This window comes from Cololabis saira, chromosome 6, assembly GCF_033807715.1.
Source record: "Cololabis saira isolate AMF1-May2022 chromosome 6, fColSai1.1, whole genome shotgun sequence".
Lineage (NCBI taxonomy): Eukaryota > Metazoa > Chordata > Actinopteri > Beloniformes > Belonidae > Cololabis > Cololabis saira.
This window is the reverse complement of record NC_084592.1, coordinates 18,186,174-18,474,531: the sequence shown is the minus strand read 5'-3', so window position 1 is coordinate 18,474,531 and position 288,358 is coordinate 18,186,174. Positions and strand designations below refer to the sequence as shown.

Sequence of the window (288,358 nt, the reverse complement as noted above, 5' to 3'; positions counted from 1 at the left end):
AGTCCGGGAAGGATTTGGAGCAGCTTCTTAACTTGGAGAGGAAGAAATAATCTGACCTTCACTCTACAGGGCTCCAGCGTTTGTGTTGAATTGGAAAAGAAACAGGGAATTAAATTAAGCGAGTCTGCAGGATACTCATACTTGGATATGGTCATAAATCACGGACAATATTTCTTCAGACGAACAAATCCAATGCGAGATGTCGAAATCCATTTTAAGTAAAACTAGTAAACTGTAAAATCACAATAACTTTACCTTTCCGGTACCTAGGCGGCAAGTTTGGTGTTCTTTTCTTGCAGTGCATAAAGCGTGAAAAAGCAAACAGTGAAATCAGTTCAAGTATAGCTCTGTGTTTTTAATTGGAGAAATACAGTAATTTGCCGGAATGGATTTGCGGATGGATTAGTCAACTGTGGGATCCCTTACAGTGCAAAGATTGTTGTTTTCTTTTAATCTGTTGAAGCTGCAACTCCTCTTAGACACCTCCTTGCCTGTATGAGCCATCATCTTAAAGTAGTTACAGTATAAACAGACAGAACTGCTTTTGAAAGAACAAAACAGCCTCATCGTTCGGGGCTCATCCATATATTAAGTTATTGTAGACCATTTTTATCATTCAACATCAGATTGCCTGCAGCACAGAGTGATGACAGTTCATCTCACTATAGTGCCACATTGCCAACTCTGTAGTCTGGGGATGTTATTACTGTATAAATACAGTGATTTCTGCGAGAGAAACACGCCAAGTGCCAAATTAATAACTAAACACAGCTGGAATAAGCTCAGGTCTGCGCTTTTGTATCAGATGTGCTCATCAGAAAAATATTAAAACAAATGAAAATATGTCTTATCAGATGTTTGAAGTCTTTAAAGAACCATTCAATATCCTCCTTGAATGATTTTAATAGAGTGAGTCATATTTCAGGTGGCCTGCTTTTCAGATTGTATCACCGCTCAACATTTGTCACCTGTCAAATTATTTTCCCCCTGCATGTCATGTTCATTTGTCAAAACAGCATTGTTCAAAGTTGTCTGCCGCTTTACGTCCAACCAAATCAGATTTGGGGGGATTTTTATTTGGATGTCATATTTATGGTAATCCTACAGTAATAAAATTGTGTTCAAATTCTTAAACGTAATTCTTAACGTGTTTAAGCAACTATCAGGACTAATGATGGATCCGTGGAGTGAGAGTGAGCTGATGAATTTTTCAGGAGGAACATATTTAATCAGTCAGCATATAATGATTCTCCAGAAACAGCTGCTGCAGACAATCACCTTGAAGGATGTGGGTTGCTTGCCACCAAGAAAAAATTTAACCATTTTCAATGTGAAGGAAAGAAAAAGGAAATGGATGAAAACAATTAATTATGTTAGGTGAATTTTGAGGAGATTATTCAACCATTTGATTACTGAAAGCCTGACTTAGTCAGAGTCGGGACTACCAGAGGCCAAGACTGTTCTGATAGCAGCGTTTCAACACTTTAATCATACTGTAGTGTCTGATCAATGCCAGAAAATAACCCTTTTTTTTTCAAACCATTCTTCCAGCTACTGCGAGCAACATCTGAATTACGATTGGTGTATCCGATGCACATTTAGTCTTCCTTCCTGACAGTTTTATGGAACTCATTATCTGCTTTGTGACCATGGTTGTGAATGGGGAACCTGTGGGGGGTTTTATGTGTAGCCAGTAGCTCCTCCGCTGACCACATTTAAAGTCCTCTCAGAAACAATAAAAGCAAGCCGGGGTCCAGGGAGGGCGACGGGGCTGTCCTGACCACAGCAACAAGCTCTGCTCACGCGCCCAACAGCAGAGCAAGCAGAGCAAGCAGATCTGCAGATGTGAGTGTGAGGGAGCAGACCGAGATCCAGACCAGAGGTTTATTTACCTCAGGTGCAATGGCTCATTATAACGGTGTTAATGAGGAGCAGATGTAGCTTAGCGAAGACAGAAGAGGGGTGGGGGGTTGCAGGGGGGTGAGGTGTGGCCCGTCCAGGGGTAAGCCTACATGGAGGTCTGTCCGGGTATTCCCCAGTCCCCCGTCAGTGCAGCCAAAACACCCTTTGTTCGTGTACTCAGCAACTGCTATTAGCGACGCGGAGAACTGCCTACCACAGTGAATCATTAAGCCCGTCTAAGCCTGGCTAAGCTGAAATGCTGCGTGAATGTCAGGCTACTGTTATCAGGAATATTCTGGTCCTTTCAAGAACTTCCTCATTTTCACTTTGAGTTTAAAACTGAGTTTTTTACATATTTTTTTACTTACTCATTATACATTTTTTCCTATTTTTATTTATAATTAATTATTTAATTGCTCAGTGGTGGTGTTTTTACCAGGTCAAATTACTGTGTACATTGTACATTTGTCAAATAAAGCGATTTCTGATTCTGATTCTGGTATTAAATTTGACTCAGATTGAATTTTACTATCAGTGCTTCAGTCTGTTACAGCTCGTCCTATACATTTACACTGTTATTTAGGCTTTTTGTATGAATCTTCTTTATATTTTACCACATACCAGACTTCAGCTTGCAAATTTAATGTAATGCCAATATCCTGACACATGGCGCCTAAAAGGTTCAAAGTTCAAAATAAAACCTCTAACACGACAAAACAATCCACTGTGATTCACAAAGAAACCAACATAAATAATAACATACCTACATTCGGTTGGCATTTTTTTATTTCCTAAATGTATTAACAAGTTTACATTAAAGGTCAAACTTATGTTGGATCACGGGGAAAATGAATTTAAGGTTTAGTTCTACACATTTTTGGAAGATGATGTAGAACCCGTCCATCCTGATACCTGATACCTTACGCCTTAAATCATTTGACAATAAAAATGACTTTTTTATGTTGTGTGTAAATGTTTTATTATAGTATTTACCTATTTATTTTTTAGCACTTACTGATGGCACTTTTAATTTCGTTGTATAACAATGACAATAAAGATCTAATCTAATCTAAAATCTAATCAAATTATTATAAAACTCTCATAATGAAATAAAAACTCAATATCAGTTGTAAAGGAGTTTGAATTGTCTCGGCCAATGAGCACAACCCCCTATCCCCCTCCCACCCCTCAAAAAGACATTTAAGAATGATATCCATTCGTGTATGCTGTTACTAAATGCTAATTTAATGTACAGATATTACCTCAAAACGGTTCCAGCCTTGACTTTACTTTTGTGACATGTGAATGATCTCTGATAGTAAATGTTCTCTCTGCGTGCATGTGCATGCCAGTGGTGGGTCATAACTGTCTTTATTCACAGCGAAACTCCTCCAATGGGAGCATCTCAGGGTCCCGAGGATAACAATGCTGGCCAAGCTCGCAGTTGGCAGGCACGTCTTTTATATTTTTATGGGCTTGGCCTTCCTCCCGCCATTGAAGCTAAGGTAGGCTATCAAACAAAACAATTTATGGCCGGGACCGGATTTGACCTTGGGCCCCCCTTTAATGCTATCACTCACAAAACGCAGGAGCATCATGAATGAAAGTATGGCAACATATAAAGACATAATATGGCTTCTTTCTGCATCCTGTTTGGCATCGTCATATCTAATGTGGCTTTATTTTGGCATTATTATGTCAATCTTATAAAATAGCGTTGCCATTAAGTCATAAACTAGAGAAGCGGTATCTTTTTACAGCTGGTCTACAGCCCAAAACATCACAACATTCAGCTCAAATGTTTTAAAATCACTAAATCTTCCTGACTCATTTCCGTTTATAAATTCAAATTCACGGCCAAAGTGTCACTATGAGACACATATATGCCGTCAACGTCTGAAAATGTTCTTGTTACATGACCGTTTTCGTGTGCGACATGTCAGTATGCCAGTCACTCGGAGAGAGAAAGAGAGAGACATGTTTAACATTGTTGAGTTGGATGCTTGCAGGAAAGAGGAGGGGCGTGTGCTGGCGTTACTCCCCTGACGTTAACGGGACCTCTGCCCTCCTTACAAAACATTTTCCACAATCCTTCCCCTTTCCTTGTTCATGCATGGTTAAAAACACGCGATTGTGTTCGGAATCAATACACAAAGTTACATTTACATGTCTCTGCACGACTGCCGACCGGTCAGTGGATGGATGGGGTTGGATGTTAAACACAGCCTACAACTATATTGTCATCTTACATGAGACGGCGAGTGCCCTACACACATGTGGTCCAAAGGGCTTATTACATTTTTTGTTTGTTTTTGCTGCTCATGTGAAGCCGGTCGTTTTTCTTTCTGTTTTTATTTGCTCGCATTGTTGTTTTCACTGAAACGACACGTCTACTCGGCCGCTTTTGCCTTCCAGATTGCGAGCACGCCTGCAGGGAAGCTCTTATTTACTGCATGGGTGTGTCTTGCCTCGTCTTAATTTACCAACACGTGTTTGATTTTTGACAGGTCTCTGCTGCAAAAGCTCAGTTGTTTATAGCTTTGTTGTTGTTTTTTTTATCGCTCTTTCTTCCTAGAAAGTGGAGAGAAAAAAAAGTCCATCCTGCTTATTTGGTCATGCCCTCTTCTCAGCGGTTTCGTTTCATCATAAAACATCCTAGTTTTCCGTAGTACGCGAGTAAAATTTTACAAAAAAAAGACACAAATTCAATCCAATATACATACTGGATAGCAAAAAACGCACAATAAAAATGGACCAAAAGACTAACTCTAATATAATTCTACTATTTAGGACGACCAGATCTATTTCCACAACCGTCCTCAACATTTCTCCCATTTAATAACTGACTTTTGAGAGAGTAGCAGCATGATGATTTGATAAAGACTCTTTCCCCTGAATATTTGCACACGTGTTACCAGGATTCTTGTATTTGATGTAGAGAGTGACCAGGAAGCATGAATGATACAAGATGAAAGAAAGGCTTTTCATCTCCGCATGTTATATGGATTCCTCTCACGCATTTCCCTCTGAGACGAGGGGTTCAGTAATCTGTATCCTTTAGTGAGAGAACCCCATGGAGATGCATTAAAGAGATAAATTGGTATCATCCTCAGTGTGACACACTCCTCATCTGTCTCTGCTTGCCTCCATTGATCACAATTTATTTTATTTGTGTTGTTACAATATTAAGCGGAAGAAAAGCATTGCATTAATAAAGCCCTAATTATGAAGTTAAACAGAAATGCTATACTTCCACACAGGAAGCTGGGGTCAAAGCAAGAGGCTTCAGCGACGCTGCTCTTGTATCTTCTTACACTGTAATCCAAGATCACTGATCATTCACTGTGCATCTAATTACTTTCTTAACGATTATCCAGCTTTGGAGTGGAAACGCTTTTCTAAACGGTCTCTGAAAATTATACATGTCCTCGAGGTCACGTCTGTAACGAAGCACTGATTGAATTGTTTTTTATTTATTTTCATCTTTATGGAAAGAAACACTTGATCAGGCGTATCGCTTTAATATGCAGGATTATAGATAGATAGATAGATAGATAGATAGATAGATAGATAGATAGATAGATAGATAGATAGATAGATAGATAGATAGATAGATAGATAGATAGATAGATAGATAGATAGATAGATAGATAGATAGATAGATAGATAGATAGATAGAGCAGCCATCATACTTTCTAGTTGGAAAAGAAAAAAGAAACTTTCTCACTGTTGGGACAGTTAATCTAAAACTCATCACTTTTTAAAATGTTGCGGGACTAAAACAGTTCTTCCACACGAGTCGTGTCAGTTAAAGAATCAAACAAAATGGTTTAATATCTGCGCTATTAAAGTTAGCGAAGGCTATCCGAGAATCATTGCTTTTCCCGAGGGAGCGTAGGCGGCGGATGCGAGCAAGCTCGAGTCGTGCCCGGAGAAACCTACGAGTCTCTGAAGATGACTAAGCTGTTGGCTGTATCCTTGTTTTGATAACTACGCGGAAGAACAAAATACCAGTGGAAAGTATTTATCAACAATCCTATAAAATTGCTACTAATTAAAACTAGCTAAAGTGATTGCAATTATGGTTGGACACTTTTTGGGAATCCTGGTCCAGGAGCAACAGAGTCCTGACTCATGAGGTGACGTGGTAAAGTCCTGACAGCTGGACATTACAAAACATTCTCAGATTGATCTGACCAAATGTTTCCTTCTGAGCTAATGTAGTTCAGCATAACTACATGCAAACACTCAGCAGCCTGGATCTGCTCTCACTTCAGCTCGGTTTTAGCAGTGATGTGGGATCAAAACGGTTTTAGCCGTTGTAGCAAGCTCGTTGCCACTGGGGCCGACCGACAGGACAGAGGACACAGGGATTTGTGCAGAAAACGTTTTTATTCTCGTTCAGCAGAGACACACGTGCACCAGCACCTTCAGCAGAGCTGCAGTCGAGCTCCGCTCTGCTTCCTTCCTCTCCTGTCGGGCCCCACGTTGGGCGCCAGTGTAGCAAGCTCGTTGCCACTGGGGCCGACCGACAGGGCAGAGGACACAGGGTTTAGTGCAGGAAACATTTTTATTCTCGTTCACTGCAGACACACGTGCACCAGCACCTTCAGCCGAGACCTCTTACTGCTGTGCAGCCACTTCTTATGTAGCCAGGCAGGGTGGAGAGGTTGATTGGGCACACCTGTGCCCAATCAACTGAGTGGCTGCTCCTCCACCCTGCCACAGCCGTGATCTGGGATCAGAACAGTTTTAGAAGTGATCTGGGATCAGAACAGTTTTAGAAGTGATCTGGGATCATAACAGTTTTAGAAGTGATCGATCAGCACAGTTTTAACGGTGATCTGGGATCAGAGCTCAAATTTTACTGAAATGTATATGGAAGTTAAAAAACACATACACAATAAGGCATACTTGGAAATGCAAGTATTTGTTTTGATTATTCAAAAACAATTTGGAGGCCGAAGGCATTAAAATGCAACCATGAAACAGGCGAATCTTAAAGAGATAAGATCAGACAGGCAGCGCAGGCGAGTGAATAAATCCCCAAACAGGGATGGGCAGGTTTAGTCTCTGTGGTGACAAATAACTGATCAGAAGATATGAGGTGTCAAGACAAAATATGCACATAGATACAGAGATCCGATACAAAGCTGCTGGCCTTCAAGAACAAGTAAAGCAGTCGGTTTTATTTTTGTGATTGGATGACACGAGCCACTACTTGTGTGTTTGTGTCCATTGAACATGAACCAGGCTCCGACTGGAGGATGTGAGAGAGCTTTTCCTGAAGCCCGTGTGAACCAGGGTATGGATATTTATCAATAAGCACTGTCATGATGCTGAGTGGGATAGATATCTATTCACTTCCATATAACACCTCCCAGAAAGCTCTTATCAGAAACAGATTTGCTCAACAAACAGAGTGAGCACCGAGAGTGTAGCATGAGAAACTTGAAAACACAATTCAAGAGAAGTCCGTTAAAAAAAATGATTGAAAGGTGCGACCTCAAGTTGTCTTGAGTTTATTTCACGTGTTCTCTAAAGGCTCAAGGTTTGGACTCTGACTGAGCCACTCCAATGGGCAGAATTTATTGTTCTGAAGCCTGTGATGGATTTACTTTGGCGCTCAGGGTCATTGTCCTCCTGCATCACCCCAACTTCTACAAACTAAAGTTCCAGCTGGCGACATTCACCTGCAGGATGTGAAAACTCCTGCAATTTGCTTTGCCATTGATGATCCCAAATGGTCCAGGCCCAGAGGCAGCAAAGCAAGCCCACATAATGGTTGTCCCTCCACCATGCTTCACTGTGGGGATGATGTTTTGACGTTAGGATTAGCAGTTTTGCTTAAAGGAACTTGAGGCAAGAATAAGAAATGAGACTCATTAGCGCCACGACGGCCGTCGGGGTTACTGCAGCCAACAGCGAAGTCGGCACGGGAGCGCGCACAGACTCCTTACTACTTTGCGGCTAACGCTACTTAGCACGTTAGGCCACTCCGACTCCTTGGTAATCTCATGTGATTTTCAAATCAAGCTCTAAATATGACTTACAATGTTATCTTACCTGGTCAGTAGGAAATGAGCCATGTCAGCATCTGTTTTCAGTCCCAATTCAAGTTGAAGCTGCCTCCATGACTCAAACGCGTATCCAATGTTTACTTGTGTCGTGTGCCTGCCCGTTTTTGCTCGTAATTTCTTTTCGACTCACGACTTGTCTCTGATAAAGGCTTTGTTTTCTTCTTGGTAGCACTTTTTAGTGGGCTTTGAGTGGCGCTGGGTCGTTTGCCGGCTGTGGAAGAATCCATGTCTAACAGAAGTTTGGGTAGACATGGATTCGTCTTCTTCTTGTATCCAAGCCGAGCGCCGTCGAGAACGCGCATGCAGTGTCATTTGACGTCACATCCGCAGGACAGCGCGGGAAATTCAGGCCCAGAATTGCAGCGCATTTTGCAGCTCACAGCCTCTTCAAGGCAACGGAGAGATACGCTAAAGGGCTCATTCTTTTTGGTTTGGAACGCTTCATCTGAAAACTTAAAACGTATACGCATTTTTTTAATAAATCCTGCCTCATGCTCCTTTAATCAGCCCAAAAAACATTTCCCCCGGCAGTGTTGTGGGTTATCGAGGTGCTCTTTGGCAAACTTTGACGCAGACCAGGAACTTCCTTTGTGATGTTCTGTCATGGACAGCCCGCCGGTTCAATTACTTACGTGGAGAGCTCCTTATTGTTCTTTACCTCGTGGAGGATTTTGTTCCTTAGGAGTTTCTTTCAGACACAAACAGAAGATGCAGTCATGATAATGGAGGTAGATCGTTTAATCACTTTGGCAGGATATGTTTAAACCCTTTAAAGCTTGACATATGATATAATACACAGAAAAATCTTTTTCTTTATTTTAAGTGTTTTCTACGGAAGAGGATTAGGGCCACTGAAGACAAAAAAGGATATTAAAGTCAGAATTCTGACTTTTTTTTTTTGAAATAAAAACAAATCCTCCCTAAACATGTTTTTTGTTTTAGGTTTCTGAAAAAAGTCAGAATTCTGAGATTAAAGTCAGAATTCTGACTTTTTTCTACCAACTCTATTTTTATTTTCTTCAGTGGCCCTAATCTTCTTCCATAGTTTTCAATATACTGACATGCTAACATAAAAAGTATGTATTTTATTCCCTTTGCAGTCGACGCAGTGCACGGTTCTACTGACAAGCAATAATTGCTTACTACAGTATATTTTAATTAATAGTACAGAGGGAAATGCTGGTTATGACATGTTTGATAGGTATGACGTCACATGTCATAAATTTCTCAAGCTGAAATAAACCCAGCAACATTAATATTAATGCTGTGCACGCGTCAGCCATTAGGTTACAAAGGTACCCATTTAGTAAGATTTGGACAATTAAAATGCTTAATACTTAAAAATCTAGTTTTCCGAAGTCATAATCCTGCCAAGTGTATAGATAATAACCAATATAGCCATTTAAATATCATTACACAGAGTTGAATTCACTGGGCTCTTCCTGCTGCAGCAACACTAAAGCTACAAGTGATTGATGGTGTTTGATGTTTCACTCGGTGATTACAACAGAAACTTTCACACAGAACACTGAAAACACACTCATTCAGCTGCGTTTTATGAGTCTGACCAAAACACCACGGTAAATCCCAGCAGCACGCTGAGAAAACCATCTCGTGGTGCTTTCAAGAAAATAATCCTTATTTATGTTACTGTTCACAGCGCATCACGAGGGTCACTAAAAGCCTGGCTTCACGTTCTCAGAGCCCAAGAAATGGGCCGACAGGAGTCATTACAGCCAGAATAAAATGTGTGAAATAATGGTAACATGCCCCAGGGGACTCCACTGGGTATGTGTGGCAGCCACGGTGCGACAGAACTAGACTGGGGCGCTCCGGATGCCCACGTGTCATGTGCTACACACCTAAATACAGCAGGAGCTCCTGTTAGGGTTATTTTTACTCCGGCACCTGGAAGTGCTACAGACTTGCTCCGGCCTGCACATTCTTTTCCCTCAGCACAATCAGGTGTGAGAGCAAGTGATCTTCGTTCACTGCAATTAAGATTCTGCCTCCGTCTTCTCCTGGTACACAATTACTGCTCTGCTGCTGTTTGCTCTAATTGCTCTTTCTGCAGGGATTGGTGGGAAGCCAGTGATTGTGATGGGTAGGGGATTATCTCCTTTCCTCTTCTCTAGCTCCTTAAAAAAATCATGTGTAAACTCCCCGGTGTAATTACAGGGCCTCATGATTAATTGTCTATTGAAATTACCGCTGGTCTAGCTTTCATTTTTATGGCAACGAATATTAATTAATGTTAACTCTTTCCTTTTTTCCTTTTTTTTTTCTCCACCCTTTGAATATTCATTGAGGTCTTGAAAATGAGGCAGGAGCTGGTACTTTGAACCAGAGAAGTGACACTTGGCTATCACAAAATAAATAACTGGAAACACGTCTTGAAATTGAAACACGTATTTTGGGCCATTAATAATATTTACAGGAGGTCGACAGGTAAAGAAAGCAAGCTCTTATTTAAATCACGTCTCATCTGTTAGTCCAGAGGCATCAAAGAATATGCAAATCAGCGTCTCAGCTTTTGTTTTTCTTTTGGAGAGGAAAGAATGGTAGCGTTTAATTCAGTTTTTGTTTATTTAACCCTTGAGAGAAATGACAAGTTGAATAAGTGCCATATAATCACAGTCAGCATATTGTCATACAATAATGTATAGAGCACAATATGACCTTGAATAAAACATGCACCAGAGGAATACATTTGTGTAATATGGAAATTTACAGAAGGGTCTGAATCAGATTAACATTAGGAAGTATCCATATTCTATCAAGAGCAGAGCTCTCATCGTTTTAGGATAAAAGTACTCTTCGTATCGGTAGAAGTCAAAATAAATTAAAGACACCAGTATGCAGGTTCAGGTTTATCTTTATTGGTTTTAATCACGTGACTTGCTCTGCTTGAGGTTGATGAGCCTTTGGATTGTTTCACTGTGTGCTCTTTATGTTGTTAATACATGTGTAAAGCTTCCTGGCTATTGTCATGGTTGACCAAAGACATTATAATATAACACCTTGTTGGAATAATGTACTTTTTTTTTAAATCACGGGTAGAAAAAAAATAATTAATAAAAATAAAATCATATTCACACCATCCCATTCAAGTTATTTACAGCAAAACTACTTCTTTCTTTTTTATATTTTTTATTTTGTTTAGGGGTGAAAATTGATTACTCCACCCTCTTTTTGAGTAGCTGTTAACAGGTAAAACCCCAAAACAGAAGTGTTTTACACAACCACATTTCAAGAAAACTAAAGTATCCAAAAGTAGACTAATATTCATAAGCTGACACTGATGGGAGTTAAGTTTTCTGACATTAACAACCTGTACTTACTTTAATACATACTTGCATGTGCTCTCACACTCCTATAGTGACAAATTAGTGTAAGAAATATAAATATTTGCATTCTCTATTGCTGTTGAATAGAAAAGCAGCAAAGTGCTAAATTAGGCAAAGTGACAGGTTTGGTTGTGTTTGACTGACGTGAAAATAATGCCAATCATAAATTTTATTTGCTACATACATTTTTCAGGTTAGAAAGCTTATTTGTGATTACATGAAGTTTGTTTTGACATAATCAGAGGCAGAGCCCTAGTTAACACTCACACTGGCTATCATTGTACATCGTTCTGAGCTGCAGGGGAAAGATAGCGAGGTGTAAAAACATATATTTTCCCAGAAATTTCACCCAGAATAATTTTTTTATATCCGTCCTTAAGTCTCTACCATTAAAATACTTTCTTTTTTTTAAGCATGTTGCAATGTATTCTTACCTCGTAAAGCAATTAATATATGTATATCGCTTTGCATTATCATGTACAATGAGATGTATATGTGTCTGGCTTTCTTTTCAAGATCTGTGAGAGACAGAGAGACATGCATAAATCACTTTTGAGAGAGTTTGCTGACTGAAAAAATAAATAATAGAATAAAAGCAAACCCTCGCTTGAATTTGGCTGAATAAATAGTGATTAACAACTGTTTCGTCTTTGTCTCGAGTCACTCTCTCACCTGCCCTCATTGTTTCTGTGCACTAAGAAATCCAGTCGACCTTCATCTTGCCTTCTTCAATCCATATTCAGATAAAGGGATCACAGCCGGCACTTCAAACTTTTGTCTCCAACCCTCAGCATCTCTGAAAGCCCTCCGAGAAAAACTGCAGCTCCCGAGAAATAGCTGTGACATAACTTGATCCACGCAGCGATCACATACACCGCCACTTGCTCCCACAATACATCAGTGCCAGGAAAGAGTGGACATGGAGCCACTCTGATTGAATCAAGGGCCACGAGGGCCCTGGGGAGGGTTCATCTATACCAAACCAGCAGCAAATACACAATAATACCTCTAACTGTATCAGCAGTAACAATGTTTAAGGACTTCGAGGTCATTTATTCAACTTCCTCCAGACTAAGAACACAAAAGAGAAAACCTTTTTTTTTGTTGTAGTGTATATTTACCAAACGATAGCAACTGAAAAACTGCGGGGAAGCTAGGAAATGCTTAAATGTTGTTTGGTTTTTCACTCGGATCCTGACTTTGTGCTCATAATTTTAAAGAGCATGCATAAGCTTAAATGAAGCATATACAAAGTGTTTTGATAAAGATAAACTTTTGTCTTGAAGGGAACATTACTCCTTCACCTTGGTGGTTTAAAAGACATTTGATTTACTAAAAACTGAGTCAACAATTTATTTCCCGTGATGATAAACAATTCACTATTTATGGCCATTACCCGATGCTTCCAGTCTTTATGTCTTATGACTCACAGACTGTTACACATTTCGCGGTACTGAGGCGTATTATCATCCTCCAGGGATAAATGACCAATAACTTTGACAAATGACAGTAAAATTGCTTTTAAGAGAGTGATAATAGAAATCAGATTTAACTGGTTATGTTATGGAGTTCAGCAATAGTAATATGAAGATTACATTAATTTCCAATAAAAGAGTATGATTGTGGGGTTGACAAGGATTTAGCTGTTTTGGGACTAATAAAACTGTTTAAGACTTTACTCATGTCATTTAAAGAAAGAAAAATACAATAAAAGCAAATCCTATCACATAGCCGTGAATACAAATACACTCAGATATGGTGGAAGTATGGGGAGGATGCTTGATCACCTTCTGTCTTTTTTTCTGAGAAGATGCAATGAATACTAGCGACTGAATGATGAATGTTATAGATTTTACTTGGTATGAGCTAATTTGATCTTTTGCAGCGATCTCTTGCTTAGGTGGTCGATGTCATTTTGTCTAAAGTTGCAAAACATTTTCTTTTTTCTTTTCTCTTTTTGGTTAATGAATGTTTCTACTCAATTAGGACCACTGAGCTTGAATGTTTGAGATGACCTCGGGAATTATGCGAGGCTTTCACTGAGCCGATCGCAGAACTTTGACAAGTAACTGATGATCAGCGTGGATTAATTATTTCATGATTTTTATGGAGGATAATCCTGGCAGCTGCTTTAGAAATGAAAGATGTCACTGAATGGTGCATAGCTCTTTTAATTTGATTAACAGCCTTTCAAACACATGCAGGAATTACAGCTGTCCGCAGTCTAATATGCTGTAAAAAAAAGCAACTTAACGGGAAAAAGGATGTGTGCGATTGTTGAGGGAGAAATATGCGCTGACTAAATCTTGATGACATTATTTTGGCTTCTGACAAGAAACCATAACTATTAGCTTTGCCAGTGGAGCATTTGATTTGTGGAACAGATCTATGAGAAATAGTATGTTGCTGTGTGAAACATATCACTTGCTTAAGTTTGAGTGATGCTGTTTTGGTAAATCAGTTTCCTTTGTTTTATTGGCCAGCAGGATGTTACAGGTCACGTCTAATTCTTTGCATATGTGATGGTCATTGAACCGTTCCCTAATATTCTACTTTATTAGCTGTTTTTGTCTCGGAAGAAATAATAATACAGCAACCCGATTTTTCCTTTGCGATATTAGAAGTGTTAATGGCTGTAGAATCTATAACATCAGTCGTGTTTCTGCACCTGTGTCTTCTGGCTTGAAATAAGGGCGGGTTTTCTTCACCACTACTCGCGTTCACCCCTCCCAAAATGAAAGCGGGGCCCATCCCATCTCCTGCACCTCTGTGACCCCGATTCTCTCTGGAGTTGCACCACTCCATAGTACTCCGTGTTGCCATAGTTACCTCCTCCTGGCTACTTTGTAAGGTCACCAGCTCCGGTGAACACTTCCCCTCAGAGAATGGGCATAACTAATGTCCTGCAGGTTCAGGTTTGATGTAAATAGTCTCAGTTGACAGCCCACTGTACAAATGCTCAATTACATCTGCTTAAACGAAATGATTTGTTGTAACAGCGGCTACTCGCCTTGTGTAACATCAGCGTTACTAGGGCAACGGCGGCTGATTGCGCAGGCTGGAATTAGGTATTGATCAGAGGTGGGGGGGGGGGGGGGGGGGGTGTTGGCGCCAGTGAGGGAATGGAATGGGTCGCTGCCACGATTTACAGGGGATGGGGGTTGGGGTGAACCTGCACACTTTGCCCCTGCTCAAGGAGCTGAAAACCCCTCAGGAACCAATTTACACACAGCTACACTGCAATATCTGCAGCAGTCAATAATGGAAATCTGATGCCCCCTTGCCATCAATGTGACCGCTCCTCTCTTTCTCGTTAGAGCACCTTGAAAGTTCTAGGCCAATCCATGGATGCAATAGATTTCCACTGGTGTGAGGATATTTTGACTTTGGTACTCTCTGTAATTACTCTTTCGGAGCCTTGAAAAACATTTCTCTTTTGTCATCCTTTTAAAATGGATGATGATGAGCATTATTATCATTATAATAGTTTACTTCTTTTTTAACATCTCATAAAATCCCCCCTCCCCTCACTATATCCCTGTTCACCTTCTTTATTAAGCAGCAGCTCCTGCTGACACCCGCCGTCATGTGGTCAAAAACGCCTCACAAACAACTTATTTGCATCATAAAGTTTTTATTGCCTGTGTACGAGTCTCACATTGCTGCATACTTATGTTTTGTGTTTTCTTTTTTTTTCCCCTGCCAACCCTGGCTGTGCAGGGACGACTTTTGGAAAAGAGTTAGAATTTTACTGATGTAATAAATCTCAAATTGAATTTCTATCTCAAAACATACTTTTGAGCATTCATTTAACTATTCATCCAATAATATATCCATCACAGATGTGCATTACTGACTTAATCACATGCTTACATGTGATAGCCCTGTTAAATCTGATGCATTTGAACTTAGATAGAAGTATAATCAACATGATGAATTAATTTGCCATGATAAAAACGTGTGTTGTTTTGTTTTTTTTTCACTATTATCTTCATATTTTTAAATTTAAGATGGGCTAAATTCACTTTAGTTGGGGTCACACATTGATTTTGTTTTTTATTTCTTATTGTCAACAGGCAAAAGTGAGTATATATCTAATGACTTACCACTCCTTTACTCCTTTACTGAATCGCTTTCCTTTGGGTTGAAATCAAGCTGGGCAGTTGTTAAAGCCTGAATGTTGCAAGCATGTGAATCTTTTTTATATCCTTCCTGACAGACATGAAGTGATCACGTGACAGTGCAGCTCAGCCTGAACGGAGCTCATCATGATACTGTTGGCAGGAAAGCCTCCCTCTCCTGGCAGCGCTGTGCAGCGCAGCCTGAAATGCGAGCTAACACCCTTTGACATCTGAGGATGCTTAACCCTGCGGAGCACACATTGTAGCCAAATTTCAACAGGAGACTTCTGTGCAACAAAAGATAGAGCTGTCTCCTGTACAATACCCAGGCCTGGGAAATGTCATCCACTTGTCTCATCACAGGAATCGATTATAGAATACATTTGCTATAATTTGATGGATGCACAAAGTAAAGCCTCAAAGGCAACCGAGAGCGAACGCTTTAATAGATTCCAGCTATCGGTGAGGGTGAATTCCAGGATCGCGATGTAATGGAAAAACTGCCTGCCTGGTCTTCCTAAAGCTGGCATGTGGAACCTGAAAGGCTGCTTGCTGCTGTTGTTGGACCGTTAACTGCGTCTGCGGTCACAGGGGTGCTGTGGGTACTCAACCACAACATCCATGGGAAGGAGGCACGCTCTCCGATGTCACCAAACACATGTACTGCAGCATAGTTGTGGCACTGCCATGACAAAAAAGGACTGACAGCATTACACACTTTAACGAATCCAACAGAGACTTGATTTCACCCGACAGAGAAACCGAACCATTAAATGGCATAATCTACCAGTCTGTGGTGATATATCTCAGTTGTGATGCAGGATGGCACTGATTAGAATTCATACTTTTGCACGCAATCTTTGAGAATCTAATCTATCCAGCAGATTGAAACAAAACATCTTTTGTGTGTGTTTTTGTGTGCATCTTCACCTAAATGCCAAGACATCGATTAATTGTCTTCTGTTTCTATTGTAATATTACACATTTGCTGGCTCCTCCAGTTTAATATGTTGTACATCTTTTTCTTTTTTTCTTTTTTGTCTTATCCCTTAGAGTGGATTCAATGTCATCTCTTTGTTGTGTCAAAATGCAATCAATGAAGGTCTTCCTTCCCCATCCACTGAAAGTCAAACCTAACCTATCTAGGGCCACTCTGAGCTCTTCTGTCAAATCTACGAATCAAGCCCATATTTCTTGGAGTCATGTTGTGCAAGTCCTCACTCCAGTTTGTGTGTGCTCCTGCACCTAATATACAAAGCATCTATTGAAATATGCATGAGACCCATGATGCCTGCACTAAAAATACACTCAAATAGGGAATACATTGACAGCTCTGTTATTGAGCTCTCCTTGAGCTTCCTCTGTCATGGCAGCCACGGATCGTTCTTAAGGCTCGCGTATCATCCAAACCACACAACACCTCTGTCTCTGCTCCTCTCCAACACGCAAGCCATCCATCTCGTCCCCTGACACTCACAGCCACTCTTCACCTGGTGGTGAGATGCAAATGTACATTCATTCAAAATCTTTTTGTTTATTTGTTTCAATTATTGTTATTATTTGATATGTAAAAAATAGGACTACTTTTTAGTAGAAATTAAAATCCTGTTCTTGATCAAATTCAGCAAATCAAAGGTTTAGTATTTAGCTGTTGCCATCCGTTTGTATTATTATTTTATATGCTTCATTTTGAACAAATAGGAATAATGGTAATTCTAAAGATAATAACAATAATAACAAGCTGTTCGCAAAGAAGTAGGGAGAAACTAAGCTTATTTACTCCACCTCTTCTCCACTAATTAATAATCATCTTTCATTTCCTGCTGGAGTTTTACCATGATACATAGTTCCTGTAACAACAGTGTTGGAGGTAGTCATCTACTGTGTTCACAGGGATGAATTATACACATTCTAGTCAATTAAACATCTGTATGATAGGTAGTTAAATTGCAAACCATTCTTTTAAGAAAAATAAATAAAAGAGTTGAGCTCTCAACACTTGCGCGATTCTTCAAACAAGGCTATGGTCCTGGTATAATATAAATTTCAACATCCATTTCTATTCATCAATTTCACCATTCATTTCAGACTCTCCACTTTGCCTCACCTAAAAAGAAAAAAGAAACAGAATACAATCAAGTAAGTTTAAGAAAATTAGATAGTATCATTGTTTGTTTGTTTGCATGTTTATTTTTGATATTTTTATTGTGACAGTTATGAAATATTTTGTTGACAATAATCATTTCAGTTTATCATACAGTCAGCCGTCTTTTAGTGTTGACATTGTGAAAGATAATAATTATATAGATATTATATAGATTATTATAGTGTTAATAGCTGAATGAGTCAAACAGTGTCAGTGCGTTTGCGGTCTAGTTTTTCCAACCATCGCTGTTCCAGTTCAATGCCACCAGCATTGTGAAAGAGAAAGGTGTATTTTCAACCGAAACCTAACCAGGACATGTTGGTGCCTAAACTTAACCAAACAAAGAAAAAAAAGCAAAACAGAACACAAAAAAAAGATGATTTTCAACTATATTGTGAGTGTTGTTATCCAGAGTTTTTGTACAGTATGTCTTCTTTTCTTTTTAACTTCTGCTTTCTGTTTCGTTATTTTTCTGGATTTTTCTAGGTTCAGTCTTGCTTTTTTTTTTAAGCTTCTGTTCTTTTAGCTTTATCTATAGTTACATCCTGTTTACTTTGAAGGTGTTTTCCCTCGAGTGTGATTTAGTGTTGACTTCCTGTGCTTCCTTTGTTCTGGTCTGCCTTGATCATTTCCACCTGTTACATATGTGCACAATGACTGCATGCCTCATGAACCTATATTTTCCTCTCTTTTTTTCCTACCTTTCATTTTCTTAACTTTTGGGACACATGCACATTCATCTTTCGGTTCATGTGGAAATTTAAACTTTATTAACCAACGACAATCTGTGTTCAACTACACGAGTTCTGAGTTGACAGAACTGTTCAACTCCAGCAGGAAACTGACACTTCAACGTCAAAGTCATTTTAACTTGTTGTAAGTGCTGCTCCTGCCATTTACCCTCATTCTGATAGATGTCTCTGGTTTCACATCAATAACAAAGTACCTTGTAAAAAATATAAAATATCTGGCTAAAGCTGGCGATTGAAAACATACCAAAGGTTATAAAAAAATACATGACTTGTTTTTAAGTACCGTCTATAAGGATTAAAGAAAAAAGATATGAGCCAAAAAACAAAAAATGATGCAGACACTGTGTAGATGAGTTTAAACAAGATGAAAAAAATGTTTCATGAAGACAGGGTAAACATACAAATGACATAAAACTATTATTTTCCAAATTAACACACAATCCACGGGAAGAATTTGAGAAATAACATAATGGTTTGTGAAAAGATGTATCACTTGAATTAAGTTCTGTTTTGGACAGAGTACTTTTTTTGTAGAGAGCATTAAAACTAACCTCGAACGTTTGCATTATCTTTTTGAAAATTTGACAGCTACATCTATTTTTTATACATTGTGCATCACTTGTTTGAACAAAAAGATGAGTCATTGTGGTGAAGGAGTCTGAGGGTCCCAGTGATCCCAGAAACTATGTTGTCAGGAATAGCAATGAACTGAGAACCAGAAACAGAGGAGGGGGGCCAGGGACTAGGCACACCTGGTTGTTGGGGCTTTGCCCTTGGGGGTCCAACTGGACACACCCTGAATGATCTGCAGACTTCTAATGGGATTGGTTGGTGGTCTGAGCCCCTGATTCTAATTACAGGAACATGGACTATCAGTCCACTGAAGCCGTTTGAGGTGGTTTAGGAATCTGCTCTGGATGCCTCCCAGGGGAGGCGTTTCAAACATGCCCCGACAGGAGGAGGACTTGGGACAGACACATGACTAGCTAACGGGATTACACCTCCTGGCAGGCTGGGAAACACTTCAGTGTCCCTCCAGATGAGCTGGTCCTGCATGAGCTGCAGAAAAGGAAGCGTTGAAATGGTGGATATTTTCACATACTTAAGCGCCACATTTGTGGCACTGACTAGCTGGATGAGGAAATTATTAATCTGATATATATATATATATATATATATATATATATATATATATATATATATATATATATATATATATATATATATATATATATATATATATATATATATATATATATATATATTATCAATAATCACTTATTGCACTTTTCATAAAACGTGTGCAACAAAAGCCACGTTAACTAATTAAATCAAAAACATAAACAGTTAAATAAAAGGGGGAAACAAAGCTACCCAACTTCGACCAATGCAACACATTAACACGACATAAAACACACACATAAAAACAACACAGGTAGACACAAACCAATAATATTAATAATACAGACGGAATAGAGGAAGAACTATCTTTAGTCTTTGAGAAAACACTGAAAAAAGAACCAAAATACAAAAAACCTGTTAGTCAATTAGCAAATAAATAAGGTACTAAAACTAAAATTAACTAAGATAAGATTAACTAGGATATTAGTAATTAAATAGGGTCAATGAATCATTTATATTTATGTCTATTTAAATACATATCTAAATGCATTTAATATAAATATATAAATAAAAGTGGAAAATGTGGGCGGAGTTAAACAGATATGTCTAAATATACAGTATATATATATATATATATATATATATATATATATATATATATATATATATATATATATATATATATATATATATATATATATATGTATGATATATGTATGAGTGTGTGTATATATATATACAGTATATATATACACACACTCATACATATATATAAATCTTACAACCGGCTCTGGGAAAAGGGAAGTAACATAAATATAAATATAACTTTTTATGTGTAATTGAACTTTATTTCAACTTAATTTATTAACAAAAGGTCAATCAAATAATAAAACTCTACAATATTGTTAAATCTTAAATTAAAAATAGTCAAGCTGAATTTAAAGCTTAAAAAATGGGTCTTGATTTGTCTTTTAAAATCAGTTATGTTGCTTAAACATATACATATGTATAAGCAACATACTTGATACTTATGTATCAATTATGTTTCTTATACAGTAGATACCGGAAGACCATTAACTGCAGCTTAAGTGACAAAATAATGTTAGTGACATTTACGTAATCAGAAAGCTCCAACTCATTTAAGCAGCAGGGGTACATAAAATGCTCACATTTGTTAAACTGTAATTTTATTCTATTGTCTTACAGAAGTTTTATCGTGTACAACGTCAGACATGCTTGGTCTTGAGTTTTTATGATGCAACAAATTTCAATCGTCACAAAAATGGAATGATGTTGCATCTTAATCCCATAGTAGGTGCAGGACTTGCTGGTGTAACCCAAGACCCAAAAGCGGATCAACCGCGTGACAACATGTGTGTAAAAGTAAAGAGCAGTTTAACCAGCCACCTTCAAAGTACTCCCAACGATTATTACTGTTATATAGTCAAGGCCTCTTTTTTTACGGCTGTAAATGATCTGGAGGGCAGAGTTTTATGCTACATTAGCTGCTGTTCTACCATAAAGAACATCGAGGGGACAGACATTAGCCACCAACATGCATGAGCAGACACTTTTTATTTCTCATAATATCACATAAAACCAAAACTTATATTCCATATAGTGTAAGGTCTTTTAAAGCGCTTTTCCCCCCCCAACATCTTCACAGAAATATAAACTGCATGGCACTGGAGTTTACAATTTGATAAAAGTTGCAACGCTTTATAGTTTGGACTAAGGGGGCCCAATTGGTAGGCATCAGTACCAGCTACACCTCCGTAATTGGGAAGAATTTAGAAAAGGTGCTATGAAATACATTGCTGTAACTTTAATAAGATCCAGAGTCCAAAGCTCCAGGTTTCTGCTCCCAAGGTGCTGGTCTGAGTTAGCAAACATTTATCACATAAGCATCTAACACCACTCCTGCTAAAGTAGACAAATGCCTTCCTGCTCCGCAATCCCTTCCGCAGCCATCAGAATCAGGGCAACAAATCCAGCTTTAATAGTTATCTATGGACTCCCTCGCATGCAATGAACACCCACATTTATTTCTCTGCTTTCTTCCGATGAGGGTAAGTGGATCAATTAGTGAAGACTACAAGTTCAGCATCTTTACACATAGTATCAATTGTTAAGTTGAGCAACTGCAGGTCCCAGGATTATCTTAGATCTGTACCTCCCTTTACTCCCATCCTTTGCACTCTCTCTCCCTCTCTCGCTCTCTCGCTCTTCCTCTACTCCAAATTCAAAGCTTGGCTCATTACAAATGATCCTCTGATACACACAACCTTGGCACACACCTTTGCGTAAATGGCCCACAGATTGATTTTTAATTAGCAACACTTTTGGATAGAGGCCAACTCGGATAGACTTTTATGAAAAACTAATCACCTTTTTTGCTTTAAGTGCTGAAAGGTGGAAGTGGGTGGTTCGGAGCTTTAGCAGAGTTCAGATAGGCACCATAAAGGAAAACTACCAAAGTTGTATGTATTTTGTAGTGGAAACATTCTTCAAATAAAAGCTGCTTTTATCTGAGAAAGAATGACCTGAGAGTTTTTTAAGTTGTGCGCTGAGAGGACAGCTGTGAAGTTAATGGAAAGTGGGTCAGGTCAGATTTCTTCTCGAACATTTTCAGCCAACGAAACGTCAGTTCCCATCAAACATGCCGGTCGAATGAGCCCAAAAATGTGCACCTTGTGAATTCAGCTGGTTTGAGTTCATTATTAAAGTGCACCCAGGTCTTATAAACTGGGGCAGTATTTATGACGGCATGAAGCGATACAAACAGCGCCTGCAACATTTCAGAGTCAGATGTGAACACTGAGAATGCAAGTTTAAATACATTCTGCAACAGAAGAATACACATCCTTCGACACTTTGACAGACATAATATTTTATTAAATGTCTCAAATTGCTTTTATAATTCTATAATTATTACTATTGGCTCATTATTTATAAAAATTGATTATGAAAATGCTCCTTCGGTGTCTTTTTTATGTGCTTTTGTGCACAGAAGAGGTTTTTTTCTGTTGTTCTGTTTGAGGTTTCTTTGTATTATTTTCTGTTAAAACTTCTTTAAGGGAACGTTCTATTCTCCCAGTTGAAGTTTTAAGACTTGCTTCAGGTATATTTGATTTGGGACCGGAGAAATAAACCAGATGCTATGTAAAGCAACTCACACAACTGATCACGATGCTTCCCATTTGAAGAAAATCTCCAGTCTCAAGTCTCAAATAGCCTCAAGATCCGATGTGAACCTGCCGTGAAGGATTGAAGCACAACAGAAAACAAATTAATCTTTGTAAAAGAAATGTAGAAAGAAATGAGTGTTAAGAGTTATAGAACATAGAAGGAAATATAATTTCAAACATCAGCATGCAAGGACCACTCTTAAGCAGATGTGTATATCGGTTGTGGGAGTAAAACTGTGGAACTCTCTACAGAATGATTTAAAGGAATGCACAAATGTACTTAGGTTAAAAAAATGTATAAAGATAAAATATTTAAGTTATATGATCATGAATAGGCTGGGACTTAAACAGTACTATTGATATATGTGGTTGGTTCTATTTAAGTGTATATTTTTGTAAATATTGGTTACATTGACTGTTCTTTTTGTTTTGGTATTGAATAAGGGGCAGGTAAAATAAGACTTGTCTTCATCCTGCTCCTCTTCGGTCATGGGTGCGTAGATTGACCACCATGCACGAAATAAATCAATAAAAAAAAAAAAATTAAAAAAATGTAAAAGAAGCTTTGGAAAAGTGGTGATGGAGTTATTAAAATCTCAGAGGCTTTGCATATTCTTTGAAGACTAATGAGACAGTTGATGCACCCCCTCTCCTACAGTCATATGTTGACTAAAGTGTCAAAAGTTTGGTACAATTATTGGACCTGTTAAGATGTGCTTCACACATGATGTTTTTAAATGATGTTATATTAGATGTCAGGTCTGGTGGTTAGAAGTCATGCTTTGTTTTTGATGGATTCAGTCAATTCAGAACCAGCGACAGATCTAACCTGTTGTTGGACTGTGAGAGAAAGCTGGGGAGGATGGAGGAAACCCAGACGAGCACATATAAACTCCATCTCTGCTGAGAGGCCTCTCACGCAGAGATGGGAGTAATCACAATAAAACCATGCTTCCTAAAAGCAAAGAAGACCCAAAGCTGAAAGCTTACTTGGATCCATTTAGCGTCTCGTCATCCTTGGAAAAGAGTGAAGTGGCATTGTTCTGACTCCCAGGCGGAGACCACAAGAAGTAGGGACAATTGCCGCTCCACCACTTAGAGCTGGCAGCACTCGTTTCTGATGTTGTTTTGGTAGCGACACTTACGAAATGAAGATGTCTAGACAGCTTTGATAAAGATGAATGTAAAGTGATATTATTAGCATCATGGATTGGCATAAGCTAAGTCAGCTGAGCCAAAATATCTCAGCGATTCGCATAAGGCTTTGGTTTATATAAAGCTATAAACTAATTTCTTATATGATTGATTGACAAACAGCTCAGCCAGTGGCTAGCTGTTATCGTTTCCTCGTATTAATCCAGCCTTGGCTAAATTTCATTTTTATAGATGTTGGTGGGGTTTAGCCAAAGGAGCTGTTAGCTAAGGCTAACTTGACATAGAGTGTGCATGTTCCCATCAGCAAAGATGGGCTTCAAATCTGGTCTCCAGAAACCAGTGGGTCACGTGACTTAATCCCTCTTGCTTTGATTTACACAGTCTGCGTCTGCGAACACCACTTAGCATGGCTCATTAGAAATCTCCCATGATCGACCGTGCATGGCAGCAGCAGGTAAACCGCTAACCACTCACTTCATATTACTGGGTATTTGTGCTGCGTGCTTGAATGTTCTGTACTTTATTTATCTCTGTTAGGGCGTTCAAAGTTTCCTGGGTGTTCAGTGCTATCACACATTTGCTGCGGCTCACACATGCACACAAACATTTCTGACCTAACAATCCACTCAACAGTAATTTATTGGTGTGATCCATCATTATCATGTTTTATTATGGCGCCGTTGGAGATATAATTCACAAACAGGCACACACTGTAGAGATGACAGCGAGGGAGAGGGATGTCCTTTACTTTCGTCCTCTGCCAGGAGCCTTCAGGAGTCTCTGAGGCCCTGTATGCAAGAGACCCTACCCTGGAATAAAAAGGGAAGCAGGGGATCCAGGGAGCAGGAGAACTGCCCTGTTCGTCCACTGCATTGTGGACCGACGGGACTCCCGTTAAGTGCCAAAGAGAGAGAACGACGGAGCAAGAACGCCACAGCAGCAGCAGCAGCAGCAGCATAGCTCTGTCGGTGCCATGTCACATGACCACCTTTGTATTCGGTAGCCATAAGTCACTGCTGGTACACAGGAATTGATCCCAGGCCGGACACTCCCAGGAGGAGCCCTGGCACTCAACGGACTCTGATCCCTCAGATTAATGCAATCGGGATTCCAGGCCTTTGTCTCCAGCCAAACATTTAACATCCCTCGAATTTGTATCCAGCAAAGGTTGAGTCCCATGTTTATTTGGGTAATGAATTGCTGTAATTAATGCACCTATTGATTCCTCCTCAATGTCTCCTACAAAGGCCAGTCCAATTTCTAATTTAAAGGGAGTAAGAGTGTTAGCGAGGGGATGAGAAAAGGGGAGGAGAGCCTAGTATAGACAAAACAATTGCACTATGCACTTGCAGAATGAGACTGTAATTGTTCAATGAATCACATTTGAATACATTTAATTAAATGCTTTAAGGTGAGGATTTGGTACATTCATGTGCTACTGTATCATTTTGCCCACCCCGCACTCATGTCGTAATAAAGATATAAATCCTTGGAGGGCACCTGAGAGTCGATGAGGACTTTTTCCAAATAGCATCTCAGAGCTCTGGTGTCCCACTAATAACCACAATGCAATTTTCTCACACAAACAGGCAACAGCGCATTAGCATATAATCCATAGAATTATGACTATACTAATCTCCATCATTGTGCCCTCTCTGAGGACGTTGGAGGATGCTCACGCCGTGTTCCCTTCGCGGCGTGGAAACACATTTTGATCACTCTTCAAGGACAGAAAGTTTTCCTGTTTTGCAAATAGCAATCACGATGTAATATATTCTCTGAGTCCGGAGCCGCACGTGTGGCTGTACATGTCTCTTCTGTTGATCCGAAACCACGGCTCCTTTAAATGCTGCTCTTCAGCCGTGTCTCTCCAGCCCCGCCGTGAGGGTGTGTGGCTGTGCCCTGTGTTTACACCTGGTCACCGCTGCTGTGAGGTGTTTGACCACAGAACAATGAACAGCCAGCTGCTCCATCTATTACTGTTGGTGGAGGTTCACCTCAAGACTTGCACCACCCCCCCCCACCCCGTGAGTAATTACACAAAAATGAGCCTTTGACCTTTGATATACATCGGGAAAAAAACAAAAACCGTCAAGGGTAATATTGTCGTTGTGTGCGTATTGACTGCAACTGTAATTACAACTAAATACCTTCACGGGTGTGAGGTGGGTGTTCTTAACTGGTTGAAAGATGTTGACTGCAAACTAATAAATTACAACACTGTAAATCTGATTGCTTTAAATAGTTCATTACATATATTGTGGCTTGATATTTAAACTGGTTTGATACTTATGGGAACCGTTGCTGATGTGGGGACCAACAACATAACAGACCCTGCTCATTCAATTCATTAATAATGAACTTTAACTAAATCATAGCCAACAGTTCAGTCTATTGCTCGGTTTTCACCATTTTAACAACAATGATGATGAATAATGATTTGTCCTAGCATCCTAGATTTTCTAGGAGCCTATGGCATGCCTTATTAAAGACAAAATAGGTGGAAGACTAATTAAGCTGACCAAACAGGAATGACGGCATGCCCAACTGCCAGAGCCAAGTAAGGACTTGAAAAATGGCTCCTCTGCAATTTCAATTAATCAGTTGTATTTTGCTTAATTTTGTTTGACGTTGGCAGAGGAAACGTCCTCTGGGAGTATCTGTCCTTTGACCACTAATGCTTTAGTAATTCTTCCATCAGTAGAATCCATGATTGAAACAATCCAAGTGTGTGTGTGTGTGTGTGTGTGTGTGTTGGGGAGAGTGTGTGCCCGTTCATTTTGGGGAGGATTTGCGAGTCCCTACGTATTTTACCCAGCATACACAGTGATGAATATGGAGGTTGACTGCAAAGCCCACACAACTGAGAGTGGAACCTGATTAACCTCGCGGTGACTCCAGAAGCCTGCGACCACCGCGGCTTCCTCTGCTCTCCAACCCGCAGCTCAGGAAAGAGACGTTGAGCCTAACCTCTGCAGCAGTGATGAATTAACGATAGAACAATTCAATGCCCCTGTAATTACAAAACACTTTGGACAAGGCAACATTTTTCAGCTCTGCCGCACAGGTTTTTGTCGGTATTGGTGGCTTTCACCTGGAATGGGCTCTTTGCTCTCCCCTAACTTTGTTTTCTCTGACGCAGATTAGATCTGCCACCCCATTACAGATTCATTTTCCTAATTTTTCATGTCTGCGCCGCGCCCCATCTGCACAGGGCTGATAATTGTGGGGACCAGCCCTGGTGATTAACATCAGCAGAATTAATTACGCCCGCCATTAAGGCTCCAGGTTGCACACAATGATCAAGAGAAATTAACTTTCTCCCAGGCCCCTAAATCATCTCACCTTCAAGTGGAGTGATGGCAAAGAGACAGGCCCGGAGTCCTGGACCCCGCTCAGCACCTTCTTAACCAAACATGAGGTGTGCATCCTGCCTCCCACCAAGGAGATTATTGCTGTGGCTGATGGGTATCAATTACGCCACCTTATGTGGTGGGATGAGAGAGAGGTGTCCAGGGTCTGGTGACTAATGGACCTGGGTTGTAGCCACCCTGCAGCTGCAGATCAGGGAGCTGAATGTTTTTTCTGGCCCGGGATGCCAGGGCCAGATGCTGGGAGCTTCAGTTCACTGGCCCTCCACAGACAGACGTTTATATCTGCTTTTAACTTTGCATATACTATACATATATATTTATATATATATAGAAAGAGAGCGAGAGAAAGAGAGAGAGAATTAAAGTATGGTAATGCCGCTGACCCCTGCCCTCATTGCAGGCAGAACAGTGCTCATATCAAGAAAAGATAAGCAAATTGCATGTGTATCATACTGACTTGTCAAGGTTAAGCAGTGTGAGCAGGGGGGAGGAGTTAGACGAAAGTCTTTTCTCACCCAGGCTTTTTTTTTTTTTTCGACTGCTGATAGAAGTTTCATGAGCGCTCGGGAGAAGAGGACGGATGAGAAGTGGACAGAGCAAGAACGGGACGGTTTCTGCTCTGACTGAGCCCTGCGCTGCTCTCCAAGCAGAATCCTGTTGAGATAGCAATCACACCGAGCAGACAACAGACACTCATTTGGCTCTCTGCTCTCATTTAGACTGATTTGATTTAGCTCCACGGGATCTAATTAAGCTCAGACTCAAAGCTCTTTGGAGTTTCAGCGGTGATATTGCGAATGTCAGGTTGTGAAAAATGGCCACGAGCAATCAAACCGGTAAATGTGTGTTTTTATGAACGTGCATATCCATGATAGAATGTTAGCTATCAGCTGATACCTTGCAATAAAAAACGACAATTGTCATGCATGAATTTCAGATACATTTTATTAATGGTAAGCTCAATGCGAGGTAGTAAAAACAGTTGCAATATTACAGCGTAAACTCTTCCAAGTTAACTGAAAAGTGCTCAAAAGATGTTTTTTATCAAAAGTTTATTAAAAAAAAAGGAAAGAAAACCACTGAATGCACAGCTTGAGGTTCATCCCATGGTGATTGTCACAGGGCTTCTTTTCCCCTCTAATTAGCTGTGGCAGCTTTGCTTGAATTCGGTGTATAATCCCCTGGATGAAGTGCAGTCAGCATCTTTCCTTTTCCTAAAAGCACAAGAGGTGCAGTATCATCAACTCCATCTTCTCCCCAACACCGCCTCTGGATGATTTAATAAGGTTAAAAGACTAGTCAGCAATTACCCCCTGCTCAGTGGAGGAAAACTCCGAGACACAATTGCATTACAAGCCGTAGATAAATGCCAGACACCACATCCACAAAGAAAGTGGCTATCTCCTCTTTTTACAGTCCCGGCATAAAAGAGCTGTTTAGTTAAGAATGCCTCGTTGAGTTAAGACTAACCAGCTATCTCACTCTTAATTCCCTGGGTGTGTTTGTATCCGTCTCGTGATCTTGTAATGGTCAGAGTGAGACAAGCCAGAGAGTGTCATAGAGTGACATTTATTGACTTTGCTGTGGGGAAACAGGTAAGCAGGGCACACCATCTACAAAGTAGTCCCCTTTGACACCGGCACTCTACAAATCAGAGCTGAAGGGCAGGCCAGAGTGGGGCCACTGACACAGAGGTCCTTTAGAGTTCTAACATGGCCCAGGAATGTAGCAGAGCGAAGGCAGCTGGGTCCAGGCAACCAGACATCTGGGATTTGTCTGGCACCATGTTTGATTTTAATAACCTCAATATAAGACAACACAAAGGGAGAGACATGTCCGGTCACTGCCTGTCCCACTAAACTCACACCACACTCACTTCCAAGTAATACAATTTCCCCAACCAGGTTACCCTTCTCCGCCACAAGACGCTTAGAGCTCTGCACGTGGGGGGTATCAGAAATTAGTCCTCCTTGTTGCTCTTATTAGATAATACTTCCTGTATTAGTGGAGCGGCAGTGATAGGAGGCAGATTTACAGCTCTCCGCGGCAGGCAGCTCACTTTGACATGGGTTGGGCTCATTAAACAGAGGATGTCATCACTCCACGCCACCGCTGCATGTTACATGTCACACACATCCTCCACAGGACAGCCTTTGTCCACCTCCGTCCACAACATCCTCTAAATCTGTCACTGCAAGCCCGACCAAGTGACATTTCACCACAGCACCCAGCTGCAAGTTTTTTTTGCGCATGCATGCGTTTATGTAAAAAACAACCACCCACCGTTTGTGTTTATGGATGTATCACATGGGCTGAAGCGCAGGCGTGATACTCCCTACACATCCAACCCTGTCCAGAGGCCTGATATGCAGAACAGGACGAGGTGAGGAAGTGTGGCGGGACACAACAAATATTCTGATGCCACCACCCGAGGAAATAGCCAGCACTCTCTTTTTTATAAAACATTTACTCTCTTTTTCACCCATTAAACCTCTTGTGTGTTTCTGTATCTGCATACCGTGCTCCAGATATTCTTATTTTAATAAAACCATCCAACTAAGATAAGATAATCCTCTCTTGAGGCTGAGAGGGAAAAACGAAGATTTTTTCACTTAAGATGCTTTTGAGAGGCCATTTACACTGTATTGTTATTATCAAGATTTTATCAAATATACTTTTCTGTACATCACAGTCACACTAAAAAGGAAAATTCTTCCTTCTTTTTCTTTTTTTTTTACCTCTTTGCCCTGATACTATTTATTGCAAGACAAGCGTATGCCACTAGTAGCAGTGGGGTTTTAGATTTGCTTCAACCAAATGCTTAAGGCTCCCTCCAAAGTTGTGTTGAAGCATTGCATGTGATTTATATTCCAGAAAACCCACATAAATTAACAAGAACCACAAGAATATTCAAACATAAAAGTAATCACCTAGTTAAAGTTGAATTTTATCCACCAAAACCTTACACTCATTTACTAAAATACATGTAATCATTACTATATTAATTGTATAAAATGAGTACAAATGATTCCCACTTCACCAAGTGTGTGTTTAAAAGCTTCTTAATTAAACGTGTTTAAGTTGTTCCTGAATGTGGACACGGATTTTATGATTCAAACTGATTAAAGTCTAAAAATGTGTTAAAACGCGGCGATAGTAACCGTGTTATTACAGGATAAAAGACCGGAGAGGATTTGCCTGCAGGTCGACTTGCGAAATGAACCGTGCCAGCACTGGCTATTATACTACATTAGTCATCTACTCCTGGGACCACGTTTATGATTGTTCGCCTTTAAATGGAGTAAATCGTCTCATTCAAAACACTGCAGAGTCGTGTGCCTCTGCTTCTTTTAGTGAGTCCAGACACAGGTTTTGAATGAGAATCGACATGTTTATGAATCCCGGTGTACTTTTATGTGTTCCTGTGCATGCCTGTGTGTGTTCAGGTGTGCACGCCTCGCATCACCAGGCGCATACGTCCTAATTCAGTAGCCTCAGTGTGATGAAGGTAGTCTTAACAGAATCCATAAGGTGCCATTAGGCATCATGTCTGCTGAAATGTAGCAGCTCTCTCTCTCATTCAATCGTCCGTGCCTCTAATCATCAACTGTACAATCTTTCTCTGTGATAGTAAAAGCGCAGGGGAGAGAGGAGATGCCGGCCTTCCAAGATGGATGTGTGTTATTGTTTGTGGGATGACAGTGTGTTTCAATCAGGTCCTCTGTGCCCTAATCCCAGGTAGAGCTCTTAAAGTGCTGAGTCAGTTACTGCCTCATCGATCCATCACAGTGGGTTAGTAGTGGGCAGGTGTACTCCGCAGCTCCCGGGAGACACAGGAAACACCTGCCCTGCAATGCTCGGGACTTCATCATCCCGCCGTTCCTTTGTCTCCTTCTGCTGGGAGCTCAACGTCGGGGCGACGGAAAAAACTGTGAAAGCAGCACTTTTGTGGTCGTTTGTTCCCCTTGCACAAGAATTAAGGGAAAGGAAAGATGTTTTTTCCCTTGTCTCCCCCACCTGACCCCCTCCTTTATTTCTCACCCAGGAAGAAGAGGACATGCACTGAATGGACCGCACACAACTCCCTTGGAGCAGCACAGTACGGATCACCCTTAGTTTACACAATTGAAGCAGGGGAGTCACGCAGGTTAACACACTATCCCGGCCCTTACTTCATGACACGGGCCCAGAGTTATCAAAATGAATACTTGTTTCTCGTAGTTGGGCAGACCAATGAATTTACAAGTGCATTAAGAGAAAGCCCAGTGCTTATTATTACATCTGAGAGAAGTGTGCTGGAGAGGAGTGAGAGTCCATGTTTCTCCTGCTGCAGGCAGTCAATTAGTGCCAGAGGGAAACACAGCACTCCCTTGTTGCTCTCTGCTGAGGAGCTGTAAATAAAGGCTTTTATTAAACCACACTATCTGTGTCTCTTCTCTGGATATCAATAGGCCACTGTACTGGACTGCCTCCTATTATAATAACCTCTGACTCCCTTTTTTTTAAAATCTAAAAGCAGGATGGAAAAAAAAAATCAAAAACTGAGGGTACATTTTTGGATCAGTCTGTGTTTTGTGCATGATCCAACTTTCATAGGTTCTAGGAAGTACTTTACGATGTGTTTCCTATTCACACACGCACAGAGTTCTTCTTCTACATTGTTGTATATACCAGAGTGTGCAGGACGTGTGTCTGTTCAACCATTCACTGGTGAGCACGTTGGGGCAGTGCAGGGTTCGGTGTTATGCCCAAGGACACTGACACGCTCCGGATCTCGAGATTGAGCCTCCGATCTCTCAGTTGCAAGATGAAGATTCTTCCGCTGAGCAACAAACTCAGATGTAACGCCATTAACTACTTAAGATATGACTATAACAGAAAAGAAAATGACTGAATGAGCAATTGATAGTGTTTTTCCTCACTGAGCGTTTGTAGAACACATGCATGCTACAGAACCTGTAATTGTGATGTGTTTTGGTTGTCATGTATCCAACTAGAGGAATCTGTCATTGTTTAATAGTAACTGTAAAGTACTTGTGGTCATCAGTACATGAATATCTCTCTGAATTCTTTGAAGGGTTCAAAAAAGCAAGATATTGGGGCAGCATAACAATTTCTGTAATATTTATGTATCTGGTTACACTATTACTATACTTTAAAAAGATACTCTGTTTCAGTTGAAAACAAAAACCATCATCCTGCAGAAACTGCATACAAAGGTCATTGAAAACAACAATTTCACTGAAGAATCTATTGAATTCAACATATAAGCCCATAGCTTTGATATCAAGGATGCGCCGACATTCCAAAGTCTCAACTTTTGACAAGTTAGTCACACTTTTCTGCAAAATATATTCATGATTGTTCTTTTAAATTTCTGAGCCACAAAAGGATGTTCCCTCAATCTTAAATCCCCTCCGTTAATGATCATTTTAATATTCTTTGAGGCATACTCTGAAGTATATTCATCTTCTAAGAGAGTACAGTTGAGAGTAAGAGTTTAAGTCTAGGTTTCAGGGGGAAAGAATATATCGATCACTTGATTTACTTTTTTTAAGGCAAATCCCGTGATGTATTTAAGTCAGGTACATTTTTAATTTGAGCTCCATAGCTAATAAGCTAAAATTTCAGTGACAGAAAGAACTAAAATGCAAGGGCGCAGTAACCAACTTTAGCTTTAGTAGCTTGAATGCTGATTCTATTTATATTTGGTGTGATTTACACTCAGTTTCCTCCATGTAAGTGAGCAGGAAACAGATGTTGGGAATTGTTCTGTCCCTAAATTCCTCAGAGAGAGATTTTAGTCAACGCCAACATGAGAGACTAGCTTTGTACTTGCATGCAAAAAGGTAGTAGACAGTGACTAAATTGACTCCCTGGTTTCCCTGCTCTGAATCTCCATTTCCTCAGAGTTTCCACTTGCGTACGTCCGTCTGCCCAAACCCAGGTTGTGGCCAGCAGGCTTCCCCAGAGGAGTCATGGAGCCAGGTCTACTTTTTCTCAGGACAAGGTCAACCTTAATAGTCCACGCACAATAGGCAGTGGGAGGTAGCATTTGTGAACAACATTTCAGAGGTGAGACAAGATAAACATGACACGTGCAGCCGAAAATAAAACAGTGGCAGCTGCCAAATTCTACTACTACCCCAGGATGCAAATATTATAAAAGCTAGTCATTAAGGTTTTGATATATTGTAATTTCAAAACTGTCTCCTTTAAAGGTGATTTTCAATGCAATAACCAACAGGCCAATGACAAGTGCATTAATTATAGAAACGAATTAATTGGATACAGAAGTCAATGCAGATATTGAAAACCCCAGATATGTAACAAAAGGAGAAAACAGTCATTGAATACGCAAGAATTTTCTTTGACACCTAAGAGATGGAAATAAAAGGCCGAGCTTTTTCATGGACCATGGCGCCATCTAGAGGACATCAACGGTAAAAGGCAGATCAGAGACCAAATTGCCCTCAAATTAGAGATCATATTCTCCATGTAGCTTTTTGCTTTGAGCATATTCTTAAGCTTGTGTAAGAAATAAATGTGCCTCTGTTTTCAGATAAATGCCATTTTGTCTGTTTTTATTCCCCATTTTTCCCTCATTTTGTCTTTTATTTGTTCTCTTCCTACTGACACATTACACATGCATCTTGATATAGTGCCCCCTGCTGTTGGGTCACTTTCTGTGTATACCTGAAAGTAAATAAATGAATAAATTAGAATAGTTTCAATAATATTCGACTTCTGTTGGTACAAAGATCAACTATATCATGCAATGACACATCAAATGAGGATTTGTGCATGTATGCGTCCATAGCATGTGTTTTCTCCCTTGCCCATGAGAACAAAGGGGAAAGGTTATATTCAAGGTTTGCAGCAATTGGCCCCTTTCTCACAAGATTTACTAGAAAAGAAATTTCTGCTGACATGGTTCTCCTCAGCCGATGATTAAATATATGACAAACCATAATGTGAAATTGTAAAATGGATCTAAAACCGGTGTTAATTATTTAATTGTGGACCGAGAGTGTATGCTGCTTTTTATCCCGCACAAGGATGTCATCCTCCTCGATTTTAACCGGTCATTACATCACTCATTTGTCCCAGAAAGAAATTACAATCGAGGCCAAGATTGTACAGTTTTATGGAAACGCAAGACAAATCAAGACTTTTATGAGACTCGTTAAGTGATAATTTTTTTTCCCCCTTCATTTGATGTAAATGAAATGCTAATTGGACTTAAATCTCACCTCTGCAGAGCTGAAGTGAAGTGAAGGCCTGTCGTGTAGTTCTGATGAATGTCCTAAAGTCCCATCATAAAAAGAGGAAGCTTAATACCTTTGAAATCCAACCCATTTTCTCTAGTTTCTTAAAATGCTCTCTGAAAGTGAGAAAGAAAAAAAAAAGCAGCCTCCACAAGCACAAAGAATCAATACGTCTATGGTAGGCAGCAGTGTGTGGGACCAGTGATATATCTTTGTGTCAGGGGGCAGTTAGGTACAAAGACTGAGGGGTGTGATCAACAACCAAACAAACATGTTGTCCTGAGGTGAGGGCGAGGAGGTGTACACAGAGCATCCATCAAACTACATCTGTGAACGGCTGATACTGCTCTGTTTCCTCTCCCTGCACTTGCCTCACTCAGCTCATCTCCTCTTTGCAAATCTCAGGAGTAAGACCTTTATGCAACAATGATTGCTGAGCATTTGCTTACTGTGCTGTGGTCACAAGTGTCTGTGGGCTAAAATAACACCACAATAATGCAAGACAGCAGGCATTGCTTTTGAATTGTGGCTCAACCCAATCATAAAAAAATTAATGGGGATTGGCCTCAACAAATTTGTCGGTAGAAAAGATTGGCAATAATTTGACCATAGTAACATCTAAAACAAAAGTGTGTTCATTATCATGGTGTCCGACCACACTGAGGAAAGCAAAGGAGAGAGTTGTTTAAGGAGCTAAGGAAGAAAATGATAGATAGTCTTGTGAAAGGTAAACACTGTAAGATCATCTCCAGGCTGCTCGATGCTCCTGTCACTACAGCCAGTCCACAGGACTGTAGACAACCTCCCTGGGTGTGGAAAGAGGAAATGTGATGACAAATTGGAGAAATAAATATTATGAATAGTATCCAAAGAGCCAAAAATAACTTTAGAGGAGATTCAAAAGTGAAATCCAAGGTACATCAGTGTCAGAACACATCATCCATCACTGTTTGAGGTACAGTAGTAGGATGAGGAGGACTCCACACTGTGGAAATCATTAAAAATGGAGACCGGAAGTGATCAAAATACATGTATGACAAGGCCCAAATATTGTGGGAGAATTTCCTTTGAACAGATGAGACAAAACTGAATGTTTTTGGCAAGTCACATCAGCTCTTCCTTGCAGAGGTGTCAAAAGTATTCACATTCATTACTCAGGTAGAAGTATAGATACTAGAGTTTAAAAATACTCCTGTAGAAGTTGAAGTATCAACTCAAGTTTTTTACTCAAGTAAAAGTATAAAAGTACTGGTTTCAAAACTACTTAAAGTATAAAAGTAAAAGTAATGTAAGGGGGAAAAAAAGCCATTAAGGACAAAAGCCATTGAAAATTAATGCATCTTAGTATAATGCAAATATATTAAAGAACCATATATGTGTAGTATTGAGCATTAACATGTGTTTCAGAGAGCAGGAGATATGATGACTAGTTGCCTATAAGTATTGTAATGGTGCAAAAAGTCAAACTTCAGAGGCATGTTATCATTTATCCTAACCTTTATTGGAATGTACATCCAAGTTTAGTTGCAGGAATCTGAGGGAACGCATGTAAGAACAAAACTGGACAAGAACATCTGAAACAACCACAACCAAATTCACTCTATCTGGATGGAGCAATTTAACTGGATAGTTTTTTTTTAAAGGCCGAAATGAAATAGAGTAACAAGGCTGTTTTTAAAATGTAAGGAGTAAAAAGAACAGATAATTGCGTGAAAATGTAAGGAGTAAAAGTAAAAAGTCGTCTGAAAAATAATTACTTCAGTGAAGTATAGATAACCAAAAATTCTACTTAAGTAAGGTAACAAAGTATTTGTACTTAGTTACTTGACACCTCTGCTACCTTGACAAATGCAAAAGACTAAGCATTCAAAGGAAATAGCATTATAGTGAAAGGTGGAGGAGGCCCAGTTATGATCCGGGGCTGCTTTGCTGTGATTAGTAGAGGGTGTTGTCAGTCTGTACAGAGGACAAGGATCCAGACTGTCAACGTATTCTGGAGCAAAATGTGCTCAGTGTCAGAAGGCGTGGTCTCAGTTGCAGTTCGTAGGTCCTCCGCCGGGATAAAGACCTAAAACACCCAAGAATAAGAAGAATGAATGGCTAAGAACAAAACATCCGACTATTTTGAAGTGGCCGTCCGAGTCCTGACCTAAACCTTACTGAACGTCTTGGGAATGGGCTAAAACATGCGGTCTAGAAAAGAAACCCTTCAAACCTGTGACGGCTGGAGCAGTTTGTTAGTGAGGAGCAGAGCTCAACACCTGTCTGCAGGTGAAGAAGTCTCATTGAGAGTGATAAAAAATCGTTTGATTGCCACTAAAGGTTGGGTCCTCTACCAGAGGCCTGGGAGCTTAGGGGGTTCATGCACTGAAAAAAAATACATCTAAGCGCATGTAAATATAACATATTTAAACCTGTGATATTAACAATTAAACATGAAGTTTGTTGCTTTACATGAATACATCTAGTTTTGAACTTAATCTGCATTTGTTAAAAAAAAACAAAAAATTGTGCATTTTTTCCTTAACAAGCAGTATTTATGTAATCCCAGGCAATCTTTTCATTTACACACAAACAACAAGCAATGATCTTGTTGTATTTACAATTTTAATCTATTGGGCAGATTGACCAACGTTTAGATGAAACATGCTTTCATCTAATGCTTTTGTAAAAAATATCTTGCTTGATCTACTTTTTTCGCATGAGATTTTTATGTAGATCAAGAAAGACTAGTCTTTGTATAAACTACTTAATTTTTAGTATGTACAAAATTAATTTGCAAGTAAAGTCAACTTAATTTTGATAAATAAAGTGAATTTAACACAATTAAGTTGACTGTACTTGCAAAATGTATTATTTACATACAAAAAATTAAGTAGTTTATACAAAGACCAGTCTTCCTTGATCTACATAATAATCTCATGCAAAAAGTTGCCTTAATTTTTTTAAGTAGATCAAGCACAATATTTGTAACAGTGTGCAGTATTTATTTATTATTAATATTTCCCAGGATTTGGTGGAGCCACTCCCACAGCTTCCAGTGCTCCAATAGCCACAGGCACCTGTGTCTCATTTGTTCATTTCTACTTCTTTGTATTTTTTTCCATTTTATACCTAACTTATTTTAGAATACCAGTGATGGAGGCTTCATGTTGACCCTGTTGAAAGCCAAAACCTTGCTGATGTCTTGACCTTATGATTTATTTATGTTTTCCTCTCTATTCACCTTGGAAGATGGTGAAGACAATACTCTTATTTTTATATAACCTCAATTAAAGCTGGGCTAAATGCATCAAATTTAACGTCAGCGTTGTTCTAAATTGTACAAACAACACAGACGTCTCTGTTAGCCTTCAAACAAGCAATCATTTAACTTTCAGTCAATCTTAAGCAGTAATCAACCTGCTATCATTTCTGTCTTACGAGCATCTAATAATGTACTTGGTAACTCCCTTCAAATGTAGTTGACAGTGATTAAACACATTTAAAAAGCATTATTCAGTGTTTTGCTTTGACAAAACTACGACAAGTGAAAGTACCTTAGTACAGGCAGAGCAATAATATGAATTATATAATTAAACTTTTATTAGTAAGACATTCATTTATTTGCCACATTTTAGCATTGAATCTGAGCAAGTTTGTTTTGACTCATTTAACTGTCAAGGCAGTTTTATTGTCGTTACGGTTTCATGTTTAACAAGCTCATGTTGCATATTTAACATACTGTAACACTAATAACCAAGGCTGTTTATGTTCTCAGGTCAAACTCGTGAAATAAAAGATTTATCGTCTTCTTGGGCGCTTAAAACATGTCTCCACAGTTGCCACTTGTACAGTAACGCGTAACATAAACAAAAAAATGATTCACCTGAAAAAGTAAATTGCATAACTTGCACGAGCATGTCAATTTTATTTTTAAGATATTCCGGATTTATTATTTTTTTTCCCACTATTTCAGCTTTCATTCTATTAAACTGTGTGACGGGGTTTTTGGTGCCAGCAACAAAGCTCCAGTTTCACTGTCATCTGAGACCTATCGGTTGTTAAAACAAACCAACAAAGAGGTAAGCCAGACTCTAGTATGCAAACATGTTATTGCATGACTGTATAATGTATTTTAATGTTTGCTGGATTGTAACTATTGCCAGTTCCAACACTGAAAAAGGAAAAAAACAAACTACATAAAGCAAGCGAGACCTTTGGTCAGCATTCCAGGCCATCTGCTTTATTTCAGCAAACAATGGCTGGCATTGGCTTTGGATAAACGTGACATTGGTCTTGCTAAACAGGAATTTCTTCCAAACGCGAAGACAAAAATACTCCTCTTTAACATCAGAAAAGATTTTCATATGTTTGCATGTTAACCTATTACATCATACAAACAGAAACAGTGTTTCAGATATGTTAAAGATGAGAGGATTTAGAAAAAAAAAATCTATATTGTATTATAAAAACATTTCACTATAGCTTAGCAAATACATTAATTGCAGTACTGTAAAAGGAGCTATTGACTACTTGCTCCTGAATTTGAACTATGGACTAATCATACATTTTCAACATTAACAGTGTCACGAAAACATTACCCCTTTTATTGGGGCTGTATTTTCCTCACATACTACAATAAAATTAATGACAGACATTGTCTAAACCATAAAACCGTCATATATTTGGAGATGTTAGTCAGCTTCAACAAGGCTAAGTAGCATCTGGCTCATAGATCAGCCGTCCCCAGTCAGGTATCATCATTCAGCTTCAACCGAAAAATGCAGATGGAAAAATAAAAATACAAAATTGCACCAGAATATAATTTGTTTTCTGTCACAGTCTGAGAATGTGGGGGCTGATGAATTCCTTCTGATTCTCAGCACAACAGCATGTAATAAAAGAGAGTACACAACACGTAGTAAACAACATAAATGCTACTTGAATTGCAAAATAACACTTATTGTATTGTCTGAAAGCAGTTAAATGTATTTCTTAAAAAAAAAACAAAACAAGAACAAATGTGTTAAATAATGGGACTACAGTTCAGTGAGCCTATACTGAAATAGAAGCTATATCTTACACATGTCTAACTTATTACGGTAAATGCAGTTAAAGTGTATCGTGTTTACTTACAACAAATAATATTTTTTCCCACACATTTTTCTGCATCAGCTCATTTTGTCTTGGGTGAAGGTGTTGACTTAAACTCAGCCACATTCTCCAAAGTTGACCCAAATCTGTACTGATATACAGGACTGTCTCAGAAAATTAGAATATTGTGATGAAGTTCTTTATTTTCTGTAATGCAATTACTGTAAAAAAACAAAAATGTCATACATTCTGGATTCATTACAAATCAACTGAAATATTGCAAGCCTTTTATTATTTTAATATTGCTGATTATGGCTTATAGTTTAAGATTAAGATTCACAGAATATTCAAATTTTTTGAGATAGGATATTTGAGTTTTCTTAAGCTGTAAGCCATGATCAGCAATATTAAAATAATAAAAGGCTTGCAATATTTCAGTTGATTTGTAATGAATCCAGAATGTATGACATTTTTGCATTACATAAAATAAAGGACTTTATCACAATATTCTAATTTTCTGAGACAGTCCTGTAGATAGATAGATAGATAGATAGATAGATAGATAGATAGATAGATAGATAGATAGATAGATAGATAGATAGATAGATAGATAGATAGATAGATAGATAGATAGATAGATAGATAGATAGATAGATAGATAGATAGATAGATAGATAGATAGATAGATAGATAGATAGATAGATAGATAGATAGATAGATAGATAGATAGATAGATAGATAGATAGATAGATAAAAAGAGAATGCTTTGATTTTTTCATTTATTGTGTCCAGTTTAATACTCCTTTAAAACCAGTGGATGGCGTAAGTTTTCGTTTTTCATTCAACGTCGCAAGGTAAAAAAGAGAGAAAGAAAGATTTTTTTTTAAAATCTTATCAGCCAACGGAATAACCCACGTGACTTTTAAGCTTCTGCCACAGCAATCAATCAATCGATCGGTAACCCTAATCAATCAGTCCGTAACGCTTCTACATCTACAGCTGCGGGGTTGTGATGACGCAACATGACCGAGTTAATCACGTGACTTGCCCGGCCACGTGACCGCCTCCGCCCATGGACGACGTCAAAATGGAGGTGAGACGGTGGCAGAAATCGCCACTTACTAACGTTAAAAGTGCACAATTAGTGAAACCTACGCCGCATATCAGTGCAGATATGGCGTTGATGCACGCGTGCGGTGTGTGTTACTGTGATTTCAGGCTTTAGCAGCTCCAGACCCAGCGGTGTTATTCTCGCTCAGCGCAGCAGCTAAGCTAATGGCTGTCAATGGCCAGAAAATACCCTTTTATTTTTCAGTATTTCTGTCCTTTTTTAAATGAATAGTATTTTAATCATTTTAGTCTATTTCAAATAACTGATTATAACCCATGCATTAGTAGACATATTTTAGTTTTGGCTCTCCTGAAGAGAACCACCGTTAGCTCTCAGTGCTAGCCCAGCTAGCAGCTAACCACATGTCATTAAATATTCTCTAAATGTTACTAATCACATTTATTAAGAGTGTAAACGATGCGCTATAGCCTTTACATATGTCAATGTCATAAATGCTTACCAACTATTCCACTTCCAAATATCTATTTTACATTACAGGAGAGAAAATTAGAATATTGTGATTTTCTGTAATGCAATTACAAAAATGTCATACATTCTGGATTCATTACAAATCAACTGAAATATTGCAAGCATTTTATTATTTTAATATTGCTGATCATGGCTTACAGTTTAAGTAAGTTTAACTCAAATATCCTATCTCAAAAAATTAGAATATTCTGGGAATCTTAATCTTAAACTGTAAGCCATAATCAGCAATATTAAAATAATAAAAGGCTTGCAATATTTCAGTTGATTTGTAATGAATCCAGAATGTATGACATTTTTGTTTTTGTAATTGCATTACAGAAAATAAAGAACTTTATCACAATATTCTAATTTTCTGAGACAGTCCTGTATGTAGGTTTATTAGACGTTCATTTGAAGAGATTAGGATTATTCAAAATTATTAAGATTATTTGTGTTATTTAGACGTTAATATTGCATGGTGGTATTAATTTGTCAGGGCGTAAAAAAAAAATCATGAAACCTTTCTTTTTTTAATCCTAAACTAATTGCATTCATGACTGATCTTTTTCTGATGTTTATGTTTTTATACAGTATTTCATGATGAATCTAATCACATTTATCTCTGGTTTTTTTTTGTTGTGAAACGTTATGAGATTACCTTTACGATTTGATTTCTATTAAAGATAAATTGAATTGAATTGACTGCTACATTACATTACATCCCAAGAAACAAACTGATAAAATTGATGGCAAATGTTTGAGTCTATAAGGTTTTCAATATATATATATAGATATATATATATATATATTGTGAGGAATTGACTGTTAAAACGATTGAAATACGAAGGCAATACCCATAAATTAATGCTCATACTGTATTTATTTTATACACACACACACACACACACACACACACAGATTGATATATATGTGTGTGTGTGTGTGTGTGTGTGTGTGTGTGTGTGTGTGTGTGTGTATATATATATATATATATATATATATATATATATATATATTAGGGCTGTTCGATTAATCGATTTTAAATCGTAATCGCGATTATGTAATTAGAACGATGTTAAAACGTGAAAATCGTAAAATCGATTTGTCACCTTTTTTTTTTTTTTTTTTTTTTTTTTTTAAACCTTGTCCGCACACATATTAATGATTGATGGAAATACCTCTCAATACCTGCGACAAGTGCCCCATGGGAGAGGCTCTTTAGTGTAGGAGGGGGCGTTGTAACATGCCACCGGGCATCCCTCAAGCCAGGTGCGGTAGACCGGCTCGTGTTCCTTGCAAAAAACTTGCAAATGTGAATAGCAAATGTAATGACTGACATTACACACCTCTACCTCCTTCATGGGTTGCATTATTATTTAGCATGCAAAGACCCAGTTTAGTTTAATTAGAAAATGTCTTGTTTTATTTAATTGGAAATATAACTTACTGTATGTTTGCAAATGCTTATTTGCTGATTTTTTTTTTCAGAGATAAAACTTATATTTTATTATATTTTTTAAAACTTTTTTTCAACTTATTTTACAGAGTTTTGCACTTTTTTCATTCATTTTTGGTTAAATAAGAGCAAAGTTTGCACTTACAGCCCAATGGGGCAAATGTTCAATAAAAAAACAGCATATTTGAAATCATTTCTTTGCCTTTTGTCAATTCACAAAATAATCGTAATCGAAAATCGGATTTTGAGAGAAAAAAATCGAAATTTTATTTTTGGGCAAAATCGAACAGCCCTAATATATATATATATATATATATATATATATATATATATATATATATATATATATATATATATATATATATATATACCGTATTTTCTGGACTATAAGCCGCACCTGCATATAAGCCGCATCCGCTCTATTTAAAAAAAAATAATAAAAAAAAGATATACAAGCCGCACCTGCATACAAGCCGCATCCAAGATATGCAAGCCGCAGATATTTATGTTGTTAGATTAGATATTTACTACATGTACAGAAGGATTTTGAACTGTAAATGATATACATGTTTGTACCAAAATAGATCCTTTCCTAACAGTGTTTTTAACACGACAGCAAACTTTGCTGATTAAAACGGGACAGAACCAAGAGAAAATAACCGCTATTTATTTATCTATTTATCTGTTTGAAATCTGCTTCTACCTACTTCTATCTGCTAAAGAAGAAGTAGCGTGTTCTTCTTTGCATTTATTTTGTCTTAGTTTTGATTCTAATTCCGGTTAGAGCGCCCCGAAAAATCCACAGAATAGCCGCACCTTTGTATAAGCCGCATGGTTGAAAACCTATGAAAAAAGTAGCGGCTTATAGTCCAGAAAATACGGTATATATATATATATATACATATACACACACACACACACACACACACTCTATTCCTCCATCAGTGGGGAAATTTTCTTTGTGCAGCAGCATTACACACAACACACACATGCAGCGAAAAGAGGATGAAAAAAAGTAAAAAATATATAATTACAAAATATAAACAGTATATACATTGGAATGAAAATAAAAGTATTGCAGTACAAGAAATTATATCTCAGTTTCAACAAAAAACGCTCTACAAACTTGCGTCTTTGTGTGATTCTGTAAATGTATTTGAAGCATTATTTGTATAATTATATTTTTGTTTCGCTTCTGCAGAACCGTGACTCTAAAGAACCTGAGCAGCTGAGAAAGCTCTTTATTGGAGGTTTGAGCTTTGAAACCACAGAGGAGAGTTTACGGGCACATTTTGAGCAATGGGGATCTCTCACAGATTGTGTGGTTGGTATTTATTTCATTAACTGAAAAGATGGTCATCAGAAATTAAAAAAATAATAATAAAAAATTGCCGCACATAAGTTAAATTGACCTTGCAATACTGTTTTTTTTCTAGGTAATGAGGGATCCCAACAGCAAGCGATCAAGAGGGTTTGGCTTCGTAACATACACTAATGTAAATGAAGTCGATGATGCCATGAAAGCCAGGCCTCATAAAGTAGATGGCCGGGTAGTTGAACCCAAACGGGCTGTGTCCAGAGAGGTAAAAATGTAAATCTGATCAAAGGGCAGATGCTACAGCAATGGTGGGGCCTGTGTTCACAGATGCACTCTTGTTTTAGGACTCCAACAAACCAGGAGCACATTTGACAGTGAAGAAGATTTTTGTAGGTGGTATCAAGGAGGACACGGAGGAGGATCACATTCGGGACTATTTTGAGAAATATGGAAAGATTGAATGCATTGACATCATGGAAGAGCGGTCCACCGGGAAGAAGAGAGGTTTCTGCTTCGTGTCGTTTGATGACCATGACACTGTGGACAAAATTGTCGGTATGGACTTGTTCACAATTCATGGCTGGCTGTTAGTTAACATAAAGCAATGTGTGACTTTAATTTCTACTTCCCCCTTCCTTCCAACTGTATTACAGCACAGAAATACCACATAATCAACTTCCACAACTGTGAAGTCAGGAAAGCTCTGTCAAAACAGGAAATGAATGCTATATCCAGTAATCGAGGTACGTGTACCATCACATAAGAAGTCAGGCTGTACTTGTTGTGGGTAGTGTGTGCATTTGGTAGTCCAGTGATGTAATATTGTTTTACATCTTTCTTCATATTAGGCAGGAGTGGAGGATCAGGAAATTTCATGGGCAGAGGTGGTAATTTCGGAGGTGGTGGTGGCGGCAGCGGTGGCGGCAACTTTGGCCGAGGTAGGTTACTTTGGCACGTGAAATGAAAGTGTCTCTGGCCTTTACTATACAAATACATATACATACAAAAATGTGTATATATATATATATATATATATATATATATATATATATATATATATTAGTAGTAACATTTCATATTATAATTGATTCAGAGCCCCCTGAGAGTGTTTTGCAGTTAATTGATCTTTGCACATCATTTGAGTGAACAAGCTAAAGCCTGAGTCTCAACGTTTTGAATTCCAATGCCAGTGTAGCAAAAATCTATTTGGTCATAACGGCGCTCTTACCGAGGCCAACGTTTCAAATCTGGAAAGAATGTTGCAACACAATTTCATAGTACATGGCCAAAAGCAACAAAAAACAAGAGCAGACTGGACTAATTAAAGCCTCACTCACTGTACAATACAGCTCGTGTATCCACCTGCATCACTCGCCCCATGCACTGAAGGATTATTGGTAGTCAAGCTCAGCTGGCAGGATCTAAAAAGCTAACTGCATGTATCAAACTCACTTTATTATGACACTATGTGGTGTTTGCATGCAGATTGCTTTTACGGTAACCTGATCTAGGACAGGGTTGGTCACGACAGATTTTAACAGAGAAGAAGAAGCGGGACAAAAATACAGAACAATGAAGCACAAGGGAAATGCACAGACAGTCGCTGTACTGGACAAAGTTATTATCTTTTAACACTTACTAATACGTACTCCACCAGAAAGCAAATCTCCGTCCCTTATGAGTTATGTCTTTTTCCTGCAGCTGAGCAATGTTTCTTGAACCTGCCAGAGCCTGGAGTTGGCCTGTGATAACTGAGATTGTTTGTAGAGGTTCTTCATTAATGACATATGCATAGGAATCAGCCAAAATGATTGCAAAGAGATTTCAAAGAGACATGGCTGTGTCCAAACAAAAAAGAAAGTCCAGAGTGCTCAGAAGGTTCATCTAAGTCGTGTGACGAAGGTGCTCTTTGGTGGGAAAAAGGATATAAAAAAAGAAGAAAAATCCAAGGCACTCTTCTGCAAATATAAAAAGCCTTTATTTAAATTGGCTATTTCATGTAGAAAAGATTTTAAAAAATGGGTTACAGCTAGGGCTGGGCGATTTTGGACAAAAATAAAATCCAGATTTTTTTTTTTTCTCTGAAAACCCGATTTTCGATTTCGATATTTTTTGGTAAAACTATAAAAGACAATGGAATAAATTGTTTCAAATATTTTATCTTCATTTTTAAAGAAAAATAGCAAACAAATGTCCCTATTGGGAATGAAGTGCAATTGAAAGATACTGTAAATCCTCCTTGAGTTTAGTAAAGTGACAACATTTACAATTTTCTTGACCAAACAAAGATGACTAGACGAGCTCTGTCTGTAAAAAGCTGCAAAAAAGGAAAATCGATTTTCCGATTTTCCTTTTTTTAACATCGATTGTTTATTAATAAATCCGATTTAGATTTAAAATCGATTAATCGCACAGCCCTAGTTACAGCCCACGCGTTTTGGCCACAGCCTTCCTCAGGGTGTAACACTCAATGCATTGATTCTCTTTAAATGGGATGATTGAAAACACCTGGGCATGGCTGCGTATTTGTAATGTGGTAAATATGCAGAAATGCATTTGTCATCACTGTGAAATACTGACTGGCATAAGTCAGCGTTTATTAAAAAAAAAAAAAATAACCTCCATTGTCAAATGTTTATTCTGAAAGGGTATTTTTAAGAGAGTGACTTTTTAAAAAGGCTTTAAACTAATTACGTGTTTTGAAGTGCAACCTGTGACTAATTCCTGTTTAAATTCATTATATTTTACTTTTAGGTGGCTATAGCGGAGGACGTGGCGGTTATGGTGATGATTATGACAATGGTGAGCAGCATGAAATGCATTTCTTCATTATAAAGTGTGTCGGCCAGAACTGTCACCAGTGTAACACACATTCACTGTGGCGTGTCTCTAAAGGATGCTTTATAACTATTTATTATTAATAAATGAATACTGGATTTATTTATTTTATTTTTATGCTCCAAGGTCCAGGAGGAAATTACGGAGGTGGTGGCGGCAGCGGCCAAGGCTACGGAGGCGGCCGTGGGGGTTATGGAGGCGGTGGTGGTCCAGGATACGGCAACCAGGGCGGAGGATTTGGTGGCAACTGTGATGGAGGTTATGGAGGCAATAGTGGAGGTGAACAATTTATCCGTTGGAAGGAAGAAAAAAAATTTAATAGAGTTTTACTTGTTTTGGAAATGGAAATGAAACACTGCCTTGTTATATTTTCAGGATATGGAGGTGGTGGAAATTACAATGACTTTGGAAATTATAGTGGGCAGCAGTCAAACTACGGACCCATGAAAGGAAATAACTTTGGTGGGAGAAACTCTGGTGGACCCTATGGTGGTACGTTTTACCCTTCCTCATCAAAGCTAGTCACAACAACATCATTTCTATTATGAAGTCCAAAAAAAATGATTTTGTGGTGGTGTTTCCTCAACTGCAGGGGGCTACAGCTCTGGCAGTGGCAGTGGAGGCTATGGCTCCCGGCGGTATTGATTATGATCACGTTTTGGTAAGTATCATCCAGCCTCACACCTCCCTTGTAGTACAGTACAGCGTGAGCTCATCAAAGTGCAGATTAACTATGTGTTTTATCCTGTATCCATTCAACAGGCTTCAGTTCTTAGCAGGAGAGGCCAGGAGGTGAGCAAAGGAAATGTCAGGAAAGCTGCAGGTTACTTTGAGGCAGTCATCTGAAAGCATTAGAGGAACACAGAAGTCAGACATTACTGCAGCTAAATCGGAGAATTTTATGGAAGAAGGACTGTGTGAACAAGACATGAGTGCAGTTGATGCCCTTTCTTAATTGTGATAGATGTTACCCTATTGAGGAAGCTTTCCTTTTTTTTCTGAAGTGTGTGTATTGTGCCTATGGTATCAGGGTAAAGATTAATTTGATTTTATTTTCATTTTTCTTTTTACTCAAGTTAGTCCTAAATTTTTGGGTCTTTACTTTTTTTTTAATATATATATACATATATGAGTTAGCTTTGTGCTGCCCCATCAGTCTTTAACTTGGTTGTTGTCAAATAGCATCGTTGTATCACGCCCTTAGGTAATCTAGAAATACCTTGCTAGTTTCTTCTTTTTGAAGTTATTATGATTTCGTGACTGCAAGTGTAAAGTGTATGTTGATTTTGTATGTAAAGAACAGTCTGTAAGTGTCATATATAAACAGCTTGGATTAGAAATAAGGGAATCCCTCACTTCTTCCTGTTCCCGCCAAACCAAATTCTAGATTGTTCAAATATTTTGATTAGAAGGAAAAGATGGAATAAAATTGTTTAGTAAAGTAACATGAAGTTCAGTGCATCATTGGTTCAGAAAAGGATGAAATGAGTGACCAGTTAATCATTGTGACACCTGGGTAGCACATCAGCCTGTTCTGCGCTTCCCCAACTGTGCCAGTGTTATAAATACATTATAGTGTGTATTTGTATGTACATGTTTTCTTGTATGTAACTACTTATACCATGGTCAATCCAAAGGGAGTTCTGGGTAGTCCTAGAGAATGGCTCGGGTGCAACATAAGCCAGTGTTGAACCTGTAGGATTACGAAAGCCGCGAACCCCTGCAGCGTCGCTAGTGTGGAAGATGGCTGTCAGACAGGACGCCTTCAGCCCCAGGACAGTGGACCAGTCAGCATTGTGAGAGAGAAGGGACAAGGCAGAAGGCAGCGTGGAGCGCATCGCCCTGGGAGGAAGCTTGCAGTGTCGTGCCTGATAGTGAGCATCTATCTCTTTTCCCAAGGCTAGCTAAACTCTCCAGCAGCTGGTCCTAGCGAAGAGAAGGGACTAGGTCCTGGACACACTGGGGATCCTGTTGAGTGAGATACAGCAGGTTTACCGGCAAACGCTAGATGTCAGACATTAACGAGAAAAGGGAGCAAATGTTTCACAAAAGCTGACTTGGGAAGATGGAGCAGGTAAGAGTAACCACTTTGCTTGATTTACAGATGTGGAAGTGGGCTTTCTGCATCTTTGCTGAAAATCTGTAAAGACCTGATAACATGGAGGGTTCTGGATGGGTAAGACTTCTTTGAAATATTATCCAAAGGCTGCATTTTGTGATTTAATGATGCACTTTGTGACCATACAAGGTGCAAGACCAAAAAAAAAAAACAAAACAAAGTGTGCTCCGAGGTGCGGATGATGACAGGATGATGCCCAGTACTTGTTCTCTTTCACCAGAAGAAGTCTTCATTCAACTTTTGAACCCTGTTTACGAGGTTTTCGCTTTTTATTATCCTGGTTGACAGCAAATACATTCAGGTACAGTTCTTAGTGATGAAATACAGAACGGAAAAGAAGATTTGTATATTAAAATCAACAAAACGTCAATTTCTTCATTACTTTCTTCCTGCTGTTTGTCAATTCTTTTACGAATAGTGAGTAAGTCCCACTATTCCCTAAACCTTAAAAAATAAATACACAATTCCTGGTAAAACTAATCAAAGCAACCTAATGTATGGTGGTTGTTTTTTTTTTTAAATATAGTCATTTCATTATATTAAGTCATGTGAAAAAGACATGATCATCTCTAAATTATGACCTTGTCCTTACCAGGTTTTAAATTAGTATCTACAACCTCAGATGAACACTGATGCCAAGTCATTGCTTTTATAATAAAAGAACAACCAAAATGCATTTTAAACCTGCAACACGCTGTGAGTGTTGTAACTTAGGGCTTACAAAGAAGTTATAAATGTCAGCAAGGGATTTGCAAATACGTCCCTCTGTACATTTTTATTCTATTTAAGGAATCTGCAGGAATAAAACTAAGCTGCACACTGGTGGTCTCTGATTGAAAACAGTGGAGGATTATAGTGGGAAACGTTTAAGAACTTAATTATAGAGACTGACACTGAAAACTTGACTGTTCATAAAAGAATATGTTAACTTTATCCAGAAGTGTTGTCAGCATCTCTGGGCTCAGAGGCATCAGGGATGTATGTGACACAGTGGAAATGTATTTTTTGTACCCATCTTTTTCTCACTTGTGGTTGTAAGTAGGATTTGAGTCAAGTAGTATCCTAATATGTAGAAACACATTAATCCTCATCATTCCATCGCATCACTTGACAGGAATCAGGAGAATAATGAAAACACACTCATCTCCGGGAATCCTCCACAGGCTGCTCAGTGAATTGGTTCAGACTGTATTTCTTATAAAAGTGCTGATATTTGTTGCTTTTTACACTAAACTAACAGTGTTTTAAGCTTTTGTACACAAATCCAAGGTGCTTAGACTGTGAAACAGAGCAAGGGAAGTAAAACTTGGAAAAAGAGAAGTGATGTACTTTTTTTTCTTAGTTTTTTTTCATGCTGTTCAAGAGTGATACATAAGTATGTTAAATGTCCCTCCTGCTACAGAAACTGGAACTTGCAGCATTAGTGGATTCACATCAATGAACGTCACTCAGATTGTGTAACTTTGACATTTATGACTTTTTCATTAAATATTTTTCACTAACAGGGACGATTAGAGTATTTTATCAAAAGGTTGACAAAAGACAGCCAATGTCTTACAAGTGTGTCAAATGTAAGTCTGGAAATATGCATTAAATATCATAGGTTGAGAGGTTTAATGAACATTTTTCATTAAATGTTTTTTTTTTTAAATGTAGGTCAGTATTTCTTTGATTGGGCACCGATACGCTTCATGAGAGTTCACTGGTATCATTCAACTGTTTGGGTCAAATGCATGATGTGCCAAGTGTGTTGTGTTTTTTTAAAATAAATTGTTTTTTTTCTTTAAATCTATACCTGGGGTGTTCTGTTTTTTTCCTGTTCCTCAGACGTTGGGGTTATTTATCATGCTGCACAACCGTTATCAGACAAGGTTTTATTGTTTTATCTATTAGACTCTCAGATCCCCTGGAGGTTGTTGCCCTTTTCCTCCCTTTAGAGTGCTCTCTGCAGAGGAAGGGCTCGGTGATCAAAGGTCGAATCTGTGTGTGAAAGTGCATGTGCAGTTGATTGCGTCAGACTTTACCTTTTGATTATCCCAGCCTGGCGGGGCATTGTAAAGCCGTCATGCACGGTTGCCACTGAGAATACTCCACCGTCGCTAAACAATTATCCTCTTTGTTGCGCAACAATGCAGGTAGTGGGTGTGATTTCTATCGCAAAAATGAAAAGATTTAGGTAACTATGCAAACAAGCTTACTCAAACAGAAGGCAATAAGATTATAAAAGTGGTTTAACTAGTGACCCGGTTGTTTAGGCTCAGGATTTCAGTTATTTGCCATTTTCTAAGCCCTATTGTAAAGCCTTGCTTGTACATGTGGCGAGTTATGTAATCCTTCCTTAGACTATAGCTCCATCTGGTATCAATCTGGTGTGGGCCGTGGCCACAGTTCACCACACAATGAAAGTTGTGTTGAGAATAATGGAGGCTGCATAGTTATATGAATAGTTTATTTCAAAGCATATAGGACAGATTAAAAAATAACTGGGCAGCAAATCAGGGGAAAGTTATAAAAGAAGTAACAATGATTGAAACGATCACTAGCATAAAGAAGTATGATATATACAACAGTCATATTTTTTTTAATATATATATATATATATGTACATACACACAAAAAAACATTGTTACTAATCTCAAAAGCAGGTGAGGTTTATATTTACAAACTATTCTTTAGTGAATTTGTGAGGATAGAGTACAAAAGTAAAATATCAAAAATATTACAACATTGAAGAAAAGTGAGCAAAAACTATTCAATAGTTCTGCTGGACTGCTGAAGCTTAAAGCTGAGTGACTACAAAGTTATTGCATAGTATCCTATGATGATGCGGTACCATATTACAAAGGAGATTAGTGGCCGTCTTCGCTCTTGAATGTCTTTTTGATGCGAGGAACGAGGAAGACGCTGCCTTCGGTCGACTGCTGGAGGGAGTATTCCGACGGGGAGTACGAGTTCCCCTTCTCATCCCTCAGTTTGCCGAAGACCTCCAGGTACAAGCTGTGGAGCTGCCGCTTCATTTCCTTCAGGTCAGTCATGTTTTTGCTCTTCTCGCTCAGCAGACGGTCCTTTTCGTCCTTCAGCGAGTCCAGGTCAGTCTCCAGACCCACGATGTTGTCCATCTTGCGCTTGCGGCAGTTCTGCGCGGCCACCTTGTTCTTCCCGCGGCGCCGTATGTCACGGACCAGGGCCAGCTGGGGCTCGTTCAGTTGGTGCTTGGACATCAGCTCGTTGAAGTCGTCCACGGGCAGATTGATGATCATGTCCACGGTGAAGGGGATTTTGAGGGACCTGGCTCTCAGCTCGTCTCTCGAGAGACGTAAATCGGAGCGTTTTTTCGATTTGTCTTTGGTGAAGGGCGCGCCGCTGTGACCACCATCTTCTGCTGGATCCACCTTGTGTTGGTTGGGTTCCTCCTCCAGCTGCTGTGGCTCTCCAGCCGGCGATGACCCCGGTAGCGCCGGGTCCAGATCATCGGGTTGGAAATTTAATGAAAACATCTCCGAATAGAAGGATCCTCCACTTCCGGAGTTGTACTCCATCTCTTCCATGTCTGAATCGCTGAAACCGTAGGAACCGCTTCCGTTCACCGACTTGCTGGGCGAACTGGAATTGGGACTCGAGTATGTGGAGATTCCCGAATCCGAGTCGGGAATATCTGGTGCCACATTGTTTTTGCCTGTTTCGAATTCATCTTCAGGTGAGATGCTGTAAAGGTCCATGGGTGTGAAGGTGGCCTTGTTGGGAGCGTCTGGTATGCTTTCACCTCCATCCAGGCTGTGGTGCCCGCTGCTCTCTTCCAGGACGGCGTTGGGATAAAATATATCACAGAAACCTTCTGCGCCGAAGTTTCCATTTAACTGAGTGGCGTCCACCTTCATCTGGCTGAGGTGATCAGATGGAGCCACACTGGGAACGGAGCCATCGCAAGCATTCATGAACTCTGCAGGGCTAACATTCAAAATGTTTGTTTTCACCTCCGGGAGGCTGGTCAAGGGGTAAAAAGAAGCAGTTTGGAGGAGTTGGTGATCGGGATAGTTTGGATTCTGCACTTCAGGACTGTTTGAAAGTGGATATGTTGTAGTCTCCAGTGTGTCCTCCATTTGCATGTTCAGACATTGCTACAAGAAAAAGAACATAAAAAAAATCATCAGGAAATAATACAATTAAGCCAAAAACAACAATAAAAGGTTGCCAACTTGACACATTTTAAAACTAAGATAATCATTTTCCTTTGAAAATACTTCAATCTGGAATAAATCTGTTGAAATGAGCTTACTGTATTTAGTATTTGAACACTAAAATCTAAATAAGCTTTCAGTTTATCAGACCCAGCCAACTGAAGCAGTCAGCCGTTCCTGTTGATAGGCCTGTTGACAGACACTGGGGCAACTGGTTTACGTATTATCTCACTGAGATTTCCGCGATTATCTTTTTTTTTTCTCCCATAATATCCCAACTTTCATGTTTTTTTTGGGGGGGGTTATTTTTTTTTTCACGTCGAGTCTTATCAGCAGCTTGCCAGATCAATATTATTTTGTTGTCGGCGACTGTAGTCCGGTCTACTCGGCGACAGGTCAAGGCAACGACGGTTGCTTTGCTCCACCCATCAGCCAATGCAAATATTAGGTGCAGCTATTGAAATGGCACTCCATCAAAAATCTTCACCTTTCTACCAGTAGGCAAAGGTTTTAATACCGCCACACCCTGTCCTGGCGAGATATGCACTAGTTCCACTAGATCAAAGTATTACCTATTAATCATATCAAGCACAAACGCTCCTTGAGCAATCGCCTTTTCTAATGCTTCAGGCGGTGGCGGACATGTTTCATACCTGCAGCTCTGGGAGGGACAGAATCTCCATCCAGGCCTGTTCCACTTCCGAGGACATCTGCTGTGGCGATGAGAGAGAGGCCGGAGACAGGGCCGGCGGCTCGGGGGACATCATGATGTTCCCGCTGACGTGCATAGAAACGGGAGCCGTGACCGCGCTAACCGAAGTATTCTGAGAGAGAAAAACACATTTATGACGAACAAGTTTGTATTATGACCTGTTTATTTGTGGTAACATCTAAGCTGATATTCTTACCTCAGCGTCCTCTACAGGAAACGTCTCTGCAAGCAGCTGCAAACATTCATCTAAGGACATGCCATCACCAGTCTCCTCTGTGAAGCTGACATTCTGCAACACAAGTTGAAGTCTTTATATATTTCAGGAAAAGCATCCTTTGTGGAATGGCATGAAAGGGCTTACGTCTCTGTAGACGAGCGATTGGACACACAACAATAATGGAAAAACTACAGACCCACACAGGTGGGTCGACTGTGTGTTACCTAGCTACAAAGCAGCCGGAGCCTATCAAACGAGGTGGGAGTGTTTCAACCTCTGACATGAGTAATGATGGCATGTGTTTGTACGTGAGTTACCTCCAGGGGTGTGACGGCCGACGGCAGCGGGATGCTGGGTTGCGTGCGAGGTATATACTCTCCCGTCTCCTCGTCCAGCTGAAGCTGCGACAGCAGGGCCTTCTCCTGCTCCCGCAGCAAATGCAGCCTCTTCTCCTCCTCCAGCTTCTGCTGTCTCTGTAACTCATGCTCTTTCTGGCGGTGGTTGTAGTCGAACACTTCGCGCCTGGCACCCAGATCAATGTCTTGATTCCACAGGATATCTATCAGGTCCATGTCCTGGGAAAAAAAAACAACCACAGATCGCCTTATTTGGGAGCTGCCGCGCGGTCCCGCAGTGAGGATACGATCAGGACTGGAGCGAGAATGAGCGTCCCTGCTGTTAAACGTGGCTGTTGTACCTGCCACACCCTGTCCCTTTGTATCTGCTCACTAACAACACTGGCACCAATGTCAAGGGGGAGAAGCAGTATGAATAATAAATGGACTTCTCTGTTTCCCCTGTTGCCTTCCCACAAAAGGAGAATCTTAATTTGATACTCCCACCCAACTAATTACATGGAGGTGTGAATTTGTCTCGCTTTAAAATGTTCAATCTGTCAGGAGTATGTTTGGTTTGAAATGACCATTCAGCTGATTAAGAAATGCCAAATACTCTTTCCTTTATTATCTATGAGATCTGAATATTGAAATGATGTACACAGGGGATTTTAGAGGAGAATACAGAGGTGCCTTGTCTGGAAGACGTGATATTACATTATTCAGCTTATAAATAAAATATTACAAAGAGTGGAAACAAAACAAATTAGGAGGCTGTATATGTTGTTGAATAGAGTTATAAACCCTGATCAATGTCTTGCCATGTCCTTAAGGAAACAACCAGGTGTCTAACATAACTATCCATGATAGTTTGGTCCTAGATTTATGTACATAACATGGGGAGGTTGTACAACTCAGAACTTTAGGTTTAGCAACAGCTATGAGAATATTTTCATTCAGTTTCCTGTCGAGTTCCCCTCGCAGCCTGAATGTTACTGGCCTTTTCAAACAACACTCTGAAAGACAAATTATCCTGCACTCGTCTTGGTTTATTCAGCATAATTTATTTACAGAAGGAAACGGTTTCACAGGGCCGGAGGATGTTGCATAATCCCAAGATGCTGCTTTGCAAGAAACCAGCCGAGCATGTGACTTATTTGCGTGTAAACATAGTTTATGAGCTAAGCTTCATAATATTTCAGTTATATTTCAGTTATATGGCCAGACCAGACTGGAGGAAGCTGAAATTGGACCACGGGAGGAAGAAAAAAGAAGACAGAGCACATTTGAAAACAATGTACCACAAAGAAGAGGAAAACGGCTTTGAATATACAATCAGATAATAATTTCTCTTTAAAAAAAAAAAAAAAGTGATGTAACATAAGCCGCCAGCTAATACTGAAAACAAGCCTTGGTACACATGTATTTTTGGACATTGATAGCACAGCCTTTCTGACTGTGGCACGTCAAAATAAAAACCCACTAACCTTGCTTGGGTGTTGCATCAGATGCCTGACCACTAAAGGATTACACATTACTGAGGCTGTCTAGTATAAATCATGCCGTCTGCCTGGAAGGTGAGCACACAACCAGAAATTATAGTATCTAGTGGAATGAGGAAGTACCTGAAAATGTCTGTGTGGGGTGTATGAACACACTTGTGGTTATCGATGTTTTCCAAACTTAAAAAAAAGGCACTATCTTTGTCTGTTGGTCACACCTTTTAAGCTCATCAGACAAGTCACACAACTCCCTAGAAAAACAATCATATGTGGAATAAAGGTCCTCTGTAATGGAAACACTACTACTGCCACTGAAAGTATGCAGTTATCAGAATCAGAAAGGGGTTTATTGCCAAGTTTGTTAACACGCACAAGGAATTTGTTGTGGTGATTGGTGCAATACAATAAAAGTAAAAATATAAAAACAAACAAATATATAGAGGTAAAATAAGAGATAGAATAAAATAAAATAAAATAAAATGTATAAACAGAAATAAACAGAAATGTACAATATGAGGTTTTAAAGTGCCGGATAAGAGTCTTTAAAAAAAGTGACGTAGGATTATTATTAATATTATTAAAAGCCCCCAATAACAAGACATCTTAAAATATGTTAAAGACAAATAACAATACTCTTTTTTTTCCTTTCCTTTTTTTTTTTTTTTAAATTATGTAAAAGGCAATAATGGTGACCCAAATATCACAAGACCCATTTGGCAGCGGAACAAGGAAACTAATTCAGGAAATGTAGATTTGTGAGATATCTCTCCCAAACATGTAGCTCTACTAGTCAAACAACCATGCTTTTACTTTGAGAAAAAAGACTAAATGTACAGATTGATCACCAGTTAACAAAAATAGGGGATGAAAGGCATTTCCACAACAGTAATTAATGGATCACCTGTTTGTTTTAAAAAAAAAAAAAAGCTTATTTGCTTTTAGTTTAGGTTCTCCTTTGACCTTTTGGCAGCCAAATCCGATGGCTTCAAAGGGTTTGTAACCCTGAGATTGTATCTGCACCTTCTTTCATAACAATCCAACAGAGGCCAGTCCTTGACCAAGGATGGTGAAGACAGAGCATCAACTCTCCACTTCCAATTAACCTTTCTATTGACAGGTATGGAGCAATTTATACACGACTATATCTGGGAAAAGGCAGACAAATCCGAGTTTCACGTGACATTTCACGTGACATGATCAGGGGCGTCAATTCAGTATGGCAAGGTATGGCAGCCGCCACACCTTGGCTTCAAGGGAAAATGTAAATGTTTGTTTTATTAATACATTTATGGAATTATTCTGTGTCTATTTGTATTGATTATTCTATTACTTAATACATATAGAATAACTACAAATGCAAATCAGAACAACATGATCGATTTCACTAGTTATTATACACTGCAAAAACTGAAAATCTTAACAAGAATATTTATCTTATTTCTAGTTAAAATGTCTAATTTTTAGTAAAAAAAAAATCTCATTACAAGACTGAAAAACAACCATTTTCACCTGTTTCAAGTAGATTTTCACTTAAAATAAGTGGAAAAATCTGCCAGTGGAACAATATTTTTTGCTTGTAATGAGAAGATAAATCTTGTCCCACTGGCAGATTTTTCTTCTTATTTCAAGTGAAAATTACTTGAAACAGGTGAACATGGTAAAATAACAAATCATTTTTCTGGTGATGACTCTTGTTTTAAGTGTAATGAGATTTTTTGACTAAAAATGAGACATTTTAACTAGAAATAAGACAAATATTCCTTTTTTTTTTAGTTTTTGCAGTGAGCGAGGCTGCATTTGAAAAAGTTCCAATTTTCTTGACCACACAGATCAGCTACATAGACTTCTGTGATGAGTGTTTGCTGGACGTGTTGATTGATACTCTAGTTAAGTTCTGTGACTCGTAACCTTGCCATACCTTAGCTTCCACTGAATTGACGCCACGTGACATGATACAGTGAAGAGACAAGAGAAAAGAGAGCATAGAAAGTGTTCAGGGTGGTTTGGAGGAAGCTGGGCTGCATCAGATATGGATCACATGCTTGCGAGGAAGAGGGAGGAGGAGGAGGAGGAGGGTCAAGAAAAACCCCCTGCTGGAGTCCAGGGTTTCTATCTATGAAACTTTACCTCCCTCAGAATGAAATAAAACCCCCTCATTTCACTAAGAACACCCCCTACCAAAGCAAATAGGATTGTTTTTTTACTCAAATCGAGGAAAAACGTCACAAGTGCATGACTTTACACTATAAACCTTAATGTTTTTAACTAAACTAGCCCTGACAACGCTGAACATGACATGTTTAGATTATAACACCTTAACTGCGCCACAGCCAGACTGTCATAACAGTGAAATGAGAGTTATTTCAGCCTGACACGAGGAGTACACTTGACTGTCCACCACCCATTGATTGTGTAAGAAAATGAGTTGGCGGACAATGTTTGTCTTATTTACCTGTTGACTGGACTGTATCGCCTCCATTTCCATCATCACGGAGCGCTGTCCTGCCGTGAATAAAAAAGCTCCGTGCGATCAATAAATCGGTATGTTTTAGCCCCTCGGACGGCAGATGTAAAAATGGCGAGCGGCTCCGACGCCAAAACAGTCGCAGCAGCAGCTGAGTTACGGGAAAGTGTGACTTCCACCAGCGCCCGTGACGTCACGGAGGTGCTGGCCCCGCCCACTCACCGCCGGCCCAACGGCGCCGGACGCGAGGACCAACTGCGCATGCGCACCATAGACGCCTCATCCACCGCTGCTGCCTATTGGCGCTGACGAGCCGTGTGGCCGCCATCTTGGTGCGGGCACCCGCTCCACTCAGTGTCATCTGTCTGGCTGGCGCAATTTAGTCCGTCAGTTTAGTCAGCGCATTTAACAGTCATAACTCGCAGAATACAAAACTGATTTTCACGGGGGGGAGGTTCTGCAAGTAGTACATACATGTAAAAACACGACTATATGATAGAGAAGCAGAAGCAGATTGTGCAAAACTCAGCTATTTTAATAATATGAAGAAACAATAATAAACATAGGCCTACATCCATATACATCTATGTATATCCATAAACATCTCAATATATATAAATCTTTTACATACATAAATCCCATATCCAGCAAATAAAGTAATAATTAATGTTTTGATTAAAGGTATAGTTGGTCACATACTCCTCAGCAGAAATTTTTCTACAAAACGGCAAGATATAAATCTACACTTTTTACACAGAATGGAGAAAACACAACTGGTTTCGAAATATCTAGCTCTCATTGGTCGTTTATATCGTTGAAAGAAAATAGAGGTTATAGTAGGCTATGTGAAAAGGAGTTCTTTGTATCTGCACTCAATTGCTCTTCCTCTGGAAGACCCGGATGTCTGGCACAGTAAAATTGAAATTGAATTGCAAGAACTGAATTTGAATTGTGAAAACTGAATGTAAATTTAGTTTTTCAATGCAATGATTCAAATTAAACAAATCAAATTCAAATTATGTGATTCAGATTCAGTTTTTTAATGCAATTATTCAAGTTGAGCAATTCAAATTCAGATATAAATGATTCAAATTCAGTTTCTAGTAGCACATATTTCTGCCCATAGAATGCTATTCAAAATCGGGCTATTCAATGTTTTTTAGGCGTGCACAAATTTACTCCTGTGCTGGCTTTCCAGGGTGATATGGGTTGGGAGCCGTGTTTAATCAAGCAGAAGGGGGAAATGCTTGGACTCTGGAATTGTCTGTCTTCTATGCCAGAGGCTAAAATAGCCAAAAAAAGTTATAAAACACATAACTATCCTTGAATGCTATTTTTAATTAAATTGATCTACAACATATTTTTATAAATGGTCAGCGGTGTAATATTCAGTACGTGAAGCATATGTTATTCTTTGAGTATAAAGAAAAATGGGCCAATGACATCTGGCATAAACCGAAACTTAGAACTTACCGGTTGATGAAGAATATTTATTGTCCTGAACCTTATGCGACTTTACCCCTGGATAGATCAAAAAGATCATTATGTGCTCAATTGCGAACTGGGATTCTCCCTCTGGCCATAGAAACAGGTAGGTAACTCTGTTCCTGAAGAGGAAAGATTATGTAGTGTTTGTGATTTAAATGTTGTTGAGGATGAACTTCATTTTTGTTCTATTGTCCATTATATGATGAAGCCAGGCATCTTTTATTTCAGAAAATGCAAGATTTGAAACCTGAGTTGTTTTGGACTGAGGATGATGCTAAGTTGGAATGGTTTTTCAGAGAGAAGGTTTTCTCTATAGCTACCTTTATAAAGAGAGCCTGGAAACAGAGAAAAGACAAATTATATGGAAACTGAGAAAGGATCTGTAATTTGATCTGTAATGTATAAGTGGAATTTATAATTGTGTGTTTTTGTTTGTACACAGCTGATGTTTGTTTGCTGGAGAAGTGTATTTGTGTGTCTTTTAAGCCCATGATATATATGTCACAAACCACATTTACACATATGCTAAAAGCCCTGAAAGAGGACTGCTTTGCAGAGCTTCTTTCTCATGCTCCCTTTCTGCAGGTCAAGAGAGGTGAGTTTGGCAATGTGGTGTAGCCTTATTTTTAGATTTTTTATTTTTTATTTTTTTTCTATTATTATTTTTATCCCTGGTTCGACGATTTGTACAGGGATACGCGGCACAGTGCTCTGGCATCTTGTTCTGTCTTATGCTGTTGTATGGGTAGGATGACCGGTCCAAGATGGCGGCCGTATTTCTCGCGCCCCAGCGGTGGATGAAGCGTCTATGTATATATGTCTAGGACTGTTACACAATATTTTTATTCACAATAATAATAATAATAATAAATTAAGTGAGGTTTAAATCAGCATCCCATCCGATAGCCACTCATTTCTCTTTGTCTCATAAAAAAAAACAAAAAAAAAACGAGAGGTCCTCGCATTGCTTGCACAACTTCGTCATCTCTTTTTCCAACTTTTGTTTAGTTCCTAGCGCCCCCTGCTGGTGGCAATGGTCGGTGTGGCGTTGGACGTACTGGGGTGCTAATGTCACTTTTTAGAAGTCACTTTTTAGCGTTTGTAAAACCTTTGAAAGTTGTCCAAAGGGCTACAAGGTGAACTTTAAGAAACTGAAAGTTAAAGTAGTCATCAACCAATCGATATTTTCAACATGTGTTCAGTTTAATTACATTAAATAAATAAATCCATCAATCAATCACTGTGCAATAATAATAATAATGATAATAATAATAATAATAACCACAATCATATGCTGTAACAATGCACCTTTCAATAACCATGTCTACCTCATACTGCTGCACCTTTCACTTAAAAAAACGAAAAAGGCAATATATCATTTGTCCATTTACTGTACAGTGAGCAAAAATAACCGAGTCAAATTCCCTGTTTTGTTTGACCTGATTTGGCCAAATAAACCTGATTCTGATTACAAAAACAACCTATTCATGTGTTGTAGAATAACTCAAATGTACTTCAGCTGGTGAAATTGAGTTTAGATAATAGCTAATTAAAGCTAGTTTAAAAAAAAAATGTAGGTCTCAGAATCATAAAGAAAAACATCCATTATCTTAGTCCATTTATTCGCACATCAATCTATGCAATAACCTGCTACTACTTAATGTGAAATTGATTTCTTTATTATTAGTAGTAAATCACTAGAACTAAGTGCAATTACTACCGTGTGCAATATTTTACAGTAAATTGCCTTCCAATATTCTATGTACAGTATTTATAGCCTGTCATTACATGCAGTATTGTGTATGCATATACACTTTTATATTCGTTTTCTCTTGTGTAACATGCAGTTTTAACATGAGCAGTTTCCTTTGGGATCAGTAAAGTTTTTCTGATTATTCCTTTTCACATTGGTCTGCTGGAGCCTATCCAGACCCCCTCGCAGGGGTACACCCTGGACAGGTCACCAGTCACACAGACAAAAACCCTCAAACACACTAATTCTTATCAGAATTAACCTGCATTTGGAATGTGGTGGGGATCCAGAGTACCTACATAAAACCCATGCAAGCCCAAGGAGAAAATGCAAACTCCACAAGGAAAGACCTTCTGGGATTTGAACCAAGAGCCTATGAGGTCACATAGCCAACCACCAAGCCACCATGCTGCCCACGAATGATAAATTATGTAATTTTCCAAAAATTGTAACCTTAACAGAAATAAATTCTTGCGGATAATTTATAGGAATCCTCTACAGATTATGGAAGAAAGGTCAGTTTATATTACCCCACTGACAGTTAATTTCATCTTTAATTATTTTCAACATTACCTGTGTTTTCTCTTTTTTTGCAAATCAATTGGTAATACATCAAATATTTTCACATAAAATGGCTCAAAAGTACAATACTTTTAGCTGATTTCCACTTGTGGGCATAACTAATCTTAAATCTAATTTGATTTTAAGGCATTTTCTATTGAATCAGGCTGCTATCTTTTGTTGTTTTCATTTTCATAGGGGATTAGGTCATGGATTGTGAAGCACCATCCTAACACTTTTTATAGTGTTTGGTTGAATGAGAGAACAGTATAGCCCGGTACACCTAGGAATTCATCTTGCTACTTCTGTCAGCAGTCACGTCATCAATAAACACAAGTGAATAATAATAATAATAATAATAATAATAATGATAATAATAATAATAATAATAATAATAATAATAATAATAATAATAATAATAATAACAATAATAACAATAATAATAATAATAATAATAATAATAATAATAATAATAATAATAACTTGTACTTATATATCGCCTTTCATGATACCCAAGGTCGCTTTACAAAGGGGGACAAACAAACAAAAACTATCTGTTCCGGTGGACCTGCCCCTGCTATAATACTCCCTCCACCATGTTTGACTAATGATGTGGCATGCTTTGCCCTGATCCTCCCCTTCTCCATTCATCCTTCTTCACATTATTATGATGCAAGTTTATTATCTGTCCAAACAACCCTCAGAACACAGGGGGCTGGCAAACACTAATCTGTCCATCTTTGGTTTGTACTTTTGCAACTCTCTCAATTCATACATTCATAAATATTATCTGTTTATTTTATTCTATTATTCTAGTTGTCTTGCAATTGCCCATCAGGGATAAATAAAGTTTTTCTGAATCTGAAATCTGAATCTGAATCTGAATCTGAATAAAGGTATGTTGCGATTGTGGTGTTGGATAATGATGCACCTAGCCTCCACAGTTTTTTCTTGAGTCTTATTTATGTTCTGAAGGAGTCTCACTCCTTTTGATAATGTTGAGCTCATTGGTTCTTTCTATTTAAATGAGAATTAACCAAACTGTTGATTTGGCCACAGCTTTGGGTTTGTTTTTCTTTCTGTCCAGCTGAATGATGTTCCCCTTCACTCTTATTTAGGTTTCCTTGGACTTTTATATTTCTCCAGTCAAACAACTGCCTCATTCCAACTCGATATCTCACATCAGCTCAAAATTTTTTATATGCCACTGGCCATTTCATTTCTTTTCAGTCAAATGTTTTATAGTTTTGAGTCCTTGAAAAGGAAGTAAGCTACTTTATTCAAAATGCCTGTCATTCCTAAATGCCATATTGTCGTAACACCCCTGAAATGCTCAAAGTTGCCTCTATGATCACATCTGGATTGTTTGTTTTGCCTTGTTAAAGTATTTGAATGGTTTTGTAGACTAATATGTCACAGATGCTGCAGACAACTGTTAAAAGTGAACACCTACTGTGAATGGAGGTCTGTTAAAATGACTTTTCCCACAACATAGTTATGTTTTTGTTTGTTTTCTTTTAATCTAATTTTGTTAAGGATACATGTTTCTTTTTCGTCTGCAAATCTTCTGCTGGTAAATCCTTTCCCACCCCTAAATACTGTTTCCCCCTCCCCTCCTGCGTAAAAATACTTCTTGCTTTCAATGAACACGTGGACAGGTTAGGCGGCCCAGCATGCTTTGCCTTTATAGTAAACTTCTTTAAAAGACTTGGAAATTGGAAACCCAAAACTAAAAAAGAATGCTGTTGACTCTGACATAAAATGAAGATCCTGTCTTTAATCGATGACTGTAATCACTATGATCGATATATATATAGGTTATAGGCGTGTGTTGAAAAAAAAGTGGTTAAAAAGATACATTTAGTCTGGCACAAGTGGCAATGTATGAAATCTTCCCAGTGAAGTGGGGGCTTGCTGTGTCACTGCGTGAAATCACGCTGATTATGGTTCCGCGTTACACCGACGCAGAGCCTACGGCGTAGGGTAACGCGGCGACGCACACCGTACCTACGGCGTAGGCTCTGCGTCGATTCACGCGGAACCATAAACCAGGCTTTAAAAAGCCCTTTTTTTCCCTCCTGTGTCGTGCGCGCTCCTGAGCACGCGTTCACGTTTGGCAGCTCCACGTCGACATTCTTCCAGCTGCATATAGTGAACTGCAGCTCTGGGGGAAGAAAAAGGTAAAAGCGGCGGCAGTCACCTTCCGATCAGAGCGCAGATGGACATCAGCAATCACAATGAAAACAGCCATTTGCACTTTGAATTCATAGTCATGGCCTGCAACGTCCGCAACTCGCTTTCTGTTTTTTGCTTCTTCTTTTTTTTTTCCTCTTTTTTTTTTTTTTTCCAATGATCTAGACTATTTGCCCCTCGTGTTGGTTTTGCAGCTGGTCCCTTTTGCGTCTGCCTATATCAGGTACAGTATGACTTGCAGAACTTACCTTGTCTTTTACTTTATTGCCTTTCAATTAAACTCTTTTTGAAGAGTTTTGGATGATCGTGTCACTATTTGTTTTGCATTGTTGAAGTTGCTTGTCAGGTTCATTGCTGATAAACTGCTAAGTATCCAAACTGTCCTCAAATTCTTATAACGTAACCCTCCTGGAAATCAGCTGACCTTCTTTACTTTTCTTTTATCTCATATTTCCATGCTGTTTAGCAAATTGCTCAATCTCAAGGGGCCTGCTCAGTTCAGAAAGTTGTTAAAGCTCAACAGGTTGAATTGATATAAAGCATGCAGGGAAGTTTGGTCAATGCCAATAAAGATATCACCAAAACTATAAACTTAAAAAATGTCAGCTGATGGAGAGACTGATTAATCTGTTAACATATGCAACCAACCAGATGATCAAACTTGAGGAGGTAAGAACCTTTTGTGATTATATAGATGTTAGTTTTCCTTTACAATTAAGCATGGCACATACCAAAAACGATATTTAGTTAACAAATCCCCTTTTTTTTTTCTTTTTCTTTTTCTTTTTTGCAGGATGATAGAAAGCCTCTACCTGGCCTGTGTAACTTGAGAGAGGACTCACCACTCACCGTGCAGCTCTGTAGGCCCCGAAAGCACTCGGCTACATCTGGTTCTACAGTCTGGCTAGGCTTAGTTTTTCTTTCACGTTAGGTATTTAATTTAATACAGTTAACATGGCTGTCCTGTCCCCCCCCCCCTTCCCTTCCCTTCCCTTCCCTTCCCTGCTTTTTCTACCTGGCTGCAGGTTGACGGTGCACCTTGTCATAAGGAGGATAAGGTTCCACACAAGGACAAACCTGTGAGGTGGCACTGTGGCTCTCCAAATAAAGTTCTGTGATACACTTAGACTCTGATTGCCTGCAGTCAGTGCATTACAGAACTTTGTTTTGGGGGTTAATACTTTAACCTGTGGAAAATAAATCCTCAAACTTCGGGAGAGTTCAGTTCCTGGCATGATGTTTACAAATTGTTGAATCTGTAGTTTAATTTAATAAAGTTTCACTATGTTTAAGTGTGTGTCAGAGGCTCAGTCTTCTTTTTTTTTTTTTTCTTTCTTTCACCACTGTTAATTTGTGTTCAACCGTTGCCGATGTTGCTCACCAGTTACACATTGTCACCTTGTTAAACATAACTCAAGAGCAGCGCTGTGTGCCAGATGGAAGCTCTGCTGGTCAGGTGATTGCATGGAGGTAAGGTAAAAAGGTTAACAGTGTAGTCATATGGTTTCAAGTTACTTTGTTTAAGTGCCAAACCACAACTCTCACATTGTGCTACACTATAAAAACTCAGCTATATCATCATACTATTTATAATCATGAGGTGTAATGTCCTATTTCTATCATTTTACATTACCAAGAGTAAAAATGGTTCTGGCTTCCATTAGCAAATTTTGCAAATGCTTAAAATCTATGTATAACTTATATTGAATGATTCAACACACATCAAACAAGTGAGTGGTACCGTCTTTAAGTGCCTCTTGACAACTAAAACGTGAGTACATATAATAATATAACCTAAACACACAATGGAAGCGCTCGTGTGTTGCGAGGCATGCTGGGAAATACTGTAAATGGTGCCTTCAAAGACGTGTCGCCAGCTCAGTTTTATTGTTACGAAAACTAACCAGTTGTGTAATTATGCAAATTCTTTTTAAGTTTAGAAAGAAAAAAAAAACTTCAATCATGACACTTTAATTATGAACCCTCCCATAATTACAGACAAGAGTGCATTTCTCTCTTTGCCCTAACCTAAAAGTATGTAGACGACCATAATTTGAACCCATTATAAAAAGCATAAACAGATTATGAACCACATAACTCTTGTCTTTTTTTTCATTTCTTTTCTTATCTCTTTTTTTTTTTTTTGCTTTGCTCGGATGCAGGAACCACAGATCCCTTGGGGCCACTGGACCTGTGGTCTGTGGGGCTATACAGTTATCCTAATGTCAATGGAAATCAGAAACTCTTGCTTTAACTCAACATTGATACATTTTTGATCTTTTTCGTTTAAACTAAAGCTCAAATTAAAACATGCTCAACAATGCTCACATTTCTGACGGCTGTACCATTTTGACATTTGGGTAATACTGTTGATGCCATAACACTTCCCATTCCCCCACTCATCTTGCCGATGTGTAATAACGATAAGATACCACTTGTGAACTGGTTGTATTGTGACATTATTTTTTCATCTCTTTCCAAAGAAAACAAAACAAAAAAAAAAAGGTTGCTGTTTAATTGAAAGATCCTCCTGTTCGTTTGTCTGGTGCACCATAAGAAAACCAGTGAACAGAATCAAATGTTAATACAAGCTTTTATTATATCATGCACAATATTTTCCAGCCGGAGGTACACTTTTCTCAAACTACAGGGGTAGGAGAGAAAATGCAGACTCTGGTCATTGATCCAGTCATATTTATACTGAAAAAGGGAGGTGTTTTGTACGTTATAGGTGCGGATGTTGAACCTTATCTGTGGAGACATCTGTGGGGAAAGAAACCTAAACATGTCACACTTTCAGCCATATATATCCTGCTGATTGTTTCTTACTTGAGATACCTAAGATCACTAAAACTTTGAGAAAAACAGTATGGAACCTATCAGTTTTAAAACATCTGTTTCTCTTCTTTGTCTTCAACTAAAGAAGAACTCAGCTAAACAATCTAGTCATACAAACTGCGTTGAGAGTAACCATCATTGTAGAATCTTATAGAAAAACCCTTCAACCTGTTACTGTTTACTGAAGCGTACTCTTAAATTAAATACTTACCTGCTGTACTCTACTGTCCTTACTTTTAACAACTTGTGCTTTTTATTATTTTACCTCTTTTCTTATCATTTTATTTCATTTATTTGGTATTTAAGCATACTCTTAAATTAAATTCTCTCTGAAAACCGCAAATGAGATGTGTACCTGCGGTACTCTACTGCCCTTAATTTTCAGCAACTTGTGCTTTTTTATTATTTTACCTTCTTTTCTCATAATTTTATCTCATTATATTTGTTATTTACTGTTTAATTGTGTCTTGCCGCTTTCTTTTAATGTCAATGTAAAGCACTTTGAATCACCTTGTGTTGAATTGTGCTATATAAATAAACTTGTCTTGCCTTGAAAAAAAGATATAAAGAAACTTTTTCTCAAAATACAGTGGCGAATAAAAATGTAGATATATATAGATTTATTTAATATGTGTAGATATATAGATTAATATTATGGAAATAAACATTTAATATATATGTATGTATGTATAGGGATATATAGAGATATATTATACATACAGTATTTATGTATGGGTATATCTCTGTTAATATATATGGATATATAGTTATATGTTGATATGTTGATAAATGGATGTATATTCATGTTGATATATAGACTTATATTATGCTTTTTGTGTTCTATAAGTAAGATTCTCTTGCTATTTGGAAAAATGTATATAAGATTTAGGGTATAAGATATATATATGCAAATGCCTGTTTATATATATATATATATATATATATATATATATATATATATATATATATATATATATATATATATATATATTTGTACTTTATTTTCTTTTACTTTTTTGTATTGTTCTTTTTTAATATGCATATTCGAAATAAAGCTCAATAATAATAAAGATAATAAAAAACCTTTAAACAATTTCCTAAAAATCCTAACAACAAAGTGTCCATTTGTGCGGGCGTGAGCAGCCACATTTCCCGCGGCCGTGAACGCACCGCGCTGACCTCTGACAGCGTCTCGCTGCCTTGCCTTCACAAACACGGAAGCAGCATGGCGTCCGGCGGCTCTGGCGGCCAGATGACAGCCAAGCACAGGCTGAGCGTGATCGCCGGCCACCTCCAGAGACCGGGGACCGGGGACGGGGACGCGGCCGTCCGAGCCGCGGAGTGCAGAGCCCCGGAGGGCCCGGCAGATGTGTCGGAGGAGAGGACGGCGGTGCCCCGGAGGAGGTACAAGGCTGGGATGGAGCGCTGTTAAACATCACCAGAGAAATAATCAGAGCCCGGAGACTCAAAACGCACTTGCGAATCTCCCCATCTTTGTCAAAAAACGTGAATTAAACTGGTGAAACGTAGAGAAAAGCCGGTGTTTTTTCCAAGGCGACAGAGCAGCCATTCATTTGCTCCATAGTGGGTGCGGCTAAGAGGCGGATGTGGCCAACTTTGTCAAAGTTATCTTTTTAGATACCGTGTAATTGAGCTCAAAAGACATTTTTCTTTTGCCATTGAGGTTGTAAAAGCCTACCACGTTAAAAAACAACCATCCGTTTTACTAGTTGGTCGTGTTGTCCCTAATTAAAATCGTGACTCTCATTTAGCATTTTAATTTCCCATATCTTTAATCTCTTCTACACGATTTTGAAGTTGTTTTGTTTTTATTTTCTGGTGAGTGGACTGTATTTATTAAACCCGGTGTGAATTTTAGGGGGAGCTCTGTATCATTATCATTTAGCAGCCGTGCCATGTAGAGGAATAAGGCATTTTAATTAAATTCCGTCTACTGTTATTGCAGCTTAACAGTGAAACTTCTGTCTCCCCTGCTGATCTGATTGGCCAGAACAAGTGGTGGCCTGACTTTCGACCTATCACCAGCTCCTCCTTCTGAAGAAATGTCACCACAATGTGCTGACATCTAGTGTCGGCCTGATAAAACAGCAGCAACTCCCACAATGAGCACCCAAAACTGTGCATTTAGTCCTGGTGGATTCATTCTTGTCATGACAAGTATGAGGCTGTTAAGGTTGTTAAATAATGTGCCTTGTAGTCTAATGCAGTGTTTCCCAACCCTGGTCCTCGAGGCACCCCTATCCTGCATGTTTTAGATGTTTCCCTGCTTCAGCACACCGTGATACAAGTGGCTGTGTCATCAACAGAAGTGTCAAGACCTTGATGACAAGCTAATTAGGACCATTAATTGGAATCAGGTGTGATGATGAAGGGAAACATCTAAAACAGGGTTCGGCAACCCAAAATGTTGAAAGAGCCATATTGGACCAAAAACACAAAAAACAAATACGTCTGGAGCCGCAAAAAATGAAAAGTCTTGTATAAGCCTTAGAATGAAGGCAACACATGCTGCATTTTTCTATATTAGTTATAACTGGGGGAAGATTTTTTTTTCATTATGCACTTCGAGAAAAAGTCGAAATTTCGAGAAAAAAAAGTTGAAATGTCGAGATTAATGTTGAAGTACAATTTCGAGAAAAAAGTCAAAATGTCGAGGAAATAGTCAAAATTTCATGAAAAAAGTCAAAATGTCGAGAAAAAAGTCGAAGTGTCGAGATTAAAAAGGAAAGGAAAAGGGAAGAAAAAAAGAAGAAAAAAGGAAAAAAGGAAAAAAAGAAGAAAAAAAGAAAAGAAAAAGAGAAAAAAAAAATAAAAAAAGAGAAAAAAGTAAAAAAAAAGAGAAAAAAATAAGAAAAAAAGGAAAAAAAAAGGTCAAACATTTTTGAAAAAGCTCCAGGGAGCCACTAGGGCGGCGCTAAAGAGCCGCATGCGGCTCTGGAGCCACGGGTTGCCGACCCCTGATCTAAAACATGCAGGATAGGGGTGCCTCGAGGACTAGGGTTGGGAAACACTGGTCTAATGATAACTTCAAGATCCACCAAATGTACTTTCTCAGTTGAGCTTCTTTGCATTTTTATCGACACTCTCAGTGTCACAATCCTTAGGTATGCACACCTTTATGTTGTGGGTTGCTTCTTGCTTCAAGCAAGAATCTTGATTTGCAGGTTGTGTGGAGAATTTAATGGTCAACATTTTTGCTTTTGTCTTGCATACTTCCTGCACCTCAACCGTTGTTGATTCAGTGGTAATGTATGTTATCAACATACATTTCACTAATTTTATTAAAAAGATGGACCATGGGAAATAGGGTTCTGGAATTAGCAGAGGATGCATTTTACAAGTAACCTTTATCACTTAGATTTTTAGTAGAATATAATTCACCCTGTAACATACAGGACTGTCTCATAAAATTAGAATATTGTGATTTTCTGTAATGCAATTACAAAAACAAAAATGTCATACATTCAGGATTCATTACAAATCAACTGAAATATTGCAAGCCTTTTATTATTTTAATATTGCTGATCATGGTTTACAGCTTAAGAAAACTCAAATATCCTATCTCAAAAAATTAGAATATTCTGGGAATCTTAATCTTAAACTGTAAACCATAATCAGCAATATTACAATAATAAAAGGCTTGCAATATTTCAGTGATTTGTAATGAATCTAGAATGTATGACATTTTTGTTTTTTTAATTGCCTCACCTCACCTCATCTTCTCCCGCTTTATCCGTTCCCGGGTCGCGGGGGCAGCAGCCTCAGCAGAGATGCCCAGACTTCCTTCACCCCAGACATTTCCTCCAGCTCTTCCTCCAGCTCTTCCGGGGGGAGTCCGAGGCGTTCCCAGGCCAGCCAAGAGACATAGTCTCTCCAGCGTGTCCTGGGTCTTCCCCGGGGTCTCCTCCCGGTGGGACATGCCTGGAACACCTCCCTAGGGAGGCGTCCAGGAGGCATCCGGTACAGATGCCCAAGCCACCTCAGCTGACTCCTCTCAATGTGGAGGAGTAGCAGCTTGACTCCGAGCTCCTCCCGGGTGACCGAACTTCTCACCCTATCTCTAAGGGAGCGTCCAGCCACCCTGTGGAGGAAACTCATCTCGGCCACTTGTATCCGCGATCTTGTCCTTTCGGTCACTACCCAAAGTTCATGACCATAGGTGAGGGTAGGAGTGTAGATTGACCGGTAAATCGAGAGCTTCGCCTTTCGACTCAGCTCTTTCTTCACCACGACGGTCCAGTACATCGACCGCATAACTGCGGACGCTGCACCGATCCGTCTGTCAATCTCACGCTCCATTGTTCCCTCACTCGTGAACAAGATCCCGAGATACTTGAACTCCTCCACCTGAGGCAGGACTTCTCCACCCACCCGGAGAAGGCATGCCACCCTTTTCCGATGGAGAACCATGGCCTCGGTCTTGGAGGTGCTGATTCTCATCCCTGCCGCGTCGCACTCGGCCGCAAACCGCCCCAGCACATGCTGGAGGTCCCGGTCTGATGAAGCCAACAACATCATCTGCAAAAAGCAGAGATGAAATCCTGAGGTCCCCAGACCGGATCCCCTCCGGCCCCTGGCTGCGCCTAGAAATCCTGTCCATAAAAATTATGAACAGGACCGGTGACAAAGGGCAGCCCTGCCGGAGTCCAACATGCACCGGGAACAAGTCTGACTTACTGCCGGCAATGCGAACCAGACTCCTGCTCCGATCATACAGAGACCGGACAGCCCTTAGTAGAGGGCCCCGGACTCCATACTCACTGAGCCCCCCCCACAGAATGGCACGAGGGACACGGTCAAATGCCTTCTCCAGATCCACAAAACACATGTAGACTGGTTGGGCAAATTCCCATGAACCCTCGAGCACCCTGCGGAGGGTATAGAGCTGGTCCAGTGTTCCACGACCGGGACGAAAACCGCATTGTTCCTCCTGAATCCGAGGTTTAACTATCGGCCGTATTCTCCTCTCCAGTACCCTGGCGTAGACTTTCCCCGGGAGGCTGAGAAGTGTGATCCCCCTGTAGTTTGAACACACTCTCCGGTCCCCCTTTTTAAAAAGAGGGACCACCACCCCGGTTTGCCACCCCAGCGGTACTGTCCCCTTCCTCCATGCAATGTCGCAGAGGCGTGTCAACCAAGACAGCCCTACGACATCCAGAGACTTGAGGTACTCAGGGCGGATCTCATCCACCGCCAGTGCCCTGCCACCGAGGAGCTTACGAACCACCTCAGTGACCTCGGCTTGGGTGATGGATGAGCACATCCCTGAGTCTACACTCTCTGCTTCCTCAGTGGAAGGCATGTCAGTCGGGTTGAGGAGATCCTCGAAGTATTCCTTCCACCGTCCGACAAAGTCCCCAGTCGAGGTCAACAGCTCCCCACCAGCACCATAAATGGTGCCGGCAGAGTACTGCTTCACCCTTCTGAGGCGGCGAACGGTCCGCCAGAATTTCCTCGAGGCCGACCGAAAGTCTTCCTCCATGGCCTCCCCGAACTCCTCCCAGACCCGAGTTTTTGCCTCCAAGACTGCCCGAGCCGCGGCTCGCTTGGCCTGCCGGTACCCCTCTACTGCGTTGAGTCCCACCGGCCAACATAGCCCGGTAGGACTCCTTCTTCAGTCTGACGGCATCCTGTACTTCCGGTAATGCAATTTTTTAATTGCATTACAGAAAATAAAGAACTTTATCACAATATTCAAATTTTCTGAGGCAGTCCTGTATGCTTTCCAGCCAGTTTGTTAAGCACACCTGGCTAAAACTGTATAAAACTACTATACCAAGTATACTAAGAGATGATATTTTTGCAACACTACGGATCACATGTCTTCATTGTGGGTCACAGTTGGAAGTTGAATGACATCATCATCAAATTCTGCAGATGTATTTTAAACTTTAAAAATATCCATCTATGGTTTCAGCTACCCCTAATAGGTTGTAGTTTTTGCATATGGCATAAAGATATGTTTATTAGATTTTTATGGCAGTTAAGCATTTAAAGCTGCCCTAGCAATATTTTGAGTTTCTTTTTTTAAAGTCATTATTTATTTGTACCTCACAAAAAAACAAAACATACATATTTTATGACTTTAAAATAGGAAAGCTCCATTTGTTCACATTCATTTATGTTGTATCCAGTCAAGTCATGCCAACTTGATTTATACGCCCTAAAATGATTAATCACTCATTTTCCTCACTCTCCATTCAACACCTGGCATCCTCCCTGCTTGGACCAGATATTGCTTAATAAGAAACTTGGGAGGTTAAAAGTTTTGGAAATTAATTTCAGGAAGAACATCAGTGGATGGATCTCAATTTCAGGACGGACAGAAATGCGTGTGTGTGTAGTTTGAACTGAAGGCAAGGGGGAAACAAATCATCGAGGGTTAATGTTATGCCTTTTAAACAGAACTTTGTTAATGGTCTGAACATATTTGTTGGTATTGCGATGTCTTGCTTGTGTTGTTCTTTCGGATGCAAGTCGCTTTGGATAAAAGCGGTAAATGGCAGTAATAGTAGTGATAGTAGTATTAGTAGTAGTAGTAACTCTAGTGGGACGCTTGAGCTGTTCCCATTGACCAAACCCAATGACAGCTTCAATGCAATGCTCATGCTTAATTAACACATTTTAAGCATGATTCAATATGTTCACTTTCATTTATAATATTTTTTTAAAGTTTCAATTTAGCTGTATAAATCTTTATTCCACTAGTATTCCATCCCCACTGACTGATGAGTTTGAGCCGTCTTTGTTCAGCACATCTAAAGACAATGAAGCATTATCTTTGGTGGTGAATATATTGAAATTCCAGATCTTCTTTGCATTGCAAGCACAGATATGTTGGGAACACCTTATGGTACAAAGATTAATCTTGTTCCTCTCTGCAGAGAAGAATAGAATTAGTATTTTGCTGCATTTTTAAGTGAATGTCAAAGTTATTATCTAAAGATTGTAGTTTAGCACACCAATTTGGGCCTATTCATCAAAGGCCAAGGGCTATTTAGACTGAATAAAAAGACCTGAAATTTGCAATAATTGTGAAATAGTTTAGGTATTAGATGCAAAAAGCTCGGGCTGTCCCCTTTACGCACGTGTTGTTTGACTGCATCGCTTCTGCATTGCTGTATGAGCAGTTCGCTTGCAGTTCTGTGTGCAAAGCATTTTGATTTGACAGGCACCTTGGGAGTAATGTAGGTGTGCCTGGCTGCAGCCTACTTTACTGTCAATTTGCCAGCTGAGAGCCAGTCCCTCCTTATACAAACGGAAGCGAAAGAACTTGAATGCTTCAATAAAATCTGGACCATTTTGCTTTTTCTCTCACTCACATTCCAGAACTTTGTCCAGATTTTTAAATGATCGAAATAAAGATTCCGACAATCAGAAATTATTTCACTTTTCCGCGCCAGAAAGTGCGTGATAGAAAGGCCAGCACACCCTCAGAGGGACAGTGGTTGCAAAATAAGAATATACCATGTCGTGAAACACAGAAACAACCTTCACCTGCAGTTTTGTAAGTTCTGCCGATATTTTGTGTGTACATTTATGATTGCGAGTTGTTTTCCTAACCTGTGCCAATATTTATTTTTCCTCAGGCAAGAGATTATGAAGTGGAATGGCTGGGGATACAGTGATTCAAGATTTCTCTTTAATAAGAAAGGCCAAGCAGAATTTACTGGCAAAAGGTAACACGGACAATCACACACACTGCTCTTCAACATTTCTCACTTATGAGCAAAAAAAGATATTTACTGCCTACAGTCTACTTGTGTGAGCCTGTAATGAAGTTGTGCATTGATCTCCGTCACATTCCCTACCTTGAATCCAGCCTTTGAGATGAAGCTCGGGCTCCTTCCTACACTCACAACAATGTGGTGCTTCTGCCACCTAGTGTTTGGCATTTAAACTGCTCATTGTCATTTGAGAAGGTCACCCGTTGTGATTTCCAGCCTTCCCCCAAACTCTGTTCCTCATTAACAGGAACTGTTTTGCATTCTGTTCAGAAATGGATCATTTTCCGGTGGGTGAAAAGATTAATTCACAGAATATTGGAGACATAGTTTTCCTGGCTGCAGTAAAAACAAAGCAATGGCCCTCAATTTTATTTCAGTTTAAAACAGAAACAGTGTTTACACCTTCCCTTTTGTCTGACACAGACCCAGAAGAGGTGGAAACGGTTTTTGCTTCTTTCTTTTTCTTGTTGTAACACTTTTGCTTTTGAAAATGAAATAGCCAACCCTGGATATTGGGTAATGAGCTAAACCGGAGGTTGCATATCAATCTGTTTCCTCCTGCTAAAGCACTTGCCACAAACTCCTCTGTACCTTCCAAACTAATAACCAACGTGAGTTTTACATAACCAGCAATGTTCTGGTTACTAGCTGATTTTCTGCTCCACTGTGAAATAGTGTGTTGTTTTTTTTCCTTCCTACTTTCATTAATATAAAGTGTATGTTTAAACAAAGACAGCAGTTCCTCTTTGGCTGCCAGCAACATCACTGCTGCTCTTCCTGTCTGATAATCTCTCTGTTCTTATTAGATACAGATCTGGTTTTCAAAATAAAACTGCCCAGTCAATTATTTTGATATTTTCAATTTCTAAATATTTCCCTTTTCCAAATGCTGGATCTGACTTTGGTAAATGCATTTATGTTTACATTACTAAATGTCCTCCTGTCCCGAATCCAGGTATAGATTAAGTGGTATGATCATCCCAGGACTCAAAGATTGGTTTGAGAGCACATTTGGTGCCAGTCTGCAGCATAAAACTCCACCTACTGTGAGTGCAGTTTTCTTTTTTCTTTTTCATCATGTCTTGAATGAGAGCAGACAGTATTGATTATATATGTTTCTAATAGTTGTATTTATTTCTTTGTATATTTTATCTTTTTTTCAGTCCAACCTGAATAGCAGTAATGTGCAGCCTGCCACTGTAAACGAGGCCTTCGTGGAGGAAATGAAATCAACCGGTATTCCCTTCTCTCAGGACACAGAAGACCGCGTGTTTCGTGGCCATGGTAAGTGAAAATAAATGAATACCTTATAATTGAACAATAGTTTTAAACACAGGCATGATCCTGCTGTGTTTAGCATTTATTTGTGGAGTGATTGTTTGTGATGAACGCATTGATTTTCTTTCAGGCCACTGCTTACATGAGATCTTTGCTCTGAGAGAGGGGAAAATTGGCCGCGTTCCAGATATGGTGGTATGGCCAAGTGAGTACAGACGATGTGCTGTCGGTTTGATCCATTTAATTCCCAACACACACGCATACGCTCCACCCCTCCACTCCGGAAACCAGTCTGTTTTCCTCCTCCCACGTACCATCACTTATCTTCCAACTGGCTCAGGTGATTTAAAGGGTTAATCTCTGCAGAGGAAGGGATATTAATATGTATGAGTGGAAGCTTAATAAGAAGCGTCAGGGGGAGGATGGTTGACACCCAATCCTCCACAGTCTGGCCTCGCGCTGTACACCTATGAGTTATGGTTCCGAGATTGGTTTTCTCTTGTTATGGCTGGCACTATTTTATCATGCAAATGAGTGCAGACTGATGGTTGAAACTTGATTAGCAACCTCCCAAATGAGCCGCAAATCACAGAGAAACTGTAAGCATATTCTCATCCATGCTGGCACCAAATTTTTACTTTTACAACCCTGCAAATACACTTATTTACCATGTGTCTAATAAACATTTCACATCTGTAATTTGCATTCCTCAGTTGCTTTTTTTCTCAGCAAGCCGCGTATTTAAGTGGATATTTCGGTGGTTTGTGTTGTAATCCACGGCCCAAAGCTGTATATTTAATTGGATATATAAAAAAAATCACAAGATACAAGTATCACTCTCACTGCCTGTTAAAGCACTCGAGGCAAGTGGAGCACATCCATATGGGTGGGTAATGCGGCTCTTCCCACTGGTTCACCTTTCCTGTCTTAATGGGCACAGGCTTAGTGATTGGTTAAAATACAGATGTATTGATCCATCACATCCCACCCAGGAGAGTGGAGCTTCATGCAGTCTGACTCCGCCTGAGAAAGGCCCCGGGCAAAATCAGAAGATCCCCGTCCACTCGGCTGCTCCCCCTGCTTTAAGGACGCTGGCTGGATACAATAAACTAGTCTTTGGCTTTATTATACACACACATTCTGTCATTTACTTCTACTTTACTACGTCTGCTGTTTAAAAATGTGCAGATGCTCATACTTGATGATAAAACAAACCATTTAATTTTTGATGGCCAATATTAAAAATTGTAATTTTCTTTTTTTGTTCCAGACTGTCACAATGACGTAGTAAAAATTGTGGAGCTGGCGAGTAAACACAATGTTTGTTTGATACCATACGGAGGTAAGTGATGGAGTCAAAGGCTTTGATCAAACCATTTTACTTCAACGTTCAATATACATAAAAAAAACAGCATTTTACCATTTAATAAACCCGATTTAAAGGTTTATTATTATTTATCTTTTTATTTTTTTTTACATTAAAAAAATGTATATATATGTATGTATCTAACAATATCGTGGTCTTGGTTTTTTTTTTCTTTTTTTTTGTAATTTTTATATATTTTTTCCCCTCCTACATTACCCATCAATATAATTTCAGGGAACCAACTGGACTGCCGCTCTAAGAACTAATAATCCTATTTTTTGAATGTCATCAATAATGTTATTTATACTGTAAATCCTGCAGCCTTCTTCACTTCAAACCTTTTTCCCCCTTCCAAATTGATATTTTTATGTTAAACTATATATATTTTTTTGTTATAAATAGGTTTATTTTAGCGGATAAAACCAAATGTAAAAAGTCCAGTGGAGTCACTTGGTGTAATCATAAACTCCTTTGTAACTCCCACATTTATGACTTGTTGACCTGTCGGAGAGCAGAAGTGGACGTTCCAATTAAACTTTGCTTTTGTGGATCAGCGGCCTGAACTGAGCCGTGATTAGCTCCTTCTGTGCTTCTATTTCTGTGACATGTCAACATTTCTAAGAAAAGGGTTCTGTGGTAGCAGTTGTGTTGCTCTTACAGGTGGGACGAGTGTCTCCAGTGCTTTAGAGTGTCCTCAAGAGGAAACTCGCTCCATCGTCTCCTTGGATACCTCACAGATGGTATGTTAACATGTTCGGAATAATTACAGGTGTCGGTGGGTGTGAAACTAAACCACATTGCAGTCAGATATGTTTTATTAATTACTGTTGATGTGTGATGTAAAAAGTCTTTTTTAATGACTCCATACTGTCTGAGAAAGTGTTTTACTGGTTTTCATTTGGTGTGAGTATTGAGGTGAAGTGAGATTGATAAATCATGAAATCAGGGAATAACGCAACACTACGGTGAAAGAGATAAGACCAGCTCCAGCTTCAAGCAGCAGATGTAATCCTCTTTACTTCGTCATTTTGGTTTGAATGATGGTTTCATATTTGGTGCATCTGTTCAGAAATATCATCCCTGACATGAGATAAGTATTTTCATCAAATCGGATTAGGAGATTATTCAATGCTAAACTTAATATTAGATATCAATGCTAAACTTAAAACTGCAAATAATTTCTTTTTAACATTTTGTGTTGGTTCAAGTGGGTTTATTAAATAATTTAAAGGGGCTCAGTTGGTAACTTTCTCCACATAAACGGAGAATATGTAACAGGTTTTAACAGCGATGGCCTTTACACATAAAATGTTCTTTTTTTGTACATTCTTTGCCACTCTTTCCCCCCAAATATGGTTAATTTAGAGTAATTTTATGGTTGATTTAGAGTACTTTTATTGCAAAATTGTCATCTGTTTTATCAAACAGTGATTGCACCACATTTGGCTGTTTCACCCGGAAATAAAAGATATTTCAGGACATTTATTTTAGCTCTGAATAACTTTTAATTCTTTGCCTTTCTCCTTTAAGAAATCGTCACAGCAGAGCATCGTTTAGTGAGGATTAGTCCCCGTTTATCCGGGATTGAGTCTGGCGCTATGAGAATACTAACTGACCCTTTAGTGGATGGGTTAGCGCTTAGCAACAGCAGCTGCTATAATTTTATGTTGCTTGACTTCCATAATGCACAGAGGCTTTAATTTCTGCCGGTTAGAATGACCGTATTAACTAAACTCAAAGTCCCGTTACGTTTCCCTGGTTGGAATATAAAGTAGTAACCGCGTTACTGGAACCCTTTGATCCAGGCTCAAATGGAGGCGATACACCCACCGGTCATTGAGTTTGGTGCCATGGACATCAGTGACCAGTTTTCTGTGTCAGGGGTCAGAGGTGAGGTGGTTCCACTGGAAACACATGAAAGTTGCAATGTGATAGGAGCATAAAGTTTATTACCTCTGTGGGATAATTGATGGTGGGTGTGACAGGACCTCTTGCAGGTACGAGCAGGCCATGTGCCCGATAAACTAAACAAGATTCATATATTTGGAGTTGGATCTTAACCTCTAGGAAGTTATCTCTGTCCCGTAAGCACCACTGGATGCAACCAATGTTTATGTGAGGAAACAAAAAAGAAACATTACTGCTGCTGTAAGAATACTGCTCAGGGACTATCTCTGTTTCAGCTGTCAAGTGGAGCGTCTGAGATATTTGAAGTCTACGTAACAGATAACAGTGATGCTGCACAGATGAATCGGGCAGCTTCAGATAAAATCTTTCTCTCCCTTTTAAAAAGCTAAAGCTTTTAATTTACCGTGATGCTGACGTACTCAATGATGTCTGTTACAGAACCGCATCCTGTGGATTGATGAGAAAAATTTAACTGCGCGTGTGGAGGCTGGCATCATTGGTCAGGATCTGGAGAGGCTGGTGAGCACGGACCATACATTTAGCATTCATTTACAAAAATGAGCTGATGTTAGTGCAAACTGCCAGCGATCAAGCTGTGCAAAAAAAAATCCTGCGCCGGTAGTTAACGCTCAGTCACCTTGGTACTCTTTGCTCAGTCGATGTAACAGGGTTTGGAAAGGAGTTTGAGACATGGGTAGAGTGCTGAAGGGGGGAGATTAGAGAGTGAGACGGCGGTCATGAGCAGATGGCACCATCAAGCTAATTCAGAAAAATGGAGAGGGAGCGGACGTTTGATGTAGAGGAATGTGTGAGCTGCATCTTAAGCAGACTCCACCTCTGCATTTAGACTGGGCAGAGTTGATGGAGCAGATGGGGCTGCATTATAAACTGCCTTCCAGAGGAGTGTGTGATAAACCGAGACCTGACATACCCTTGCACTTCTGGGAGGGGGGAGGTATTGTTCTTGTGCTTTAAGGTCTTTATTATTATTACTGTAAAATTTTCTGCCAAAAGCTACAGTCTTTCAGAAATTAGACTGCGTTGGGAAGAATTTATGGTCTCCTGTGCTTCTGTCTCGGGGCGTAAGAGAGGATGCATCTGATGACAAAGACATCAAAGTATTTCTTGCAAAACAGATATCCATTAATATGAAAAAATAGAAATAATTCTCTTATTTCTTTCATTGCTTTTTGCTCATATTCTGACATAAAAGGTTTAAGCAAGTCAGCTGGAAGTTGTAACGCGAGCCCATAAAAAGTTGAAGTCATTATTTTGCATATATGGGTGCTACAGTCGGGCTTATATTTGACGCTAACAACTACTGGACTGGTCCCCACTCAAGGCCATTTTGTTCTCAGTTTATTTTAGGCCGTTGTAAAAGCTGGAGAGCCATAAAACCTCCAGTTTCTACGTCGCAGTATAACCAGAGCAGTGAAACTCAGCAGCAGCAGAGCTGCAATTATTTCTTTTTTTCGCCCCTTTTGCTTTCTCTTTCTTTTTTTACTTGTTATTAAAACATTCTTGTGGGTTTACAACATCAAGGGTTTTCAAACGTTTTTGGTTCTTTCTCTTTTTTTTTTCTTTTTTAAACCACCACAACAAACTCATGCTGTCTTTCCTTTTATCCCAGCTTAATGAGAGCGGTTACTGTACAGGCCATGAGCCCGACTCCATGGAGTTCAGCTCCCTGGGGGGCTGGGTAGCAACCAGAGCATCAGGGATGAAGAAGAACATCTATGGCAACATTGAAGACCTGGTGAGGCCCCACACACCCCCCCACCTCGTCCTTTTTACCTTCCTGCTTGTTTGATCCACACAAGTTACTCTGCAATAATTAGAGAGAAAATTATTAAAAGTTTTGTGGACTTTGTTCTTAGTTTTAACAGGAGCAGAGTTATAAAATGCACAAATGAGGCATGTTATTTCTCAAATAACACAACCTTTTTGAGTGTCTAAGAAGAAGGAATGTGACTGTTTATTGTGTTGATGTGTTCCCGCTGAATAGGTCGTCCACATAAAGATGATTACCCCACAAGGTGTGATTGAAAAGAGTTGTCAGGGGCCACGCATGTCCACGGGGCCAGACATTCACCACTTCATCCTGGGCTCAGAAGGTTTGCTCATTCTCCCATCTCAGTCCACCACAGCAGTGTCTCCCAACCTGGGGTCCGGGCCCCCCTGGGGGGGCACCAGAGATCTCTGGGGGGTGCGCGAAACTTTGTCTGCTTTGAATTTATGCAGTTGTAAAAATTATATTTGCGAATGAGTCATTCATAAGACATTGTTAGGAATAATTTATGAATGTCTTGAATATTTTTTGTGTTTTTTATACACTGGTGACAAACACAGGAAATGATTTCATTCCTTATTATTATATCATTACACAACATTTAATCTACTCCGACAGGTTGTTAAAGGAAAAATGTTAAAAAATGTTGGTCTCATATTAAAAGAGACATCTTTCAGAAATATTTTTATGTCCTTTTATGTCCTTTTGTGCGTATTTTATACATTGGTGACATTGGAGAAAAACGAAGTCATATGTATACAGAGTAAACCAAGGAGAAATGTATCAAAAAAACATAATTAATGTTCATTTTTTCAATTAAAGACTATTTTGGTGCTAGTACGTATGGGTCGGGGGGCCTGGCTGGTCTTAGAGTAGGAGGGGGCTGCAAGGAAAAAAGGTTGGGAACCACTGCGCCACAGCATGCATGCACGTTTGCATGTAAACTCAAGGGTTGCTTTTTTTTTTTTTTACGGGTATCTGCGAGGTTGTTGCGATTAAAAACGCCAACACCAGGGCAGTTCTCAGGCCTCGCACTTATTACACATTAACTAGCTTTGGTTGAAAAGCGATCTGGAGGGTTGTTGGTGGGGAACCGGCACGCGTTCGCTGCACACCATCTGCAGTGGCCTGTCCTTGTGAATGCCCAGCGAGATGCCGCCATATGCCAGCTTTCCCTTACGTAACGGGGGAGTTGAACGAGTCCTGGCATCGCTGTTAAACAGCTGTGTATACAAACTTTGTCCTGGCCCTACAAAGACCAGCAATCTGCTGCCTGGCTGGACCCGGGATTGTAGCAGAAGTTTCAGTTTGTGCCCACCGGATGTAATTTTACTGTCGTGTGCAAAATCAAACTTATTTTAAGAAATCGGGTGTTTCTTGTTTCATTTCTTGTTAGGTTAGTTAAGCTTTATGAGGGGTGGCGTCTTGGCTGTGCAGGTCAACTGTGAGCTGTACTACTTCAGGTTCTTTATTGTAGTCAGTTCGCCCCAACTGAGATGTAATCTGAGCCTCATAGTTTGTGCTGCACATGCAATTAGCAATATTTTTTTATCATGCTGTAAAGATTCTCCCCAAATTTGTAACTTTTATAGTTCACATGGCTTCACTTACAGCAGTTCAGCTATGTGTTTGTCTTGTAGGCCGAACAACGGGGCCAGTTCATAGCCAACCCTTTTGATGAATTAGCATCCAGTTTAGGTTCATAATTTGGTAAAACTGCAATTTCAGCATTATGGCTCCATTATGGTTTAAAACCTAACAAGAACCATTGTTAACCTGAAAGGGGTTTTTACAGTTTATATTCCGAGCCCTTTCATTACTACTGAAACAACAACAACAATAGATACATTTTCATATTTTACAACAAGGTGGATTAATTAATCCTCTTCTACTGAACGGTATAGAGAGGGAACCGCCAACGTAATTACTCTATTTAATGTCAAGAGAAGCATTTCACAGATTCACAGATGCAACGATGTTAAGTTTGTAAAAACAAGAACATTTGCCGTCTCAGATTCTTCAAAACACAGAGTTACTGAAATAAATAATCTGTCGTTTGTGTCTCACAAGACTATGAAATTGATTTGAAACTTATTTTAAATATTAACAGATTTTATAGCAACATATGATGAATTAGTCCAGCATGAGAATATCCACACTTCTATATATTTTAAAGCAGTTTCTGCCAAGTGTTCTGGATTTCCAAAATCAGAGCAGTGACAAAGAATAAGTTTAAAAATCCAGGTTATTTAAATAAAGATGGGCTTGCTGCTGGGGTTGTTGCACAAAGAGGGGACAGAGCCACATACTCTTCTGGGAGGGCTAACATTGGAACGAGGAGGTCGCCCCACCACATGTTCTCATTAACATTATCTCCCTCGTCAGTCTGAGCATCCCACCACACCGAAAAACGGCACTTCAAAACCCCAAACTACGCCCTGCATGTTAAAGAAAGTGCATCCATTTAATCAGAAATGACTGTGAAACCTCAGGCTTCTCCGTCTCTGCACAGCGACGGGGGTCCACCTATCTATCTCTTTGACCTTGTAGTCGCCTGAATGCAAAGTAGGTGTTCCCTCTAGTCTCAACTGGTAAAGAGAGACTGGGGTTCCTGTTTTTAAACTCTTTTCTGCTGCAGATAATGCCACCGACTATTGCTTTTCAGACAAGGATCCTGTAGTGGCTTCCCAGCGGTCCGTTTTTCTGTACAGAGCTTATTTTTGGACAGAAAATTCTAGTTGGGAAATTTGGAAACAGTGATTTTTTTTTTTTTTTAAATCTTCACTCTGTTACCCTACAACTTCTCTCCACCTCTCTTAATGTGATTGATTGATTAATTCAGTCATTTTCCGAGCACATTTATCCTGGTCAGGATCACAGGGGGGGCTGGGGACGGTCCCAGCTGCCGTAGGGCGAGCAGTGGGACACGCTTTGGACAGGAGTCTAATAAAGAGCCGCTTTCCATCAACCTTTCCTTAAATCCCAATCATCTGCTCGTTCAGGGTATCCAGGGAGGAGGAGCTTTTTCAGGGCGACGCCCCCCGTTTTCCACTGGTCAGTGTAGAGCAACACGTCACACGGAGAGCTCATTAAAAGCCGAACGGGCCGGTGAAGCCTTCCACTGGACAACTGCATTGTTCATGTGGGATGAATCTATAAATCAGCGTGATCTGTAACGGGAAATGCCTCCGGAGGAAAGAGAAATGTTTGATTCAGCTGGACATTTCAGCTGAATATTTTGGTTTCTTAAATGTTATAAGAGCTCATCAGTTTTTGTCACAACAATTTCAGTTTTAAGTTATTTTTTATTTTTATTTTTTTTTAAAAAAGGAACAGATTCTCATATTTAAGAACGCTAGAATCAGTCAGTGGTAACATGACCAACGAGGATTATTTTCAGTTCATTAATCCATCATCTACATCTGATTTAAGTTGCAGAGGGTCATGATGGGGCCACAGGCTGTCCCATATTTGCTGTCCATCACAGGGTGAATGCTCACACTCACAAGTAGGGCCAGTTCAACTGACATAAATGCCCTTTATAGGCCTACTGCTTTTCTATCTTTCACACGTGTATTAGACAGGAAGATTTTTTTCTCAGATGCTTTTGATTACTGGAAATAAACCAAATTACCATGAAATTACTGCTTTCTCTGCTGCATATTGAGGATGGTGCCCCAGACTCTCTGTAAAATTGGTTATTTTGCATATGTATCAAGACTAAATGTATCTTAAAATACCAACAATATTGAAAATGGTGCAAATCAATACAAGGTCTTGCAGAGAAAAAATGTGAGGCAGCAAATGTTCCCTGCACCCCAACGCTCTCATTATGAATCAACATGACAATTAGCTGCAATATTCGCACGTGGGCGGCTCATTTGGACATTAATCAGACTATTTATTTGGATAATAATAAAGAAAGCTTCGCATAAAAGCTGGTCTGTCTGATCTGGGCATTTATGTTCTCACAAGCAGCTGCTCCAGAGCTGCAGTTCATATGTGTATAAACGGCTTCGCTGGTACACGAGTCACATGGAGGTGTGTGATGGGAGCTGAAAGACACTAAATATTTGCCTATACCAAGTACATAAACATCAGTAATTCATCCAGTATTAGTGTACAAATAAACACCACCAGGCTGCACCAGATAGTTCCTGGATGAAGGTGAAATGAAGAATAAAAGGTTCTAATCGCACAAAAAAAAAAACACACATGGTGTCTTAGCTGATGCCAAAACTGCTCTCTTCACAGTTTTAGAGGACATTTGCGGTAGAAGGACGAGTTCAAACTTTGATTTCAGACAAGCGGTGCAACTCCTTCAGCAGCAGCCACTCAAGGTTTCCAGTATTCAGGGTCATAAAGTCAGCCAGAGGTTTCCTTGTACCTCCGCCGGTTGCTGCCGTTGGCCTCGCTGCCTTTGAAAGGGCCTCGCTGCCTTTGAAAGTGCCCTGCTTTATTTTCTCCTGCTTTTTACACTAATAAATCTTGATTGTCCCCCAGTGCGTGCTGGGAAAACCAGATCTACTGTGAAATATGAGACAAAGGTCACCCACTTAACCCCCAGGACATGTACCAGAGCCCTGTAAAATGCTCTGGGAACTTGCATACTTATTTATGTTCCACTCAAAAAAAAATCTTTTTGTGGTTTTCCACAGGAACGCTGGGTGTGATTACAGAGGTAACAATGAAGATTCGTCCCATGCCAGAATATCAGAAATACGGCTCTGTGGTGTTCCCCAGTTTCGAGCAGGGAGTTGCCTGTCTTCGAGAGGTTGCCAAGCAGGTACGATGTTCGTCGTTCCTTTAACACACTGAGTTTTTTTGTTTTGTTTTGGTATCGTTTTATTTCCACCTCACAGCCTTTAAACCTCGTGGTAGATCGCCAGCTTTTCCAGCATGCGATTTCACGTTTAAATGTGTAATTTGTATAGAACTAAAACCTAAAGCTGTCCAGTTAAACCAATAACCACCACTCTTGCAGCAGTCAGGAGAGCTGTGCTCAGACTCCAATCCTCAGGGATACTGCAGTATTAATATATTACAGAAAGTTTTGTTTTTTTTATTTATAAAACTGCAGTCATCCGATCGTTTCATATTCAATGTAAGCCGTGAATTAGCAGATTTTCTCTCGGTTTATCACTTAAAAGCTCGGATAAACAAATCACTTTTATTTTTTAGAGGCTTTTGAACACCCCTTGTTTGCATGTCAAAAGGATGTTTCCATATTTTTTTTTATGCATTACAAAGAAAACATACTTATGAAAAATTAAGTTAATGCAAGTGACTTTGGCTCGATACCGTCATCGTTATAATTCTGCTGTTGCATAGAAATGTGGATTTTTCACTAACACGAACCTTTTTTCCCCCCCAGAGGTGCGCTCCAGCATCTATACGGCTCATGGATAATGAACAGTTCAAATTTGGTAAGTCCTGTTAGATCATTCAGAACATATCCCAGCTCGTCAACGCTGACGTCACCTCTTTGGCTGAAAATAACTCTGTCTCTAGTGAAAAAATACTTTATCATGACTAATCATTTTAGAAACTGGACTTTATTTATTGAGTTGTTCTCCTTAGTAGTGAGGACTGATTGTAACCTTAGTCCTTAATTAGGGAGCAACATAAAAGCACATGGCAGCCTTTACTCAACAGTAAAATTATCCTTTTTTTTTTTTATTTTAGAAATGTGATCAGTCTTTCACTCGTCAGCTTCTTGGTGCGTTTCATTTAAAGAGTTCCAACGGTGCTGCTGCAGTTATGCCATTTTCTGCAGCAGCAAGGGTTAGATTTGACTATTATTACTGCAATGGAGCAGCTACACACACGCACACACACACACACACACACATGCATACACAAAGACTACAGGCACAATGAGAAATAACCCTGGCTAAAATGAAGTAGTTGTTACCTTGAACTTTTGTGATGATGTTTTTTTCTTTTTTGAGGTCTAGTGGCATGCATCTGGCATTGCTGGAGATCTCTGTAAAGTTCCCCTGTCTCCGGGGATCTCATTATCTCTCCCGCATTTCCACTTTTCACAGAGTAGGCACTTCGTAGCATTAAGTAGGAAAGATGTGCTATTTTTTTTTTCTTTAAAAAAAAATAAATAAAATTCTACCTAAAACTCATGTCTCTCTGTTACCTCCTTTGTTTTATCAGTAGTTTGTTTTTATTTTTTGAGCATGCCTGCGATTGATTATGTTTGTCTTCATAGATGAAATGTTGTTCTAAGAAACAGCGTATGTTAAAAATGCAGGGAAACAAAAGTGACTAACAAATCTCTGAAAGGAGATTTGTGAAGAAAGATTAAGGCAGGTGTAGGCGTCATTTTGTCTCTGTGGATTTTGAGTGTTTAATTAACAACTTTGATGGCGGTGAAAAACCTTTAAGACCTGCAATCAAATTTTTGGAAAAGAAACAAATAGGACACTAAGTGATGAAGGGACTCCGGTAGGAGGGGGAGGGGATAAATGAACTGTTAAGTCTCGACGACATCACCCATGACTTCCACACTGTGATTGATAACCATCCCACTGGCCCCAGCCCCTCATTTTCGCTTGTCCACAGGCGATTTTTGTGAGCCCAATCAGGAATAAATCAAAAAAGTAAGGGTGAGGAAGACGGATATCACCGCGTCAACCCCACTTCCCTTTGGAAACACTCTGATTTATAGTCGCTGTCAGTGGCAGTCACTGGCCACTTGAAAAGTTATTCAAATGTTACCATTTATATTTCCTTCTTTTGTTTGAAACCCCCAAATCAATTCGACTCTGCTGGCCTCTCGGATGCTAGAGGATGCAGGCAGAAGTACGTGTGGAAAAAACAACACCGATTCCTGAGCTCCACTTCTCTTTGAACAAATAAAGATAACTTGTTTATGTGCTATTTTCTCAGGTCACGCCCTGAAGCCTCAAGTATCGTCATTATTCACGTCATTTCTGGAGGGGCTGAAGAAGTTGTATATCACTAAGGTAAAAAAGAAACAGTCCAAATATTGTTTCACCGTAATTAGAAGTGAAGAGCGCCACTTTCTTGCCATAGGTGTTTTTTTTTCCTCTGAAAACTGTAGTTGATTTTCAGTTCAAAGGGTTTGACCCGAACCGCTTGTGCGTGGCCACCCTGCTGTTCGAGGGAGACCGTGAGAAGGTCCTGCAGCACGAGAAGCAAGTCTATGACATCGCCGCTAAATTTGGGTGAGAGCAATTCATCTTTTTCCCCCGTTCTTACAACCAACACACACACCTAAGGTTTGATCGGCCACTGAGTAGTAGTCTCAGTGTGGATTGATGGATTGCCGGTGCGAGCCCAGTTGTCACACCACCTGTCAAGTGTGTTTTGGGGCGTTGATAGGAGGGCGCGGTCCTTTTTCTGGACGGCACGGGGCAAGAGGACACATCTGGGTGCTGCTCGGTTGACGTGACTAATCATAAAACTGATCGCTGAGGACGTCCAGGTTGAGGGAAAACCGCTTTAACAAATTATTATTTTAAACTTTTCCTAATCTAAGGTCATGAACGAAGACGCATCAACGTAGAGATGGAAACATTTGGCTTCGCCTTTCCCTAAAGAAAAAAAAAACAAATCTATCATATGTCTTGAAAATGGTGGCATCATATGAAATATGTTAAAGCTGCATTTGGTCGTAAGTGGGCAGAAATTCAGGAGCTGAGAGGAGGATGCAAATCTGATTCAGTTCAGAAGTCTGTGAGATTTATATTATGCCTCATTCAAATATAAATGTTTGCGTTATAAAGAATTACTTCCTTTATTATTTGTTGCATTTCATTCGGAATGGGAGAAAGCAGCTGCTCGTTCTAATCAGTTTATATATCCATAAGTGGGCTCAAGCTGGTGTTCCTCACAGTGATGCAACTGATTTCTTACTGGAACGCGTTTATTCATGATCTATCGCTGTTTGCATTGCTGTGTGGCCCGTTGCCCAGACGGGCAGCTCGCCGGACCGCCTCACCGCTTGATGGAAAGCCGTAAAAAGCCGAGGAAGCTCGTCACTTCCATGCGGCGTCCTTTCCATAATAACGTCGTTGCAGAGTAATCGCCGTCACCCAACAGATCAGGTGTCGGTGACGGATTAGTTCGGTTAGTTTTGGTGAGGAATCTTTTCCTCTGGTGTTGGGAAACAGGAAGAAGGGGTTAAAAATCGATGTAGTGATTTTCTAATGAGCTTGGGCTGATTGGTTTGGATGGTAGATGAAAATGCGATTACTCGCTGCAGGTGATGGATGTGTGGTTGACCCGTGGTGATGCACAGAGCGCCGCAGCATTGATCTGTACATTGTTGGATTGACAGGGTCTGTGACAGCTGTTTTGAAGGGGAGCAGTCCGAGCAACAAAGCTGAAGGGAAGGAACTGTTAAATATTAACCCCGTTGTGTCTTTTCCAGGGGCCTGGCAGCTGGAGAGGACAATGGGCAGAGGGGCTACATGTTGACCTTCGTCATTGCTTACCTCCGGGTGGGTCACTCCTTTGGCTTTTTCTCCAGCCGAGCTGACGGGCAGGTGGGGCGGGCACGGGACGTCGCAGTTTGACAGCAGATAGGAAAGTGAGCAATGGTAAAAGGCTGAGGAATATGACCTCGGGAGGTCTTTGATTCAATCTGGTCACAGTTGTTGTCAGAGCGTCTCACGCCGAGGAAGGAGAGCGCAGCCGCCGCTGACAGAATAACAACGGAGAGTTGACTCGGGTCAGCCCTGTTAGAGGCCTTTCTGATGATCACAAAAACATATCAACAAGTAGGGTGTTAACGTACACCTCAGTAACCACATTATTGACAGCTTTGTCTTTTATTTATTTTATTTCACACCGTTAATGTATGCAAGTCTTTGTTCAGTGATACTAAAATATCTCCAAAAGAAATGTATGTAGGAGAAATGAGAGAGCTGTGACAACAGGGCTGCAGACTGAGATTATACATCTTATGTCTGCATCTTTTTAAATTATTTGATTAATATTCAGACTAAAATGGAAAGTAACTTATTTTGTGAATGTTTCAAACTTTGCAGGTACTTTTTACTTCATGGATTTATTTGATTTCTCATTTCTGTCAGCCAGGAGCAAAAGTCCACGTTTGAAACAAAAGCCCTCAGGGATGTTGTAAAGTGTTCCTCTTTATCTGTCAAGCTCGCTTTCTTGAAGAATGACTGTTACATTATACTAGTAAAATGCTAGCTTATTAAGTTTGTGTTGATCAAAATGTTTTTATTTTATTTTCAATAAGGTTAAAATGAAAACTCTACAGTTAATCAATGAGGCTGGGTCAACATGCTGCCATGTTTCTGCACAGATGCATGTTCTTTGTTCTGCAGTCAGACGTGTTCGCTTAAGCAGAGACGCAGCAATTAATCAGCTTAAGCAAAGATGGAAGACAGCGGATCTAGAAACATGTTTGATGTATGACGTAAAGCACGGATTCTGGTCAGAAAAATGGCCTCAAAGTTCCTCCCAGTTAAACGTAGATGCCAAAGTAAAGTCATCCACAGTTAATAAATGATTAGTCTGTTTCTGATGTGCTCAGATCCAACGACAATAACCTCACTTTTATCTCAGATAAGTCACCGGAAATTATATTTGATAAGAAACGTGTTCTGTAGAGGCTCAATGTCAGACGTGAATCGACTAATTGCTCAATATGGTTAATTTTCCTCATTTTGGTGCATTTCTGTATTTGTGTTTTAGGTTATTTTATCCTATTTTTCTTTACTTTGCAAAGTCCAGTTGGCCAAAGTCTTGTCCGGCTGTTGCGTAGAGTAGAAAGCTGTTGAAATGATTCAATTCTCCGCCCCCTAATGTCAGCGTTGTGCTCCAACCAGGACTTGGGGATGGACTATTTTGTGATTGGAGAGTCCTTTGAAACCTCTGTGCCTTGGGACAGGTAAATACACTGAAACGAGCTGCAGGCTTTCCTCTGTTCAATTTTAATGCAGCCTTCCTTCATTCTGCCCCGAGAGTCCTCCGTCCTCCTCCTGCTTCTGTTTCCCTGCTTTCTTTTACTCCTCTTTGCTTCCATCTTGATATTCATCCCTGTCTTCTTCTCCCATCAAACCTCTGCGTTGGAGGAGTTTTCCCCCGAAACCTACATGTACAAACCCCATCATTACTGACACAAAAGAGGATGCAGCACTATATGACGGTGCAAGTCCAAGTCCATCCAGTTTGTGGGTGTAATCTGCATCTCTAACATGTTTTCATTATCCTGCCTTCTCACACAACAAACAGGAGCACGTGCAGCTCCCTGTTGTGTAACATGCCTAACGGGAGAGACCAAGAGATCAGGCACCGAGGCGAGCATATGTGCCTGGCTCATTACCCGTCCTCCTCCCCATCCTCCACCCTCCACACACGGCTGCACATGCTTAGGACTGGCGGCCATTTCCACACCAGTGGGAATCTCTCGCACAGTGGTCGTCATGTTAGTCAGTCTGTCGCCCTCCTCCTGTCTGGCCCCCCTGCCTTTTTCCTCTTTTCCCCTGAATTTTTAATGATTTTGCACCATTATTTAAGTTCTTTTAATGTATGTTCCCCATCCGTAACACAGTCCTGTTTCCAATGCACAAATGAACAAAATGAGCATTATACGCGATTGCATTAGTTTAAAAATTCACTCGTTTTCATCTTTGAATTGACTTCCAGGGTGTTGGACATCTGCAGGAATGTAAAGGCGCGCATTATTGGAGAGTGCAAAGACAAAGGAGTCCAATTTCCACCGTTATCCACATGCAGGTAACAATCAAAAGCACTTCTAATGAGCTCATAACATTATTGTGGAAAAAAAATACAGCATTTTAAAATGGATTCAGTCACAAAACCTGTTTGTAAAATTGAAAATTCACTTTGCAACTTTTAGTTTCACATGTGCTCACTGAGTGATGTCAGCGTGGCTTGTAGCCATTTTACGTGCTTTTTGTTCTTTCTGACACAGGAAGGACTCCACATAGAAAATAAATGTATTTATGAGCCTCCCAGAGTATTTCTTGTCAGTTTCCATCACTATAAGCATGACGATAATAAAAAAAAGACCCTCAAATTAAAATCTGATTACAATTAAACAAGAAAAGTTTCAACATTTACTGACAACTTTTTACATTTTAGTGTTTCAGTAATGGCAGCAGCAGTAGAGATAAATGTAATTCCCTCTAAAGAAAAAGGCGCAGAGGCTACAGACGGACAATGTGAGAGACAGACGGCGAGCTGGTTGAGGAGCACCAGGCTGCCTCTCGCAGATTGCGGACAGATTAGACCTCGGCCTGATTATGCTACAGCCATTCATTTCCTGGCCGCGGCCTGTCACATGATTGATTTGTCCATTTAACCTCTAGAACAGTCAGGGTGCCAGGTGATGGGCCATGTCAAATGAACAAGGGCGCTGCACCCTGCTCCTCCGCGGGGAGCGAGGCCGGCCTCGCAACATGCAAACTGGAGCAGCGTTTGACTTTAACGCTGAGGCTGTTGCACGTGTTACAGCACCTCAAGCCCACACTGCTCCTCTCTTTTTCCTTTTTTTATATGCAGCTGCCGCACGAGCGGCTCGGTTTATTTATTTAAATGCAGCTCAGATGATTCAGTAATGGCATTTTGATTGCCATTTAATGTCCAATGATATTGCGTTATTAAAGGTGACAGCACTTGTGTAGCGTTTCTGCTTTCTGGTAATCATGAGAGGAATTGATTTTTAGGGATCCAATCGAGGGACAGTCAAACCTCCCACCTTCACTTTGGATCCCTGATACAAAAGATACAAGTAAATGGTTATATGCAACCCGAGGGGGGGGGGGTTTGTTGCAGATAAGTTAGATTTTAGGATCTCACCATGCTTTTTTACCGCTTATTTAAACTTGTTTGTGCAGGGTGACCCAGACGTACGACGCCGGCGCCTGCATCTACTTTTACTTTGCGTTCAACTACAGGGGACTCGCTGATCCAGTGCACGTGTACGAGCAAGTGGAGGTTAGTTCGGGACGATCTTAATCAGCATAAGTCTATTTTAGTGTCATAAACGGAAAAGTACTATTGTTTTTGTGTTTTTGTACTCCTTTGCTTCCCAGCATGCAGCGAGGGAAGAGATTCTTGCCAACGGAGGAAGCTTGTCACATCACCATGGAGGTAACCCACGTTTACACATAGCCGGGTATTTACAAAAACGGATATTTCCCCCTCTACGTTTTGAAAAATATCCTCGTTTACACAAACCCGCATGAATACGCTGTTAAGGTGCTATGAGCATCCAAACCTGCAGGGGGCAGTGTAACGAGAAGCGTAAAGTCAGGCTAGCCAATCGGAATCCTGGAAAAAAAACGTCAACAAATGACACGTGTGAAGCCTGAATAATATGGTTCCGCGTTAAATCAACGGCGTATTCTACGTACGGTGCGCGTTGCCGCGTACCCTACGCCGTAGGCTCTGCGTTGGTGTAACGCGGAACCATAAATCAGCCTTGACTGAGCAGTTACTTCCAAGACAGAACAAGAGTCTTTCGTTTGGAGTGACAGAGAAGTGGAGTTACTTTTAAGTGTGACTTTAGAATATAAAACAGGTAAAATACAAGAAAATATTGACGGTGGCACTGGCCAAACAAATTAATAATAATAATAATAATGCATTTAACTTGTAACGCACTTTCCATTCATGAATCTCAAAGTGCTACACTTAGACCATTATTCATTCATACACATTCTCTCTGGTGGTGGTAAGCTACGTTTTGTAGCCACAGCTGCCCTGGGGCAGACTGACAGAAGCGTGGCTGCCATTCCGCGCCAAACGGCCCCTCCGACCAACACCAACATTCATACACATTCACACGGGGCAAGCTGGGTAAGGTGTCTTGCCCAAGGACACTATGACAGTAACTGGGATGGAGCGGGATTCGAACCGCCGACCTTCGGATCATTGGACGACCCGCTCTACCACCTGAGCTACTGCCGCCCCATTGCCGCCCCAAATTGTAAACACAGGTCGCACAAATGACGCTGGTGACGTTTCTGTTGCATAATGTGACGTTCTGAAGCCTAAATCTCCGTTTCCCTCCGTTTACAAGCAAACGTGAAAACTGAGTTTTTGAAAATCTCCACTTTGGCCGGAGTTTTCAGAAATTATCGTTTTTGGAGACTTTGAGCTTCGTTTTCGTGTAAACGAACGGCCAAAACGCATGAAAACGCCACCATTTTTGCTCCGTGTAAACGGGGCCTCAGGGAACTTCATACTAAAACATCTAACATCAGGGGGGTGAACAAGACACCCAGCTGATACAGACGGTACCCGATTTAAGGCAGAGAGGCAGTTTTCCCAGCATGCTTTACAGTCCCAGCGAGCCAGTCTTGCTGTAAACATGCATCAGCGCAGAGACATTTCTACCTTCAAATATCCAGATTCTCAGACGAAAGGACTCCGACTTGGTTATTTGTTCATTTCGGCGGTGACCACATGTAACGCGAGCAGGGGGGGAGGCCGGCGAAACGGCTCTCCGGGCCCCACCAGGGCTCACCGAAACGCCTGCCTTATCTATATTGCCATCCGCCTCGCTGTTTTCATACATCACTTCAGGCTATTCATCACACCTGTCAAAAACAGTATGCAGTGAATCAGCTGCGATATTAAATCACAATTTTTCCTGAAGGCGGGGACGGGTTCAAAATTAAAAGATTGCTAATAAAAAGGAGGCAGTGGGCTGGGGGGTAAATGATGCTGCTGTTATCGCCGGCTGTATACTGACCTCCAAACGGTGGCCCGGCCACCCCTGAGCATTATGGGGGGGGTGACAGTGGGGGGGTGGGGTATTGATGCAGCTCCCGTGTGCTCTGTAATTGTGATTAATAACAGCGGGGCTTGCTATCTGGGAGCAGACAGGCCAGTTTGTCTGCCCACAATCAGTGCTTGACAAATGGAGCTTGTTTCGCTGGATTTTGTGCATCAAACGAAACAGATGTAGTCAAGAATGGTGAGGAAGCGAAGTTCCGGAGGAAATATATTTTTACAGTCGTCGTAGTACGTAGGAAGGGATTTGGACATGTAGGACTTCTCAGCAGTGTATTATCATGTTAAAAACACAAATCTTAACTTCAGAAATCAACATTTTTATATCTGTTTAGATGAGATTAGTCTTCACAAGTAGGCCTGTGTTGAAAAGATCGATTCTCCGATTTTAAATCGATTCTCATATTAATTCCTAAAAATCGGATCATATGTCTAAAGATCGAATTAAAAAAAAAAAAAAAAAAAATTCTCATTACATTACAACTTTTGGTACTTTTTTGTTTATGCCCAAAAAAGGAATATTTTGTTGGACACGAGAATAACTGGTGCCATGTTTTTACCTTTAAATATGTTTAAAGGTATGAAAACATTAAAGTTTTCAGTTATAATTGCATAAATTGTCTATATTTCTTTGCTTTATATACTGTCTTGGGGTTACATTTGTATAAATGTTAAAAACCAAATTCTAATAAATGGGGAAAAAATAAAACCGATTACATCCGTCTGTTTGCTGCCCTGGATCTGTTTGGTAATTCTGACCCACATGATGTTTCTGAAAGCAGTTCTATCAGCATTCTGGGAGCTGATTGGTCCTTACAGCATTATTAGCTGCCAATACTTGCTGTTTAATCTCAATATAATACTAGTATTAATATTTTGCATAACTACACAGTCATATAATTCATGCAACAGCTGAAAAAACAGTTTTATTAACGGTAACCCAAATCAATATCGGATCGAATCGGATCAAAGCGTGATAATCGATTCTGAATCTTAAAAGGAGCTTGAGGCTCCTTTTAAGAAATGAGACTCTCTAGCGCCACCCTTCACCACGACGGCCGTTGGGGGTACTGCAGCCAACAGTGAAGCCGGCACGGGAGAACGGGGAGAATGTGCATGCAGCGTCATGTGACGTCACATCCACAGCCCAGCGCGGGAAATTCGGGACCGAATTGCAGCACATTTTGCAGCACACAGCCTGTTCAAGGCAAGGGAGAGATACACTAGAGGGCTCATTCTTTTGGGTTTGGAACGCTTCATCTGACATTATTACTAGAAAACTTAAAATGTATACAGATTTTTTTCATAAATCCTGCCACAATCCGGCCTCAAGCTCCTTTAAGAATCGGAATCGAATCGATTCTTGATATTTGAATCGATCCCCAGCCCTATTTACAAGAGCAGTGGGAGAAATGTCCTCTCTTACGAGGTTACCAGTGTTATAATGGCGGAGAGCTGTTGAGCATTAATCACAATGAGCATCATTCATGTGTCGATTCTCAGCCAATCCGCCGGGCTGGCAGCATCGCGGGAACGTGGGGCCTCCGCGTTACCCCCCCCCCCCCTCCCGCCCGTCTCTTCCTGACCCCATTTGTCAGAGAAGTTGAGGGAGAGTGAGAGCAGCATGTGGAGGAGTCGAGGCTCAGCTCAGCCTCCCGTCCTCCTCTCCGGGCGAAGGGGCCGCCCTGCATCATCACCGCAGCGCCGGTTCCCTCCAACTCAGCCGGCTGCGCCTCCAAACAGGTCACTGCGCTCGGGAGACAAACGGTGACCTGATTTTAGAGAAGTTCCCGTTTGTGCTTCCAACTTCCCCGGGCTTTCATGCACAAGAGAAATATCACCGTTAAAAAAAAAAAAAAACAACTGTCATTTCTAAAATAGCGACCTGTGCTGCTTTGCATGTCTCAGCTGCAGAGACCAGGTCTGCTGAGATTGATTGCAACGGCGTGCAAAAAAAGCGAGAATATGACAAGATAGATGTGTAAATTATCACAGTGATGGAGGCAATGATGCAGTCCCCAGCACCTTCTGTTTTCTCTCCTTTCCCTGAGAGGAGGGAGGGATGGAGGTGGAACCGGAGGGAAGGAGTGAGGAGGAGAAGGTGGCGGAAGAGAGCGTGATACTTCCTTAGTTACTGGGCAGGAGCTGATTGGTCCCTCCGTCACCATCTGGATGCCTGTGTGGTATCAGAGTCCCCGGTGACCCTGCTGTCTGCCCTGTTTTGTCAGGAGTCGGGCCTCGCTGCCCTTGTGGCTGATCCCCATCTGGGTTTCCTGGCCGGCCTCTGATAACACGGCGCTGTAATGCATCAAGGTGGGCCCTCCCCTCATCACACCCTGTCAGTTCAGGGGCGCTCCGCTCGCCGTTGCGGGGAGACGCGTGTGAAGGCGGAAAGGAAAAGAAAGGTGTGTGATCGGTCCCAGCGCACGCCCTCGTGGTTTTCAGGCCTCCGTATCTAATCTCGAGTGATTACGCTGCCGGTGGGAAGTGTTTACTCGGTTGGGCAGCAGCTGCTCTCTGCTGCCGTCTTCTCAAACCAGTCCTTTTTGAGTTTTGGTTTGGAGACGAGTGGATTCACAGCGTTCAAAAGTTAACATCTACCCAACTCAGATCTCTTAAAAAAACATTTTAAGTTAATTTTTTTCTCGGTTCGAATTTTACTTTGTTCATTTTTACTTCTTTCTTAATAGAGCTACATAAAATCTTCAGATTAAGACACTTTATCTTCTTTTATCTTCAGTTTAACTTGAGATTCAGCCTCAGCCTGTGAAATTAAAGTGAAAACAGTGACCTTCTTTATCAACAATTTCTGTTGTTAAAACTTTCTTTCGTCAGTATTTTGGTTTCAGAGAAAAACTCAATGTTCAACTCACAGTGACAGACTTTTCTGCAACACGTCCCAGCAGCTGATCGTTTACTTTAGATAGATATTATTAGTTGATGAAAAGAAATTATAATTCAAGTATACTTGACACAAAAAACTCCTTGTTGATTGAAATTTTTTCCAAAATTTGCACAAAAAAAAAAAAAAAAAGACAATCTGGGTCTCTGCAGTACGGAAGAGTATTAGGGCCAGGCAGGAGAAAAATAAAAATATTTTATTTTAAATATTTTTTTTTTTTTTCATTGTGCACTTCGAGAAAAAAAGTCGAAATGCCGAGATTAATGTTGAAGTACAATTTCGAGAAAAAAGTCGAAATGTTGAGAAAAAAGTCGAAATGTTGAGAGAAAAGTCGAAATGTCGAGATTAATGTTGAAGTACAATTTTGAGAAAAAAGTCGAAATGTTGAGAAAAAAGTCAAAATGTTGAGAGAAAAGTCGAAATGTCGAGATTAATGTTGAAGTACAATTTTGAGGAAAAAAATCGAAATGTTGGGAAAAAAGTCAAAATTTCGTGAATAAAGTTGAAATGTTGAGAAAAAAGTCAAAATTTCGTGAATAAAGTTGAAATGTTCAGAAAAAAGGCAAAATTTCGACTTTATTCACGAAATTTTGACTTTGTTCTTGAAATTGTATTTCAACATTAATCTCGACATTTCGACTTTTTTCTCGAAGTACCCAATAAAAAAAATCTTCCCCTCTCAAATATTTTTTCTACTCCATGGCCCTAATACTCTTCCGTACTGCAGCATGTCTGCATTTATATTCAAAGTTATTTGGCTGTATTGATTCTTTAAGTTTCTTTAGGTTGTTGTTTTGAATATCTAAGTGTCTTCTATCAGGTTTGCATCAAAGCAGACAGCTGGTGGATCTAGTGAAACCCGTTACCCGGCTGCTCGGGTCCGGGGTTCAGCCGGATCCCGAGGAGTGGCAGGACGCCCGGGTCCTGCTGACACAGACCACTATTGTTCAGGCCTCCGCAGATTGCGTTTGGCATCCTCGTGGTGGTCGGGTCCGTGTCTGGACGCAGACCGGCACTTGGGACTCCATCGTTGATCAGATGGCCGGACGCTTGTGTGCACAGCGTGACAGAGAAAAGGGCCCCGGTGACTCCGGAGGGGAGGGAACTGGAGGCGAGCCGCGAGGCAGCCGTGGACGGCCCACTACAGCCGGCAGCCGGCCCCTCCTTTGGGAACGCACAGAGCCTAATGAGTTTGATAGTCTGCTGAGCTCCATAAATCATGCCATGCAAAACATTTCTCCTCTCTGAATAAAAGCATTTATCACCCTCTGTTTATTCACTCACTCTCACAAGATTGATTGGCTCCCAGCAGCCTGCTGAGCAATCAGCCGTGCCGATTCCTCTGTTTCCCCCTCTCGGCCGTCTTCCTCGGTTTGGTTATTTTATTTATTTATTTATCTCTCTCTCTCCTCTTGTCATTCAGTGGGGAAACTTCGGAAGGAGTGGATGAGAGACTCCGTCTCCAATGTCGGCGTGGGGATGCTGAAGTCTGTCAAGGACTATCTGGATCCACAAAACATCTTCGGCAACAGGAACCTCCTCTAGCCAGTCCCGTCCATCTTTATCTGACTCTCTTTTTTTTCTTTTTTCTAAAGCATTTTTGGATTAACATATACTAAATATAAGTAAAAAAAAAAAAATTGGACCGCAATCTCGTCTTTTCCATCAGCTGACATTTGGTGCCATTAAATCATTGACTCAGATCTTTTTTCTTGTTCTCGTTAACGCCATGAATCTGCTGCAACGTTTCCCCGTCGTTCACGTGGAAGCTCATTCGTGTCAGCTTCTCGTGACCTGGCAGCGTGGTGCGACTAAACCTCGTTTACTCATTTGTTTTTCGGTTCCACCGTCCCCTTCAACATCCTTGCCAACATAGTAAAAACTATTTGTGTTCTCGTTCTTGCCATGTGTGGGTGCGTGTGTGTATGTGTGGCACTCCCTTAGATCCAGACTCCTAGATGAATGCGCTTTCTGAAGCTCGGTGCCTTTCTAAAGCTTTTGTCTGCCATCCCCTTCGACTGCAGTGAGTCCCCTTTTGAAGGAAAACTGTCTTGAAGGTTTTCAATGTCTCCTTTTTCCCTTTTTTTTTTTTTTTTTTTAAATGCCCTCCTGCTGTCTGATGTACTGACCTGTTGCCATAAGAGACTTTGCTTCTGGACCGAGTGTGTTCATGTGTGCCAGACCTGTCCAGCCTAACTCCCTCATCGTGCTCCACCAAATTTTTTATAAAAACACTTAAGACATGCAGTACGACTGCAGAGATGCGTCTTATGTGTGTATGTGTGTGTGTGTGTCTAGTTTTTTTTTGCACTGCAAGTGGTCAGCTTGCGTGATTTGTTACTAAGGAAGAAAAGTGGGAAAAGTAGCCATTTCAACTGTCTGTTTTTAGTCACGACCGAGTTTTCAGTTTAAGGTGCTCGCCACGTACCAAAGACTCGATTCATCAGATCTTGCAAACATACTGTACACGTTTGTACAGTATTGATATCATAACAGCCTTTGTGATTTGATGATTTCAGACAGTTGCATTTTCTCTCTCTCTCTCTCTCTCTAAACAGAAATAATCATCATCAGAGCTCTTAATTGTAAATACTCATATAACTGTTACATGTGCTAGAACTTTAAACCTCACTTAATTACATCATGATTGGAGTCTCCCTTAGTGCCCCAACAAAGGAAAACATTCCTCAGGGCCGCCAACGGTTCAATAGCTTAGTGTTTACATATTGTGGGGAAGGTTTTTGGAGCGGTTACTGTAGCGCGCTAGGTTTTGATACTAGACTTGTGACATGAAGCCACTCCTTTTTGAGGACATTTTCATCTTTTTATCCTGATCTATGCTTCAAAAATAACCCTCCAATTAAGACCGTTTTGGGAACTGACATTTTACCCCGTATGACCAAAAAAAAACAACAAAAACAAAGTGATATTTTGGATGTTACAGTTGTATCTCCTCCCCTGAAATACAGTTTTCTTAACATAGTAACGTCTACGTACATCTTTGTCAATGCTGTTTGTGCAATAAATTAAACTAAAACACACCAGTAGTGTTTTGTTTTCCTTCTCAAATATCATCTGATTCTCACAAAGACCTAAAATGAGGTTAAAACCAACCTCTGATGACTTATTACATTCTCAGTTAAAATAAACTAAGACCAAGTACTTCCATGAACCAAGTGGATCAGATGCACTTGATTACAGTTTTTTCTGAATCCTTAAGTACATTTTTTGCAACATTGGCTATTTTTGCTAAACTCTACACACAAAAGAGAAAACCTTTCACCAAATTATCAAAACTTTATAGTTCTCTTGCAAAAGCAAACACCGCTTGATTAACTCTTCACACCTTAGTAAAAGTGGTGTTTTCATATCAGACAGTAAACACATGCCATCATTTACTAAGCACATAATGTGCCAACTACACACTAATGGTATGAATACAAAACACATCTGGCTTTTTTCTTTTTCTGTGCACAAGGTAGGCTAGGTCAGTTTGAGGTCATACTTTTGTCATAGTTCTGTAAACACACAGGGATCCAAACTTCAAGTATTGGTGTTTATTCACACTCGTCAAAACAAAGACACAGCACAGAACACAAAATAATACATTCACAAAAAAAAGACAATCAGCCTACATCATGCCGTCTCTCTGGGTCCGGCTACAAAATCTCATCCACATCGCATGCGATGTCCTCCAGTCCAAGGCACCGGGGAAAATACCTCCTTGCATGCCGTATCCAGGCCTGACATGATGCCTGCTCAATATCTCCACATGCCTCCTCCATTGCTTGTAAAAGGGCTGCGTGTTGATGGGGAAGGCGGTCGTGGACTTTCCAGCGCCAGGCAGAAAAGAACTCTTCAATCGGATTTACAGTAAGAATGGAGAGTATGGGGGGAGGTTCAGTGCCATGAAGAGTGGGTGATCGGTAAACCAGTTGCGGACCAAAGCAGCCCTATGGAAACTAACATTGTCCCATATGATGACATATCAGGTCTGCTCTGGCCCTTCTTCTTCCCCCTCCTCGTCCTCCTCTTGCTCTTCCTTGTCCTCTTCCTCTAACTTCCTCTAAACCTCTCGCTTCTTCACCTCCACGTCCTCTTCCTCCAACTCCTTCACCTCCCCGTCCTCTTCCTCCAACTCCTCTGATTCTTACTCTTCTTGCTCCTTCCATTGTACTCCACACAGACAGTTTACCTGTGGCCTATTTATAGTGCTTACGCTGATTGCAAAGTGAACTAATTCTCTAAAATTGTTTTCACATGTGAAAGTGTGCCAGACAGTTGGCAAAATAGTGTAAATAATAGCCATACATGTGTATAATTTTGCTAGGAGTGTTTTGGAAATTTGGCAATTGAGTGTAAGCAGCGAATTGTGCCTACAGTTTTGAAAAGTGTGTGTTACAAAATTACAAACTGAGTGCAAAGCAGTATTTGTGCTTTTAGTTTGGCTAACTCAGTGAGTGGTTTTGCTATGTGTGTTAATAGTTTTAGAAATTGTGCTACAAGAACATAATTAGCGCCTAAGCTTTCAGAAAAAACTGTAACTTGTCATCAGCCGCAGGGCTGCTTTTATGAAATCAGTCTTGTTAGATCACTAATCTGGCCCATTCAGGTGTCTTTGAGCATAATGTCAAGGAAGAATCAGCAGTGAGATTAAAGAAAAGCAACCTTCCACGGATCTCAATCTGGAAATGTTTGTTTCACAACTATCTTGAAGTTTCAAACACACCATCACGGTTCAGTCCACTTTGAATGGACCAGAGTTTGTTTCCTTGGAAAGTCCAGTTCGTGAACGTGAACGCACAACCGGACCCTGATGTGCAGAGGTGTCAAAAGTATTCACATTCATTTCTCAGGTAGAAGTATAGATACTAGAGTTTAAAAATACTCCTGTAGATGTTGAAGTATCAACTCAAGCTTTCTACTCAAGTAAAAGTATGAAAGTACTGGTTTCAAAACTACTTAAAGTATAAAAGTAAAAGTAATCTAAGGGGGAAAAAGCCATTAAGGACAAAAGCCATTGAAAATGAATGCATCTTAGTATAATGCAAATATATTAAAGAACCATATATGTGTACTATTGAGCATTAACGTGTGTTTCAGAGAGCAGGAGATATGATGACCAGTTGCCTATAAGTATTGTAATGGTGCAAAAAGTCAAACTTCAGAGGCATGTTATCATTTATCCTAACCTTTATTGGAATGTACATCCAAGTTTAGTTGCAGGAATCTGAGGGAACGGATGTAAGAACAAAACTGGACAAGAACATCTGAAACAACCACAACCAAATTCACTCTATCCGGATGGAGCAATTTAACTGGATAGTTTTTTTTTAAAGGCCGAAATTAAATAGAGTAACGAAACTGTTTTTAAAATGTAAGGAGTAAAAAATACAGATAATTGCGTGAAAATGTAAGGAGTAAAAGTAAAAAGTCGTCTGAAAAATAATTACTCCAGTGAAGTATAGATAACCAAAATTTCTACTTAAGTAAGGTAACCTAGTATTTGTACTTCGTTACTTGACACCTCTGCTGATGTGGACCAAAGAGACAGACCCGTAGGTCTCAGTTTAGTTAAAGAAAACCAAATACAGGAAGTGGACTACAATACAGGGCATTGTGGGTAAACCCAACCGAATCAATGGCAATGTTGCAATGTGATTCCAGGTGCAGTGCCTCAACAGGCGAGGAGGGCAATACGTTATTGAAAAGGTTTGGTTCGTCTCAAAGTTCAGTGTGTAAGCAAACTCAGACCTAAGACTCTTACAAACCCCGGTCGAACTCATTCCCCCCCAGTCTTCTCCAGTCTTAACAGGCTGTTCAGTCTGGAAACGACCCGAAGGCCATCGCCTGACCGTCAGGTCAAATATTCACAAGAGGAAAACATTCAAGAGAAATTGTCAATACTCCCAGCAGCTGATGTGCGAGAAATTTCCACTCAAGGTTAGACCGTGAGACGGCTGAAGAGACAAAAATGTTGAAGACACCACAGGTTAGCCACTGAACCTTCATGACATTCTTTTTTTTCCTTACATATTTATATATTTTTTTAACTTGCACTTTATATAAGGACCAGCACCTGGGATGAAGCTCCTGTAATTTTTTTGTTATGAAATATGAACAATGACAATAAAGAATCTTGAATCTTGAACTGACAAACACCTCATATCGGCTGTTACACATGATGATGGAGGCCTGAGGGTTCAGACTTGCTTTCCAAGCTCACTGAGTCCACCATAAACCCTGTTTTTGGTCCTTCATCTAATATGGTCATGTGACAGGACAGTGATCCCAAGCACATCAGCAAATCTGGGAAAGGAAGACTAAAAAAATGAAATAATTTAGATGTTGCAAAACCCGAGGAGAAATCCAGACTTCAGCCCAAATTAAATACTGCGTGAGAGCTGAGTATTTGTTCTGGTGAGTATCAAACGATCTTAATAATGTCCTTGATAATAATATATTCTACAAAATGTCTTTATATATCTCCATATATGTATAGTAAATATACAGCAGGGGCTTCTCCAAACTGTCAAAAATGTAAGACTACTTTAGGAACAAGATTGCACTGTCTTTGGGAATGTGAAAAGATTCAACGTTTCTGGCAAACTGTATGTGATTAGCTATAGTGTGATAATCGAACAACAATTACAGCCTAACCCACTACTATTGGGATGTATCCCTGAATCACTAAGACGGCATAAAAACACGTGACAGTTTTTGCTTATGTTGGGGCGAAAGGTTATTAACCTCCATGAACACATTTATGGAAGTCGTTGATAGCGGACTATATTTCTCAGGAAAGACTGAGATTTGGAATTAGTGGTCAGGTGCCTTCTACGGCTAAATTTGGCTAAGTGTTGGAGTACCTGGGAACTGCCTGAAATGTTGGATTCACTGAGGACCTTAGGAATCATTAATGTGTATGTATTCTGAATCTGCTACATATTTCAAATTATTTGTATGTGTATATATATATATATATATATATATATATATATATATATATATATATATATATATATATACATACATACATACATACTGAACATGTATAATTTTAAAAATGTATAATAAAAAGAATGTTAAAAAGAAATTAAAGCTGCCAGCAGCGATGAACGGGCCCTCGCACGTGCAATTTTCACCAATAAAAGGTCAAGGACTCAAAACTAAGTCCGATGACACCACCCATGACTCTTTATGTCAAACCATTCAAAAAATATGGCAGTAATTAGGAACTATCAAATATCGACCAATCAGAAGAAGGGGCGGGGCTAATTTGCACCAATTATGTTCAAGGACTCCAAACCAAGTCCGATGACACCACCCACGACTCTGTATGTCAAACCATTCAAAAGTCATGGCAGAAAGTAGGAACTATCAAATATCAACCAATCAGAAGAAGGGGGGGGGGGGGGGCGTGCTTTTTGGCATCTATCGTCGCCACAGTAACGCTTTTGACTGAGAAAAGTAATGCGCATCGTCGCAGGATTAAGACGCACATTTTGATGTATAACACACCTGGGTGCACGTTACGGTTTGGGCGAAGAAAGGCATAAATTGTGCCAAAATAACACGATTAATTCAAAATGGCCGACTTCCTGTTCAGTTTCGGCCATGGCGCCAAGAAACTTTTCTTTAGGTTCCATTAGGCCAATCCCATTAATGCAAACCATTAAATATCACATTTTGCACCAGGCCTGGCTTGCGTGCAATATTTGGTGACTTTTGGGGCACGTTTAGGGGGGCAAAAAAGCCCTCATTTCGTCGGAAGAAAAATGAGAAAAATTAATTCCTACAGATACAATAGGGCCTTCGCACTGTAGTGCTCGGGCCCTAATAAATAATGTTCTTGAGTGCAAAGCCAGCCTTTTCCTTTCACGTGCCTGTATTTGTATGGCAGAAACCTCCACGTCCACAGTGTGGTCTTGGTTTACACAGAGACACACCAGCAGTTGATCGCAGCCTGTCTTTTGATTTCACGCAGGCTCGTTTGGGAGTCGTCTTCACCCACGCAGCCACCCACACACTGCTGGCTGACGTCAGCGCCACCCAGTAACAGCAGCAGCTCAGCCTCATGGCAACGACCGAGGTGGGATCAGAGGACTGGGATTTACAATTGAAACGATTGAGAACCATTCGGTCAGTCACTTATTGAGCACAGGCTCATAGTTATGTGTATTTATTTGCTGACGTGACTAATGATGCCCTGCGCTTTACCTCTTTTTTTTTTTGTAATGATTTTCAATATATTTCAATGAAATGTGCTTGAATCTGCAGTATTTCATTGAGAGACTGGTTGTGTAAAAACACATTTGTCCACATGAGGTCAGTACTGTAGAGGCTGAGACTTGGGAAGTATTTTAGTACTAAATTTTAGTAGTACACACCACACATTCAGCTTCATTTTCATTGAAAACATATATGTATACACACACACACACACACACACACACACACACACACACACACACACACACACACACACACACACACACACACACCTATATATATATAAAAACACACACACTAATTACTTAGCCACATCAGACTATTCACTTCTTTCCTCTTGCATTCTCAGCTAAACTACCAATGAATAGTTGTCAGATAGTATTATGGCTTATTCAGTGGTATTCATTGTATCATCTATAAACATTCACCCTGATGTCGTCGTTCTTCACTTTTGAGAATGAAGTAAACCCGTTGGACACAAGCTGCAACAAAATAGGGTACAACCCTCTCCTTCCCCAGATCTGACCTGCATGCAGGCCCTCATCCAAAGTGCGGTTCCTGCTGCTGCTCCTCGGTCCGGCCCGCCGGCACGCCTGATCGGACTGTTGTCCCAGTCCCGGGCTCCAATCAATCTCTGTTAATCACCGGCACCTGCAGCCAAAAGTCTGTTGGTCTGCAAGGCAGTGACTAATCAGGTGTTTGTTAGGACTTTAGCTTGTTCCTGATCTTCTGGTTTAGGAGCTTATTATGGGGTTTTATGTGAACATTTAGAAGATTTATTATTAGTCTCTTTAGGTTGTGTCCATTTCTTTGTGTTAAATAGCACCTATTGGCCCATACTTGTGTTACAAGTGTCCCGTCCTCCCGAAATGGTATATCATTTGTTTTATAAATGTTTCTATCCTTCCCTTATGAGCCCAGGTAACAGTGATCTTATGGAAGCTCTCAACGTTCATTGAAGTTTCCATTTTTGGTTCAGTGCTCACAGCTTTGCTCCTCAGGGCAAAGTGCTTTTCCTAAAGTGTTAAAGGCTCACAAAGTAAAGCGTAATGAAGAAATCAGAGCCCACATTTTTCTTTCTTTTAATTTAAACTCTGAACAGAAACATTGCACATTTGCCTTTTCATGCCTTGGGCTTCTTTCACATTAGCCTGCCATAAATAAATCCCGAGTCCAAACTGGGAGAAGAAACACAAGAAGCGGGTTACATACCAAAAAAAGAGAAGTAGGAAAAAAAAAAGGAAAGTATGATTAGATGTAGAGCATATGTGAAACCTAATAGAAAAATAGAACAGCAATATTCAGACATAACTCACTCAACATGATGCAAGAGATTTCGAGACGTGCATGCCTGAAAGGATGAAGACTACGCTCACACTACCAGCCACGGCATCCAGCTTTTTTTTTTTTTACATAAATAAGAATCATTGATCATATTTCTGTCTCCACAAACCCCTAAAAAATGAAAAATAAATCAGATGAGTAACGTCCAATGTTAAAAAAGTCAGATATAGGTCACTTCAGCCGGGTAGTGTGAATGTAGTCTCTCTGCGTCCTTGTGAAGATACGAGGTATTTGTTGACTCACTTGTTTGCTACATCCTTAGCAAGTGTTTGGACTCAATACTGCATAAAACATGCAATTAAAAAAAAAACAGTTTCTTTTTTTATCTGCTTGACGTCAGTTGTGCTCTGGAACTAAAACACAGCAGAACACACAGATGCATGCCACACGATGTGCAAAGTCACGTTTGAAACTGCAGTTAACGAAGCTACAACACAATCCATAAGGCATACCCCCACCCAGAAGAATAGAAATGAAGTAAAAAGCTTGCAATAATAATTGAAATAATGATATCAAAGTAAAAGTTTTGATATTATACGGCACTTCGAATCCTACAAGTTTCAAGTTGTTCGTGAGCTTTGAGGAAAGGCCTGAAATTAGAGTTAGAGATGAGCCAAAACACCTTCTAAAGACTGCAGTTTGTGAGAAGCAGCTCTGCTCAAAGTAGAAATGTTCAAAGACATTCGTTTAGCATTTTAAATAACAAATCAAAGTCAGAGTTCCAAGTATCTAATCACACTTAACTGATGATGCGTTCAATGAACACCTTCTGCTTGTGTTAGTCACAGGTTTGTAAATGGAGGTTTTCTCTTCCCTTGTCGTTTACCTGGTGTCCCCGAGTCTTAATCCTGAGCTCATGACTTCCGTTTGTAGGCAGCATGTTTGCGGATCAAATGTGCTTCCTACTCATTATCCCCTGAAAAGCTTCGACAGTCGTGCCAAATTATGTATATTTTAAATAATCAAATTACCCGTCCAGTGAGGAAAAATAGCCACTAGCTCGAAGAAAAGAAAAGTATAAGGTGGACCCGTGGCCCTGCACGGATAAGATGGGTATAGAAAATGGATGGATGGGTGGATGGATGGATGGGTGGATGGATGGATGGATGGATGGATGGATGGATGGATGGATGGATGGGTGGATGGATGGATGGATGGATGGATGGGTGGATGGATGGATGGATGGATGGATGGATGGATGGATGGATGGATGGATGGATGGATGGGTGGATGGGTGGATGGATAGATGGATGGGTGGATGGATAGATGCATGGATGGATGGATGGATCGCATCGCATCACCTGTAACTGAGCGAGACAATGTGTGGTCAATTAGAGGATGTTTTGATGCAAATTCTGCGCAAAGTCTAAGATGTACAAGTAAACTCTTTATCTCTTCGTGGAGTTGTTTTTCTAACCACATAAGTAGAAGGAACTGCAGGTTTACATCAGCTCCATGGTAAAAGTACAGGCTTTTTGAGTTTGGAGGTTTTAAATGACAGGACATTAAAATCAAATCTGGTTCTTACAAGGGATAACTCCACGCTCAGATGAACACCAACGTGTGACAAAATACACTGTGTCATTATTTAGATACAAGCGGCGGAAATGAGTTTCCTCTGCAGGGTGTCAGGATGAGAGGCTCGGCCGGTCGTCCAGGAGTCGCTGCTCCTCCACATCCAGAGCAGCCGGATGAGGGTTCTCAGGTTTCTGGGGAGGAGGCCTCCTGGATGACTCCCTGATGAGGTCTTCCAGGTATATGTCCCACTGGGAGGAGACCCCGGGAAAGACCCAGGACACACTAGACCAGGGCTCGGCAACCCGCGGCTCTTTAGCGCCGCTCTAGTGGCTCCCTGGAGCTTTTTCAAAAATGTTTGACCTTTTATTTCCTTTTTTTTTCTTTTTTTTCTCTTCTTTTTTCTTTTTTTCTTCTTTTTTTCTTGTTTTTTCTTGTTTTTTTCTTTTTTTTCATTTTTTTTCTTCCTTTTTCCTTTCCTTTTTAGTCTTGACATTTTCGACTTTTTTCCTCAACATTTCGACTTTTTTCACGAAATTCTGACTATTTCCTCAACATTTCGACTTTGTTCTCAACATTTCAACTTATTTCTTGACATTTCGTCTTTTTTCTCGACATTTCGACTTTTTTCTTGAAGTGCATAATGAAAAATAAAATCTTTCCCCTGCTTTCCTTCATTCTAAGGCTGATACAAGACTTTTCATTTTTTGCGGCTCCAGACATATTTGTTTTTTTTGTGTTTTTGGTCCAATATGGCTCTTTCAACATTTTGGGTTGCCGACCCCTGCACTAGACTGACTATCTCTCAGGTGGCCTGGGAACGCCCTTGGGTGCCACCAGGTGAGATCTGGGCCTCCCTGCTGAGGCTACTGCCCCCCACGACCCGACCTCACATACACATTAGAAGGTGAATGGATGAAGTCATGACTTTCCGGACTAAATTCTCAGTCTCTCCCACCATTGTATCGAAGTCTTCTTTCTTCTACACTTCTTCTTTACAGAAGATAACTGATGCAACACTAGAGTTGCCTCTGTCCATTGCCGTTTGCAGGCATTCATCAATACGCACCTCCCTCAAACTCCTGCTGCAGGATTTCATCTGCTTTGAGTCATTGCAACACATTCATCCTTGCTTTTGCTGCATGTCAGATTCAGATTTGTCGTGTGCTTTGGCTCCTGTGTTCCTGTTCCACAACCGTACTTCAGCCAAGCTTTGGTTGAGCAACGGATGACATCCAAATCCTTTTCTTACACTGAACATGTGAACTTGGCTGTGCAGAATCTTAGATGGAGCTCTTGAGTTTGTTGCCACTTTTTAGACAATTTCATGGTCTGAACTTGGTTTGAACTTGTTTGGAGGTTCGCAGAAGGTCAAACTCCAGATACAGCAGCTTCTCTAAGATTATGGCTGATATCTTCCCTCCTTGGCATTCTGCTTTACAGAGATGGTTACAATAACTTATGGTCAATAGATCGAGTACATTTTATTACCTTCACCTGTCTGCTTTCTTTATCTTAGTGTACTTTCCATTGATAAATAATGACACAGTGTTACGTGTTCATTCACGTAAGGTTGCAATGGTGCTTTTTAAAAGACTCGGTGAGGACCAGGTGAACTTTTAATTTAGCAAATTTGCAAAATTTGGAAAAAACTTTTTTTTTCTTCTTCTTCACTGTTCATCAGGATATTCATATATTTTTGGAAACCACTTAAGTAATTGTGAGCCAGAAGAGCTTATTCCCACTTCTGTTTCCATACTGAGACTCCGTCAGGGAGGGTTCTGAACGGCTGCCTTTAACCAAAAACCAGGTCTTCTTTCCTGATGTAAGTTATCATTTTGATACCTAAACTTGATGAGACATCAATTGAAATGACAAATTTCTTGCAGGTTCTCAGAAAGAAGTCAACTCTTGCTGCTTGGGATGAAACAAAGTGAAAAAAAACACAACTGTGTTTCAACAACTTCTAGCTCTCCAGAGAGATTAACTGCCTTTTATTCCTCTCCACACACTAAAATATCCTGATTGAAACTATTTGATGAGTGATGAAGCATGCATTTGCGCATTTTGTCTGGAGATTTGAGGAGAAACATTAAAACAACGTATTTATTATGTATTGGTGTTTTGAAGAGACGTTAAAAAAAAGTAATGTTTTGCAGCGGCGACTGGCTTGGATTCTCTTTTTGTTTAATTAGACGGGTTCTTTTGTAACATCCAAACAGAACTGGGTGAAATAATGTACACTGTAATCCTAATATGAAACGAAGCTGACTGTTTACACGCCGTGGCCTTTTATTTACCAAATAATCACTTTCCATCATCGGCGAAGAAGTGAACAAATGTTTGTGAACTTAGTTTAGCTGTCAGGCGTAAATCAGTCGAGCTGAGTTCTTGTCCTGCAGGATTTTAACATAATACCAGAACAACTTCCTCAAGGCACATTGTGTGTGAGAGTGTGAGAGAGACCAGTGAAAGCCTGCCTTTATAAAACTGGGCAAAATATATTCTCGTATGTAAATGATGTTAATTTTTGTGGGTAACAAGGGGTCAAGAGATAACTGCAGTCATTGGTTTATAAATTATGGCAGAAAAACAGCATGGATCAACATAGATTTCCATACTATCAACAACCCCCGTGACGAGACCATGCATTTTTCATTAGGATCTTTAAACAAGGCACAGGAAGGGAGGGAGTGAAGAATTCAATTTGCATTGCAAGCACTGTCACAGGTCCTGCCGTCTACTGCACCCCGTCATTATTCCGGAACCCCACGGCCACACAATATTCCCATCCAATGTATACAGTTTTTTTTCTTTTTAAAACAGCACTTGTAAACTGAAAAGCGTATTTACAGATGTACAAAAACGTCTCTGTTACCCTCGGACGACGAGAAGACACCGCCGAGAGCAAAAACAACTCCATCTCTGTCTGGGTTTGGTTGAGTTTACTTCCTGACGTGGTGTCATCAGCTCATTTTGAGCTTCTCCAAAAAAAAAAAAAAAGGCTTGCCAAACATATATCTATCATCCGTCAGCAAGAGGAATCTGAAGGGAGCAGGGAAACCTCTACGATAGCGCCACACTCAAGTCTAAAGCTCATCCCAAGTTGCAAAAGCGAAGAGGAGCAGAGCCCAAGAACCTCTGCATGCACTGCGCGGCCTCTGCTGCAGACTTCCTGTCAGGAGACAAAAGATGTAGGACACCGGCTCGCCGGCGGGAACTAACTAGCTGCTTTGGACGGCGTGCCGTCGGCTTTGGCGCCGCAGCAGGGTGAGCCGCCGGTCATGGCCCCGGTGCAGCCGCCGGTCGCCGTGCCGTCGACGCTGCATGGACTCGCCGGTGCAGAGGAGCTCGGCCCACACTGTCTCTGCTTGTTCAGCTCTCCCCATCTTTCCCTGTTTGCCTCGATCATGTCGAGCATCGGCTGAAGTTTAGGAGTCAACTTCACCAGAGTCTGGAGAGAGAGAGAGAGAAAAACAAAGAAAAACACGTTTTCAAATCTTTCATAAGATCTGTCACACAGCATCACAGTGAAAATATTCATGCAAGTTTGCCTAATTCTGAGACTCGGTAGTAACGTCACCATACGAGACTAGAACATTCATCAAACGTACGACACTGTAAATGCAAAACAAATGAAACAATATAAAAGGACTGTCTCTCTACAACAACGGGAACAAACGGCCGCTTGATAGCTGCCGTCCACGAAGCGGCTGCTATTTAAAGATTAGAATAACGCACGACTGAGATTAGTTGCTCGTGTCATTTTCCGATGATGAGGCGTAGCTGGAAGTTTGGGCCAACTTCCATTTGATGAATGAACGACCAGACAAGCGGGTTGCTGCTCCTCTAACGTGTTCTGCCGGATCTCCGGAGAAGCCTTTGTAATTAGTCACTGTTTAATTAACCCCTGTTTCGCATGCAAATGTGAAACGGCACGGTAAGCGCAATGAAGAGTGAAGATAGATGTATTTGTTTTAACACCCCTGGAAGTGCGTGTGCATGAAAGGGAAATCAAACCTTTTGTAACACAAACAATCACAGCTGCACATTAGCTGAGCTTGAAATCAGGCTCACAAACTTGAGATGCATTTATATTCAGAGGGAGCGTTTCAAAACCATACGAACAATTGAGCAATACTGGAGGGGGCCGAGTTCAAACACCATGTTCGTCCTACTCTTTCAGTCACAATCAAAGGAGAAAGGAGACTAGATTAATATCCGGCCAGAACCACACAACCATTTGTCTCAGCTTCATGGGACCAAAAATGCATTTGGGATGAAGATTCCCAGCATGTTTGTCTGTTATCTATTCCTGTCGGTGTTGTAATTACTGGCACAAGTTGGACTGTTTTTTTCTGTTTAAGAGCTTTGTTGATGGTGGAGACTGAACTGCACCACGAGTGACAGCACATGTACACTTGATATCATCAGCCAGTTGGGTTTTATCCGGATCAATACGAGTAAATGTCCCTCTGACGTCACTGTGAACTGTTTTTATTCTCTAAACTGGTGGTCAAAACATAATCTGGCAACCCTAACCCTAAAAAAGTCATGTGTCATTCAAGATGGCAAAAAAACATTATCAGATGTGTTTTATGTCTTTTTCAAAGTACAGCTGTGAATGGTTTAGGATGTGGCTCAACCACAACGTTGTTCGGGGCCATTCTGGTAAGATTCCACCCCTCATAACAAATCAGTGGGTATGAGAATACAGGGATTCTCAATATACTATATTATAGTTAAACTGCAGTTGTGAAGCGGTTCACCTGTGGTGGTGATCAACATTACAGCTCAACATTTCAATTTAAGAATAGCATCATATGGCACGATTGATAAGCAACCGTTTCTTCATGAAATGAAACAACGAGGCATAAATCAGGAGCTGTTTATAACAAACACTCGAATCAGACACTGCAGTCGGAGTATAAGTTACTTCTAGAGCACAAATAATAATAAATCAGCTGTTTATTCTGTCCATTACATTGCTTTTTTTAAACGTGTGTGTAACTGTCTGTGAGACAGAGTTAAGTGTTTAGAGTTAATTTGATAACATTTTACATGTTATAAAAACACAAATTTATCTTAAGTTCATGAAGCGTTTTAAGGTTTAAGGATATTTTATTTTGAAAGGGTGTGGTCACTTCCCCTGGTCTGTCGGGAGGGTCAACTGAGGGATTGTGGGTCAAAAGTAAAGCGCGGGACCACAGACAATGGAGGCAGGATGGCATGACACGGGATAAAGAATTGCACTGTGTTCAAGAGGCGCAAACGGTAATTGTGTCTAACATCAAATGTATCTTATTTAGTTTGTGATTGTGTACAAAATGCTTGGAAAAGACTGGACACTTCAAGTATTTATTTGTATAAGTTGGGTCAGCATTTAATTACAATGGACTCATGGACTTTCTGCTTCTGTTTGTAGTTTTCACGGTGTTCTATGATTTTGACGACGGAGGAGAAGGAGAATAAAAGAGAGAAAATCAAGACATCAGTTTGAATCGTGGCCTTTGTTGAACCGGTGTAGCTACAGTGTGTAAACACTTTAGAAAAGCAGTACAAAGTTGGACAAATTAGAAATATTTTACATTGTTATTTGTTTATCGGCAAAAATGAATTCCAGCTCATCCAATATTAAATATCTGCGCGCAATCCTTCCAAGATTATCAGTCTATTTACAACATTCAGTCGTGAGGCGAAACTATGAATGTCTGATGGTAACTATTTTATTTTTTGGGACAATTGCAAAGAAAATTTCTGAGGACCTACAAAAAAAAAAAAAAAGAAAATCAAACTCACTTCATTGTGCAGAAATTGAAAGAGCTTTTGTCTACATCAAGAAAAGTCACTAATAAAGATCCCATGAGTTGGGGCAGAGCAGATCTGCGAGACACGAAGGACGCCAAAGAAAGCAGCTGAAGGTCCGACTCTCTCAGACCGGCTTTTGTTAAAGTTCCCCACCCTTGCCTATAAGATGTTTTTGTACTAACAGGACATGAGCAAAAACAGCCATCGACACTGCAGCTGTGGATGTTTGCAGTGGTTCAGCAGAGCCGCAGCACCGTCTCAAGAAGGCCCGCTCGGATATGCAGTATGTTGCAGATAATTTCAGGAACAAAGACGGTTTTCCGAGCGTTCATAACTGCTGGAGTTGGTCTTTACCGCTCAAGAGTTCATCATGAGGAGAAAACTTTACAACAAATGTGTGCAAAGCAGGGCTGCGAAGGGAAAGTGGCTTGTTTATTAAAGAAGCAAAGAGTTGAGGGGGGATGAGGGGGGATGGCATCCCCCCTGAAATAAAAACAGTCAAAATCATCCCCCCTGTAAAACTGCCATCCCCCCTTTCCATCCCTTATGTCATTTCATCAATGAATGTGGTATCACTGCTATTTCAACATTTAAAGTCATCACCAGAAAAATAACACCAGAAAAATAACTTACCGGTATTTGACAATTTTCACCTGTTTTAAGTTAATTTTCACTTGAAATAAGTAAGAAAATCTGCCAGTGGGACAAGATTTATCTTCTCATTACAAGAAAAAAATCTTGTCCAGATTTTTCTACTTATTTCAAGTGAAAATCTACTTGAAACAGGTGGAAATTGTTGTTTTTTCCAGTGATGAGTCTTGTTTTAAGTGTAATGAGATTTTTTTTACTAAAATGAGACATTTTAACTAGAAATAAGACAAATATTCTTGTTAAGATTTTGAGTTTTTGCAGTGATCCATTTTACTTATCCTGTGAAGGACAGAGTCATATTGATAAGTTCAGAAAACTGTTTTTTATTGTTGTTTTTTGATGCATTTGATGTAAGCCCAGTGGATATTTAAAGCTTACAGAAGGCTGCATTTAACTGCTGTTATGTCATTCCTGCAGTATTTCTGCAGGTGTTTTGGTCAGTGCTATTATTTGTAATATATCATATTATTTGTAATCAGCACAAATTATCTGTCCCCATAAAAATCCACCATCCCCCCTGATTTTTTTTTTACAACTCGAGTACTGATTGTATCTATCTGAAAGTGTGGATGGCTCATCAACCATTTAAGGAACAAGGAAACAACAACTAAAAGTGAAAACTGTCCAGTATCCAAAATGTCACTGGGAACCAAAACCAGACCCTGAAATCAAAGCTTCCCATACTTTTACTACTTTTAGTCTCATTTGTTTAGTCACATGTGGTGATCCTCATCTGCTTTCAGGAGTTGTGATGTCACAGGTGACGACGTGTTTATGGGGAGACGTAGAAAAGCTTTTATGGGCAGACAATCTTCTAAGTGCTACTGTAAACCTCCAGGTTGACGTTTAAATCTTTGAATCTACTGCTTTTCCCATCGTTATAGTGCGACCTGAAATCTGCAGAGTTAAAAGAAGCTGTGATTTATTTTGTTTGATTGTTTTTGGTCCAAGAAAATAACGTTTGCATCCTCTGCGGCGGACATTGATTAGCGCAGCATCAACCAGTCCACTTGAGGTGGACTCGGAGGAGGAAGAGTGATACGGTGGGGTATGAAGATGGAAAGTTACATAATAGTGGGGGATTACTATTCCACAAAGTAGTGAGCCACCGCCGGGATGAGGAGATCAGCGAGATCAAGAACGCGATCTCTTCCGCCCACGGAGACAAAAACCCTGCCGCCTCTGAACTTCCTCTGTTCCTCCATCGCGAGTTTAATTGGCAGCAGCGTGGTTGTGAGCTCCGTGTCTGCATCCTCCAAGTATCAGGCTTTTACATGTCACACACACACACACACACACACACACACACACACACACACACACACACACACACACACACACACACACACACACACACACACACACACACACACACACACACACACACACACACAGAGCTCTGATGCTTTTATATCTACACCACAGAGACAGTAACAATAGGGTACCAGAGCCTGGGAAGATTAGACAGCTCCGACTTCTGTCACTGATTAGGGCTGGGCGATATGGACCGAAAGTCATATCTCGATATTTTCTAGCGGAATGGCGATACTCGATATATATCGATATTTTTTCTGTGCCATAATTGGGGTTTCCCCCAAAGCATTATAGCATACTGTCAGTTTTAATACAAAGCCTCGTGCCAAATGTCACACAGGTACCTTTATTAACAGAGGTCTGCACAATATCAAAATGTATAAAACAAATGAAATAAAAATAAACTGCCTGCATATATAGAATAAAAATGCTTATTGAATAAAATAAAACAAATATCCCTTTCCTGCATAACAATTAAATTAAAATACACTGTGCAATTAATACAATGTAGACAGTAACAGGCAGACTTTTCCACTGAGGTTGACAGTTGTGCAAATAACAAAACATTTGTGCAAATCCCAAATAAAACATTCAAGTCAATTAGTCACAAAATAAGCTATATCAAAATCATCAAAAAAAAAAATATATATTTTTTTAAATCGATATAAACGATATTGTCTCGTACCATATCGCGCTTGAAAATATATCGATATATATTAAAATCTCGATATATCGCCCAGCCCTATCACTGATCACGGTATAATGCTGCTCGTTTCTGCTCTTAAAGGGATTGTGACATGGAAAACACATTTTTCTTGATTTTTTGTGTTTTGTTGGGTGTCTTGACATCAATTACACCCAAAAAACAACGAACTTTTAACATTCAGTGTATTGTGTGCTTTCTGGGATTTTCCGCATAACTGTGCAAAAACGGCGCATGTGGTTCGGTGGCGGATCGTTACGTAACGATCCGCTAAATCACCGCCCCAGCGCACCATAAAGGCTGATTTATGGTTCCGCGTTACACCGACGCAGAGCCTACGGCGTAGGGTTACGCTGCGACGCGCACCATACGCTGAACCCTACGGCGTAGGCTCTGCGTCGATTTAACGCGGAACCATAAATGAGGCTTAACACGGAGCTGTTTAGAGCGTCTTTTGTTCTAATCACCGGAGGAAAACTGCTAAGAAGACCCGCGGCCACTGACTGGACTTAAGATAAGGGGACAGTGCTGCTTGCATGCCTTTAATTTTATGATTGTTTGCTGTGGTTCTCCCTGCTGCTCTTCCGTGCATGCTTCGCCTGTCGCTCCGACGCCGCTGTGAGCGTATGGTTGGGCTGGAGGAGGTTTGGAGGAGGAGCGGAGCAATGATTGACAGGAAAGGGGGGAAAGGAAGCATTTTTCACGGCGCAAAAAAACACTGTAATAAAAAGCCAAGAAAAGAGTACTAAGAGTGAAGTTTTTCTTGTTACACTCTTTTAGACACATTTGAGGGATGTTGGCCAAGACTTTTAATAGTGTTAAAAGCATGTTAAAAATGATGTCACAATACCTTTAATAACTAGCATTGTACTGCTGTTTCGTTTAACAGTGAAGAAAGCAAAGGAAACTTCCTCCCTCTCCTGCAAGAACAACTTGACTCCTTTCACAGCTCCTCTTCTCTCTGGTTTTAATGAATTAAAGTCCAACTTGCTTTGCATCTTAACCCTCCTCCCTCCGGTAAGTCGGTCTTCTTCCTCCCACACAGCTTGCTGGCAGAGAGGAGGGGTGAGTGAGTCTCAGCTGATGTCATTCACAAACACATGAACGATGCACGATGCTGCACCAACAAGGGCACATATATCTCCTTTAGTTCCCTCGTAACTTGGACAGGGTGGATAATTCAGTCAAATCTGCCCCGATTGTTTTTGTGTTTTCATGGAAAAGACTGTTGGTCGAAGTCTCAGTGAGGGGATGCAAGCACAGCCTACGTCACCAGCTCTGTTCACATGCTTCTCTGAGCCTCTCTCACAGCACGCTGTTCTCACAAGAGCAGGATGCAACAACCTTGAAGTTGGTCCAGAACTTTCAATGAAAACAACCTTTTCAGAGAAGGAAAGGCAGCAGTTATTTGAGCAGTCATTCACCGGCGCTGGCGTCAGCGAGGGACAATAAGTTAGGAAGGACGGCATCCACTGATGTCAGAGGCGGACGTGTGACAGGCATGACAAGCTGGAGAGCGGTTGTTCGAGTGTTACCTCATAGAGCGGCGCGCAGATCCCATCAATCCACTCCAGCTGGAGCCCTGGCAGCTCGTCCTTCCTGTTGCGGTCGAAGATGGCCTGAAACCCAAAGAGGATGGCGTTGTTTGCAACTACTTTTTGAGGTTTTCTTTTGCAAGCTTATAGAGACATAGAATTAGAATTAAAACAATGTCCAAACATTAACCAGTTCACAAATAAACAAATATAAAAACATGATTTTCACGAGGTACAAAGAGGAAGGGGTTTAGCGGCTTTTAGGGGCCTGCAGATAACACTATTGGGTGAATGGGTAGATTTGTTTATATTTATGTACAGAAATGGGCAGCTAATTATATGTGTATGTATGCATGTCAGTGTGTGACTTTTCCCCCAGTTTGTGTTTCTGTTTTGCCCCGCCTGTCTTCCATCTGCCCTGATTGTTCACACCTGTGTCTCGTTACTCCCTTGTGTATATCTGGTCTTGTCTTCCCTTGCTCCTTGTGGTTCCGTACTGTTTGCTCCCTCCATGTGTCCTGTCAGGTTCTTGGTTTTTACGCTCGTGTTTTTTGCTAATCCTGCTCTGCAGCGTTTTTGGTTCTTGTTTTTCTTAATAAACCCAGTTTTTTTTGCAACTCCTGGCTCCTGCTCTCCTGCATTTGGGTCCTCATCTTACCACTCCGTGACAAGTATAGTGTAAATAAGTATATTTATATGGGCATGTGTGTACTAGGGATGGGCGGTATGGACTAAAAAATGTATCACGATAATTTCTGGCATTTATCCCGATAACGATAAAAATGACGATTAAAAAATACCAATTCAACTCCACCTTTTTAAATATAAATCTATCTCGCTCTCAGATCTGCCATGTTTGTTACACAAAAACGTCATCAACGGGAATTTTTCTTTCTTTCTTTCTTTCTTTCTTTCTTTCTTTCTTTCTTTCTTTCTTTCTTTCTTTCTTTCTTTCTTTCTTTCTTTCTTTCTTTCTTTCTTTCTTTCTTTCTTTCTTTCTTTCTTTCTTTCTTTCTTTCTTTCTTTCTTTCTTTCTTTCTTTCTTTCTTTCTTTCTTTCTTTCTTTCTTTCTTTCTTTCCTCCTGCTCTCTCCTTCCTTCCTTCCAAAAATCGGCTTTACACAAAAACGTCATCAACGGGAATTTATCGTTTTTACCGGGAGATGACAAATTCTTACCGGAATTTTTTTGACGGTATATCGTGAACGGTAAAATATCGCCCATCCCTAGTGTGTACATATATATATATATATATATATATATATATATATATATATATATATATATATATATATATATATATATATATATATAAATATTCAACTATGTGTATGCATGTATAGGTGTGTGTGAGTATAATTACAGTATATAATAATACTGTTATTTAGCAGTGTGAGTACAGTGTGTGAGTATTTATAAATACGGGTTAAATGATTAGTGAATGGGGGTAGGATTAAATAAGTTTACACTTCTTCCTACTCCTTTTTTGCACATGTAAATTAAGATATCAAGTGTTAAAGGATGAAATTCTTTGTTTTGTTTTCTTAAACTTCTCTTGAAGTATTGTTTTTTACATGTACAAAAATAAAATAAATCAAATCAGAGTTTATTTCACACGCATTTTTCTACTCTTAATGTCTTTTTTAAACACAGAGAAGAGGGGGTTTCATTTTCTTCCATTTAGATGTGTGCATGAAGACTTTCACAAGGAGAATTAGTGGTAGCCTGGGTCAAGCACTTCGGGCCCCTGAGCAAGGCCCTTAACCCTTACTGCTCCCCGGGCGCTGTACAAAAAAACCAGCAGCCCTAGTTTGACTAGAGATGGGTTAAATGCAGAGGAAGAATTTCCCCATTGTGGTATTACTAAAGGAAAAATGTATTTATTTATTTAACTTTCTCTCGTTCTCCTGCCGCCTGGACTTGAGAGGCTCCGCCGAGGCTGTGCTTCAGAGATAGTTACCGGGCTACGACCCAGAAGTTAATATTTCATTTCCACCGCCCACACGCAGAGTGCTAAAGGTTTGACACAGGCAGCAGACCCGAGGCTACTGAATTACTTATTTCAGTGGGGAAGCAATGTGGCCTGGCTTGATTACTCCACAGTCATTAATTGCACACACACATGCACAGAAAATGCTGGATTTCTTCCTTTCAAGGATTATCTCAACCTCAAAAACGCCTCAATTAAACTATAAAATAATTCTGAATGAGGGTAAACAACATCTAAACCAACACACCACACCAGGAAAACAGTCTTTGTGTTTGCAGATGAATGAATAGAAAAGTCATATTTGACTCTGAATGACTTATTTTATTTTTTCTGCTCGCCTCTTGGCTCAGCAGCGAGGCAGCGGAGCGCTGAAGCTGACCACACACTTTTGCTCCAACTACGAGCCACAGGGCCCTCATGTTTCCTACGCAGTCAGTATGTTTTGGCACTGCGGAGAAAATATATCTCTGCTTCGGCATCATCAGCTCTTCGAGGGCACAGAGGTGAGAGAAAACTGCAAAAAGTGCAAAAGCGGAGCGGGTTTTGATTTACTCACAGAGGGCGTGAGCTTCAGCTCCAGTCTCTCCCTGTCGCCCTGCTCGAAGAACTCGCTCGTCACCAACTCTGCAACCTGGGAAGGGTAGGAGAGGTTTGCGGAGAGCTGGAACTTATAGTCACGTATATTATCCTATTAACTAGCCTACTTATCTTTTTTTTCTCACCCCCTTCTGTGATAAGTGTTGATAAAAAAATGGCTGGTGATTACATTATTCAAAGAAAAGTGGAAAATCCTCACAATTTACAAGGCGTAGTGAGGAAAAGTAGGTCTTGAAAATGACTTCAAAACATGTGATTATCAAAATCATGAATGGTTTGGAGATGCATTTGCACATTACTAACAGTGTTCACAGTGCATGTGTCACCTTGCGTGATATATCCCAGGGCTTTGTGACAGCACCAAGATCACACGCTGTCATCATCATGGACCTGAGGAGGAGACGGGTTTATTTTAAGCCTTAAAAAAACGTGAGGTGATTTCAAAATCCACTTTTAGGGGCCATTACCTGCACATGTCTCTGTGAGCCTTCACGTTCCAGTTGTATTCTCCTTTGCTGACCAGCTCAAAAAATGTGTTTCTATTTCTGAATGGAGGGAAGAAAATGTTTTAAACGCGTGTATTACACCACAAGGGGGCGGTGTCACCTAAAACAACCCTTTGATGAGCAGCATGCAGAGATGGAGCTGTGTCTGGGGTTCAGTTTGAATGTTTAATGAGCAGAACTTACTCAAAGTAAAGCGTGAGGTCTGTGGCCAGTATTGACTGTTTCAGCAGCTGCATCAGGTCGCTGTACTCTGTGGACGACAGGTTAGAGAAGATGTTGTGACCCTGTGGAGATATAAACACGCCACACGTTAAAGAGCACATATGACAGTTTTTAAAAACATGAAAAGTGTCACAATGTTGGAAAGGAGTCTCTTCACAAACTGATTTAGAAATTCAATTTCTCTTCACAAAAACCAGATGGAGCGGAATGTAACAGGCAAAATGCTCTTCTGTAGTTATTAATATATCTGGTCAAAATAAGTGTTCGTGTAAACCGATCTGAGATACTGGAAATGTATTTGATTACACGTTTTAGTATAAATTTCAGTGTTTTGCATAATAGAGATCCATTTTGAAAGGAAACCTAAAAAATAAGTGGTCATTTCTTCTCCTGTTTTATCTTTGAGTTCGTCTGATCAAACAACTCTAAGCAGGACTGCGTAACAGTGAGTCCATGGGCTTGAATTACCTTTATAACTGAGGAGTAGCACATCTGCATTGAGGTTAAACTGAGCCGCTTTAGTCAAAGGATTATCCGTCGTTTACTCGGTGACTTCAGGCATAACATTGGAGCCAGTATTTGTTGACAGGCTCACAGCACAAACGTATGGAGGACCAAAACTGACATCATTCAAAATAAAGAGAAATATAGAAATATATATAGAAATATCCACCCATCCATCCATTATCTATACCCGCTTTGTCCTTTTCAGGGTCTGGAGCCTATCCCAGCTCATTTCAGGTGAGAGGCAGGGGTTACACCCTGGACAGGTCAGCAGTCCATCACAGGGCCTATATAGAAATATATTTTATTTTTCCTTTTCCTTATACATGCATTTTCATCAAGAAATGTATATACTTGAAGGATCCTGCTTCTTCCCATTTATTGACCTATGTCAGTGATTGACATTTCCCCCAGTTTGTGTTTCTGTTCTGCCCCGCCTGTCTTCCATCTGCCCTGATTGGTTTTTGCTCAAGTGTTTTTTGATAATCCTGCTCTGCAGCGTTTTTGATTCTTGCCCTTTTTGTTAAATAAAATCCTGTTTTTTTTTTAACTCCTGCCTCTCGCTCTCCTGCATCTGGGTCCTCAACTACATCAGCCTGACAGAACGGACCGACCATTATGGACCCAGCGGGAGAAAGTTTTGCCTTCTGGGATTACGTGTACCGGGAGGCAGAACTCTCTATTCCTGGTTGGTGGCACCCGGAGGAGGAGGAGGAGGAATCTCCCTTCTGGGGAACACGCCTGGCTTGGGGTGGGCCCAGGAGCATTCAGGCTCAGGAATGTGTTTTTGGTTCTTGCCCTTTTTGTTAAATAACCCCCCCCCCCAAAAAAAAAAACAGAGTTTTATTTAACAAAAAGGGTAAGAACCAAAAAATGCACATGGAGGAAGGAAACAGTACGGACCGACAAGGAGCAAGGGAGCAAGAACAGAAACACAAACTGGGGGAAATGTCAATCACTGACAACCAATAGTAGAGGAGCTGATCAAGAAGGGCGCCCTTCCTCATTTGCATAATGAGGCATAAATGCATATATATATATATATATATATATATATATATATATATATATATATATATATATATATATATATATATATATATATATATATTTCTGCTTTTATTTTTAATTATGTCAACTTTGGTCCTCCGTACAAACATCCTGGTGACCTAATGTCCAAATCACGCCTCAGCTGGAACAATATCAGGGTTATGAAAAGAATCTCTCACTGTTGACCTTCGAGTTTAATGCGTCCCAACTGAGTGTAAAAATAAAAATGCTCACAAAGATTCAAACCAGAGAAAATAATACCTTTATTAAAGGAGAAACGTCAACATTTCAACACATTCGAGTCCGTTTCCAGGTCTTGGGGCATTTATGGAGCATTTATGGAGCTAAAACTGAGGTGAGTCGGCTAAATTTCCCTGTGTCTTTTTAACAACATGTATCCCTCCAGGTTGCTTTGGTTTGAGCTTCCCAGTTTTGGACACAGCGGCTGCAGAAACATCTGCTTTCTCCAGGGTTGGAGAAACCTGGAGTTAATATCTTGAGATCAAAGTGCCAACAAAATACTTTAGAAAAAGCTGGACAGCAACATCTTTGTCAAGAAATGAAATCCACACATGCTGTTGTGTCCTGAGTGGAACTATTTTCTTCCTGCTGAAAACAAACCGGAACGATGAATAGCTCTCCAGAGGAAAATCTATATTTAATTCTCCCTTTAAGTACTGCAACCGTGACTCTGAATCCTCCACTGGCACCTCAGCATCATGTTTTCATGTTTGATCCCTTTAAAACTCTCCAACATGAGTGTGACAGTGTTACAGGACTGCCGAGCTGAATCTCAACATCACACATGTGGCTGTGATGATTTCTATTTTTGGAGCAGCAGTGAATGAGTGAGCAAAACTGTAATTTTCTGCTTTTTCTACTTCGACGCACCAAAAACTCTCGCAGGAATCATTACAATGAAATTAATTGGATGTGTGCAGGGAGCAGCTTCCCTGCAGGTCTTAATAAGTAAGCATCATCATTCAAGCGGGCGTTTACCATCATTCTATAAGGCAAGCCAGAAGGGCCAAAAAGCGGGCATGAAATGAACGCCCCGCTGAACAAAACGGCATAAAAAATGCCGTTTTGAGAACAAAACCTGATGTAAAAAGAGGCGTTTTATACGAGTGGCGTAAAAAGCAGCGTTTTCCAAGGCTTTTGTTGAACGCGCGTAAAACACAACGTTAAAACCGGCGTTTTGTACAACTATGAGGCGCATAAAAAACGCTATTTTTGTTCAAACTTAAGATCCCTCCTCCTCCAGAATAAACAGATCCATGTTAAACTGCTGACGCATTTAATGGTTAGTTGTGACGATGGATGAAAGAGAAAAAAAAAATCTCTGCATAGAGACCCAAGCAGACAGACTGACAAACGAACAGAGCAGCTATCATCGCAAAGGAGATCTGCGATGAATTGATGTGGTTTGCTCTGATTCCTTTCTCATTGTCTCCTAACAGTTCACTTTTAATGGCTGGAAAAATCAAAGGGGAGGGATCTTAAGTTTTTTTTTTATAGTCATAGTTGTACAAATTGCCGGTTTTATCGTTGTGTTTCACGCGAGTTCAATGAACGCTACTTTTTGCAGGGTTTAAGGACCGCTGGAAACGGCGCTTTTTATGCCACTCGTATAAAACGCTGCTTTTTTACCGCGGGTTTTGTGCTCATAACGGCGTTATTTACGCAGTTTTGTTCATTTAATGCCCGCTTTCTGGCCCTTCTGGCTTTCCATAATTCAACACTGGCCCGCTCCTCTGAAGGAGGGATGGTCTGGGAAACAGCCGAGCTCTTCAAAGCTTGATAACCAGTTGAAAACCCCCCGAATCAAGCCACGAAAACTGTGCCAACATCCCTGTGACGCCTTTCATCGGCTTGTGGGTTCCCATAAAATATTGAAATACGTAACGGTGGAAACCCAAAAGAGCATCTCTCATCCTGTCACAACTGGAGCAGATGGAGGAGGGAGACGAGAAGAAGAAGAAAGGGGGAGATGCAAAGAAAGTGAGTGATGTTTAAAAGTTTACACTTTTGTTAATGGCTCGTGCCCCGTGAGCTGGTTTTTTTTTCCTTTCTTCTGTTCATTTGTATGCTGATTGACTCAGGATGACGTCACTTCATCCCCGCTATCAACAGATACCAATATGATACTGCGAGCAAACATTTGTCAGCTCGCGGTGCTGTCAGCATCATGATAATGAAGCCTCGTCTCAGCTGCTCCCCTCAAAACGCCTCCAATTACGATTTCACAAAACCCAGTCACCTGGTAAAACGTCTCTCTCCCGACCAATTACCACCAAATCTATCATCTCCGTAATTACATTGATTTGAGAGCAGCGCCAGCTATTTGTTTACGCGCTCACATGTAACACACACTGAAGTCACAGAGCAATTGCCAATATTTTTCAGGGTTTTTTTTTTTTTTTTTTTTTTTAGCTTGGGGGGCTTTAAACATGTATTATTTATTATTCATTTACAGTCAAGTCCATTTGAACTGAAGCAAAATAAGAACTCAAAAGTCTAATAATTAGTTATTTGTTTTCTTTTATGTTGTGTGTAAATGTTTGATATACTATAGTATTTATCTATATACTTTTTAGCACTGACTGATGGCTCTTTTAATTTCGTTGCTGTGTAACGATGACAATAAAGATCTAATCTAATCTAATCTAATCTAATCTAATCTAATCTAATCTAATCTAATCTATTCTAATCTAATCTTATCTAATTAACAAGGCCAGTTCATTCAGTTTAGTAAAAGAAGTGTTATAGTGGCAAACTGTGAGAAATGACGCTCAGGAAAGGTGGTACAGAGGCACGAGGATGGCTGCCAACTTTGTGAAGAGGGTCACATCATTTGGTATTTAAAGGGGTCGGTGAGAAACGACCCGTCGTCAGGACGTCTTACCAAAGAACAAGAGCGTGGGTACTGAAAGTGAAAGGGGAGAAAAAGTGCCAGCAGGTTTTGTGACAAATAGTTTGTCGGGCAGAGGTCGGTTAGTCTGGCTGTATTACGACTTTTACCCCGTTTCCACCAAACCGGTTCCAGGGCTGGTTCTGGTTCACAGCTCATTCAACTTGCGAACCAGCTGAGAACCGGTGCGAACGTCGCTGCGTTCGCATTGGCGCGAAAATTGAAGCAACAAATACATATCTGCTCTAATACGGACTTGATCTGCGTAGCACCTCCGTGGACCATATCGCTATGAGACAGGTTCTCTCCTCCACAAACCACCGCTGTATGGAGCTAGAACAGTCTCATAATTCGCAAATGCACACACCGTTTCACAAATGCACAGGACAAGTTTCACAAATGCACATAACAATTCACACATGCGTAGGACAAGATATACAAATGTATTTTTGATGCACACACAAATATAACCTGATTTACAAACGTTTTTTTTGTCTGTGAGCTGCGCTGGATTTGCGTGTGACTTTTGAGACTCTCCTGATGTGACTCGATCCACAAATACATTTTTTTAACACAGAAGGATCTGCAAACAATCAGATATCTTCCTTTGTTTCAGCCAAAAAAACGTTTGTAAATCAGGTTATATTTGTGTGTGCATCAAAAATACATTTGTATATCTTGTCCTACGCACGTGTGAATTGTTCTGTGCATTTGTGAAACTTGTCGTGTGCATTTGTGAAATGGTGTGTGCATTTGCGAATTATGAGACTATGAGTTCTAGCTCCATACTGCTGCTTTGCTGCATCCAGATTAATTCATCGCTTATTTGAAAATGTCACCGTCACAAAGTCTTGCTATTGCCATTGGTCTTAATAACCCTGCCGCCTCTGCTTACGTAAGCGGTTCTTTCCTCTAGCCCAGCAAAGGGTTGGTGCTACCTAGGAACTTGTTCTTCTGGCCCGGAGTCAGATCTTTGTCAGTGGAAACATAAAGCCTGGTTCCAAATTCTGGCCTAGAAGCAGCCCTGGAACCAGTTTGATGGAAAAGGGGTATGAGAAGACGGTCACATCGTTCGGTACGTACTGTAGAGGGGGCAGTGAGAAACGACCCGTTGTCAGGACGTCTTACCAAAGACCAATAAGAGCCTTGGTACAAAAAAGGGAAAGGCCAAGTGAGAAGGAATCTAAACGTGCTGCTGGAGGGAGAGAAAAAGTGCCCCCGGGTTTTGTGACAAATGGTTTGACGGGCAGAGGTCGGCTAGTCTGGCTGTATTACGACTTAGTCACTCCACTTGGGGCTCCTGCCACGTGTTGTCTTGCTCAGCGGCCTGCAGGAGCCTCCATCTGCTGAAGCCGATCCCGTTTCCTTCCTGTAGCAGCGATAACACCACCAACGCCGCCAGCAACAGTGTAACGGAGGCCAGCACTGCTGTGTGTGTGTGTCCCACAAGAGCAACTATACTTTCATTTATGGTACTTTATTCAGAGCCAACTGAATAAAGCTACCAGAGACATTAGAAGAACTTGTTGCTGGCCGTGGACCAAAAAGCAAAGGAAAGGGATCATATTTAGATTGCAGAGGGCCGTAATGCTTTTTTGAAAGCACACATCAGGGATGGCGGGATCGTTGTGAGGTGGAGGCAAAATAAAGAGAGCATCTCCAGTGTGTATTTATAGTGATCGCTGTGTGGCTATATTTTGCATAGTTTCTTGATTATAACATTTCATTTCTACACTCATGATGGACGAAAAGCTGCAGTCATTTTAATTCTCCAATATATTTTTGAAAAAGGCAAAATAAAAAAAGTAATTGGTTTGAATAATTTTGGTTTTTATGATGCAAATTTACACGATTAATTTGTGAGATTTCTCACAACAAGTTTAGGAGTCATATTTAAACAGGTTTAGACACTTTAATGTACTAAAAGCACCTTATTTTTGTAATACTACATATTACAGTAGCATCTCTTGTTATTATCTGTCGGAAACACTTATTGGAGGGGAACAAAGGGGAAATAAATTAACTTTTACACTATATACACCATATATTACCATACTTTTACACAAACATAGCATAGAAGGCTATTTCAGTTGCTAGTATGGTTGGCTGTCTGTACAGTCATGCAAGTTCAATGCTATTAAAGCACTTTAAACTTGAAATCAAAGCATTTTGTTTTTTTCGCATAAAATATATATATTTCTATCTATGCAGTTTAGAAGTTTTGGGGATGTCCCTTTTTTTGGCGTCTGCGCTGCTGAAATCGGGGCGTCCCTTATTTCTATTTCTGAAAGGTGGCAACCCTACTCAAGCCGGAGGTGACTGCAGTAGAACGTTCTCTGGAGGTGGCAGGCTGAGCAGCAGGGAGTCCAGGTGGAGCTTTGCTAGTCGTCCTCTCTGCTCTGGCTGCCCTTGTTTGGGATGTGGTTTTGGTAGCGATGCTTGAAATGACGAGGTACGTCATCCTAAAGCTGGCGTGTCTCAGACCTGCTCATTCCACCCTTTTGTAACATGGCTCCATGTAGTACGACGGTAAAAGAGGGCTCAATGGCATTTTTAGAAATTCTATGGGTGACATCGCAGGTGTTTTCAAGTTCTTCTTATACAGTCGTGATAAGAGGTGGACAAATTCTCAAAAATGCTGAGGAAAGGAGCTGCAACACTGCATTTGTTGTGTCCTTTTTGGGGCGTTGGGAAAAAAGCAATGCCATGAGGCCACAAATTTTATACCTATTTTATAATTGATCATTTCTTATTACTTACTACACAATTCTAATCATTAAAATTAATAGAGGTGAATATAAGGACATAAGGGTATGTTAAAGCACCCTAACAACTAAGTATTTCAGTTTGTGGATTTTACTTTCTTATTTTACAATTAAACAAACAAACCTAGACGACAAAGTTGTATTTTATATCCTGTTACATTTCTATGTGATGTTTCCTCCTTCAAACAACAACATACAAATGTATTTGTTGAGGTACCTGATGCTCTTTTTCACCAAATATTATCTGAACATCTGCATTTTCACAACTGTGACTGACATCATTACAATTTTTTGCACCATCTTATTTATTTATTTACTTTGCTTATGTGACTTTTTGAAGAGTATCAGACTAACCATTGGGCAAAGATTTTGTTCATATCAAAGCCTGGACCACTAGATGATTTAAGTTACCACCATTGTCTTCTATGGATTAGAGATAATTACTGTGGTGTGTAATGTTTTATAACCCTGCATATCTTTTATACTGAGAGAAAGGATACAGTACCACAAAGGTAAAATCATAGCATGAGCTCTATAAACACAAAGTTACCATCAGCAGTATAACTGTATAACTGTCTTTATACCGTAGTCGTTGTGAACAGAGTCAGGCCAGCAGTTTACCGCTGCTATTGCGCTTGGTTATCCGTCAGTTGGTTGAGACTTAAACATGCTTTGAAAACACAGACTCCAGCCTGCGATCGGTCTCCTTCTCACTGCTCCTCCTGCAACATTAATGTACCTCAGACACGCTGTCACGTCATAGCAGGGAAACCAAAGCTCCAGAGGTAATTCTCTGTAGTATGCATGCTCCTTCAATAACACGTATTAGTGGAATAGTTAAGGCAGGGTTACCCAAGTTATTTTCCTCTCTGCTGTTTCTGTATGATACTAAAACTTCCTGCAGCAAAACAGGTCCACATCATGTGGATTGTTCAGACTGTAGGATGTAAAAAGACTGAGGATGAAATGCATACTTTATTTCCCAGTGTCTAATACAGTATGTACTTAGAAAAAACGAATGCAGTCGAATGCAACAGTTTAGCAATAAATGCCATAAACCTTAGTCTTTTGTAGGGCTGGGGATCGATTCAAATGTCAAGAATCGATTCGATTCCGATTCTTAAGATTCAGAATCGATTATCAAGATTTGATTAGATTCGATCCGATTCGATTCCGATATTGATTCGGGTTAGTTTTATTAAAACTGTTTTTTGAGCTCTTGCATGAATTATATGACTGTAGTCCTGCAAAATATTACTACTAGTATTATATTGAGATTAAACAGCAAGTATTGGCAGCTAATGATGCTGTAAGGACCAATCAGCTCCCAGAATGCTGATAGAACTGCAAACAGAAACATCATGTGGGTCAGAATTACCAAACAGATCCAGGGAGGAAACAGAGACGGATGAAATCGGTTTTATTTTTTCCCACATTCCGTTTTTATTTGTTCCATTTTCGGTCTATTTTGGTTTTTAATTTTTGAGCATTTGGTTTTAATAATTTTTTGCAAATGTAACCCCAAGACAGTATATAAAGTAATGAAATATAGACAATTTATGCAATTATAACCTAACACTTTAATGTTTTCATACCTTTAAACATATTTAAAGGCAAAAACATGGCACCAGTTATTCTCGTGTCCAACAAAACATTCCTTTTTTAGGGATAAACAAAAAAATAACCAAAAGTTGTAATGTAATGATGAAAAAAAAAAAAAAAAAACCCAAAAATAAAAAAAATAATCAATCTTTAGACATATGAATCGATTTTTAGGAATTAATATGAGAATCGATTTAGAATTGGGAAATCGATTTTTTTCAACACAGGCCTAGTCTTTTGTTGTTCTCTGTTGGGTTTTTTTTTGCTGAAGAGATTTTGATTCAATTGTTGTGTCATTTTAGACTGTAGGCTGCAGTTTCAAGAATCCAAGAGGGACGGGGATTAAAGCACTGGTTGCAAATTGCGTTTCTAATCACATAACACAGAATGTGCCGCTCAACAACAACAACAACAGCAACAACAACATGCAGTGGTTGCATGAGCAGGAGCCGAATGGGAACTGCATTGCAGCAGATATGAGAACGTAGCGCACCTCGCTCTGCAGGATCATAACAGCATGGTTGAAGTGGTGGTGCTCCAGCGTAGCAGAGGTCCCATAAAGCAGCGCGAGCGCTGAACCCGTCCTGCCACACACACACACACATATGTGCACATTCGGATCAATAAAAAAAAGAAGAAAGGGGGGCAGTAAAGATTCAACACAGGGTTTGAAATAAAGGCTGCTCTAGAAGTTGTTTTCAGTCCCTCAACAATTCACTCTGTGCTCTATTTCAAACTAATGGCTCAATAATAAAAGAAACCTAAGATGAACCTGAAATTGAAGTGTCAATCACCGACTATGGTCATGTTCTAATGTTCTGAAGTCTTCGTGTGACGTGACGATGATGCATGAAAGATGTGACCCCTGCCAGGGTTTTACGTTTCGGAGTATGCCAGAGTTGTTTTCAAACTGAAAACAACACAAGGACCAGAAGGTGGAAGTGTGGACTTTTGGCTGAAGATGGTTTCTGACTGTGTTCACGCATCCTGACTGTTTTTTTTTGTTTTGTTTTTGTTTATATGGAACAGTTGAAGCAGTATTAAGGCCTTACTCCATGCAGGTTGGTGTAGACGCCAAGCAAACAGGCCAAAACAGTTAAGAGGCGAAGATTCCTGGGCAAGTCATGGTCCGGAGAGACATACCACATCTGCTGCATAAGCCACATTTATGTGTTCTAGTCTTCACCAAGTTTTGTATTACAAAAGACCCAAGTTATTATTTACACTTGAGTCTGTTAAATTATTTCTAACCTCCACAAAATACAGAATATGGTTAAGACCAATTATACACTAATTATACACAAAGTATAACCGGTACAGCATAGACCAGGGGTGGGCAACCCAAAATGTTGAAAGAGCCATATTGGACCAAAAACACAAAAAACAAATATGTCTGGAGCCGCAAAAAATGAAAAGTCTTGTATAAGCCTTAGAATGAAGGCAACACATGCTGCTATATTAGTTATAACTGGGGGAAGATTTTTTTTGTCATTATGCACTTCGAGAAAAAAGTCGAAATTTCAAGAAAAAACTCGAAATGTCGTAATTAATGTTGAAGTATAATCTTGAGAAAAAAGTTGAAATGTAAAGATTAATGTTGAAGTACAATCTCGAGAAAAAGTCGAAATGTCGAGAAAATAGTGGAAATGTTGAGAAAAAAGTCGAAATGTCGAGAAAAGTCAAAATTTCGAGAAAAAAGTCAAAATTTCGAGATTAAAAAGGAAAGGAAAAAGGATGAAAAAAAGATAAAAAAAAGAAAAAAAAGAAGAAAAAAAGAAGAAGAAAAAAGAGAAAAAAAGAAAAGAAGAAAAAAAGGAAGAAAAAAAAGAAAAAAAAGAAGAAAAAAAGGAAGAAAAAAAAGGTCAAACATTTTTGAAAAAGCTCCAGGGAGCCACTAGGGCGGCGCTAAAGAGCCGCATACGGCTCTAGAGCCGCGGATTGCCGACCCCTGGCATAGACCAAGACTAATCACCGTGAAATAAAACCATCTACCCTATTAAAGTATTTAGATATGTGTCGACGCTAAGGTGAGTGCATTGTTAAAAAATTAGAAATGTCAAAAATTGTGTCTTAGTTCTGATACTTTGGGATAATTCATTAATCTATTGTGACCTTTTTCAGCTTTCATCAGATTTCTCATAACTTTTCTACGGGATTAAAAACAGCCCTTTAAGTGAACTAAGCGAATCATCGCTGTTTACAGTTTCTTTGTTAAACACACTCTTATATACAGGACTGTCTCAGAAAATTTGAATATTGTGATAAAGTTCTTTATTTTCTGTAATGCAATTACAAAAACCAAAATGTCATACATTCTGGATTCATTACAAATCAACTGAAATATTGCAAGCCTTTTATTATTTTAATATTGCTGATTATGGCTTACAGATTAAGATTAAGATTCCCAGAATATTCAAATTTTTTGATTTTTCTTAAACTGTAAGCCATGATCAAGCAATATTAAAATAATAAAAGGCTTGCAATATTTCAGTTGATTTGTAATGAATCCAGAATGTATGACATTTTTGTTTTTGCAATTGCATTACAGAAAATCACAATATTCTAATTTTCTGAGACAGTCCTGTACAGTAAATCTAAAAACAACGTCCCCCTTGGCTCCTGCTGATCAGGGCTGGACATCTGCAAATACACTTTACACTTTAAACGGCGTCTAGGTGTCTGTGTCTTTATGTGCACACAAGGTGAGGGCAGGTACACTTACTTGGCCTGAAAAGCATTGTTGGTGCCCCTGTGATCCAGGTCGTGGCACACGCAACCGACTATAAGCGCTAAGATCTCCACCTCCGTCAGCATCTCCTGGAAGCCCGCCGTCTGATTGACAGGGAAAACAAACACACAGCAGAGCTGCATTACTCTATAAAGCTTTGAATGGAGATGGAGAAATAATCCAAAGCAAACTCATCCTGGAAAAAAAAAGGCAGTGTCTTGCTAAAATGCCATTGGGACTGCAGTGGCACAGCCACATATTCAGATTTATGGCTTGGATGAACGGGTTCTGGAGACCGTGTGCTGAGTGAGTCACCGTAGGTCATTGTGGGGATTGCAAAGGCCCCTCAGCTCACTCATTAAAACACATGGTGGAGGAACGGAGGGGCCCAGAACAACTTACACACCACTATTTCATTTCCCTCTGCCAACAAGCAATCCAGACACTGGGGACGCTGCATATTCATGCAGGACTGGACTAAAAGAACCACACTGTGACATTTGTATAAATGCACTCATGTGCATTTATACTATGTGCATGAGAGGACCTGATTAAGTAAAAAGAAATATATTACAAAATTCACTTGGGATCTCTTTAAACAAACAAATCTCACACAGAACTGGCTGTTAGTACAGTTAAAGATAGGAAGACTCAAAGTTTCAAACTATAAGGTTAGATCAAGGTCTGAAATGTAATAAACTACAGAAATAAATAGCATAATTTGAATAACCTCATTTACCGGCACTTAAAACAGAAAAGAATAATGCAGGTGTACGGTGAGACCACAGCGACCTGACATTATACATGATAAGTATAAGTTTGGTACATATACGGAGGCTCTGAAATAAGACGGAGACACGCTGCACATGGAGGCTGCTGCAGTCACTAAAAACCCAAACGATGTAAATTATTTATATGTTTGAAACACGTAAACCGAAGCATGAATATTTACACTGAATACCGTGTATCATTTTAACTCCTAAACCTAAAAATTTGTCTGTGAGAACCAGGTAGAGAAGTTAAAGGACAGTAGAAAGCAGTGCACGTTGATGAGAGTCTGTCACATGGCAGTCGGCGGGGTGACGCCTCCAACCACCTTTTTGTCTGTTTTTCATTTCCTTTGGGGAAAGATAATAATCCTTTTTAAATAAATGTTTTGGGGTTAAGTATTAAGGTTAGAAAGATATCTCAAATAAAGTGCTCGTCTGAACCCACTTGGGTTTGCTTACATAGTGGGACCGGGACACCTATTTTGGGCCCGTATCCACTCATCATTAATGTTCCTGAGCATAAACGGTGCCAGTAATTCACATGGGGCCCAACATGAACCCATGAACTACATTTTCATCTCAGATGGGCCTCGCACAGGGATGTTGTCTGGGTTGGAAGGTAACGCTTGGCGTCAACATTCATTTAAAACTGTGGGGAACGTGGAGAAGCTCATCAGGGCTTCTCATCCCCCAGTCCATGGCTGACGTACGGCGACAGCTTCATCAAGACCCCCCTCACCGTTCTCTCTGCAGCTGCTTCAGTGGAACATTTTTGAACGGTAATGCAAAATAACTCACAATTCACTTTTCCTTTTTTTTTCTTTCTTTTTTTGCAATGTCCAATAAATAATACCTCATGACACCGAAGCGGTGATGTAAATTTTTACATAATTTTATCATTTATCATAGATTTTTAGCTCTTTCCAGTTACAGTAGGTTTTAATTCATATATTTTTAAATATTGAGAGCAAACATGCCACCAAAATTTGTTCTTCTGTGTACTCATAGTGTGCATTTGAATGATAAAAAGTATATTTGGATAACTATGTCTAAAAAGTAAAAGCAAAATACTGCTTTTGTACTAACACATGAGTAATGCTGTGTGTATATTTTGTAGTTAAACACCTTTACACTAAATCATCTTCACTAAATAATTGATGACATTAATTAGTTTCATAGTGATTTCAGTGCATTATTTCTTGTAGCTTGCTCTTTTGTGCATTTTAACAGTTTAATCATAGACTACTGAATCAATGTTACTAATCTGCAGAGATATTTCTTCCTCTGTCTTGTTGTCACCCTGGTCTTCCGCCACCTCTCTGTCCAAAACGGTGCTGAATGGGTGCTCTGATGCATCGTGGTTATTATTTCTGTCAGTGATACATTGCACGGGGACCGTGTCGATGTTTACATCACCGTACCGTTCAGTCACAGCGCTCTAAACGCCTCGCTGTGTATCAGACGCAGCGCGCTTCAAAGGAGCAGCGTGGATATTTACCGTGAGCATGGCAAACATGCACTGGCAGACGTTGAAAGCGTGTCTCCAGTTGTGGTAGAGGACCATTCTGTAGTTTTTTCTGACAGTCAGCAGCCATCTGCATAGTGTCTGGGAGGCAAGTTGGGCAGAGAGAGAGAGAGGGAGGGAGACGAGCGCAGGGGTCAGCTGTCTTCATGATGATACATAACAGCATTCAGGGCAAATTCAATCAAGTATTCAAAAGAAATAAGCTGGAAAAATGAAAGTCAGTGGTCTCACCTCATAGTCGATCTTGAATTTCTGCACCATTCCTAACTCCATGAACATTCTCAGGGCTGCTGTTACCATGGCGTCAACGTCAAGGGAGAAATCATCAAAGGAGAGCTTATCGATGCCCAGCTCACAGACCAGAGGAATGTTCGCAGCCTGTTTAATTGTAAAAAAAACATAGAGGAGGGATGAGAATATGAGCCTACAGAGCAGAAGAGGACAGGGAGGTCAGTGGAAGCGGCATCATTTTCAGATCATATATGGAAATATGAAATCAGGCTAATTAAGACTCTGAGGCCTCATTTGGAGAGGCTTGAGATTAATGAGGGAGCTTTGCTGACGGAAGTCGCTGTTGTTTACTTCCAGAGCTCCTTGACGAATGCAGTTGTAGTGATCAACTTCTTTCGTTGTTGTTAAAACGAAAGCAAGATTCCAATTAACAGTATTCATTTCAACTATTTTGAGCAGGAAACCTCCTTCCCTGCCTCGTGTCAGGATTTATGAAGTGATCATTCAAGCTTTCAAACCTGCATTTTTCTCCTCGTAAGGAGCTCTTACCCACCTGCGCTACAGTTTCACTGCAGCTGTGTCTGTTTTCATTTCTCACAGCTCAACGTTTCCCTCACAAACATGCGGCTGTCGGTTCAGCAGGTACTCTCCATCTCTTAATTTACAGTCCCAGGTGACAAAGTGTCAGCCAGGTTTGTCACTGCAAGAGCACTCAATAAAGCTTCATATGTGGAGCAGTTATGAAAGAAGATCTGGGCTTGGAGGGGAGGGGGGGGGGTCGTGCACCGTGCTGAATGAGGGAGCTGAAAGATCACACGAGCACACCAGAGAGCAGGATTCCTACTACGCTGAGGTGGCCACAGGGGAAAATCCTGCACATGAAAGTGCCGGGAAAATGGGTCACGACTATATTTCAGAGACGTCATGCAAATTAAAAATGCAGATTGTCTATTTTTCTCATCTTTGTAAATAATGTATGGAGAATGATTGCTTATTGATTGAGGTAATCCATTTCAAACGCCACAATCAGTCTGATTTTTACCGGGGAATGGTCGACCCGTGTCTAAGATTGAAGAGGAAACAAAAAAAAAAAAAAGATTGAAGAGTTCCCCGGCAAACTTTCAAAATGAGATTCAGCAGAGCGGCCGCCGATAATTCCCCTCCGATGCCACAAAATCTTCTGTTATTTAACTTTTAAAATATTTGTTATTGAATACAGGTTGCACATCCAGGATTTAAAGGAGCTTGAGGCTCCTTTTAAGAAATGAGACTCTCTAGCGCCACCCTTCGCCACGACGGCCGTCGGGGGTACTGCAGCCAACAGTGAAGCCGGCACGGGAGAACGGGGAGAACGCACATGCAGCGTCATGTGACGTCACATCCGCAGCCCAGCGCGGGAAATTCAGGACCGAATTGCAGCACATTTTGCAGCACACAGCCTGTTCAAGGCAAAGGAGAGATACACTAGAGGGCTCATTCTTTTGGGTTTGGAACGCTTCATCTGACATTATTACTAGAAAACTTAAAATGTATACAGATTTTTTTCATAAATCTTGCCACAATCCGGCCTCAAGCTCCTTTAACATCAGATTTAACATCAGGATTTATTTAACATAAATCAACAATTTTTGAGGTATGACATAATTATACTTCCTTGCCTCAAACCAAAAAACGTAATCATCTTTAATTTTGCTAATTTTTTTTACAAACATTTTATCTGAAATGATTATTAGGTCTTGAGTTACATCAATAAAATCATTTTTAGGCAATTTTGCGCATCATTATCTCTATTGTTTAGCCAAGCAGAATAAAAGATATATTTAACCTGCTGTTAAATTAATTAAAATCTTTGAAAAGTGGTGGGTGAGTGTTATTATCGGCTTTCATCTAAATATAGCTGCAGCCCGCTGTTTTCCTTGAATGGAGAGCTGTTTTTGAGGTGTTTTATGGATTTATCTAATAAGCAAAAAAAAAAAAAAAAAAACCCAAGAAACAAACACGCATCAAAGATGCAGCGCTCGTCCCCTGCTGTAACACGCATGGTGAGGTTTACTCTGATAGAGAAGAAGGGAAGAAGGCTGGTGTATCCGGAGAAAAAAACCCACATGTGCACAGGGAAAACGAGAGATGAAGATGAGAGATGAAGCACTAATCGCCCCACCACTGTTGAGTCCGACGCATCTGTGTCAAAGAGCTTGGTCATCACTGCACAGGGGTGAGTAACTCCGCAACATGCAAGGAATTATCATTAACACAGTTTCATCTGTGTTGTTGACTTGCTACCGACCTTTTCTTTGGTCACATGATTTATTTTCGCGCTGTTTCTGTTGAAATTCATATGTGAATGTTGTCGTTAATGTATCATCAGTGCCAGTGAGTGGCGACATCTCATGTGATTCTGCATACATGATGGAGATTACAACGCTTTGAGATTATAATCTCAAAGCGTTACCTGACGCTTGAGTGTGGATTATTCTCCTCTTTTACCAAGGAATACCTTTATGTAAGTAGTTGTCTCACTGAAATCCTTTTTCTGTCAGAGAACACTGAAATCTTGACAGATCTGTACTTCCATTTATACCAGTGGACTAATTAAGATTCTATTTTTCAAATGTTTTAAATATTTACATCATCCATCCATCACCTCCCGCTGACCCGAGACCGGGGGCAGAAGTCTGAACAATGAGGCCCAGACCTCACTTTCCCCCGCCAGCTCCTCCACGAGGTGTTCCCAGGACAGAGAGAGATTATTTCTCCAGCATGTCTCGGGTATTCCCCGGGACCTCCTCCCGGTTGGACCTGACCAAAACCCCTCCCTCGGGAGGCATCCAGGAGGCATCCCCACCATCCCCACCTCAACTGGCTTCTCTTGATCCAAGTCTCTCCCGGACGACTGAACTTCTCCCCCAATCTCTGAAGGAGAGTCCAGTTTCCTGATGGAGGAAACTGTCCGGTTTTATTCTTCCTGTCGCTACCCACAGTTCACGACCATAGGTGAGAGTAGGAACGCAGATCGGTTCCACTCTCTGTTCACCCCAACAGACCGGTGAAGAGTCTGTATCACTGCAGGCGCTGCATCAATTAGGCCTGTGTTGAAAAAATCGATTTCCCAATTCTAAATCGATTCTCATATTAATTCCTAAAAATCGATTCATATGTCTAAAGATCGATTTTTTAAAAATATTTTTTCTTTTATTTATTTATGGTTTTTTTTTTTCATCATTACATTACAACTTTTGGTTATTTTTTTGTTTGTCACCAAAAAAGGAATGTTTTGTTGGACACGAGAATAACTGGTGCCATGTTTTTGCCTTTAAATATGTTTAAAGGTATGAAAACATTAAAGTGTTCAGTTATAATTGCATAAATTGTCTATATTTCATTACTTTATATAGGCTACTGTCTTGGGGTTACATTTGCAAAAAATGCTAAAAACCAAATTCTCAAAAATTAAAAACCAAAATAGACCGAAAATGGAACAAATAAAAACGGAATGTGGGAAAAAATAAAACCAATTTAATCCGTCTCTGTTTGCTGCCCTGGATCTGTTTGGTAATTCTGACCCAAGATGTTTCTGAAAGCAGTTCTATCAGCATTCTGGGAGCTGATTGGTCCTTACAGCATCATTAGCTGCCAATACTTGCTGTTGAATCTCAATATAATACTAGTAGTAATATTTTGCATAACTACAGTCATATAATTCATGCAACAGCTCAAAAAACAGTTTTAATAACATTAACCCAAATGAATATCGGAATCGAATCGAATCGGATCAAATCTTGATAATCGATTCTGAATCTTAAGAATCGGAATCGAATTGATTCTTGACATTTGAATCGATCCCCAGCCTTAGCATCAATCCAGCATAAATCCACCTCCACTTAAGGCAGGACCTGGTCCCAGACCCAGAGAGGGCTTTCCGCCTTTTTCTGACTGAGAACCATGATCCTGGATTTGGAGGTGCTGATTCTTGTGCCTGCTGCTTCACACTTGGCTGCAAACCGCTCCAGCGAGATCTGTAGATCACGACCGGATGAAGCCAACAGGACCACATCATCTGCCCAAAACAGAGAAGTGATCCTGAGGTCACCAAACCAAACCCCCTCTGCTCCTTGGCTGCACCTTGAAAAATAGACGGAGTCCAACCCTCACGGGAAACAAATCCGATTCACAACCGGCAAAGAACCAGGCCATCCCTCCGTTTGTACAGGGACTGAATAGCCCGTAACAAGGGACCCAGTAACCCCCCCCAAAGGACATCCAGGGAACGCGTTCAAATGCCTTCGCCAAGTCCACAAAGCCCATGTTGATTGGTTGGGCCAACTCCCACATCTCCTCCAGGACTCCAGCGAGGTGTCGAGATGATCCAGGGTTCCTGAACCTGCGTTGTTCCTCCTGCATCACATTTTAGTGCCACACGGTTTTCACGCAACCTGCTGTATTAATAGTCATGCAGAATCCAATATTTCAATATTCTCTGAGTGATAAAGGTGTGATTGGACTCCAAGCAATCCAGCTCAACTAAATGAGATAATCAAAGCTACAAATCCTTACTTTTACTAATAATACAGATTAGGGTTGGGCGATATGGACCAAAAGTCATATCTCGATATTTTCTAGCTGAATGGCAATACTCGATATATATCAATATTTTTTCTGTGCCATAATTGGGGTTTCCCCCAAAGCATTATAGCATAGCATCTCTGTTAGCTTCATTTTTTTCTGAGGCAAACCATTAAAAAAACAGTCAGTTTTAATACAATGCCTCGTGCCAAATGTCACACAGGTACCTTTATTAACAGAGGTCTGCACAATATCAAAATGTATAAAACAAATGAAATAAAAATAAACTGCCTGCATATATAGAATAAAAATGCTTCTTGAATAAAATAAAACAAATATCCCTTTCCTGCATAACAATTAAATTAAAATACACTGTGCAATTAATACAATGTAGTAGACAGTAACAGGCAGACTTTTCCACTGAGGTTGACAGTTGTGCAAATAACAAAACATTTGTGCAAATCTCAAATAAAACATTCAAGTCAATTTGTCACAAAATAAGCAATAACAAAATCATACATTTTTTTTTTTTTTTTTTTTTAAATCGATATAAACGATATTGTCTCGTACCATATCGCGTTTGAAAATATATCGATATATATTAAAATCTCGATATATCGCCCAGCCCTAATACAGATACATTTATGATAAGAAGAGTTTCTACTGATCACAGTAAAGTTCATGCCAGACTTTTGCACGCCTGCATCCACAAACAAACACACACACACACACACACACACACATATATATTTTACCACTTTGCCAAAAATAATCCATCTGCCTTTGAGGTCTGCTTAACATGTGTCGACTGCGATTTTGTCAAAAAAATATTTGCAAACCGATTTCATGCCGTTGGCCGCTGTGATTCCTGCTGGCCCTTTAAGGCAAAGCGACGTTTGTTTATGTCTCATCGCTGCCAAGGAAAGCTCTTGTACGAGTTCACTGAGGATGTCTCTGATCTTCAGTGGGTGAAATTGGGCTGAAAGCTGCGGGTCTTTTAGCGTTCGTCCTTTCTGCTTTCCGGACACTGTCAGAACAATACTATCATCAACTTCTGCATGGCTGCTCTCGTCCGAAGGTCTGTTTGCCTGCGTACCCTGAGCCGATCAGCCCTCGCTCCTTAAATATCACTTGTTATTCTGTCATTCTGCCTTTCAGACCCTCTCTCGTGTAACCCTCCTCCTCGTCCCGGTCTCCTCTTCATCTGGATTCTCCAGGGTGTCTTCACCCTCTTGTTAGTTCACTGCCACCAGGTTTTAAACTTGATGCAATTTCTTCTCTTGTTTGAAAAAGAATTTCTCATACACACCCGAGTAACAGCTGGACACATCTGTCAATGTTTTGCTCCACTTGATGTGTTTTATTTGACCCCATCACATACATTCATACATACATACTCCTTTCTGGTCTTCATGCTGATATTTGATTAGATCTATTTAAGTTTTTCTTTCTTTCTGAGCTTGTTAAAGCATGAATTAGTAGGAACCAGTTGATCTCATGATCATGTGATTATGGACTAAGGTCATTTCTATGCAACAGTATTTTCATGTCATTTGTTCATAATAACATAAACACTGGACATTGATATTATTGTCCTGTTAAGTATTGTTTACTGCTGTTAAAAAAGAAGAAATAAAGTCTATGCCATGTCTGAGGTTTAAAACATCTCCAGCGCTCAGTCAAATAACCTGAAAACCGCTGGGATCAAAGCTGACATAAACAATAAGAAAAGTAAATATCTGTTACCTTGAATTTGTCAACTTCTGTCTTGGAGCAAGTGGCGTGGTAAGACAAAACCTGCAGAAGAAAAAAAGGAAGAAATGGATGTCAGTCTTACTCAGCTCGAAATATTACACGGTGGCATGTGTGAGTGCAATTCCTGGATGAAGAAGTCGGCGCGTACATCTGGAACAGTTAGAGCAGCAATGTCAACACTGATCCCCCTCATTTCCCTGTGAGAAACACCTTGCACAGAGTTGCAGATGCTTATTTGATCATAAACGCTCATGTTTATTCAGGGACCCCAGAAGAAGTGCATACACACATTTATTCATGCTTCTTCTTCTTCTCTCAACGTAATGCCCTCTCATTGTCTAGTTATCTGTTCTCTGCTGTTCCCACTTTGAAGCACGGCTGCTTACGACTATAATACACCCAAAAGCTCCTATTGTAATCTAACGACACGCTGTAAAGGCTGACTAGTGCTGAATGGATACGTACTGCGGGGCAGATGAGGGATTGCTTTTCACTGCCTCTCATTAATTTTCAATAAAAGCTTTGTGAGAAGGTTATCTGCAAAGAGAGATCAGCACTTTTTCTTTTCTTTCATGCGTACATTCTTGTGGAAATATGGGACTAAAAAAAGAAACCAAGTACAAAGACTCCCTGAGAGAGCCAACGTGAGAAAAGGGCTTCTGTATTCTCAGTGTAGCAGCTGCCTTTACCTGGGAGTTCTGGGTAAACGTGTCACCCCTGAGCATTTGTTGACTATAAAGGAGAGTTATGGATGAGAAGAATAAATGGGTTGGGATGTTCAGCTTGAAATCATCTGAGGGACAGCATGAAGCGAACACAAACAACGCCATACGAAAGAGACAAAAAGACAAGATCAAAACTCGTTTTCTTACATCCAAAGCCACAGACTGCTTGGCCCAAGACTTTTTCACCTGGTCGTACATGATGGTGTTGTTGATGCCCAGTCCACAAAAGATCACAAACGCCTGAGAAATAAAAAAGAATAAAATTACCCATAGGATATATAGATGTGTATTTTGTGTGTGTGTATATATATATATATATATATATATATATATATATATATATATATATATATATATAGTACTCGAGTTGAGGGGGGATGAGGGGGGATGTTATCCCCCCCTGAAATAAAAACGGTCAAAATCATCCCCCCTGTAAAATTGCCATCCCCCCTTTCCATCCCTTATGTCATTTCATCAATGAATGTGGTTTTACTGCCATTTCAACATTTAGAGTCATCACCAGAAAAATAACACCAGAAAAATAACCTATTTGACCATTTTCTCCTGTTTCAAGTAAATTTTCACTTGAAATAAGTAGGAAAATCTGCCAGTGGGACAAGATTTATCTTCTTATTACAAGCAAAAAAATCTTGTTCCACTGGCAGATTTTTTTACTTATTTCAAGTGAAAAACTACTTGAAACAGGTGAACATTTCTGTTTTTTCCAGTGACGAGTCTTGATTTAAGTGTAATGAGATTTTTGTATTAAAATGAGACATTTTAACTAGAAATAAGACAAATATTCTTGTTAAGATTTTGAGTTTTTGCAGTGATCCATTTTACTTATCCTGTGAAGAACAGAGTCATATTGATAAGTTCAGAAAACTGTTTTTTATTGTTGTGTTTTGATGTATTTGATGTAAGCCCAGTGGATATTTAAAGCTTACAGAAGGCCGCATTTAACTGCTGCTATGTCATTCCTGCAGTGTTTCTGCAGGTCAGTGCTATTATTTGTAATATAATATATTATTTGTAATGAGCACAAATTATCTGTCCCCATATGATAAAATCCACCATCCCCTCTGATTTTTTTTTTTTACAACTCGAGTACTGGATATATATATATATATATATATATATACAGTACCGACCAAGAGTTTGGACACACCTTCTGATTCAAACAAATGGGGAAGTGTGTCCAAACTTTTGGTCTGTACTGAATATATATATATATATACAGTATATACATATAAAACAACCATAAACAAGTGCAATACCTCAAAGAGACGCTGATCTGCATCATCAAAGGGTTTCCCATCAAGCCTGTTCAGCACTTGAGCCACACCTGCAAAACCAAATCAGTTTATGGAAGACAAATGCTCTGAGCTTCTTACAGGTTAGTGCACATAAAGGTTGACACTATTTCCTGAGGTCTTAATAATATGTCTTTGACATGCTTTTGTCAGAATCACACACAGATTCAGTACAAAAGCACCCTTTTCGACCACATCTCTTCAGCTTATTTCTTATCAGACGGTTCCAGAGCGTGAAGTCAGCTCAACCTCCTTCTTCTGCTTCTTTTGAAAGCAGCATCTTTGTACCTCCCACTTCAGGAGTGATGTGAATTTGGCTGCAGATAGAGATGGAGGACCCGGATAATACTTGTGTAATCTGGGTCTGGTGTACTTGTACCCTGCACAACCGAATGGCTCACTGGATCAAAAAATCCAGGTGTTCAGGACATTTTTGATTACTTGCCTTGTCTCAAACATAATTACCCATTGAGGTCATGGGATGTAATCTTTTTTCTTACACTATAGATATCTTGTTTTAGGTAGTCGCATGAACATACTCTGCATGAATAAGTAATGTCCACTTTAATTTAGGAGTTTATTTTCTTATTTCTTTAGTCTTCATTTTTCAGTGCTATTGTTTTTCGTGTATTTTACCTGTTAGCAGCAAGTCTGTTCTTAAGTAATTTGATCTTGTTTCAAACATCTAAACAACAGCCACATCTAAACTGGAAAACAAGTAAAAACATCTTCTCTGCACAGGCAGATCATTTGTCTTGCTCTGAGTAATTTGTTCTCTGCGTGGACTGCAAAAACAGCCCCTCCAGAAATGAGCCTAATATTCATAAATCTAGTCAGAATTGTCCAATTGTAGGTAAGGCAAGTTTATTGGTATGGCACAATTCAACAACAAGGTGATTCAAAGTGCTTTACAGACATTAAAACGTAAATAAAAAGCATGATTTAAAATTTAAACAAAAAAGAAAGAAAGAAAAACAATAGAATTTTACAATGACATCAAAAAATAAAAATAAAAAGCATAATTTTTAAAAGCAAAGCAAAAATATCTTTGCCAATGGGGTAAGAAACATGTTCTTGACAAGAATTCTTAAAACTACCAAAAATAGTCTTAAATAGTGTTTAGTAATTTTGCATTTAGACATGGCTTTATTTATTTTTTAACTTTTCTAGAAATTATTTTTTGCAGCGCAGCTTTCATCGCTACCCTCACTGCGCCCTGGATGAAGACTCCCACCGTGTCTTGATTCTGTATCGTCTGTGATGTACGTTGAGCTCCGAGATGCATAAAAACTGAACCAGGAGTTGGGCTGATAATCTTAAATTGTAAAGTTGTGAAACTTTGTCTGTTTTTATTTGACACTTCTTGGTTGCACCTTGTTTTTCCACATTTCTTTTCTTACACAATCCCTTTCTTGTTTTCTGTTTAAGGCACTGTGCACGTGTGGCTTAATTGTGTCACTAAATAACCAACTGAATAAGAGGGAGCTATTAGAAAAATGAAGGTTTAAGAGGTTGAATTTACAGTTCATTAGAACAAAGGAAGAAACAATTGGTTTTGATTAAAGGAAAAGTAATTTATTTGTAAGTAATAACCTACTGCGGGTTGTTTGACCATAACAGAGCTGCCCAGACTTTATTTAAATTTCAATTAATGGATAAAAATTGATCACTAAAGCAGAAAAAAAACAGCTTTCATTATAATTAGGCTGATTTTAAAACACACATATTTTTCTCAAATGTGCTCCCTCTGTATTCAGACCTGATGAACTGCAAAAAAAAGCATAGGAAAGCATAATAAAGTCCAGAGGTCACCACTTTATTTTTAATTATGGCACACTCCTAAACTCAAAACTTTTTTCATTACAAAAAAAAACATACATATAGAAAAAGATATTAAAAAAGCACAATATTACTCTAGTTTCCAGCTTCGGTGCGAGCTTTTACACAGATGATCGATAGTGTTGTGCGACTGCACAATGCAGTTTATTCACTGGAGGCGATCCGTGGAAGGGGTGTCAAATTTTGCTTAGAGCTTCACAAACCCAGACCTGAGCCGCAACCAGCTCAGCACTGTGTTAACCCACGAGGATTTATCTCAAATAACCGAGCTGAACTCAAAGTCATCTTCATACACTGGGGTATTTATCTGAACAGGACACGCAGTGAAGGATTATTCACATTTTGTGGATCTGCACATCGTCCGTTAGCTCGCAGTAATGTGATTAATCAAAGCTGTACATGACCGGGTTAAGACGGCAACCATTAATTTCCTGAAATAAGTAACATAACAGGGGTTTGATAGGTAAAAAGCAACATTTACCAATTAAGAGGGGGTGACTTTTTACTCCCATCGTCAAAGCCGATGCCCTATTTTGCAATTAAAAAAAAAAAGATTTTGATCCAAATCTAGACCAAAATTTTATGAGCAGCAACTTTTCTTTTGTGCAATGTTACGAAGATCCATAAAATTAATCTATGGAGGTTCTGGTGTAAGTTAAAGTTTGAGGGAGTTTCAATTTTCAGCAAATCCCAGAGGTAAACCAGTAGCTGAACGATCTGGATCATTAAAATCAAACTGCAGACAGTTTGTGCAACAAAGGTTTTACATTTTCTTCAGATATTCAAGAAAAACCAAGACAGAAATTGCTTTTCACGCTGATCATATGACTACTACTATAACTACAGGCTTCATATTACAAAGTCCAGTTCCCTTTTTGTTACCCCCACCCCCTTACATGATGCTGTTTGTTTGTTTGCGTATCAGACCTCATCTGAAGTCTTTAGTACCTGATCATCGGGTCTTTTGTAGCTGCTGTCTCTTGGTTAACCGTGTGCTCTTTATGCCTCAGGCCCACGGCCACCACTGTTTCAGGCTGTCCACTCGTCACTCAGTCCAATCTGTCAAAATCATCCCTGATCTTTATTTCTGACCTTGAATTGAAATGACTAATCATTCATTGATCCCCAAAGGATTCATAAACTGTATAATTGCAGTGTAACTGAATAAAGTCAGTCTACAAACAGTTGAAAAGTTAGAAGTGTAGCAGTGAGAAAGGAGATGTTGAAATCTCCAGAGAGCTCCGTGAATGTATTAGGGGATGTTGTGTTTGTTGCCTGGCAACACCTGAGCTGATAACATCTCATGCAGCATTTGCAGGTAACACAAGTAAACCCTGCAGAAAAACATGAATGGAGAGTTAAAGTTAAAGGAGCTGTATGTAAGAGCAATAATAAAACGAATCATAAAATGACCCCGATATGTCAACAGACATTTAGAAATCATGTTCATTTCAAATACTTATGTCACTGACAACAGCACTCAAGCCAGGATATTCCAGTTTAAAAAGAGGAGTTGCAGCCCTCAACTGATGTTTATGTTGTCATTTTTTGTTTTGGCCTGAAGCTCCACCCTCCACCTATCTCCCAATCACCAAGTAAGTATTGTTTCTGAAGCTCCACCCTCCACCTATCTCCCAATCACCAAGTCAGTATTGTTTCTGAAGCTCCACCCTCCACCTATCTCCCAATCACCAAGTCAGTAATGTTTCGGCATCCGGGTTGCCAGCTCGGCTCTAATTATCGCAGCCATGGCAGCCTACGTTCCTGCTGCATTCTGCAGCCTACCTGGCAACCTCTGGTCGGGGGGAGGAGGGGGAGGGTACACGCCGCTCAACAATATTTTGAAAGTGACTGCAGTACCAGTTTTGGACATTTCTTACAGACGGCTCCTTTAATGAATAACTAGGGTGTAGAGCTCCTTCACAGTATCTGTTGCTTATGATCTATTTTCTACTCACTGACTTTCAATTCAAACTGACCTTTGACATCTCATATTCATACCACATTGACCCAAATAAAGGAAGAGGATTTTTTCCCCCTTCGATATATATGGTTTCGTCTAAACACATCAATAACAACTGTTGGAGATTTAAACAAAAAGTGCAGAAAGACGGTGAGGTATCCATTAAAGTGTGAGGAAACAAACAGAAGAGGTTTCGATTCTAACTTTAAGATGATGTCAAACCTGTCAAACAACTGCCCAGCAGTGAAAAGATGACATGGTCTCACAACGTGTTCTGTGCAGTGATGGAAAGTTCAAAAAAGGGATGTGACAGAAAAAAAGAGATGGACATCCCATCATTTTAGCCTTTACTCAGTTGAAAGCCCTAGAAAAAGACAGTTAAACACACCCTACACTGGGATTAAAGAGCGCCTGCATGGAGGACTCACTAACGCTTGCCCTCGGTAGCTTTCTTCCTTCTCTTCAGCCCATTTTGATTTTGGGAGTTTGTGCTCAATGCAAAGTGGTGCTTGGGTTTAGAAAAGCTCTGCTTGCCTGACTTCGTGATTACACATCACAGCAAATGTTGAATAAGGACAGAAATACCAGAAATACGTTTAAGCAGCACCGCATCTGAAAAGCATAGGATTTTGAAAGAAAAGTATTTTATCTAAACTTTATTTATTTATTTAATTATTATTAATTAATATATTTAATTGTATTCTAATGATGACTATTATTATTTTACATTTCATATTATATAATGTTCTTATCATTTTATGGCAGATTTCATTTTAGTTCTTAATTTCCAGTGTACAATTTGTGCTACATATATGTATGAAAAGTGCTTAATAAATAAAGTATGATTGATTGATTGATTGATTGTTTGTTTGTTTGTTTGTTTGTTTGTTTGTTTGTTTGTTTGTTTGTTTGTTTGATTGATTGATTGATTGATTGATTGATTGATTGATTGATTGATTGATTGATTGATTGATTGATTGATTGCTTGCTTGATTGGTTGATTGATTGATTGATTGATTGATTGATTGATTGATTGATTGATTGATTGATTGATTGATTGATTGATAATGGAAAAAAGTTCAGTAGAAAATATGAAGATGCAAAAAAAAGCCCTGACTTGTATTGTATCACGCTGCCACAAGTACCTACTACCAATACTCATTCAGTTAACTTAATGAGTCTGTAACTTTATAAAATCTTCACTGTACTCCAGGATCGCTGCCCCAAATCTTCTGTTGGGCTCAGCCCATGTGAAAATATGATGATGAATTCATGACATGTGCGATCGGAGGAACATTACATTGTCATCAAATTCCAGTGAAAGCCAGACCCGGCCTCCTTCCTGAAAGCAGAGTTTATGGCCATGCTGCTATCTTCTCGCTCAGGCCAATTTATAACCCTTGCGGCCTGGCTCGAGATGGTCTGCCTATGACCCCACTACACGGCCCCAGATCAAAGCAAGCAAGGAAAGTTTCTGCCAGAGAACAGAACCCCTGGGGTTTATGACACCTGGGGGGGTCGGACGCACCGGAGCCCAAACGCCAGGCCTCAACCGGCCGGGGGAGTGGGGGGCACTGCCTGCTGATCAGTCCCACCCCCAAGAGACTATAAAAAGGAGCAACCACCTGATGCTCTTTCTGCTTTTTTTCGTTTCTCTGCTTTTTCCGTTTTTCCGTTGCCACTCCTCATTTTTTTGGCATCAGGCCAAAACTTGGAGTTTAGCTCCAAGTTTTCTTTTTCTCTTTATTTTTCCTTTCCACTTTTTCATCTGCCCGGCCTTTTTGCCTGCTGGCAGAGGTGCAATTTTTCCTAGCCCGACTCTCGCATCCAACCAGCGCAGCATCTGCCCCGGGCACCCTGCCAGCCGACTCCGTGGGCGCCACCGCGGTAGAAAGGTCTTTCCCGGAGCATCCCGACATCGGGGCCCGGCGCCGACCGCCACAAAGGGCCACTGGAGACCGCCAAGCGCTGGTAATAAGGGTCGCCGGTCCTGCAATCCTGCCTGTGTTCCTTTTCCCCAGAGTCGGACGGGGCGAGACGGAGTCCCCCCCCCCGGGTGCGCGCAAGGAGCGTTATACTGCACCAACGGGCTGGACGCAACCCCCCTCCTACTTCTCCTCCTCAAACAGAGCGGCTGCTCTCTCACCTGCTGCAAAGTAAGAGGCAAATTAGTGTCTGGGCAGACTTAGTACAATTTATTTCGGTTGTTTTGATCCTGTTTATTGAGTTTATACATTGTGTGACGTATTGATTGTACTGTACGCCTGTTTACGTGAGCTTCAACCGCCGAGTGATCGGACCGCGGCTCCCGACTGTATCTCGGAGCGGGTGGGGCTTCACTCCCGATCCGGCGCGAGTAGGACCTGCGGCCGATCTACCACACCGGCCGTTAGAGCTCACAAACCCCCTTTTGGGTCCCCCGGCTGCGGTGTGACCACCTGCAGCCGCGCATCTGTGTGACGCGTCGGAGATCCCGCAGGCACGCCGGTGCGACGTCCAAGCGCGGTCCGCTGACCCGCTCCTCCGCCCCCCCCCCCTCTCTTCACTAAACCCGGTTGCGCGTCAGATCCACGTGGTGTTTCACCGTTGTTTTATTCGTGATCTGCTGCGCTTTCCGTCACATTTCCCCCACGGCTGTACTGCCGTGGTTCGCCTTCCGGGAGGCGTGTTCACATACCGCGGCCGTACCGCGGCGTGACCCGCCCCCAGACCGCGTGACGCGCAGCGTACGCTGCTCTGACGCATACACGCACACACCCACACACACACACACACACACACACACACACACACACACACACACACACACACACACACACACACACACACACACACACACACACACACACACACACACACACACACACACCAGTCTCCGCCCGGAGGATCCGAAGAACCCCCTTTTTCTTTCCTTTGTGATTTCCTGTCTCCGTTTGTGTAATTGAACCATCAGAATTTATTCGGAGTGTTGTTTACCAACTGTTTGACACTAGTGTGAATAAATTTCTGATCGAAAGAAGTCGTCTCTGTTTATTCTACGCATGTCTGCCGCCAAGGCTGGGTGACGAAGTGTGTGTTCGGATCTCACTCCTTCAATTAATAACTGGGTAATTATTAATAATTCTTGAATAAAATTATTAATAAGCCTTCGATAACTGATCAGCTTAGCTACCTGAGTTGCACAACACTTCTATCCTGTCGTCAACAATCATTCCCCTTCAACGAAGGAAGATCCTGTTCTGAACATCTTCCTCGGGTGACTGTGGGAACCGTCAATGGCTCCTACGTCGGTGTTAGTTTTTAGTCGCAGTCACTCCACTCACAACTCTGTAGCTTTGTGTCCTGCAAAGCTACTTAGTGGGAAGGGGCATACCCGGGTGGATGCCTCATTAGGCTAACAAAGTGTTAAGTTGAAGACAAAAATCATCCAGCCAGAGGAAAAGATGCAATCCGGTGTTTAATGAACCTCTACTGGGGGCTCTGTTGGTGATGTTGAACACACCGTGGATTTTAGTGCGTTAGCGGCAGACTCAGGCTGGAATAACGAGGCTCTCCGTGACATTTTCAGTCAGACGTGATGAGCCCTAATCCGTGGATGCATTAAAATACCCAACAATAAGAACAGACAAACGATTCCAAGAAGGATGCAGGAAGCTTCTTGTTCCTACTCACAAAAGCCCAAAACATACAGGAAGAGGCCGTCTTTAGGCTGGATTATGGTTCCGCTTTAAATCGACGCCGAGCGTGCGCCGCAGGTTGCGCTGCAATGAGCGCCCCACATCGCATGCCACGCCGTGTCTGACGTGCACCTCCCAAGAATTGTAACTACGCGTCAAGAGGTCGCAGACCAAACGCAGACCGAGAGGGCTGTGATTGGTTTGCTTGGTAGCAACGCATTTCCGGTTCGTGAAGCAGTCGTGAACTTTCAGCGCTCTTTTCTTCGTGTGTGTGATTTATTTATTTTTTTGGTTTCTTGCACAATAGTTGTCCTTATCTCTTTGATTCACTATGAACGGAAAAGTCGGATATACCGTTCAGGAAAAGAACGCACCTCCCTAGTGCTCGCGGGAGGTACTGCACCATGGTGAAATGGAGTGACAGAGAAGTCCGAAGGGTTCACGACGGCGTCACGGTGACGCCGTGTGCTCTGCGTTGGTGTAGCGCAGAACCATAATCCAGGCTTAACGCCTGCAAAACATCTAAGTACGAGTGTGAGTCCCGCAGGCATTCAGGATACTGTCTTGCAACATCTCCAAACTGCCCAAAAGACCAGGGTCATCTTTAAGGTTGGGAATACTGATGGGCCGCCCCAACGACACCTCATCTTTCAGATTTCACTGTTCAAACCAGTGCTAACAGGATTGGGAGTTGAAGCAAAATTGTTTGATAAATAAGTGATGTTTTAAGCTGCAATTCCATCTTTGATTTTAAATTCCCATGTTAATGGTTTAAATGGGGTAGTCACACATTTAACTGCTCCATGTAAGCTGACACAGTGTGGTTCTGTCTTGTCTCAACAAGCCCCCCCCCCACCTGTTGGGTCACCACTGGTTAGAGGTTCATAATGCAAACATAGATTGGAGGAGGGGTCGAGCAGTCAGCTGGGGTCATTTCCTCATATCCCTCCGCCACCCTCTGAAGAATCTAACCTCAATACCAAGCCAAGGCAGGACCCCAGACTTTTCCTAAAGAACAGGTTTTACCTTGTCCAGATCACAAACTTTATAACTCTGGAGTTCTTTTTCCCTTTGGCCATTTGTACAACTAACCTGAGGCAAGCCATGAAGATGTGTCCATGGAGAAGCACCAGCGCAATTGAACCACACAACCCTAAACATCACATCACCGATAGAATCGGTCTGTTGCCTCTTTTCGACCAACTAAAAATCAGTTCTGGTGCTAGGCCAGTGCCAGAGCCAGTTTCAATCAGGTTACTACTAAGAACTGAATTGCTTTTCCACTGGCTAGAGAGCGCCACAGAGCCAGGACCCTACGCCATTTATTAAGTCACCAAAGCGGAAGCAAGAAAATCCATAAAAGGAGCGTAAAATCAGAGTAACAGCAATGGAAATCGAATTTTGGTATGTGCAAACGCTGATCCTGGCCCTTCAAAATGCTGTTCGGGATCAGGTCAAAAGCTGGTGCTGAGTCTGGCACCGGCACCGAAATAGCACTGGAACCGCTTTGGACGAAAAGCCCTAATTGAAATCCAACAAGGATCCCAGCTTCACCAAACTGGAGGTCCAACACCTACGATCTTGTAAGTGAGGGGGACAAGCATGAAACCTTTTGAGTACATTGTCATGAATTTAGCCTCCCAAACTGCCCATCATCATTACAGGGAACAGATCCATTGTGTTCATCGAATCCTGCGAAGGTTGTTGGTGAATAAACTGTGTATTCGCTGTGTGCTCTGTGACCCTTAAAGCTCTTGCCAGTTTGCCCCGCCCCCACACACACACACACACACACACACACGCACACAAACACAGTATCACCCCATCCTGTCAGCTTCATTCATCGTCACTTTCTTACATCTGAATCTAAACTTTTGAATTCATCCCTTTTTTTAATCTCTCCCTCTCGGTCCAGTCCCTTGTGCTTTGAGATATTTCATTCTTTACTGAGTATTTTAATTTCATTTGAAAAAAAGTAATAATTATTGCAGGTTCAGCTGTTAAAAGTGGTGTTGGGGTGCTATTTTCTTTGTCTAAATTTAAATTTGGCATTAAACATCACATGTTTTGTTACATCTAATGTGGGTTATATTTTAGAGGAACCAGCTAGAATCTCCTCAGGTGAGATAAAGACATTCATTTTTCTAACTGAGTGTATCCTTGACTTGAGAATTTCATCTCTGCTGCTTTGTTTGCGTAATGATTTTTCGCTCAACGTCCTCAGGTGCCACCCACACAGTGCATTTCTTTCTTTTTTTTTCTCCCCTCAGTTTTCTGCTCTTCCTCTTTCCCTCTCCCCTGCCGGAGAAGTGCACTTACACCTACGCAAAGACGCACCCAAGATTGAACCAACCATCTACAACAGATACCCTGATCACTCTACACTCAAATCAAACTAATGACTTCCTGCATCGGATCTCCGCGGGCCGAGAGGCAAAGCTATCGTTGATCCTCATTGAAATATCCAGCACCAAAACCCTAAACGGTGATCAATGATTTATCAGCGTCTGTGTGGTCTTAGGTAGCGTTTCATTCAAAAATACAAAGTGCAGCCGCAGAAGAAGTTGTGGAGTGATGGTGCACCACAGCATGGATATATTTCATCACACACTTGCGCTCTCTGCTTGCATCTTTCATGTCGTTTCCTTTTTGTGGCACAAAGTTGCATACATTTTGCTAGTGGCAACTATAAGACTATCGTGAATGTGTGCAACCAAAATTATGTGGGCAGTTTTCATGTTTGATCTATTTGCATTAGCTCCAATTACCGGTAGCTCAAATCAGACATAATCAGGTGTAAAAACACATTTTCATAGACTTGTAGTCAAGACCGCCTAAACCGAGACCAAGACCTTGTAAACACAATACTGTAATTAAATACAGAGACACATGCAGATGCACCAAAACATAGATTAAATCAAATGCAAAATACAAATAGTTCACAAAACTGTACATTAACAAGAGGAAGAACTTGTTATCACAAGATTCTGCCACCTTGGTGTGCAACGGCATCTCAATTATCCAAGTCCGAGACATGGGGAGGCCGAGAGACCCGAGACCGTGACAAGACCAAGACCACAAAAAAGGGGCCAGTCACGAGAACTACAAGTCTACTATTTCAGTTGTGATAAATGCTTTGGGGGAACCTTTTTTTGTGTTTAAGCAATATATCTCTGCAAGTAAGGTTAGAAATAATGGAATGTTTTGGTGCTCAGTTCTGTGCATACTAGTCTTTTTTTCTCGCAGCTGTCTGCATATATATGGTGGGTTAGTGCTGAGTTTGGTAAAGGAGGTCCCTTTTTTTTAATATATATGTCATTAGATCTTGCAGCAGATGTAAGTTTTCCTGTGTATACATGAGAGTGAGGGTGTTTTCTGACCACTTATTCATGAAAACTCTTTTTGTGTTTAATCAATATATGTCTGGAAGTGAGGTTAGCAATAGCAGGAGGATTCAGCGCTCACTTCTGTGCATCCTAGTCTTATAACATACAACCAGTTTTTGATTAACTAGAATGGCAGTTACTAGCTGCACGAGTACCCAGCTTATCCACGTCTGCAAACAGTTTTTCCTCAAACGATACAGAAGCTGTTATAGCTACATATGAGGATTATTTTTGACCATACTATTTTTATAGTAATTTCCTTTTGTAGGGATCACAACATGTCATTGTGCAATATTGGTTGTCCTTCCTGATGCAACCTCCCAGGGCAATCTGCGGTTCAGCGAAATTGACATTTTGAATCTCAGTAGTTTTCTTTAAATCCCATGAGAGTCATTGTGGATGATTTTTTTCTACCAGTACCATGCAGAAACTGCCTAATGTTCTGTATTCTAGTCAAAATTGTCTTATTTTAAGCAAACATTTTCCCCACGTTGGGGTGAGAAACATTTCCTTGACTAAAATTATTAAAATCAGCAAAATAGTCTTAACAGTCATCAAAATTTTCTCGAAACACGACATTTTTTCTTTCTTAGAAATTAGTGTTTGCAGTGTATAACTCCAGTCATAGGCTTTCATGACCTTGGCCTTATCTCTGAGAAAATGAGTCTCAGCACATAGATTTGTGCAGAAGGAGGTTCCTTTGTTGACTTACCGATGATTTGGTGGTTGCAGTTCCAGATGGGGACACAAAGCACGGACCGGATGTGGAAATCAGAGAACTGGTCTGCCTGCAAAAAGTGGGAGCGCAGACACTGTATGACATAAGGATATATTATAATCATCGCGCATTAAAAACAAAACCTTCTCGATATTGAATTCATATTTTAGTTTTGAGTATAAAATAAGACTTTTGTATTGTTTCTGGGACCGGGTTCGCATTGAACACTAATGCCTTTCAAATTGAGGGATTTTAAGAACAAATGCATTTGCTTCAAAAGTCAGTTTTTAATTATGAGTAAAATGATTGAAAATGTTCAAAAATACAGTCCAGGCATCCAGGCCTTACCCCAAGCAGAACAATGGGGCTACAGTAATGTAAGAAGTGCAGTGTGCAGAGCAAGCAGCAACTTGTTATCTCCGCTCATTTCAGTGATGGCCACGCTCGTAGCTCTTCTGCCCAGCCAAGCGGCAGTGCTTATGTTATAAACAAGGGCACACTTTTAGATTTTTCTGCCACTGCTACTGAAGGTTGACCACGTCAAACGTGCGCCGCCTGCGGCGGAATGTGTGGACTGTTTAGATCCATGCAGCATCAGCGCCTGATGCTGCTGCCGCTGCTGATGCTGCTTCTGCTTTAACAAGACCTTTATCCGACGTATACAAACTGACAGCTGACAGCAACACGGTGCCGCTGAGGAGAAAAAATGAGTAAATGAATGCTGATCATGACAAAAAGACCACCTCCAGAGCAACTCAGCTTCACTCCTGCTTTTGAGGAGTTTTCAAACAGTTGAAATGATTGGCAGCTGCTTTAATCTTACTGTACTTAGTTTAGTTATCTTAATTGAGCAGTTATATACATATATATATATATAAGGCGTTAAGTCCAAGCTTGTTATTGTGTAGGATCTGGTAAGACTCCATGAAGTCTGATTCCATCGTAAGGTGTTAAAAGTATGCTTGAAAGTATTTCTAATTTTAAGGAAACATACTACTCTCGATCTAAACATATTTTTACTCCAATTAAATCTTCAAGACAAATAAGATCTTATAACAGAGGCTGCTCAGGCCAGAGAAATGAGAGCAACACGATCAGAGTTGGCCCTCTGAGGAGGTACAGCAGCGCTCTCACTTCAGCTTCACATTTTCCAGGAAAAATGCAAATATGTGTAAAACTCCTGGGGCAACTTTCACTGCATATCCATCATAAAAGAAGAATGTGCAGTGAAAATGAGCAAATGTTAAGTGTTGTTGTGTACACTTGAGCAATTTAAGCTTGATGTGATGAAGTGAAAATGGAAAACAAATGCAACCAGTGTAGCATACAACAAAACAATCAATCAGCTATAAGAATACAGCAGTCATTTATTTTCTCAAGTTGATGAAGTCATTATTATTTAAAAACTCTTATTTAACTGTGGATGTTATAAATAATTGCATAGGAAACTGGCTTTGTTGCAAAGGCTTTAAAAATGCAATCTATAGAAAAGAATGAAAGAACGATCACGCTAATGATGACAGTAGTCTATCACAGTATTTTAGGCCTCAAGTGTGTCTTAAATAAATAAATAATCCATTTGCATATATGTATCTTCTAACTGACCACCCTGAGGGCAAAAGGGGCATGCAGGCGCTGTGGTCATCTGGTGCGGATGGAGGAGGAGTGGCAGACGTCCTCCCGAAGCTCCAAGGCGTTCGAGGTAGGACCGTGCAATTAATCAAATTTTAGACATAATTTCAGTTTTGGCTCTCAACAATCTGAAGAATATTGTAACCAAGATAAAAAACAAATGTTTTTGACACATATTTTATCATTGGTTCTGAAACTAAGTTAGTAAATTGAATTACCTTCAGTAATACTGCTGGTCATTCTGGCCAAAAACAACAAAAAGGGATTATTTGAGCAGCTCAACCAGCCTGATTTCTATTTATTCATTTATTAAATTTTTTACTCTGAAGTTTTATTTCGTCCACAATTGAAGTTTACAGTGAAAAATTCAACATTTGCATGTTCAGTTCAATAAATGCAACATGCATCAATTATCTTCGGATAATAAAAATAATCGAGATTTCAGTGTTCACCAAAATAATTGTGATTATGATTGTTTTCCACGGTCAAGCAGCCATGGTTTGAGATGATTTTTAATCTCTACGGGTTCCTCCTCAATTTAGAGCTGATTTCTTCTGTTACTTTCTCCATTCAGCATTTCTTTATTTTGTTCATGATTCCTTTCCTACTTCACTTTGCAGAGTGTCAGATTCCTAGTCAGTAAAACTTCACTGTTGGTTTTATTGTCAAGCTAATTTAACTGGTAAACAATGCTTTTACGTGTAAATTTGAAATTATAAGAGAAGCCACAACTGTTTATGGCACCTGGTTGAACTGATTTGTATTCTTGAAGTCCCGTGAGATGACATTTGTCACAACATGTAGATAAAGATGAACGGAACTGAATTAAAAATTATAGTGAAAATCGGGCGCATGTATCACATTAACTTAAATTTACAATAAAGAACCATACGAGGAAACAAAACACATATGCAAACTTAGACACATAGTTTTAGTCATGAAACTACACAACTTTTTTTTTTTTTAATTTTCATCAGAATTTCATTGAAAAATTTAGGATCATCTGGAAGCTATTGAGATTTAGACAGAAGAAAAAGATGAAATTGTAGTTGTCCAGTCTAGAAGTAATGAATACATGGAGTGAATGATCTGTGTCACTCTGTATAGTCTAGGTCAGGGGTGCTCAATACGTCGATCGTGATCTACCAGTCGATCGCAAAGGTATTATTGGTAGATCGCGTGACATTTAAAAAATTGACGTCAATCTATCATCCATCCCGTCTTTTGATTGATATACAGGGCAGCCAATCAGATGACATCTGAATTTTGTCTGAGGTCATAGGTCGCTGCGCATGAGCAAACAACTGCGCTAAGTGCTAACTAACTAGCGAGCTTGTCAGCGAGTTATGGCCAGTTTTCAGCCTTTGGTTTTTTTCTAGGGCTGAAACGATTCCTCGAATAATTCGAGTAATTCGATTACAAAAAATGATAGAGGAATTTTCTGTGCCTCGAGGAATCGTTTAATTTCTTTTTTTTTTTTCGTTTAATTTCACCAGCTCAAATCCTCGTATTACGCCCGGACTACATTTAATGCGACACAACGCGCTGACGCTGCGCCATACATCCATGCGCTGCGCACGTTAAAGGGGGAAGAAAGAGGCGGCGGATATGTTTGTTTTGTAACATGCCGTGCTCAGGCAGTCTGCAATGGCCCAGGCGGGAGACACATGTAGTTCAGTGCTTAACTTTTATTTTTAATCCACGCTATATTCTTCTGGTCCGTTCTCTTATGTTCCCCCTCTAAAGCCAAAATTATTGTTCCGCGTTAAATCGACGCAGAGTCTACGCCGCTCTCCGGCGAGGGCGGAGAGCGCCGGTCCGGCTGGCGGTGCTGCGCTGCCGTACAGGCTCTCCACGGCTACGCCATAGCCTACGGCGTAGGGTACGCAGCGACGCGCACCATTCTGCATTGTTGTAACGCGGAACCATAAATCAGCCTTTACCCGGTACATAAACCTCTGTTCCCGCTACAGTTTTAACTAAAAGAAAAGGCAGAAAATGTCAGAAAAATAAAAACGTAATAAAGCTAACTGGGTAGTTTTCAATTTTAGGTCCATAGTCATTCATGGATAAAACAAGCAGCACTGGAGCCTAATGTGCTCCAATACAGCAGGGCTCATCATTTTATTTTGAACACTGCCAAAACTCTAACTTAAAACTTAACTAGAACTTCAAATTTGTTTGACACAAATAAAAGTTCAATTGAAACACGTGGGAAAAACACCTAACCTTTTAAGTTATGTGTGTTATCAGGTGCTATGGCATTTTTAGGTTAGAAATAAGAACATTTCTTGGTAAGATCCTTAGTTTTTTGAGTGAACATAGTTAATTGTGTTGTGTTGTGCAATATTGGCTCATGCGATATAAAGAATCCTCAATATATTTATAAATAAATATATGTTTTGCATTTTTTGTAGTAGGTGGTAGATCATTTTGACTTGATCATTTTATAAGTAGCTCTCATGCTGAAAAAGTGTGAGCACCCCTGGTCTAGGTGAAAGACAATGGGCCTAGAAAATAGCTTCAAGGCTGAATTAAAGCACATATAAAAAAATAAAACCCCATGGCGCAGAGAGTCTTCATTCATTGTTAATGAACAAAGATATCTTGAATAGTGTTTGTGGAAGAAAATTCAAACAGAACTGGAACTTAATGAATGAAACTACACAACATTTTCTAACACATGATGTGGTTTGTGATACAACCATGTAATCTGAGTATTTGATCTAATCTAAAACCAAACTATCTGATCATCTAGAATTCCAAAGTTGTACCTCAGCATCGAAGCGGGGATCCTGGTAGGCGTCACTGATGTTCACAGGGAGTCCCGTGGAGGCCACCAGCTCTGCAATGCTGTTGTTGATGAGCCAGTCCGAGTAAGACGATTTCTCCATGCTGTCTTTGAAACTAAGGCCAGAAAATAAGATCATTCACAAAACACAACAAAAGAAAGATGCCGCAACTAATGTTCTTTTGCTCAAAAGATGATTTCATGATTTTTGTCCTTTCGGAAGTCATTTCATTATTATATACTGTAATTCAAGTAAAAATGAACGTCAGCAGCTGATGAAGTAATGAAGAGTTAATTGTCTGATTGTCTTCCTCACTGCCAAAACGCCCCCAAACTCTGCTACAGAAATACTGGCATTGCTGCTCACACTTCCTATTCACAGTTATTATAAGGGTCTGTTAATGAGATTTTAACTCCAAATGAAACAAAATACACATTATTTTCATTCTTTTTGGATGATGCCTCCACTTTTGCTTTATTGCCCTCTGTCTCGTTTCATTTTCCTTTTCAGCAACATTATCATTCCTTTGAGAGTTTTTTTTTTTTTTTAGTTTGGGCACATGAGCAAACCTACAGTTTGCTCACCTTTTGGCACCAGATTTATTTATTTAATCGGACACAGCACATCCGCTCCCATTACTCCGATGTGAAGCTTCAGGGAGATGGACGTCATCACAGAGATGCTTTTCAGAAATTTACACCTTTCCAATAGCTGAGTTTATCAAAAAACATACCAGAAAGGAGTGTGCTCTGTCAAAGATGCCGGTTTTACAACCATATTCTTAACCTTAACGTTTCTTGTGTTATGATATATTTTTTTAATTTCTGCGACAGTTGTCACTACTGTGGTGACACGACCAGATTGATTACAGCGAGTTCATAAGGGGACACGGGCGACGGGGCCAGTTTTCTTCCTTTTTTGTTGTTTTCGTCCATAAACATCCCACACAATATTAAACCTGTCTTTCTCCATTCAGACATGCCAACCAGAAGAGACAGCAACAGTGTTTTACTCCCACAGCACTATCAAATGGCCATATTTCATTATTTTTTGTCTTTGATGGGGGACCTCACAGACTCATAAAAGGCTCTGTGCAGAATTTCTAACTATTTACTGAGAAATTGGAAAGAAATCTGTTATTACCGAGGTGCGGAGAAGAGGTAAACGCTTTTTAACTCGTATATACCTGCTGTCAGTGTCGGCACTGCACTTTGGTGACAGTAGCTCAAATGACTTGGTAAACTTGACCACCTGGAACATGTTTAAAGGGGGGGAAAAAGGTCAATAAAACTCAAAGAGATGCACAATATCAGGTGAAATATTTGAGAAAGATAGCAGGAGAAGGCTTGCCAAATGACCAAATGCAGGCAGACAGATATAAACACAGAAAAACAGTACCGGTGATTCAATGTCCTCCAGCAATTGAACGGAGCACCGCTCGCACTTAAGGAGCGTCTGGGCACGGTGCATGATCTTCCTGACAATCTTCTCCAGATCAGTTTGTTCTTCGAAAAGGTCATTGACGACCTCCAAAAGTGCCTAAACACGAGAGACAGGAAAAGAGACCACCGGCATCAGCTGTCGGCAGGTAAGAGTGAGGATCCTTCAAATAAAGATGTTGTGCTTCACTCAGCTGTTGGAGCCTATTAATATTATCCTTAAACCGTAAACCAACCAGATGATATAACGTGATTACTTCCCCTAGTAAAAGTAAATTAGGCCCTTCATCTGAGAAAGTACTGATCCAATTTAATATGCAGGCGCATAAAAATCATATGGTGTAAAGGGAGCGCGCCTCTTCCTTCTCCTCCACTCACTGAACCGTGTTCTCATTACGTTCGCTTCCATCACAGATCAATGTGTGACATGAATTAGTGCATCTCTTAACATTCCCAGGGAGATCTAGATCATTTGGATACCAACCCATCCCCCTACAACTCCCCCACCGCCACAGATCCAGAGAAAATGCCCATGCAGGTTCGGATGATGCCGTGTTATTCCCAATGCAGCGGCAGCAAGTGGGCTGCTGCTGATCGATACCGAGCCTCAACGTCAGCATCGGGGGAGGAGGTAAAGCTGATCCTAGGGAAGGAAGAGGGTGAGGGGGGGTATTTTCCTCGCTGGTACAGTGGCCCTTACCCGACTCCTGTCGTACTCCTTCCTCGAAGCAGCAAAGAGTTGAGCGTTGGAGATCGCAATGCCACAAAAGGGCAGGTACATCTGCAGCACCTATGGACACATGGGACACTTGTAAATATGCTGACACAATACAAGCTGCAAGTACATGTACAGGACTGTCTCAGAAAATTAGAATATTGTGATAAAGTTCTTTATTTTCTGTAATGCAATTAAAAAAACAAAAAGTCATACATTCTGGATTCATTACAAATCAACTGTAATATTGCAAGCCTTTTATTATTTTAATATTGCTGATTATGGTTTACAGTTTAAGAATAAGATTCCCAGAATATTGTAATTTTTTGAGATAGGATATTTGAGTTTTCTTAAGCTGTACGCCATGATCAGCAATATTAAAATAATAATAAAGGCTTGCAATATTTCAGTTGATTTGTAATGAATCCAGAATATATGACATTTTCGCATTACAGAAAATAAAGGACTTTATCACAATATTCTAATTTTCTGAGACAGTCCTGTATCTGTCAAAGTTATTTTTAATTTTTAGTGGAAATTTTGCCCACAGGAAAAACACCAATGTTTTTCAGGGGAATCCTCTTTTCAAACTCATTCAAAGGCAGAACAGTCGCGGCTGTGACGTCTTGATATTTTTTGCTGAGCTCCACGAAATTAATAAACTTTTCTTTTCTTTTTTTTAACAATGGTGTAGATGCTGTGCTACTTAACATCTGAGATTTAAATGATATGCAAGGAATCTGTGTCTTAAGATTAAAGAATGATGCACTGATGTTAAACAGTTAAAAAGTTCCTTGAAGGTTCTTTGTTTAGGATACACGAAAATGGTTTGAACTCGAAGCTCAAGGATGCAGTGGAGCAGCTATTTACATCATATTTAGCAGACGGTTTCATCTAAAGCGACTTAAAACAAAGGAATACAATCAACAGAGGAATACAATCGAGCCGCATGAACAAAGTAGAAAGTAAGTGCAGTGGTGTCGCATTTACGTTGTGTATCTACACTGCAAATTTGAATAACTGTTCACACTTACTACTGACTTTACTCTCTTAATAATATATGTTTTTTAACATGTTTTTACAAAGTCACGATGAATTGCAGGATGAATGAACCAGTTTTCCTTGTTACACTACCTCAAAACAACCAGGTAACAACGAATGAATCAACCGAATTACTGCACCGACGCATGAATATTGCAAATTTGCCGTGTAGCCAATTCAGAAGTAAGAAAAGTTGCAAGTCTTGACTAACCACGAGGGGGTTGTGTCCAAAAGTGAGTCTAAAAGAACTGCTGAGGAAAAAAACACTGAACTATTCTGAAGTGACCTTCAACCTTGATCTATATCGTTTTGAACGTCTGTGGAAAAAGCTCACACTTGCAGTTTGGAGAAGAAACTCTCCAAACCTGAGACAGCTGGAACCGTTTGCTCATGAGGAGTGAGCAAAAACACCTGTCCACAGGTGCAGAAGTCTCACTGAGAGAGAAATCCTTTGACTCATAAGATTGTGAAACAAATTATTAAGTTATGGGTTTCTGTTCATTTCTCCAGACCAGTTCAATTAGTTTGTTTTCTTAATTTATTCCGTTGAACCACAAATCAAAAGCAATGTCAGACATTTTTCAGTAAGTCATTATTCATTACTTTTGTCAGTTTCAAGTCATTTCATTGTTTTTTTCTGTCTTCAATGGGCAGACGCCAACAAATTCTACATTCTTTCCAGAGTCAACACACAAAGCACATTTTGGTCAAAAATTGGACATTTTAAGTTACAATTGAAGGATATGAACAAGTGTTATTCACAGAGGCAAAGCTTAATATTCTTTTTTGTAACTCGTGGTATTAAGCTTTGGTGGATTGGCAGTTAACATAAACGTACATAACTATAATAATTCACCTTTCCAGTATTTTGGTAACACCAAAAGCAGTTTCAAAGGACAACTGCATCAAAGGATAGGAACAGGTTCCGCAAACAAATGGCCTTGTCACTTAATTTAGAGGTGAGTTATGTTACTTGTGTTATAAATGTGTAAATACATGTATTTTGTTTTTACGTGGAAGAATGCTTTTAAAAAAGGAAAGAAACATGATGAAAAGGAATATTTAGAAATAGAAATAGAAATAGAAAGCCTTTATTATCATTATACTGGTACAATGAAATTTAGCATGTTTACGTTTAAGTGTGTTGTAAGGGTTGGGTGTAACTGAAAGGAAATTAAATGTGAGGATTCCTTATTATGGTTGTTTTAAATTTGTCAATATACATCTGTAAATTGGTCAAAAATGTTGTAGCCGTGTTTATGTTAATGAAACTACTGTTGTGCTGTAACGTTTCATTGTAACGGCTGATGAGATGCATCTGTCGGGTTTCCTTCCTGTCACTGATGAATATGAGTCTTCACTTTAATTCAATTCAAAATACGTTATTAATCCACAAAGTGAAGTTACTTGCTCTAGTAGTCATGATTTAAGTCTTTTCACAGAGTCGTTGTGGAGGTTTATGGCATGTGAAGATGTGGCTGAAGGCGCTCCGTTGCTGAACCGCTGTGTTATGAAGATCAGACCTGTCAAGGGCGTCTTAAAAAAAAGACCCATGTCCATTGCTTTCATTGTTGTCTTGGTAACGGTTTTACCTTCATCACTGGAAGTCAAATCCTCCTTGGATGCCAGAAATAACAGAGCTGAGACTTAAATTGTGAAGAGTCAAAAACGAACAAGCGGGTTCACTTTGTGAGGGAGAAACTTGAAATGAGGCCCAGTAGATGTTAGACAGCTACACACCAGCTCCGACAATCCGATATGGACGAATAGTCAACCGTTTGTGGACATATACTAACGCGCACCGAGGGTATCTATTTTCTCAGACTCCAATTGCTGAGAAAACCCAAGATACGGAAGGACTTGTCCTCATACATTCAGTGATTGTTAGTTTAAGAGCAAACCTGAGCAAACCTGAATATTTATAAATGTGCAAAACAAGTTTGATATTATACAGTTAAATCTATTTAGAGGTAGAAAATAACTTTTGCATCGTTCTTTTTTTCTTTTTTTTTTTTACTACCAGAACAAATAAAAACATGGAGTTTCATTAGCATAACTACTTGCTGGACCAAATAAATCAAACCGACTGACATTTTACCCTGCGACTGTGTAGTCTTGATATATGAGCCCTCAACTAATATTTTCTTTTTCTTTTTTTTTTTTCTTTCATAAAAAATCACGATCACTTGGTGTGGCCTCTTGACTATAAATGAAATACTGAAATCAAATCAGTCTCAGGAGTCAAACTACATTTTTTTTTATCTTCTTCCTCACTGCTGACACATGGAAGAGAAGAGGTCGAGGAAGAAGCGGCTGCAACCGTCTGCCACTGACACAACTGTGACGTGAGTGTGCAGATTGACTTCTACGTGACAAGAATTACCCAACAATCTCGCCTTATCTGAAAGACCCAACCCCCATAACATGCAATCAATAGGACTGAGGTGTGTGTGTGTGTGCGTGCGTGCGTGCGTGCGTGCGTGCGTGCGTGCGTGCGTGCGTGCGTGCGTGTGTGTGTGTTGCTCTGCCTCTTTGTTCACTTATCTATCTTTCGCATCTAGCTGCTGTGTAAACTATAAAATCAACAAAACAAAAGCATTAATATTTAGCAGCCTTGGGCATGACCTGAGGGTAGGAACACCACAGCAGCACATGAACGGGGCGTGACTCAGCCGGGGCTGCTGATACAAGGAAACCTCTTTATTTCATAAACTGATTACCCATCAGTCACAAACGAACATGTGGAGGATTAGATGCTATAATATTACAAGGAAGAAAATAGAGATCTGCTCCCGTGACCTAAAAAACAAAAGCCCATCAAATGAAGAAGAAATGAACAGATTCGTGTTGGTTATTAATACCTTGGGTAGTAATAACCAACATTATGAGTCGGCATTCCAGGTCTTGTTTAGTAAAAATCTTGTTGTCCAGATCAAAGACAAACAAGGACTACTTTCTCATCTTCAACAAATCCAAAAGCCAGTGTCCATGATGGTGTTGGGTTGTGTTAGTTAAGAGTCCATGTTTATGACAGCTGCATTAACGTAAAAACATAAAGAAAATGATTAATAGATTTCATATCAATGCGTTCTGCCTTTAAGGTTTGCACGCTTTCCATGCAATTTTCAACAAATGAATCCAAAACCACGTTTTTAACTTAATACAGAGGCAATAAATGTGAATTTCTAAATAACTGTAAAGTTTTCTGTGCAGCCTTTCACCTCTGCAACTAATATTCCCCCGATAAGAGGAGACGTGAGTCAGCCCCCGAAGTGCCACCTGGTACCAAGAAGAGACGCCACATGTCCTCTAAAGTGGTTTTTCAGGAAAGAGCACAATTCATTTTTTCAGTTTCTACATATCTGTATCTAAAGCAGTGCATAGAGGCTCGTGATTACATCTCAGAGCAGCTCGGTAATTTCATCTTCAGGGTTCTCGTGCGTCCTGCTCTCTCTCAGCGGTGGGATAGTTTTCCACCACAAACTGAAAACTACCTGACCACGTCTTTGTTGGATACTGAATTTCACTGCTAATTTACCTACTTTTCCTTCATTTTCAGTGCTTCAACTGTGCCTTCTAAAGTGCAGCGTTTTTAACCATCACAATATGAACTCCAATAAGTGGTTTATCATGTGCACCAGTCATTCGGTGTACTAAGTTCGACTAAAAATAAAACAACTAATCACATGATAAACCACAGTGTGATGTTACTTATTGTCCTGTCAATAAGTAAACTAATTGCACACTTCATTGGGTCCGTACGCATCATCAAAAGCATGCAGACGCAGGGCGAGAGGCTGAGTGGTAAGTGCATACATAATGCTATTTCAGCTGTCTTATGGAATCCTCTAATAATGATCCTCCGGAAAGGCAGCGGCCATCAATAACCCCGGCAGGAGCAGATTCATTAGCGAGCAGGACTTTGGGGATCTGGCTATGGATCTGCCCGTGGAGCTAACAGGCAAACTCCAGAAAAGCACTTCTCTCTCTCTAATTACATCCTGTCAGGCGCAACCGTTACATAAGGTCGCATTATAAACAAGATGTTTTTGCCCTGAGACCTCCGAACTGACCAGTAAAGAGTTCCTTAATAAAATAAATAAATAATAAATAACTGCTTCCTCGGGAAAAGTCAGTTCCATTTACCTCTTCAAGTCCTTTTCCTCCACTGCTGCAGCACGAAGCAAATCAGGAGGAATCTCACAGCCAACAGTTTACTTCTTCATTAGTTCATAACTACGAAGTGGCTCATAGAGATTGTACGGCAACATTGTACTCACCTTGTATGGCAACATTTGCTCAAACCAGTGATAGTCATGCAAAACTGTTAACACCTGTTGATTTCTTCGATTACAAACTTAGAATAATCAATAACTGATACTAATTGAGAACAATTGAGTATATGGAGCATCTTATTACCATTATGAAGTTGCACAACCATACTAAAAAACTCTTAATCATAATAATTATAGTGCATTTAAAAACCAGAGTCTGGTTCTTCTAGAGCAGGGGTCGGCAACCCGCGGCTCTAGAGCCGCATGTGGCTCTTTAGCGCTGCCCTAGTGGCTCCTGGAGCTTTTTCAAAAATGTTTGACCTTTTATTTCCTTTTTTTCTTCTTTTTTTTTCTTTTTTTCCTTTTTTCCTTCTTTTTTCTCCTATTTTTCTCTTCTTTTTTCTTTTTTTTCCTTTTTTCTTGTTTTCTTTTTTCTTCTTTTTTTTTTGTTTTTTTCTTCCTTTTTCCTTTCCTTTTTAGTCTCGACATTTCGACTTTTTTCTCCAAATTTTCGACTTTTTTCTCAACATTTCGACTTTTTTCACGAAATTCTGACTATTTCCATAAACATTTAGACTTTTTTCTCAACATTTCAACTTTTTTCTTGACATTTCGACTTTTTTCTTGAAGTGCATAATGAAAAATAAAATCTTCCCCCGCTTGCCTTCATTCTAAGGCTGATACAAGACTTTTCATTTTTTGCGGCTCCAGACATATTTGTTTTTGGTCCAATATGGCTCTTTCAACATTTTGGGTTGCCGACCCCTGTTCTAGAGCTTTCCTCCTGTTAATGTTTTTTTTTTTTCCCACAGTCGCCTGATGCATAAATGTGTTAGAGATGTTAGAGAAGCAGTAACTATTTTTGTTATTTTATTGGCTGTGTTTTAATTGGACTAATTTGCAATGAGTTGAACTGTTTTGTTGAAGTGCCTTGAGGTGACATTTGTTATGATTTGACGCTATATAAATAAACCTGAGTTGAATTTGAATGAAAGAAGAAACATGTCATACCAGGAGTAAATTATTCCAGCCATTGTTTTCATAGTGTTTTATATTTACATCAGCAGAGCTTTCCTCCAGACTGCCTGAAGCGGTTGAGCTGAATGTTCACTGAGCACATTGCCGGCTGCATCCCCGGGTTCAACGTCAAACCCGGAGGTTGGAATGAATTTTCAGGCTCATTTAAACCAGGTTTGAACATGAGTTTTGGCTAATCTGTTCGCAAGTGGACAACTGTAGGCGGATAAGTTTAAATCTGTTATCATAGTTTGTCTCCACATCTGTTTTGAGATAAGTTTACAGTCCTGTTAACATAAACACGAAGTCTCATAGAGTCGGCCTAGTGGGTAACAATGGTGGATTCAAAATCGTTTCTTCAACAGATTCAAAACTAGTTTTGACCACCAGAAATAGGTAGCCGTTAAAAAAAGAAAAAAGCTTCCAAAACTAGTAAAAATTAAATGAATATGTCTGCAACAGAAAATAATTCACACATAGCAGATTTTCTACAGTGTCATTAGAACATCATGGATATTACGCATTTACATTTAAGTCTTAGCAGTTTTTACTGCAATAATGGCTCTGGGAAAAAGACTTGTTTTGATTCTGTGGGTGAATTTATTGTGATAGAGCGTCTGCACACTGGCAGCTGTTCAGAGGGTTACACATCGGGGAGGAAGAGGTCCTTGAGGATGTTAAAGGCTTTATTTGTGGTTGTAGGAACTTTGTAGATGTTCTAGGATGTGGAGAGGGCAGTCGATGATCTTCTGGGTGGTGGTGGAGACCTACCGGAGCACTTTCCTCAGCAGTACAGAGCAGTTCATATAACCTTTATTAAAAAACTGCAATGTTTTGTGCTTTGAACCCCTGTAGATCGTATACATTCATGTATAAGGTTTAAGATCCCCCCTTTACATGATGATACCAGAGATAAAGAGGACTTTAAATTCATTTCCAAAAGCAAGTATTAACAATGAGTGGCATTTGCACCATTACTGATGTGTGTTTGTGAAGGAGTGAATAAGAAAACAATCCTGTAACAGATTTCAATAAAAAAGGTCACATGGAGATGAAGATGTAACCAATTTTTGCCATGAAAAAACTGCTTATACCTGCTAGTTTGCCCGAAATGTAATCGAGCAAGAAGTTGATAATGCTTGACCTACATTAAATTAATCAAATAGGAGAAAATGACTCATCCCCTGGCGTCTGTTCTTGCACTTCTGCAATACTTCTCTTAAACGTGCGAAGAGTTCAAGATTACCTCAAAGTTTGGAGGAAAAACTGGTAAAAGGCGAGTTTATTGGAAATGAATATCCTTGGTTGACACTAAGATTGTTCCTGAAACGATACACTCTGTTCGAGGAGGTTGACTTCCTGTCATTCCAAGACACTCGTGTTCACTTGATTCGCATCTCACGTGGTTGGATTATTCTAATGACGCAAGAGTCCAAAAAGTTACACCCACAGAAAAAACAAACCTCCTGAGCGGGACGGATGGTTCTGATTGAAGGTTACAGATTATTTGTATGTTTAGGTTGTTTTTATTTTTAAAAATTGTGGATAGATATGAACATGAATCACAAGAAAAAACAAAAAACTAGAATTTTTGCATTTGTCCAGATGTTTTTCTGACCATCATACAGTTTGTACATAAAGAATCCGAGTAGATGATTAGTATGAGGGGGATCATAACAGCTTGATCGGTATTATACAACGTTTTATTTATTTAGCTTTATTTATTTTTCTCCTCCTGTAGTTACTTATTCTAATACAGACTTGTCTACAACCTATTATTTTGGACTGGGAAGGATTTTTTATTTTTACTGTGAAATGTCCTCTTTAACTTGCAAACCCCATTTCCCAAAATATAAGAAAATTCTTAAATCTTGAATATGTCATTGTCATGATCACCAGATATACTCCTTCCACTCAGTCTTTGCCTGATTGTCTTAGCTCCATGCAAAGTCTTATAGTAGTTTTCTCTTGATTGTCTTGTTGGTTTCGACCCTGCCTGCTCCTGACTACTCTGCCTGCTCGTCGCTTGTCTGGTTCCTGGTTGCTCAGATTCCTGAAGGTTTCTGCGTCTAAGAAGGACTCATTTTGGGCCTGTTCAGGTTCTGCACTACCACGTTCAGCTTTGGCTTGTACCATCTTATTTTTGGCTGATAAATTGAACTGTTCCACCGGCCTCGATCTGTGCTATTCTTGGGTTCAACCTCATGCCCATCACAGTCATCTAGTTTTTTATTGTTTGATTGTATTTCACAAGCACAAATGAAATACTTTTAAGTGGCTTAATGCAACAACTTAATTTTATTAAGAAATCTAGACTTGGATGCCAACATCACACTTAAAACTCAGTAAGCGTGTTTAGTTTTTACCGTGGCATTGCAGCACCGTGGCATTGCAGCACCATTTTCCGTGCTGAATGAAAGATTTCAGCTGCTCAACAGTCCATGGCTGTCGTCGTCTGATTCTCCTCATCATATACGCTACATTTTTCAGCAGGAGACAGATCCGGACTTCAGGCGCGCCATTCAAGCACATGCACTCTGTGTCTATGAAGTCATGCTCATTTAAGTCATGCAGAATGAGGCCTGATATGGTGCAGATGAAATAACCCCAGATTTCCTGGGAGAAGATGAAACCCAGGATCACAGCATGCGCCTCTGCATCAACGGTCGCTTTGCACACGTGCAAGTCACAGCAGTCAGAAACCGGGCTTTTCATCTTTCGAGAAGCTCGATTCTCTTTCTCATTTTTGGCAAGTACAATGTGATGTCCGTTTCCCCCGAGACCTGCTTCATCTAACCACACATGAAGTGTTGTCCTCTTTCTATCTGTCTGTCATGAGCTTCTGTCATGATTAATTTCTGTTCAAAGCTGATACATGGCTTCCTCCTTGCATAATTGAGCTCCAGATTACATTTTTGGTTGCAGCAATGGACGATGTTGAGCAACAGGGCTCATCCTGAGCCCATGTGCCTACTGTATATCGATCATTGTTGCATGATGCTTTGATCATTGTCAAGATACCCTACAATATTTTGCACCATGAGTGTTGAACAAACCTGATTTATTTCCAATTTTTCACTAAGAACATGATTCTTTAACATGCCTCCTTGCTTGCAAAAGATGGACACTTCTCTTATAGTCAACCCAGCTCCCTCACTAGTCAACAGTTCACCCGCTAATCAGATTCTTCCAGAAAAATGTTTCTTCTGTCCTAAACCCACACAACTGTGCCAAGTCTGAATTTGCCAGCAACACAATCAAAGTTTTATTAAGGAGAAAATGTATTTTTGGCATGTCTGTATAAGAAAGATTTTGATGAGGAAAGAAGCAGATGAGTGAAGATACTACACTGACAATCCTTTCTCTTGTGAATATGTTGGGGTTTTTTCTTTTGCATGTTAGAAAAAACAAATTTGGTGTAAATCGGTTTGGCATTTACAGGTGAAAAATGTTTTTCCATTGGAAAAAAAAAACAAAAAAACCTTAAATTGATGCAGTCTGATCACTCGATGATTGCACCCATTCGTCACACAAACAAAAGTCTAATTCCTGGAAACAAAGGCACATAAAATCAAGATAGCAGGCAAGCTGACAAGCACTGACTTAACAGCTGCATCTTTCTCGATCCGCCTTTAGTGTTTAATGACACCGCCATACAGTATCTTCTCTTGCAGCTTTATAGATCTTATATAGAAACACTTTGCAAGTGCAGAGAAACAGCACATTCTCATCAACATGCTCGACCAACACACAGGTCATTGTTATATGTTATATGAACACACTGTAAAGACGTTTGGCCAGGGGAGAGATTTCTCTCTTTGTTTTTAATCTGCAGATTTACATTGAGAAATCATGTGAAAGCGGTTATCACTGAGGCGCTCTGAGCCAATTTGACGAGGACTTCGGTGGCCAGAGACAGCACAGTGGGGGAGAGAAAACACTCTCTGCAGTCGTGCTCACACAGATGTTAAACTGCACTGGCAGATGGAAACTACATGGGTGAGCTCGGATCTCACTGAGAGATAATTCACCAAAATGTCTACTTGGGGAATAATACATTTAATGTCTAAGTTCATAACATACAAAGTGAAAGAAACTGAAATAATGAAGCTACTTGTAGAGAACCCTCATCTAAGCTCCAATTCTGCAGACTATCAGCAAAACACAATTAAAGTCTCCTATTTGGGATTTAAAATCAGCCCCTGCAATGTGCTTAAAAGAAATAAATCCAAAGTTGAAGTAAATAGGGAATACATGTGTTTTAGATAAAGGTACATTTAAGCCTCTAATGACATTCGCTCCTGCAGTAACATTTAATGCTTTGAAAAGTATGAGACATTTTCTTATTACAAGTTCCTCCATAAAAGCAGAACTGCTGCTGTGCCATACGGGGAGCTTACCGAGGTCTCTGATGCTAGCATCGCATTTCATTACTAATTCAGCGGTAGCCATCCCAGGCATTAGTTTGATGTTAATGCAGTGTGAAACATACTTTCAGTCCAAGGGAATTAAAATAAAAAAGGAACTCCCAGCATAAACAATGGGAGGAAGATTCGTGTCTGAGCATTTTACAGCGGACAACCAAGGGAAGGAAAACCCACAGTTATTTGTTTCTGTGAACTCAAATAAAAGCAGCTTTCATGTTTCATCTTTTGCACCTTTTATGGGTTCGTGCAACAAGAGAGGGAGTATCGGCTTGTCGCCGCCTCTCTGCTGCATCTATTCAGGCGTGCTGATGGACGAAACACGTGCTCCTCGTGCTTCTCCGAGACACAGTCGCTCAGAAACAGAAGACCATCCGTCTTCGTGTGAGAGTTAAACCCTCTACTGACAGCTTTAACAAACTACATTTCTGTATCACAAACACTCACTTGTACCTCACTGATCTGTTCCCAAACAGAAATGAAGGAGCTCTTTGGTGTTTTAGGACCGAAACCATCCAAGATTCTGCTGCAGTCGCCAGGCAGATAACGAGATATTCTATACAACATATACAAAGTTATTGTTTTCACACTTTAACAATGATCCAGCTGTAAATTAAATATTGAAGCTCAGTCAAAGAGCGCTACATGTAAGACTTTAAGACGAACAAACATTTGTATCTATGCTAAATTATTATGTGTTACAGTCATTTTGGGCATAGGAGCAAGAGCAATTAGCTGTTGATCAGACAAAAGATGTGATTAATGTCATTTCTCAAACATGTTATTTGAAAGAAAACGATGGAAAAAAGAAAAGATGGGTCCAACTTTGAGGGCTATATGTAATCTCAGGTGAAGCAATCATCAAGTCTTGTAGTTGATGAAATGGATGAAGGGTAATTGCAATTAAGTCCATGAAATTGAAACTGATTTATCATATATTTTAGTTTTAAAAATGCGTGTAAAAAGGTTTAAAAACTGAAGCACTGGTCAGAAATGAATCAGCAATAGTCAGAATGGTTAGTTTGACTCTGAGCATCTGAATCACCAAAATAATCCTCCACTAGTAAAGTTCTTCATACCACAAAACAAAGACGGGTAATCATCATTTTAGGGCTAATGGATTCCTTTGTTGCCCATGCTCTGTCTTCACATCTTCCTTCTGTAATCTTACCAACTGACTAAATAAGAAATTAATAAGAATTAGTTTTACTCATGATGTTTACCTGAATATCAAGCAGTGGAAACTATAGAATCACTCCAAGATGGGGTACAATGCTCCATATGTGTAAGTGAAAATGCAAAATAAAAGGTATACAAAGGGGAAAAATTGAGAAGAGTAAATATTCTCGACTTGTTTTGCACATCTTTGCAACTGTGAACTCATAAATCCCTGACGTTACGAAATATGACAGTTTGTGGCCCTACAACGCTTGTGTAGCACTAACAACACAAAACAGCTTTTGCCAAGAAAGACAAAAGAAAGAGTACATCCTTGAAATGTCACAAATGAATCATAAAGCATAAGCAGTATTCTTTCCCCTGTGCCATGCTTCAACTTGCTGCTGTAATAATAATTAAAAACAACAACAAAGGGTCAGAAAACCTGCTTCAGGAAACTTCAGATGTGCATCACCTGCTGTTTAACTTTTGTTTTAAAGAGGCTGAGGAACAATGTCTTTGATTACTTTAGATATATGTTTACTTGAAATAAATCTACTTCTGTCAACGTAGACAAAAGGAAATACAATAGTATTCAATAAAGTTGCTTTAAGAGACATATAATGGTGTTTTTCACAAGTTTTCAACATTTTTTGAGGGGTTGGTGAGCTGTATGTGACAAGCTTTCAGGCTTTCCAGCTACATCTTTTCAGCTGTTTTTTGGGGGGGATTAGGGTTTTTTCGGGCCACTTGGCTGCACCCCTCTCCTCTGCGGGGTGTGCTTCTTTTGTAGATCTGTCCCGCAGACATGCGTCTATGCAAATACATGAAACTCAATAACCCCCGAAACACATTATTACAGAAGCCAGTCTGAGGCGCTCACAGAAGAAGGAGCTGCATTTCCCACGATGAGGTATAAAACCTCAGATAACCTGGAGAAGCACTGTGAGTGCGTTTCTGTCTTGAATTAAGCGATTGTTGATCCGAATTTGCCAAAGAAAAAGGAACAAGAAGGAAAAAAAGTTTCAGTTTTCCCCTCCTGAGGTACGGCGATGCAGCATGAGTTCAAGCTGAAGCTGGGTGGAGATGAAGAGGATGGGTAAGTCTACTCTGAGCTGAGTGAGGTAAAATCACCCTGAATATCTCAACCACTCGCTTCATGAGCTTCTTTCAGACCTCGGCAGCTGTAAACTATGTCATAGTTTTCCTTCTTTATGTGTCACTCCATAGTTCGGCAGTTTAATCAAGTGAAAGGGAAAAAAACAGCAGCCGCAACATGTTAACTTCATTATAAACCCAATCGATGGATGGTTGGAGGAAAACTCATAAGACCAACTGTCCCCGGTTTTTAAACAAGAAACATGATATTTCATGACATTCAGATCACAAGATGGTTAAAGAAAGCTATAATCCTAATGCTCTGCACACCAAAGAGGTGAAGGAGAAATTTCAGACCAAACCAGCGTTCTGCCTTTGAATCAAACCCTTTTTGACCAGTAATGGTCAAATATAATGCACATCCAGTTCTCTCACTTCATCCATCAAATGTACAATGAGTTTAATGGTATGAGTTCATCTTCCTTTATATCAGCATAGGAATGAAAAACGGTGTGTGATCTAAAACCATCCAAATGCGTAATTGCTATAGTAATAAAACCCATCGTCTGAATCATACATCTTCATCTGCACATGGGTGACGGGCATCAGGTGTTACGGATTAAATTACCTTCTCATCGTCATCAGTGAACAGCTCCCCACTCGAGTTCTTGTTGATGGCCTGGGCGACTCCGATGATCTCCCCGTCACTGTTGTGGATGGGCATGCACAACAGGGACTTGGTTTTGTAGCCGGTCAGCTTGTCGATTTCATCACTGAACCTACGATCCTGCAAGTTTAGAGCAAAGTAATGGCACAATGTTAATACTTTCTGGGGGGAAAAACAGTTTTTAGATTTTTCTGTCAGTTTTAAGTCTAAATATATAGTACAGACCAAAAGTTTGGACACATTTCTCCATTTGTTTGAATGAGGAGGTGTGTCCAAACTTTTGGTCTGTACTGTATGTCAGCTTGATAAATAACTAAAGTTTTCACCTTAACAAGGTTTTGAAGGCAGCCATTCAACTAACTTTTTTCTTCTAGGTCAAATAAAGTTTTTTTCATGGTTTCACACAAGTTTCTCCCAGTTTTGCTTCCGCAAACTCTCATTTTTACATTTGCCATCAATCAGCCAAGACAAATAAAGTGACAAAGTGAAACGAAATGGACTCAATCTTTGTGTGACTCACGAAATACCCTGCACATGTGTTGCATGCACGATTTTCTAAATCCTCATGTTATTAAATTTTATGATTTGTTTTATTATAAAAGCATGCAAATTATGTTCAGAGCAAAATCAAAAATGCTCCCTGACTCAATACAGAGGTTTTTTTTCAATTCAGGAGACTCCGTATAATATTAGAGGTGTCTGCAATTTTACTGTACAAAAAGCTAAAAAGGGTATGAAAAGGAGATGTGTCTTACTGGAGTTAAATTCTGTAATGATGCCAACATAAATTCAAAAACATGTCATTCTCTTTTGGTTTTCAAGAAAATGGTTTGTAAAGCTATTTTTGAAGCTTATAAGTGTGATTGACTATCTGTTAATGTTTCTTTGCTTTTCTGTTGTTTCTTTGCATTTTGTTGTTTCTTTGCTTTTCTATCGTTTCTTTGCTTTTCTATTCTCTTTTTGGTTTTCTGGAGGTCGGTAGCCAAAAAAAGAAAGTTGGTCATATAGGATAGGCTTTTATAAGCAGTTTGCTTCAGCCTATGCCTTTTCAGTCATTGTTCAACACACGATTATTGGTTTAGTGTGAAATGTGAATGCTGTGCACAATGTTTTTTGGTGTTGTGTTGTTTTTGTGTTGTCATGATTGAATAAACTTCAGTCATTCATAAGGAGCAGTCACCTGACGAAATTCTGTAATGATGCCAACATAAATTTAAAAACATGTCATTCTCTTTTGGTTTTTAAGAAAATGGTTTGTAAAGCTATTTTTGAAGCTTATAAGTGCGATTGACTATCTGTAAATGTTTTTTGCTTTTCTGTTGTTTCTTTGCCTTTTGTTGTTTCTTTGCTTTTCTGTTGTTTCTTTGCTTTTCTATTGTTTCTTTGCTTTTCTGTTGTTTCTTTGCTTTTCTGTTGTTTCTTTGCTTTTCTGTTGTTTCTTTGCCTTTTGTTGTTTCTTTGCTTTTCTATTGTCTCTTTGGTTTTCTGGAGGTCGGTAGCCAAAAAAAGAAAGTTGGTCATATAGGATAGGCTTTTATAAGCAGTCTGCTTCAGCCTATGCCTTTTCAGTCATTGTTCAACACACGATTATTTTTTTTGTGTGAAATGTTAATGCTGTGCACAATGTTTGTTTGGTGTTGTGTTGTTTTTGTGTTGTCATGATTGAATAAACTTCATTCATTCATAAGGAGCAGTCACCTGACGAAATTCTGTAATGATGCCAACATAAATTTAAAAAAATGTCATTCTCTTTTGGTTTTTAAGAAAATGGTTTGTAAAGCTATTTTTGAAGCTTATAAGTGCGATTGACTATCTGTAAATGTTTTTTGCTTTTCTGTTGTTTCTTTGCCTTTTGTTGTTTCTTTGCTTTTCTATTGTCTTTTTGGTTTTCTGGAGGTCGGTAGCCAAAAAAAGAAAGTTGATCATATAGGTAAGGCTTTTATAAGCAGTTTGCTTCAGCCTATGCCTTTTCAGTCATTGTTCAACACACGATTATTGGTTTTGTGTGAAATGTTAATGCTGTGCACAATGTTTTTTGGTGTTGTGTTGTTTTTGTGTTGTCATGACCAGTACTCGAGTTGAGGGGGGATGAGGGGGGATGGCATCCCCCCTGAAATAAAAAACGGTCAAAATCATCCCCCCTGTAAAACTGCCATCCCCCTTTTCCATCCCTTATGTCATTTCATCAATGAATGTGGTATTACTGCTATTTCAACATTTAGAATCATCACCAGAAAAATAACACCAGAAAAATAATTAATTTGACAATTTTTACCTGTTTCAAGTACATTTTCACTTGAAATAAGTAGAAGAATCTGCCAGTGGGACAAGATTTATCTTCTCATTACAAGATAAAAAATCTTGTTCCACTGGCAGATTTTTTCTACCTATTTCAAGTGAAAATCTACTTGAAACAGGTGAAAATTGTTGTTTTTTCCAGTGATGAGTCTTGTTTTAAGTGTAATAAGATTATTTTACTAAAATGAGACATTTTAACTAGAAATAGGACAAAATATTCTTATTTTGAGTTTTTTGCAGTGATCCGTTTTACCTGTAAAGGACAGAATCATATTGATAAGTTCAGAAAACTGTTTTTTATTGTTGTGTTTTGATGTATTTGATGTAAGCCCAGTGGATATTTAAAGCTTACAGAAGGCTGCATTTAACTGCTGCTATGTCATTCCTGCAGTATTTCTGCAGGTGTTTTGGTCAGTGCTATTATTTGTAATATATTATATTATTTGTAATCAGCACAAATTATCTGTCCCCATATGATAAAATCCACCATCCCCCCTGATTCTTTTTTTCAACTCAAGTACTGGTCATGACTGAATAAACTTCATTCATTCATAAGGATCAGTCACCTGATAGGCGTCGGGGATGTTCACCGTCTCTCCGTGTTCACACACATATCCAATGATCCCTTTCCCCCACGGCACCTGAACTTCATCCGAGTTCATGGAGGGCAGCACCGTGGTGCCGGCGTGCACGTCGAAGAACTTGGACACCAGCGTCTTCTTGTTGCCGGTTCCCTCCACCAGAAACAGGGAGCACCGGTCCGCGTCCACCATGATGCAGACGAACACCAGGATCTTGTAGCTGAGACTGGTCAGGTCCAGGTCGTTGGAGATGTCCTTCACCAGCTCCAGGAAGAACTCCCTCTCGTTGTGCGCCTTCAGGTAGTACTTGAAGTCCACGGCGGTGGACGGGTACTGCGGGATGTTGACCCGGGACTCCAGCAGCGCACTGAGGATGTGCGCCGTGGTGGGCGGCAGGGAGCTGGCTTTCCTCAGCAGGGCTCTCCTCCTCATGCTGGTCAGCGGCTCCTGCGCCCGAGAGTTCACCTGCTCGTCGTAGGTCCTGTTCGCGTTGATGGCCTTGGATCTGGCGAAAGTTTTACGCAGCTCCTTCTGAGACGCTCTGCGCTGCGGGCCGTCGCGTCTGCTCGCCCAGCTGTCCGTGCACGCGTGGCCCTTCTCGGCCGGAGCGGCCGCCGGTGCCGCCGGTGCCGCCGGTGCGCTTTTGCTCGTCTGGTGGTGGTGGTGGTTCTTCTTGAGCCATTTCTCCACCATGCCATAATTCCCCTTTCGGTTCAGGTAGTCCTCGAATAACTCGGGATGCGCGTCCAGGAAACTTTCCACGTCAGAGAACACCATATTATTGGACACTGCTGCCATCTCTGCGCTTTTGGATGGCTCTCTCGGGGGAAAGAAAGCCGAAAAGACGCGCGGAGAAAGAGCATTTATGGGGCTTTTACTGAGTTTAATAGTGGAGAATCACCAACTTCCATCCACGACGCGTTCCACCTTCCGGAGCTGTATACATATCCAGTTTCCACTCTCGGAGCTGCAGGAATGGAGACTCCTTTTGCGCAACAGCAGATTCCTCCACAGCATCCACATCGCCGGCTTGATTGAAGATCATTAACGCGCATCTCTGAGCGAAGTGAGACATCTGGATACTATCGCAGGCCAGTGGAAACCGCGCACGGAGCCACTATTGCACACATTATCGTCGTATGTGTCCTCTTGTGTGCAAATGACGTTGGCTGTGGTTGGCTCGCTCCCGTGATAAGCGCTTCGTCACAGTCAGAGCTCAGGGTCGCCTCTGCGCGCAGCCCTCTGGCCATTTGAACCGTTTCCCTGCTTTTACACAGGCTATACATTTGATGATGATGATGATGATGATGATGATGATGATGATGATGATGATGGCAGCAGCTCCGGGGATAATAGTAACTAGGGTGCTTTTATTTATCATATCTATTTCTAACCTGCATAAATATTTTACGGTGGATATAATGATGAAAGCTGGTAATTAAATAGTATTACTCTTTGCAATAAAACACGTAAATCTTAAAGCTGAAGATAACAGGCGCATCATATTTTTCCATTTTTTCCTCTTTAATTGGTTTCTATATGTGCAAAATAAATAAGTAACTATAACAGAAATAATTAAATGAATGAAAACGTGTTTCATCACTATCCTTCTCATTCACAAACTCCAAACTTTGGCAATTTCTAGCTCTGCAGTGGTCAATGTTGTGAAGTTATGTAACAGCGAGTTATAGGCAGTGTGAGCATGTCAGAGCTTTTGATTCCTACATAGTTTTATTATCTCAGTGCGAGTGCGTCATGTCAACACAAGGGTGAGCTATACTCAACAAACTGGCATTGCTAATTTAGCAGCTGTGTTACAGCCCTGCTCCCATGACATACATATATAATGGCATATATATAAACATTGTTTTTCATAAGCAGCCAGTCAACACTTGCATTAAATGATTTATGTTTTGTTTTTTTACTTTATTATAACCTCTATATTCAAAGGAATCGCTTTAAAGTCATGTCATGTTGAGAAGAATAGGATAAATAACTCAATAGAAGTATACATTACTAATTTTATTCATGTAGCCTATATTTAGTTTTATGATAAAGTAAAACTTGTTCTTTAATATTTAAATCAAGAAAATAACCTGCCACTCCCATGTCATTATAAAATGGAGTGAAAGTAAGCAATGTTGTAAAGCATGGTGGGTTTAAATTCATCCTCAATGACGTATAACTGCTAAAAGGTGATTGACGCGTCACCTGGTGCTCGTCTGAGGTCGTGGCAGGTAAGGTATCTCAAAATACACCATCCATTCTTCGTGAGAATCGGTTACAGAGACAGTAAAGCCTTAGTCAGAGATAAATGCGACAATGACGACGATCATCATCTGAATTCTCTCCTCCTGCTTCAGTGCGCGCTCCCGTTCAAAGGGGCGTGAACGCGCCACGTGACGCTCCGTCCGCAGAAAAATCCCAACGACTTTGAACGCCTCATTCACAAGAAGATGCGGATTTGTGAATGGATACGTGTGAATAACATGATAGATAACAATCCTGCTGAAATGCAAACAAAACAATCGCTCACAGAGACTAGATGTGAATAGTAACACATTTAGGTTATATTATATTAATATATATTATTTTATGTGGAGCAGCTGCAAATAAGGTTTATAATCAGTTAAATAATATTGATTGAACAGTCTGACATACCAGTGTACTGTCTTACATTAAATGTCAGCAGGCTGAAACGGACGTGTCAGCAAATCAGGGCAAAGTACAAGAACTTATCGTCACGGTTACCATGGTAACGTGACGCAGAGCCTACAGTGCCTGCAGAGCTTCTTTGGTGGCATAACTTCAGAGTTCAGCAGGTTTTGTAATTAAATATACTCGGCTCAGAACCTTAATCGGGAGTTGTTGATTTAACGTTTGTTTAAAAAAAAAGAAAAAGCCGAATAATATTTTAGTTAGGTTAAAATCCCTGCAAGGTTGATTACCTAACAGGTCACATTCATTGCTGAAAAACTGCTCTATGACCTCCCCGCCCCCCATGTCCTCTTATAAACCTCATCATTCCATAAAAGGGCACTTAATGTTTTATACGAAAGAAAATCTTGCTTATATTTCACCATTTTAAATATTGAATGTTTTTATGGAGGGTATAATAATTCTTAAGTTTTACATAAAGTTCCAAAAAGTATCTGAAACTCTGAACACTAATGAACCAACATACCTGGCTGAGAAAGTATGCTGCCATATTATCGTTGTACAGAGCCAAAAATCATGTCACCAAATCACTAAACAAAAAGAACATTACAGTATAACTTTACACATTCAGTTGTGTGGAAATAACTAGAAAAAGCATTGTATAAATATTGTTTAGTGTAAGTTTAATTACATTTACAAACGGAAAAACATCACAACATGTGGATGTATTATGGAAACATGAAGCAATGAGTTAGTGGAGCAGACAACTGCTCAGAATGGGGGAAAAAAAAAGATGCATCTAGAATAATTTACATCCCAGAGTGAGAATGCACACTACAGTGACTGACAGTTAACATAAAAAGAAAAGACACCTGTTAAAACCAGGAGGTATAATTTACTCGGAAAAGGGGCGATTGGTATCAAAAATAAATGTACAGCTTCAACTGAGGTCCCAACTCGGCGAACATTCACACACTGGTTCATATTCAGCCTCTGTTTGGAAAAATATTATGAGTTCTGGTCTTCTGAGTTGTTGTGTTTCTTTTCTTCAAGACATGGAAATGGGTATAGGAACAGAGAAGAAGAGCTCTTCAGGAAGTCGAGGACTTGAGATATGCTATGAGGTCGGTCCGCTCAGTCTTCTTCTTGATGCCAGCGAAGATCATCTTTGTTCCTGGGATGTATTTCTTGGGGTTTTCCAAGTATACCATCAAGGTATCTTCACCCCAGGTAATGCCTGAATTGACAGTGAACACACAGAGGAGAATAAGGTTAAACAAATAAAGCAAATCAGCAAGATTAATACAATTATTTAAAAAAAAGAAAAGGAAAAAAAAAAAAAAAAGAATATGGACAATTACCTTTGCTTTTGTTGGCATCTGTATAGCTGAAGCCTGGTGCCTGGCCCGTTTTCCGCCCGAAGAGGCCCCAAAGGTTGGGACCCACCTTGTGCTTCCCACCGTTTTCCACAGTATGACACTGAGCACATTTCTGCACAAAAGTCTTCTTGCCTTTGGCAACGTCTCCAACCATGATTCCTGAGAAGAAGATGGGAACAAAATACTACTATTTACCTTAATAAAGTATTTCAACATTTCTATAATTTCTAACATTTATTAAGTTCAATACATTTAAAAACAACTATACTTGTTCTACAAACCTTACCCTTGTTCAGCCACAAGGGGGAGCTCTCCTCTCGGTTACAAAACTACAAAAAGGTTCCGCCTTTGTCGTTTAAGTTTATTAACTTTTTCTATTTCTGTCCACTGAAAATAAAATTAAAGTCCTCATCAGCTTTCATCGTATTTCATCGTAATTAGGCTATTATTCCTTAAATCCTAGGTCAATTAAAGTGGAAAACAACATATTCGACCAATATCTAAGATAATACAAGTGGTAAAACCGAAAATACTTTTGTTTCCAAATACCTTTTTAAAAATATATATATTTTTAAAGAGATACGGTTGTTAAAAACTGGGGGACTTTTCTAGAAACGGTCTCCCACTTCCACCGGTCTCCCTCGGCCACGTTGTGTTTGAGGAACCGGCAAATTCAAAAGTCAACTCGTGTTTTACTCTAATAAACCAACCCAAACCAAAGCAGATTAACAAAACCCGTCATCTCAATCCAAATGCATACCTTTTTCTTTACGTGTGTGACCTTCTCGATCGGTCTGAAGAAACTTTTGACCTTCCTGGCGTCGTCCTGTTACCGGCTCTGCCTAGTGACCGAAACGTGTTCAGTTTTCCAGCAGTTTTACTCGGAACTGCAACGTCAGCAGTCAGCTGACATTGTCGTCATCCATTCCCTGAAACGTAATGTTGCGCAATTTCGGCCTGCGGGTCTCTTATCTCACAGGGGAAACTGCTTTCAAATGCCTGTACTATCTGTACAAAACCTCAGACACACACAAAATAGAGATAAGATCACAAAACTGTTGTAAAGTTTTTCTCACAGTCCAGCTTTGAAGATTATACCCCGAAATGTAACTTGAAAAGTTTGTTTTTACACAATTTAAAGTAGTTAAGATAATAAATTTAACAACAAAACCCCCCAAAACGTGTCTTACAGTGCCTCATTTTATCATAAAGACAGCTATCATGCTGTATTTCACTTTCTTCTTGTTAGAACTTCAAAATCACAACCACAAGCACCATTTTCAACTCAGAAAAAAAAATTGTGTAAGAATTAAACAGGAATCCCTCAAGGTAAATGACATAAGACAAAGGTCTTGTGTAATTCTCCTCGCTGTGTAGTAAAAATCAGATTATCAATCAATGTAAACTTATGGCCACCATAAAATGTTTGAACATTATAAGCAGAGTCCACGTTGCATATGCTGGCCATAAAAACTGATAGTGAATAATGTCAGAGACAAAAGTAGACAAATTTAAATATTTTCCACAGTTACATTTTGAAATAGAAATCCTATCTTACATTTACATGTCAAAAATGTAATTCATGAACCCCTCTATGTGAAAATACCAGTACACAAGTTTCATATTCTGACACCTCTAAACTGTTTCTTTTGACAGATTCAACGACCTACAGTAGCCTTAAATGTTGATGCAACATTACACCTTCTGAAATGACTCAGGCAGGCCTCATAACTGATAGGTATTCATGCTGAAAGGGATTTACAGGTTTTTGAACACCACGTTCCCCCATAGAGACAATGTCATTCAGGGGAGGCCTTGCATCTTTCTGAGTCACTGCTGAAGCACATGCTGCATCCATTACAAAAGAAGTTTTTATAACAGGAGTCTGTCTGGCTGACTGGTAGAAGTTGCTGAACTGGCCTTCCTGCAGTTTAGACCTTTCATAAACTGAAAATATTTAGTGTATCAAGAAACAGTAAACACACCAAAGAAGACTGAGGATCACACAGCAGCCCGATTTAGACTAGAAGGGGATAATCTTTCTATCTTTACACTCCAAAAAGTAGTGTCACCAGGTTTTTCGACACATATTGCTGCCATCAGATTGTAAATGACCTTATTTTTTCCTAAGATAGTAGGAAGCATTAGTTGAAGCGTTTAGTATGATTTTTTTTTCTATTTTAAATAGATCATTGATTTCCTTTTATTCGTTTTTATTTATATTTTAGGACATTGTGGAATTGGGATTCTGTATTTGTTGACCTGTAAAGAATGTTTTAGTATGAATGAATGTGTTTTGTTTGCATGCAATGACTTTGGCTAAATGCATCCACACAAGAAGCTTCAAAAAAATCCTTATGCTGCTCCAATAACCTGTTTTAAGAATTATTTCATGTACTACAATGAGTCTGTGGATATTTCTTGAACACATCTGTGTTGAATTTTCAAAATTATCATATGAAAAAGAAAAAATGCTGCAAGGATTAATAATATACACTCTCTGACATCCTCCTTTGGTTTTATTCTTCAGGTCTTTGGAGTGACACTGATACTGACTGACTGCATGTCCACGGTCTTCCTCCAGGGACAATAAAGGAATATTCCATTAAACTGAATTGAATTGAATTATAATAACTCAAAGTCCGTTCTGATGCATTCAAATGGTACTACACTTTAAAAGAAATGTCATTTTTTATACTTATACTATGCATCATAACTCTGCTTTTTATCGTTGCACTTATGTACGTCATGTCACGTCAACTGACCGCTCAAAAGAGGAATCTTTTGAAAATTAAAACATGTTATAAAAATATCCAACAAGTAAAAACGCTGGAAATGTGTGACTTCTGTTGAAGGTCACGGATCTTCTTATCTAAAAGCTGTATCCAGTAACTACTATTATGACTACCAAGCTGGCGATAAGAAGAAGTAATGGTTGTCTTCAAGTTTGTCCCCTAGAGGGCGCTGTTTTGACTCGTTCACCTCTACATTCACCTTTTCATGTAAAAGGCAAAAAGATTAATTGACTGCCTTTGTCTTAAAATGTTAGTAAACGTTGCGTCTAACACTTGTATAAAATAATTCATTTCTACCATATATTTGAAGCTTTCCATTAGTATATAAATATTCGTTTTGGTCTCAAAAGCCACGTATTATAGAGTGTAATGCCATGTTCTGAGAAGCACATGTTGACTGAGCATGGAGACGTAGACATAAACATGAGGAAGCACCTTTATGAGAATTACTATCTTTTATAAAACTGTAATCTTTCTGGTGAATTGTTAAACTGTCTTAGCTGCAGTGGTGAGATGCTACATGCATCGTTTCCTCAGGTATTCACAGAAAAATCAATTTAAAATGTGTTATAAAAGTACATCAGCATACACTTGTGGTAACATCTTATGGTGCACTGTCATTCTGAGATAATTTGATATCTGGAATCTGAGTTTTGGCTTAAATGTCAGTGATCTCATTGAAATGCCACTGTTGCAGCTTTGTAGTCTCTTCCTTTTAAAAGCAATATCTTTAGTTTTCCTGGTGGATCAGTTATAGAGAGGAGCTTTATATTTTTATTGTGATGGATGATGAATGAAGGATGCTTCAATACTCATGCTTTCAACTGCTCGTAACTGAATTACACAGTGCATTGTGATATCCATCCACCCATTTATTATCTGTACCCATTTATTCCTGTTTAGGGACATGGAGATCTGCAGGAGCCCAGCTCTCTTAAGGGGGAAGGCAGGGATACACACTGAAATGGTTTCCAATCCATAACAGAGCCCACTGTGGTGTACACTGCTCAATGATATTCATCTTAATGTTAAGTAAATTAAATATCTGGGATATCAATATGATTATGATTATCCATCCATTATCTGTGCCATTTTATTCATAATCAGGGTCATGGGAGTCTGCAGGAGCCTGTGCCAAGTCTCCCACAGCCACACACACACTTTAGCAGTTTTCAACCAGCAACTGTCTTCCTGTAGATCCATGGTAATTACAGGCGAGAGGCAACAGTGCTAACCATCGAGCAACCATGCTGCCTGATTATGACTGATTATGAATGAATTATTATTTTGACTTCCTCTGACTGTTGCAATGGCATTTTGTTTTCAACAAATAAAAAATTTACAGCAGTAAAGATTTTCAATGAATCATTTTCTGATGTGTGAGTAAAGTCCCCCCATATTTTTTTTTTAATCATCATGTTATTACAGATACTGTGGATTTTTTTAAAATTATTATTGTAATGGGTTCCAGTTTTTACATTAAATAAAAAGTGCTTTAAATTGCAGCAGGCTACTTCGCTCATTTCCACAGGTTTAGCTGTATGCTGGAGCCTATCCCAGGTAATAATTACAGGCGAGAGGCAACAGTGCTAAACACCAAGCAACCGTGCTGCCTGATTATGACTAATGAATTATTATTTTGGCTTCCTCTGACTGTTAAAATGGCATTTTGTTTTCAACAAGTCAAAAAATGTACACGAGTAAAGATTTTCAATGAATAATTTTCTGATATGTGAGTCAAGTGTCCCCCATATTTTCTTTTTAATTATCATGTTAACATATTACAGTTGACTCTTGCACCTGTAAATCAGGCCGACTTGCTACATCCCAATGTTTTAATGTTTTTCAATGTTTTTGTATTTATATTTATTGTACAAATTTATTGTATTATTATGCAATTTTATATAACGTTGTTTTTTTATTTCTAGCACTCCCCTTCCCCTCCCCCCTCAAGGCAAAGAGCTTATGCTCTTTGTTCAAGTTGCATTTGCAAATAAGAATTTGTTCTCAAATTGCTTGCCTGGGTAAATAAAGGTTAAACAAAAAAAAAAAGATACTATGGATTTTTTTTATTGTATTGTGTTCCAGTTTTTACAGGAAATAAAAAGTGATTTAAATGGCTTTCAATTGCAGCAGGCTAATTTAAGTCAGTTCGGTTTACCTGTATGCTGTGCAAGGAAGGTGGTGAGAGCCGTTGCTAGGCAACCGCCCAGTCGAGCCACAGGCTCCGTCAGAGTTTTTTATTTTTTTATTTTTTATTGAAAATGTATCGTTTACATACACTAAGGCATATAAACCATGACCATGAACATAATTACACAAGGCACATAGAAGATAACGAAAAAAATATTGAAAATGATAATTAACATAAATAATAAATAAGTAAACAAATAAAATACATTCAGACATAAAATAAATGAATGATAAGAAATAATATCACATTCGGGGTCCTCAAATATTTTCAGTTCTTCATATGCTCTGAGGATGGACAATGCAGTTTTTTTTCCTCATTATTTTCAAAGCATTGAAATGATTGTCCACAAGGTATTTTTTTAAACACAGAGAAGAGAGGTTTCACTTTCCTCCATTTAGATGTGTGGATGAAGAATTTCGCAAGGAGAATTAGATTGTTCAATATCAGGTCACAGTTATTGTCCTTCATGTTAATACCAAACACTATGTTCTCTCTTGTGAGAGAATTGAGTGGTTGAATTTTTGTTGACAGCCAGTCTTGCAGATCCTCCCAGAATGTAACAGTGTACAGGCAATTAAAAAACCCTCCGTCAGATTTGCTAACCGCATTATTTCCATATATATATATAATAGACATATATACGTAGACGCCTCATCCGCTGCTGCCTATTGGCGCTGACGAGCCGTGTGGCCGCCATCTTGGTAAGGGCAACCGCTCCACTCAGTGTCATCTGCCTGGCTGGCGCAATTAAGTATCAGCGCATTTAATCAGTCATAACTCGCAGAATACAAAACTGATTTTCACTAGGGTTTTTTTTTCTGCAAACGTCATACATCTAGGCATGATACCGGACACATGATTCGGCATGTATATATATATATATATATATATATATATATATATATATATATATATATATATATATATATATATATATATATATATATATATAGAGAGAGAGAGAGAGAGAGAGAGAGAGAGAGAGAGAGAGAGAGAGAAGCAGAAGCAGATTGTGTAAAACTCAGCTATTTTAATAATGTGAAGAAACAATAATAAACATATATCCATATGGTGGGGGACTGCGCCCCCACCCCACTCTGCGTTAAATTAACGTAAAGACTCCAATCCTGACCTTATGCGTTACATTAAAGCACATCCTAGGTAAACTTTGCACAGACTCATATCCGTCACTTTAAAACCTCATGTTGTACATTTTCTCTCATGTTGTACATTTTCTCTTTTCATTATGTATTTGTTCTTTGTATTGCACCAATCACCACAACAAATTCCTTGTGCGTGTTTAACAAACTTGGCACTAAACTTATTTCTGATTCTGATATATATATCCATATATATCTATGTATATCCATAAACATCTCCATATATATAAATCTGTACATATACACATATACATCTATATATATATATATATATATATATATATATATATATATATACACATGCCCTGAAAGAGGACTGCTTTGCAGAGCTTTCGTATTGCTCCCTTTCTGCAGGTCAAGAGAGGTGAGGCAATGTGGTGTAGCCTTATCTTTAGATTTTTTATTTTATTGTTTTTTTTAAATTATTATTATTATTATTTTTATTCCTGGTCGCAATTATTTCGCCGATTTGTCAGGGAATACGCGGCACAGTGCTCTGGCATCTTCAATACAGTTCCGTCTTATGCTGTCGTATGGGTAGGATGACCGGTCCAAGATGGCGGCCGTATTTCAGAGGAAGTCGTCTTCTTCCCAGGTTTGGCTCGCTCCGTTCCGGGATCCTCGATACTCCATCGCCGGGATTTGGCGGCGGTCCGGTCTGCGCCTGCGTGTGATCCAGCCCGGTGTTTCCCTCCCGCCCAGAGCCGATCTTGCTGCAGGGAGGAGCGACGCGGCGCAGCTGAGCGCAGAGCTGAGCATCACAGCCCGCATTCAAGGAAACGGGCAAACACAGCACTTTTCTTGTTTTTTTTTTTCGCTACTTCCCGTTATGTTTTAGCCAACCGTATTGCAAAAATCACACAAACAAAGAAGAAATCAATTCACGCGCGTTTCACGTGGACGCCAATGGGAGGCGTTTTGGTTTGATGCGCTGGGATTCTGTGGCCGGTCAAGGAAAGACCCCCTCAATTGTTTTTCTGCGCCAAGAACTGTAAAGACATGGTCATCACACCGCATCCGTGGTAAGGGCTTTTTTTTCTCATTTTATTTCTGATCAGAATAAACGCCTTCCCTCGCCTATGTAGTGAAAACTAACCTGTTATAACAACGTGATGCTGAATTAGGGTGCAGATCTCCTTTCAGGCTCGCAGCCGGAGCCTCAGATGCTCATCCTTTTGTATTTGCATCCTGAGTGAATCACCAAGAAAGCAGTCAGACATGGCCACACAGCCACCGTCGACTCAGATGGCTGCCTGCTAGTTTCTTTTGACACAGGGGATGATAACTCCTGCAAACACCCAGAGACACCAGCAGCATCATCTTGGTCTGGGAGCCATAAAAAAACATGGAAGCAGCCAACTCTGTAAGTCACTTTGATGATGTAATGCGTCACTGGCATATTCACTTTTTCAACTGAGCTTCATAGTTTTGCCTCCAGTCTCAGCTGCCTCATGAAGGGGGGGAATTAGGGAAGAACATCATCTGCTCTCGTAATCCTCTACACTCGGCTCGTTGTGTTTCCAGTGTGGGGATGCCAACTAATTGAAAGTTAGCCAACTTCTATCACTCTGAGAATTGCTCCACACCATTACTCAGCCTCCCTGTTCAAGTGAAGGTCAGCCAGTGACTTTGCAGTCATTTAAAATAGCCCCGAACCACATAAATGAAAGAACAGCTGAGGTGACTGGGAGGCTGCTGCATTTGTAGTTTGTAATTGACATTGGCTCTTTGAACTGATGCTCTTTTGATCAGCAGGGATTATTGATTCTCGAATATATTGCTCCACTGAAGGTGTCCCCATCCCATTTAGATTATATCTCCGTAAATCATGATGGATTAAAGCAGCAACCAGTTAAATGCACTTTTTTCATGATGATAGTTCAAGTGTAGCCATCCCTTCTGTTTGCTTTAATTAGTTTTTTGGTAATTAATGCACTGTTGCTCAACCGATGTTATTAACACACAGTAATTGATTTTCTAGTTTGTGCTGGAAGTGTAGGACTTTATAAAGACAGATTAACTCTTGGATCCTACAGTGGGGAGGTCTGTCGTGCTTTGGGAGGTGTTTTGCATGTGTGGGTCCACTTGTCCCCCTGGGCTTGCTGCTAATCAATAAAAACTTGGATCATTTCTCCAATCCTATTTCTATGTGAATCATCTGGCGTGGTCTTCACAGACTCCAAATCTCAACTGAAATGCAGATATATAGGAGACTGTAAATGGATGTGTTGGATACAGCTCATCACCCCCAGCCTGGCCAGCCATGCTGGGGTAGGACCGTCAGAGAATAAGAGTTTTGGTCGTGTCAAAAGGTCATTCTTGAGTCGTAGCGTTAAACCCACCCTGTTACAATTGGCCCGGTACATTTTGTACCAGTGGAAAAAGGAGAGATTTTCACAAAGGGATTGAGGATGGCTGGCCACACTACTCTGTCGATTGCGTCAGAAAAGTCACAAATGTTTCACATATGTCTAAAAAATCAAACCCAAGTTGTCAAACACCTTACTAGGACAGTTTATGTTAGGTTCTCTTTAATTCATCTCACATGTGTAGATGTCTAGAGAAAACTCTAGCGTCTGCTTGTAGTTCTTGGCAGCGTCCAATACGGTTACTCGAGAGGCAGGACCTCAGAGGTATTGCAGAGCAACGCTCAGCCAGAAAATTATGTAATATGTGCAGCCGAGGACACACTCACTCTTATCCAGTAGGTGTTGCTAAAAAAAAAAGAAGAAGAAGAGGAAAAAAGAGAGGCCTACTTAAGAGAAATGTGCTGCTGACTACAAGCGAATGTCACACAAGAGCTACTTCCACGTCGTCTGATATTGTACACAGAAGCAAAAGGTCAAAATTGATCGATATGCATTATTAGTCGGTTGTAAATTCAGGCAAATACTTGTCCTGAGAGACCTTGTAATTTAGTAGGACACAAGGCTGCCTCTCTCTGTTGGCCCACTTTAGTGGTGCAGCAGAGAGGATGTGGGGGGGCTCATCAAACCTGGTTTACTTTAGAGTGCTGGTCAATACTGTGAGACTTGGGATGTAACGACAACAGAAACACGGCTATTGCTCCTCTCCTGTTACAGCACCGAGGCCATCGTGGTTTATCGTATTACATGTTCGGGAGGAGTGATGCCACTCACGTCCGCGTTGATACCGACGTGCAGACGACATGCAAACGAGAAGGACGTCTCGTCTAGATCTCCCACCGCAGGGCACAGGGATGTGCTGTGAACCTGCTGCATGGTTTTCCTTAACACGGTCATTATGGTGATTCAGATTGATTATAGGGTGTCGTATGAAACGTGCTGAACAAACTTTTCCCAGTATAACAACTTTGCAGAGAAACAGAACAGCGGACCTGAATTTCCTGGGTCTTGAGAGGCTCTTCTCTTCATAAAAGCAGAGAATACTACAATATTTCAGCTTTTTTTAGCCTTTATTATCTTCATAGTAGTGCAGCTTGATACTATATCAAGTTTGTTCTCTCCAGCATCGGGATCATTGGTGATACTGGCTGGTACAGGTCCAAAATGACCGGCTGAAAGTCAGCCAAAACGTATCACCGGCTGATACTGTAAATAAACAATCATTCCCATTGATTTATCTTCACAGAGCGGAGATTTCCATAACCAAGTACTGGTCAATAACAGTGACCTCTGCGTAAGTCGTGTACAGAGATGTTACGACACTTTTTTTTTTCTCTTTCACCGTACCAACTCTGAAACCTGTGTTTAGGGTATCAGCTGATACCCAGTACCAGTTTGATACCCGTTTCCAGAGTAATGCACCTCTTCTCTTCTCCACCTGCTAACTGAGAGCAGACGTTTGCAACTTCCCCTGCTGACTTTTAGAGAAGCAAATAAGAACCGGCTTATTATAGTGACATGGAATCAGATGGGGCATCAATGTAAATACTTGAAGATGCCAATTCCCTTATTTTCTTCAGATTTGCACCAACGTACCGATGCTGGCGGTATCAGAATAGGAGCAACTCTGTTGCTAAGATGTCGCTACGGTAAATAAGAGTCACAAATGAAGGTTTTTGCTCAATCTTTAGTGTTCTTTGTTTAAAATGTCCCCGGAGTGTAAATTAATGGGCTTTGAAGACGAGTCCTAGAATATTTACATTTCCAGCTCATTATTTCATGGTTTGATTTGATAGAATAGTTCAGAGGTTACGTTTTTTTTTCTCCCACAAAAAATGCCTTAATTGTCTTTTCTTTTTACTTATCATGTAAGAAGATGCAGGTGGAAGATGGAATAGTTTTTAGAAACGTATGTCGAGTATGTGTTAGAAGTCCCGAGGTGAAGATCGGAGATACAGGACTGTCTCAGAAAATTAGAATATTGTGATAAAGTTCTTTATTTTCTGTAATGCAATTAAAAAAACAAAAATGTAATATATTCTGGATTCATTAGAAATCAACTGAAATATTGCAAGCCTTTTATTATTTTAATATTGCTGATTATGGTTTACAGTTTAAGATTAAGATTAAGATTCCCAGAATATTCTAATTTTTTGAGATAGATATTTGAGTTTTCTTAAGCTGTGAACCATGATCAGCAATATTAAAATAATAAAAGGCTTGCAATATTTCAGTTGATTTGTAATGAATCCAGAATGTATGACATTTTAGTTTTTGTAATTGCATTACAGAAAATCACAATATTCTAATTTTCTGAGACTGTCCTGTAACCTCCAACGGGTGGTGGAGATGAAAAGAACTGAGATCCTGGGGATCCTGGGGGAGACCGAGGAGGCTTAACTCTGGGCCTAACTGGCCTAACTGGGCGCCGTGGTGGTCGCCAAGCTCCAGAAGGAAGCGGGAAATGTGGCAATCCCAAACGAAAGCCACACGAAGAAGAACAAGAAACACGACACTCTTAAAAAAAGAAGAAGTAGAAGGATGTGGAAGTTGGAGTCCGTGATAACGGGACCACTTCAGGCTGTGACACCCAAACTGGAGCAGCCAGGAACACACGCACATGCACACTCATAGACATACTGCATATTTACTCTGAGCTGTTTTGACAGTTGGTGAGGGCTATTTGGGCTGTTTTTCTCTGTTTTATATATATATATATATATATATATATATATATATATATATATATATATATATATATATATATATATATATTATATATATATATTTTTTTTTTAACAAACATGGTCTCCATTCTGGTCCCATCAGCCCTGATGAACCGCAAGCTGTGGTTTGCGGTTTGTTTGGACGTAACTTTGCGAATCCGTGCTGCAATAATCATTTCAAAGAGAGGAGCGTTTTTTTTTTTAATGTTCTTTTGTAATCTCATTAAGCATTTCTCGGTGTGACCTTGAGGTGAACTTGCTGGTGTGTCCGTTCCTGGGAAGATCAGCAATTTTTTCCACTTATAAATAACCTTCTTTTTTTTTTGTTTCTCACAATTTTAAGACACAACAACGCCTGCATTATTTTTTTATATAAAGTTAAAAGAATCTTTGCTCTCATTTCCACATTATTTTATGAATCTTTTTTTTTCATTTCATTATTTAAATGTTTTGCAAAGAAAAAAGAAGTGTGAGGAGCTGCAGGGTGTCAATTTCAAAGGTTATTTAGAAATTTGCATGCATAAAATTCATGTATTTGCCCTGACTGCCGTTTGATGACAAAATGAAAATTCATTCTGACTTTAAACTTCCATATTCATTTTATTTTCTACATGGTTGTTTGGTTCATGATTCTCGCAGGAGTTGAGAGTAACAGACGCTGTAAAGGTTTCAGACGGGGACACATGACAAACCGAAGGAAAGTGTCGAGTAACGTGAACGCTAACACGGCTTCTTTTCACCTCAGGTCTCGCTCTTAAAGTCTCTGGAGCTTTTTCTTGATGGCGTGGAAACATAACTTACCCAAATATTATCCCTGCAGCTGGAGTTATTTTTTTTTTTTACAGCTGCAGAAAAGTGCAGTTTGAGATGTCAAACCAGCCTATTTACATTTTGTGACTCCACGTTGTTTACATCACTGTTCTTGAACATCAAACCATGCAGGGACCCCTTGTGTCCTGTGAAGGAGCAGTCCTCTTCTCTGAGGAGGACAAAATAAATATTTCATCAGTGAATAAAAGGGCAGAACAACTCCTTCAGACCCGAACCTTGGCAGCAGAAGGTCTGCAGTAAACCTGGGGACCAGATCTCCTCCAGTACAGCAACACATCTATTTTTCTCCTTTAATTTACGAACTCTTGAGCTTGTATATTTATTGCAGCCTTATGCAACTTCTGCTGCAACAACACTCATTGGATACAAAGCACCGGGCTGCTCAACAAGTCTTGCAAACACAAATGTGAACCCAAGAGATAAAGAGGTGTCAACAACAGTTTAATAGCTTTATTGATCATCCTCCTTTCCAGAACGGGGACGCTTCATTCAATTTGTTGAATTATTATCAGGGTTAATTAAGACATAAACACATTTTTGCTGGTCGGTTGGATCTTCACGTCAAGTGGTAGAACATCCATTAAAATGTTTGATTAAAGGGGTTATTTGAGCGCTAAATGTGCATCTTGTCAAGAGTGTAGAGATGGATTTTCTTTTCTGTGATGTACAAGCCTTTTATTTGAAGCTCATCAGATTTTACCTTTTTTTCTATTGAGGTCCTCATTCTTTTAATTATTAATTCGCTCTTTATTGACCCACATGGGAAATTATTATTGCAGCGAGCAGATGCTCATCCGTCATCACACAGAATAAGAATCATCGATAAGAAATCGAAGGGACCTGCAGCAGTAGTGAATAAAGTAAACGAGCACAAATGAAGTCAAATAAAAAAAAGGTTGAACAACAATTAAAAAAAAAAGGGGTGAGTTTGGTTTGACATTGTTGAAGTCTTGACCAGGTACCCTGCTTCTCCTCGCTGATTACAGAGCCATAATCATGGGGACTGGATTTAGAAACAATAAGCTCGTGACTAATCGAGTCCTGATCACAGTAATGTGATAACTGGCTTCATGTGGAGCTGCGTCGCCATGCATCGAAACAGAAGTCAAATAGTTCTGCCGTATACATGTGCGGGTCACTTTGGCCATTTCACACTTCCGATTGACGCTACAAAAGCAAAAACACAGACATCATTGTAAGAGTTTACGATAACTGACGGTATTTTGTTTCTATTTTGAATGAATGATACCATTTTCAACGGTGAAATGACTTGTTCTGCAAAAGTGAACATAAAAAAAAAGATAAAAGATCAATTTTAATCCTCGCCGTCTCAGGGTTTCACTTCAGTTTATCTTTGAGCAGCCGTGTAAAGTCTGCGTTGAAAGTACCTGTCACTTCTGCTTCTTATTAGGTCAAGGAGAGTGTCTCTCTCAAACGGGCCGGGTCTCTGAATGGACTTAGTGCCTTGTGTTGCACTGGCTTACATCCCCGTTGGCTTAAGAACGGGGCAGGGATGATGACGTGTCCCAGGATCTGAATTATAGATTATAGTGTGTGGGGATACAGCGTGTGAGCATGCATACTGCTCATAGTAGGGGTGTGTGTGTGTGTGTGTGTGTGTGTGTGTGTGTGTGTGTGGGAGGGGGGGTGGGGGGATCAGGAGTTCCTGACACACTGGAGAGCGTTACCGAAACTTCCTGTAGCCACGACCACAAGCTGCCTCAGGACTTACAGCACACTGTATCAACATAAACCGCCTGTTGTGTGACAGCGATAGTCATCTCATAGTCCTGCATGTCCAGAATTTTCTGAATCCAGTTTTTCCTGAGTTAGTCTTTAGTCTCAAATTGTCAAAAATGTGACATATCTAACTGTATTTTTTTTTCCCGTGAGAGAAAAAACAATTATCATGTTCACATTTTTGCTTAATGTCTCTGCTTTCGAAGCTTGCAGGTTTTTCTGTCAGTTTTCTTATTTCTTTATTTCTTTCACCTCGTAAAGCAGCGCCGCAGGCAGCGTCAGGGATGTCAGGATGTGCTGCGACTGATGACTAAAACGAGCACTCCTCGCTGCTCTCTTGAGGCCGAGCTCAACAAGATATTTTGTTATGCGAGCACGCAGTGTTGACGCAGAATTTGGGTTTTCCTTTTCCTGCTCACGTTCCACAGATCCAGCCAGGGAAGGTCAGTGGCGTGTGTTGACTGTATAAGCTGGCCATGCGACTAAAGCTGAAGCATCTTTACCTGGATGTCATTTGGTCATAATGTTAAAAGATTTATTTCTAGTGATGCACCGAAATGAAAATTTGTGGCCGAAACCGAAACCGAATATAATAATAAACACTTGGCCGAATACCGAACAATACCGAACATGGTTCTTCAGCAGTTTTTCAATTATTTTGCCAATTTTTTCACCATTGCATAAATCAAATAAATGTGATTTAGGCATGCTTTTAAAAAGAAAAAAATCTTTTTCAAAATTACAAGGTAGAAAATATTTATTGAACATAAAAAAATGAAAATGTTTTAATTTCCCAGCATTATGTTGTTTTGGTTCCACTTCCTGGTGAATGTTAGGTAAAATTCTTATGGGGTTAGTTTTTGGTTGGCCAACGATTTATGTAGTGCGCAACGTTACGAGACGGAGCGGCCAGTCTATTTCCTTATTTTACAACGCCGTTTATTAATTGTTCGTTTTTTTTCCCCACTTATTCTACCGAACACCGAAAGTGTTTTTTTGCCATTTTCGGCCGAACAATTTCGGTTACCGAACAATCGGTGAATCACTATTTATTTCACATTCATTTTGGATTATCTGCTTCAGCAGAGTATATAGTTACTGTCTTGTTTTTGTAATTGTAACTCTGAATGACACAAACACGACATTTTAGCTGAATATAAATAATAATAATGCAAACACCTGAAGTTAATTAATTTTAGATTGTAGATTTTGCAGCATTTTATTATTATTTATGTTTCAAAACAGCTTTTCTTGTCTGAGTTATATTCTGATTTTTGGAGTCAGCAATACAATTCACTACAAATGAGTAATCTTAGAGTGTACTGAAGTTCATTGTGTGCAAACAAAGCAGAAGTGCATCTGGCGTTGACATGCATAAAAGGGAACTAACATTGACTCACTTAAATATACTGTTCAACGTGCAGCTTGCAAACTGCAAGTGTTTCTCTGCAGCAGCTAATGATTATACAAAAATGTGGCCTGTATGTACATGCATCAGTCTTCAAGACGGCAGCATGAATTACAGCCTCCGGATCTACTGAAACATCAGTTGTCAGTTTCGTTGGCCTGTATAAGAGCACCTTAGTGATGATTGTGCTTTTAGAGCGAAGAATAAACATTGGACTGTCAAAGCTGAGGCCACCAAAACTGACAACTTTGATGTATTAGTAGATCTCTAAGACTGATCTCTTGGTCATCCTTCCCCATCATTCTATCCATCATGACCTTAAAACCAATACGGAGTCCTCACCTCTCACCCCAGCTGGGTAGTGAGGACCTTGTGGTGCCGTGATTGATGACCAGCTGTCCGTCATTAATATTGCTATACTGCTGCAATCTCCCGCTCGTGCTGCTTTGTAGTCTACAACATGTGGCAAACCCTTGTTCCACCCGACTCTTGGTCCAGGCCATCGTTATGTCTCACTTCAACCACTGCAGCTCCTGGCTGCCTCACCTGCGTGTGTCATGAAACCCTTGGAGATGATCCAGAACGCAGTGCTGCATCTGGTTTTTAGTGAACCAAGGAAGGCTGATGCCAAGCTGCTTCTCATTGACTCCCATTGTCCAACGTATGAAGTCCAAGTCACTGATGCTCACTTACAGAGTGTTTTTGAAGGCTCGGCTCTGGCGTTGGCGTCAAGCTGGGCCGACATCAAATCAATATCACGATATATTGGGCAGTTTTACCTCGATAATGATAAATGTACGATAAGTTAGCTGGCAACAAAAAACATCTATTTTCTGATTGGCTCATTGGTCGATAACTCCAGACAGCTGCTCTGAGTTGAGAGCAAAGTAGCGTGCTGTGACTCGTTTGCAGAGGTGTCAAGTAACGAAGTACAAATACTTCGTTGCCTTACTTAAGTAGAAATTTTGGTTATCTATACTTCACTGGAGTAATTATTTTTCAGACGACTTTTTACTTTTACTCCTTACATTTTCACGCAATTATCTGTACTTTTTACTCCTTACATTTTAAAAACAGCCTTGTTTACTCTATTTCATTTTAGCCTTTAAACAAAAACTATCCAGTTAAATTGCTCCATCCGGATAGAGTGAATTTGGTTGTGGTTGTTTCAGATGTTCTTGTTCAGTTTTGTTCTTACATCCGTTCCCTCAGATTCCTGCAACTGAACTTGGATGTACATTCCAATAAAGGTTAGGATAAATGATAACATGCCTCTGAAGTTTGACTTTTTGCACCATTACAATACTTATAGGCCACTAGTCATCATATCTCCTGCTCTCTGAAACACATGTTAATGCTCAATAGTACACATATATGGTTCTTTAATATATTTACATTATACTAAGATGCATTCATTTTCAATGGCTTTTGTCCTTAATAGCTTTTTTCCCCCTTACATTACTTTTACTTTTATACTTGAAGTAGTTTTGAAACCAGTACTTTTATACTTTTACTTGAGTAAAAAACTTGAGTTGATACTTCAACTTCTACAGGAGTATTTTTAAACTCTAGTATCTATACTTCTACCTGAGTAATGAATGTGAATACTTTTGACACCTCTGCTCGTTTGTAAGATGGGCCGTTGGAGTTACTCTGCGCTGAAGTTAATTTCTCACCATGAGAAAGGCCACATGTGGCATGACAGTGTGTGAACTTGTTGAAATTCGCCAGTCTCACACTAGACAGCCCTGTTATCTCAGCCGCTTCTTCGTTTAAACCATCAGCCATTTTCTTGGGTTTCCCTTCTCGTTCCAACTGGATGTGTGGAGTCACGTGATGAAACTAGGCTATCAGCACACAGTCAAAACAGACAAAAATGTATTTATTTATTTAATTTTTTTAATCAAAACACATAATTAATTTACCGACATGGGAAAATTGACATCGGTCATCGCAGTGAATGTCGGTAACGGTACATTTTCGGTTCATCGCCCAGGCCTACGTTGGCGTCCACCAGGCCCATTCAGACCCAGATGTTTGGATGATTCACCAAAGACCATAAGAGCCCATGTGTAACCTTTATATCGTTGATAATCTCTTGAATACAAGCCTCTTCCAAGTTCACCTCCTTTCTTAACATTTCATAAGGAGCAACCCAGAGCAGAGGCTGAACAATACTGGAGGAGTGTGTGTGAGAGCGGCCCGGATCAGTCTCCCAGAACAAGTATCAGTGACCGCCACCATGGCACACATCCAAGACCAAGTCTCAAGGGAGCTAATGAAGAATTTCTCATCAGTTGGGTTGTTAGATTTGTAGTAAACATGAACTTGGTCCTGGATTATGAGCCGATTCATCCGGATGTGGGGAACGCTGCACTTGAAAAAGCGTGGGGACATTTGAGGGGCTAAATGCACGCAATGACTAAATGACAATAAATGGGTAGCAAGCAGGAGAACAGAGAAGCTGCACGAGAAGACGACCAAAACCTGATGCTGACATGAACTGACCTACTTAAAACATGACTACTAAGGTGCCAGAGGAGCAATTTTACAGAAAATTAAACATTTCTAATTCGTGACTCAATTCTGAATTGTAAAAATTCAGCTTTTTTCCTCCAAATCAATCACTCATGGGGTTCTGCTTTTTATGGGGGTTAAACTATACACCCCAGTAATGGCAGTTCTGTGGTGTTTGGATTTGTAAAGAAATCCCCGACGTTAACGGATCAACGCGAGAATGAGTTGGAAAGGTGGAAAACAAACTGGAAGTCATGTTGAAATAATAATAAAAGGCGCTTCTGTGGGTCAGGTTAATGAAGCATCGGCGGTATCTGCAGTCAGGGGATCGTGTAATAACTGCCACTTCATAGCGAGCAGAGTCTAAGGTTGTACAAGGATACGCTGTTGCTGGTTCACTCAAACTAGCATGTGGATAAAAAGGAAAATAGTAGCCAACTATATTTGTGTCATGTAATAAAACCACACAAAATATCAAAGGGACTCAAATTAATTGCTAGCTTTTTTTTTTTCTACACGACTCGTCTGCAAAAGTGAAGAAATTCAATTAGCCGTCCCCGCAGGTTTTAGTTTGGCTATGACTCTATTCAGATAAGTTCAAACCTCTGCTTAATGGGGTAATCCTGAGTGGCACTGATCTCATTGGAAACATGATGAAAGGCTTATTCAGTAAATCACATGTAATGAGAAGAATATTAAAAACCTCGGCTTCGCCGAACCGCTCACGGCGTCCCAGCTCAGCATCTGTGGGGTCAAATAACTCGGTGACTCTGAGGAAGAGTCGTATTGGTCGCCTTGGGGAAGCCTCACATGGTCATTTCTATTTTGCAGAAACAACTGCAAATGCAATGCAATGTTACTTTACTTTTTTTTTTTTTTACTTTTTTTATTTGCACCAATTTTCTGTAAAAGAGAAAAACAAAAACAACAATTACAGACAAAAGTAATATGTGCGGGAGAGGTTAAAAAAAAACGAATTGACAAATAAATCAACAACAACAATAATACTGGTATTCACAAAATAAACAAGGAGCAGGGAACGCAAAAAACAAAAACATGATAGTATGTAGGGTAATAATCCACATCTAACATACTGTAAAATAAACGTTTAAGAGTCTTGATTTAACAGAATATTTTTAAGTCTTAATTTAAACATTTTGATAGAAGAGGATGATTCAACAATGAACTGATAGGAATTCCAGATTAAGGAGCCTCTATAAGCAAAAAGGGGGATGAAGTTTATTACTGTGTCTTGTGTTGTAAGTATGGACCTGAGAGTTGGCTGTAAAGAATTCATGAAAAGATTTGGAAAGCAAGTGGGAAAGATGGATACATTTATAAATAAATATGCATGATTGAAGTATGTTTATGTCGTATACTGACAATATGCAAAGTTTCCTAAACAGAGGGACAGATGGAGAGAAATAATTAGAGAAGGTGGCTAATCTAACAAATTTCTTCTGAGTGATTAATAATTTCTGTAAATTATATAATGTTATATATAATGTTTGGTGTTTGAGTGCGAGACTATAACCGCCTGGCTCTTGTGTTTCAGATGAGCAGCGAGCAGTGAGTGAGAGGAAGTGTCAGAGGATGCCCCTGGTCCGCAGGGCCCAGTGCTGAGGGGAGGTCCGCCGAGCCGACTGGTGCCCCGCCATGTCCCACCATCACTACCAGCGAGGCTCCCAGGGCCGCACCATGAGCTCCGAGGAGCGGAGCGCCACGCCAGTGAACAAAACCTGCACGCCGGTTCACAAGAGCGCCTCCTCGTCGTCCTCCTCCCAGCGCGACAGCCGGCAGGTAATCCACCGGCGGCGACGGGGATCCGTCCCGCGGTAGATTCAGGGGACGGCGGCGCGTTGAATGAGTGCGACTCGAGCGGAGGTGATGAAGGGAGGGATGAACATTAGGTTTGGGCTGACGGAAAACTGGATCGCTGCAGTCTTCAATCAGCAACACTTCCTGCAGGCAGTTAGAGGCCGGCCGGGCCGGGGAGAGTCAGGAAACACATCACCAGATACCAGGAAATATACAAGACTGTCTTAGAAAATTAGAATATTGTGATAAAGTTCTTTATTTTCTGTAATGCAATTAAAAAAACAAAAATGTCATACATTCTGGATTCATTACAAATCAACTGAAATATTGCAAGCCCTTTATTATTTTAATATTGCTGATTATGGCTTACAGTTTAAGATTAAGATTCCCAGAATATTCAAATTTTTTGAGATAGGATATTTGAGTTTTCTTGAGCTGTAAGCCATGATCAGCAATATTAAAATAATAAAAGGCTTGCAATATTTCAGTTGATTTGTAAGGAATCTAGAATGTATGACATTTTTGTTTTTGTAATTGCATTACAGAAAATCACAATATTCTAATTTTCTGAGACATTTCCAGTATATAAAAAAACAGTTGTGAAAATGGTTGATAGTTTAGGACACTAATGGCACTTTTCCATTAGTACCTACTCAGCCCGACTCGACTCTCCTTGCCTCGGTTTGGTGCTTTCCCACTAGGGGTCTAATGTGCCGAGTAAATACTTTTTCTGCATCTACTCTGCCGAGGTTCTAAGCGGCTGAGTCGTATCTGACGTCATCACACTACAGGCCACCGATTGGTCGGGGGGTTGGAGTCAGACGTCTGAGTCAGGATGTGACATCAGCGAAAGAGCGACTCTGACGGCGGCTTCTTGTTCATTTTATTCTACGGGCAAAAAGTTTGTTTCATGATCCAACTCTGAGGTGCAGATGTTCATAAACCTGGTGCTGAAGAGATAATTAAAAAGGGATCTAGACGGGCGATAAGGAACGACCAGATCTACCAGGAGCTCTGTCACTTCATAGCTGCTCGCGGCTCCAGCTGACTTTTCAGCAGCACCGAGACAAACAAACAAAAAAAAAATGAAAAAGCGTCGCCGCTTGAAGCTTCTCTCACTCTCATTTTTTAACTTAATATCGAACACAAGCCACAGACCCAGCAGCACATCTATCATCTCCTCCATGTGTGTAGTAGATACTAGTGGAAAAGTGCCATAATTAGCCAGGTACAACAAATGAGAGTTAATGATGACTCATTTACTCCTAGTGAATAGTTAATTCGTAAAAAAGGTCCGGCCAACCAGCCATCATCCTCACAGGACCTCTTCACTTGTTTAGCTCAATCAGCAAAGAGGCAGCAACCTCCATTCCCTGCTTAAAAAAACGACAACCTGGCCCGGATGAAGTAAATAACGAGTGTTTTGTTCCACAGTTCACGTAGCAGGTGCGTAAACTCAACTCCCGCCCGCCGCCCTCCCGCTCTCGCTGAGCTGCTGTGTCATTGTGGCTGCGGAGAAACAGGACACCCAAACTGGCAATCTTTGACATCGCAAGCTTTTCCATCGACGCTGGGCTTCATGAATATTTCACGAAGGGGGGGGGCAGGCGGAGCAAACATGTGGCACACTCGGGTAGGCGACTGTGTTTCAGCAGAAGAAGAGACGTGAGATCTGGTGGGAGGAAGGGAGGGCCGGCTGCTGGATGAATCAGACGCTTTAAATGCGCCTTTTCTTTAAAGCCGCCTTCTTCCTTTCTGACTGATTCTTTCCCCCCCCCCCCTTAATAGTCTGTTTTAATCTGGTTGTCAGAGTGTTAGAAAAACATGTCGCAGTGAATAAGCACACAAATGACCTTACCTCATGCACCTGCTTTGTCAAGATCTCCAGAAATAGCAAATTAGCTGCACCAAAAGACAATTAATTTGGAGTTGGAGTCTTGCTTGTTGCAGCTGTTGCCTGACATGTTTTAGAGGTGGATTATCTTGCAGAGGAGTAGCTGTGGTGAAACCAGGCTCGTGTATAGGGTTACTGTCAGTTTCTGCTTTCAGCCGCATGAATCCATCTGCACAGAAGAAGACAAACGTTTGTCAGATTTGATCTTTTATCGAATCTACACCCTTGAAGTTCCTGTTCTAGGCTACATACTGCATTCTGCTAATGTTTTGATGAATTCATTCAGAAAAATTAGATCTATAAAGCTCCTAGTCTCATGATATGACATGATATTCATTTTGCATTAAAGGAAAATGTCAATTTTTTTAAAACATCATTCTATCTATTGAGCTCTAAATGATTAGTGCTTGGATGAATAAAAATTACAGTACTTGCTTTCATGTTTTCTGATGCAATATGACCTATATGATGATAAAAATGGGAATTAAAGTTCATCCCATGACATCAGAGACCCAAACAAAACAGTTAATGCAATAAAGCATCTGGTCCAGAAGAGCTTTGACTGGGCTCTTGCCCTCCTGCAGCGAGTCTTTAGTGGTTCAGAGCAGCGTTTGCTCTTCTTTTCTTCAAAAATCACCCGTGTTGAAACAGTCACTTCAAGCTGAAGCGTAGCATTGATTTATAGCACAACCAAGCACAGCTTCAACGTGTCCCCCAGAGGGAGGGTGTCAAGGCTTTGCACTGAGCAGTGCATAATTTTGTTGCGACAGTTGAGAAATGAAAAAACGTAAACTGTAGTTTGCTGAAGAATTGGTCAAAGAGATGCATGAAGGTCATTGAAGCTTGTGGTACCTTTGAGATGCGACTGAACCTGGGGAGGCTTGGTGTGACTTAATAAACGTCTAATGACTCATTCAGAAAGTCCTAGACAGGTGAGAAATTATAAAATGGGATAATGAAACAGAAAAAAAGCAGAAAGGACCAAAAAAAAAAACCTTGGGAAGACTAGCTACTATAGTTTAATAGTCCCATGTTACATTTAATGGAATATATAAGCTGTCAAACTCATAATGAGTTATAAAAATCATTAATGACTCTACTTTGTGTGCTGAATGAGACTTTGAGAAGTACAACTGTTCACCTCTGCAGACTTTCGGTTTTTCTTCATACAGGACTGTCTCAGAAAATTAGAATATTGTGATAAAGTCCTTTATTTTCTGTAATGCAAAAATGTCATACATTCTGGTTTCATTACAAATCAACTGAAATATTGCAAGCCTTTTATTATTTTAATATTGCTGATCATGGCTTACAGTTTAAGAAAACTCAAATTTCCTATCTCAAAAAATTAGAATATTCTGGGAATCTTAATCTTAAACTGTAAGCCATAATCAGCAATATTAAAATAATAAAAGGTTTGCAATATTTCATTTGATTTGTAATGAATCCAGAATGTATGACATTTTTGTTTTTTTTTAATTGCATTACAGAAAAATAAAGGACTTTATCACAATATTCTAATTTTCTGAGACAGTCCTGTAGTTCCTCCGGTCCGCTTCCGCTTAAGTTGTGCTCCAGTTTACCTCGCTGACATCCAAAAACCTGCTGGCAAAGCTATCGTAGACCTCCATTTTTGTGGAAAAAACAAGCGCTTGCCATTTGGAAAAAGACCTAATTGAACTCTGCCCTGTCTTTTTTGATCAATACATGCCTCTTTACCCTCTGCTGACGACTGCTGTTCAGCTGGGAGACCCTCGCCAGAGCAATTACAGGCACCGCCTGCAGACTGACATGTACTGGTGTTTTTCTATTGTAGCTGATTGTTTCTTAGGCTTGGAAATCATAAGAGATTCCTGGTTAGGAATTGTGTTTACGACATATTGTAAGAGGAAAACGTCGATTGATTATACTTTGTTTCATGCGGTAAATACCTAAGGGAGTGTGGTTTGTTTTGTGAGAGCACAAAGACCTCTTTATCACTCTCTTTTCTTCCGCTGACTTCTGTCTTTAAAAGCACAGTTCAGTCAGATGATGAACTAAACTGCCAATTAACTATTTGATGGATTCGACTACATATGCAAGGGAGGTCTTGCAAGGGAAGAAAAACTATTTGATAAAAATGGAAGCATATGAATGTTGTAAAAGCCTTTGAGGCCTGATGGCGGATATTTGAAGCATACCTTTCTGAGACCTCTGCAGAATCAAAACAATAATGAAAAAAGAATATATTCAATTTAAAAAATTCAAAAAAATAGACTCAATAAATAAAAAAATAAACAAAATTACCAAATGTATTCATAGAGGCGAAAAAAATTAATAATTAGATCATGTTTAAAAGCAGAATTGGGAGTGATTTTAATTTCTTTTAAATTTTTTTATTTATTTATTTAGAATAGGGACAGCGCATATTAATACACATTTAAATAAGTACATACATAAATGTAAATATGCCAGATATAGCCAACAGGCTAATTTTCATCTGCAGTCCCTTGTCAGGTTGATGGCAACAGAATAAAACAAGAAGTCACAATTACAAATGCACAATACATATAACATGGCAGAGTAGTCCACCTGATCTAGAACTTACTCTACACAGGAACACACCCATATACATAAAATAAAATATACATAAAATGTTATAATTATATAATATATAATATAATAATATTCAATGTATATTAACACTTTACATTTAAAGATTTTTATATATTTATATATATATTAGGAATGGGCGATATTTTACCGTTCACGATATACCGTCAAGAAAATTCCCCACGGTAAGAATTTGTCATCTCACGGTAAAAACGATAAATTCCCGTTGATGATGTTTTTGTGTAAAGTCGAATTTATGGTTCTGGGTTACGTATGGGAAGGAAGGAAGGAAGGAAGGAAGGAAGGAAGGAAGGAAGGAAGGAAGGAAGGAAGGAAGGAAGGAAGGAAGGAAGGAAGGAAGGAAGGAAGGAAGGAAGGAAGGAAGGAAGGAAGGAAGGAAGGAAGGAAGGAAGGAAGGAAGGAAGGAATGAGCCAGAAAGAAAGAAAGAAATGAGCCTGAAAGAAAGAAAGAAAGAAAGAAAGAAAGAAAGAAAGGAGCCAGAAAGAAAAAAAGAAAGAAATGAGCTAGAAAGAAAGAAAGAAAGAAAGAAAGAAAGAAAGAAAGAAAGAAAGAAAGAAATGAGCCTGAAAGAAAGAAAGAAAGAAAGAAATGAGCTAGAAAGAAAGAAAGAAAGAAAGAAAGAAAGAAAGAAAGAAAGAAAGAAAGAAAGAAAGAAATGAGCCAGAAAGAAAGAAAGAAAGAAAGAAAGAAAGAAAGAAAGAAAGAAAGAAAGAAAGAAAGAAAGAAAGAAAGATAAATTCCTGTTGATGATGTTTTTGTGTACCAAACATGGCGGATCTAAGAGCGAGATAGATTTATAGTTACAAAGGTGGAGTTGAATTGGTATTTTTTTTATCGTCATTCAGGAACAATGCCAGAAATTATCGTGATACATTTTTTAGTCCATACCGCCCATCCCTAATATATATATATATATATATATATATATATATATATATATATATATATATATATATATAATTTACTGTGTATCGCTTCATATATGACAGACCAACTTGTTAGTTTCTCGCTTCAGAAATAACGATGCGCTGCATGTGGAACGCAGACCAGATAGACTTCACTGATGCCTTTATACCCTTCAAGTGAGGCGCTAACATGTTCTTCCAGCTGATCCAGTCTTTCATCTTATGTAGTCAGTACGCATAACATGGATTGATATATTAATATCAAGCAGACAAAATGGGTCTCCAAGGTTAACAGAGAATTTAAAGCAAGTAAGAAGAGAATAAAGACATTCAGAGCAGCTCAAAGCTAACAGGTGACACGTACACCGAGAGCCGGCGTAACCGGGTCTGGTATGTTTATCCTGCACGAGCCGCTGCCGTTAACTTCCCATCCGCCAGACTATCCTGTACCTTCCAGCTCTCGCTGCTGAGCCAGCCAAACACTGCAGCAGAAATCCATCCTCACAACGACTGTCCCGTACTTAGTAGCTGCTGAGATATCATCTTCCAGCGGCGATCGTGGTAGATGAGGTGGGAACAATTTGCAGTTTGGCAACGGAGCTGCACAGAGACAATACTCTCTCACCCAGGGGAGCACGTACTCATCTGGATTCTCTGTTAATTTATTTATCAAGTCATAAGCCGGGGGAAACACAGCCACCTCATTATTATGCCAATTATGAAACACCTTTTAATAACATTCCATGATTATTATTGAGCTGAACTCATCCAAGTGTGGTATTGTAGTAACCGGGCAGAGATTAAGGACCTCTCCACCACATCCCCCACCTGCAGCCGTTCCGTATCCTAGCTGTTTTACACTTAAGTCATCACGATTCTTGTCGTATTCGTGTCACAGATCTCTGTCGCAGTGACATTCGTTGCAGCCAACGTTCAGCTACGAATCATCACATTCAGAAAACAATTTATCCGACTACGACGACAGTCAGTTACGAGAACAGCCGTATTCAGGGGAGTTCAGTCAAAGATTTCATCACCCGACCTGCTGATGTTTGCAGTTCCACCCTTAATGAGGTCGATAGCAGGATCTCACTGGCACAAAATAGTGTAATTGTAGTCGTTATCTTGTTAAAACATATTCATCATGTCATCGTGTGAGGAAAAAAAAAAGTTTTCCCCAAATTTAACGAGACAATGAACCTGTTAACGCAAGGAAATGAGCTGTTATAGTGTTAAATTCATGGCCTTAAGATTAAAGGATGAAGTAGGGGGTTTTGAATTATTAATGACTGCTTTTGTCTCCTGTAGCCTTCCTCAACCTCAGTGCTGTTATAATATCTTTGTGGGCTTTGTTTTGTTCATTTTTTAGGAAGCACTTTGAGTTAAAACTCCCATGAAAGACTTTAATGGCCCCTTTTTGGGGAGCCATTATGATTTTATGTAATTGAAGGTGAATGCTCTGTGTTTAAAAGGTCGTGTGTTGGGGTGTCTCGGAGATGTTGAGTGATGCTTATCGGTGTACGTTACGGGATGAAATGGTCATCAGTCGTCTGCCACGCTGATATTTATGGTACTGATATGGCCTAAGGCGTCTCCGAGGAGTGTTTGTCCTTTCCCCAGCTCAGGCAGACCTTAACTGTAATCATTTGATTCATTGCAACGGTGGAAAGTCTGCGTCGCCGCTGTATGTGGACGTCCCTGTAGGTTGTGGATCCCTGAAGGCACAGCTACACCCAGAACACCGACTTACTGTAGCTGATGATCACAACCACTCGCTCTTACATTATTATTTATTATCTCTCCTTCACATACAGTACTCGAGTTGGAAAAAAAAATCAGGGGGGATGGTGGATTTTATCATATGGGGACAGATGATTTGTGCTGATTACAAATAATATAATATATTACAAATAATAGCAGTGACCAAAACACCTGCAGAAATACTGCAGGAATGACATAGCAGCAGTTAAATGCAGCCTTCTGTAAGCTTTAAATATCCACTGGGCTTACATCAAATACGTCAAAACACAACAATAAAAAACAGTTTTCTGAACTTATCAATATGCCTCTGTCCTTCACAGGATAAGTAAAATGGATCACTGCAAAAACTCCAAATCTTAACAAGAATATTTGTCCTATTTCTAGTTAAAATGTCTCATTTTAGTAAAAAAAAATCTCATTACACTTAAAACAAGACTCATCACTGGAAAAAACAACAATTTTCACCTGTTTCAAGTAGATCTTCACTTGAAATAAGTAGAAAAATCTGCCAGTGGAACAAGATTTTTTATCTTGTAATGAGAAGATAAATCTTGTCCCACTGGCAGATTTTCCTACTTATTTCAAGTGAAAATTTACTTGAAACAGGTGAAAATTGTCAAATAAGTAATTTTTCTGGTGTTATTTTTCTGGTGATGACTCTAAATGTTGAAATAGCAGTAAAACCACATTCATTGATGAAATGACATAAGGGATGGAAAGGGGGGATGGCAGTTTTACAGGGGGGATGATTTTGACCATTTTTATTTCAGAGAGGATGCCATCCCCCCTCATCCCCCCTCAACTCCAGCACTGCTCACATGTAACCAAGCCTTTCCACCAGTTTGAAGTATGTCAATTCTTGTCTAAGATTGAAAGAGCAGCTTCCTGGAACTAAATCTTGACATTAACACACATAAAAAAATAAATAAAAAAAGCAGATGGTCCCTCTCTGAGTGTGCCACGAGATCCCTCATTAAAAGTAAACTTGCCAAGAGGGACGAGCTCATTCATCTGTAAATTATTCTGCAGGGGGATCAATGAGTGCGAGCAGAGTGCAGGAAATCGCTTTGGCTCGATTCCGTCCAGTTCTGAGGCTGAAATAACAAAAGGCACTTTCTCTTATCATAGCAGTCGTTTGCACGTAACGCAGCAGTCAGCGTTTTTTTGTTACTTAAACCTCCAACGTTGAAACCGATGCTTTTGGATCTCGCTGACGGTCTTGATCTTTCGGGGATGCCCGTGAAGGAGCATCGTATTAAAAATATTTACAGCCCGGCCAGCTCTTTATTTAGCGCGCCATCGATTGATCAGTTTGCTGTCAGTTGAAAGTCTGTAATGTTGCAGATAACAGAGAGGAAGTTTGTCTGAAGCGCGTTACTCCGCTGCTGCTATTGGCTGTTGGGGGAGGCGCTCCATCCAGCTGTTGCGTATTAAAACGATGGGGCATTGGCGTGTGTATCCTCTCTCACGTAATGTCACACATCTAACTTGTTTACTAGATGATTATCTAATCTAATCGCTGAACATGAGCTCCTCTACTTCTCCCCGTTTCTCTTGGCGGCTCACGGGAGGGGCTGCCCTTGTTCGTCTACTCTCCTTTTGTTAAACGTCCTGCAAACCAAGGACAGATGTTTTCGTGCACAAACAGAGAGCTGTCTCGAGGCTTCAGCAACGCACCGCGGTGCCATGGGCCGCAGGCTCTTATTTACTTTTCCAAAGAAGCTTCTTGCATGTTAAGTTGATTTTAACAAGGTTTAGAGGCTCCACTGCTATTAATTCAAGTCATGAATTGATTTTTTTTGCTTCTGGACTGACGTTTTGTTAAATGCATTATGTAAAATGTCTACAGAGACAATAGTTTGCACCTTTTCTTCACTTGTCAGACGTCATGCCTGATCTACGGCTGCTCTTTGTAATTACTGGAAGCAGTTAAGTACAAATTAAGATTTCTTTCTTCCCTCCCTTGTTTAAAAGCCCCACGGAGAACATGGATTTAAATCTGGGATAACATTGAGCGGTTTTTCAAAGTCACTCGTCCCGTCACTGCAGAAATAACTCGCCTCAGAGCTTGAAGGTTCCCACGTCCAACCCCAGCTGAGGCCTTCCTGTGTGCAGCTTACATGTGCTGCAGACCGTTCACAGATATTTTTATTCGTCTCTGTAGCGTGCGAGTGTGTCCTCGTCCTCCTCCCCGGTGCTCTGGCGGATCGGCGACCCCCCCGGGGTGTCATTTCAGTCCAATTCAATTCAGCGATACTGTAATATTCCCAAGGGGGGGATGATATTTTTACGCTGGAAACCTCATCAGTCACTCGTTTTTTTTATTGTAGCACCAAGAGTGGTTATTGAAGGTTATAGTCGGGAGCAGAAATGATCTGGAGATGATGTCTGGTGTTATTCATTGTGTTTGACAAGTTATGCAGCACAATAAACTCCTGGGGCTCCAGACGAGTCTCTCAGCTGCAGAGAGACTGAACTGAACATTAAAGGACGTAAGTTTCCTCATGATGGAGGCTGTTTTCTGTTGTCCCGGTTATCCTCCAGGTATCTGTGCTCCTCCACCACCTCCACCCTTTCTACCAGGATGTAAATAGTGTGCTGTGTATACAGTGGGGCAAAACAGTATTTAGCTCTTTGGTCTTGGCGATAGTGGAGTTTGAAGTGTGACTGTTTGAGGTTGTGGACAGGTGTCTTTTATACTGATAATAGGGATGGGCGGTATGGACTAAAAAATGTATCACGATAATTTCTGGCATTTATCCCGATAACGATAAAAATGACGATAAAAAAAATACCAATTCAACTCCACCTTTGTAACTATAAATCTATCACCACATTCAGTCTTTGGAGCCCCCAAAACACTGCTCTAAAAGATACTAAATGCTACTAAACTACACCAATTAAATTGAATTGATAAAAACCAATTCAATTAATACACCTGTACTGCAAAACTGGAATGACTGAAATGAAACAAGTTTGAAATGTAAGAACAGATTCAACATTTATTCAAACTGTATGGCTTAAACAGTGGGATAACAGTGCAAACAGCAAACGTACCATTGTCCTTCAAGTTTTCTTAGCTTATAAAATCACAAAGTAGAAAAAAATACAACTTGATAAATAAAGAAACAGTATTGCCATCCTTTGCACTCACTGTTTTATTGCAGACTCTGCATATAATAGATGATGTTTGCTCCTCGTCACTCTTTTTAAATCCAAACCAGTTCCAGAGCTGGAGCCTCGTTTAAAAGACGAGCTCCTCGCTCTCAGATCCGCCTTCCGCCATGTTTGTTACACAAAAACGTCATCAACGGGAATTTATCATTTTTTACCGCGAGATAACAAATTCTTACCGTGGGGAATTTTTTTGACGGTATATCGTGAACGGTAAAATATCACCCATTCCTAACTGATAACCAGTTAAAACAGGTGCCAGGGGCACAGGGACAGAGGAGCCTCTTAACGAAGAAGTTACAGGTCTTTGAAAGCCAGAAATCTTGCGTGTTTGTACGTGACCAAATACTTATTTTACACAGGAATTTACCAATTCATTCAGTAAAAATCCTAAAATGTGATTTCCTGGATTCTTTTCCCTCATTCTGTCTCTCATAGTTGAAGTGAACCTATGATGAAAATTACAGGTATATCCAGTTCTCCAGTTGTAAAACAAAAATCAGGGGGGATGGTGGATTTTATCATATGGGGACAGATAATTTGTGCTGATTACAAATAATATAATATATTACAAATAATAGCACTGACCAAAACAACCTGCAGAAATACTGCAGGAATGACATAGCAGCAGTTAAATGCAGCCTTCTGTAAGCTTTAAATATCCACTGGGCTTACATCAAATACATCAAAACACAACAATAAAAAACAGTTTTCTGAACTTATCAATATGCCTCTGTCCTTCACAGGATAAGTAAAATGGATCACTGCAAAAACTCAAAATCTTAACAAGAATATTTGTCTTATTTCTAGTTAAAATGTCTCATTTTAGTAAAGAAAGTTAATTACACTTAAAACAAGACTCATCACTGGAAAAAACAACAATTTTCACCTGTTTCAAGTAGATTTTCACTTAAAATAAGTAGAAAATCTGCCAGTGGAACAAGATTTTTTTTGCTTGTAATGAGAAGATAAATGTTGTTCCACTGGCAGATTTTTCTACTTATTTCAAGTGAAAATTTACTTGAAACAGGTGAAAATTGTCAAATAACAAGTTATTTTTCTGGTGTTATTTTTCTGGTGATGACTCTAAATGTTGAAATAGCAGTAAAACCACATTCATTGATGAAATGACATAAGGGATGGAAAGGGGGGATGGCAGTTTTATTCTTATTTCAGGGGGGGATGCCATCCCCCCTCATCCCCCCTCAACTCGAGTACTGGGTATATCATCTTTTTAAGTGGGAGAACTTGCACAATTGGTGTCTGACTAAATACTGTTTTGCCCCACTGTACCTGAAACATTACAGTCTTTGAAGAAGATATCATATTCAATATTACGATCAAGGCAAGAAATTGTGGAAATTGTGGGAGTCGGGGGTCGGTTTTTGGGTATTTGTTTGACTTCTGAAAGATCAGCTGCTCTCACATGGAAACAACCCTCCCGTTGTCATGGTTACGCATCGTAGCAGATGTTAAAAAGTGCCGGAAGCCCTGGCAGAAATCCCTCATGCGTCACAACATCCAAACCGCCATGCAAACCGTTTCACTGCCCTCACTGCCGAGAAAAGACAAAGATACATACAATATGATGCAAATTACATTAAAAAGAGCTTGTTTGGCCCCTGGGACCCTAAGGTCCTGGGACAAAATGTGGCTCTTCATAATTTTTACATCAGAATATGGCTTTGCATATAAACATACTGACGGAGTTAGTTGAGCACAGTTGCAGGAAGATGTGGAGTCCCAGAGGGAGAAAGAGACAAGTCAGTTACTCCGTTAGCAGACATGTTTCCTGCTCTTTAAACTGCGACCCCATGTTACCTCGTGTCTCCTCCGGAGGGACGACGGGGGAAGTCTTACCTGTCCCTGCATGACCCTGCCAGCCCTGTACTCCAGAGGCGTCACTATGATTTACAGACCCGCTAGCAGGGGGAAGAGCGAAGTCAGGAGAAAGCTAATGGAGTGGAAATGCTGAGCGAGCAAGAGGAGCTTCTGCGGGGCAGATTTTTTATTTTTTTTTTATCTTTAACGTGCTGTAGAAGAATAAAAACAAGTGCTACATGTGAACTTGTTGTTTTCTTCTACAAAAACAACCACACGACAGTCTTTTGCCCCTCTGATGCTGGAGAATGAGTGAATTCGTTCTGACACCAAATCTACATCTTTCCTCCTCTGCAGGAGGCGGACAGCTGGGAAATCATTGAGGGGCTGAAAATCGGTCAGAGCAACGTCCAGAGGCCTGACAAACACGAGGGTTTTATGTTGAAGAAGCGGAAATGGCCCCTAAAAGGCTGGCACAAGGTAGGATTTGTGGGGGAAATGAGACACAAACGCTTCTGCTGCTGGAAAGGCAGCGAGAGTAGCACATGTAGAGTCGATGTCCCAGACTCTATATTTTGCTTAATAGTAATAATTAAACAGTGTGCAATGTTAATTTCGGTGTATGTAATTTTTGTCCTTGCTTGTTAATTAACAATGTTTTGTTGTTTACTGTCCGCAGCGTTTTTTTGTTCTGGACAACGGTATCCTGAAGTATTCCAAGTCCCCCATTGATGTAAGTAACCCTGACTAGGACCCGCAGGCAGGAGCGGGGCAGCCCGCTCTGACCTCTGCTCGGCCCGGCCACACACCAAACACGGATCACAGCGCGTCTAGAAAAACACAAACATAACACGCGACCGCAGGAACCAGTAACCCCTGCAACACGCTGACGTTTCCGTCCGCTGTGTAATGATCATCAGCCACAGAAACCTTCATCAAGGTTCAGTTAAGACTATTTTCTTATCCTATAAAAGTTATTAATTTGATTTTCTAAAGTCCACTCATGATGTCTTTACGTGACTTTTGAGAGGCAAAACACACATTTTCAACTATTTACTCGTTGATGAGAAAAGTCTCTTTTATCCTCTTCCAATTTAATTCAATTCAATTCAATGTTATCTATGTAACGTCTGTCACAACAGAAGTTGTCTCTAGGATCTTTCCGGAGACCCAGAACATGACCCCGAGCAAATATTACATAAACATAACATAAACAGTGGCAGGTAAAAACTCCCCTCTTTGCTGATAATTTTTCAATAAAAAACTGATTTTTTATTGAAAAAGATTAAAGTGAGCGAGAAGCAGCTGATATTTTATTGATTATTTTTCATCTTAAATATCAGTCTCCTCTTAGATAAACATGGGAATATACATTTTTATGCAAGTTTAGTATTTTTCTGATTAGCTAATTTACCATAAATTGCTACATGGATGAGAGCAACAAAGTATATGTACTATACTATAGTATAGTATATAGTATATATAGTATATATATATATATATATATATATATATATATATATATATATATATATATATATATATATATATATATATATATATATATATATATATATATATATATATATATATATACAGGACTGTCTCAGAAAATTTGAATATTGTGATTTTCTGTAATGCAATTACAAAAACTAAAATTTCATACATTCTGGATTCATTACAAATCAACTGAAATATTGCAAGCCTTTTATTATTTTAATATTGCTGATCATGGCTTACAGCTTAAGAAAACTCAAATATCCTATCTCAAAAAATTTGAATATTCTGGGAATCTTAATCTTAAACTGTAAACCATAATCAGCAATATTAAAATAATAAAAGGCTTGCAATATTTCATTTGATTTTAAATGAATCCAGAATGTATGACATTTTTGTTTTTTTAATTGCATTACAGAAAATAAAGAACTTTATCACAATATTCAAATTTTCTGAGACAGTCCTGTGTGTATATATATATATATATGTGTAATATTTATCCCAAAAATGTTACCTGAAAAATAAGAAATCTGAATCCTCTCAGATCCAAAAAGGAAAGCTTCATGGCAGCATCGACGTGGGCCTCTCTGTCATGTCCATCAAAAAGAGGGCGCGACGCATCGACCTGGACACCGAGGAGCACATCTATCACCTGAAGGTAACCAATGACGACTCATTATTCCCAGCTGACAAGCAACAGCTCAGCAGAACGCCAAGGTCAGAGCCGCTTGTCACTTTCTCTTCAGGTCAAGTCTCAAGACATTTTTGACGCCTGGGTGTCAAAGCTGCGTCATCACCGGCTCTACCGGCAGAATGAGATCGTGCGGTCCCCTCGCGAGGCCACCATGCGGACGTTTCCTCCCTCGGCCGCCATAGAGTCTCCCCAGCCCGCCCCGAATGTAGTGAATGAAGCCAAGGTGGGTTCTCCTCTGATGCTTACAATTGTCCTCTAAACTTTGCAAGGTGAAACAAACGCCTCCAAGTGAGCCGGTCGAGACGCTTCTCGCTGATTTTGGTTAATCCAGGCAGAGCAGAGCATGAGGGTGATATTGATCTTCTAATCTGACTTTTAGAAAGAATCGTTAATCGTGGGGGGAAAAAATGCAAAGTTGTTCCTCCCAAATTTGAACTCATTGGTCATTGATCCGTTACAGAAAGAAATCTTTTCATTTTTATGTGACATCTTTGTTTCAGGCCTGGAGCCTGTTTATGGGCTCTCAGGAGTCTGCGTTGAATATTCAGGAGTCATGTATAAAGACATTGCCCAGTTATATGCAAAAATGCACGATGATGACCCACTTAATGCAACAGTTTTCAGTTTGTACGTACGTAAGCCACTAGTTGAGTTAGTATAAACTGAACCGCTGTGTCATATTTCAGGCTTTACGTAGCATTGACGCAATAACTGCATTATGTGGCTGACTGGAAACGATGGGAAGTTTTACAGGACAGGTAATTGCATCTGAACCATCAGGAAAACAGGAAGGGTTGTTTGTGGAGAAGTCGTCCAGTTTGGAACTGAAACCCGGTCCCTGTCAGCGCATTTGAAGTGTGAGTGAATGATGCCGCCAGAGCAGCTTTGCTCGGGAATAATGCATCGTGCCACATGGAAAACATTAGACGAGATCAGTAGGATTTGGATTCGGAGCAGCTGGCTGCAGCCAGATGAGCTCCCCCAGCTTAAAAGGAAGACTCCAGTCATCGAGTCGGAATTATCTGCTGCATAAAAGATTTATTCAAGCGTGCAGATGAGAAGGAATCAACAAGAAGTCTTGAAAAATGCGGCAAACAGTCAATTCCTGCCTGTCACTCAAATACGAATTGTCAACGTATCACTTGAATAAGTGTCGTCAATAACTTATGAGCAATTCCTAACAATTGTGTAGCGTTTCAAAGTAGTCCGGATGAATATTTCAGACGAAAGCTCAGACTGTGTTCTTGCATCACAGCAGACCAAACCGAGCAGCCTGCCATGGCAGCCGGCGGCGCCCAGCAGCAACAGCACCAGCAGCCTGCCGGCTTCCTACAGCAACGGACAGAGCAAGGTGGTCGCCTGGCTGCAGGACTCCGAGGAGATGGACAAGTGTGCAGAGGGTACGTGTGCTTTTCTTCCCAGACGCCAGAAAGATGAGGTCACATTAGGAATGGGCGATATTTTACCGTTCACGATATACCGTCAGAAGAATTCCCCACGGTAAGAATTTGTCATCTCGCGTTAAAAACGATAAATTCCTGTTGATGACGTTTTTGTGTAAAGCTGATTTGGAAAGTCTGAAAGTCTGATTGAGGAAGGAAGGAAGGAAGGAAGGAAGGAAGGAAGGAAGGAAGGAAGGAAGGAAGGAAGGAAGGAAGGAAGGAAGGAAGGAAGGGAGGAAGGGAGGAAGGGAGGAAGGAAGGAAGGAAGGAAGGAAGGAAGGAAGGAAGGAAATGAGCAAGAAAGAAAGAAAGAAAGAAAGAAAGAAAGAAAGAAAGAAAGAAAGAAAGAAAGAAAGAAAGAAAGAAAGAAAGAAAGAAAGAAGGATAAATTCCTGTTGATACGTGTTTGTGTAACAAACATGGCGAATCTGAGTCATTACAGTTTTGCAGTACAGGTGGACTCATTTAATTGGTTTTTATTTAATTCAATTTAATTGGTGTAGTTTAGTAGCATTTAGTATTCTTTTACAGCAGTGATTTGGGGGCTCCAAAGACTGAATGTGGTGATAGATTTATAGTTACAAAGGTGGAGTTGAATTGGTATTTTTTTTATCGTCAATTTTATCGTTATCGGGATAAATGCCAGAAATTATCGTGATAAATGTTTTTGTCTATATCGCCCATCCCTAGTTCACATTAAATCGAGCCTCCTGCCTTTTTGATAAACCCTTCAGAGGCGGGTCGGCGGCTGTGTTGTGGCGCCTAACGTGTTTGCGAGCTCGCGGGTGTGAATTTTATTTTATTTTCAGATCTTGCACGCTGCCAGTCCAACCTGACCGAGTTGAGCAGGTTGCTGCAGAGTCTGGAGATTCTGCAAAGGACGCAGTCGGCACCCAACTTCACAGATATGCAGGTAAGGAAGGCACATGGACAGCCGTGCATGCACATACAGGAACAGCGAAGGTTCACCAGTCTTCTGGGTGAACTGTGTGGGTGTATTGGGGGAGGGACACGATGACTAAATCATTTAATAATCGATTCAGTTTTTAAAAAATAGCTTCAGTCTTTTAAAAACTTGACATTTACCTTCATTTGCTGTTTAAACAAGATTCGGTGTTACTCACAGAACGCATGCTTCTTTGTTAATCAGTCACGATCTGTTCATTTACTGCTTATTACTTATTGTATATTATATTTTGAGTAAAATGCACTCTTAAAAAACACTTTTCATTTTCGTTTGCAAACCAGTTTTCAGAATGCCATTCCACTGCAATCTGTGTGCTGTTAATATTTGTTTGTCTTTTCTTTTTTTTGGTTTCTTTTTATTTGTTTGTCTTTTTCGTCTTGTTAACCACATCTTGCATATTCTTTTGATCCATATTTACCTCAAAGGCCAATTGTGTAGAATTGTCAAAGAAAGAAAAGCGCTTGAACAGAAGATGGAGAACAAAAAGTGTCGGCAAAGACGCAAAATTCCAGCTTAAGGTACAACTCTGCAGACCTCTACGCTGTCACTGACACATGCCAGTAGGGTTTTCCTCTTTACATGTTATTGAATCTCAAACAGACTGAAACTTTTCTTTATTTTTTTTTTACATTGCACATAAAAAAGTTTAATGCGAAAGCTCAAGTCACAAAAAAAACTGTTCATTTAGTTATGATTAATCGGTACTTGTGACTCCATAAAACCTTTAAAGTGGTAAAGATCATTAGTTCATGGTTTTAGTTTCCCACTGCCTATAATGAGAGGAGATGCTTTGTTTATCAGTTTTGCTACTTCCTCTGTTTGTTTTTTTGTTCTTAAATCTTCACTTTAATTGACACTTGATTCTTGTGTTGAATATACATGTACATGGCTGACATACCTTTATCTTTCACAAGTTATTTACTTATATTGCTTTCCAATAACAAACAAGTAAGTGTATCAGATAAGTAGCAGAGTAGAGTTTCTACCTTAGAAGTTCATGGATAAGAATAATCAAATATCTAAAACAGGATTGTGAAGTTTCTTGTGTTAATTCAAACTTATTCCCAGCATGACCTAGATTTTTTGATGCCCTTTGACCTTTGCTATAAAGAAGATTATTGCTCCGAGGGAGAATACAAACAACCTGCAGATGAAGCAGCAACCCGCTAACATATTGGGGGCATTTCATTTAGAATAATTTCAGCAAACACAAATCTGATTTCCACAAAAAGCTGGGAAGTTTGATGAAATGCTACAGAAATGTAACGGCAGGGTCAGAGATTTGTGGGTGATGTCACATCACCAGCACTAACCTGAACCCTCCCCCCTGTGGCTGGAGCAATTATGGTTATGGTTTGATGACCCCATTCTGTTTAGAGTTTAAGGAGTTGAGATATTCAGTGAATGTAAAAGTATTCAGGATTTTAAAAAATGATCTAGTCTTAGTTTCCCTGCCTTTAATTCTGCATCTTGTTTCACGCGTCCAACCCACTATTTAACACACAGCAGTACGGAGGAAAATACTTTTAGTGTCTTCACTGACCAGTTGATAGTGTTAGTAAGTAATGATGTTCTGGAAGAGCGATACCTCGGTTCTTCTGCACCTACGGAGATGAATGTGGTGAAAAGATTCAGCGCCTCTGGAGGAATCTCTAAAGGACGAGGCTGTTGGCTGCACATGACCTTTGAGCCACCGAGCGGCACGGCATGAAAAAATGATATCCGGCCGTGATCGATACGGCGGCTCGGGCTTAGGAGCACTTAGGAGAGGGAAATGATCGGAAAACAGTCGGTATCAGGAAGAGAAAAATCTGACTAATGAGTGGCTGAAATCTTACACACAGTTTCAACTTTTAGTATCGTCACTTCCCAAATAATTAGAAAGAGTAATTAAAAAGAAGAGTTGAAACACAATGACAAACAGTCCTCTCTCCCAACTTTTTTTCAGTGAGCTGATTGGATGAAATTCTAGATTTTTCTTTTGTTTCTTTTGAATTCTTTTCATTAAATTTTCCTTGGATGTATTACAACAGTGGATGTCAGGGCACAGGGGATTCACTTCAACACTTAAAAAGTAGATAAATAAAATAAATAAATCTGTAATTATCAAAGTAAAAACAATGCCAAGATCATACAGAATCAAATCTTACCAGAACAATATAGGCTAAATAAAAAAACATTTAAATGAAATATAAGAAAGAAAAAAAAAAGGATGAAATAAAATTAAAACAAACAAGTACCACAAAATTAAATTAAATAAAAAGGGGGAGACGGGACAAAGGGACAGAAATACAAAAACACAGGAAAGGACAGCAAAGACAGGAGGGGCAGGGCTGCAGTGCACTCCAACTCCAACTGCAGCCCATCCGACCGCTTTACAAATTCAACAAAGCCATCCCATGTCCCATGGAAGTTCTGAAGAGCGCCATTGACAGTATACCGGGTATTTTCTAATTTAAGATCAGACATGATACTCCTGATGAGATGCCAATTTTCCAATTTAGCAAAATCAACTGCCGGGCCAGTAAGGAGGAAAATGCCAAAGCCTTGCGCTGACAAGATGTCAAAGATATGTTTCCTGAAGTAACCCCCAAAAAGGCCAGAAGGGGACAGGGAGGAACAGTTTTGTTGAATAAAAAGAGGACCAGAACCGATCTAGTTCAGGGAAACCCCAGAACGTGTGGTATAAAGTAGCAGAATTTTGCATCTGTCACACAGGGGGTCGATGTCTGGGTACATCTTTGACAGGGAAGTCTAGATTTTCTTAAATATTTTCTATAAAGTTCTTCTTTGAAGACACTGAAAACCATTTCCTGAGTACTTTTGTGTGTTGAATATAGGTGGAAATGAATGAAAAAAAAATGCAGAATCATGTTTTTTTTTTTGTATTTTATAAATCCTAAGTACCGTATGCTTTGCTGGACCAGGTTGCCGGCGTCAGACACTGTATCAATGTCACTGAGTCGCTCAGTAAGTTAACGCGCATCATGCATGGCCGCGATGTCTCTGCAGGTCCCTTCGTCTGCCAGCATGTCTCCTCTCCGCCTCCACTCATCCAACCCCAACCTGTGTGCGGAGCTGGTGGACTTCGAGCCCCCGGTCTCCCGCTTGGCCGACAACATGGAGTATGTCAGCGACTACATCAAACTTCAGGAGGAGTTCTGCACCCTCGCCCAGAAAGGTACGGCGTTGCAGAGTCGGCCTAAAAGCATGACTTGTCTGACTTTGTCTGTCGACTGTGGGAGGTTGCCACGGCATCCAGAGAGGGAAAAAAAAAACCCACACAAGCACGGTGAAATCATGAAACCTCCACACTGAAATGTCCCGGGTGAAAATGAAAGGTGGGGGATTTCTCGCTGTGTGCCAACAGAGCTGAGCAGCAACAATGGCCTTTTAAGAATGTTAAAGCCATTGAGGATGGGATTTGAGCAAGGAGTTTTGAATTAAATTTAGTTTTTACATAATCCATCCGGCGGACCCTGAAAACTGCTGTGACAGTGATATAAAAGGAAAGTAAATGAAAAAAGATGGAGTCTGTTAGCTCTCTCTGGTGCAGAGATGGCTTCACATTGTTCACAAATGATTCATTTGATTTAATTCCTCTTGCTCCGTTTGATCAGCTACAGCAACGTTACCTCGTCCTGATCGCAGAAATTAAACACATATCATCACGAGTGGTGCAACAAACTACAAATCAAGTTGTGATTATGGGAATTATAAAAAATTTCCCTCCACTGTGCGAGAAAATGACTTTAATCCTTGTTACCGCTGAGTCACAGAACAATGATTAAAGCAGTTATTTTGATAAATAGTTTGATACATTTATGTTAAGAGTCTCTTTCCTTCTGTCTTTTTTAGTTGATTTATTTTTGCGTTAATTTAGGACTTAAATGCTTTAGTTTATAAAAAAATTTGAATTAAAAAATAAGTGAAATAATTTGTCATTATTGGTCAGCCAATAAAAACTTTAGTCAGGAAACAGGACGGTCATTCTGTCTCTGGATACGTTTTTTTTTTGTTAGCATTTTTTTTTATATCGCTCAGTTTTCCAAGAATATGTAATTTTGGTAACAAAAGCTAAAAAACATGAGAAAAAGACATCAAATGCCAAAACAACCTCTGCTGTGAAGCAGCGGTCCTCGCGCCACAGCAGAGTTTCCATGGCAACAGAGACACACACAGCTATGAATGAATCCACATCAAAATCATCCGTAGATCATATGCTACTCCTCAAAACTTCTGCCCGGTACTTTTACCCAGAGGTTCTAAGAATGACCTGAAGCTGCTGATCTACGGCCTTATTTATTCATCCTTTCATGCTTCCCATAACGGCTCCAAGAGCGCCACAAATCTTCTTCCGAAGGCCGATTCTGGACTTGATTACAAAATGTCCCAATAAAAGATGATTGCAGGTTTCACAGGTTTCACGGCGTCCACGAGTCTTCACCTGTAGCCCTAAAACCTCGGGTTATGCTGTTCACTTCTCACTGAGGCCTCTGGAGACCTACCAGGCAATGATTTAGTGCATGTCATAAATTATACATTGAATTCATGTCACCTACCCTCATCTTTTCCTCCCTCTCTCTCTTTCCGAAGCAGAGAAAGAAAAAACAAGATTATTAAGATGACATACGCACATGCCTGCATATGGCATCTTAACTTTTTCAACTTCACGCTCTGCCTGGTCTCAGGATTATGTTCTTATATGGTGTCTGCCCCCCCCCCTCCAGGGTGCAACGAGTTAAATGATGGTTGTACTTGTCCAGTTTCCTCTTCTTATGTTCCCAGAAAGATCAACAAAACATACAGTAGATAAAAAAATAATAATAATAATAACACAGTAGCAGTAAAGTCATTTATTTTTCCTGAAAATACCAATTACTGATTAAAATATTTAATGAATGTCTTACAAGCAATAAAATCATTGGTCAGTTTCATAAGTTACAGCTGCTCGTATCATCTCCAGATCTCCTCCAGAGCACATCACACCCAACCTCAAGGAAATTGGTTGAATGAATGACTGAATGAATATCATTCACACAATATGGCATCCGGTGGATGATAATACACAAATAAGAAAATAAATATATAAAAAGAAAACAAAGAGAAACTGTAATTGCATTATGTTATATCAAAATAGTAATACCAATAATGCAAAAGGGGTATATAGTGGTGCTATTTTCATGTTAATCTATAATAGGCTATACCAACATAATTAACAGATTTCTTTATAACTGTTTATCGTTTTATATTTAAACATTTTTTTAAAAACATAAATTGAGGTACACATTCTTAAATCCTTATCATGGCAATTCCACAATTTGACACCTTTCACAGAAACACAGTTTTCTTTACTTTTGGTTCTTCCCCATGCCTTCTTAAACATACCTGTGTTCCTTAGTTCATATTTACTCTTGTGGATTTGGAACAGCTTCTGAGAACATCTTGGGAAATTGATGTCAAAATACTGCTACTCACCTTCATAGCCCTCAATAATCTAGCTCCTCCGTACCTCTCAGACCTTTTGTTACCTTACACGCCATCTTGCACACTCAGATCTTCCCCAGCCTCCCTCCTCTACTCTCCACCTCATTTGTCCATCCATCCATCCATCCATCCATCCATCCATCCATCCATCCGTCCGTCCGTCCGTCCGTCCGTCCGTCCGTCCGTCCGTCCGTCCGTCCATCCATCCATCCATCTATCCGTCCATCCCAGCCGCCCTGTTGAGGTCTTCCAGGCACGACACCACAGACTCTCCGCATTTTCAAATCTTCATATCACCCTGAAGACTCAGCTGTTTAATCTGAGTCCACATGTAAAAAAAAAACTAAAACAAAGGCCTTTTTAAAGGTTGTTTTATTTTTATTTTGATGGCATTTTACCAATGTTTCAATTTACTGCTCTTTGGTTTTTATTTGTAAGGTGTCCTTGAGTGTTGTTAAAGGTGCATATAAATAATATGTATTTTATTTATTATTATTCTAAATACATTAATTTATTTTTATAAATAATTAAATTATAAATAAATACATGTAGTATTATTATTATTATTATTATTATTATTATTATTATTATTATTATTATTATTATTATTATTATTATTATTATTATTATTATTATTATAATAAATACATATATTTTTATATTTATTTTATATATTTTTTATGTATATTATCATTATTAGAATTATTTTGAGAAAAATGATGAACAAAGCTGGTGTTTAGAGGGTAAAGATTTCCTTCACTAAAGACTAAAAACGTACCTTTTTGCACAGGCGTTTGAGTAAACTCTACATGATTAGCTGAGTGATAGAATTTTTGTTATAATGGAATTATTGTTGTTATTGCTGTTTTTCTCTTGACATCCTTTAGTAAACCTGTTTGTTATTGTAACCCTGTAATTTCGTTTATGTATTTGAGCACATTGAGTCAATGCTCGTTGTGTGAAATGTGCTTTATAAATAATAAATTTGCCTTTGCCTTCACGTGGGGAGTGAAAGTAATAGATTGTGCTTGTGTCTGGTCTCTCTGCAGTGCACTCGCTGCTAAAGTCGGCCTTCAACACTGTGGCCATAGAGAAAGAAAAGATCCGACAGCTTCTGTCTGAGCAGGAGCAGTCGGACCAGTCCACCCAGATCAGCTCTCTCAGGAAGTCTCTGTCGCAGGTAACGAGCGCCTTCACACGTTGCCCATGATACCCCGTCCTTCCTGCTGTGTGACCGCTTTCACTCCTTAAATGCTTATTATGTTGTTGTCTCATTCAGGGGAAATTATTGCTCTAAGTTGACCAACAAACAAACTAAATACCTTTTTTTTTAGTTTCCTTACCATGCGTTTTGCTTGTGTGACAGGCTGTAAGATGAGAAAAGAGCCTTATTACTCATAAAAGGCAAATCATCTTTCCCCACATTAGCCGGTGAGGCAGCGGAGCTCGTCGACGGCGCTCCTTAAGGCTGTCTCTCTACGCCAGTGATTTAATTGGATCGTTCCTCTTCTAACTGTTGACATAATTTCAGTGAAATGTTTCAATAGCAGCTTTATCTCCGTTTTGTTCTTAATTGGATGTTCGTGTGACACGGCCGTCGCAAGCTGGAGGTCAGGTTTCACCGCAAAGCTCTGTGGGAGGTGGATAATAGGGGGGCTGTGGTTGCTATAGCGACAGCTGCTAATGTCATCTATTTTAATTCCTTCAGGTTATTACTGAAGAATACATGTTCAAAGGTTTGAATGTTTCATATTTGGTGTAAAATACATTACTAAATATGTATTTAACTTTCCCCTTGGTGTGGTTCATATATGTTTTTATTTTTCCCTGAAACTGCTTGAAACTGTCACTGGTTTTTGCCAAGTTTCCGTAACTTATCTTATGCACTTTTACAGTCTTTTGACCTTTTAATCTTATCTAAATTTCTATTAAGTGCTTTACAGTGTTTTATGTGTTGATACAAATACTCATACAACACCTTGGTTTTATGAAATAATCACCTGCGATGGCTTATTTTGGTCAACGTCGAATTGCTTTCCGTAATTCAAATGTGTCTCCTTTTCATATTTAGAGGAGCAATATGTGATGTCAAGCCAAAATTTAAATTTGCACTTAATTCGCATTTAAAAACGCACAATAGCATAAAAACACAGAATCTGTAACCAAGAAATCAGAATCTCTTTTTCCCCAGTTACACATTTCTTTTCTAAAACCATCTCAGTTTCCGAGCCGTCTTTCTTAAATATGTTTTTTTTTTTTTTCTTCTTGCAATTCTGAAATGAGTCAAATCAGCACCGCGTCAATCTACCGGACACAGTCGAGATCAGTGACATAATGAAATCCACCATTAAAAATGTTCAGCGAAACAAAAATTCAGCAAGGACCAATCTTAAAGAAAAGTTAAAAAATCTGCATCAAACTTCCTTTGTCTGCTGTCCATGAGCTGTCTCGCCAACGGGGGAAAGCACTCACGATATTTTCTTTTTTTTTCTTTTGCTTCCTAACGACTTTTTCCCCATACCAGTAGGTTGTGTTGGGGCAAAACTCTCTTCCTGAGAGCTTCATCCATACTTGCTGTTTCCATTTACCTATCCATGTTGTACTGAGGCCGCTATGTTGCTCACTACTGCCACGCATGGCAAGAACTGATACTGCAAGACAGGACGGACCAAAGCTCGTTATTTAGCACGCTAAGTCGGGAGATACAAGCGTATCAACCATCTTACATCCGCATTGAGGCTCATGGGCAGAGGTGTCAAGTAACGAAGTACAAATACTTTGTTACCTTACTTAAGTAGAAATTTTGGTTATCTATACTTCACTGGAGTAATTATTTTTCAGATTACTTTTTACTTTTACTCCTTACATTTTCACGCAATTATCTGTACTTTTTACTCATTGCATTTAAAAAAAAAGCCTTGTTACTCTATTTCATTTCGGCCTTTATAAAAAAACTATCCAGTTAAATTGCTCCATCCGGATAGAGTGAATTTGGTTGTGGTTGTTTCAGATGTTCTTGTCCAGTTTTATTCTTACATCCGTTCCCTCAGATTCCTGCAACTAAACTTGGATGTACATTCCAATAAAGGTTAGGATAAATGATAACATGCCTCTGAACTTTGACTTTTTGCACCATTACAATACTTATAGGCAACTAGTCATCATATCTTCTGCTCTCTGAAACACATGTTAATGCTCAATAGTACACATATACGGTTCTTTAATATATTTGCATTATACTAAGATGCATTTATTTTCAATGGCTTTTGTCCTTAATGGCTTTTTTCCCCCCTTACATTACTTTTACTTTTATACTTTAAGTAGTTTTGAAACCAGTACTTTTATACTTTTACTTGAGTAAAAAACTTGAGTTGATACTTCAACTTCTACAGGAGTATTTTTAAACTCTAGTATCTATACTTCTACCTGAGTAATGAATGTAAATACTTTTGACACCTCTGCTCATGGGGAACGAAGTTCCCTTGCAGTTCGTCGACTGGCCACTAGAGGCTGGCTGCAAAAGCGAGTCGATCGCCATGGACTCCCATGTTAAAATGCTCCAACTTTAGAGCAGAAATAAACATATTTACAGCCTGGTTCAACGTTTGATTTCACATCCATGACAACACAGAGGGGCGTGAATTTTTTTTGACGGGAGAGTTTATATAAAGCATTAAATGTATTGCTAATATAATTTATTGACAGTTGGCTCAGCCAGTGGCCAACCGCTCTCACTTCCTCATCCCTAATCGACATACGACACAAACACACATTTTTTGGCGCGTGGAATAGCATCCTTATTAATTTAATCAATAAACAGGCTTCTAAGGGTAATGGGATAAGGGTATTTAAGAGTCGTCAGTTTTATCCTTCCGTTTTTGATGTTCAGGCCCTGTCCCAAAACGCAGAACTTCGAACTCGGCTCAACCGCATCCACTCCGAGTCGGTCCTGACTGACCAAGTTGTCAGTGTGAACATCATCGCCACGCCTGATGAGGTGGGTCGCTGCAGTCAGTCACAAGTCTAATTTCTCACGCTGCTATAAAAACTACATCTTCCTATACAGGGACGGTACTTGTAGTGCTTGCTTCCCACATTTGTCAACTGCATTATTGATTTCTGTCTTAAATGATTGATGGCATCTTAAGTGCACCTTAAGCAGGTGAGCTCAAAAGGGTCATTACTCCATGCAGATTCTGACATGAAGGTTAATAGAAGAAAAAAATAAGACTAATCAGAAAAGGATGAGCGCTTGCCCTTTGGCAAGGATGCATGCTTCTGATGCGTGTGTTGTTCTCACTGCTTTCTGTTTGTTTAGGTCAAGCTCGGTCCTCAGAGCCGTCGTCGTTTTGAGACGGCGTGAACAAACGCTGTGTTTGCTTGTGTTTGCCTGCAGGCCGGCGAACAGATGGGGATCCCTCTGACTCAGCAGGCCTCTAATGAAAGCCGACTCTCCATGTCAGAGTCCGTCTCTGAGTTCTTTGATGCGCAGGAAGTGCTTCTGTCAGCCAGCTCGTCAGAGAATGAGGTATAACGAGGGGGGGCAGCCGAGGCTTAAAGGGACTGCGAGGAGTTGCAGTGGGAGTGAAGCGAGGGGGCTTTGAATGAATGTTCCTGCTGGAAGGACAGAGAAAAGTGTTTTGTGATGTTTGTGTGTGGAGTAGGAGTTAGTCAGCAGCTAACGGGGGCACCGTGAGAAGCACAGAAACACACAGGAGAAGGCTCCTTTTGAATCCGCTCCGATGCCTAATCTCCACCGTCGTGTCTCAGAATCATAACATTTGCCTTTTTTCCCCCCCTCATCTTTGGCTTCCAGCTCTTTTGTAACAACCGGTTCTGCCTTAACTGCGTTAACATGAACATCTTTTCTCCAAATATCTCGTGTTAGAGCCTGGTGAAGGATTATTCTCCAGGAAAAAAACTCGCCAGCTATCCGCCCCGCGGCTCTGATGCCAGACCTGTTCAGCTTTTCTATCCTGCTGCCGGCGAAACCTTCACCAGCAGCAGACGTCTGCTGTCTGGTTTATTTTTAAGTGACTCCAGAATGCTGGCTTTTATCTAACGGCATCAGAGACCTCATTTCAGTGTGTGAAGTATGAAAATGCTGCAGTGTTTCGTGTCACCGTTTCTGCAGTGGGCCGGATAGCTGCCGAGTGCAGCAGTTTGTTACCCACCGGCAAACTGCAACGACTGTGTGATTGCGCGTGATAGGCTAAGTCGGCCCGTCTGCTCCGATCGCTTTGTGACGTACTCCTCTGCATTGATTCACTCCTTTCTCTTTCCGTACCCTTCGCAGGGCTCGGATGATGAGTCATACGTCAGTGATGTGAGCGATAACATTTCCGAGGACAACGCCAGTGTGACTGATAATGTCTCTCGACAAAGTAAGCTCAAATCTACATCACTTCATGCTTCACATTCTAGTAAACTTTTTCCTATTTTAGTCTCATAATGAAACTTTACAGTCAAAGTAAACCATTTACAATTCAGTCCAGTTAAATTCAGTCTAATATAGTCAACTTAAATCCAGTTAAGTTGAACTCAGCACACTGCTTTAGCCGTGTAATTGAAGTGTTACTTTTATTTCTTGCATTTCATCTGTTTTATTCTTTTTAACTTCCGTCTGCTTTTAAACTCTTTTCCTTTTTAATGCACTTTTTTGTTGCTTTCATGTGAAGCACTTTGAATTGTCTTGTAGGGGAAATGTGCAGCCTGATTAAATGGATGACCCAGATAATCCCGGCCAGCTATGATTATAAGCTTAGTCAAAAAAGTGAAGTCTTTAAAGTCTTTTTCTTTAATGAAAAGAAAAAACGGTGTAACTCTGGTTCCATATGAGAGAAGTGTGATAACGGAAGCATTGGAAACTCTGGAAACCACGAGTAACCCCACATTCTGACAGCAAAACGCCCTTTTCATTAGCATGACACTATAAAGCCTTTAAGGGACAGTGATGGTTGGATCAAGTTAGAAAAATGACTTTACACTTTACACTTGAACAAAACACTTGAACACTTGAACAAAACGCAAATGAACAAAACTGGAGATACACAATCACACATCCTAATTCTACTGCTGCTTTATTTTTTGTGACATCTTGGTAATACGGTGTTGCAGTAGTCTAATCTTAAAGCGACAAATGCATGGACACGTTTCCTGCATCTTCCTGGAGCAGAATGCTTCTAATTTTAGCAACATTATGTAGGTGAAAGAAGGCAGTCCTAGAAACCTGTTTTAGAAAAAAGGGACATTTTGTACATCAACAGTATCTCTTAAGGTTCCAAGTTGGTGACGCTTTCAAGTTTAAAGAAGAAAACTCTTGCCTGAATCTAAAACAAGATTTTATGTCAATATATTATCTAAACCAGGGGTAAGCAACCCTGGTCCTAGAGAGCTGCAGTCCTGCATGTTTGAGATGTTTCTCTGCTTCATAGCACCCTGATACAAATGACTGTGTCATTAACAGACTTGTGCAGACCTGGATGAGAAGATGATGATGACTGTTAATTAGAATCAGGTGTAGTGAGGCAAAGGAGAAATGTAAAACATGCAGGACTGCGGCTCTGTAGGACCAGGGTTGCCTATCCCTGATCTAAATTAGTTTAGTTTAGTTTAGTTTAGTTCAGAGTTTATTTACAAATAATTAAAAAACACAAATACAGATAATAATCAATCGAGGTTTGTAAAATGGGACTCCCAGAAGCTACTGTAGCTTATGAATAGGGGCCCAGTCACACAGCAGAACAACAGTATAATAACCTTATAACCTAAATAAGAAAAAAAAAAAAAAAACCCTGAGACCTCCTCAGATTTCCTAGATACAAATACCGAATTGGCCCGAATATAAGACGACCCTGATTATAAGACGACCCCCTCTTTTTCAAGACTCAAGTTAAAAAAAAGACTTTTTGAACACCAAATTCAATTTTTATACAGAAAATAATTACAGTACATCTGAAACAAATGATTATAACAATATATCCGAGAGAAAAAGCATGCTATTTTGCCTCGTTCAAATCATCATCTTTGTTGAAGTTTGCATCATAACTTCTCCTCAGCTGCCGGTTCACCTGCCGATCTTCCACGCACTTTTCTCCAGATTGTCGCTACTTTTCTCTTCTCTTATTTTCTTCTCTTTTCTTTCTTACGGTTATTTTTTATTTTTCTTCTTCGTGCAAACACTATTTTTATTTTTTTTCTTCGTGACAGGGGTTGGCTTTGGCCTGGGGAGTTAAGTTTGCTTTAAAGATATCTGGCGCCATCTAGCGTTGTGAATGTGTATAATGTCTAGACCCCGAATGTAAGACGACCCCACTTTTTCAGTCTTATTTCAATGCAATAAACACAGTCTTATATTCGGGCCAATACGGTATATTCTTATAAAATAATACATTAGGTATTGGTACATAAAACATTTAACAAGAGACATAATTTAATAAGAATTTGTGTTTTAGTCTTTTTTTTTAAATTGAGAGAGATCCAGACTCTTTTATAGCACTACCAAGCTCATTCCAAATTTTTGGACCTTTGCAGGTTACACTGAAACTTGTACATTTCAGTTTCCTTTTCTTTCCCTTTAAAAGTTGTTTTCCCCTTGTGGTGTGTTCATGAGTAAGAGCATAAATGGGCATGAGATGACAGAGTCTGTCATTGAGTCTAAAAACTACATTATATATTACACAGGCTTTGTGGAAAATGTTACACTCAGTAAGTTTCAGAAGCTTATATCCATAAAAAAGAGGATCAGAGGGAGCATTAAATTTGCTCCATGATATAACGCGAATCACTTTCACAATTAATGGAAGCATATTTGAAATTACGGGTCCCAGCACAGAACCTTGTGGAGCAACACGACTCATTTTTGTTTAAAGAGGACTGTGAAGATAAATATTTAATTAACCCAATCTGAGGTGCTTTACTTAAAGGCAATAACAAATTAAAACCTCTGTAAAACAATGTTGGGACCATAAAGCCATCAGGAGATCTTTGGTCATTTTCGGCAGCGCTGTTTCAGGGTTATGAGCTCATCTACCTTAAATTCTATATATCTAAATATCTAAATATTTTATACCTTCCTGTGAGAGTATTTTACAAATTGAGACTATAACACGCAACAAAATAGTCAGCGTGTGTGGGAGTAAAGTGCAGGTGGCTGCTCCTCTGCTGTAATGGCTCATGGCGCCGGAGAAATCACGAGTGGGATTGGTTCTTTAAATTCGTTTACAGAAATCGCTGATAGACTCCTGCTACAGTTAATCCTCTTCTCCTTCGGTTAATGTAAATTTAAAAGAAATGGTGTGATAAAAATGGGGATCTGAGGAAATAGCGTTGGTGCCTCAGTGATTATGAAATATGTCAGAAGGAGATCAACAATATGAGGATGAGGGTGAGCAGCTCTGTGTACGTTTTCTGCAGATCCAGATGAGTTTAATGGAGAATTTAAATTGTATCTGTACTCACTCCGAAGGGAGATCTTAAATAAATTAATAAAAAATATCAGAACTCAGTCGGGGCCAGTTGGATGATGCACAAAGAAAAACAGTGGGAGCAAAAACAAAAACACCGGTAGTCAGATGCTGAAAAGAGCTGTAATTAATGTTCCCCGTAGCCTCTGTTACAAAAGAGCAGAAACTCATCTACTGATGGACTGCACGAAGCGCTTCAAACATGTTTCCCGTTCAATGTCACACCCACTCACAGACATGCTTGACCCGGCTTACTCATTCATCAGCGCCGCAGAGGCATTTGACTTTGCAGTGTTGCTCCGTTCCAAGGGCTTCTCCCTGGCTTTGTGAAAGCTGTCGAGGGATGGAGGGACGGAGGGACGGAGGGACGGAGGGATGGAGGGATGGGATCCCCCCTCTTGCTTTCCTGCTGAATACCGCACAGGAAGTGGTGTCCCCTGAAAGTACTCAGTGTTCTTGCAGCGGCAAGAGAGGCTCAAGAAAATGTGGGATTACTGTGGGATAATATTTCAAGCGGATTGAAGCAACAGATAACAGATGGCTTGAAAAGTGGGAATAATTTAGCCTCTTCTGTTCACTTCATTTAGTGACGTTAGCCCCCCAAACTCTGCACTAGATAGGTGACATATCCATTTATTAAAAGAGACAACCAAGCCAACTGGAGGAGATTATATAAACTCAAATCAAATCAAATCAAACTTTATTTATATACAGTGGCACTTTTCATACACGCAAAGTGCTTTACATAATAAAATCTACATTTAACATAGACAAACTCATGGTTAAAACCGTACATCTGGTCATTTTCACACATATTCTCTCTTTAAAACCCACACACCCACCCACCCCACCACATAGAATAAAAATAAAACATCATATATAAATAAATACCTGGCTTGACGCTGAGGTGAGAAACGATATCTTGGGGATCCATCCCCACAAAGACCAATCAGGGCATCACCACGGGGTAACCATGGGACTCCCCAGTGACCCCGAACAGGGCGGTCTCCACGGCAACGACCCCACGGGCCAAGTAGGCAGAGTCCCCGGTATGGAAGATCCCCACGAGGAAAAAGAACTGGAGTTAACATATGGAAAAGTAAAAACCACATTAAAATAAACCTAAAAACTAAATTAAATTTAAAAAAAAAAGTTAATATAAAAGAATAAGTCCATATTAAAATAATTGAAAAATAAGTAGTTAAAATAATAAAAAATAACTAGATAACAATAAACTAAGCCATAGAACATATACTATAAAAAACATTGTTTTTTTATGTCTTGTTTCATCTGTTTTTCTGATACTTATGAGAAATAACTGAAATTGAATCAACTTTTTGTAAATTCATTAAATCTGTCAGGTAATAAACTTCCCTGTTGATGCCGTTTTTTATGTGAGGAAAATTGGTTTGTTGACTTGAATCTGCTCCCACGATTATTGCATTGTGTAGCATTGAATTTTAAGCGTTTTTAATCGTAGGCAGGGTCAATTTGAAGCAATAACAGCCACCATCACTTCTGACATTGCACCAGATGAATGTAGTAATCATGTGGCGGGTTTCGCAGTGGCCAACGGAGACTTCGCAGGCAGCGCGTTCCGCAACGGGCGGCGCACGGGCCTGCCGGCGCCCTGTCCCGACACGAGCAACATCAATCTCTGGAACATCTTGAGGAACAACATCGGCAAGGACCTGTCCAAAGTGTCCATGCCCGTGGAGCTCAACGAGCCGCTCAACACGCTGCAGCGCATGTGCGAGGAGCTGGAGTACAGCGAGCTGCTGGACAAGGCTGCTGAGACGGAGGATCCCTTTGAGCGCATGGTAAAGAAGCTGACACATGCAGCCACGACGTCAAAACTAATGTCTGATCGCTTCACTGCTGCTTTCGTGTGGAACATGCGACTCGAGGCGATTTGTAACCGAACATACTTCAGTCAGATCCCGCACAACTTCACTGTTGTCCTCTAGTGTCTGCTCATATTTCCACTCACATGCATAAACAGTCTCTGACTGGAAGGTGCGCCTCTGGCGTGTTTGCAATGAAGCCAACCGGCTATTCTGACAATCTTCTGTCCCTCTGAAGGAGTTCAATTAGTGCTGATGTTTTTATTTGAGGAAAACGACTGTTGTAATGAGCTGGGCGATTTTGTTTTTGAATCTGTCGCAGGTCCTCGTCGCTGCTTTCGCCATCTCGGGCTACTCGTCCACTTACTACAGAGCAGGAAGCAAGCCATTCAACCCGCTACTCGGAGAGACGTACGAATGTATCCGAGAAGACAAGGGCTTCTGTTTCTTCTCAGAGCAGGTTAGTGCCCGCAAAGACGCCCGGCAGATAAACACTGCAGACACGATGCAACTGTATGGAAAATAGCAGATGATTACAAACAACACTTAACATATTATATATTTGTCTTATACATATTTAATGAAAACCAGCACGCACAAGCGCTGCATGTAAAGAACAGGAATTAAGACAATAAATCAAGAGCAGAGGATCTTGATTAATTGATTAAACGCTCGTCGGTAAACAACTCTACCATAGTGCCAAGTAGGAAAGACATCTTCAGTTATCTTGGAGAAGCAGCTTTTGATGCTCATTACTTTGGATGTGTAGAGGGAAATTAGCAAACAAATGAGTATTTCATCATTCTACAATGAGGAATATTGTTCACAAGTAGAAAACGCTCACTCATCTTAAGGTCACACCTTGAAATGAGCATTAAAATTGCAAATAAAAAAAAGGAAAAATCTCCAAAACCCTACACAGTATGTTTAAAGATTACGCAAGTATGATTTCTCAGGAGTGTTTACCAAGATAACATTTCTCCTTTTTAAAAGTTACATGAGAGCTCAGATCAAGATTTACAGTTTGCATTTGAAAAATGGTCATCGGTAAACAAGTCTAACATAGTGCTAAGGAGGAAAGACATCTTCAGTTATCTTGGAGAAGTGTGGTGGCAAAAATTGTTGTTCAAAAAGAATGTCAGGACACCTCAGCTGTCTTTCTGAAGATTTAATGAAAAGAGGAAAAACATTCAATTGAATGAAGCCACACAGTCCAACCGGTCACATGAACCGTCAGTCCTGAGTGAGCTGAACGTGCTTAAAGAAAAGTTATCTTATAGTTGGGAAGCTGGGAAACTAGACAAAACATCACCCATCACCCTGACAACTGTACTGTGTCAAAGTGCGTGACCTTGGCAAGGAATGTTCACTTGAAAACAGGCAACAGACAGTGTTATACCAAAATGTTCCATTACAGAAGCAGCTTTTGATGCTCATTACTTTGGATGTTTAGACGGAAATTAGCAAATAAATTACGATTTCATCATTCTACACTGAAAAATATTGTGGGAAACACTCACTCATCTTAAGGTCACACCTAGAAATGAGCATTAAAATTGCAAAAAAAATGAAAAAATCTCTGAATCTACACCGTATGTTTAAAGATCACACAAGTATGATTTCTCAGGAGTGTTTACCAAGATAACAATCCCTCCTTTTTAAAAGTTACATGAGAGCACAGATCAAGATTGATAGTTTGCATTTGAAAAAAAAACACCTCCTCAAACAAAGAAAAGGTGAATTTTCACAGCCACCCAGTCATAAAAAGCAGGTTCTGTATACGTGTAAGTTGAAAAGCAGCTGCCACCGTTACATGTGATCTCCTTCCCAAAGGTGAGCCACCACCCTCCCATCTCCGCCTGCCACTGCGAGTCAAAGAACTTCACCTTCTGGCAAGGTAGGTTCGCGCTCTAATTAGTGAGCTCCAGCCTCGTGGACGTGAGCCGGCAGGACTTAAATAATTGAGACAATGTCTGATGTTTGTTTTTGTTGGTTTTTATCATTTTTCAATTTTCAGACGTGAGATGGAAAAACAAATTCTGGGGGAAATCCATGGAGATTTTACCAATCGGATCCGTGAATCTGACGATTCCCAGGTAGGTTCCTCCCTGGTTTCCTGGTCTTTATCATCTCAGCGGGCGAATGTTGCTGTGATTAATGTAATTACCAGCTGAGGAGTAAACACGTCACTCCAACCAGGGTCTGCAGTTAAAGATAATTAAACAATAAATTAATTAATTATACAATTTACATAAGCATCTAAATGTTTGCGTTATGCATCACGTCTCTTTACAGCAGGTTTGTATACTGTTGGAGTCTAATTTAGATTCCAAATATACTGTATGTGATGCAGGTACCTCTCCAGGCAGCCGTGAGTCAGATGGTAAAGTGTTTATATAAGTATGAGTGTGAGTAAAAAAGGGTCAGAACCTAAAAATTGAGCTCCAAAAGTGCAGAGGATTTACATATATGGAGTTCTTGTTTGGTCAGGGGGGGGTGCTGGGCTAGGGTTGGTGGAGACTGGTACTTGTGAGTGTATATATGTGTATATATGTATGTGGAAACGTGTGTATCTATACATATAAGAACAGAAACAAGTACATGTGTATATGTTTGCTTTAATGTGTGTAGAAATATCTCTGAGTAAGATTGTTTGTAATGAATAAGATTGTACACGGGTGAATATAAATTCACATCGTAAATAATGTCTGCTTTTAGGTATAAATGAATACAGGGACTCAGGGTAAATAACTCAGGTGATTAATACTCGGGTATACCACAATTTATATTAATAAAATTCCTATTATTAATTTGTGCAACTTTTAACTATGTCCAGTTTTTTCTTTTCTTTTATATTTAATAATGAGGGTCTAACTTAAAAAAATAGTATTGATTTCAAAGGGTAGGAGTTCATACATTTTTTACTTCTTCCTACTGCTTTTTCGAGCATAACACAATTGCTATTATATTCATGAATTCTCGTCTACTTTGTTTACGATGGTAGATTTATTATTTAGTGATTATTGTTCTTTTTTATGTTATTGATTTATTGTTCTGCTGTTTTATATATTTTATTTAATTTTTTTGTGCATATGTTTGGAATAGAAGATATCAAATCAAATCAAATTCCAGACCACAAAATATCTTTTTTTTTTTGGGAGTTTGTGGAAAAGCAAATATTTACAGCGCACAATCAATTAGAAAGGAAACCTGCATCTGTTCAGAAGCCGCGATGACGTGTCCCTAGTGACTGGATCGCAACTGGACAACAGTTACAGGTGGACGTACGTTCAGATTAGATGGACTGATCAGATCCGATCCCTCAGGCTGCATTCAGAGCTGCTCTGGGACCTTGCAAGGTCGCGTTGAAGGACTCGTCTCGGTCCGGCCCATCAGCTGTCCTTGTGCTTTCCAGGTTCGGAGATCACTATGAGTGGAATAAAGTCACCACCTGCGTGCACAACATCCTCAGCGGACGGCGGTGGATCGAACATTACGGAGAGATTACCATCAGAAACACGAAGAGCAGCGCTTGCCTCTGCAAACTCACCTTTGTTAAGGTAAAATCCTCCTTTTTGTTGTTTTTTTTTTTATCTCCGATGTTATCTCTGCAGAAGTCGCATGAATTAAAAATGCAAGAACTGATGTGTTTTGCGTGTTTTAGGGAAACTACTGGAGCTCCAATGTGAATGAAGTCCAGGGGTTTGTGATGGATCAAGAGGGAAAAGTCATCCACAGGCTTTTTGGGAAATGGCACGAGGGCCTCTACTGTGGCGTCCCACCGTCGGCCAAATGCATCTGGAGGCCAGGTATGAATCGGCTCCTCACGCAGCCTCCCAGCTGGATTTCATTTAGGAAGAGCTCCAGTTTTAAAGCAAAAGGGGGTTTTGTTGCCTTTCCCTGACAGGCTCCATGCCTACGGACTATGAGCTGTACTACGGCTTCACCAGGTTTGCCATTGAGCTGAACGAACTTTGTCCCGAGTTGAAAGACGTCCTGCCGCGTACAGATGCACGATTTAGGCCCGATCAAAGGTACAGACTCACCACAGCCGGGGGAAATGTGTTGCTGATTTTCTCACAGGGGAGATACATCTTTACCGAAGCCAGTCATATTGTCTAAGCTGAATGTCATAACTGTTGTTTCTTTGACCTTTTAATTTATTGTACGCGCTGTTCCACCGGGGAACACAGGTATCTGGAGGAAGGGAACGTGGAGATGGCGTCTTCGGAGAAGCAGCGCATTGAGGACGCGCAGAGAGCCAGGAGGAAGTGGAACGATGAGAACGACGTCAAACACGAGCCGCGCTTCTTCAAGTTAGTACTGCAAGCTGCAGCCCGATGGACCCACCTTACTGGAGCACCAGTCTTTACATACAGGACTGTCTCAGAAAATTTGAATATTGTGATAAAGTTCTTTATTTTCTGTAATGCAATTGAAAAAACAAAAATGTCATACATTCTGGATTCTTTACAAATCAACTGAAATATTGCAAGCCTTTTATTATTTTAATATTGATGATTATGGTATACAGTTTAAGATTAAGATTCCCAGAATATTCAAATTTTTTGAGATAGGATATTTGAGTTTTCTTAAGCTGTAAGCCATGATCAGCAATATTAAAATAATAAAAGGCTTGCAATATTTCAGTTGATTTGTAATGAATCCAGAATGTATTTTTTTTGTATGTATTTTTGTATTTGTATGTATTTTTTTGTTTTTGTAATTGCATTACAGAAAATCACAATATTCTAATTTTCTGAGACAGTCCTGTATGTATCATATTTTATCTATTACTATGATATCCATAGTTAGGGTGCAACGGTTATGTCGATGGTGTCGACAAAAATCAATGGTAAAAATAGTCGGCAATGAATTTAATTCTTGACAAAAAAAGAATTTCAACAGAGTATTTCATCATCGTACTTCCTATCACGACATGTGTTCTTCAACAGAGTGAGGCATCTTCCTCCCTCCCTATCTCCGCTGAGAGGCAGCAAAGTTTATCAAAAGATGTATTTATTTACATCTTCATTGTCCTTTATTTTTAATTAGCACATCATTTAAACAACCTCACGCAAAATGTAAAAGCTAAGAGCTTAATTAGAGGCATTTAATGATTATGAGAATCTTTAATCCGATTAGCTGACTAATCGAGCATCAGAATAGTCGTTAGTATTCATGATTGTTTGTTTGCTCAGCATTTCTTCCAAATATTCTATCATCAGTTTTTCAACAAAAAGAGCAGATGAAGACTATTATATTTGAATTATTTGTACTTTACATTCGTGTGGGTCCCAAACAAAACCGGAACAGCTGCCATTACAAACCCATGACAGTCTGCAGGGAAAGCTGAGTCTTAACATTTCAAGGGGGAAATTAATAACCTCTAGAACTTGGGTCATATTTGATCATATTTCTTAGTTTGAAAATGAGCATCGCACTGAAGAGGGAAAAAATGAATTAAATCCATGACAGTTAAAAAAATGATACATGAAGTCAGTGAAATGAGATGCTGTAAAATAGTTTATTCAAATCAAAGGACACATATTCTTCCCTTTTTTTTAAAAAGCTGACACAATTTCCTCTCATCTTAACAAAACAGTTGTGGCATGATGTGAAACGGGGGTACAAACGCCCCAGTTTGAGTTGTCTTTCCACCTGTTTGTAACAGCAATGGTGCATAGCTTTATTCTGAGGTGTATGTCTTATTTTAAATCAGTGTTTGCCGTTTTCTGCAAATGTAGACCTAAAGATGGGGAAACTATAATTTCATCTGATCTGGCCCTGTACAAACCTATGTTCTAGTATAATTAGCAGATATCAATAAACAATATCGTCCAATATGACCTTGCTAATCGTTCATCCATTACGATCTTAACAATTAACCTAAACTTTAACTCTTGGTATGAATCCTTCCCTTGCATTTATGCATAAATGCGGGGAAATATTGAATTTTAAAGCGTCTGATTAGAGTCTACTGCTAGAACTCAGTGACAAGACGTCACATTTGACAGCTGACAAAATCTGAAGAATGGATTGTGTGTTAAGGTTGCCGTGGTAACAGTCGACAGTAACTGCAGCTGAAGCGTTTGCTGGAGCCTAAAGGCTTCGTGCTGTCAGACTGGGGTTGGAACTTGATTCGAGACTGAACGTTTCTTACTGCTAGCAGCTACGTGTCATCATCTCATCACTGCTGCTTTGTAAATATCTTCATGTGAAGCTCAATGCTGACTAATCTACTCTACTGACTAATTCTTTTTCTCCTTAAATATCATATAATTAGGCGGCATGTACTGCAAAAACAACTGATCACGAAGTAAGCCTAATATTCATGAATCTAGTCAAAATTGTCTTATTTTAAGCAAAAATATCTTTTTTGAAACAAGGTTAATTCTTTGTTTGTTTGTGTTTTTACCTTCTCATTAATACGTTTTTGCAGTGAAGAAGAAGAAAAAGAAAAAGACTCCACAAATCAGTGAATAATTGAGAAGTTGCAAAAGTGTAAAATTACCCAGTGACCCCTATGCTTTTCCTGAAATAGGGGAGGTCATTTTTAGTGAGTCATTTTTACTTTACAAAAATCACAGATATGACGCATTTGCACCGGATTATATAGCAGATGTCCTGCACAATTATTACAAATTACCGCGGGTCCTCTGTGCAAACAGGGCATCAGATGGTCCCATATAATGTGTCAGGAAAGTGTTATGTTGTTATTTATCAGTCTCCTCCACATAAATGCTCACAGAGGTAGAAAATGTTATTTTTTCATGCTTGCCCTTTTATGGGCATAGCTGATTTGATCAAGAAGTCTTGCTACAGGCTGTTTGTCGAGACGCAAGGTCATGCCTTTGTATAATTTCCTGTTTGATGGTAAAATACAGCTTCTCAGTGGAACTGAAGAAACTAGAATATTTAGTTTTATCTCATGTGGATATGGTTTTGTCACTATAAACTAGACTTCACAGTCAAGACCGCTTAAACCGAAACCAAGACACTACCAAGACCAGAGAGTGTCAAGACCAAGACAAAACAAGGACCAAGACCGACACCGAGACCCCAAAAAAACCTAGTTATTTCATCATCTTGCAGAACATCAGCACCATCCTGGTTCAGCTGCTTAATTGACATATTAGGTTGTATTCAACTGCAGCTCAATAACACAGACAGTGGATCTCTTATGTTGAACTCACTATAAATGTTTTCATCAATTAGCTGAGATCAAGTATGTGTGGCGACTGCACTACCGCTATTTCTGCACTATTGGAGGATTGACTCCAGTGCTTTCAAGGATTGACACGACTATTAACTAGTCCCAAAGTCTTCTAACTAAATAACCAGCCTCCAACACCCCCCTCCACCTCAGAAAAGTCTAATGAATAGTAAATGTTACTGATTTAAATTGTACTTAATTTATAGATGAAACGTGAATTTTAAATATTAAAGATACACACAATTATCAACTTGAAATTGCATTATTTACCATTATGGTAGCCAAATTACACTGAATATCAGCATACCTGAAATGGCATAGACCTAATGCTTAATCAATCACAACGATATGCAAATATTATTAATAAGCCAATGATGCCATGTATTTATTCAGACAAGGCCGTTATAAACACAATACTGTAATTAAATACAGACACATAAGCAGATGCACCAAAACATTAAATCAAACGCAAAATACAAATAGTTCACAAAACTGTACATTAACAAGAGGAAGAACTGCTGATCACTAGATTCTGTCACCTTGGTGCAACGGCATCTCAATTATCTGAGACATGGCGGGACCGAGAGACCCGAGACAAGACCAAGACCACAAACAAGTGGTCTTCAATCAATCAATCAATCAAATTTTATTTATATAGCACCAGGTACATGAAAGGTACATGAAATACAAAGTGCTTTGACATTTTGACTGAAAAATAAGCGTAATAAACAAAAAAATTAAAACTGGGGGACCAAAAAAATAAAAACTGGGAGACCAATGCACACTGACATACAATATAGTTAATTAAAATGAAAAAATGATAAAAGTTCAAGGATTAAGGCTAAAAAATAATCAGTCCACAACAATAGAATATAATAATAAAAACATTACAAGAAATAGATAAATACATAAAACAAATACCTTTAAAAAATGTTAAACAGAATAAAACTATAAAATTTGATGCTACATAAAAGCCAGAACAAAGAGATTCATTTTAAGTCTACGTTTAAAAATGTCCACATTTCCAGCTCCTCTCAGATCCTCCGGCAGGCTGTTCCACAGTTTTGGAGCATAGTGGCAAAAAAACGGTTGACACCGGTCTCGAGAACTACAAGTCTACCATAAACATCCAAATACATTTCCAGCTTCCACCACTCTTTCAGACCAGTGACACTAACTGTCTTCAAATATTTTGTCATCATCTTAAAAGATTACATCTAGACTGCTTCTGCTTGTGAATACAAGTCAATGTCAGGGATTTTTGATATGAACATTTCAGCTGGGTGAGCATCTGTATGGGCTCAAATTATGAACCCATACAGATACAGATACAGATAATGGCCGGGTTTCCCAGATCAGTTAAGTAGTTCTTAACAGCGAAAGACTTCTTTCAAACCTTCTTAAGGAGCCTGTGAAAGAAAATCGCGTTTCCCAGAGTCGCTCTTAGCTTAAGTATCTCTTTCATTAAGAAGGAAATGAAAGATGCTGCTGACCCAGTCTTTACAACCATCTTAGTGAACAAAGACTCACAGATCCAGCCGCGTCAGGCAAATCAATATCACACCAAGCAATGAGATATTAAAACAATGCACCCCGCACAAATTTTGATCTATTTTATACTTTAGATTTATATTGTTTAGCATTTATTGGTGACAGCAAAGGGGGGGAAAAAAAGAAAAATAAGGAATAACAAGTGTGTTCCTGTATATGCTTTATGCATTACGCACAAATAAAACGATCATCATGAATATCATTTATTTGATGATTTGGCTGCTATACAACATGTTCTCGCTGCAAATCAACCGCGTCACCGTGCGCGAAGCAGAACTGTTTTTATGAACGCATTCGTGCGTCAGCACTTCAGTCCCCTGGACGTGCTGTCGGACCGCGCTGTCCAGGCAGCCGGGACACCGATCCTCCTGCGCCGCGCCCGAGCGCATCTATGTGATGACAGGGAAGCAGCAGCTGATCAACGGGATCCTTTGATGAATCGTTCATTACAGTCTCAAATATAATCAATGGTGTCGGTTTATATTAAAGAATCTTTTTGCCCAGAAGAAAAAAGAGCGAAGACAACGACCCATAACTATTTTCTTCTCTTGAAAAAACCCACCTGCGGGATGCAGCAGCATCAGAAGATCAGGAATACGTGCGTGGCGGGGATGATCTCTGCAATCTGAAGAACCCTATAATTGTAAAAAGAATTTCACTTATCACGGGTTCTTTTTGGAACATAACCCCTGCGAAAAACCAGGGATTGCTGTAATTCCACGTTGCGATTTGCGAAACTCGCCTTCTCTTGGCTCATGTTTTTGAACGCACACACACGCCCACCACGTTTCCTCCCGGTTTCTGCGTGTGGGGAAAAAAAGCCTCACTGTAGCCAGAAATAACGGAGTAACGCACCGTTTGGATGAAAAAGGGTCATTGAATTATATTTATCATCTTAATTTTTCATTATAACGCACAGGCAGCAGTGAATTAGTGCGTTAGGCAGCAGTGCTGCTGTGAAAATGCGCTGATAGTGATCAGTGATCGATTTGCCTGGCATCGATTGATTTGGTTTCAGAACCGGACAGCTGCTCCAAAGAGCTTCTGAAAGAGCGAAACTAAAGGACGGTGTTAAGAAGTCATCTGGGAAACACCCGTATCTTAGGGTTCTCTCTTAGTTCAAACCTTCTTTGAACCTCTCTTAAATCCTTAAGAGAGGTTGGATCTGGGAAACCCGGCCAATATATTTACGTTTTACGTCTCATTTATTCATTCACACACGCACTAATATACTTTGGAAACAGTTAGGCACCAAATATAATATATTAAATTTTCTCAGATGGCAAAAATAAGAACTTTATTGATCCCACACAAGAGTAATTCATGTTATATCAGCTATAGAGAACAAGGTAGTGCCGAAAAACGATATATATCCCCCCTCACAAAAATAAGAAAAATAGAGAAACATATTCTCTCATCAACAAAGCATATTTTACATTTTTATACATTACATTACATTTTATTTTTATTGTTATTTTATTGTCTGAAAAATGGTTCAAATAGGTTATTTTGTTATTTGAATTTTTTTTAATTTGTTTTGTTGATGAAAAAATATGTCTCTATTTTTGTGAGGAGGTATATACATGTATATTGTTTTTCGGCACTACCTTGTTCTCTATAGCTGATGAATTACTCCTATGTGGGATCAATAAATATCAAATATTTTTTGCACACGCACAAAATATTTCTACAAGTACAAAGTTTATTTACAGATACAAAATATTTATGGCGTTTATTTGAGCCCATACATCTGTGTCTTTTTCCAGGAAAGCGGTGGATGCTAATCGCAGGGAGAGATGGTTGTCCAACAACACGTACTGGGAGCTCCGCAAAAACCCCGGCTTCATCAACATGGACCCTACCGTGAACCTGTGGTAGCACGTGGATCTCCGTGACCGTGACTGCGGGCGAAAAGGGGGGGATGTCGCCTGTCCTACGCACCGCCGGGTGTCGGGAGCGACCTGTCGGAACATCTGCGTGCATGGATGCGACTTGAGTGCAGCGCCGAGCGACGGTAACCCGGCGAGCCCGGCGAGGGTTTCCCGAGCCTCCGCCACGCGGTCAACCAATCACGGAAAACACCCCGCAGGATCATCTTCATCGTGCTTGTCGGAGCTGGGTCGCCAGGACTGAAGTCTCATCACTCCTACGTAGATCCGTCCTCAGCTCTTTTGACTTCCAAGTTTGTCCCTGCCTTAAAAAGACACTCATGCAAGTCACAGGATTATAGGCGCCTTTGAGTTAAAGCCATTTTTTATTTCCGACAGCTGTCTGGTTAGAGTAGTCTATGAAGTAGACGTTTCGATTACCTACCTGCATGCTTAGAGAGCAGCTTTCACTGGCATAAAGCCGTATTTACTATATCAGAAAATACTGTAGAAAACAAAAAGGTATTTTTATAAAATATCTTGGACTCTAGTGAGAAGAGTGAATTGGCAGATTTGATTTATTTTTGCCTTTTTTAATAGTGTTGCATCTGTGAGATAGCAGTACTCTCGTCTGGGAAACAGCTCACTTCATCTTGATTGCGACTGCAATAGAAGAAACGTTGGGGCCCAACGATGGCCTTTTTTTTTTCTTCCTTCTTTTAAGACATTTTAAGTGAGTGACCAGGATGAAGATGTGAACACTGAAGTAGGGCTGAAATGGGAATCCTCTTGTGAACTGAACACAGATCTGTCATGGTGTAATGTAAATAGAGACGACCTCAACCTCCCCGATGTTCGCCCGCCCTCCCTCACATAACGCAGCGGTCTAATTTTAAACATTATTAGGCAAAACCAACTATTGTGAAACACATAATTATATATAAAAGTATCCAAGCGAGATGCCGACAGCAAATGCTCCAGTTTCACCGAAAAGTCGGGCCAAGAATGAACCTCCTGAGACCATTTATGATTTTGACCTTTATATAAATTGACTTTTTCTAGTCGTGTACATTTCAATTTCCAGACCAAACCTTCACTTTTTTGTTGATTGAGCCCCAGCTGCATAAATACATGTTATTTTCTTAAGTTATTGTAAATATTTCATCCGAAGGTCAAATGCTATCTACAAAAAGTACAAAAAGAGATTTTCTTCCATGTACATCCTGGTTCTGGCCAACGACCAAACACACAATAAGAGAGGAAAAACTGTTTTCACAATGGTGAAAACAAACAAACAAAAAAAAACAAAAACTGCTTAATCATAGATATGTGATTTTCTGATTAATGATCAAAAAAATACTCCGGCATCAGTCTGCAATCAATCCAAAACGAAACAGCAGCGACACCTGCAGGTCGTCCTGCGGAACAGCAGGAGGTCAGAGACGAGAACGGATGAACTTTCCTAACTTTTACCTGTTTTGGATGTTTAAACCAAAATCATTTGTACAGTAAAAATACATGCTGTACAAACATTAACGTGTCTGATTCCCCAAGAGATTTTACTGCTATGTCGTGGGCTTCTGCAAGGCATCAGGTTGTTGTTTGAACTTTATATATTTATTGCAAAGCAGATACGTTGTAATATTTTTGTCTTCTTTTCTTTTGTTTTCGTTTTACAAAGTAAGACAACTTATCTTTGAAAACTGAACCCAACACAAATAGTCATACACTGTCCGCGTGTTTTGAGAGCACATTTGAGCTGATGGACCCTGAATGACGACATAAAAAAAAGAAGAAAAAAATGCAGAGAAAATCTATCCTGTGTGTCGATAGATTATAGACCAAAAAAAAAAGATAATACTGCTTTGCATCAGCGATCTTTTTGTTTCTCAAATACTTGTGTGCAGATAAAAGTTTTATTTTTCCTGGATCACAAAGTCAATGCTACAACTCGTCAGCGTCTGTTTCACTTGCTGTGCCTTAATGCATTTAACAATGCCTCACAAACACACAACCGATGGGAATCCCATGCCAAGAAGAAAAGGAATGCCATTAACAAGTCCAACTCCGCACACCCTCCTCTCTCTCCACCCGCCTACAGTTATACACGCTCGAGATTTACTTACGGACAGAGTAGTTTAAGGTAGAAGAGTTTCGTGTAACTGTAAACCGTGCTTGCAGAGTTCAGAGATGCTCTGCGCTGCTCTGTGACCCGTCACATCCTTGTGTACATAGAGCACTCCCGCCAAGGCCCATTTCTTTTTCCACCTGCTTTAGAGACTGAATCACAGCAGTCGGAGCATGTGTGAAGGTCAGAGCAGTGCTTTGTGCAGTTTTTGTATCATAGAGTGAGAATGTAGAGGAGAAATCCCCCCCACCCCCCCCCCAAAAAAAGAAGAAACCTCAAGCTTTGTTCATCCATCGCTCCACCTGCATGTCTAGAAAACTTCGCTTGCCAATGAATGTTAGTGAAGCCTTACTAAAAAAAAAATGAATTGGAAAAGAAAAGGAAAAAAAAAAAGGTTTTGCTTTCTCAATTGGACACTTTTTCTTTGGACTGACATGCATCACCAAGCATCATGTCAGTTCGGTTTTGTTTAGCTCTATTTCCTAATGGGTACCTTCGAAAGTGCAATTTTAACAAAGTACATATCTTTCCATGAACACTGTACACTGCTGCTACATAGTGCTTAATTCTAATAAAACTGCAAAAGTCAACCGATGTCTGTGGTTTATGTGGGAAACGGACGAATCACTATAATGCAGTGGTCATCTTAGGTCTTCTGTTTGAAGAAGAAAACTAAAACTGTACCACGTTTTTCAGCAGGCTTTGCTTGAATCCTGGCACTTCTCAGTTGTAAGAAGGATAAAGCTTTTGTTTTGTAATTGTAAGACCCGCCCCCCCCCCAAAAAAAACAAATTCTACATATCCAAAAAGCTTTGATTCACAATGACTCCGACCCCGCAGAAGACATCCATCTGTCACACATCAGCGTAGCCCAATGCACAACAAGCTTCTCAAAACTGTGTCCGGATTCAAGTCTGCACACTTGGCATTACTTCTGGACATCTAAATGTAATGAAACCTGTCATTTCTGAGGGCAAACTGGCACAAAAGTGAGCCAACACCAGAACTCTGGCCATCAAACAGTTTAATTCAATTGAACAACACTGGACATCATCTTGTTGGATTATCAAATAAAACCATTAAATGTACCTTTAACTCAAAAACCTGTCATCTCTGTCTCTTTATTGATTATGCTTCACTGTGCAATGGTTGTCTTACGTAGGACAAAAAAGTGATTTTATCATTAGAGTCTGAGGTTATAATACAAAGTATAGTGCGATATAAACGTTTACCCCCCTGTGGACCTCTTGTACGTACAAATAAGTCCCATCAAAGCTGAGTAGAATTAGTGCAGGAGAAAGAGGTAATAACACCATGTTTAGGGTAAATGTACAGGACTGTCTCAGAAAATTAGATTGTTGTGATTTTCTGTAATGCAATTACAAAAACGTCATACATTCTGGATTCATTACAAATCAACTGAAATATTGCAAGCCTTTTATTATTTTAATATTTCTGATCGTGGCTTACAGCTTAAGAAAACTCAAATATCCTATCTCAAAAAATTTGAGTATTCTGGGAATCTTAATCTTAAACTGTAAACCATAATCAGCAATATTAAAATAATAAAAGGGTTGCAATATTTCAGTTGATTTGTAATGAATCCAGAATGTATGACATTTTTTTTTTTTTTTTTTTTTTTTTAAATTGCATTACAGAAAATAAAGAACTTTATCACAATATTCTAATTTTCTTAGACAGTCCTGTATATTTTATAGTAAATTATTCAGATTTAACTGTTTTTTGTTGGTAATTTGAGACAAAAGCAGCACACACAAATACAGATCCACTGAAAACATTTGCCTTTTATTTATATTAGCCATGTTTTATCACTCCTCAGCTATAAAAACAAAACGACACAAATCAAAACCAAATACACGTGTGCATAAACTCTGATGTAATTGTAAGACTGCAGGAAACACTGACTCATTGAACGACGGCTGGCGAGTGGTCGGCTCCCGGGAGAAACAATGACTCCCAAAAAGAGGAATCTGGTCGCTCTCCGCCACCGTCAGAACGAACATTAACGGACGCCAGCAATCATTAACTGAGGTGACCGTCAGTGCACGCGGTCTGCCAGTGTTCTCCACCAGGGTTCAGTTCACACAGCAGAGGAGGCCTGTGAGTAACACTTTTAAATAAAAATCACTCATTTCACTTCTACATGTAACGAGGCACACTGACAAAACAACAACAACAAAGATGCAGCAATCAAGCTGGAATATAAAAGCATCAGAAATAAAAAACACGTTCTGACAGATGTAAATGCAGGCATCCTTCATCTCTCAGTGTCTCGACACGCCGCCCGAAATTCATCGAGTTAAATGTCAAGCCAAGGCTGAAAGCTAAAGCTGTGTCATTAAACAAAATAAAACAAAAGTCAAACATAAAAATACTAGTCAGTTGTGTTCATTTACATCTTCTGAAACATAAATGCATCTCACCAGCCGAATGAGAAAACTGAATTCTGATTAAATCCCTTTAAAAGCGTCAGCTGCTGTGGAGCTGCTCTGATGTAAGGAACTACAAAAATATACAGTTAGGTCCAGAAGTATGTAGACGATGACAGAGTTTTCACCATTTTGCCTGTATTCACTATAATAATAATAATAAAATATGAAATCTTTAAATCACAGGTTGCTTTTTTTTTTTTTTTAAATCCATGGTGCTGGTGTATACAGGCGAGATCAGAAAACTCATACTGCGGGAAGAGCCCGATGTGCCGGGCCGTCGGCTGATGTCTGCGACGGCAAGAGGTCGGGCCCTCCGCGCCGGTGGCGGCTATTTGCTGGAGTCCATGATCCTGATGTACTGCAGCGCGCTGTGCGCTGCGTCGTTGTGCGCGTTGCTGCAGGAGATGCCCGTGCCGTGGCACACGGTCACCGGGGAGGTGGACAGCTCCGCCAGACACTGGTACTGGCCGTTGACCGTCAGCTCGTCTGCGGGGCAGAGACACACACAACGTCACGTCTCGGGAGCACATCGTTAGTCTCAGGGACTTCCCAATGAGTCCATCACTTAAAAGTTATCCTACTTACACTTTCTTACTTTTAACTGTAGGGTATTTTCATTGTTAGTGCTGAAGCCAAACAGTACAAACTAAACACTTACTAGTGATGCACCGAAATGAGAATTTGTGGCCGAAACCGAAACTTTTTTCACCAATGTGCTTTTTTCTTTTTTATTTAGGCACGCTTTTCAAAGAAAAAAATCTTTTACAAAATTACAAGGTAGAAATATTTTTTGAACATGAACAACTGAAAATGTTTTAATTTCCCAGCATTTTTAAAATATTCCAGCAGACATTATGCCAACAAGGCACAATAACTTAAAATAAACAAATTAGCAAAATACATTTTTTGGCCATCTTTGAGCTTATATTATGCTTATAACTGACTGCTGAAAAATTGTTACATAGGCCTTGAAAACAAAAAAAAAAACAAAAAAAGGCATTTAATGCATTAAAGCGCATTGTAAAAAAAAAAAAAGAAGTGGATAAAACAAAATAAAGAAAAAGAAAAAAAGTATTAATATGGGAAAGGGATTGATTTTCTTTTTCTTTATTTTCTTTTATGCACTTCTTTTGCGTCATCTAAAACACGCCGTTATTAATTGTTTGTTTTTTTCCCCACTTATTCCACCGAACATTGAAAGTGTTTTTTTTGCTATTTTCGTCCGAACAATTTCGGCTACCGAACATTCGGTGCATCACTAACACTTACTATTTCAAAGTCGTTTAGTTCATTGACCTTTCCTAGTTATACATAACATGATGACAGATAATGGACCATTGACCTCGTGAAGCTCTCAATTAGACATCCCAGGATAGTTCCCCGGGTTAGTCGTTACTGACACTGGGCTTTTGGAAACGTTTTGCCAAAATCAACACACAGTTTATTACGTTTCTCTAGAGGAAACTATCTAAAATAATCTATTCTGGCTATTTCTCCAGATGACATGAAACAAGAAAAAGCCCTATTTGGCTTAAACGGTTCATCTGAATATCCAGTTGCAAAGCTCCCAGGAGGGCGGACGTTAACTGGCATATACACGTGTAATTTATTTTATTAGAGTTTTCACAAACCGAGGTTACTTAACCTCGACCAAGAGGGTTCGAGTTGAGCCAGTTTCAAAACCGAGGTAGCTCATACTAGGAGTCCGTTACCATGGTAACTGACTCTGAACTAAATCTGGTCAAGAGCAGGTTTACTTCAACAAACCGCGTGTTACTTCCAGTAATTCCCATCATTAATTTCTTTAAAATAACTTTATTTGCATCCTGCTACAACTTCCGTAAGTAAAGAAATTTCCCATTAAGTTTTTAGGCTACTTGAATGATTCATCATTTCATTTTTCCATTCTTCCTAATTGTTTTTAAGGTGAACACAACCAAGCCTGATGCGTATTAGTTACCTGTCTGAAATATGTTTTCTACTGCCTCCTGTTTCAAAGTCTTTCGTCCTCGGGATTGCAGCTACATGACTATAATATTAAAAACAGTCATTAAATGTTTTAATTCTCCTGAGCTCTTACTTACTTTTCTCCCATGTCGACTCGCTTTCCGTCATCGCAGCAGATGTGTTACATTTTTGTCTGAATATGTGCTCATATTCCTTCATGATCAGTTCTAGGAACTAAGACCGGAAGAACTCTCTTCCGCTCACTATGCGTTGCCATGGTGAATCAGGGTACCAGACCTCCCATTGATGATGGCTTTTCATAGTCGCGGTAACTCAGTCAACACACACATCGGTCACGAGTTTCTGAACCCAAAGTTTGTTGACTTAGGTTAGTTCTTTGGCTCCGAGTTTGTTGAACCCCATTTTCTGAAACACGACCAGATGCATGTCTCACGTTGGAAATGCAACACTTGTGTCAAAACCGACAAAATCCTCCCATTTAAACGTGTCAAAATAGCGGTCAATGATCTTGTTTGGCTTCTTTTTTTTCCTTTTTGCACCTGTGCACATCAGCCTTGCATGAAAGAGACAATAAATTAAGGTTTAAAATGTAAATGCTGAAATTGAGTTTCAGGTAAAAACACCTTTTTTAAACTTCTGTTGATCCCTCAGTAGGATGAAACAGGATACAAAAAAACTAAACGATAGTGATCGATAAGACGATGAAGGGACCAGGGATGAACCCAGTAGCGCAGTTGAATGAATAAAGAAGTCCAACTGCGGCTGTAGTCGGCGTCTTACCGATATTGAAGTACGTGACCTCAAAGCCTTGCTCTTTGGAAAGCTCCAGCATCATCTGGATGTAATCTGTGTTGGGAATGCTCAGCGGGTTTCTTCTCAGGGAAGATATTTTCTCTGCCGTGGAGTTCCTGATTTTCTCAAATCGGACACTCGGTTTTGGAGCCTGAAATTTAAAAAAAAAGAAATTTGACGAATTTGTAGTCTTGTGACTAAAATGTCACATCTGGATGAAGATCACAGGAAAAAAAAAGGATAACATTCCACACACCCATGTGATTTCTGAACTTCCCGACAAACTTTGAAGCTTTGTCACCATTTTCTCTGCTGCCGCCTTTTTTGCTGATTTTTTTGAATTTCCCAGGGCTGCAAAACAAAAGATTGAGAAGAGGATGGACATGGCCTAAAAAAAAGGAAAACCAAAAGAGCTATTTAAGTGATTTTACTTAGTGTGTACATACCTGTTTCTGAAAGTGACTCCACTCTACAAGTAACTGTGAACTCTCTCCGGTGTGGCGGGCCGGCCTCCACTAAAACGGTGTACTCGGGGAGACGCCACCCTCTCTGCAACGCCAACTCCTGAAATAAAGCAGTAAATATACAGTGGCTCAAAAAAAAGAGAGCACCTGATTTATTAAAATGACAAAAATGTAAAAACACCAAGAGCATCAGTTGGGGTACCCAGCATGCTTGCAGCTAGAATAGTCCCGGATCTTACTGTTGGACTGTTGTCCATTTTTCTTCCTAAAAAACATTTCTCTAAGCTCTTCCTGGTTCTCTAAGCCACAATCTAGTGTGGATTTTGGAGCATGTTTACGATCATCACACGGTAGCAGAAATCATCTACTTTCCACTGTACTTTTTTAACGGTTTATTGGTTGCATTTAGAGTTTGCGCTAAACTAAATTAACTCGTGCTTCTGCGCTCAACTCGTGTTGCTGACAACATCATCAATCCTGAACCATTATTTTTTCCTCTTTAGCTTTTCTCTTTGTTTGTAATAATTCTATTTCCACAGGACCTTTTTCCGGGACGGATAGGCGGACGGACGGACAGACAGACAGACAGAGATTCTCATATCCATGCAGGTATCACTACACAAACCACTCCAGATTTTTGAACCCCTTTCTTTTCACTCAAAAGTTGATTTTGAATCCTGATTTTTAGCAACACAAAAGTATGAACAGTTTCCACACAGATTTTCGTGATCTTCCAGACCGTAACTCAACCTCACCGTCCCTGTCAACGGGACTGAGCGCTTACGAATGCCTCGATATCAGTTATGGGATGCAGTTTTGTTCATTTTTAGAGCATTAGGCGGCTGCTTAGAGGATTTCATGGCTGCTGATTGTTGGCTTTGAGGTTTACATCACAGACATGCACACACTTAAAAAAGTAAGATAATAACCAGCGTAAATGGCAGACCTGCAGTAAGCCCACTGAGTTAGGATTGTTGTTCGTTTCTGCTCCGAAGCTGTCATCGTCAAATTTCCTAGGAACGTTCCTGTTGGGGAACAGAACAACAGATCACGACCCTGCAGCTACGACGGAGCAACACGTCCGCAGCAGATCAGCAGGCCGTGCCCAGCTGTGACAAAATAATATTCCTGAGGATTATGTTTAGCTATTTTGCAAGATACAGTATCATAATTTGATCAAACCGCCAACCAATTGTATTACACTTTATCCAAAAAGAAAAAATGATTAAACTGGTTGTGGTCCAATATTTTCTAGTGTCTGCTAACTATTTATTAATAATTAACTAATCATCACCTAATGGTTTCAGCAGGACTCACCCAGCTACACCATCGATGTTCAGCATAGTCAGTGCAGCTTCTGCAGCCTGATGTTTTGCAGCTTTTTTACTGTGACCTTGACCTGCAGCAAAAGACAATCAAATACATGCTTTATGAAAAAGGATTTAAACAGAGAGAGAAAAAAAAGCCAAATAAAAGCACCCTGATTTCTGCTTCAATATTACCAGAAAGTTGGGAAACAAAGGATCAAACACTTATAAATCATTCCACTCGGTGTTTATGAAGTCAACCGTTGATATAAGATGCTAAATACAGAAACGTAAAAAGCACATGTCTACAAATTCCCCTGCACTGAATGAATTGAGACACTATGGTTAAAAAAAAATGTATGCAAATAAAGACTTTGTCTACTGACAGGTGATGTCAACGCAGCACGGGTAGGACTGCAGCGTACCTGTGCAGGAAACGTCTCCGAGTGTCACGCTGAAGACGAAGCTGGGCTGGTGGGCTTCTCCTTCGGCCCTGTCCATCACGTACTGAGGAAGGTTGCCACTTTTGATGCCGTATTCATGCAGGATTTGAATGGGTGTCTTCCCAGGACTGCTCCTCGGCAAATCATGTGCGTTCAAGCTGCTGTGTTCAACACACACACACACACACACACATTGAATTATGACGATAAGAGATTCACAACTGAACATAGTCAGGACAGGTAAATAGAACAGTAGGTGACTATGGGATGCTTTTCTTTTCTTTGGCAAAGAAAAATGTCAAATTGTAAGAAAGTCGTGATAACTTGGGCCTATTAGCGGCCCTCGACTTGAAATATCGGGTTTACAGGTGGACTAAGAAATACCTGTATAACCAAATTTAAGAGGACGGACCTGGTTTGACGTTGTTCTGCTTAAAAGCCTTCGGGTGAATTTCAAAACTGCTGCAGGTTCACTTTCAGCGGCCAAACATGTTTAGCTCTGTTGTTTAAATTTATGAGGTAACACATCTCAAACACATTTGAGCTACGAGCCCTGACGAATTGTCACCAATTCTTCATAAAGCTTCACAACTTTCAATCTAAACAGGTCAAATACAATTTATTATTAATTTTCAGAGCGGAAATTGATCAGAGCCAAGTCATTTTAACCGAGATTTATTTTATTGTATTTTATTTTGACAAAAATTACACATTTGCGATGTTTCCTTGTAATGTTCTGGCATAAAATGAGTAATTTCTTCAGTTTCTTCCAGCCAACATAAATCAATGGTTCATTTTTAGCTGGTAAAAATTGTATATAGTAATAATAATAATAATAATAATAATAATAATAATAATAATTACTATTATCATTATTATTATTATTATTATGATTATATGGAATTACATATTTAAATAAAATAATAATTATTATTATTATGATTATTACTATATTTAATTAAATATTTAAAGAAATAATAATTATAATAATAATAATTATTATTATTATTATTATTATAAAATTTATTTTATTTTGATAATTTCGGCTCTGCTGAGCCAGCTCTCTGGAAATAGCCTTCATTCTAACTGCGTTGCAAAACTAAAACCTTTAAGAGCAACAAAAACACATTTAAACGCCCTTTAAGAGCAACAAAAACCCTTTTAAACACCATTACCTAGTCGTGAAGAAGGTGACATACATACAAGTGACTGAAAGCACGAACCTGGTGTCGACGGCTGATGTAACTGATGGACAATGAAATCCCTCCTGAGACATGTTCACACTTCAGGGCTGATTAAATATCGTTAGGGGTAAATAAAAACCAAAGCTCCTCAACATCAGTTTGGCTTATCTTTAGGGGCATGTATGCTTATTTTTCTAGAGGATATGAAGACGAACATAAGCGCTAACGACCCACCATTATTGTAGTCTTGTCGGGGAAATCACCGGTCAAACCCGCATCAACATCCGGGTCACTACTGCCAGTGCAGGAGGAAAATGTGTAGCACTCTCTAATGGTTAAAATAATCACATGCAGAGGTGGGTAGAGGAGCCAAAAATTGTACTCAAGTAAAAGTACTGTTACTTCAGAATAATATGACTCAAGTAGAAGTAAAAAGTAGTCATCCAAATAATTACTTGAGTAAAAGTAAAAAAGTACTTGGTGAAAAAACTACTCAAGTACTGAGTAACTGTTGAGTAACGTCTGATTTATTTTTTAACACAACCATTCAAACAGACAAAAGCATAAAATAATCATCTTCAGGGAAATTAAATGAATAAAATAATAAAATAAATTAAAATGAATAAAAAATAGGTTAAATTAAAATAATCTTAAAGTAAATTCAAGTACTTTAATAAATAATAAAATAAATAAAATAATAATAGAATAAAAAAATTAATTAAGCACAAGTAGCACAAAATTTCAAGCCTTTGTACTTTTGTTCTTTGTTCTTTTTAACCAGGCAGAACTAGAACAAGCCCATGAACTCATAGAAACTCTCTGTGTGTTTGAGTCTGTGTAAATGTGACAAAACATGCAAAAATAAACATTTTTCCCAAAGAATCACTCAGTGATGTCATGAGATTGATGCGTACGTGGATAAAAGGGATAAAAGAAAAGTAACAGCTCAACGTAGCCTAATGTAGCGGAGTAAGAGTAACAGTTTCTTCTTCACAAATCTACTCAAGTAAAATGAAAAAGTATAGTGATTCAAAACTACTCCTAAAAGTACAAAATTTCCCAAAACTTACTGAAGTAAATGTAACAGAGTAAATGTAACTCCTTACTACCCAACTCTGATCATATGTAATGTGTTCATTTGGAGTTTATGTGTTTTGTTGAGTATTATGGTTGTGGTTAATTCCTGCGTCTTGCAGATCAGGAGGTTACAGTTCGAGATGAGTCTATTTCTGTCATCAAATTCACAGACTGTTTCCAAACCTAGTTGGTCTCACTTTGGGAAGGTTTCTCTCATTTCCATCCATGCCCTCAAACTTGATCCTATACAAACTATTTTTAAATAACAAGCCCAATCAATAAATCTCTCTGCTTTCTTATAAATTGTTTTCCATAAGTAATTACAAGCCTCCATTGGCTTTATGTCATCAGCTTTCATTTTATTCTGCTTTGTGTTTTACTTCTGCTGCCGACTATTAAATGACAACAAAGTTAAATAGGAATTTTATTTCATACAGTAAAAGCCAGCCTATACTGGTGCAACAAATCCATTCATCCATCTTTCAGAATCAGAATCAGGTTTATTTGGCCAAGTCAGGTCAAACAAGACAGGGAATTTGACTCCGGCTGTTTCGATCACCGTACAGTAAATAGACAAATGAAAGCTCTTATTAACAGAAACAATTTTTTAAAAAAGTGAAAGGTGCAGCAGTATGAGGTAGACATGGTTATTGAAAGGTGCATTGTTACAGCATTGATTGAGGTTATTATTATTAGGGCCCGAGCACTGACAGTGCGAAGGCCCTATTGTTTCTGTAGGAATTTTTCTCGTTCTCCTTTTATTTTCCTCCTTCCGACGAAATGAGGGCCTTTTTGCCCCCCTAAACATGCCACAAAAGTTACCAAATTTTGCACGCAAGCCAGGCCTGGCGAAAAAATTTGATATTTAATGGTTTGCATTAATGGGCGTGGCCTAATGGCTCAACAGCGCCCCCTAGAAAACTTCGTGCCTCGAGCCCCACAATACGGTTTGACGTACATGCACGAAAATCGGTACACACCTGTATTATCTTGCAAGAAAAGTCTCTTCGCCGAAACCGAACAGGAAGTCGGACATTTTGAATTAATCGTGTAATTTTGGCGCAATTTATGCCATGTCTTCGGCCGTTATTGCGGCCCGAACCGTAACGTGCACCCAGGTGTGTTATACATCAAAATGTGCGTCTCGATCCTGCGACGATGCACATTACTTTTCTCAGTCAAAAGCGTTACCGTGGCGAAGATTGATGCCAAAAAGCGTGCTCCCCCTTCATCTGATTGGTCCATATTTGATAGTCCCTACTTTCTGCCATAACTTTTGAATGGTTTGACATAAAGACTCGTGGGTGGTGTCATCGGAGTTAGTTTTGAGTCCTTGACCATATTGGTGGAAATTGCACGTGCGAGGGCCCGTTCATCGCTGCTTGCAGCTTTAATTCTTATTATTATTATTGCACAGTGATTGATTACTCTGAGACTCTGAGTGATGAGATTTCATCAGAGCAACAGCTTGGGGGAAGAAACTGTCTCTGAGTCTGGAGGTTTTGGCGTACAGTGCTCTGTAGCGCCGTCCAGAGGGGAGGAGTTCAAACAGACTGTGTCCTGGGTGTGAGGGGCCTGCAGACATGTTACCTGCCCGTTTCCTGGTCCTGGACAGGTACAGGTCCTGGATAGATGGGAGGTTAGTCCCAATTATCCTCTCCGCAGACCTAATTGTCCGTTGCAGTCTGTGCCTGTCTAGTTTGGTGACTGATCTGAACCAGACAGTGATGGAAGTGCAGAGAACAGACTGTATGATGGCAGGGTAGAAGGTTAAACTTCCTGAGCTGACGCAGGAAGTACAACCTCTAATGAGCCTTCTTCCAGACAGAGTTGATGTGGTTAGTCCACTTCAGGTCCCGAGAGATTGTGGATCCCAGGAACCTGAGACCTTTGTCTGTTTATCCGGAACCGGGTCGCGGGGCGGCAGTCTGGACAGAAATGCAGACCAGTCTGTCAATCTCACACTCCATCTTCCCCTCACTCGTGAAGCAGACCTTGAGATACTTAAACTCCTCTACTTGAGGCAGGACCTTTAATAATAATAATAATAATAATTATTATTATTATTATAATAATAATAATAATAATAATAATAACCTCAATCATATGCTGTAACAATGCACCTTTTAATAACCATGTCTACCTCATACTGCTGCACCTTTCACTTTTTTTAATTGTATATGGCCCGGTTTCACAGACAAGGCTTAAGCCTAGTCTCAGACTAAAATGCTGTTTGAGCTGGCTTAACTTTAAGTCACTTGCACAGACATATCTTAAAATAGTCATAGATTTAGTCTGTTCTGGATTAAACAAAGCCAATTGCAAGAGGGTGGATTAGAGCTACTCTAGGACTAAATTGAAGTTTATATTAATCCTGCAAAGAGGCAGGTTTAACTTCAGTTTAGTACTGTTTGTGAAAGGGAGCACAGATGGTTTGGGAGCATGGAGTATTTGGAATATCTAAATGAAGAACAATATTTGCTACAGAGGCCAGCCAGACAAATACTTGTGGATAGGAGTCATCCATTGAATCAGTTTGATGAAATAACTTTCCTAGACCGCTTTCGTATGTACAAAGAAGATGTACTGGAGATAATTACTTTGCTTGAGCCTAGACTTTCCTCCATGTCTCAAAGAGGAAGGCCTGTACCCAGTTCTCTCCAAGTTCTGATCACTTTGAGATTCTTGGCATCTGGAACCTTTCATTGTGAAACTGGTGATTTGTGTGGTGTCAGTGAAGCAACAGTGTGTAGAATAGTTCACAATGTCTGCAGTGCCATTTGTGAACTGATAAATCTGTACATTAAGTTCCCAGATGCTGCTGAGCAAGCCAACTATAAAGTGCGATTCTACGAATATGGGAACTTCCCAGGAGTGATTGGTTGTATTGATGGATGTCATGTTGAAATCAAGTGTCCATCAACTCCTGATGCTGAGGAGTACAGGAACCGTAAGAACTGGTTTTCCATCAATGTTCAGGCTGTATGCACTCCCAATTTAGAGTTTTCAAACATTGTTGCCCGTTTGAAGGGAGCAACACATGATTCAAGGATTTTTCACAACTCTTCATTGTGTGCTCAGTTTGAGAGAGGGCAACATAGCGGAATACTAATTGGTGACAGTGCATATGCACAGAGTTCCTATTTATTCACACCTTGGCCACATCCCACAAAAACTGAGCAGCAAAGATACAACAGAGCTCATATTCGCACTAGAGGGATGGTCAAACTTATGTTTGGAGTGTGGAAAAATCAATTCCAGTGTTTATGCAATACACTTCATTTTGAGCCAAGAAGATGCTGCAAGGTGATCATTGCTACAACTGTTCTGCACAACCGACCTGTAGAATTCTCAATTTCATGTCATGCTCTTCTTTCAGATATTTCATTTTCTGTTCATGAACTTCTAAGGTTAACTTTTCATGCATTGACATCCTTTTTGGTCTCTGCTGGAAAGTTTTGGCAGCATCTTTTCTCTGGGATGCCATGCCAGATGTGGAGGGTGCACAGTCACTGTGCACTGGCTCTTCCACCAGGGTTAGAATAATCTCCTCTGGGAAAAGAACACTTTTGGATACAAAAGTGTGGTTACATTTTCATTTGCATTGAATTCACTGCAAATGGCAGCCCAAGCATTGTTCGTCTTATGTTCAACAGCAGCACTATGCCCTTTACTTTCAATAACAGCATGATTTCCCAATATTTGTTTAAAGGAGCTTGAGGCCGGATTGTGGCAGGATTTATGAAAAAAATCCGTATACATTTTAAGTTTTCTAGTAATAATGTCAGATGAAGCGTTCCAAACCAAAAAGAATGAGCCCTCTAGTGTATCTCTCCTTTGCCTTGAACAGGCTGTGTGCTGCAAAATGTGCTGCAATTCGGTCCTGAATTTCCCGCGCTGGGCTGCGGATGTGACGTCACATGACGCTGCATGTGCGTTCTCCCCGTTCTCCCGTGCCGGCTTCACTGTTGGCTGCAGTACCCCCGACGGCCGTCTTGGTGAAGGGTGGCGCTAGAGAGTCTCATTTCTTAAAAGGACCCTCAAGCTCCTTTAAGTATAGTTTTTTTTTCATACATAGTATAGTTCTTTGAGCGTGTTTTTTTAGCTTCAACCATGTTTGGTGTCAAAATTCCCTCCAGCAAAACTGTCCTCAATTCCGTTCCAGGTTTTTATGAACACCATTAGGATAACAGACTGTGCTCCCATTTAAGCTAATGAGGCGTTCTCATTTAAGCTTACTCCAGGACTCCACAGTCTGGGACTAACTAAGACAAATATAAGCCACGCTCATGCAAGCCACTTAAATTACCTAGCTTTACTAGTCTGACTTAGGCCTACTCCTGGCTTGATATAAGCCTTGTCTGTGAAACCGGGTCAATAAGAGCCACATTTGTCTATTTAATGTTTGCTACTATTTAAATCTGGATACAGTGAGCGAAATAACCAGAGTCAAATTCCCTGTCTGGCATGTTCAAACTTGGCCAATAAAGCTGATTCAGATTCTGATTCTGATTCTCGTCCCAGCCGCTTTGCACTCGGCTTCAAACCGCCCCAGCACATGCTGAAGGGCCTGCCTGATGAAGTGTAGGCCAAACAATTACCCAAACGGCTCCTGCCTACCTTCACTCCCTCATCCAGGTCTGTACCTACTTTTAAGAGCAAGCTAAAGACTCAGCTCTTTAAGGAGCACTTCTGCATCGAGTAAACTTCTCTGCTCATCAGAATCAGTTATAAGATCCAACTGTTTGCAGGGCTCAGCACTGAGTTAGCTGCATGCACTTATGACAAGATGATCATATGATGGTGTCTTTTTAGACATTTATAGTCATTGTTTACTGTTAAAGTAACAACTGGTCATATTGACATACATAATTTACTCTGATATTGTCCTTTGATGACAAACATGCAATCTTTTATCCTGCTAAATTGAAATGTACTTGCAAAGTGAAGCGTGTCGGCTATCTGCTGGTGGTTATTGACTCTAGTTTTAAAATCTATGCCCCATACCATCACTGCACCGTATGTCCACCTGCAGAAAGAGATGGGTTTGTATATAATATGAGCTCACAATCAACAGAACTGTATGATTTAATGGTTTATGATTGTCAATCTTCTACTTGTACGCAAGGTGCAAATGTGTAAGTTATATCCATACTGGACGCTTGGATATGCTTTGCTCAAAAAACTGTCCCTCCAGATATTTCCTGAAGCTGTTGCAGAAAACAATTAGAGGAAAACATCACAGCTCCCTAAAAGAGATCCCAAGAAAGGTGTTCGGGGAAGTAATGGTGGATCCCACAGTCATTTATTAAAGGCTATTAATGTGAATTTGAAAATACATTAAATTTGAACCAAAATTTTGCAGTGAGGACAGTGATGACAGTTAGTAGGAGAGATCCTTTTATTTTCTACACCTACATCAGTCTTCTTCAGGCTGATGAAGAGGCTGGAGGCTTCCCAGTGTGTGGAAACATCACCACTTGATTAAAAACAGACATTCAAAGAATCTTATTCATATAATGTCAATTGACAGTATTTCATACAAAAATTTAAGGCACTTTACAAACTCATTGCAGTCCAGTTACACAAAGTCAATCCAATCCATTATATCCAATTATAAATTGCATCAAATTTAATCTAATATAATTTATCTATACATACAAATATAATCTAATTTATACATACAGATAAATAGATACAAAAATAGATAATATCTAATCAAATGAATAAACCAAACAATTTCTTTTTCTTTGGTATGAGTGCACGAGTTGCTTTTTAAAGTGCTGAACAGCAATTCAATGAGGAAGTTACAGTAAACTAACACCTTTTTTGACTGCTTTTATGACATTATATTATGGGATACAGTACTCAAGGCGACCAAGCGCCAACCATCTAACTTCCTCGGCCAACTGATAAAAGCTGGCTCCAAAAGCGAGTCAATCTCCCCTGACTTTCATGTTAAAATGTTTAGAGCAGAAATGAACATTCTGTTTCTGACGGCCCTGATATTTTCTGGAAATAATTTTTTTACCGTACTTTTACCGTCCGAACATCTATCACTGCATTACCTTCCCTAGACAATGTTAATTTTTTTCTTCTGTCATAGTAGTCTCTTATTTGTAGGTATCTGAAAAATTCCTTATTTTCAAGTTCAAAAAAGGATCCACAGTGCATTAGTGTACATATTGCGGTAATACCCATGTCCCACCATCGTCGGAAAACAACATCACTGACTCCTGGTTTAAATTTGGGATCCAGAGCTGGCCAAATTAATAATTTGACGTCCCCCTCCATATTATATTCTTTCACCATCCTACATCCTATATCCATTGTTTGTTTAATAATTTCATTATTGCTTTTTCGAGACATTTTATTTCCTATGTCTCCTAATGTTGTTTGAATTTGTAAAGTATCTATCTTGGCCTCTATATCTTTCCATCTTGCCTGGTATAGACGGCAGCATGTACAAACCAGGAACCTCCCTTGGGCTGCATAGTATTGTTTCAGGTTGGGTAGGGACAATCCGCCCTCCTCCCTTTGTAATTGAAGTGTCTTATACCTGACCCTTGGTTTCTGTCCGGCCCAGATAAATCTATATATAAGTTTGTCCCATTGTCTGAATTGTATCTCTGGAATCATTTGTGGGATGGATTGAAAAAGGTACAGCAATCTTGGTAATACATTCATTTTTATTATCTCAATTCGTGTCTCAATATCCATGTTGAAAGCTGACCACCGCCTGATATCTGTCTTTATATTGTCATTAATCTGATTATAATTTATTTCGAAAGTTTTATTGAGATTTTTTGCCAGTATCACACCCAGATATTTGATCGCTTTAGCATTCCATTTGATTTTGTATTTCTCTTTAATTTCTTGGCTTGGGGAATAATTTAGTGTGAGAATTTGTGTTTTTGCTTTGTATAATTTATAGCCTAAGTAATTACCAAAGTCCTCCAATATCGACATCAGTTTAGGAAAGGTTCTGTCTGGGTCTTGGAGAGTCACAATAACATCGTCTGCAAAAAGTCCTATAATATGTTCTTGTTCTCCTATTTGGATTCCTTTTAAATTGTCGCTCTGCCTGATCATTTGTGCCAATGGTTCAATAAATATTGCGAACAAGGTCGGGCTAAGGCAACATCCTTGCCAAGTCCCTCGTTGTAGAACAAATCTATCAGTTAGATTTCCATTAATTTTGATCCTCGCTGTAGGTTCTTGGTAAAGGCTTTGAATACAATGTATTGACTGTTTTTGGATCCCTAATCTCCCCAGTACCTGATATAGGAATCCCCAGATTACAGTCAAAAGCCTTCTCTGCATCGAGGCTCACTAACACTGCTCTGTCCCTGTTTTTGAATCTGGTCTATTATGTGCAGGGTACGCCTGAGTCCTGAGTCGGCCTACCTACTATAAAACCTGACTGATCTTCATCAATCATAACATTTTCAAACCTTTTAGAAATTATCGAAGTAAAGATATTGTAATCCACGTTTAGTATTGAGATAGGTCTGTATGATTCACAGTATTCTTTGTTTTTCCCTTCTTTTGGTATAACGGAAATTATAACCTTTTTCCAGGAGGGGGGCAGTTTTCCCTCAGTCAGAGTCTGATTAAAAGAACTCAGGAGTGGTGGAGATAATTCTCTTCACTCCTACATCTCCATGAGATGGCAAGTCCAATAAATCCAGAAAGTCTTTCATTTCATACTCTTCTTTCGTTATGGGCTGGGAATATAAGTTTTTTTTTTTTTTATATTTTTATCCCGGTTTTTTCCCCATTTTATCACACAGTGCTCCTACCTAACAGTCCTGGGCATTGCCATCCTCTACCAACCCCGGGAGGGCCCCGCACTGAGCTCAGGTCTCCTCCTTAGCCTGAGGAGTGAGCAGGCCACATCTTTTCAACAGACAGGGTGGGGTTTCTCCGGATGGGATCCTCCCCACCCCATCTGGTGCCCCGGTTGGCCAGAGGGGGCATGTATAGCCCAGGACTGTTGCATGTTTTTGTGAGGGTAGCTCCCATTAGCTACCCAGGGGAACACGGGGAGAACATGCCAACCCCACCCAGGGTGTGGGCACTGAAATCATGGGGGAACTAACACGCACTTCAGCGCACACAGCGTCCCCACGACCGAACCCAGGACCTTCTTGCTGTGAGACGGCTGCACTACCTGCTGCGCCACCGTGCCCCCTGGGAATATAAGTTTTCATAATAGTCCTTAAATACCTTTTCTATTTCTTCAGGTTCAAACAACAGTTGTTTTGTTGTGGTGTCCCTAATTTTATGTTATGTATGGTATTTATTTTCCTATTTTAATTTTGTACTTCTACAAAGGTAGCTACCACCTTTTTGAATAACCTTCAACAAATGTTGTGAAAACACATGACTGCTTACAATACAATACTTACAATTACTTTTTTTTAGTCTGGCCATGGTGGTGTTTTAAAAACTCATGAAATCTTGAAAAAAGTGCATTAAACAATCTAAAAATGTCAACAGGGAATGTTCGCTCACAACACTAGTGTCGGCAATCGTCGCTCACTAGAGATCTTCAGATGGACAGCAGCATTCAGTTGGACAGACTTGGAGGAGGCGCTTTGGGAACTGGAAAGATCACTTTCTTCCTGAGTGAGTAGGCTGGTTGAGGCATCTGCTTTTTCATGTTATAATACTTCTCGCTAACATCGGCATTCACTTTTGTCAGGATGGATAAGAGGTCTTCACTCCTGGAAAAAAAACACAAAAGATGCTGTGAGACGGTTGCCCGTTGTATGACTCCAATTAATTTTTCACCACACGACCCTTCACACATACATAAATCTGAGGTAGATGGAGCATCAGAACATTTGTTTATTTGTTTATTTAAAAGGATCCCCATTAGTCTTCACCATGGGAAGACTATTCTTCCTGGCGTCCACACATAGACATACAAAAGATGATAATATAGTAATAATAATAATAATAATAATAATAATAATAATAATAATAATAATAACACGACAATAATAGAATAATAAAGATGACAATAATCCAACTCAAAAAGGGTGAAAAACCTTCACTACAATTTCTGAAATAATAAATTGAACCAAAAATAAAAGATTAAGTAACCCAACATCCACATCTTAAGTAGCAATATTTGCTACTATCACCAGATCTGTTCAGCTTATGAACAAGATAGTTTGCAACATGTTGGTTATTATTATTTTTTGAGCGATGAAACTTACATGTCTGAATTTTTCCTATCTGGGATCAAAAAGTCTGGAAAAACAACTTTTGATTCAAGCTCTCAGGTAACATTTTTCAAGGTCAAAGATTTCTGGACGCTTTCTGTTGTGAGAAAGTGATCAGAAATCTTTTTTTTTATTTTTTTGTCAAGGTTGACTGTTAAATACTGTATACTCTGTTAGTCTAATGTTTTGTTTTAAAGCTTTTTCATTTATTTTAACTGTTAAAAGAGTAAATAATAGGAACATTTGCCTGAAATCTAAAAAGTTTATTTCATTCACTTCTTTTAGTTCAGGGTTCTCTCTCACCTGGGAACCATTTTGACAAGGTTTTGGCACAACGACTGTATGTACCAGCTTCCCGTCTTCCCATCTCTGAAGGAGACGTGAAAAGGAACGGTGGCCATTCCCAGGAGGAAATCAGCTTCGGCCGGGATGGACTTCATTTTCTTAGCATCACTGCTAATCTGACTCCCTTCATGGCTGTCACTCTCTACAGATCTCTGCTCGAGGTTGCCCTGGCAGGCCTGGATGAAGAACAGCTTGGGTTTATTTACTAAAGAGCGGCAATTCAGTCCATCTAAGGGGGAGGTCAGCTCCTTAAGTGTCACGATGCCGCCGTCTACGCCTTTCACCCCCCTGTCTACGCCGTGGCTGAGAACGCAGCAGACCACACAGTCCGCCTGACTGTGGTCTTTTTTGCTGAGCTCCGAGATCACAGATATCATCTCGTCCCTTTTGCAATCCCTGTGTATCTGCACCTCAAAGTCCAGCCACTCAAACACATTCTTCAGAGATTCTGGAAGAAATAAACAACGAAAAACACACACAAACTCAATGTCCACGAACTGAGCAGAACTTGCAAACAAACTCATAATTCAATCAGAGATTTTCAGTCAACTTTAGCTTACTTTCATCAATTTCAGTTCCGTTACGCTTTCCCAGAGTTGTGAAATTGTAGTTGTTCAGTATTACACAGGTACCTCTCTTCGCTGCAGTCATCGTATATGTACCCACACCCTACACAGATAAAACCGTGACCAGATTAAATACTTAAAGGCAAGGGGTGCCTTTACAGTAACACTTACATTGCTGCAATTCCCGTTTTACTAAAGTACTGCCTTGATCAACAGAAAGGATTAACACATTGCAAGGGTCTACATTAAAAAGAAACCTATTATTCATCAATCATAATTTGAGTTTTTTTCACTTGTGTAATAAGGAATTAAAACAGATACCTCTGCTTTCCCTGGGGAGACATTGTTTTCTTGGGCTCTGTTATTAATAGTAACCGTCTCTTTTTGGATGTCTACATGGAAAATGAGAACGTTAATCAGATGTTTAAATTCAATATTACGGTGACAATATATTTGAAAGGAGCTTTTAATTATATTTGTTTCAGTGCCTAAAGCAGCCAGTTTCTGGTGAAATACAGAGTCCTCACGCCTTTCTTCAAAACAAGTGACATCTAGAAAAGCAGAAAAAATATATATATAAAAATATATATATCCTCAATTTCACTGCAATGCTTAAAGACAAAGACTCACCAATGGAGGTGTTGGAAGAGTTTATGGAAGACTGTAAAACAAACAGGTGATATTAAAAACACCCGTTAAAGGCAGTTTAAGTCATTAGTGTCTGAATGTTGACATTTCTTACCAAGGGCAATTCCGGCAGACCTTCAGGGGAGAAAAAAGAATAAAAAAATCATTTTAAATGGCTGAAACAATCTGTGTATGAATTTAAAATGAAAAATTTTGTTTTTCTTCTAGTGTTGTCACTCTTCTCAGAATTAACAGGAAAATATTATATGTAAATATTTTAATCTGTTTAATTATATATTGTTTAAAAAAAAATGTTTCTCATGTTACCTGACAAGCCAGCCACTCTTGAGGCCTGAATAGAAACAGAAAGAAAAACTTTAGTTGAAGTAAACAAACAGTAAAGTCGGTAGCATCCAGTGTGACTAACTATTTAAGTCTGAAACGACGTCACGGCATTTACCGTACCTGGTTTGATTCTGAAGGACAGCTGACAGATCTTGGTCGACTCGTTTCTTGAACTGGGACGAGAGAGGGATGTTATGTTGGAAAGAAAAGAAAAAGAAAATACAATTACTATTTGCATAAAAGATTATTCGGCAAATATTAAAATCACAGGAGCTAAAATCTTAATCACAAAAAACAAAGAAAAACTGTTACACAACCGTCAATGAGTACACATTCCTCAGTTTCTGCTTACGCAACAGCTTGAAACCATTTGGGAGTGTGTGTGTGTGTGTGTGTGTGTGTGTGTGTGTGTGTGTGTGTGTGTGTGTGTGTGTATGTGTGTGTGTGTGTGTGTGTGTGTGTGTGTGTGTGTGTGTGTGTGTGTGTGTGTGTGTGTGTGTGTGTGTGTGTGTGTGTGTGTGTGTATGTGTGTGTGTGTGTGTGTGTGTGTGTGTGAGATCATAGTTTGGGACTTCTTCCCTAGCAACAATAATTTTCAACCATTCTTCCTCAATGTGCCCACATGCCTCACACAGCACTCATTTTAACTTCTTAAAGTGCAACCTGCAGATTAACAACCCTTGCGATTAAAAGTGTTGGGACATGAAGCAACACAAATTAATAGGAAGTAAATCCACACAAAGGGAAGTAAAGACATTACCCTTTTTCTTTCAAAGCTGACACAATCTCCAGAGGTCTTACTGAAATGTCTTTGGGATGTTTTGGTCAAATACCACCAGGATTTGGTATAAAAGCCCCTTCCTCAACTACATCTTTTCATATGTGTTCATCGGAGCTGGTTTTAGGGGGGCGGAGTTAGTATCTCTGTCCCTCTATGTCCATATTAACAAAGATATGGACCTACAAAGGAGTTTTGACGCTGCAAACATTACATGTGCATATGATAGATGACGGCCTCATCGTGATGAGCCTGACGGGGATCAAACGGAGCGAGAAAAGATGATCAGGAAATATATTGGCCAGGAAGAATAGCAGAATAATTAAGCTGATGTACCATTGAAGTTAGCTGACCATTGGTCACATTATTTTCACAGTAACTACAAATGTGCCATCACATATTAGAAGTGATGGTTTAATATTGAAACGTAAGATAAAGTAGTGGGCTGGTTTATGGTGCCAGAGATGTTGGAGCGGGAGGAGGAAACATCAAGAGAGGGATTAAAGACACGGTTCCTCTCTCTGTATGTGGGATGTCTTCGTGAGTGAGCAACAAAAAATACAACTCATTCACCAGTGAATTGCTAACGCAGTGCCACTGGAAATATAAGAGAGACTGAACATAAGGAACCCATTTGAAAGGAACGAGAGGAGCCAACTGATGTGGTTTGAGCATCAGGTTAGGATCTCTAACGAGGGAGCTGTTTCAGGCATGTCCAACTGGGAGGAGCCCCCTGACACATTACATCTCTCTGCTCCCTTAAAAGGAACCCTGGCTATTAAGACATGTAGGTCTTAAAAGATAAATGTTGGTATCAATTATAACAATGTGATATAAAAAACCTTTTTGATGTCTTCGTTTTTATAAAATTTGAAAATATAATTTAACTAGTAGGTCGCCATTGTTGTTTACACCGCAATGCATTCTGGGTAGTGACGTCAGACGGTGGCTCCTGCTAACCCCCGTACACTGTTTTGACACCCAGAAACAGATGAAAACACAGCTAAACAGGTGACGGCGCACCAGAAACACAGATCAAAACACAGCTAAGGTGACGGCGCACCTACAAAAAAGTAAAAAAAAAAAAAAAAAAAAAGTACCGCACCATACAGCATGAACTACAAAAACACCATAAAACTCACATAGACTAACCGACCACACGTTTCAACCAGCAGATAGCCGATGCTACAATAAAAACCCCAGCCAGATCTGGTGTCATTAAATTAAATAAAGATGTTCTTGCCTATTTGAAGCGAAGTCTGCGCCTCCCGTTTCGTCAAACTCCCGGGCCAGTCCCCTCAACCTCTGGTCTGTCATCACCCAGCACCGAAGCCGGTTTTAGGGGGGGAGAGGGGTGGGCTATGCCCACCCAAACGTGCATATTGCCCACCGGCGTCTCCATCCCGACGGCGGCAAGAGCGGAGAGCGGATGGCGGTGCGCTGCAGGCTCTAAAGCCCCGGCTACGCCGTCTACGCCGTAGGCTACGCCGTCTACGCTGTAGGCTACGCCGTCTACGCAGGAGCCTAATGCACTGGTAAGATGCGCACGACATTGATCATTTTTGCAGATCTCCCGTGCATCACAGAACTTCGATCCAGTTTGCCTGAACCGAGACGTCTTATGGGCTCCCTCGTCAGCCTCCACGGCCGGGAGAGTGCTGCTCATCTATGTTTTAGATACCTGTCGCAGTTAAACTAACGCGGCTTATCTTCCTAGAGCCACCGTTCTATGTCATCGCCCCCATACCTAACCTAACCCTAACCTAACCCCCATTACCTGCGCAATGCAGAATGCATTGCGTAGGTAAAACATGGCGCCTCCCGCAGGTCAAAATATGTGATAAACATTGTAGATTTTTAAAGCAATTCGATTATTTTATGTGTTTCTAACAACATATTTTAGTATAAGAGAACAATTGTGGCTAATTAGGGACTACATGTCTTAATAGCCAGGGTTCCTTTTAACATACCTTGGTATTCCCCCAGAAGAGCTAAAGCCAGGGAGCCAGAAGTCTGACAGACAGGACAGCAAGCCAATTTACATCCTATAAAGTGTCAAGTCTGTAACTTGAAGACTGGACTTTGCTCAACCTGCCCTAAAACATTCGTCATAGTTGTGAAAATAGCAACAACAAAAACAACTTTACCATGCCTACAAAAACCTTATGTCATCTTGTACACTGTATAAAAACCACTCCCTGTGTAACCTGATCATCTGAACTCGTCAAGGTCTTCTCAAGCACCAAATATCATCCGTATGACTTATTAATAACATAACATGCAAGGTGCACTTTAAGGGAACCCTGCGTTTCAGGACATTTTCTGTCAACATCTTTCATTGCACACAACTTACCCGGCAGTGCTTGAAACTTCTTGATTTTGTCATTGAGCACCGGACACACCGATCTGAATATGCCCTCGAGCTCTTCCAGATTAGTTTCGGATATGAGCTCCTTGTTCTCCATCTCCACGAAGACTTCCAGTGTACACTGAAAAGGGAGGTAGGTTCGCACTGATGTCAGATTAAACACATCATCTGTCGCTTAAAAATGTCTTTTTCATCAGAGATTTGTCCTCAGTCATTTTGACAAGAATACTCACCTTTTCTTCCAGTTTTCTACGATGAAGTTTTTTAAGTAATAGGAACTTCATAGAATTCAGCTCGTCAGCAGTAATCTCCTCAGACAGGCTGTAAAGCAGCTTCCTGGAATTAAAGAAAAATCAGTTTTGTGAGAAGGTCCCCTTCATCAGTGACATTATAAAACAAATTAATCCGGATTCAAAGGAACAGTAACATTAGGACAATGCACACTTTGGGGGGTGTCAGTTTGTACAAAAACCTAGGTGTAAAATACTAAGGTGAATACGGTTACCAGGCAACCAGCGGACACCCGAGAACATTAGTGTTCACGGCAAAGAAATAGTCCAACAATTGGACCATTTAAAAAAGAAATCTGAATATGAAATGTCCTTAAAACGTGGAATTATTACTTAGATGTATTTTGTGAGCTCAGATAGCTCTTAGAAGCCCTGAAAGGTCAGAAGGAAAAAGGAAAAATGGTGATGCATTTTCTAAGATTGACTACATTTCTTTTCTTTTTGGCTGAAATGAATAAAAACAACAATACTGAAACTAGAAAATTATCTACAAGGAAGGATGTTCCTGTCTCCAAAAAAAGAAATAATAAGAAAAAGAAATTCGAAAAAAAATGAGAGAAAAAGACACATTTGGTCAGTTTTGATCAATTACAAATTATAACTTCAAAATGGATTGAGGGAAAATAAAAAGCATCACTTTAGGAACAAGTGTGACTGAACAGAATACATCCCAGTTTTAAAACAAGTTAACCGAAAAACTGATTATAATCAGTAGTTAACTGACGGTACATAAAGGTCCAAAAGTGCACTGATCCATTCATACATTTTATATTGTTTCTAATATTTGGGTAGCCCACCTGTAGGGGGAGATAAGGCTTGTTGCACATTCGCAGTCACTGAGGCCAACATCACGTAACAAACGCTGACGCTGGATGGTGAGGAGAAGGTCAGTCAGCAGCTCCGGCTGCTCCGGTGACAGGTGGTCTTGGTTCATCAGGAGACGGAAGAGGTCACTGGCCGAATCCACCGAGTTCATGTTCCGGTTCAGGAGGTCAGTGCACAGAAATGCTAAAGCCCTCACCTCCTCTGAACCCAGGGCATTACTAACCCTCAACAGCAGCTTTTGGAAATCCATTCCCTGTATTCAAAATAAAATACACGAATCACTGAGATGTCTGGTTCACTGGCGTGAAAACGTAGCTTCCACATTCTGTAAGTTCACTGTATCAACTATTTTTAAAATGTATATATTTATATTTTTAGCCACCTGTTAGAATAACCATATTTTATTTTTGAAATATCTTACGATGCCAGGATGCGTGAAGGTCTTCATCACTTTTTATTGTGCGACATCCACCTTTAACTGTTTTATTGTTTGCTAGTTTGTTTTGCTGTTTCTTTGTCTAAAAAAAGTGATGCCTTGCCGACTTGTGGACGGTGTACCCCACCTCTCACCCGATCACAGCTGGCGCAGAGTCCAGTCAATTATTAATTATTAAAACTGAGCTAATATACAAATCATTTTGGGGCAATATGCAAAACCTTGATTTACTTTTTCAGTCACTCTGTCGCAGATTTTCTGGAGTGCTTTGGATCATTTTCCTGCTGCATGACCCATTTTCACCCAAGTCTTAGCTGTCAGGGTTTGACATTTCCCCCAGTTTGTGTTTTCTGTTCTGCCCCGCCTGTTTTCCATCTGCCCTGATTGTTCGCACCTGTGTCTCGTTATCCCCTGTGTATATTTTGGTCTTGTCTTTCCCTTGCTCCCTGTCGGTCCGTACTGTTTGCTCCCTCCATGTTCTCGTCTTCAGTTTTCCTGTTCATGATCCTGGTCCTTTTTAATCCTGCCAAGCAGCGCTTTTGGTTCTTGTTTTTTGTTATATAAACCCTGTTTTTTGGAACTCCTGCCTCCCGCTCTCCTGCTTCTGGGTCCTCAAACAACCATCCCTGACATTAGCCAAGCAACAGCTGGAATACGGAGTACAGAGTTTGTGCTTGACTACGAGGTGCCCAGATCCAGTTGGTGCAAAGGAAGCCCAAATAGTCACCCATTCTCCACCATGCTTGACAGTTGATGTGGGCTGTCTGGGTTAGTTTAAGTTTTTCAAAATGTGTTGTTGTGGCCAGACAGAAGCCAAAGTCTGCATTTAAAAAATATCATCCTGCAACAAATGTTCCCGTTTTCACTTGTACACACGTGAGCATGGATATACTCTTATGAAGGGTCTTATGACAAATGTGGGGTAACGTGAAAAGCTAAAAGACAATGCGACAAAGAAGTGAAACATCAAACTAATAATTAAATTGATGAGTTATTGATTTTAAAGTTTAAAGTTAAAGTTGAATCACTTGCAGTTTTCCTTGCAAGCACCACTGAATCATGTAAATACTGTAAATATTCAAGTTTGGTTTATGTATTTTTAATCATTGTGGACTAATTCTTTTTTTATTTTATTCTTTATTCTTCTATTTTATTACTTGTATTTTGCCTCGTCGTGGTTCAGAGAGAACTGTAATTTCATTTTGCTGTATGTTGAACATATAGCATATCTGATAATAAACTTGAAACCTTATTCTGTTTCCTGCAAATGCAAAAACGGGCACCAGGCCAGCCATACTCGATAACTCCAACTTCAAAACAATCACCACAAATGTCTTCATCAGATTTGTATGTGTACGTGAAAGCTTTATAACCCGGTGTTATAGAAGTCCAACCCGTGACAGTATGGAAGAATGTAACCCCTTGACTCTGTCTGGCACCAGCTACAGCGCAAAAAGTCGCGCAATCGCCCGTCTTGGTTCCGTTTTAATAATAATAACAATAATAATAATAATAATCTCTTTATTTGTCAGTACACATGGAAATACACCGACATGTGTCCTCTGCTTTTAACCCATCACTAGTTAGACTAGTAGTGGGCCGTCATTATTCTGGCGCCCGGGGAGCAATTAGGCTGAAGGGCCTTGCTCAGGGGCCCAAAGTGGTTTATCTTGGTTGCCATTTAGCTTCTACACATGCAAAATTATCGGCTATACGTCCAGTTTAAACCCTTTTACGGCCTATTTCATTTAATGGACAGTTTCTAAGTCCAGTAATGAGGCAAAGTGTAGCTATCTGTGAAGCAGAATAGACTCAGTATAACACATTATGTATAACACAGGAAAAAGGAAAATAAATACGCAGGAACATGCCGTGTACTTGTACATAACCAGTACCTAAAACCACTTGTACTGAAACAGGTTCTACCCATTTCCCCTCGTATCCCCTTTATTAACGCGTCTCAACACGTGTTTTGTTCGATGGTACCTGCTTTGAGGTGGTTTTTCAGGACATCAGACGGTCTGTTGTTCACTTCAACATGCTGCAGGAGCTCCGGAGGCGACGCAGGTAATAGATATCTGTCTTTTAAATCCCAGATGCAAACTTGACCCAGAATTCCGGGAACAGAAGTCAAAACAGGAAAAACTTTGAAGAAAACGAAAGCAGAGACGGGGGCGTGATCAGCCACCCTGTGACGTAGATGCCCTTATATGGACTTGGGACTCCTCCACGGTGTTACCAAGGACACCTAAATACTGTCATCACAACCAAGTCTCATTGTTGCTCAAATGTAAAGTGTTTTTTGGGGGATAGTCTTTGAGATGGCACCAGGTTTGTGTGTCTTTTTCATCAAACATTGTTACTGTTTTTTCTTTACCCATCTAAAGCAAAATGAGTAAAATGTTTATTTCACATACACACCAGAAAAGACACCAGGGTTATTACCAGGGGATGTCCATGGATTGCAGACTTCTAGAGGGACGGATTGATACCAGTATATCTCCCAATACATTGTGTAAATCTGGGTTGAATTTTTGAGTTATGATATAGCTGTGTTATTGAATTCTGTTGAATTAATATGATTGACAGCACAATAATGTTTAAAGAATGTATTTTGAAAGGATTTATTCCTTTTTATTCCTAACAGTTATTTTCAGTATTCGATTTTATATTTTCTTTTGTCTTGTTTTTATAAATAATATTTGTTATAGGGAGAGTTTGTGAAACATCAGGATAAAAGGTAAAACTGCACATTGTAGTTGACTTTCCAAGCCTTTCTTCGCTTTTTCCATCCGCCGAGTTGGAAAATATAATTACAAAAAAGTCGGGAAAGCAGAATCTGTGAAAAACTGTCTCTGCTTTTCTTTGCACTTTTTAACAGTAATTCAAGTCCCCTTTCAACCACTTTGGGGATGTAAGGTGAGTTAAAGGATGCCACGCACGTGTGTCAGCATTTGCTAGTCGTTTATTCCCTTCTGGTTTCACGGTTTATTTTTATTTGCTGACCAAATATATTTGGATCGTTGAAGAAATGCAACTTATAGCAATTACAGAAAAATATATATAATTGGTAATTTTACAAAACTTTGACAAGAATCGTCCACTGTCCATATATTGGGACAATCAAACATCACTTTTGGCAGCATCAACTTAAATTAAAATAAAAAGAGGGAAATAAATCAATGAAATGGATAGCAAATAAAGTGAATTTATTTGAATTTTTCTCCCATGTGTGGTCCTGATATAAATATTACAATAAAAATGTAAAATAAACCCTGTCTTGCTATTTTCATTCATCAGGATAATTTATCATGAATTAAAAACATGTCTATGGTGAAGTTAAAGCAGGGAACCTTGTATATCTAAGAGTAAGGATGTCACAATTAGTGGTAAAATAAAGAAATCCTCTTTAATTATTTGTGTTGAGGTGGGTTTTATTTTGGTTCGGTCTTCAGGGTTGTGATCTGTCCTCTGCGTCTCACTTTAACACTGATCCATGCGCGAGAGTTCACTCCTGAGGTGTTGAACCTGAATGACCCTGCAAGAAACAAGACACAAGCACACAAGGCTTAGTGTGACAAAACAACATTCAAGCACTCAATTTTTTTTTTTGTTGTTTACAGTAAAAATGAGAAAGAATGTACAACAAAGTGCTAAAGACTCTGCAGCCAAGTCCATGTCAGGAGTTAATGGAAGCCAAACAAAGAACAGCCTGGACTCCAGTTAGAGGCTGCTGGAGCGTCAGAGTATAATGAGACAGCTGGACATCATAACACAGAGAAAGGACACGGGTTACAACAAAATACTAGGAAGATAAAGATGTGACAATTTCCCACAAGTCATTGCAGGATCACTCGCCATCCAAAGTGCCACCTTTGGGTTTTCTCTTTCAGACAAACCTCTGCATGATGAGTTCCAGTTGGTGCACTGACAAGCGAACAGCCATCACATGAGAACAAGATGGGGAAAATAAAAGCAGATCTGTCTGCGCAGCAGCGTGAGTGATCTGTTCTTATGTAGACGGAGAAGAGAAGGAAGTCTGGAATGTCCTGTGGCTACTCCCTGCAGAAGATTTCAAGCTGAACATAACATTTAAAACACCAGAGTTTACCAGTTTTGTGTAGGTCTGCTCTCCTAGAACTCAAAACAACAGCAGACTTTTTTGTGAAAGAAGATATATTTAAGAAAATATGTAACAGTTCACTGCTACTGATCTAAAAAGAATCTTAACTGAATTTCATCCATTTTTAATGCAGGGTCACCGGAGCTTATTCCAGTGCACTACAGGCAAAAGCCAGGGGGACACCCTGGACAGGTCGCCAGTCCATTACAGGGACAGAAAAAGACAGATATGTGCTCACATTCACCCCTATAGGCAATTTATAATCGCCAGTCACCAATGGGTGGTGGGAGGAAGCTGCAGGACCTGCAGAAAACCCACTCAAACACAGGGAGAACACAGATCGATTCCTGTTGGGAGTTGAACCAGGAACCTTCTTCTAAAACAGCAGCCATACATCCTGAAGAGACTGAAATGTTAACATGTCACAGAGGGTTCCCAGCAGTTTCTAAAGTTCAGTCTTAAAGCTGCATGACAGCATTTTAATGAAAATACACAATTAAACAGCACCTGCAGAGGGTGGTAAAGGTGGCTGAGAGCACTGCTCTCTCTGCAGGACATCTACAACACCAACATCTTCACCAGCTATCCCCAACAAAACTTTTTACCTTGTGCCGTCAAGCTTGAGATGCGTAAGTGTGAAACGCAGGACCTAAGACATGATTTCTAGCAACACACCATCAGACTCCTTTTCCTTCACCCTCTCTGCCAAAGTCTCCATTTGCACAATTTAACATATCTTACAATCTTTTTGCACTTTCATTTATGATTCTGCACATATACATCATTTACATCATCAATTTTACCATCCATCCATGCATTTTCTATACCCGCTTTATCCTTTGCAGGGTCACGGGGGTCTGCTGGAGCCTATCCCAACTCATTACAGGTGAGAGGCAGGAGTTCACCCTGGACAGGTCGCCAGTCCATCACAGGGCCACATACATACACAAACAACCATACATACTCACACTCATGGGCAATTTAGAATCATCAATTAACCTAACATGCATGTCAAACATTGCAAATGTAAAAAACCTGGACCGTTTTGTGTACATTCATAGGTATAACTGATGTCTGTAAACAGGTTTTATCCTATTTTTATGTGGTGATATTAATATGTTCTCCTATACCAGATTTTTTATCAATTTTACATGCTATTTGAAGGACATTTAACTTTGCTTTTCATTGTAAATATGAAATTAAAATTTGAATTCAAGATCATTTTAAATTGACCTTTATTATGAAAATGGGTAGAAGACAATAATCTGCAAAAGTATCCCTATAAATACAGCTTCAAGATATTTAAACAATACATTATCTGCTGTTTATACATTTGTTCTGTTTGAATTTAAAGGTTCCCACATTCTTACACACAACTTTAAATATATTTTGTAGTTTGGCATGCAATCTCTTCTTTTTTGTTGTTACAACGTTTTTTAATAAATATAAATGAGTTTCGTTAATTATTGGTCAGGTAATTAAATGAAGTGAGTGTTGAGCACTTACTGTCAGTAAAAAGGGAGTGAACTGAGGTCATGTGTCTGCGGCCCAGGCCGTGGCTCCTGGACAGGACGCAGTCCAGGTAGATGTCCCAGAACACCTGGGCCAGGTCCCAGAACAGCGCCGTGTGCTTCCCGTTGTCCGACGTCTTCAGGGACTCCATGAGGTCCCAGAAGGCGGGCACCGTGTCCGCGATGCGCGGGGAGCGCATCTCCAGCAGCAGCGCCGAGGAGGAGTCCCAGCACTGCGGGTCTGCGCGGGGGACCGTCAGCGGGTCCACCTGGCCCGGCTTCTGGCCCCGCAGCGGCGGCAGGACGCACATGCAGGTCAGCACGAACACTGAGGCTGCGGCCAAGTTACTGGTCAATGGGACCATCTGGACGGGGACCAAGCACAGATCATTCTTTCTCTGGGGATTTATCAACAAGTGTTCACACGTTAATCCTTAATTATGGTTCTGCGTTAAATCGACGCAGGGCCTACGGCGTCGGGGTACGTCGGGGTACGCGTATATTTATATATAGATATAAATATACATATATATACACATCTTATGATTGATTGAATGAATGAGTGAATGAATGAATGAAGTTTATTCAGGCATGACAACACAAAACACAACACCAAAAAAAAGCATTAACATTTCATACAAAACCAAAAATGTGTTGAACAATGACTGAAAAGGCATAGGCTGAAGCAAACTGCTTATAAAAGCCTATCCTATATTAACAACTTTCTTTTTGTGGCTACCGACCTCCAGAAAACCAAAAAGAAAATAGAAAAGGAAAGAAACAACAAAAGGCAAAGAAACAATAGAAAAGCAAAGAAACATTTACAGATAGTCAATAACTATCTGTAAATGACAAATATAACAAAACAATATAATAATTATTATATATATCATTTTATATACTTACATTGTGCTGAATCCCCAACTGTATCAAAAACTGCTCACACGCTAGGGAATTAAAAAAATCTAAACTCCCAATTCATAATGGAAAAATCTGAACATGTCTCAAAAAGCAGAATCTGCAAAACCCACAGCCAAATAGTCTCCTGGTTCTGTGGTTTCGTTTAAAAAAAAAAAAAAAAAAACTAAAAACAGCTGTCCTTCACAACACTCATCACTTATTCAAATAGTTGAAGGAAAAAAATTGCCTAAATTACAACAGAAACAGTAAATTAAAGCCTAGGAAGAGAATTGTCAATGAAATATTGTTCTTACCATTAAAGCTGGGATGATGAGGGCTTTAATGTTGAAGGGGGGCTTGGTAAATACCTGTTTGGTCTGAAATGACGTCACTGCCTCCCTCCTTTGCAAACAGCTGCTGATCAAGTTTATTAAACAAAAGAAAGGAAAACATCCTTTCTTTTGTTGTTTTAGATATAGAGTTTGGTCCCTGACAACTTGCTTTTCAGGAGAAAAAAAAACAACTTTATAGGCCCACCTCACTGACGTAAAAATAGTAATTTTACAGGCCGAAGGTCCCTTACATGAAGCCAACTGAATATTTTATATATGATATATGAGTAGCAGTTTATATATATATAAATATATATGAAATATGTGTGTGCGTGCGTGTCAGTACACAACCAGTCGAAACTCTGGACACACTTTCCCATTCAAATGAATGCACCACAGCACCTCATTAAGCATTTGGTCCCTGTAAATGTTTGAATTTTGACAATTAAATCTAACTTATGGCTTCAATCATAATTATTCTAACCTTTAGAGCAGTTAACATTTACCCAGAAGTCTTCAACAGAAGATACTGCATAAACAATCTGATGTCACAAACGTGTGTGTTTCTGCCATCTGTAAAAAAAAAAACAAACCCAATGAACAGTGTTCTACAGAGTGGTAAACAAGTTTCATGTCTATGCTTTTACTGAAATGTCACATGCATACCTGAACTCAAATGCCATTATTTTCACAGTGAGAGGCCACCACTAAATGTTCTGGATGGATGTCTTACTCACTCATTCATCCCTCTGATGATTCAAAGAAGCAGGCTTTACAACATTTCCACTGACAGAATTACATTAAAACTTTTGAATGAGGAACATTTTTATATTCACAATCAAAACAGAAAATATAATGTTAGGTTGCTTCATGTGGAGCAGTGCGTCTGAAGGGTGGCAACAACAGCTTTCTGGAGTTATGTGGAGGAGCTAAATTAGAAGATAAAGTTTATGATTTCATTGAAAAACATTTAGAGAAAAAAATGTACATTCTGAGACAGCTGAAAAATCTGAACTCTTAGTATATCAATGTGTGATAATCCATCATTGTGCAACCATAATTCATTCTCAAAGTGGCTATAATATAATTTTGCTTGTTTTCTGACTCACCTAGAATACATATTGTTATAATTAATCATTAGCTGCAGGCATGACAAAAATATTGAAAAAAAAAAAAATATATATATATATATACATTATATATATACCGGTAGTAGTATTCTGGTACAGAAAATAACACATTACTAAGTTTTCAGAGTGGTGAAAACAGGCGCTTCTGATAAGGTTTTTTATAATATTGGCTCTTTATGACATCATAGAAGTCAGTCTGCACCTTACTTCGGTCGTAAACGTTATGCCTTAGAATTAGATGGTTGATTAACCAGGCTCTAAACTACCTTTTTTTATGCTTGCGTGCAACGAAAAGCTGGAGTCCACTTTCAATGGTGTGGATTCTCTTATCGATCAGGTAGAATTGAGTCTTTGGCAAAACAGAACTTGGTGGACTAATATGCTTATACCTGGTAACAGTCAGTGCAGTTACATGCACGTCTAAATCAAGCTATTGGCAACAATTTGACTAAGGATTAAACTGGAGTTTACAAGAAATCCAAGTATACATGCGCAAGAAGACAATCGATTATTGAGTGAGGTGCGTTCAACTCTGCGATGCTAGGTGGTGCCACACGCACTTTTGCGTTGGTGTTCTTCTCGTTAATTCTTTGATAATCGTCTTTTTCTTCTCCTACTGCGTTGATATTCTGACTTTCGTGGTGTCATCACTTCCTGAAGGGGGAGTCCTGGGGCAGTCAGTAGCTCGGCTAAGTGTGGGTTGAGTATACATGCTGGAATAACTCGGTTTAGGACGCTTTATCTGGCACTAAAAGCTCGATCTCAAGAGCTTCAGTTCCGTTCGACTGCAGCCCGGCTAAAGTGTATATATGGCTTTTAAAAATGTGGTTTGATTACGGCAACAATTCGACTTTCTGTTAGTGCATGTAAACGTACTGCGTTTTGCCAACTTCTGTCACGACTGGTGCGGTGAGGATCCAGATGCAGGAGAGCGAGAGGCAGGAGTTCAACAAAAAAGGGTTTATTCCACAAAACAGGCAAGGACCAAAACCCAAAGCGCTGCTTAGCAGGATCAATAACACAGAAACAGGGATAAAAAAACTGGATGAAAAACTTGGCAGGACACATGGAGGAAAGCACAGTACGGAACCACAAGGAGCAAGGGATTGACAAGACCAGATATACACAGGGGATAACGAGACACAGGTGCAGACAATCAGGGCAGATGGGACACAGGCGGGGCAAAACAGAAACAAACTGGGGGAAATGTCAACCATTGACAACTTTGCAGTGTCACTAAATGGCGTAATTACCTCATTTGCATAATTTACCATTTGTACGGTATAGGTGAGAAGAATGAAGGGAGGGAGATTAAAAAACCCTAAATATAAATGACAAATTCATTTTATTTTTTTTAATTCTTTTTTTTTAATGTCACAATTCCGACCCTCCTCCATTATTCTGACTATAGGCTAGTGCAGCACCATTGAATAATTAGAATAGTAATTCAATAATTAAATAAGAATTATCTATTGATAATAATTATAATTCAGTAGAATGAGCCAGCGGTGGATTCGTAGATGCCTGATTGATTTGCAGACTGGATTGGAGGTTTGAACGTCTCCTGTTTGCCTTCCTGAGAAGCTTTGGCATGGGAGAGGAGCCCACGGCAGCACTGTCTGCTTGCTGAGAACAATACTCCAAAAGTTTTCAATAACACCTGAAAAAAGTGGTTAAATTTGGCCCGAGTGGAGTTGTTTTTGAAAGAAAAAAAAAGAACAGTCGCTGGATGAGTCTGAAAACTGGATAAACATAGCAAGCAAGTCGCTAGTTGGCTGGCAACACTGCCTGGTAAGTGTGGTGGAGACACGTCATCATATATAATGTCTGCGATGCCTCTGAGTCTCTGAACATTAAAGGATGGCCCCCTTTTAATGTTTTATGAAGACAATGCTCTTTGCAAAGCACTTGTTAGGAACAAGAAACACTTAACACAACAAGTGGTAACACAAAATACCACTGTTTTTGCAAATGTTACAGGAGCGTCATACTTCCAGGTGATGTATAATTACATTTAGGTTGTTGAGCTTCGATTTCATGTATAAAGTCACTCTTCATTCATGTCTTCCATGAGTCACTACTTTCCTGATGATAAATGTCAAACATAAATGCTTGATTCAACATCATGCCATCAACATGTATCAGTCTGGTTGTGTATTCAACTACTTTACTCCACTCTCCCATTTTTAATTTTACTTGTGCAATATCACACGTTCATTTATTTGTTATTTGTCATTTTATCTGTTAGGAAAAATAAGAATCCAAGTGAAATGGGCTTAAAAATTATCTGGCACATATTTTATAGCTTTTTTTTCCCCAGTTAAAAATAAGCCATTGGTCATCGGTTATTATAATGTTCGCTTCCCATTCCCATTTTTCTTTGACCCCCATATTATCACCATCTGATTCCTGGTTTAGGGCTTTATAAATCCTTTATATAATCCCTTGTTTAGTCTTTTCTTTTGTAAAGGATATGAATAGCTCCTCTAGTTTAGATGGATCTCCACTAATAACCGTCCATTCCTCTTGTTTCTGAAGATGCCTCAGCTGCAAGAACTTGTAAAAGTCCTGAGTTGGAAGATCAAACTCCTGGGTTAGTTGCTCAAATGACTTCATGGTTTGACCCTTAAAGAGCATATTGCAGGTTAGAATTTTTTCAAAAATTATACCTGACCTTCCAGGTCGGGGGAGAGTTCCTGCCTCAGGTGGAGGAGTTCAAGTATCTTGGGGTCTTGTTCACGAGTGAGGGGAGAACGGAGCGCGAGATCGACAGGCGGATCGGTGCGGCGGCCGCAGTAATGCGGTCATTGTATCGGTCCGTCGTGGTGAAGAGGGAGCTGAGCCGAAAGGCAAAGCTCTCGGTTTACCGGTCGATCTACGTTCCCACCCTCACCTATGGTCATGAACTCTGGGTCATGACCGAAAGAACGGGATCCCGGATACAAGCGGCCGAAATGAGTTTCCTCCGCAGGGTGGCGGGGCGCTCCCTTAGAGATAGGGTGAGGAGCTCTGTCACCCGGGAGGAGCTCGGAGTAGAGCCGCTGCTCCTCCACATCGAGAGGAGCCAGCTGAGGTGGCTCGGGCACCTGTATAGGATGCCCCCTGGACGCCTCCCTCGTGAGGTGTTCCGGGCATGTCCCACCGGGAGGAGGCCCCGAGGAAGACCCAGGACACGCTGGAGTGACTACGTCGCTCGGCTGGCCTGGGAACGCCTTGGGGTCCCCCCGGAAGAGCTGGAGGAGGTGTCCGGGGAGAGGGAAGTCTGGGGATCCCTGCTCCGACTGCTGCCCCCGCGACCCGGACTCGGATAATGCGGTGGACAATGGATGGATGGATGGATGGACTATGTGAGAAGTTAATGTAGGATTTAATATGTTTTACAAGACATAAGGGCACGTATTCAGAGGAAAAAGTGGCTGATTTTAGCCAAGCTCCTACAAACGCTTTTTTTTTTTAGAACACCGCGTCATATGACGCAGCACCAGGGAGCAGTCTCCACAGCTCTGCCCCATCTGACTGTGCAGACCCCGTACACACGTAGCCGGGTATCTTATTTTTCTTATTTTCCTACGTTTGGACCTGTCATCCACATGAAAACGAAAATAAACGAATGTTTAAAAAAACTCCGGGCAAAGTGAAGATTTTTGAAAACTCCGTTTATGTAGATGCGTGTAGACAGAGACAGAGAGCAGTTTTGCGTTTTCAAACGTCACATTATGCTCCAGAACAACAGCAAATCTGCTCTGAGTCTGACGGCTAACGTGCGACCCAGAACTACAGATGATCCACCATCTGTCCTCCAAGCTATTTATTAAATAAATGGTCTCTGCTCTGGACAGCCGTTTACTGCGTTACACCGACGCAGAGCCTACGCCGTAGGGTACGGCGTAGGGCTCTGCGTCGATTTAACTCGGCAGCTCCGTGGTGGGACACGGGGGGGACTCGAGCTCGGTACCTGAGAAGGAGATGCCGCTCCCGGGAAAGCTGCGCCGCAGAGGCGGCCTGGAGGCCGTAAGACCAGATGATCTACTGGTTTGGAATGCTTATGAATGTGGTCGAAAACGCAGATCTTCGGTTATGTGTGGAAGGTTGTTTTTTTTTAACAACGATGTAATGTGGATACAAAATATTAAATTCGGTTTTAAGAATACCCGGCTATTTCGGATGCATTTAATCAGAAAAAAGAGAAGATAATAAGCCTGTTTTCCGTTTAGAAAGTACAAACGTAGACAGATTACAAGTACTCACCCATTTTTAAGGAGTTTCGGAGTTTCTTTCGGGAGCACGGGCGGGTGCTGCAGTGAATAAAGGCGGATTTATGGTTCCGCGTAAAATCGACGGCGTAGCCTACGGTGTAGGTTACGCCGCGCACGCAGCGTTCTGTGCGTCGCTGCGTAACCTACGCCGTAGGGTCTGCGTTGGTGTAACGCGGACCCATAAATCAGCCTTTTAAAAAGCGAGTTTCAGCTGTCAATCAAAAGAATGTGGGGGCCCTAACGGGTTCGTAATTATAAGGCTGTGGCCCGTCATATTAGTGTGAATACACATTCACAACCTCTTCAGTGTCACAACTAACATTAAGATCCATTATTTTTCCTATTGTTGAAATTCACCGCGCTCCCTGGTGCCACGTCACTTCCGGTTCAGCTTTTTCAGATGCGGAAGTAAAATACTCTCACAAAAACAACTCCGGAGGTCACTGTAGTATATATTTATGCGTATTTCAATGAAAATTCAGTTCCTACATTATTTTCCTACAAATTGATTCCCAGGGGTCTCCAACCTGCAATATGCTCTTTAAACATTTGACCAATATATATCAGTCCCTTACTGGCCCATTTGTTATACCCCGAGTCCATACTAGAAGGTAAAAAGTCTATAAAAAGTTTATAGCAATCTTACCAATAGAATGGGACAGTTTAAGTTTCTTTCTCACTATTGACCAGACTTTCGATATCCCCCTGATCCATTCATTAAGCTGGGCATACACTGTGCGATATTTTAAATCGTATGAGACTGCCCCATCTCACACTGCACGACTAGATCGCGGAGTTCAAAAGTTCACAGCCCACGATTTATGGTCTCACACTGTACGAGCCGATGCTCGGATGCGACCCGTCTGCTCACACTATACGATCATAATCCTCCCGTCGGACCTCTGTGTACTGGAACTCGAGGCTGGTTTTGGGGCAGGAGTGAGCCGTGTCCACCCAAACCGGCTTTAGAGCTATGGTTATGTGGATAACCAGAGACACTGACACACTGTGGGTGGGAATGGAACAGAGCTCTTGTCAGAAGGTTCCTTTGGAGTCGCTTCCATTTCTGAATGATAATGAACTGAGGAAACTCAAGATCAGTAAAGCCGGGCATACACTGTGCGATTATCGGCTCGTTTTGAGCCGATTTTCCAGTCGTGCGACTTTTTTTTGATCGGGCCCGATTTTGACCCAATCGTTGCTCGTGCCTCGTGCAGTATACGTGGGGTAACGATGAAAGATTAACACCTCACGACGAGCTCCCGATCACAAATCGTGAGGTCGCAAGAAAATCAAGCGTGTTTGAAATCCTGGTCGCTCCTCGTGAAGGAATCGCACAGTTGAAGCAGTGCTGCGACCCGATTTGCCTCATCCTTTCACAGAGAGCATGCGCAATCTCTGATGTCACGTCAAAAACTATTATTTGTAGTTTAAGTGTTGCAAATTCATATTAAAAATCATTTTTTAATAGCAAAAAAAAGACTGCATTTCCACGTACGGTGCGCGTCGCCGCGTACCCTACGCCGTAGGCTCTGGGTTGGTGTAACGTGGAACCATAGATCAGCCTTACGGCGTACCCTACGCCGTAAGCTCTGCGTTAGTGTAGCGCGCTGTGTGTGCGCTGTCTGCTGTTCGGAACACTTCTCTTTTTTCTCTTCTCATTTTGCTGGGACGTCGGGTTCCTCCGCCGAGACACAACTTTTGCTGTATATGCGTTCTTTGTTGTGTCTAAAAATGATGCGCAGTGCCCGCCCAATCAGAAACGGTACAGATATTTTGGGATTCTTTTAATATATAAAAAAATAAAATTATAAAAAAATAAAGGATCCCCATAACCTTTGATTGGGTGGGCAGGACGCACGTTTGGGTGGACACAGCTCACTCCTGCCCCAAAACCGGCCTAGAGTTCCAGTACACAGAAGTCCGACGGGAGGATTGTGATCGTATAGTGTGAGCAGACGGGTCGCATCCGAGCATCGGCTCGTACAGTGTGAGACCATAAATCTTGGGCTGTGAACTTTTGAACTCCGCAATCTAGTCGTGCAGTGTGAGATGGGGCAGTCTCATACGATTTAAAATATCGCACAGTGTATGCCCAGCTTAAGCTGAGCTGCCCAATAGTATTTTTTAAAGTTAGGTACATTTAACCCTCCTCTCTCTTTTACACAAAGAAGTGTCTTAAACTTGATTCTAGCTTTTTTCTTCTGCCAAATGAATTTGGAGATGATCGTGTCTAAAGACTTGAAAGTAGAACTTGGAACCATT

The 288,358-nt window shown here is 39.9% G+C and overlaps 9 protein-coding genes across 17 annotated transcripts; 3 read left to right on the top strand and 6 right to left on the bottom strand.

Moving 5' to 3' along the window:
* The first annotated feature begins 40,492 nt into the window (after positions 1-40,492).
* Positions 40,493-50,633, top strand: hnrnpa3 (heterogeneous nuclear ribonucleoprotein A3). Of its 3 annotated transcripts, XR_009782793.1 has the most exons (12): positions 40,493-40,624; positions 43,768-43,890; positions 44,003-44,149; positions 44,229-44,439; positions 44,538-44,627; positions 44,733-44,822; positions 46,639-46,686; positions 46,849-47,002; positions 47,096-47,214; positions 47,315-47,383; positions 47,485-48,596; positions 48,827-50,633. XR_009782793.1 is itself a non-coding variant. In XM_061723482.1 (11 exons), the coding sequence occupies exons 1-10, from the start codon at positions 40,604-40,606 to the stop codon at positions 47,365-47,367; spliced, it is 1,056 nt and encodes a 351-aa protein (XP_061579466.1). In that variant the 5' UTR covers positions 40,493-40,603; the 3' UTR covers positions 47,368-47,383; positions 48,827-50,633. The 3 variants fall into 3 exon arrangements, 2 of the variants coding, with proteins under 2 accessions (XP_061579466.1, XP_061579467.1); XM_061723482.1 differs by lacking the exon at positions 47,485-48,596; XM_061723483.1 differs by lacking the exon at positions 48,827-50,633 and having other exon boundaries at positions 46,849-47,001; positions 47,098-47,214; positions 47,485-48,167.
* A 640-nt stretch (positions 50,634-51,273) lies between these two features.
* Positions 51,274-58,415, bottom strand: nfe2l2a (nfe2 like bZIP transcription factor 2a). Its single transcript, XM_061723481.1, has 5 exons — positions 58,238-58,415; positions 54,266-54,523; positions 53,928-54,020; positions 53,673-53,843; positions 51,274-52,959 (listed from the first exon to the last, which is right to left on the bottom strand). Exons 1-5 carry the CDS (start codon positions 58,271-58,273, stop codon positions 51,691-51,693), a joined length of 1,827 nt encoding a protein of 608 aa, XP_061579465.1. The 5' UTR covers positions 58,274-58,415; the 3' UTR covers positions 51,274-51,690.
* A 9,860-nt stretch (positions 58,416-68,275) lies between these two features.
* agps (alkylglycerone phosphate synthase) lies at positions 68,276-100,762 on the top strand. Its single transcript, XM_061723480.1, has 20 exons — positions 68,276-68,486; positions 74,693-74,782; positions 75,786-75,876; positions 75,994-76,114; positions 76,239-76,313; positions 77,379-77,450; positions 78,135-78,214; positions 79,821-79,901; positions 81,013-81,138; positions 81,388-81,496; positions 85,830-85,957; positions 86,546-86,597; positions 88,072-88,148; positions 88,258-88,370; positions 89,579-89,648; positions 91,005-91,066; positions 91,825-91,914; positions 93,039-93,138; positions 93,237-93,294; positions 99,267-100,762. Exons 1-20 carry the CDS (start codon positions 68,308-68,310, stop codon positions 99,386-99,388), a joined length of 1,896 nt encoding a protein of 631 aa, XP_061579464.1. The 5' UTR covers positions 68,276-68,307; the 3' UTR covers positions 99,389-100,762.
* Positions 100,763-109,598: 8,836 nt separating this feature from the next.
* Positions 109,599-180,596, bottom strand: pde11a (phosphodiesterase 11a). The gene is made up of 20 exons (XM_061724457.1): positions 179,406-180,596; positions 176,503-176,661; positions 162,848-162,937; positions 162,107-162,247; positions 161,895-161,959; positions 160,691-160,823; positions 156,279-156,354; positions 144,666-144,733; positions 143,536-143,628; positions 142,655-142,705; positions 136,346-136,492; positions 136,088-136,195; positions 133,814-133,923; positions 131,585-131,675; positions 122,221-122,321; positions 121,999-122,076; positions 121,858-121,921; positions 121,491-121,565; positions 118,946-119,029; positions 109,599-112,388 (listed from the first exon to the last, which is right to left on the bottom strand). The coding sequence occupies exons 1-20, from the start codon at positions 180,216-180,218 to the stop codon at positions 112,155-112,157; spliced, it is 2,781 nt and encodes a 926-aa protein (XP_061580441.1). The 5' UTR covers positions 180,219-180,596; the 3' UTR covers positions 109,599-112,154.
* Positions 180,597-182,744: 2,148 nt separating this feature from the next.
* On the bottom strand, positions 182,745-184,352 carry LOC133446432 (cytochrome c-b). The gene is made up of 3 exons (XM_061724456.1): positions 184,218-184,352; positions 183,440-183,616; positions 182,745-183,315 (listed from the first exon to the last, which is right to left on the bottom strand). The coding sequence occupies exons 2-3, from the start codon at positions 183,609-183,611 to the stop codon at positions 183,170-183,172; spliced, it is 318 nt and encodes a 105-aa protein (XP_061580440.1). The 5' UTR covers positions 183,612-183,616; positions 184,218-184,352; the 3' UTR covers positions 182,745-183,169.
* Positions 184,353-190,334: 5,982 nt separating this feature from the next.
* On the top strand, positions 190,335-248,594 carry osbpl6 (oxysterol binding protein-like 6). 6 transcript variants are annotated; one of them, XM_061723474.1, is made up of 23 exons: positions 190,335-190,628; positions 202,750-202,994; positions 215,539-215,661; positions 215,861-215,914; positions 217,223-217,336; positions 217,425-217,595; positions 218,631-218,772; positions 219,624-219,727; positions 220,207-220,299; positions 222,794-222,962; positions 226,318-226,448; positions 229,158-229,265; positions 229,665-229,796; positions 230,565-230,652; positions 235,300-235,553; positions 235,900-236,037; positions 237,411-237,474; positions 237,595-237,673; positions 238,993-239,137; positions 239,242-239,386; positions 239,485-239,611; positions 239,771-239,893; positions 246,111-248,594. In XM_061723474.1, the coding sequence occupies exons 2-23, from the start codon at positions 202,851-202,853 to the stop codon at positions 246,220-246,222; spliced, it is 2,760 nt and encodes a 919-aa protein (XP_061579458.1). In that variant the 5' UTR covers positions 190,335-190,628; positions 202,750-202,850; the 3' UTR covers positions 246,223-248,594. The 6 variants fall into 6 exon arrangements, with proteins under 6 accessions (XP_061579458.1, XP_061579457.1, XP_061579460.1 ...); XM_061723473.1 differs by having other exon boundaries at positions 218,628-218,772; XM_061723476.1 differs by lacking the exon at positions 220,207-220,299.
* Positions 248,595-250,127: 1,533 nt separating this feature from the next.
* On the bottom strand, positions 250,128-257,211 carry prkra (protein kinase, interferon-inducible double stranded RNA dependent activator). Of its 2 annotated transcripts, none has more exons than XM_061723471.1 (8): positions 256,991-257,211; positions 255,750-255,928; positions 255,335-255,416; positions 254,964-255,042; positions 254,000-254,117; positions 253,810-253,904; positions 253,542-253,704; positions 250,128-251,279 (listed from the first exon to the last, which is right to left on the bottom strand). In XM_061723471.1, the coding sequence occupies exons 1-8, from the start codon at positions 257,041-257,043 to the stop codon at positions 251,122-251,124; spliced, it is 927 nt and encodes a 308-aa protein (XP_061579455.1). In that variant the 5' UTR covers positions 257,044-257,211; the 3' UTR covers positions 250,128-251,121. The 2 variants fall into 2 exon arrangements, with proteins under 2 accessions (XP_061579455.1, XP_061579456.1); XM_061723472.1 differs by having other exon boundaries at positions 255,750-255,925.
* Positions 257,212-266,449: 9,238 nt separating this feature from the next.
* casp10 (caspase 10, apoptosis-related cysteine peptidase) lies at positions 266,450-275,986 on the bottom strand. The gene is made up of 12 exons (XM_061722905.1): positions 275,828-275,986; positions 273,378-273,658; positions 272,524-272,626; positions 272,276-272,411; positions 269,265-269,317; positions 269,127-269,151; positions 268,915-268,934; positions 268,803-268,833; positions 268,494-268,723; positions 268,167-268,275; positions 267,565-268,054; positions 266,450-266,757 (listed from the first exon to the last, which is right to left on the bottom strand). Exons 2-12 carry the CDS (start codon positions 273,653-273,655, stop codon positions 266,601-266,603), a joined length of 1,632 nt encoding a protein of 543 aa, XP_061578889.1. The 5' UTR covers positions 273,656-273,658; positions 275,828-275,986; the 3' UTR covers positions 266,450-266,600.
* A 1,157-nt stretch (positions 275,987-277,143) lies between these two features.
* On the bottom strand, positions 277,144-279,840 carry LOC133445580 (protein FAM237A-like). Its single transcript, XM_061722903.1, has 2 exons — positions 279,471-279,840; positions 277,144-277,379 (listed from the first exon to the last, which is right to left on the bottom strand). Exons 1-2 carry the CDS (start codon positions 279,838-279,840, stop codon positions 277,276-277,278), a joined length of 474 nt encoding a protein of 157 aa, XP_061578887.1. The 3' UTR covers positions 277,144-277,275.
* Between the last annotated feature and the right edge of the window lie 8,518 nt (positions 279,841-288,358).

Coding starts and splice junctions, on each gene's coding strand:
- casp10 (XM_061722905.1), bottom strand. CDS start 273,655: ATGGATTTCCAAAAGCTGCTGTTGAGGGTTAGTAATGCCCTGGGTTCA. Junction 272,627..273,377: donor AGCCTTATCTCCCCCTACAG/GTGGGCTACCCA, acceptor CTTTAATTCCAG/GAAGCTGCTTTACAGCCTGT. Junction 266,758..267,564: donor CTTGTCAAAATGGTTCCCAG/GTGAGAGAGAAC, acceptor TTTTTTTTCCAG/GAGTGAAGACCTCTTATCCA.
- LOC133445580 (XM_061722903.1), bottom strand. CDS start 279,840: ATGGTCCCATTGACCAGTAACTTGGCCGCAGCCTCAGTGTTCGTGCTG. Junction 277,380..279,470: donor TCACTCCCTTTTTACTGACA/GTAAGTGCTCAA, acceptor TGTTTCTTGCAG/GGTCATTCAGGTTCAACACC.
- prkra (XM_061723471.1), bottom strand. CDS start 257,043: ATGTCTCAGGAGGGATTTCATTGTCCATCAGTTACATCAGCCGTCGAC. Junction 255,929..256,990: donor ACATCAGCCGTCGACACCAG/GTTCGTGCTTTC, acceptor TGTTGAACACAG/CAGCTTGAACGCACATGATT. Junction 255,417..255,749: donor CGGAGACGTTTCCTGCACAG/GTACGCTGCAGT, acceptor CTTTTGCTGCAG/GTCAAGGTCACAGTAAAAAA.
- hnrnpa3 (XM_061723482.1), top strand. CDS start 40,604: ATGGACGACGTCAAAATGGAG. Junction 44,628..44,732: donor TGCTATATCCAGTAATCGAG/GTACGTGTACCA, acceptor TCTTCATATTAG/GCAGGAGTGGAGGATCAGGA. Junction 46,687..46,848: donor TGGTGATGATTATGACAATG/GTGAGCAGCATG, acceptor TTATGCTCCAAG/GTCCAGGAGGAAATTACGGA.
- LOC133446432 (XM_061724456.1), bottom strand. CDS start 183,611: ATGGTTGGAGACGTTGCCAAAGGCAAGAAGACTTTTGTGCAGAAATGT. Junction 183,316..183,439: donor AGATGCCAACAAAAGCAAAG/GTAATTGTCCAT, acceptor CTGTCAATTCAG/GCATTACCTGGGGTGAAGAT.
- pde11a (XM_061724457.1), bottom strand. CDS start 180,218: ATGGCAGCAGTGTCCAATAATATGGTGTTCTCTGACGTGGAAAGTTTC. Junction 144,734..156,278: donor CTGCAACCACCAAATCATCG/GTAAGTCAACAA, acceptor TTGGTTTTGCAG/GTGTGGCTCAAGTGCTGAAC. Junction 133,924..136,087: donor GCATGTTTGCCATGCTCACG/GTAAATATCCAC, acceptor CCTGTCAATCAG/ACGGCGGGCTTCCAGGAGAT.
- osbpl6 (XM_061723473.1), top strand. CDS start 202,851: ATGTCCCACCATCACTACCAGCGAGGCTCCCAGGGCCGCACCATGAGC. Junction 202,995..215,538: donor CCCAGCGCGACAGCCGGCAG/GTAATCCACCGG, acceptor CCTCCTCTGCAG/GAGGCGGACAGCTGGGAAAT. Junction 226,449..229,157: donor TCAGGAAGTCTCTGTCGCAG/GTAACGAGCGCC, acceptor TTTGATGTTCAG/GCCCTGTCCCAAAACGCAGA.
- nfe2l2a (XM_061723481.1), bottom strand. CDS start 58,273: ATGATGGAAATGGAGGCGATACAGTCCAGTCAACAG. Junction 54,021..54,265: donor CGGCCGTCACACCCCTGGAG/GTAACTCACGTA, acceptor CTTGTGTTGCAG/AATGTCAGCTTCACAGAGGA. Junction 53,844..53,927: donor TTCCTGTAGAGGACGCTGAG/GTAAGAATATCA, acceptor TTTCTCTCTCAG/AATACTTCGGTTAGCGCGGT.
- agps (XM_061723480.1), top strand. CDS start 68,308: ATGGCGTCCGGCGGCTCTGGCGGCCAGATGACAGCCAAGCACAGGCTG. Junction 88,149..88,257: donor AGAAGTTGTATATCACTAAG/GTAAAAAAGAAA, acceptor GTTGATTTTCAG/TTCAAAGGGTTTGACCCGAA. Junction 88,371..89,578: donor GACATCGCCGCTAAATTTGG/GTGAGAGCAATT, acceptor TGTCTTTTCCAG/GGGCCTGGCAGCTGGAGAGG.